The 257,568-nt window shown below is 38.1% G+C and overlaps 16 protein-coding genes across 34 annotated transcripts; 10 read left to right on the top strand and 6 right to left on the bottom strand.

Annotated features, from left to right (window-relative positions):
• Positions 1-671: 671 nt before the first annotated feature.
• On the top strand, positions 672-4,236 carry tmed2 (transmembrane p24 trafficking protein 2). The gene is made up of 4 exons (XM_030150429.1): positions 672-1,022; positions 1,842-2,034; positions 2,529-2,636; positions 2,731-4,236. Exons 1-4 carry the CDS (start codon positions 843-845, stop codon positions 2,853-2,855), a joined length of 606 nt encoding a protein of 201 aa, XP_030006289.1. The 5' UTR covers positions 672-842; the 3' UTR covers positions 2,856-4,236.
• Positions 4,237-6,675: 2,439 nt separating this feature from the next.
• ddx55 (DEAD (Asp-Glu-Ala-Asp) box polypeptide 55) lies at positions 6,676-16,803 on the top strand. Its single transcript, XM_030150427.1, has 14 exons — positions 6,676-6,853; positions 6,936-6,986; positions 7,095-7,181; positions 7,264-7,355; positions 8,328-8,390; positions 8,488-8,637; positions 9,282-9,471; positions 9,618-9,700; positions 9,786-9,917; positions 10,582-10,674; positions 12,922-13,036; positions 13,798-13,966; positions 14,064-14,356; positions 15,892-16,803. The coding sequence occupies exons 1-14, from the start codon at positions 6,746-6,748 to the stop codon at positions 16,069-16,071; spliced, it is 1,806 nt and encodes a 601-aa protein (XP_030006287.1). The 5' UTR covers positions 6,676-6,745; the 3' UTR covers positions 16,072-16,803.
• Positions 16,102-20,938, bottom strand: eif2b1 (eukaryotic translation initiation factor 2B, subunit 1 alpha). The gene is made up of 9 exons (XM_030150428.1): positions 20,644-20,938; positions 20,442-20,543; positions 19,042-19,178; positions 18,361-18,477; positions 18,138-18,250; positions 17,979-18,047; positions 16,591-16,666; positions 16,383-16,508; positions 16,102-16,301 (listed from the first exon to the last, which is right to left on the bottom strand). The coding sequence occupies exons 1-9, from the start codon at positions 20,654-20,656 to the stop codon at positions 16,146-16,148; spliced, it is 909 nt and encodes a 302-aa protein (XP_030006288.1). The 5' UTR covers positions 20,657-20,938; the 3' UTR covers positions 16,102-16,145.
• Positions 20,939-27,749: 6,811 nt separating this feature from the next.
• On the top strand, positions 27,750-35,304 carry bcl7a (BAF chromatin remodeling complex subunit BCL7A). The gene is made up of 6 exons (XM_030150225.1): positions 27,750-27,928; positions 29,858-29,939; positions 30,086-30,182; positions 30,329-30,478; positions 31,694-31,797; positions 33,137-35,304. The coding sequence occupies exons 1-6, from the start codon at positions 27,750-27,752 to the stop codon at positions 33,209-33,211; spliced, it is 687 nt and encodes a 228-aa protein (XP_030006085.1). The 3' UTR covers positions 33,212-35,304.
• Positions 35,305-35,819: 515 nt separating this feature from the next.
• clip1b (CAP-GLY domain containing linker protein 1b) lies at positions 35,820-64,570 on the bottom strand. The gene is made up of 23 exons (XM_030150555.1): positions 64,517-64,570; positions 61,205-61,370; positions 60,600-60,980; positions 60,313-60,446; positions 59,618-59,742; positions 59,279-59,480; positions 58,962-59,159; positions 58,582-58,685; positions 57,202-57,262; positions 56,117-56,221; positions 54,913-55,074; positions 54,519-54,614; positions 52,570-52,627; positions 52,373-52,470; positions 51,143-51,217; positions 44,833-44,939; positions 41,921-41,966; positions 41,680-41,723; positions 38,786-38,873; positions 38,535-38,700; positions 38,395-38,447; positions 38,196-38,308; positions 35,820-37,759 (listed from the first exon to the last, which is right to left on the bottom strand). The coding sequence occupies exons 1-23, from the start codon at positions 64,568-64,570 to the stop codon at positions 37,525-37,527; spliced, it is 2,871 nt and encodes a 956-aa protein (XP_030006415.1). The 3' UTR covers positions 35,820-37,524.
• Positions 64,571-64,641: 71 nt separating this feature from the next.
• Positions 64,642-66,602, bottom strand: hcar1-2 (hydroxycarboxylic acid receptor 1-2). Its single transcript, XM_030150224.1, has one exon. The coding sequence runs from the start codon at positions 66,261-66,263 to the stop codon at positions 65,283-65,285; it is 981 nt and encodes a 326-aa protein (XP_030006084.1). The 5' UTR covers positions 66,264-66,602; the 3' UTR covers positions 64,642-65,282.
• A 136-nt stretch (positions 66,603-66,738) lies between these two features.
• denr (density-regulated protein) lies at positions 66,739-70,429 on the bottom strand. 3 transcript variants are annotated; one of them, XM_030150226.1, is made up of 8 exons: positions 70,275-70,429; positions 69,462-69,574; positions 69,351-69,370; positions 69,182-69,266; positions 68,284-68,373; positions 67,945-68,061; positions 67,707-67,846; positions 66,739-67,044 (listed from the first exon to the last, which is right to left on the bottom strand). In XM_030150226.1, exons 2-8 carry the CDS (start codon positions 69,562-69,564, stop codon positions 67,000-67,002), a joined length of 600 nt encoding a protein of 199 aa, XP_030006086.1. In that variant the 5' UTR covers positions 69,565-69,574; positions 70,275-70,429; the 3' UTR covers positions 66,739-66,999. The 3 variants fall into 3 exon arrangements, with proteins under 3 accessions (XP_030006086.1, XP_030006089.1, XP_030006088.1); XM_030150229.1 differs by having other exon boundaries at positions 68,284-68,364; XM_030150228.1 differs by lacking the exon at positions 70,275-70,429 and adding an exon at positions 70,153-70,264.
• On the top strand, positions 69,609-77,415 carry ccdc62 (coiled-coil domain containing 62). Of its 3 annotated transcripts, none has more exons than XM_030150221.1 (13): positions 69,609-70,177; positions 71,407-71,447; positions 71,534-71,677; positions 73,023-73,215; positions 73,350-73,516; positions 73,711-73,812; positions 73,976-74,147; positions 74,253-74,354; positions 74,753-74,841; positions 75,238-75,338; positions 75,772-75,892; positions 76,938-77,114; positions 77,277-77,415. In XM_030150221.1, exons 1-13 carry the CDS (start codon positions 70,066-70,068, stop codon positions 77,343-77,345), a joined length of 1,590 nt encoding a protein of 529 aa, XP_030006081.1. In that variant the 5' UTR covers positions 69,609-70,065; the 3' UTR covers positions 77,346-77,415. The 3 variants fall into 3 exon arrangements, with proteins under 3 accessions (XP_030006081.1, XP_030006082.1, XP_030006083.1); XM_030150222.1 differs by lacking the exon at positions 69,609-70,177 and adding an exon at positions 70,929-71,324; XM_030150223.1 differs by lacking the exon at positions 69,609-70,177 and adding an exon at positions 71,297-71,335.
• A 594-nt stretch (positions 77,416-78,009) lies between these two features.
• Positions 78,010-89,837, top strand: hip1r (huntingtin interacting protein 1 related). Its single transcript, XM_030150220.1, has 33 exons — positions 78,010-78,145; positions 79,764-79,827; positions 79,991-80,133; positions 80,236-80,292; positions 80,367-80,447; positions 80,604-80,680; positions 80,778-80,839; positions 80,934-81,074; positions 81,166-81,223; positions 81,308-81,383; positions 81,472-81,609; positions 81,695-81,817; positions 81,944-82,127; positions 82,212-82,300; positions 82,393-82,509; positions 82,631-82,732; positions 83,931-84,125; positions 84,270-84,380; positions 84,457-84,651; positions 84,736-84,883; positions 85,613-85,699; positions 85,771-85,878; positions 85,976-86,112; positions 86,209-86,319; positions 86,411-86,469; positions 86,566-86,596; positions 87,312-87,374; positions 87,488-87,588; positions 87,685-87,790; positions 88,551-88,674; positions 88,754-88,815; positions 88,901-89,506; positions 89,603-89,837. The coding sequence occupies exons 1-33, from the start codon at positions 78,065-78,067 to the stop codon at positions 89,636-89,638; spliced, it is 3,873 nt and encodes a 1,290-aa protein (XP_030006080.1). The 5' UTR covers positions 78,010-78,064; the 3' UTR covers positions 89,639-89,837.
• Positions 89,838-92,352: 2,515 nt separating this feature from the next.
• On the top strand, positions 92,353-107,846 carry rilpl1 (Rab interacting lysosomal protein-like 1). 6 transcript variants are annotated; one of them, XM_030149909.1, is made up of 10 exons: positions 92,353-92,932; positions 95,906-96,053; positions 97,838-97,956; positions 98,112-98,357; positions 99,600-99,773; positions 100,397-100,447; positions 100,539-100,693; positions 101,296-101,400; positions 103,477-103,564; positions 105,226-105,364. In XM_030149909.1, the coding sequence occupies exons 1-10, from the start codon at positions 92,645-92,647 to the stop codon at positions 105,229-105,231; spliced, it is 1,380 nt and encodes a 459-aa protein (XP_030005769.1). In that variant the 5' UTR covers positions 92,353-92,644; the 3' UTR covers positions 105,232-105,364. The 6 variants fall into 6 exon arrangements, with proteins under 6 accessions (XP_030005769.1, XP_030005768.1, XP_030005770.1 ...); XM_030149908.1 differs by lacking the exon at positions 103,477-103,564 and having other exon boundaries at positions 105,226-107,846; XM_030149910.1 differs by lacking the exon at positions 105,226-105,364 and having other exon boundaries at positions 103,477-103,570.
• Positions 107,847-109,942: 2,096 nt separating this feature from the next.
• On the bottom strand, positions 109,943-118,091 carry kmt5aa (lysine methyltransferase 5Aa). Its single transcript, XM_030149931.1, has 7 exons — positions 117,834-118,091; positions 115,425-115,575; positions 114,970-115,252; positions 114,739-114,826; positions 114,481-114,540; positions 113,937-114,127; positions 109,943-112,492 (listed from the first exon to the last, which is right to left on the bottom strand). Exons 1-7 carry the CDS (start codon positions 117,840-117,842, stop codon positions 112,282-112,284), a joined length of 993 nt encoding a protein of 330 aa, XP_030005791.1. The 5' UTR covers positions 117,843-118,091; the 3' UTR covers positions 109,943-112,281.
• Positions 118,092-120,418: 2,327 nt separating this feature from the next.
• On the top strand, positions 120,419-133,456 carry sbno1 (strawberry notch homolog 1 (Drosophila)). Of its 3 annotated transcripts, none has more exons than XM_030148927.1 (33): positions 120,419-120,753; positions 122,740-122,859; positions 122,947-123,045; positions 123,169-123,393; positions 123,490-123,628; positions 124,223-124,323; positions 124,425-124,521; positions 124,677-124,837; positions 124,954-125,087; positions 125,532-125,622; positions 125,716-125,877; positions 126,020-126,155; positions 126,270-126,375; positions 126,459-126,612; positions 126,715-126,897; positions 126,981-127,078; positions 127,172-127,323; positions 127,406-127,615; positions 127,712-127,885; positions 127,977-128,146; positions 128,234-128,365; positions 128,546-128,681; positions 128,797-128,909; positions 129,005-129,076; positions 129,176-129,275; positions 129,409-129,483; positions 129,605-129,751; positions 129,923-130,017; positions 130,127-130,213; positions 130,422-130,559; positions 130,651-130,727; positions 130,841-131,034; positions 131,152-133,456. In XM_030148927.1, the coding sequence occupies exons 2-33, from the start codon at positions 122,740-122,742 to the stop codon at positions 131,292-131,294; spliced, it is 4,221 nt and encodes a 1,406-aa protein (XP_030004787.1). In that variant the 5' UTR covers positions 120,419-120,753; the 3' UTR covers positions 131,295-133,456. The 3 variants fall into 3 exon arrangements, with proteins under 3 accessions (XP_030004787.1, XP_030004785.1, XP_030004786.1); XM_030148925.1 differs by having other exon boundaries at positions 123,166-123,393; XM_030148926.1 differs by lacking the exon at positions 120,419-120,753 and adding an exon at positions 120,947-121,053 and having other exon boundaries at positions 123,166-123,393.
• A 1,476-nt stretch (positions 133,457-134,932) lies between these two features.
• cdk2ap1 (cyclin dependent kinase 2 associated protein 1) lies at positions 134,933-141,165 on the top strand. Of its 2 annotated transcripts, none has more exons than XM_030149497.1 (4): positions 134,933-135,178; positions 139,948-140,051; positions 140,320-140,446; positions 140,572-141,165. In XM_030149497.1, exons 1-4 carry the CDS (start codon positions 135,151-135,153, stop codon positions 140,637-140,639), a joined length of 327 nt encoding a protein of 108 aa, XP_030005357.1. In that variant the 5' UTR covers positions 134,933-135,150; the 3' UTR covers positions 140,640-141,165. The 2 variants fall into 2 exon arrangements, with proteins under 2 accessions (XP_030005357.1, XP_030005356.1); XM_030149496.1 differs by lacking the exon at positions 134,933-135,178 and adding an exon at positions 135,694-135,851.
• A 1,258-nt stretch (positions 141,166-142,423) lies between these two features.
• mphosph9 (M-phase phosphoprotein 9) lies at positions 142,424-163,059 on the top strand. Of its 2 annotated transcripts, none has more exons than XM_030149494.1 (24): positions 142,424-142,531; positions 143,318-143,589; positions 144,680-144,827; positions 146,348-146,437; positions 147,227-147,735; positions 147,829-147,982; positions 148,191-148,263; positions 149,935-150,038; positions 150,270-150,386; positions 150,465-150,943; positions 151,755-151,904; positions 152,056-152,143; positions 152,632-152,847; positions 153,083-153,130; positions 153,247-153,311; positions 156,063-156,164; positions 156,262-156,486; positions 156,584-156,750; positions 158,469-158,714; positions 158,869-158,989; positions 159,635-159,726; positions 160,256-160,440; positions 160,865-160,933; positions 162,082-163,059. In XM_030149494.1, exons 2-24 carry the CDS (start codon positions 143,354-143,356, stop codon positions 162,181-162,183), a joined length of 3,786 nt encoding a protein of 1,261 aa, XP_030005354.1. In that variant the 5' UTR covers positions 142,424-142,531; positions 143,318-143,353; the 3' UTR covers positions 162,184-163,059. The 2 variants fall into 2 exon arrangements, with proteins under 2 accessions (XP_030005354.1, XP_030005353.1); XM_030149493.1 differs by having other exon boundaries at positions 156,584-156,774.
• Positions 163,060-164,085: 1,026 nt separating this feature from the next.
• Positions 164,086-225,075, top strand: pitpnm2 (phosphatidylinositol transfer protein, membrane-associated 2). Of its 5 annotated transcripts, XM_030150962.1 has the most exons (29): positions 164,086-164,364; positions 177,417-177,458; positions 186,957-187,161; positions 196,322-196,536; positions 198,597-198,718; positions 199,083-199,316; positions 205,540-205,881; positions 206,598-206,693; positions 208,392-208,496; positions 208,670-208,734; positions 208,998-209,048; positions 209,545-209,635; positions 209,786-209,939; positions 210,275-210,464; positions 211,654-211,773; positions 211,855-212,066; positions 212,158-212,333; positions 214,113-214,283; positions 214,380-214,520; positions 215,788-215,949; positions 216,052-216,318; positions 216,811-216,959; positions 217,480-217,596; positions 217,803-217,919; positions 218,040-218,188; positions 218,289-218,438; positions 219,847-220,030; positions 220,113-220,241; positions 220,321-225,075. In XM_030150962.1, exons 3-29 carry the CDS (start codon positions 187,084-187,086, stop codon positions 220,687-220,689), a joined length of 4,356 nt encoding a protein of 1,451 aa, XP_030006822.1. In that variant the 5' UTR covers positions 164,086-164,364; positions 177,417-177,458; positions 186,957-187,083; the 3' UTR covers positions 220,690-225,075. The 5 variants fall into 5 exon arrangements, 4 of the variants coding, with proteins under 4 accessions (XP_030006822.1, XP_030006823.1, XP_030006824.1 ...); XR_003936982.1 differs by lacking the exons at positions 164,086-164,364; positions 177,417-177,458 and having other exon boundaries at positions 186,815-187,161; positions 220,321-224,398; positions 224,684-225,075; XM_030150963.1 differs by lacking the exons at positions 164,086-164,364; positions 177,417-177,458; positions 208,998-209,048 and having other exon boundaries at positions 186,815-187,161.
• Positions 225,076-225,869: 794 nt separating this feature from the next.
• On the bottom strand, positions 225,870-240,595 carry LOC115430561 (kinesin-like protein KIF2A). 2 transcript variants are annotated; one of them, XM_030150645.1, is made up of 21 exons: positions 240,410-240,595; positions 239,356-239,450; positions 238,402-238,521; positions 238,085-238,139; positions 237,773-237,892; positions 236,657-236,757; positions 236,164-236,259; positions 235,428-235,482; positions 235,174-235,336; positions 235,009-235,099; positions 234,869-234,932; positions 234,691-234,782; positions 234,352-234,494; positions 232,652-232,856; positions 231,869-231,979; positions 231,699-231,766; positions 229,580-229,669; positions 228,483-228,627; positions 227,014-227,115; positions 226,737-226,872; positions 225,870-226,651 (listed from the first exon to the last, which is right to left on the bottom strand). In XM_030150645.1, the coding sequence occupies exons 1-21, from the start codon at positions 240,468-240,470 to the stop codon at positions 226,566-226,568; spliced, it is 2,199 nt and encodes a 732-aa protein (XP_030006505.1). In that variant the 5' UTR covers positions 240,471-240,595; the 3' UTR covers positions 225,870-226,565. The 2 variants fall into 2 exon arrangements, with proteins under 2 accessions (XP_030006505.1, XP_030006506.1); XM_030150646.1 differs by lacking the exon at positions 229,580-229,669.
• Positions 240,596-257,568: the final 16,973 nt, after the last annotated feature.

Genomic DNA, 257,568 nt, shown 5'->3' with positions numbered 1-257,568 from the left:
ACTGAACTTTTGGGCATGAAATATGGAAATTCATCAAGCTCAATCAAGAGGATTGAGTACTTGAAACTACTATATGTGTCATCTTGATGTATTATATAACTCATTACAAAGTTATACATTTTCCATTCTATAGATATAATTGGTAGCTATTAAAACTGCTTTTCACATGCAAGACGGGTTTTAATAAAGTCCTGTAACTCTGGAATCCTGCTTTTGCATCTTCTGCTTCATGCCAAGTTGCCAAGTTAGGATTAAAAAAAAAAACCTACAAATCAACAGGTGAGCAAGCACAATGAAAGTGAATCAAGCAGTCTGTGATATTGAATAAAGAAAAGACTCAGTCAGCATTTATCAAACCACAAACAAGAATAACTCCAAGTAACAATTTTGTGTGTTATTACTTTAGTCATTAAATGTATTAATTTGTGGTAAATTTCCATTTTCTGGCAACATTTAGATAATGTATTACTTAATGCCAAGGAATCTTAGTTTATTTTTTTTTATGGCAAAACAACACAAATGTACAATTTTGCGTTAATTTAGATGTAAAACATGAAAATATACGGCTACATTTACACTATTTGAGTATGTTACATTTTTTAGATTTGTTTTGGGATTAAAGTGACATTTCGCGCTGTGCTCTATTTGTCCCTCGTCGTGTGCCGTTTAACCTGTACGTGGCAGTCACAGAGCAGTACACAGCAGCCGAGGCTGGAGCGGCTACTCCTGCAACAGCTCACTCATACAAACCGTCATCCTGCTTCTCTGCAGGATCAACTGAAGCAAGGACAATCTTTATATTGTCAGACTTACACCGACGCTTGTTTTACTATACTTAAACCATGTTTACCTTGTCGGAAGTTGTTGTTTTGTTGGCCGTCCTGTGTGCCACTGCGTCCGGCTACTTCGTTAGCATAGACGCCCATGCCGAGGAATGCTTCTACGAGCGGGTCAACTCCGGCACCAAGATGGGCCTCATGTTTGAAGTAGCTGAAGGAGGTTTTCTCGACATCGATGTTGAGGTAAGATGTTCTCCTTGCACAATGAACCAATCCTCTATCTTGAGGAAATAAGTTTTATTTTGCTGTGGAAGCCACGGTTACAGCCTACATAAGGCCTGTGCTAGCATTAGCTTAGCGGCGCCGTCTGCGCAACATTTTGTAAGGCTAAGACACCTAATTAGCTGCCACCTCGATTAATGCTTTCACTTCACTGCTGTGCTCATAACATTTATTCTTGTGTTAAAAAGTACAAACACGTCTTAGTTTAATGTATACCATTATGCGTTTTTTAAATAGCAGGTACTCATTTGTCATCAGTACAGGAAGTTCTTGCTACCTTATGCTAGCTAACGATGCTCTTCTGTTAAATTCGTAATATCGCGGAGTTAATTAAATGTATTAACTCAGTATGTCTAGACATGAGCGCTTTGTGGACACAATAGTTAATTTGGTTAACATGACGCTTTGTTTACTCAGTTGGTTGCTACCATATGTTAACAGTGCAGCCATTTGTTCATTCATTTTTTTTTTTATTGCTAATTGCTGAAATCTTGCAAGTATCCTGTTGTTCATAAAGCTGAAGTGGCCAACATCATTTGATTTCACCTGCTACGATGAATAATTTGTAATTTTTGACATTTATAACCTGAATAGTTATCAGGCTTTGAGTAAACAATACATTTGAATATATCACTTTGGTTTTGGAAAGATGGTTGTGTAAGTAAATATTTAAATTGTAGACAGATAAAAACTAAGAATGAATATCAATACTGGCATATGGTGTACAGTGTTTTGTTCTGGGGTTTTTTTAAATACTGGGACTTGCTTTCATTTTTGTAGATAACAGGGCCTGATGGTAAGCAGATCTACAAAGGGGACAGGGAGTCCAGCGGGAAATACTCAGTTGCAGCACACATGGATGGAACCTACAAGTTCTGTTTCAGCAACAAGATGTCCACCATGACTCCTAAGATTGTCATGTTCACTATTGACATTGGAGAGGCACCTAAAGGCCAAGACATGGAGACAGAAGGTATGAATAGTTAGTCGTGACATGCATAGATTTTATGTGTGTGAGAGGCAAGACACTTTGATCTCAAAACTCTCCAGCAACTATTCTGCCATTGTTTGTCATTTCATTCCTTGTTAGTTTCTTCCTCTTTGTGACTTTCTTCTGGGTGGTCTTGTCCTCCTTATAGGTGGTGACAGCTGGGATGGTAGGGCTCAAGAGTTTGTGATGCACTGCAGAGTTTTCTCTCTAACCAGTGTTTATCTAGTTTAACCAAACGTTTTAGTGGCACATGTAATTGGGAATCTGTGATGTTTGCAGATGGTTTGTTGACTTGCACAGTGGTATTGTGTATGATCCTGGTTAATTACTAAAGGTGCATTCACTTGGGATCTGTGCACACAACACTCAAGTGTGAAAATATTGCGCATGTACGCCATACCCCATGCATGTTTTTGTACTTTAACACAGCTATGACTTATAAGTGATAGAGACACCTTTCTTTTCGCATTTTTCAGCTCACCAAAACAAGCTGGAGGAGATGATCAATGAACTGGCTGTTGCTATGACGGCTGTAAAGCATGAGCAGGAGTACATGGAGGTCCGCGAGAGGATACACAGAGCAAGTGAGTCCCTGAGCGAGTAAGAATTTACACCAAGATGTAGTTTATTGTCATCTTCATATGTGGAATTTCACAAACTTTCTTTTTCTCCCTCTAGTCAATGACAACACAAATAGCCGCGTGGTGCTGTGGTCATTCTTTGAAGCTCTGGTTCTGGTGGCGATGACACTTGGACAAATTTACTACCTGAAGAGATTTTTTGAAGTACGGCGAGTGGTGTAGTGTGATTCATGACCCCTCTGTGTCCTCCACTGTTTTCTCCAACACCAAGACAGATATTTACATTCTGCAAATGAGACTGGCAGTTTGAGCAAAGCCTACGCATAATTGGATCTCCAATGATTTGATCTGCTGTTACCTGTTTGGTTCTTTCTTCATAAGTGTACAAGTTGTTGGTTTTTTTTTTTTTTTTGCAACAGGAGGCCAAACATTGCTGAGACATATGTCATTTGTCATTAGAAGTTTTCTGTTTAATTTGACAGAGTTCTTTTTCAATACTGTTAATAATAATCTCAGTTTAGTACCAATTTAATTGCCAGTGCAGTTTTGTCTGTGTGAATGACTGAGGCTCATAATTTTGTGTAAAAGCAGTCACCTGAAAAGACTTAGAAATGCACATCAGTGGGTTGGCATGTGTGGAATCACCACAGGAGAATGTAACCCCTTATAATATGAAACATTTTTCCACTGATAAAAATGAAATTGGCTTGATGTCAGAGATGCAGGGGGTTTTGTTTTCATGGTGTCAGTCAAGTTGAACAATGTACAAGCACATTATGTGATATCTGTACATTGTGTATTGCTCTCAAACAACAAATTGCACTCCTGTTGAAAATGTCCGTGTCCGAAGGATTTACTTTACAGCTGGTCTTTAAGGGAAAATGTACAGCTTCTAGCTCTTTTGATTCATAGAAATCCACACCATGGGGGAACGACACAATTCCCCATGTCGTTCAGAAAATAAACAATGGGTGAGTGGTTGTTCTCTACTTGATTTTCAGCCACTTAATAGATTCACTCAGCAGCGAGACTATGGAAAGCATAGTCAGCGCTGGATTCAAAACTGAACTACATGGGTGTGCAACTCCAAAGCGAAGTGTAGAGGAATACTGAAATACTTGTTACATGTTGATTGATGGTGGGTGGGTGGGTGGGTGGGGTGGGGGTCTGACACCTAATGACTGCTGTGTGCTTTAGTTGCTTCTATAGTTGTTTTGTTGGGATTCTGGGTTTTAAATTATGCGATTGTATACAGTTTTAAAAAATTTATTTTTCCTGGAGCATATTCAGTGACATGTTATTTTGAATGAGGCCTTTCCAAGTACTATGTTTTACCTTTTTATGTCCTCACATGAGGTAAAAAGTTATCGTCCAAGGCAGTAGCTTTACATCAATGACACAGCTGTGACCTAAGCGTTGCATGATACTGACTATGCTCCAGTTTTGTATTAACAATCTTCGGTGAGCTTGGGCAGGTTATCTGCTCTGTACACAGTCTCTCCTTTTTGTGATTACAAAAATCTGATAAATGGTCAAATGTAGAATGGTTGTCTGTGGAAAACACCCCAGGTTTCATAATAAAGCCAATATTCTGTACAATTATTTGGAGTTTTGAAATGGCTTTTAGCAACATTTTGTCTTTTTTTGGATGGTTCCAAACTGGTGGATGTTAGATGAGGGGAGAAAAGAGTGTGGAGACCTTTTTCACATACAGTGTTTTGACTCTAAAACAAGTGTAACCAATACAACAATTGCTCTATTGAATTATAATCATTTCTAGTATGGACCTGTTCTCATGGCTGGTTGTGTCTGTTATAATTACCCATGTCTTATTGTTTGTCTTACAGCATGATTAGATGAAAACTAATGCACTGATTTTCAGGAAACATGCACAACACATTTTTAAAAACAGATTGCGCTTCCATGGAACATAAAATGTATGCTGAAACAAACACTACCAGTCATCCTTACAGGCATTTGGTATGATTTTCTGCTAATTAATCGGACCTCAGAGGGAAAATGGAAGGACAAACCAGGCTTTGATTGGTCAGTCTGTCTGGATTTATGTTAACAGAAAACCAGTCATTGTTTTAGATTGACTACATGCAATATTTTCAATAAACATTTTCAAAATAATGTGGTAATATGTTGATAATAGTTCACATGCTGAAGTAAAGATTTGAGGACAGCACTTTAGGAATATTTTCAGTCTGTACTTTATTGACATTATTTTATCCTCTAGCACTACATGTTTGATTTTTACCAAATTGTGCAAAAAAAAAAAAAAAAAGCAAATACTTGAAAAATACAAACTTTTTTTAATCTGCTGATTCATAAAACAGCCTTTTCTCATATTATGGTAAAAATTGAAAAAGTTATGAATGACGTTTGCATGGCAACAACCAAAACCAGAGAGGTGAAAGATTTCTGTTGTCCAGTCATTAAAAACAACTGAATATGAAAAAGTAGATTAGAAGAATCAAAATGGTCAATTTCAGACCAGTTGTTTGTTTAAATCTAAAATTCTCCCCAGATAATATTTTGCAGCTTTTGCACATTTTTGTGTGCCTTCTAGTGACAGTAAAACCACTTCAAATCCTTTATGTTAAACATATTTTTTCTGTGCCTAAAACATTAGTAGCTTGATGTGGCATACGAGTGTGAAAAGTTTTTGCAGCAGGAAAAAGATAGACACTGGTAATTGGAAAGTACTTTGGGACTTCACTGGAAATCACACTGAAAACTCCATTGTGTTCCAGACAATGACTGATCTAGGAAATGTGTGCAGTGTGTGATGTGTTATGACCTCTAACAAATTGCTACTACAGACAAAATGGACAACCCTAGTGTGGAGAAGCTGCATTACACGTAGAATCACCAAGGCTTTTGATTTAATTGCAATGTTGTTTTTTGAAGAGCAATGTTCCAACACTAAAATACATTTAAGACAGAGAGGTGCCGTAAGCCTTCAGTAAAACAGACCCACTATACCTATATGAGGAATTAAGTTTGTTAAAACTACGTCATGATCAGATTAGAATGTTTACTTCCTTATACTCATCAGGTCTTATGAGGTTAAAGATGTTAAAATGAGCTTCACCTCAGCTTATAAAGTATTAAGATGTTTCTGCATTAGTAATAAGATAAGATACGATATGGCTTTATTGATCCCACCATGGGGAAATTGCAGTGTTTATCGTAGCAAAATACAGGAGACAAATTGCAGAAGACATGCACAACATTTAAGAATAAAACAGGAAATGTAAAAGAGTATCTGCTATTTAAATTACTTTTTCTGTACATACATGCATATATATTTAAGATGATTCAAGAATCAAAGATTTTATTTGTCAGTTTACTAGATGCACAGGACAACTGAGATACCATTTGTCTCTCACCTTGTTATTAAATGTCACGCAATTTCTTAAAAAAAGAGGTAAAATAGAATAAGTATAAATAAGTGGATTAAAAGATACATTATATTATAATAGAATATAAAGTGTATATATATCAATCTATTTACATTCGCAGTGGTAGAGCAATACAGTAAAGATTATGAGTTGAGTAGGTGCATAATGGATTAAAACAGCAGCAGATATGACAGTAATAGTAGCAGATATGGCAATAGGCAATACATATACAGGGCATACATATTATTTACACATTTTCAATATAATCACGCATAATGATAGTAACGAACAACTATATATAGCTTTGGAAACAATTATAACCTATGATTTTCAATGTATTTCAATTTTTAGAACTGTTTCATATTCTGTTTGTTGTTACTACTACTACTATTATTATTATTATTATTATTATTACTACTACTACTACTATTATTATTATTATTATTATTATTATTATTATTATTATTATTATTATTACTACTACTACTACTACTACTATTACTACTACTGTTGTTGTTGTTATTTATTTAGTCAAGTAAAACACATGCGCACTGAAACCAAAAATTGAAAATACTTAAACGCGGAACCTTTGATTGTGTTTTAGTTTTCAGTCGGTGCGTAAACAGCGGCGCACCCGGAATGAACCGCAACGTGAGGAGCAGTTGTGGCACATTTTAGCACAGAACTTCAACAGTCTGTATCATGGATAACATAACGGACGGGACGTGGGACAGTTTACCTGTTAAACTCAACGACAGCATTTTAGAGACGCTAAAGGAACTGGAATTCACATATATGACACCTGTTCAGGTAACACGAGCACTTTAATGCAGTCTGTAGTCTGTAACAGCACCAGGCAGTGAACACATCATCTGTTTTCTGCCTCTTCCAGTCTGCTTGTATTCCGCTCTTCATGGGGAACAAAGACGTGGCTGCCGAGGCGGTGAGTTCACTAACTTTATATCTAAACTGAGAAAACACTTCACGTCTACCTTTCCAGACCATTACCAGAGCAACTTAACTGAAAATGCTAAATACCATGTTGTTGCAGGTCACAGGAAGTGGGAAGACTCTGGCTTTTGTTATTCCTATTATAGAGCTGCTGCTGAAGAGAGAAGAGAAGCTGAAGAAGATGCAGGTAAGGACATGGTGTTGGTGTCTATGTTTGATGTTAGTGGTGTGATATGTGTAGACTGAGTATCTGCTGGTGTTTTGTGCAGGTGGGTGCCCTGGTGATCACCCCCACCAGAGAACTGGGCCTTCAGATCAGTGAAGTGGTGGGGACGTTCTTACAGAAGTTTCCACAGTTTACGTAAGTGGCAAATGACAACAGACAGAATGGGATTTGTTGTACTGAATCCTGCTCTCTGTTGAAAACTGCATCCCCAGCTGTGGGTGATGTAATTTTCAGCAGTATCTGTTTTTATTGTTAGATATTTTGTGTGTTGTGCATCTAAGATTTAACTTCTGAAAGTTTTATATACCTTACAGCAGTATTTTTCAACCCTGGGGTCGGGACCCCACATCTGGAATTCAAATGGGGTCGCCTGAAATTTCTAGAAATTGATAAAAAAACACACAAAACAAAAAACTTACTAATAAGTAAATACATGGTGAGTTGAGAGAGACAGTCCCAATACATACAAGACATGACAAACTGTGCAGCTGAAACTAAAGCACTGTGGTACTGTTTATCTTTCAAATGTTCATTGTGGTTCAGATGCTGCAGCGCTTTCATAATTCATAGTTTGAGTTATTGTTTCTTTCAGTATTAACTGTCAGCCTTGTAAATCCAAGCTGGACTGACTGTACATATTCTGACCAAGGAAAATAAAATTCTCACTTTGTGCAGTAATCTACACCTGGCTTTTCTGCCTATGTCCATAATAATATACATTATATAGACTAAATGTCATCTAAAATTAACATTTATTTGCAACATAGTATAGCAAACTATTACATAATCAAAAACAAATTAATTTCAGCAAAAAAAAAAAAAAAGTCTCTGTTTTGAATATCTGGGGTCGGCAGAAATTTTTGATGTTAAAATGGGGTCACGGGCCAAAAAGGGCTGGGAACCACTGCCTTACAGTATAGAAAGGGTAATGTGATTTTTTTTTTTTTTAAATTACTGTACAGTCAGTTTATGAAAATATATATAAATATAATTGCAAAGAATGGGATTTGGGTTCAAATTTGTTAAAGTCTAATTTAATCTAGGATCTTAAAGGCTAGTTTAGGCAATGTATGTTTTCTCCACATTTATTATATGTTTCTTTTCCAGGCAGATCTTGCTGATTGGTGGCTCTAACCCTATAGAAGATGTCGAGAAGTTCAAGGAGCAGGGGTATGTGATGAGCACATACAACGTGTTTTTCTTACCCTGTAATCAAATAAGTTCCAAGGGGGTGACTGACATTTCTATGTGTGTATTTGTTTTTCAGGGCGAACATTGTGATTGCGACTCCAGGCCGTTTGGAGGACATGTTCAGGAGGAAGGCAGACGGGTTGGACTTGGCCAGCTCAGTCAAGAGTCTCGACGTGCTGGTTCTCGATGAGGCCGACAGACTGCTGGACATGGGCTTTGAAGCCAGGTACGAAATTAAAGTGAAGATTTTCAGTTTATACTTATTCCGAAGAAATCCACTCAGAAGTTGTTTAAGTATTCAACAAAATGAGTAAAATATGCAACAAATTGAACAAAAATTAGGAAAATAATCAACAAAATAATTAAAATAATCAACACGATGAGGAAAATAATCAACAAAGAGTAAAATAATCAACAAAATAAACAAAATAATCAACAAAGAGTAAGATAATCAACAAAATGAACAAAATAATCAACAAAAAGAATAAAATCAATGAAATAAATAAAACAAACAATGAAATGAATAGAATAACCAACAAAATGTATAAAATATATGATAAATTGAACTAAAATGAATGAAATAATTTTTTTTTTTTAAATCACTGCGAGTGTGTTGTGTTCAAGTACTTTTGTTGTCAGTGAAATGAAAAATGACTGACACTGAATTTATGGTGACCTGCTGCTGGGGTAAAACAGTTTTGGACGTGTTAATTCATCTGCTATAGCATTTTTTTTTTTTTTTTTTTTGCAAATTATGTATGCTGTAAGGGTGCAAATCATCAGCCAACAGCAGCAGAATGTTAATAACAGCATTGTTTATCATTTTAAAAAAAATAAGTTGTTTAAGTGTGTGTTTGTGTCTGTGTCCAGTCTGAACACCATCCTGAGTTACCTGCCAAAGCAGCGGCGTACAGGCCTGTTCTCTGCCACTCAGACACAGGAGCTGGAGAAACTGGTGAGGGCTGGCCTCAGAAACCCCGTACGCATCACTGTCAAGGAGAAGGGCGTGGCTGACACTGTCGCACAGAAGACACCATCTAGACTGTCCAACTATTACACTGTGAGTCACTTTCACACATGGACACAAATAAAACCACTGTTAAAATGCATTTAAGACAGAAAACAGCCGTATAACTTCATGTCATGTTGTATGTTTTCCCCTATACCTTCTACAAGTCTGGTGACGGTAAAGTTGTCTGATTTCAGATCTGTCGGACCGAGGACAAGTTCAACAACCTGGTGGCGTTTCTACGGCAACACAAGCATGAGAAACTTCTGGTGTTTTTCAGGTACGGTCGCGCACCCCTTTTCTTGGCTGAATGTAAAAATACATTTTGGTCACTGACTGAGACGGTTCGTTGTTTTCGTCTTCAGTACATGTGCATGTGTGGAGTACTATGGCCGAGCTCTGGAGATGCTGATCAAGAAGGTCAGCGTCCAGTGCATCCATGGCAAAATGAAAAACAAGCGCAACAAGATCTTTGCTGACTTCCGCACACAGAAAAGGTAACACTCTGTGAAGATACTATTCATTCATTCATTTTCTGAACCCGCTTTATCCTCACAGGGTCACGGGGGTCGCTTGGAGCCTATCCCAGCTACATAGGGGCGAAGGCGGGGTACACCCTGGACAAGTCGCCAGTTCATCGCAGGGCTGACATACAGAGACAAACAATCACTCTCACATTCACACCTATGGGCAATTTAGATTAACCAATTAATCTATTAGTGCATGTTTTTGGATTGTGGGAGGAAGCCGGAGTACCCGGAGAGAACCCACGCAGACACGGGGAGAACATGCAAACTCCACACAGAAAGGTCCCACCCCCCGTCGACTGGTGTTGGAATCGAACCCAGGACCTTCTTGCTGTGAAGATACTAATGCAGCATCAATTCTCTAAATCACTGTATCGTTTTTAATCAGTAGTTAAGCTGATTTTATGTGTATTAGTGATTATTTTATGTATGTAGTAGTGTCCACTGTTAGTTTTCCTGAAATTGTGTTAAAAAATCACTATGTCACCTTGCTTACAATGACCATCGAATCTTAATATACTGAATTGTACTCAATGTTATGTATTGTTTTGCTATATTGATGCTAACACTCAGTCCTAAAAGGTGGGATGAGTCTCCACACTTTGTATTAATGCTGTTTGTGTGTTTGTGTCAGTGGGATCCTGGTGTGTACAGATGTCATGGCCAGAGGCATTGACATTCCAGATGTGAACTGGGTCCTACAGTACGATCCTCCCAGCAGTGCCAGGTGAGTGCACAGTATGGAGCTAAAAGGTTAAAGGATAACCCACTTTGTTATACCTATAGGGAAATGCATTTTACCCATCCTAGTACACATACACTACCTAACATTAGCATTAGCATTAGCACATATAGTAGTGCACATTAGGAGCAGTAGGCTGCCATTGTAGGTACTTGATGACCAACTCTAGATGTTCATCAGCATCATGGTCAAGGGGGAATGAACCTATATATACATGTTTTAATGGCAGTTACATTGTGTGTTATCCAAATCTGTGGCCAAGTATATATGTGTACTTGGGGGATTTCTGTGCCTTGACTTGTTGAGCAGAGAAACATAAATAAATGGCTTCACATTCACAACAGAGCCAAAAGCCCAACTAAATCAATTTATTATGATTAGCCTATAAAGACCCAAAGATCCATGATCATCCAGAACTATGTATTGATCTAAACTGTTTAATACCTGTCGATCCACTAATCCTATCAATACATGTAAATAATTGGTGTAAAATACAGTTTGTCATCTTTTCATGGTCATCAGATATGACCCATTTGGACGTTCAGAGGCTTCGTAGTGAACGTGGAAACACCGTCTTCTTCTACAATATTGATTCACCAGTAAAACCCACGGAGTTGGATAAATGACAGTGGTTGGAGACACTTGATTTATGTTCAGTTAATGAGAGATTTTGCTGAAAAAGTCACATAATCTTCCGTTTTCTCTGTTTCTGATCTAATAACCTTTGAATTTACTCTGAGATTGTATGAACATCTACATGATTCATTAAGTAAATATCGGGAAATACCAGATTTTTACTGAAGAAATGCGAAATAAAGAGGATAATATTACAATAAACAGTGATAAATCACTTAAGAAAGGGCAAATATAAGGGCATAGGGCAAATATAGAGAAAAATTCATTTGCAAACTGCCACAAAAGTTGCACTGGGTCTTTATGAGTTAATTAGACTTTGTCAGCCACTATAATTTACTTCACTGTTGCAAAATGCTGAAATCAATAGAGATTCACAGGTGCAAACATTTGGTAGTGATGCATTTATCATCCAAATAAAATATTTAAAGATAAGCTCACTTACTGAATACTGCTCTACAAACTAAATCTACTTGGTGTAAAAGACATGGGAAAGGTGGGTCATTACTACCAACACTGTTATGGTAATTGTCATATTTGTGAGACCTACGTACAGGGGTTGGACAAAATAATGGAAACACCTTCACCTCAAGATGATAATGCCCCAATCCATACAGCTAGAATTGTTAAAGAATGGCATGAGGAACATTCTAATGAAGTTGAGCATCTCGTATGGCCGGCACAGTCCCCAGACCTCAACATTATTGAGCATTTATGGTCAGTTTTAGAGATTCAAGTAAGACGTCGATTTCCACCGCCATCGTCTCTAAAAGAGTTGGAGGGTATTCTAACTGAAGAATGGCTTAAAATTCCTTTGGAAACAATTCACAAGTTGTATGAATCAATACCTCAGAGAATTGAGGCTGTAATTGCCGCAAAAGGCGGACCTACACCATATGAAATTATATTTTGTTGATTTTTTAAGGTGTTTCCATTATTTTGTCCAAGCCCTGTACATCATGAGCTTGTTTCATGATGATATCTTTTTACCTCCGCCAGGAAGTATTGTGATCGCTTTGCTTTGTGTGTTTGTTTGGGTGTTTGTTTGTTAGCAGGATAACTCAAAAAGTTCTGGATGGATTTTCAGGAAATTTTCAGGAAATGTTGATACTGGCACAAGGAAGAAATGATTAAATTTTGGTGGTGATGGGGGGGGCAACAGATCTGTCTTGGTGGAGGTCTGCGCTCTCTGAGTGCTTTTCTTGTTTTTAAATGTTAGTTTTATTTATTCAGTTCATTTATGTCTTCCCACTCTCAAAGCAGCTTTATAGCATAACAAAATAAACCTGATTTCCATGACATGAAGTTGTCTGTTAACATTCATACTTTCAAACATTAGAAAATTAAAACATTTGTAGGAATGTATAAGAGCCATTTGTGTGTGCTGCATTAACTTGCATTAATCGATTTGCTGGAAATTTAGTATAAAATGATACTGAATGTTTTTCCAATACTCAATAGTGGTTAATGCTTCTGTCAGAGCCATACAGCTGTTAAAGTTTTCTCAGCCCTAATCATTCTTAGCTTAAAAAGAACTTAACTCACCGAGGTATGAAAAACTTCCCCTCATTTAACAGATATTTTTTTGCCTTCTGTCAGTGCCTTTGTTCATCGTTGCGGCCGTACAGCTCGCATCGGTAATCTGGGAAATGCCCTCGTCTTTCTGCTGCCGATGGAGGAGTCTTATGTCAATTTCTTGTCCATCAACCAGAAAGTAAGTTCTTCTCCTCGAGTCTGTCAACTTCCTCTGAACCTGGAATGTGTTTTCTCATTCACTTATCATGGTGCTTGAAATCCTTCAAAGTGCTTGAATTTCTGTGTTGTATTTTCAAAGTTTGGAAAGTGCTTGAATTTCAGTTTAAATGCTTGAAAGTACTTGCAATTCTAACTCTGTGATGTGATTTATTTATTTATCTTTAATGTCAACTCTGCCAGGTTAGATGGCAAGCCATAGCTACTTAGAGAGAGGCAATACATTTTGAAAAATAAAACTTCGTCGAAAAAGAAAATTGCTGGGTGCTCTCAGGTCAACTCCAGGTACATTTTTATCTTAATCTTTGTCTAGGTGTGAGTGTGCCTGAAGAACGCCTGGTGGCTTCCCTTTTTTTGGATAAAATTTTGTGTTCTCCTTTAATTTCTAAGCTATTATGAAACATAATTTTAGTGGAAAAAAAATCATCACTATATATATTCCTGTAGATATGTATTTTGCCCCAGCAATAAGGTGCTGTGCTGGAAAAATTTGAAAATGACCCTTTAAAGTACTTGAAAAGTGCTTGAATTTGACCTTGACAAATGTGTATGAACCCTGATATACTAAATCGTGAAAAGCCAAACAGCCCTGAAATCAGCTGAATCAACCTTCAGGTTTTCCCTGCTTAACTAAAAAAAGTTTGTCAAAATCAACATTGACTGAGTAATACGCACTAGGCCATTCCAATGATAGATGATATAATGCTTGTTTGTATTTTTCAGTGCCCGCTCCAGAAGATGGCTCCTATTAATGATGTTGTGGATGTGCTGCCTAAAGTGAAGGCCATGGCTCTGGCCGACCGCGCCATGTTTGACAGAGGCATGAGGGCCTTCGTGTCTAATGTTCAGGCCTATGCCAAACATGAATGTAGTCTAATCTTCAGAATTAAAGGTAAAATTTAAAAAAATCACTTGACATTTGGATCTTAAATGTTTAACTCTGCACTGTGCATTATTAACAGACGCTGGTGTTGTATATTTCTGTCTAGATCTGGACTTTGCAGCTTTAGCCCGTGGCTTCGCCCTGCTCCGTCTGCCCAAGATGCCAGAGCTGAGAGGAAAAACATTACCTGATTTTATCGAGACAAACGTGGACACAAACACCATCCGCTACAAAGACAAGAACCGAGAGAAGCAGAGGCAGAAGATGCTGGCGGAGCAGAAGGACAAAGACCAGATGTATCCTGTCAAGAAGAACTTCATGAAGAACCAGTCCTGGTCCAAACAGAAGAACAAGAAGGAACGCAGGAAAAAGAGGGCAGACAAAAGGAAGCACAATGAGGTATTCTTTACTCTGTTCTCTGTACTTAAATGTGGGTAAATGAGTCATCTTGATTTATTAATCTTAGTTGTCACACTTATTTTCACTCCTGTATTATAAAAAGACAAAGCGATCAGCATGTCCACACACCCATCTATTATCATCTTTTTGCCAAGATTTTTCACCAAACCTACAATTTATGCGTTACAGTGGCACCTTCCGCTATATAGCAACCTGTGAACCATCAGGGGCTGCTCGAAGAAACACAAACATGATTTATGGAGTACCTCATTGATTATCTATAGAACATTTAAGTGTCCACAGTGGTCTTCTGACCCAATCCATGCTCAAGCCTGACATTTCTTCACAAAACTGGTTAAACAGCAGAACAAACTTAATGCCATGTGATTCTTTGGAACATTATAGTCCGTAACTATTAAGCACATTTTCAGTTTTGTCCTTGGTGACTGTGATGTTAAATCGCCTCCTGTTAGTTACACAATCTGTAAATGATGTGAAAGCTTAGATCCTTTCAGCTAATTCAATATAGTATTTGATCAGAATACACCCAAGGGCACTGTAAAATATACTTTTTTTTTTTTTTTTACTAAAAATACTTAGCAAAACAATTTAAGTGACTTTTCCCCAGCAAGTTTTGTTTTTAAGCTTTTTGAATTTAATTTATTCATTGTAGACACTAACACATATATATCCACCCATCCATCTCTTGAACCGCTTTATCCTCTAGAGCACAGGTGTCAAACTCCGGTCCTCGAGAGCCAGTATCCTACATGTTTTAGATGTTTCCCTCTTCCAGCACACCTGACGGTCGTTATCAGGCTTCTTCAGAGTTGGATGATAGGCTTGTCATTTGAATCAGGTGTGTTGGAAGAGGGAAGCATCTAAAACATGCAGGATACCGGCCCTTGAGGATCTGAGTTTGACACCCCTGCTCTAGAGGGTCGCGAAGGTGCTGGGGTCTATCCCAGTTACCTGTGGGGGAAGGTGGGGTTCACCCTGGATGTGTTGCCAGTTCATCGCAGGGCCGACATAGAGACAAACAACCATTCACTCTCACATTCACACCCATGGGCCATTTAGATTTAACCAGTTAACCTATCAGCGCATGTCTTTGGATGGTGGGAGGAAGCCGGTGTACCCAGAGAGAACCCACGCAAACATGGGGAGAACATGCAAGGAAGGTCTCTGGTTTGAATTGAACCCAGGACCTTCTTGTTGAGGCGACTGTGCTATTCACTGCACCACTGTGCCGCCCACATGCATTTATATATATATAGTAATAATAACTGTCTGTAATTATGTAAATTAGTCTGAAAAATATCTGATCCGAAGGACAAAATCCACTGAAAACCCCTGATAATAATATTCAATGTAATATTATGTATATTTTAGTAATAATGTATTTAAGTGTGCTTCCCTTTGTTGTCTATAGTTAAATTTTTTTTGTGGAAACCCAAACCAAATTTACTACAAAGTAAAACAGTAAGATAAATCTTGAACCTCACAGCTCTCATTCTATCATCGTGTGTCAACAGGAGTCTGATGCAGACGAGGACGACATGAAAGAGCTTCGAAGCGACACCCGCCTCCTTAAAAAACTAAAGAAAGGACAAATCAGCGAGGAGGACTTTGAGAAACAAATAACAAGTTTGTCCAAGCCGAAACACAAAGCAGGAGGAACACCATGCAGCGGCTCAGATCAGGACGACGTCTGACTGGACAGAACTGTACCACAACAACAACTCTTCTCTTTTTGTTAACATTTTTATTCAAGATTTGAGAGGCAAGGTTATAAATAAAGCTTGATGAGTTCATCGCTGACCGCAGAGGGGGTGAGAACTCCAAGGTCAGTGAAGAGGAGAGTGATGAGGGAAGGAGGCGTGTAATCGATCATGGGATGCTCCTCAGACAGATTCTGGACTGTCTTCAGCGTGTCTGCTTTGTACTAAAGACAGAAAAAGAAGACATGTAAAGAAAGATTTACAGTAAACATTGTATGATACAGATACCTTCAATAACGCTGCACCTTAAATTTATCGGGCACGTCCTGCTGGTTGAGCGGATAAAGACGGACAAACTTAAAACTCTCTGCCACGACGTAGAAGGGCTTGTTGTGAGCTTTAGAACACACTGCCATCTGATAAGTGCCGATCTGCAAAGACAGACAATCAGTCTGTATTTGTGGCACAAGCAACATCAATTGAGTATTAATGGAAAATATGACATGAACAGACCTTGTTGATGATTCCTCCGCTCTCCACAACACCCTCTGCACCAACAATAACCAGGTCGACCTTCTCCAACACGTATCTGTAACACAAGACAAAACACTTTCAGAAACGCACTGCCCTGAGTTTATGACAGTCTATACATGTCTATTTATTGGGTTTGTCTGTCCTTGAAACAAAAATCTGACTAAAAAGGCAACAGCTTTAGTTTTTAAGAAACATGATTTTGTGTTCTTATTAAATGTTTTTAACATAACTGCTCGATTGCAAGAACATCCCTCCTATTCTTTCATCTGTCCATCAAAGCGAACCAGATAATGTTAGATGTCTGGATGAGTGAAAGCAATATGCAGCAGGAAATCTGGCCAAAATAAGTGGAGTTAAGGTATTAAGACCAGTCAACAGATCAACTTTTACACCTTTATTATAATGAAACAAACTCCATGTAAAATGTGCAATGTGTTTAGATTTACTAAACTAAAGCTGCAGAGGTGCTAAAACCAAAAATAAAAAATGCCAGAATCTGAAAGCAAGTCTTCCTTCTGCAGCTCCTCCTCAGCCAAATTAAAAGACTAAATACAAAAGACGATTTGATGCAGATTCATGCTGCTTTACAAAAAAAAAAAAGACACTTTTTTTCCAGATCAGAGCATGTGTGTGAAGAATACTAAAAGTAGAAAGCACTCAGAGAGCACAAACCAGCTAAAGCCAAGCTTCATTCCACTCTGCAAATCGGCTTACATTTTTATTTTGCATTTTGAGAGGACAATGATCTAAAGATGCCTCATTTAAAATGTGAAAGAAATTAATGAAATGAAGAATAACGTGAGATATAGTGATTTTTCATTAATCATCTACTGTGATGCTGTCCTTCAACCTTGTGTCAAACTTTTGTCCCATTAAGTCTGGACATAGCATGATGTAAATTAGAATCAAGTCATATGAGTTTTGACAAAATAAAAAGCAGGAATTTTTCCTGACTTTGACCCAGAACGACCAAAACTCTAAACTGTTGTCAAAAAGTCTCACAAAAAAGATGGCAAGGATTTGTGCGAAACTGGATGCTAGATTGTTGACAAGACTGGTTAAAATAACTTCTTTTGTGGAGGTAAAAAACTAATACTTAAGCCGCTTAATATGAAAATAACAATTCAAATTAGTTAAATCAGTTTGTTGTGTAAATGTTCATAATGTCACTAGTTTTGGCTTTTGGCAGTAGTGCTACATAAGGGCAATATGAAGTTCAGACTAGCCCAATACCAAAGAACTGAAGGTGACAGAGGGGAGACAATGCAACTGTTCTTCCTGTGTTTTCTATACTAATACGTCTGTAAAAAGCTCTTTGTAGGCAAATGCTACACACAGAATTTAAGAAAGAAGAAGCTAAGAGTTACCCTACTGCTGCATCAAGGACTACTGTTACTGGAACATTGAGTTTCCTCAGAGCTTCTGCCATCTGCCGCCTGCACCAAGAGAAGGAGGAAAAACTGGTTCAATAAGTGTTTGTCTCTTGAGAATAAAACCAACATGACTTACTGAAATTATTCACTCACCCAGCTGCATCAGGCTGCGATTCAGTGACATAGACAGAGAAGCGTTTCTTCTCAGCTGCAGCTTTTTCCAGCACTCTGAGGACGACTCTGGAGTATGAGTGAGTCAGGATTTTCTGTCATAGGGACAGTGAATAAAAGAAATGTAAATGAGCTGGTTACAGATGAACAAATAATAGAGAGCGGCATCTAAAAAGAAAAAAAAAAGTACTGTGATGTCACTTACAGCACCATCTTTGATGAAGGTGTGACAGAGCTTGGCAACTTTAGCTCTGGACATCGAGATCTTCTCTAGAAACAGTTCTCCTCTCTCTTCCATCACCTTCTTACATCGAGACAGATCCTGCAAGAGTCACAAAAAATGAAGGATATTTAGTACCTGGAAATGTGGTGACAAAGAACGCCCATTATTTCATAAACTGTAGAAAGCTTTTTTTGCTCTCCACACACAACATTTTCAGGTCTGTATGTAAGGGCAACATCAGTATTATCATTTAGTGTTTTGGCCCAGTTGCAAATTTTAATCTCTTTTTGGTTTGTTCGTCGTTTACTATATGATGTATATAAGAAAAAGTTTAAAATGTGCCATTACTTTGTTGTTTGTGATTCTATCTGAAGATACTGATGTTTTTCTTTCAGATGAACAGCAAACATACTTGAAAACTCATGGAACTGCATGTGTCAAAAGGTAACAAATCATCTGTCTAATTCAGTTTTATCTAAAAAGTATACGCTGTATATGCCAAAATACATATTTAATAGTCACAGCATCAGATGAAAGTATCTGATATTATACAGGTGGAAGATCATTAAGGCCATTGAGATATAATGGCAATGAGCACCGCCCAGCTGCTCAGTGAAACATGTAGAGACATCAATGTTGACAGTTTCCGTGTAGGATGCTGACCTGGTGCTCCAGTGATGTGAGACTTATGAAGCGCAGAAAGAGTTCTCCTCCTGAGGACACAGCCACCGAGGAGTCCACTCCAGTCAGGCAGTCTGTGGCCGATGTCAGGCTCTCCCTCAGGCCCAGGATCGTTTCACCTGAGGAGGGGGAGGAGAAGAGACACTGTCAGACCTTCAACAGACCAGTTAACATGACCTGCATTAATCACAGGTAAATAAGAGCCCCAGGTTGTACTTCTCATGGTTTACCTCAGGACCAAGTCATAGCCAGAAAATATCCAATATATAGATGAAAACTGCTGAAAACTAAGGACAGCTGCAGGAAGTGATCAAATTATGAATTGTAACATGATGCTGGTTATTACAGATGATCTGTTGGGTTTCTGTAAATTGGTTTAGAGTCTGGTTTTGACCAACTCGATATGTAAAGCGTCATGAGATAACTTGTTATGATTTGGTGCTATATAAATAAAATTTGATTGATTGATTGATTGATTGATGATAACTTTGAAATATGAATGTTTTCAGTCCAGACATATAATCTTGAAGTCATATTAAAAACATATCAATGCAACTGCACTGTAGGTAATTGTGCAGCTCTACTCACACCTGTATTTATATTTTAGCCATCCGCATTATCTGATTTCTTAAAACAGAAACTAAAGATATTCACAACACCATACTTTCTAATAGATAATGTATTAAACATAAACAACTTTGAACTAGTCAAAGCTAAATATAAGATAGAAGTATCTGAATCCTTAAAATAATCAAAGCATCTATACACAATATTCCAAAGCTAGACTGGATATTTATTGCTGTGATGTGAAATTAATTTTTTCATAGTCAAAGTGAAAATTTCAAATTTCCACAACAGCATTATTCCAAGAACAAATCATATCACTTTTTTCCATTTACATGTTTTGGGTTTTCCATTTTGGAAACACACTTGTATTTTTGGTAATCTGTATGTGTGCAATAGAATTACGAACACCTTTCATTTAGAAGTAGAACATCAGATATGAAAATGAAAGCCAAATCCAGATGTCCACCATGTTATGTTAGCAGAGCTTTTTGATCATAATTCTTTTTGAATGTTTATAAAATTGCATGATATTATAACATAATGATTTTTTTAGATATTGAAAATTGTACTAATGATGGCTGGATGAGACAGAAAATTAGGACTAGTAACTACTGGACTATAAATACCTCAAGAACTGAATCACTGATAACTGCTATACATATCCAGTCTCTGTGCTGCTGTCATAAGTGACATTCAATCCTGATTTAAAGTCACTTTTGAGCTCTTCCATATGGGATTATTTTCATCCAGCTAGTAATATACTTATGACGAACCGGGGCTGATGTAAATAATGATACTGTTGTGAAATAAAATACCTTTGTCTCTCTTGAGGAACTCCAGCAGGGTCCGGATTGCAGCTACTGCAGAGGCCATGTCGGGGTCTTTCCTCATCTGAGCCCTGAAATACTCCACCAGCTCTGAGCCAACCGGGACACAGCGACACATGGTTAATACCTGCACAACTCAACAGAAAACAATGACAGGAAACACACTGACAAGGAGAGCTTAACTGCGTACCTTCTTCATTCATCCTGACTCTCACAAGACGACTTTAAAGGTGAAGTCTTTCTAAAATTAAACCAAACTCTCAGGATTGTTTGACACCAGTCAGAGCTGCTGCCTCGTCACTGCAACTGAAAACACTGAAAGATATCAAAACAGCTGACTTAAATCTCTAATATCGGCGAAAATTTAAGCAAAAACGCACTCAGTATGATATTCCAGGTGAGTTACGCGGTTATTTACTAAGTTATACAAAGTCTGTAGTTGCAGTGTGTTAGCTCATCCACTGATGGAGTTGCGTGTTGACGTGTCGCGAAATGATGACGTTGCTCAAAGTTTGTCGCGCTCCCTTCATGTTCCGTCGGATACAGCGCCACAATTTAAACTTAAGTTTAAAAAAAAATGTAACAAAATAAGAGTTCAATCAAATATATTGATATGTATATAATTTAATTGCTGGTTAATGATTTTTTTAGTAAATAAAAAAATATTTTCACGAAATTCCGTGCTTTCCCTGTCGTGTTAAACCCATTTGTATAGTCACCAGTAGATGGCGACGCTGTAATTTCAGATTTTTTCTGAGAATATTGGCACATTTTAATCAATGATGAATGACATAATTTTGTACATCGACAGGAACTTATTAAAAGTTTTTCACAGTCAAATGATTTAATAATTTATAAAAGGGAATGTTTACCTTTAGCAAATATTTTCCCCCTTTTTTTAATACATGAAAATGAGTATTTAGAAGTTGTAATACAGTATGTATTAGTAAAAACAGATTCAGTGTTTAATGTCACTGATTCTAAAAATTGTAGTAATTTTTGTAGTTGTAAGAGCTTTAACTGCAACCACCAGTACTTATATTACATAGTCTTTAATTTAATTTACATCTGATTGTCATCTTAGTTTTTATCTTTAATTTTATTTCAGTACTTTGACAATTCTCAATTTATTCTCTCTTGATATCCAAGCTTGAAATACTTTTAAGCAAATGTGATACATTTAAAGAAACGCCTTCATTCAGTCAAGCAGCAAACCAAATCATAGTTGTATTGAAATGAAGATGGAAAATAATCCTCTGGTTAACAGTGGGCCCAGTTGCTCACACTGGGTAAATACTTCCTTCGGGTATCTCATTAGTTTTTAAGGAGCTGGCAATATTATTCCACCTCACAACAACAGGATAAATAATATGTCAAAAAAGAAGCGTATGCACATAAACTAACATGCCACTTTATACTTTTTACTTTTGTAATACACCTTTTTGGTAACAGTGTGACTTCATTTTAATGGTGGCAGAGTTGCACCAGATATTTGATTACATACACACAACCAAGGCTCAACCACAGTATTAGGTTATTTAGTATATATATGAAAATCATGTTAAGTATCTAGGTCTGTCTTGAGCTTGATGACAGAGGTAACACGGTTATGGTGCATATTTATGTATAATTATGCCCATAGGAGAATAAATGTGCCCTCTATTTTTATGGAAATACCCCACATACATCATATTATTCTGTGTGCAAAGCTGAGCTCCAGTCAGGAATTTATATCAGGGTGTACTCAACATTTAGAGAGTGATTTCCTTAGGGGCACACACTGTTTAATATGACATTTTACCTGGTGTTGATAACAAAGGAAAGGTCACATGGTCATACAAGCCTGGAGATGGTTATTGTCACTATTATTATATAAGTACAATCAAGTGAAATGCTGGTGTGGGGAGGCTCCATTATTAAAAAAGAAAGAAGGACAGAAAGAAGGACAGAAAGAAAGAAAGAAAGAAAGAAAGAAAGAAAGAAAGAAAGAAAGAAAGAAAGAAAGAAAGAAAGAAAGAAAGAAAGAAAGAAAGAAAGAGCTTAACAGTTATAAATTAAAGGCAAAGATAAAGCATAAAGCACCATATGAATGTAACATAAGATCATTAGAAAGTTTATACATTCACATTAATATATTGATGATTTATCCTCTGGGGAGTTCCTTTTGACTTTGATACAGATTTTGATACAGATGCAGTTTCAATGATGTTTGTGTGGGTCGTTGCCTAAAATTTGTCTGGAAGTGACCATTATGCAATTAAAACAAGGTTTGTATGAATAAAAAGATATGTGTGGACTCTCTCCTATATATGAACTGGCTTTAATAATATTGTATTGTTCTTTAACATCTGGTTTGAAAAAAAAAAACTTCAGCATGTAAGGTATCTATATTATAAAAGCTAAGTCGCCTCTGTGTGTATGTGTGTGTGTGTGTGTGTGTGTGTGTGTGTGTGTCTGGTGATTAACACAAAACCCTTAAAGAGCTGACTGCTGCAGTTTGGCATACGTGTGTATTTTTGATCAAGGAAGACAGTACTGAAAACAGCAAGTTGATAGGACCAATATTTTGGGAGATATTTGTAATTTTGGAATACACTAGCTTTACAGTCATGTTGCTTTGGCCAGAACGCTTTGGCGGTGACTGCTGGACAAATGCAGTACAGCAAGCACGAATACACAACAGCATTAAAATGACCACATCTAGAATCCGTGGATCCCCACGGGTCAACGTGTAAGTGATGAATTTAAAATACGGTTGCAGTACAACCAATTCATCTCAACAAAAAAAAAAAAACACCCTTAAAAATACACCCTAATATAATGTTTAACACACGTCTTACTTGTGTGTTAAACATTATAAATGAACAGTTGTAATTGATACTTCATATGATTACATTTCTGTACACATGACACTGATTACACTTTCTCTTGTCGGAGATGTCCTCCTTTTTGGGATATTTTACCAGTGAATTCAGAGTCAGTGCACAGAAGGGGTTGTATATTTCACAGATGGTAAAGCTCCAAATTTGTAATTTTGGTGATGTATGAATAAAAATTTACTCCAATGGACTACCATGGTCTACAGAAGGTCACAAAATAGGGAACAGACTGTCCTTCTCCACATAAGAGACAGATCTGACCCAGATAAGGCTTTGAGCAGAACATGGACTGTGTGTAGCTACGATATGGATCAGTTCACAAGCAGAGTTTATAAAATTAAACTCAAGTAACCCCTCAAACACTTAAACATCTACCGGGTACTAAGAGCATCTACTGGTTTAAAAAGGTTAATAAGTTTTTATTCACTAATTCTATCAGTACATTGAAATAATTCAGGTAAAATGAGTTTCATCATCATCAAATATGACCCTTTTTGACATTCAGAGGCTCAGAAATTAACACAAAAACACTGTTATCTTCAATAACATTCGTTCACCAGTATGTTTGTAATATGCATGTTAGCTTAATGATATATTTTATTGGAAAAGTCTGTCTCTTTCAGTTTTCTCTGTTATCTTTTATGAACATCTACATGGTCAGGAGAGTGAAAATGGGAAAATACCTGATTTTCACCCAAAAAAATGCAAAATGCAGAGGATAATGTGATAATAAGTAGCGTTTAATCATTTAAGAAAGGTTAGTTTCATTTGGAAGTTACCACAGACACAGGTCTAGGTTTTTAAAGGGTCGAATATTTATGTCCAGTGGGATTCAGTAATCAGTTTGTGACTACTACTAGACCCCCAAAAGTAAATGTGGAGCAAAGACCCTGTCGGAAGTGTTACCACAACAAAAAAAGTGTGTATTTATTTACCAAAATAACCCTGGTTATCTGTCAGTCTGATCATGCATTAAAGCCTTAAGAACAATGTCACTGACACATCTTGGATAAAAAAAACTTAAGTACAGACTGACTGTTCTTCAGTTGAATTGATTTTTCTTTTCAGAGATTTGTCAGATATCATGACATTTTCTTACTCTAATAATCTCAAACTAATTCTATTCTCTTTCATAAGAGATCCTATCAAATGTTGGATATGAAAATAATTGTGGAGGTCTTTAGGGGGATATTAAAACCTCTTGTAATTTTCTTAAATGACTTTTCCTAATCTGGTGGGAAATCACGAAAATAAGATGAATCATCAATAATAACCCAAACATTTCACTTATTTTGTTCACTTAGTTCATCGAAATTAATAAATAAGCACTAAATCAATGATACTTAAGCCTCTATCAATACAGATCAGTATTGGGGGTTTTAGGATGTTGCAAGGATTGAAAAATAGGTTTCATTAAGTTGATGAAGTGTACATATTTCTGTTTTTTTCCAGTTTATTTTTAGCAGTAAATAATTGTCTCTAATAAACATGAACCTTCACACAGCTGACTTATTATTACACAATAGTTATAAATGGAAACTCATACATACATACCTACATACATACGGAGACATAAATTTTCTTTGGTTTTCTTAGCATTAAATGTGAGGTATATTTGGACAGAAATCTAACTTTTTTTTTTTAAACCCATAAAGATCCAGTGCTACTTTTTATGTCAGTTCCCAAATTACATGTTCTCTAACCTTTCTTAAGTGATTTATTACTGTTTATTTATAATATTATCCTCTGTACTTTGTATTTTATCAGTAAAAATCAGGTATTTTCCTGTATTTAATTCACTGATCATGAAGATCGTCATAAAAACTAAGACTGAAGTTGTGGGTTATTATATCAGAAACGGAGAAAACTGAAGGAAAAGTGACTTTTTCAGTAAAATATTTCATTAATGGAACATAAACCAAGTGTGTCCATCCACTGTCACTGATCGAACTCAATGGGTTTTACTGGTGAATCGATGCTGTAGAAGATGACAGTGTTTCCATGTACACTACAGAGCCTCTGAACGTCCAAATGGGTCATATCTGATGACCATGAAAAGATGACAAACTGCATTTTATACCAAATATTTACATGTACTGATAAGATTAGTGGATCAACACGTATTAAACATTTTAGATGAATGGATGGTTTTGGTCTGTGATGGATGATGGATGTTTTTATGGGTTAAATTTTATTTTTATTTAGCAAATCTGAGTAAACAACAGGCACAATCTCTTATTGTGCATCACTGTTTCCAAACCATGTTGACACAAAAACCATTTAATTAAGAAAAAACAATAGGAAAAGAACAAAAAAAATACATACATACAAAAAACAAAACCAAAAATCTTAACCTTGACAAAAATACATGTATGGAACATCCTTCAGTCAGTGCGTCAGTGAGCAAAAACAATACAAAACAACTGATAACTTCTCCTCTGTATGGATTAAGAAACTCAATCCATCCTCTACAACATTTCTCAAGATTTGTGTTTGAAGCCTCACAGTGAACGTCCATTTTTCCATGATAGAAATGTCACGTATCACGTTAAACCAATCTGTAAAGTACGCGGTCCTTGAGAAATCTGATCTAATCTAGTTGAACTTGTGTGCTTCTCTTGTGCTGGGACACCTGGTCACTCATACTACAGTGAATTGTGTGAAAATGGCTCATGACCATGTGGCAGAATAAAAAAAGTGAGCTATGACTGTGGTACAGATAAATAAAGGTATGTGAGTGGGTTTGGGTGGGTTTTCTGTCTTCTGCATGTTTCCACACACACAGACTGACAACAGGCCCTCAAGTTTGAGCACAAAGTTTTTGTTAGATGAGGGAAAATCCAGGTTCTTTGCGCCTCTTTGTTCCCCATCACACACAGCACTGTCTACCATTTATATTTATATTTCCATTATGATCTATGAACTTTGTCCAGTTATATTCACTTCATTAAACACCATGTGATGCAACCAATAATACAAAGTCAAATGTCTTCATCAGGTGGCTGACATGTAAATTACCAGTACAGAATAATAGTTATCTTTTCTATTTATCTATTTTTATTTAAATTAGCTTTACGTGATTTACAGGAAGGTCTGTCTGTCAGCTGGCAAATATACATTAAAGAGCAAAAAACAGGAACAGAAACGCAAAATGGTTTCTGTTACTGAGAACTTAAAGAAATCTTTACTATATAAGGAAATAAATGAGACATCAATACAGTACAACCAATTTGTCTCAATTAAAAAACATCCTTAATTACATTAAATGTAATTAAATATTTGTCTAAATACATGATTTTGTGCCATCTGTCTGTAACTGGGACACCTGGTCACTCATACTACAGTGAATTGTGTGAAAAGGGCTCATGACCATGTGGCAGAATAAAAAAAAGTGATCTGTGAGTGTGGTACAGATAAATAAAGGTATGTGAGTGGGTTTGGGTGGGTTTTCTGTCTTCTCCATGTTTCCACACACACAGACTGACAACAGGCCCTCAAGTTTGAGCACAAAGTTTTTGTTAGATGAGAGAAAATCCAGGTTCTTTGCGGCCTCTTTGTTCTCCATCACACACAGCACTGTCTACTATTTATATTTCTATTTCCATTATGATCTATGAACTTTGTCCAGTTACATCCACTTCATTAAACATCATGTGATGCAGCCAATAATAGAAATAACCATATTAAAAACAAAGTAAAATGTCTTCATCAGGTGGCTGACATGTAAATTACCAATACAGTATAATAGTAAGTATTTATTTTTCTACTATCCATTTTTATTTAAATTAGCTTTATGTGATTTACAGGAAGGTCTGTCTGTCAGCTGGCAAACATACATTAAAGAGCAAAAAACAGGAACAGAAAAGCAAAATGGTTTCTGTTACTGAGAACTTAAAGAAATCTTTCCTATATAAGGAAATAAATGATTTTAAGAGACATCATTACAGTACAACCAATTTGTCTCAATTAAAAACATCTTTAATTACATTAAACATAATTAAATGTTAGTCTAAATACATGATTTTGTGCCATCTGTCTGTAACTGGGACACCTGGTCACTCATACTACAGTGAATTGTGTGAAAATGGCTCATGACCATGTGGCAGAATAAAAAAAAGTGATCTGTGAGTGTGGTACAGATAAATAAAGGTATGTGAGTGGGTTTGGGTGGGTTTTCTGTCTTCTCCATGTTTCCACACACACAGACTGACAACAGGCCCTCAAGTTTGAGCACAAAGTTTTTGTTAGATGAGAGAAAATCCAGGCTCCTGGCAGCCTCTTTGTTCTCCACCACACACAGCAGGGAGACACATCTCCTCTCTTCATAGTGCAGCTGCAGCCAGGCCCCCCTCCCCCTCCGCTTCCTCCTCCTCCTCCTCCTCCTCCCTCCCTCCTCTCGGCTGTATCCGTCCCGCGCATGCGCAGTGTCCTCTCTGTGCGCTCTACTGTTTGCATTGTGTCTGAACTGCCGGCGAGCTTTAAAAATATTATACCCACCGCGGCAATGTCGGGCAGGTCAGTCCGAGCGGAGACCCGGAGCAGGGCAAAAGATGACATCAAGAGGGTTATGGCCGCTATTGAGAAAGTACGAAAATGGTAAGAAAACAAGAGAAAAGAGCAGGCTTCGTTATCTAACACGAGAAAGGCTCGCTTGTTGGGGGAGGAGAGGGAAGGAGCGAGAAGGAGTGAGGGATGAAATTGAAAGAAAGGACATTTTTGAACGGGATTTACGGCAGATGTACTTGCGGCTCAGGTGCACCGGGGCGCACTAGTGCGGTACACCACCCCGTCGTCTGTATGCTAGCAGCCGTACAACATACAGCCGGTGTGTGTGTGTTTTTTTCGCAGATTTTAACGGCAGGGTTGAACCCAGAAGCCATTTCGATGCAGTCACATGAAGCCATTGCTGTCCGCCGTGGAGCTGGAAGCACAGGCGGCGGGTTTAGAGCAGCAGGACGGGGCCAAAGCACCGATAACTCCACACTTGGAAACAATTTGACGACGGCGCTCTAGAGTCGGAGTAGTTTAGTCCGTCTGGAGTTTTAAATTAAGCGCTTTGAGTCGCCCTTTAGGTCCGGGAGAGGAGAAGGCACGGTGGGGGTTGGGAGAGGGAAGTAAGCCGCCGTAGTGCATGGCTGAACACGTACCGACTCGGTGTCCACGTTTAACACCGAAAACACCGACTTATTCACCCAGAAACACAACTATGTTCATGTGGGAGATGCATGTTTGTGGTCGGGCCGGTGGAGGAGCCGCATGGTGGCGTCCTTTAAGGATAGGACAGGCTTTTATCACGGCTTTCATCAAGTGTCCCCAGGTCAAAGTCAGGAGAAGTTGGTGGTCTGACAATAATATAACTGGGAAAAAAAAAGAAACTAAGTTCAGCTTAAAGATGAATCTACAAGAATACTACACACACTCCCATATATTTATATATGGATGACTTTTTTTTTATTCTAATCATTATCTCTTATCTGTGATACAGAGATAACAAGTATATAATGACTGCCTTCTTTCTCAATGAAAATCTAAATTACATTAACTAAAATAGCATTAATGTAGTTTGTTGAAGTATACTGGATTAATAATCATATGAAAAGTGTGTATTTGATCTGGTAGTATCAATTTAATAATGGTTTTACAGCACATTTATAGCATATTAATGATAATAACGTCCATACTCAGATTTACACAGTTTATCCAAAAATATACTTTGTTCAAGCTTTTTATGTTGTTTTTATGTTACGTTATGCCTTTCTTTTAACCATGTTATGTAACTATAGAATATGTGCAATTATAGATATAATATACAGACACAAATATCGGGACTTGTTGAATTCAGATGTTTCATTACCAAACTTAAATGATAAGTATTATAATACAGTATGCTATTTCCCTAAATATCATTGCTATTACCTTTATATTTCTTGTTAAGGGTTTCTTTAGTTTACATTGCCGTCTGTTCGCACAAAGTTTTAAGTATTGGATTTTTTTTCTTTCTTTTGCTGTAATAGTTTTAATGTTCTACCTCTAGATTACTGGAATGTTTGTCATGTTCTGACCATAAATAACCATTTTAATCCACAAGTAATGCTGTCACACTCATGAAGAAAAATCATCCTTTAGACTGTGAAGAAAAAATTATTTGACATTCATTGTGCTAGTTATTGACAACAACTGACATGAATATTTTTCGTGTTACAATATTTTAATTAAATGGAAATGGGGAGTCCTACAGGATGTAAGTGAGATGTGTGAGTATATTTATGTATTTCTTACTATTGTCATTTTTATCTAAACTAAAAAAAAAAAAAAATCAATATAAAGGATTAACCTCAGTGTATTTTAAATGCGTATCACACAAATGGTGCATTATGGAACTTGTGTTGTCACTTTAACGTTATAATGTTTTCTTGTCATAGTTCTTTGTTCATTCACATTTTACTCTACATTATGCCACATTTCTGTGTAATAATATATTACAGTGCACAGCCTTTCAGTCAACTTGGTTTCTTTCACACACAGGGAGAAGAAATGGGTGACTGTTGGAGACACATCCCTTCGTATCTACAAGTGGGTGCCAGTGACGGAGCCTAAATCAGATGATGTGAGTTCAACCCCAACTGTGTTATTATAATAATAATGTCTTTAGCTGTGAAGCTGAAAATGAGATTTTAGCAAAACAATAGTAGAACACTTGCCTCATCTTCATTGTTTATAATTTTAACACATGTTTTGATTTTTCTGGTTTAGAAGAACAAAAATAAGAAGAAGGGCAAAGATGAAAAATATGGCTCTGAGTTGACGACTCCAGAAAACAGCTCCTCTCCGGGGATGATGGACATGCATGGTGGGTACCTTAACCTCTAACACACCCACAGCACGGATTGTAAATAAAAAACACAGGAAAAATCAGTATTTTGTGTCACAAGATGAATGTGAGACAATCTCATCATGGTAAAAGCTAACTGAAATGAATTTTTGTGTCAATACTAGATGACAACAGCAACCAGAGCTCCATCGCTGACTCATCTCCAGTGAAACAGGAAAACAGTTGTAGCACCAGCCCTGCCCCAGAGCCCACCACCGTGTCCCACCGGGAGAACAGCGAGGCCAAGACTGACCAGAGCCCTGACAGCAAGAGGGGTCAGACACACACACACACACACACACACACACACACACACACACACACACACACACACACACAAAGGGAGGGAAGTGTCAAACGATATGCATATTAACTTCACCAGATATCTCACACTGTGGACATTTAGCAGGTGGCACTGCGTCTGCAGAACTGTTCAGATGGATGATTAGCCACATCCTGTTTATGTTGTCACCCCACTGGTTGTGTCTGTCTTGTATCTTTTGGACAGTTTATGTCACACTGATAAATGCAAACAACTGCAGGTTCCCCATCATTGATTACACTTAGTCACATTTTCACACTGTAGCTGTGGTCACCGAGTTCCCCACAGGTCTGTAACCGTCTGGTATGTTCCTCAGTTCCACCTTTTACTCTTGAACTTCTGCTCTCACAGTAATTTTATATTGGATTTATTTGTTATTTTTAGGGATTTTCTGCTGTGTTGATTAAATTAAATTGTCTCAAAAAAAAAGATGCTTTTTTTGCCTCTTACATAGACCAATATTAAAGCAGCGTTTGACTTTCATCACAAATTTTTTTTCAAATTTGTAAAACCCACGTGATAGCCTAATTATCACTAATCCATTAGTCTTTCCATGTTTACGCACCTGAATCACTGCCCTCACAGTGAGCAACTTCGAAGATGACTCCATCATAAACACTGTCTGCTTGTTTACATAACAAATCAAAATGTCACTCGGGCCTTTTCGGAAATTTTGTTGTGAAGTGTATTGTGGAATGGGAATTCCACGCAGCAGAAATTTCACTGTCTCTTGGTGAGTGCTGAACCCAAATGTGGCCTTTACCTTCATCCACCGACTATATTCATTCTTTAAAACAACCCAGGTGGACTGTATAATTTTACATTGTAGTGATGTGGCTCGTTTTCTTGCAGAATCTGTCAGAAACTGCTTTTGCTTCCCACAGTGTAATTTGCCACAAAATTTAGGAAGAGTCCACCAGGGTTTTTTTTTTAAAGAATGAAACTCATATTGTAATCATAATATCTGTTAAGCAGTCTGATCTTTTTTTTTTTTTTTTTTTGCACATCATTCAGTCCTAGCAGTTACCCTGTGTAACCACAGAGTGTCATTAAAGTGTCAAACACTATGTCTCCAACCTCATCCACTCCTATCCCAGGCCTTTGTTTGGTCATCTCTGTAATACCAGTGCTCCTGTTTTTTAAAGTCTCACTGTGTTTGGATCCTCAGGTAAGACCATCCCTTCCTCAGAGACCTCAGAGAGAGCACAAAGTGCCAAGAGAGAAAGCCTGTCTTCAGGGGAGAAGGAGTCTTCAGACAGCAAAGCCACTCAGGTAAACACAGGATCTTTTCCTTAAAATGCTGCAGAAGTTATAGAAATATCATTTTACCTGTCAGTACACTTCTCATGTGTTTCATAATTTGGCACATTACTATTTTAATGCGACATTTCAGTCCTTCATACGGTGTGTTTTATGGGACGGTCCTGTCGGTGCCATGGGCCTGTTTGGGTCTGGTGCCTAATCTTGAACCAGTTCTTTGTTTTGAGCCAGGTCTCAGTCAGAAGAACTGATTTCAGAACAACACCAATACTTTGCTGGTTTATAGCCCAGAACCACTCATGTCAGGCACTGAGAGTGGGATTACAGAAATTAATGAAGACTTTGTGACTATAAAAACCATCTACTGTAGGATCTGCTCTGACTAATCAGAGGAAAAGGCAGCGCTTCAATATGGATGTGAAAGTGAAGTTGACATTGCACTGTGGGGAAAGTGAAGATGGATACACATCCATAAAATATCAAGTAAATTTGAAGCAAATATCTTTTAAAAGGTGTGGGGGTGTTGTCTGGAGGTATCGGCTGTGTCACACATTGCTGTATAAAGAGTATAAACAGTTGACTGTTGATATTTTCCATCACCAATGGTTGGGATCATGTGAAATATTTGCTGTATTAAAAGTGGCTTGATATCTGATTATGTACATTAACTCTTTGTATAAAAAGGCAAAAAAACAGCTTTTAGGACATTTTTTTTTTTGGGGGGGGGGGGGGTCAATATTACTATAATTGTAAAACTTCAAAATGTAAATTAAATTAATTTATGGTAAAACACTTGTATTGATATAAGGATCTGATTCTCAACCTGATAGAAATGCAAACCATAAGTTGAATCATCTCCAAACTAGGGTTAACACTAGACATCAGAACTGGTTCTCGGTTTGTGTTGGTGGAAAGAGGGTTATGGATACTTTATCAGTCAATCCACATCCATCAACTTGTGCTTTACTACAAAATATCTTCAATCTCTATCGTTAGGTGCAGTTTTAAATTGAAATAAAATCAACTAATGCATTCTGTGCTGAGGCGCATAGTGAATACTGTGCACAGACTCACTGTCCTCATGGCCCAGTACTTCTGTTAGATTTGTCACATTTTACAGAGGGCTCACTGGTCCATATTGGGTGAAAATAAAATGACAAATCACACTACTGTTGGAAAATACAGAAGAAGCCAAAAGTAAATAATATTAAATAAAATAATCAAATATCTACAGCTGCTGTGAGAAAGCGCTCAACAACAACCGTCATATATTTAGTAAAACTGGATAATGTCTGTGCTCACAGCTGTGTGACAATGTGTGTCATACTATTTTTTTTTTTTCTCCTCATAGGACCTAGAGGATGAGACCCCACCCAGCAAGAAAAGCAAACTGGAGTCCTCATCTCAGGACTTTGAGGAGAGTTAAATGTCTGGGGCTGAGTCATTTCTCTCCTGCACCCTCCTTTCTCCTTCACCCCCTCTCTTTACCTCCCTCCATTAACCCAAGCTAATTTAGGGCTAATGGACACACCGGCTCTCCCCCCTGCCCTCTTTTTTTCTCCCTCACCTCCCTCCACCCAAACTTGTCAATACCAAAGGGAGAATGGACGTCTCTCTTCACCGTCTCCCAACCTGACGGCTGTTCCCTTCAGATTTGCCACCTTTGCCCTGACACTCCTCTGCCACAGAGGGAGAATGGATATTACCTCTATTCACTGGTCCCCTCCGTGCTTCCTTCCAGTTCTCCACACTTTTTCACTAATGCCAAGAGAAGCTCTGAACCCAGGCTGCAGTCCCCCTCGGTGACCAGGGGCAGCGCTGTCGGCTCTGCTCAGCCCAGGCCAGGCCAGAAAGACAAAACACTGACCTGCATCTGTGACTAAAAGAGTTAACACTGGGGATTCGACGCTGATGTCCACATCAGTTTAGGATTAGGACGAGGTTGATCCTGGACGCTCCTCTGAGACCACTTTCAATGTTTCACTGCAAACGGTTTAGCTCAGGATACTCAAGAGGCTAACCTGGTCTCAGATCTGCGTCTGCGGGGAACCTCGACCTAAGGCCACGTCACTTCAATCCTCCTGATTCGCCTCCTGTTAGACTAATGTTCTATATTTGTTTAGGAAACGTTTAGGGTTTTTTTCTCAGGAGGGTCAATGCACTGTTATGGTATGTCACAATCGATCACAGATAGATTTTGCTGCTGTAGTGGATGTCTTTTTTCTCTATCCATGAAAAGTTCTCCATTCACGTGTTTTTGATAGTTTGTGGTTTATAGAGGAAGAAGACGACAGTACTGGTCACCACACATTCTTGGATAAGTAGTGAAGACAGGCATAGGTAGCGTAGGTCCTGAAGGTGTGCCTTGAGTTGCTATGATTAAATACATGTTTTAGGTCAAGCAGGTTTTGAATTACATTTTTGGTGCCATGTTTTTTTGTTTTTTTTTTGGCCTTATAATAATAATCACTAATTAGTTTCATCCAATATTCATAACTCAACTACGACAGGCTGATTTAATTTGCAAGAATTAGACTGGAATTAGAACACTACCCAGAAGCGACTTCTGGTCATCTTTTAGCATCTGGAAAACCTCGTAAGTCACAATGATTTCCACTTCCTTGTTACTGGTCTGTGTCTACTTCTGGTGGCACTTTGATTTTTTACTACCCTCTAAAGTAGAAGCTGACCAGTTACTGGAACCAGTTTTCGTTTCTGGTCCGCCTTTATGACCCACATTCAGTCATGTTTCATTTCTCTAAGTGTTCTGTGTATCACTACTTATCTCTGACCTACAAATGTTTCTGTAGCTCACAGTAGAAGGGTCCAGTCTTTTAGCTCAAACATTGGGTATAATCCTCCTTCAAGGTGCTGTCCTATTGGCTGAATCCATACATGTGGCATCAAGCTTTTGGTTTTGTGCAGATCTGTCATTGACATCAGTGTGCATTTTACTTGAACTTTATAGTAGGGATTCAGACGTATGACCTCTAACCTCACACATGTATGAACTGAAATCAATTGAGTCACCACAAACCAATGACTTCATTTAACAGGGGCTATAGAAGTACTTTATGACACTGAATTACTTGATCAGATTCTCAGCAAATCAGCATTCACATGGATGGAGAGAAAAGAAATAAAAAATGACAATTGTCTCAGTTTAGAGGATGGATTAGCATATACCTCATTCCCAGTCCAGCAGCGCTGGAACTTAAAATGCTATGTATTGACATTAACAGTTATAAACAGCATTATATACACTCAGTTTAAGAAAATCTCACTTATGTTGTAGCTTTCACCTGATCGAGCCGATTGCTTATAGTTTGCTCATAAATGTGTGTTTAAAAAAAGAGCTGTGAGATATAAAATCTTGTATGTTGTTTTTCTTGGGACCATTTTGTTTCACTTTAGATCTTGTACAGATTTATGGTTTGGTTTGACTTATTTATTCCATCAGTAGTGCTTGGTTTTTTCATGTCCAATGGTTTTGTTTTCTTAATAAAATTCACAAAATATTTCAGGGTGTTGGTGTGTAACTATCTGAGATAATCTTCAGTTTGAGCATTAGTCAAAATATCTCTGCTCTTAAGGAAACAGTTGTACCATCAAATCCATCCAGTAGCCTGGGGAGCTTTCCATCATCCCATAATCTTCCTCAGCAGATTGGAGACTTAAACGTTGTGATTCGGTCAACGCTCCAAAACTTTTGACTAAATGGACTTTGGTGAGATTTGGTTGTCAACTGTTTCCTTTCGCATCTCAAGTATGAGTGAGCCACTGAGCTGAACTTGTTTCCTTTGTGTTGTTTTTCTCCTATGGTGACAACAGCAGCTCATGAAAAGTGGAGCAGGCTCTTTCAGCTGGCTGCGCCTCGGGAGAAAGATCCAGGGATGAAACTCTAATGAGCATCACAGCAGCTAATCCATAATGTGCTGTGAGTCAGAAAGTGGGTTTTTGGAGAAAGAGTGACTGTCTGCTACGTGGCAAAAACCCACATACTGATAAATTTAAAAAAAAAAACATACACAAAGTAGTTTTTTTAGTATTTCTATTGGACCAGGAGTACATATAAAACAGTGACATTTTACAACACGTCAACATCTGAAAAATGGTATGAGTCTTTGAAACCATTTATCGGTGGTGCCTGAAATTGTTACATATAAAACATTACACTAGTTAGATGCATCACTTATAAAGTACACAATGTTTTAAAGTCAGTATCTATACAAATGGGCTTCCCCCCCGGAGTGGAAATCTCCTTATACAATGTCTACTCTTATCAACAGGGCAAAAAAATAAAATGTACACATAAAAGCTATCTTTTTGTTCTATGGCACTGTGTACACATTTATCAGAAGGACGCTTCTGATTAGTATTTACAGAGACGAGTGTCAATGGTTAGTCGTGTTATACACTCAAGAGATTCAATATGATCCAAAATTGTGCTTAAGAACTAGATAGGTCAAATATGTGTCGCTACACTGGTAAAATGTAAAATGTAACAGTACGTATAATAATCTGGACCGACCCTGCTGATAAAATAGCTTTTATCTAGAATCAGTTAAAGCGCTGCTTCTTTTTAAGAGAACTGAACATTGAGTTTTTAAAGTGGACAGTGCAAAACTAAGTTAGAGGCTTCTACAGTTTCATCTGGGTTCTTGTAACATGAGGCAGATGCATTTTAAAAGCCCACCTATACTACAGTAGTCCTGGTACAGATGATACATTTTCAATCAGTGCTAGCTTATTTTCCTGTAGAAATACACTGGTTAGTGACAGGTCAGACAGAATAAATAACAAAATGCAACAATTAGCTACAACAAACCCTTTAGTGGCATTACTCTGGAGTAATTACTTGTATGTTAAACTGTGGGAAGAGAAAAAGTACGCAAACATGGCAAAGTTAATTTGTGATCTTGGAAATAGACAATCATAGTACAAGGCTCTTTTACAGCATTCAGAATAGATCCTGTTAAATGCCCTTGTGACAAACCCATCATCACCTGTCATTGAAAGCTCTGGAAAACAAAGTGGATTTAGTGTAAACATGTATTTCTTTCTGTCAAACCACACATTTCCAAGATCCAAACTGAACATTGGTACATGTTTAGTCAAACTCATATTTCCACAGGTTAACAGTAGGTACACTGTAATGCAGCCTCTGTAAAATGTTCCTGAACATAAAACATTACTAAAACGTTCCAACGTGGCAGTATCTGATTGGTTTACAGCCTTTCAGTCTGAGGAATGCGATACATACTGTAAGACAGGAATGTAGAGTCCAAGAGGTGCTTCATTTTCCCTTCAGTCTGATTTGTGCTCAATATCGTGTTCCATCAGTTTTCATTAATTAAAAACATAAAGCCCAAAACACAATAAATATGGAACATCACTTATTTTAGAAACATAATCAAATGCAAAACGACATGTTATAAAACGACAAGTGCAGAGGACGGACTCCTTTTCTTAAAAACATCAATATTGCACCAAAGCAGCATATTTGGACGAGCATTCTGCATTATAGTCAGAAGAGCTGATCTTTAGAGAAAAGAGCAGTAGTCCTGTAGGGTCAAGGATTTAGATTAGGATAGTGGATACAAGTGATATGCATAAATACAGTATAAAAATACATATGGAAAAATCTGCAGGGAGCTGGATTTGGGGGAATGCGACAGGAGAGTTGAGGAGACGGTGAGAGGAGGGGGTTAGATGCAGGGGTCAGAGTTTTTGGAGCCTCTAGAAGGTCTGGTCGTCATTGCAGGACTCTGTGGCGTGACCGAAGGCCTCACAGATGTCGCAGTAGGGTCTCTCATCAGTGGGGTTGCCATGGTAGGTGGTGTGGGGTACAGAGTCTGGGCTCTGGGCCTGGGTGGGACAGTCCTCTGTGTCGTGGAGGTCAAAGCAGTCACAGATGTCACAGAACAGCCGCGGGGTTGCCTTCTTTTCCCGTTTAGACACACCTTCATCAAAACTAAATGACAGAGGGGAGATTAAATGTAGTGTTATCGATAAGAGATGGGCCTATTTGTCTTTAAAATGGAAGAACATGGTAAGCCTAACCCTACTGTAATTTCCCAGAGTGACATGTTTTTTATTCCAAATGCTGATGAGAAGCACACATTAAAATAAAAACTCTGAAGTATATATATATATATTATTTTTTTAAAAACATAACTGAAACAACAATAATTCAATGATCAATTTTGTAATAATATATTATTAGTAATGTGATAATTTTTGTGATAAGCTAATCGATGAAATCATTAATGAATAAAGCATTAAAGTGACATTTTACGGAACAGTCCCCGTGTTTTTCTAGGTGTAAGTTAAGTCACATGTTAACCAATATGTTTTCTTGACTATCGTTCATTTTTAGTCACATATGAAGGTATAATGGACATGTTTACCCATCAGTCTCATCATTGCCGTTAAACTCAGCCAGAGCCAGCTTCTTCAGCTTGATCTTCAGCTCCTCGTTCTTTCGCTGCAGGTCCACAATCACGCTGTTCAGGAAGTTGATCTGACAGAAACAATCGGACGTATTACTTTTAATGTAAGAACGTGGTGAGATATGAGAGCATAAGTGAATACATGCTCAGTAGATACCTGTCCCTCGGCAAATTCCTTCTCTTCCTTCAGCTGCTCCAGAGCTGCATCACCTGCACAAACATGCCATAAATATATTTTTTAAAAAACTACTAATAAAAACACATTTAAACTCAAATCTATGAGAAATTTCTCCTCACCTGAAGGCGGGGCTTCCCTGTCTCCTCCCTCTGAGGCCTGCGTTCCCATGAGCCTCTGCTCTAGACTCTGAACTCGGCTCTGCAGCTGAGCTTTGTCTCTCTCCAGGGTCTCCACGGCTGACTGCAGGGTCTTGGCCATGGCGTTTTCCCCTCGCAGCACTGCGATCTGCAGGGACACAGCAGTTGTCAGGTGTGATCATTGTAAATACTTAATAGATCCAGTTTTGTGAGTTGTGTTAGTGTGAATCTACCTCATTCCTCAGAGTTTCCAGTTCTCTGTCTTTATCTGAGATTAAGGCGCCGGTGGATTTATCTGTTTCCTGATTGGAGATCGTTTCTCTGTGAAAATATATCAAAATACATGAGAAGAGTATATCACAGTCACGAGGACTAAAAAAAACAAAACAAAACAAGAACAGAAAAAGAATTTTTTTTCTTGGTTTATCAAACAGTTGCTCTCTCTGTAATATGTCAAAACTAGAGTCCAATCCACTGTCAGTACTGGTGAATATGTTTTTTGTATCAGCCAATACAAAAACCCTTTACATAACATAATGCAGAAAAGATGGTTATTTTCTTAATCCAAGTTATACATAAATGTACTAATATTTGTGCTGTTCATTCATAATTACAATAAATGATGTTTACTGTTCAATGCACTAATGTCAGAATGTAGTGTCCAATAAAAAATAAAGCATTTACAGTCATGTTAAAAATTATTAGACCACCCTTGTTTTCTTCCATTTCTTCATTTTAATGCCTGGCACAACTAAAGGTACATTTGTTTGGACAAATATAAAGATAACAACAAAAACTAACTCATAAGAGTTTAATTTCAGAGCTGATATCTAGCCATTTTTCATGGCTTTCTTGATAATAATCAAAATCACTTAAGTTGTTACATTAATATCTATGGCATTGTACTGACAAAAACAGTGCTTTTAGGGATTCCATGTTTTCTTTTCTGTGTTTTAGTCACATGATACACACAGGAGTTAGTACTTGATTGCATAACCATTGTTTTTGATGACATTTGATGATCTAATAATTTTTTCCATGATTGTATATTACAAATCACCTGATATATTAAAATCAGAATTTATTTATTCCCTAATATCGGTATCAGCATTGACCTAAATAAATCCTTCAGTCAGGCTCTTGTCAAATTGAGAAAAATTGCAAATAGAACTGTCATGATGCACTGAAACATCTTTGCATAAAAACTGATTTAGAAAGAATCCATCTATTATTCATACCTGACTGCTGGTATATTTGGAAATAAAACATGGAAGATTCAAACTGAGATTCAATCTAAATTCCCCGTCAAAAAACTGGCTGTACGTTGGCTGTGGATTAATGGGACTCTGGGTTGTAACACCTGCCTCCAGAGTCAATTAGACCAGACCAGATGACATTTCCATGAAGGGAAAACTGACAAGACGCAGGTCGTCTCCCTGAATCACATCTCCTGTCCGTCTGTTTTTCTGTATCGTCATGTTCACCTGAGCAGAGTCTCCTCCGCCTCCACATCTGTATTATTTCTGCTCTAATTGTACATCATCTTTACACTTCCCTCTAGCGAACACCAGCGAGCTTCAGTTCTGCTGCTCAGATCACGAACACGTCTTTGATCCATGACACTGTTATCCTGTCTCTACTTTATTTAACGCTCCCTCTGTACTTCAGCGGCTGCTCCGCGCTGACGGTGGGACGGATATATCCTCTGATTCCTGAGTTGAAATTTGTGAGATGACACACAGTCTCTGTTCTAACTGGCAGAACCCACAGGAACAAACACAAGTAAAAGTCACCACAGATTTTTTTTTCCCTTCAGTCTCTGAAAGGGTTTAAAAATACGACCAACAGCAACACAACGGATAGATTTAGAAAATACAAGCCACATTTAACACGCGGCATATCAAAGTGTCCTATCAGCTGTGAAAATGCGTGTGAAGAATAAATGCTGTTATTCTGCACATGTGGAAAAGTGTGGATCCGTGTCTGTGAAACATCATGTCTGCTAATAAATAATAACACAGTCCTAAAGCTCCAGCTTCACAACATCCCAGTAAATGTACTCTCTCATACTGCATTTTTGAAGCATCACACCACTACAGTTATGTAAATGTGACCCTGAGTGCCTGAGACAGATTGTTTACAACACATTTTAATTTGATTGCTTATGGTGTAGTAGAATTTGGGTCAGATTGTGTCGCCTTTCTACGCAGTCCATTAACCACTACTACGTCTTTTTACCACTTTATATCAAATGACCATTTAAAGAGGAAAGAGACATCACCTCAACAGCCTTTACTTGACAATAACTACTACTACAACAACTGAATGACAGAAATGACTGTTTTGAAGAGGTTACTGATTAGAGCTGACTTTACATCCCTAGGTTTCCGATAGCACCAGATTATCCTGTACTTGGGTAATATCTTCCCTCAATCTAAGTCAGTATCACCCTTTTAATAAATAATTGAATTAGAGCTGATCGTGACTGTACTTGATAATTTCCTTGAATTTACTTGCTTTTTTCATTTATTTTATAATGAACTTTTAATTAATCACAATATCAGCCTGTGCAGTTACAATATTATGGCAAAAGGCTGCAGAGATACTAGGCAGAGATGAACTGTGTAAAACATGAAATGAAAGACAATACATTTTAAAGATTATGCATTTGTTATATTTTACTTGAAAAACATGCGAATTTCAGTACAGGTAATCTGTGCATTTGACTTGATGATTTGATTCTAATCTCTCACACAATACTGACCAAAATAATTACAATATGACTTTATCTCCACATACCAAACCCCTAAAATGAACTGATGTTACATAATTAATTCTCATCTGATTATTGTGTTTTGTTACTGATAAATTCCACTTTGCTTGATTTAATGTTTGACCTCATAGCTTCATGATTTCCACAGGTGAAATGTGTTCTAAAAAAAACAAAAAACACCAAATATATAATAAAAGTATATTTGGAAAAATACCTAAAGTGTTGAAGTGACACTGAAGCAAACCTGCATTTAAATGCTAAATCGTTTTGGATAAAAGCAACAACTACTACTTCAGAAAAAAGTTCACAAACAGGTATAGAGCTTATTCGTAAAAAAAACTGATGGCTTCTTACCTGGTTTTCATGTCTGGCTGTTGACTGCTACGCTCCTCATTGTGCTGAGAGGCAAACACATACACACACAGACAGCGAGGTACTTAAATAGAGGCTAAAGCCGTCTCAGCTTTAAGAAATCAGTCACAGTGGGAAGTCAATCCTCACTATGTCAAACCTATTAATTACTCATCGTCTATGGTTGAACAAACTCTGACTAACAGGATGAAAGAATCATCTACTATATATGAAAGGTCAGTACCTCTTCAAGATGGTGAGACTTTTGGGAGGCCAGTTTCAGCTCCTCACTGAAAGGGAAAAACATAAACAGACAGATGACACACTTTAAGAGTTGTACTGGATATTAGGTCACCGTCATATTCATGTCACAACTGGTGCTGTGTACCTAAATCTGTGCTGCTGTTGACAGATGTTAGTGATGGAGAAACCACGCAACGTGCATTGGGGGTTGATCTTGGTTTGTATCTCTGCAGATTTAGACTTAAATAACTTGATCCATTTTTAGACCAAATTCCAACCAATCAGCACATGTGACACTCAGAGTTTGACGGTGACATTTGTTCACATTTAAGAGTTTATGCACAACCAGCTATAATGGATGCCTCAGTTAAAGGAGCTGACGGCAAAACAAAGACTGCACCATGTTTTACAATGAACGTCTTACAAGCATCTGAATGACTGAAGGCAAAAACACTTTGGATACAAAACTCCACATTTGAATTGATATAAATACACCATATGTTAGTGTATATCTATAATCTGAAGATTAATTCTCATCATTCAAAAAGCCATTTGTTTCTGCTTGTCTGCTTCTTATGTTGACTCCTACACCCTCGTACTTTGATCATCTTAAAGGATATAAAGACCATAAAACCCACACTGGTTTATATATACACTCTAGTAGTGATATTTTACAGTCGTCATACTTCCATTACTGGAAAATAGTATCAGTGCAATATGAGATCAGTCTGTAATCTGATTAAATTCAGCCAAGTGGAGAGAGCAGCCCAGGAGTTCTGTTTCTTAGAACAGTGTGACGTTATGAATCCAGATATTTTTGGGTGCTCAAACCAAACCATTTTCTGGTGATATTTGAGTTTAGTTCCATTTGGGTCATTCTTAGGATTTATGTCAAAGGAAGAACTCTGAAGCTACGCATGACTAATAGCCCGGTCTGAGCACCATCTGGGTGAAATATTTAGCGACTCGCTGTATAATTACATTCGCCATGCCTATAGCAATCTCCACTGTAACACAACAGGCTGGAAGCTGCGTTAAAGGAGACCTGCACACTGAAGTGCATTACATAGAGTGTGTAAGAGAAATGCCTCTGCTGTCTGTGACTCCACCTGTTCAAGTGGAACGTAGGTCAAATCTGAGCTGTTCCACTGACAACACAAAGTAAATGAGACTGGATCCAAACAGCAAAGTTGTGAGATATAAAATCAAAACAACACTAAATGAGAATTTCAGGAAATGCCTGTCATAGAATGCAGTCATTTCATTTCACACATATGTCACACATTCAGTACAGATCAGTGCAGCATTTAAGTCCAGTCAGTATTAACAGACCTGGTATTCTGTCTGTCTATAAAATAAAAACATCCATTATTATGGTTCAGTGTTGTGTTGCTGTGCTTTACAAGATTATTATTTTTTTGCTTCAATACAGTACAGGTGTCAAATCATAATGTGGTGAAAACTGTGAAATACTGACATTTGCAATTTAATATCAAATTCTTCATTCATAATGTTGCTGTGTTTGGATGGATCATAATCTATAAAACAAATACAGATAAATATTGGGGTAAAAAAGTAAAGAAAAAACAGAATTGTACGAGTTTTGGTATCAAACCCACTTCCGAGCTGTGGTTTATAGCTGCTCTCTCAGATCCCACAAAAGCCACATTGATTCAGCACAAACAAAAGCTGGAGCACAACACACTGTCACACGCACTATGTTTAATACAGACACACAAAAAAGACACACACTGTGATGTCATAGTGAGGGCAGGGGCCATGTTGGAGCCAGGCGGTCCTAGGAGGAGAGTAGGAGCAATTACATAACAGCAGATAGAGGAAGGATGCAGGGTCAGAAAATATACAGCCCAAGCCAAGTCTGTCTTCAGAAACATGTGATCTACTAACACACAACAGAATTAATAAAAGTCAATTAGCATTCGGAGAGAAGCAGCCGAATGTAGCTTCACCATCTGCCTCTTACAGACAACAAGCAGCTGTGGTTTCATGACTTTAATGTAACTGTAGGAGCTTGTTTGAGTCCCCCGTCTCCATCTCCTCCTCCTACATATTGATAACTATAATTCAGCCAGTTAAATCCATCTGGAGCCGTGGCGTCACAGCCTGGGCTCTGATGACTCAGGGGGGTGGGGCTGAATGATGTAAAGACTCCAAAACACAACACATGCTTCCACATACACAGCACACAGAGACACGGCTACACATCTGACTATAAATAGACCTCAGCCTCAAGTGTGCAGACTCACCACAGACACGCTGAACCAAGGTGAAAACATGCTGGATTTGTAGATTTTTCAAACAAGCATCAAAACCAAACGAGCCAAGCAATCAGCCAAAAACCGCACACAAATCTATGTATTTACTTACATTGTTGCTGTGTCAACACTTTGAGGATATGAAATATGTCTTGCTTTATCATGTCTATTCTGTACTGCACACTTTATTTCAAAGCAAACATGCCCTGTTGCAGTTGTACATTTTTATATGAACACCCAAGGGGGTTTATTATTGCGATTATGGGTGTTTGGGTGCATTGTACTCCACCATCATATCTATAATCACACCTAATTGCACTCTCTCAGTGTAATTATGGGCTTTAAGCAACAATTTATACCACATTTACAAGTGGGAGCATATCTCTTGAGGGTTGGAAATGGAGCCAGCTTAATGACACATTTGGCATTTTAGTATTTACCTTTTGTTAAAATGTGTTCAGTAAAGTGAAACATGTTGGGTTTACAGACAGAGCTTTCTGAGCTTATAGATTTAAGTGATCACTGTAGCCTCAAGGGCAGATTTACCACGAGTCTGATGAACTGACTGACTCGTTGGGGTCACCTCTAGTGGACACACCAACCAGGAAAAAACACATTAGTTATCCTGAGCACTCACATTTCTTTGCAGAGAACTCCAATACGCTGGTTTTCTGAGCTGCTCCGCTCTTTAGACAGACTGAGCTCCTCCTGGTATTTGGAGTTCTGCTGTTTCAAAGCCTCGAGCTGGAAAAAAAAGGAAAACAGATGGAGAGTCAGAATGCATAAACACATGATAAATAAGCATAAAACTTGATCTTTTTATATCATATTCATAGAGTTTGTTGTTCAAGTTAGTCTCATGGAGATTTTGGAAAATTCATAACAGTACCAGAAAAAAAAACACCTAATGTTGAGAGCGACAGTCAGTTTTTGGCTTACATCCCAATTCTATATCTTATTTAAAAGCTCTTAGATCAAACAAAAAAGCTGCCATTAGAAGTGAAATTCTGGGCCGTTACGACAATACGCAGGCTTAAGGCTTAAAACAGACTGCTTTGAGTCAGCAGAAAGCAGGAAGCAGGTTAAAAACCATGGGAAACTAAAAATATAAGCCCCGAGAGACCTCTGGTTTTTTTTTGTTTTGGCTTCACCTGAAAGAAACTTTATGCTTCTCATCCAGAACCATGTCTGACAGTTCAATCTGCTTCTCAGACACGTGCAGCATTGTGATCTCAGCAACTTTAAAATAGCAATAATCAATAATTAATTTAGACTAACAAGTACGACAGCTTTCAGATCAATCCCTTTGGTTCAACTGGCACCAAATAAAATACACCCTTCACCCCTTATGTGTTACAATCTGCACTGCAAACCATATGCACTATCTTGTAGTTTCTTTTTGCACATTGACATATTGTCATGAGTGTCATCTGCTGTGCATTTTCTACCTGAAGTGCTGCAGTGAGTTGTTGACCTTAACACTTCAGTATTTACCTACACCTCTGATGAGGAGAGTCATCTACAGAGGATGCACAAACACAAACAAACCAAACATGACTGCACACAAACATACACAACCACATCACAGGTCATCTGCTGAGTGGTAAAGTCACAAAACCTTACAGAAGAAAAACATAAACAATACCTAATTAAAACATTTACAGACCCCCAATACCCTGTGCATGGCTTCATGGCTATACCGACTCCGATCAAATCCTTTAATATTGGCAGGACGCTGCACAGAACAGGTTTTACTCAGTATGAACCTGTGCTAAAATAAGACAGTCCTACCTGGTAATGAGGCGAGTAGATGTTGCTGGAGTAACCCTGATGCAGAGCAGCTATGTCCATACCTACACAGCTCCCCACTACCAAATTTTTAACCTATGTTCACCTGCTGAACCTGCAGCGTTGTTGCTATGCCAGCCCTCTGTCTCTATCTACAGTACAACATGCACACACTACCACAAGCTGGGCATCAATAAAGCATTAGCTCTCATCCCCCCAGTGCACGGCTGCAAGTGGGAAATGGATAGCGTAACGCCTGAGCAGCCTCTCTCTCACTGCTACGTTAAAGAAGCCGAGCACTTCCATTATGTAAGCCAGCATAAGCTCCTCCTATGCTTGCCCCCTCCTTCTGCTGCTCACAGCCTTGTTTCTTCACTCTTCTATGCCATATGCACACACTCCTCTAAAGGAATCACTTTCATTCATGATGTCTAACAAGAAAACAGAACCTTAAATAAGACCATCAGCTGGTGACTATTTCACCGTTGATGAAAAAAGCTGGATTAATACACACATCCATTCATACTGTCTGCTCCTGTACTGTCAGGAGATGTGCTGCAGCGCTGGAGGAGGAAACATCATCCAGCAGATGTGTGACAGCAAATGCCAGAAAGGGCTATCTCAAGTCAACCATCCATCAACTAAAGCAATGTTCTATCCATCCAGGCATCATCACACACACATAAACACACACAGAGACACAGTTTCACAGAGTGTGTCTCGCTCTGACATGTGCAGGATTACATCATAACTCACAGTGGCAGGACAGGGGAGGGCAGAGACAGATGTAAGAGCATCCCCGCTGAATAAATGCTCTGCAGCCTTTATTCTTGTATATGTGTCTCTTCTCCGCTGAGACGCTGCAGTTTGTCTCAGTGTGAGAGAACTTTAAAGCCCACAGTTACTGCAAAAACTTTTTTTGTTGTGTTGATGCCTCTTGTTTTGAGCACATTTTTAAATATTCGTGTTTAAATAGGGCTGGGTGATACAACCGGAAATAAGAATTTTCATATCTGTTGATGTAGATAATTATAGAAAACTGTAATGATTATTTATTATCTATATCATCATCACAAAGTTTAAAGGCAATTTTTTTTGTCCTTGGTGAAAGTAGAAGAAGTTGGTCAGTCTTAAAAATCTTAAAAAGACAATCATAAGGAAATATATTTTTCAATATCTGCAATACGAAGCAAATGAATCAAGTATCTGCCGGCTACTAAACTATTTTGATAAATGTTTAATCAGTTTGAGTACTTTTTAAAGAAAAAAAATCTCTGGTCCTAGCCTCTTAATTAGGAACCACCAGTTCATTGCATGGCAAACATACAGATGAACAACCATTCACTGTCACACCCACAGGTGATTTAGACTGACCAGCGGGAGGAAGCTGGAGTACTTGAACAAAAACCCATAAAGACACAGGGGGAACACACAAACTGTGGTAAACTGCCGATACATCCAGAATGTAGCAGGTCTTCACCCATTAGTAACTGGGATAGGCTCCGGCACACCCACAACCCTCTCCAATGAATGAATGGATGAATTGAGAATATTTTCTGGTTTCTTTAAACCTATTTAACCGAATATCTTTTTGCTATGGATTTTATCTTTCTTATGCAAATGTGATTATGTTCATTGAGCTTTGGAAAACAGAATTTTTTTCTAGACCCAACACATATTCCCTTAATAGAGAAAATCTAGCAAGTAAATATAGAAAGAAAATGAATGAAAATAGTTGTGGCCAGTTTTTACACACACACACACACACACACACACATATATATATATATATATATATATATATATATATATATATATATATATATATATATATAAATATATAGTACAGGCCAAAAGTTTGGACACACCTTCTCATTCTTCGCATTTTCTTTATTTTCATGACTATTTACATTGTAGATTCTCACTGAAGGCATCAAAACTATGAATGAACACATGTGGAATTATGTACTTAACAAAAAAGTGTGAAATAACTGAAAACATCTCTTATATTCTAGTTTCTTCAAAGTAGCCACCCTTAGCTCTGATGACTGCCTTGCACACCCTTGGCATTCTCTTGATGAGCATCAAGAGGTAGTCACCTGAAATGGTTTTCACTTCATAGCTGTGCCTTGTCAGGGTTACTTAGTGGAATTTCTTGCCTTATTGATGGGGTTGGGACCATCAGTTGTGCTGTGCAGAAGTCAGGTTGATGCACAGCTGACAGCCCTACTGGACAACTGTTAGAATACATATTATGGTGAGAACCAATCAGCTAAGTAAAGACAAACAAGTGGCCATCATTACTTTAAGAAATGAAGGTCAGTCAGTCTAGAAAATTTCAAAAACTTTGAATGTGTCCCCAAGTGCAGTCGCAAAAACCATCAAGCGCTCCAACGAAACTGGCTCACATGAGGATCGCCCCAGGAAAGGAAGACCAAGAGTCACCTCTGATGCTGAGGATAAGTTCATCTGAGTCACCAGCCACAGAAATCGCAAATTAACAGCAGCTCAGATCAGAGACCAGATGAATACCACACAGAGCTCTAGCAGCAGACACATCTCTACAACAACTGTTAAGAGGAGACTGCGTGAATCAGGCCTTCATGGTCAAATAGCTGCTAGGAAACCACTGCTCAGGAGAGGCAACAAACAAAAGAGATTTATTTGGGCCAAGAAACCCAAGGAATGGACATTAGACCAGTGGAAATCTGTGCTTTGGTCTGATGAGTCCAAATTTGAGATCTTTGGATCCAACCGCCGTGTCTTTGTGTGACGCAGAAAAGGTGAACGGATGGATGCTACATGCCTGGTTCCCACCGTGAAGCATGGAGTGGGAGGTGTGATGGTGTGGGGGTGCTTTGCTGGTGACGCTGTTGGGGATTTATTCAAGATTGAAGGCAACCTGAATCAGCATGGCTACCACAGCATCCTGAAGTGACATGCCATTCCATCCGGTTTGCGTTTAGTTGGACCATCATTTATGTTTCAACAGGACAATGACCCCAAACACACCTCCAGGCTGTGTGAGGGATATTTGACCAAGAAGGAGAGTGATGGAGTGCTGCGCCAGATGACCTGGCCTCCACAGTCACCGGACCTGAACCCAACTGAGATGGTTTGGGGTGAGCTGGACCGCAGAGTGAAGGCAAAAGGGCCAACAAGTGCTAAGCATCTCTGGGAACTTCTTCAAGACTGTTAGGAAACCATTTCAGGTGACTACCTCTTGAAGCTCATCAAGAGAATGCCAAGAGTGTGCAAAACAGCCATCAGAGCTAAGGGTGGCTACTTTGAAGAAACTAGAATATAAGAGATGTTTTCAGTTATTTCACACTTTTTTGTTAAGTACATAATTCCACATGTGTTCATTCATAGTTTTGATGCCTTCAGTGAGAATCTACAATGTAAATAGTCATGAAAATAAAGAAAATGCAAAGAATGAGAAGCTGTGTCCAAACTTTTGGCCTGTACTGTATGTGTGTGTGTGTGTGTGTGTGTGTGTGTGTGTGTGCGTGTGTTAAATAAGAAAAGACTATGTTGTGGTTGACAAAAAAGCAAACTGAACCCAAAACAATAATACAATGTATTTGCAATAAATTGTGATAATGATAACTACTTCAATATAAAACTATATTACAATAATTCTGATTATCATTTCATCATTCAGCCATTTTTACACACTGTACATTATCATCTGTCTGCTTCTGATGTTTTAGAAATGCAATATGATGACTAGTTGTTTCAGATTACACAGATAATAACAGGGCAGAAAACTCAGAAAATATTAATGCAGGTTTTTATTTGCTAAAACAAAATCTTACTGCCTCAAAAATGTCTGTTTTATTTTTCTAAGATGACAGTGGGCCGCCAAAAATCTGAAAATCTGACATTACATATTACATATATCTGAACTGTGAAAGGACATTTTTATACATCTATGCTTGAACGCATGACAGGCTCTAATGGTAATCTGATATTACATAAGGAGTTATGAATGGCCTGTAAGGTTCAATATATTGTAAAATCTTATGTAATAATCGGGATTTAATTAATTTAATTAAGGACAGAACTTAATAAAACATTATAAAGTTTGATCTTAAAATGAGACAAATTCTACTATGAATAAATGAAGGCAAAATACTCACATTTAATAAACTAAATGCAAAGGAATTTGTCAATTGAAGAGCAATAAATTAAAGTAATTCATCAGAATCATTTAGAAATGCTGTTTGAGAGTTTTTTCAGTGTAGAGTTTTATTGGGGCTCTTCTTTTTTAATCAACATTTAATAAATTTAAAGAACGTGACAACACAGTCAGTGCTCCACCGAGGAAACAGGACATCGATGATCAATTTTGCTTAATTTCTCAACTTTCACATCAAGGAAAAAATTTTAAAATTATGTTTTCAAGTTGGAGCACGGGCAGTGAGATTTACATGTTTTATGAAAACATTCATGAGAAGCAAAAGGGGTTTTGGTATGAAGCTGCAGCACCGAAACACAATAAACTGATGATAATAAACAACAGCAAATAGAAAACTTGTTATGTTCTGTCTCTGTCTATGACACTAATCTGCTGTTATTTCCTCCTGCTATTATGAAGCCGACCATCTGCAGCAGCTGGAGTCGGTCGTTACACAAAGAGCTGAATGTAGGAGACAGAGAGGGGGCAGTAGAGAGCCACAGACGGACTGAATGGCTGCAGGTGGAAGACTTCTAAAGGAACAGCTTTGACAGAGCATAAAAACTAAAAATAATAGGCTACAGACGGCCTTGGAGGGTGGAGAGACAGTGGGAAAGGGAACAGGGAGAGAGAGAGAGAGAGAGAGAGAGAGAGAGAGAGAGAGAGAGAGAGAGAGAGAGAGAGAGAAAGAGAGAGAGAGACAGGAGAGTAGCTGACTTAATTTGATGACTAGGACTCAAAGCGGCACATACTGTACAGTCACTGTGGGATGTAAATATGCAGTAAAACCTCTCCAGGTAGTAAAATGTAATCCTCATCCAAATCTTGTCATGGGACATATACAAATGAAGACATATACATGCATTCATACTGTTTGTTATATAATAGTATTTGCATCAACATATGTTAACCATTAAGCCAGAGCCCGACAGGATTCACATGAGAGGACTTCAGTGATATCGCTGAAGCTTCTGCTTACCTGCGTCTCCAGTTCTTTATTCTCATTGGTCAGCTGCTCAAGAGACAGAGCCGTCCTCTGTGACTTTTCAGTAGCCTAAAGACACAAAAGACCAAATTAAATACTTTTATCTTCATATGGTTCAGTTCTGTGACATGACACCTGATCATAAAGTAAATGCAGATAAATATAAAATTACAATTTGCAAAGGTACATAACATCAAAATCACTAACAGAGTCCAAGTGGACAACATTAGTATGAAATAACAATGTTCTATTAATAAACTGAAATGGTCAGAGGTCACTATAAATCTGAGCTAAAAAAAAGGAAAAGCAGCTGAACCGGCCTCAGGATTCTTCAGCTATTTCACTTTTACAACCTTTTGTAATGAGTTCCATGAAGCGAGAGCAGTAGTATGAAAGCTCTGGCTTTAGGGGAGGGAACAAAACATGACCCAGGTCCTTTAAGAAAAGCAGCAGAGAGGGGGGACTCTACACTGGAAGCTTTGCAGTTTAACAGCTGAACTTTCAGACTATATCAAACAGCAGTGAATGCATTAAATCTGTTTTTCCAGTTGTTTAGTGTGCCTGCTGAACAGGGATGATGTGTGCTAATATGATAAGAGTGTTTGGTACATATTAAATGAGCAGACACAACATAATCTTGTGGTTTACCTTGCATATCATTCAATACTACTCATAAAAAAGGATGATTTCCCAAAACATTTGGTAGAAACAGCTACAGATGATAGACTGTAAAGCTTGTAAAAAAAGGAAGACTGGTTGTCCACATGGGCTTCTTAAATCCAAATGGGAGTGAGTAATGCGTGCATGTGTGTGTTAGTAATGTTTTAACAACATTGTATTAGCCTGAGGCAAGTATTAGCTTTAGAGTGGGACAAGCTTCAGTAAGTCTGCACGAAAACTGCTGGAAAGGGAACGAACAGCTACTAGATGGTTTGGTTGAGGCATTTTTTAGTTTAAATATTTTATCAGAATAAAAATAATAATGCCTTACACTGGACTCATTCAGACTGAGCTATGACACTGAATCCTGCACACTCTGACTTTTTCATTCTATCCAAAGACAGCACAATGAGAGAACATTAGCTCCCAGGCTCTGTTGTGTGCAGCATGAGCACAGCAATAAACAGAGACTTACATAATCTTATGATGTGTTGCAGAATAATCATCTGGATGGATTAGATTATTACAGTGAAAACTGTTCACTGACACCACATGTAAACCCACCTGCATCAGCTGGGTCCTCAGCTCAGTCTCTCTGCTCTGGCTCCCCTCTTTCAGGGTTTGGTAGTCTTTCTTCGACTGCTCTGCACTGTGCTCTAGTTCTGACAGAAAACATGAAGACAACATTATTTAAAACAGAAAAAATAAAACATCACACATTGTCACCAGGATAAACCAGCAGAGATACAACTGATGTTTACCTTGCATTGTCTTTGCTGTTTTCTTGCTGTCCTCCTCCGCTATCTCCAGTTTTTCTCTCTGAAATGGACAAACATTAGCTTTACTATGAGCTAATCACTTACACAGCAACATTCTTTTACCTTGAGCTAACAGGGGATTAATGACTGGATCTAGAAAACATGTGAGGCTCGAGTATTATATACTCTTCTTAATGAGGCCATTTTTACTGTGCCCATAAGCAAAACATTACCGATTTAAATACAAGTCAGGCCATGTCAGTACACACTTTATTCCAAAAAAAAAAGTGCCGGTAATGTCATGTCTCTGGTCATGTCTCAGTTGGTGCATCCTCTATTCCTGTCCTCAACTCTTTCGTTGTGTTGCTCCCACCCAGGATGTGAGTGGAAGAGGTGAGGGAGAAGGAGTTCTGGGACTTCTGACCCATCATTTTAAAGTGATGATTATTATATTAGATGTGCAGCTGCATCTTCTATCCATTAGCATGGACTGCTGCTGTAGTTCATGATCTCTATCAGTAGAACAGTGTTTAATTCAACACTGTGGCGTAGTGTCACAAGAATGTAGAAATGTCATTAAGTTTTAATTTTTTAAAACACGTTTGATTACGCATCCAATCATTTTAACTAACTAATGCTATTCCAGCTTCTGCCATGGTTCGTATAACATTAACTGCAAAGGGGAAAAAAAAACATTCACAGCACCTCCTACATTTTAGGAATTGAAACTTCACCACCATCTTCCAAGATGGAGTGCAGAGATCAATTTCCAGGTCATAGGCAGTACAACGAATAACAAAAAAGATGAGGTGGCACAAAATGGTGAAATGAGACGAGCCCGTACAGACTAATACTGTGATTCCAAACTGAGGCAGGACTCAGGGAATATCAGAGGGGCAAGTGGAAGTCTAGCAGCGTTGAAGAGAGCAAGTAAATACTTACGGTGAGTGTCAACAGAGTGGAAGTGTTAACTGGGTTTGTGCCTGTAATTGGCCAGTTACAGTACCAGAGACAATAAAGGATGAAGGAAATGGATTATTAGAATTATCTTCGGCCAAGTGCTTTATATTCAGTCAAAGTACTGCCTCAGGGGCTCACGGGTTCACATAAACCCACATCTGTCCATCCATAAAGACACTGGAATCAAATCACTAGGCACAAAGAGGGATGAATTCTGATAGAAGGTTCTGTTTTGGATCTATTACCAGTTAGGAAAATACTCAGATATCTCCTCTCATGCTGGTAAAATTAGCAAAGATCAGCAGAGAAAACATTTGGATGGCAGCCTCTCATTTGTAGGAGTATTCTGTTTTTACATTGTTTTTGTTAAAATGCCAAATATCACTGGTGGAAAATTGCAGAGGACTATGGCTAAAATTAAACAGTTTTTGTACATGAAGCATCATTATGTAGCCTCACATTTTACCTGCCAGTGCCTGTATCTTCTCCAGTAATGACCGGAACACTAAGCTAATAAAAGTTGTGAAATAGAATAAAATTAAAAGGCACCACAGTCTTGTTTCCTATTCACTGACAGCCTCTGTGAAAAGCTAAACATTGATAATATCATCAAAAATAAGAGGCATTGTTAGTTAAAAAAAAACAGAACTGTACACAATAATGTGACTCAAGGAGATTCTCAAATTCAGCCTCAAGTGATACTAATCACAGTCTGGTGTCTTAAACTGACAAACCTGAACTAATTTTCTTATATTTGACTTGCTGCAGGAAACTACGTAAAACTGACCGAAACGTATTTATGCATGAGACATCATTAAAATGTACCCTATGCAAGATTTTAAGGCTATTACTTGAAGCCAGTGTATCAAAACGGCAGCAGTATCATGTTTCTGAAGGTCATTTAACTGTCTCTCCCTTTCTCCCATGTTTACTTGAGATTTGTCTGTACTCACTTTGGCCTTAATTATAAGTTTGTGTGCATTTAAGCTCACCACACTGGTTAACTGCTGTTCCAGAGTGCTCTTATCTTGCTGTACAGACTGAAGCTCCTTCTGTTTGCTCTCCAGGTCAACACTCAGCTCACTGATCTGATAGACACACAATACAGAATATGTACATTGGAGCAGAACCATAAATTATGCATCATTACAGTAGCTTAAACAAACTACATGGAACATAGGCCTCCATATTTACATGACACATTACAAGGACCAAAAGGAGGGCAGTAAATGAATGTAAATTTTTCCAGTTTTATGACATGTAATAAATCATATGATGGTAACACTGATGTATAACATTTACAAGTGCATGGTATTATGTAGCTATGGTTCAGGCATGACTCAACAAAACAATAGTTCTGGGTATACACTCCCTGTTCCCACAAACCTTTTTCTCTTGAGACTGTGCCTGCGCCTTGAGGCTGCTGATCTGTTGCTGAGACAGAGACACAGCATCCTCCTTCTGCTGAAACGCTCTGAGTCTGAGTTGGAGATCTGCCACCTCCCTCTCTAGCTCCATGATCCTGGAGCGCTCAGACACTGTAGCCACCTGCACCAAAAATATGTAGAAAATACGGCATTATGGTAAAGAAAGGACATACGTGCTGGTAGAGGAGAAGATCGGCAGATGCAGTAGACCCTGGTAACACATGTGGAAGTCGGAATTGTGGCAGGTTTCTGTCAGATATTTTGTGATTTACAGAATAAATCACAAAACATCAATCACATAAATTATATTTTATATTTATGTGTCGTCATCATACTGTTGCATGCTTCTACTGGTGTAACTGAGGATAAATGTTTCCACCTATATACTGTATTCCTCTACAGCCATCAGCCCTTCTCCACTATGGTTGTGTAGTGATGCTTCCTAATGCATTTCTAGTGCAAGAGTCCAGAGTACATTAAGCCAAAGCTATGAGCTTGTGTCAGAAATGGAGGGAATTTTAAAATACTGTAACAGAGACTTCGACAGACACCCACTTATTGATCTAACTAGACTCTTTCACTGTGTACAGAAGCAAGTGATAATACCAGTGTGAGTCTGCACCTTTAACATTTCAGTATGAGGACAGTATACAGTTGTAGATAGAACCTTCTTCTTTATCAAACTGAGTGGTACAACAAGAACACTGAGTACTGCTGAGCGAAAGCTCAATGATGTCCTTAGTTTCTTGGCAAGCATTTTCTGATGCAATCCAATGCAAACTACTATCACAATATAAATCTTTAAAGTATGAACCACTTTCTGTGGTTATCTAAACATTGTGCATATTAACTACTATCTAGTATCTACATAGAATAAACAAAACACTACAATTGATATCCCAGATGGAATTTTTCCAAATTGACAGGAGCAGCAGCAAAGTACCTGGTTTGAGGAGGGATTATAATTATTCATGCAAACATGCATAATACAAACCTTGTCGATTAGGAAAAGTTTATGACTGTGTAAAAATGTATCATCAGTTTGATAAATGGTGTAATATATGTCCACTGTGATTCTTCTATGTATGATTCCTAAAACTATGGGAGATGGGGAAGTTCATGATCACTCGTTCATACTGTGGGACTGGGACTGCCAGTATTACCCTAGTGTCCTCTAAATCCCTCTGGAGTTTTTCAGCTTTGGTCTTTTCAAAGAGCAGGCTCTGCTCAAGCTCCTTTATGTGGGCATGCTCCAGCCTGGTCTGCGTCTGTTAGTAAGAGAGAGCAGGAAGAGAAGGAGAACAAACACCAATGCAACACTTACATGCCAGGTTTGCACCACAGACAGAAAGAGGACAAGACTTTAAAGAGAAAGCCCAGAAAGTCAGAAAGCATCAAATGTTTACAGCATTTCAATTTTAGAAATTAATTTGTAAACTACACAAAATTCATGAAAGTCTGGTCAAATAGCAAACCTAAGCTTGTTAATACCCTGTCTGCACTGAGGAATTCAGGAACTAATTACTTTAATACTCCTATTCTGGTTCCTAGATTCCTCAGATACTTTGTCTCACAGAAACTTACAAACAACACTGTGTGATTGCTTGCATGCCAGAAACCAAATAAGGTGCTAATTTTACCTCAAGAATGAAGAAAATGCAGACAAAAAATTAAGGCATGTAAGAAGACTAAAGTCTTCACAGCAAACGTAAAGCACTTTCAAGGACAACAGACATGTGGATGAAAAGATGAACAAAGGATTGTAGTAGGGAGGAAACTCTGAGAGGGATGCTCAAGTGGATTAAACATACATGAATAAATAAATGAGCTGGGAGGAAACACTTGTCTCAACAAGAAAATAAATAAATAAACAAGCAATTCAAAGAGTGTAGGAAGAAGAAAAACCTCAGACAGAATGACTGATTAAGGAAGAAAAATGTGAAAATGCAATGTAGTAATGAAAACTCATGGCTACTTTATTTAGTATTTTAAAGTCACTTCACAGCGGACTGTAAAAATGACTGAAGAGAATCAATTAAAGACATTAAACTAATGCAATTCAATGTGTTTTGACTGATTTAAGCTTCAATAATACAAACCAACTGGGTCTGGTAATGCACTATAAGTTCACGATACTTTGACCGATGAATAATTCACAGTATTTCACTAAAAAGCATAAGTGAGTGGCAGATAGAGTGAGTGAGGACATATGTTTAATTAAATGACAGATTACATAACCACAAGTTACCTCCAGGTCTCCTTTGGTGATGCATGCTTCTTCTACACGAAACTGAAGATCCTCAACTTTTCTGTCAAAAACATGAAAAAACAAACTTTGTTCTCCTCCTGAACAGATTTGAACATCCTGGACATCTTGTTTTTGGTGGACGCCACCTGGAGTCAGGTTACCCCACCTACACCCACTCTTACCACATGAATACCAAATAATGAAAATGCTCCTATAATTATAATTCCAATTTCCCCCACCAGTTATTAGAACTGAAGAAGTCTCTTGGATGAGAGATGAAACACTTTCAAAAGAGCAAAACCAGTTCAGTTGAACCTAGAAGAACTAACAAGAAGTATATGAAATGAGAGTCTCTGTAATGTAATGTAAATGTAATGTAAAACAAAATGTCAGCAGTGACCTGCCTTTGAATCTGCACCCAAGGGCCACAGCGCCTTGGGAAGGTCTTGCAAAAACTCACATCTACGATAACATCACAATCACAATTAACAGTGAATATTTCTCCAATGCATATAAAATGTCAGTGAAGTATATTTGACACATTAAAATAACAGCCAATTATTGTTCTACTTTATTTGTTTCAAATATTGGAGAGGATTCATAACTTTGATCAACTTAAGTTAGTAAAAAGAGATCCATAAGTGTCAACCAGTAAGCTGTATATATTTAGCTGATCATTTCTAAAGAACTGAAACTGAAAACTGGACTACAAAAACACAGAAACACACACACACACAAACAAAAAAAAAAAACACACAGTCCACTACAGTGTCAACAACACCTAAAGGTTGAGATGTAAATATATGTTTAATCTGGGGTGAACTGAGGCTGAGTGTTGCTCCAAATGAGAAACTGCCATCCAAATGTTTTCCCTGTTGATATTTGTGAATAAAGTTAGAGACAGTGGACATATCGAAGGATTTACCTGACAGGAAATTAGATCCAAAATACAACTTCTGGTCATGCTTCTTTGTACTTGGTGATATTTTTCTAATTTCTTTATGGACGAATAGACACAGGTTATCGTGAACCTGAGGCAGTACTTTGGTACTATTTGGCAAAAGGTGATCTGCAGTATTCCATTTACTTGTCCATTACTTTCTTAGGCACAGTATCTGAGCATTCACAGGCACAAACCCACTTCACACACTCTTTGACTTGTCAGAGTCCGTCATAAGCACCTTAACCCTCCTCTCAATGTTACCAGATTTGCACTGCCCCCCTGACGTACCCCAAACGCCCCCTGGGGGCCAGTACCACCTCAGTTGAGAATCACTACATTAGACAAGGCCTTGTCATTTCTCTCCTGATCTGATGGTTTTGTATTGCGTTGTTGATTTGACTGATCTGTAGTGAGTGTGGTAAATTTACATCCCCTACCTCTTCTCCTCCTCCAGCTGGTTGAGCAGCTCCACTTTGTCCCGATCTGCTGCTTCCACCAGAGAACGTAACTGATCCAGCTTTGCCTCCATCTCCATGGCATACTAACCACAATAGTGCAAAATAAAGTTAATTCATGATGTTACTCAACACTTCTGGTCTCATGACAAATGCAAATCAAATATTTACATATCTCATGATTGAGTTGTGTTGGAAAAACAGAAAACAGCAAAAGTAAAAAGGAAAGTGACAACTAATGTATATCCAAATAGTTTTAATATGACACACAATACTTTTTAAATAAAAACTAGATCCTTTACTCCCATCTTGATTTAATAATCCATGATCTTGTCTGATCTGACAATGTAAATGTAACTGACCTGGTCCCGGCCTTTCCTCAGCAGTACCAGCTCCTGTTGCACCTCTCCTGCGTGACTCGTAGCCTTTGCGACCTCGCATCGCTCCAGATCTCTTTCTGCTAGCAGTTGCTCAATGTGCTGCTGTTTCTCCTTCAGAGCTTCTTGTAACGCTGTTGTGCCAGAAATCTTACGTGCGTACCGGGCTGATGTCTCTGTCAGCTGGAAAAAAATACGCAGACATGTTGTGTTTTCAGTTTGTATGTGTTTTGTCTGATACTCTTTTACAAATGCACAAGTGATGAATGGCTTGAACTGGGTCAGAGCAGAGGGGGTCTTACCAGTCCTGCTCGGCTGGGTTTTCCACTGATTGAGGAGGTGGCAGAGCTGAGTGAGCTGATGGAAGAGGCACTGGGGCTCCTCTTGATAGTGGACCTCCTTCGTGAGCTCTTGGCCTTAGTAGGCGTGGTGCAGGGGAAGCCAATACGTGTCACCTTGTGGACCGGAGCAAACAGACCATACCTTGGCATGCACTGAAAGTACCTGAACAGAAAACAATGTGAGTTACAACCATCATGCAGTGAACCACTGACAGTTGTTGAAAATTGTTGGGTTGAGCTAAAACAAATGGAATGTTTTGGTCTTAGTGAGGTGAAAATCTATATGAGACTTGAGTTAACCTGGTCCCTGCTACAGCTCCATCGTTCTTGCCAAGTGGTTCATCTAGTTCCACTCCACACCATTCCCCTTTGGCAAAGTCTGTCTCCCCTAGAAACCGTACTACACCTGCCTTGGTCCCACCAACCTTGAAAACAAAAACACAAAAATCCATCTTTAGTTAGTTTTCAAAGCTCAAATGGAATGGTTTTTGCACTTGAAAACATTTCATTACAAGAGATCAGTGATCAGTGTTTTAATTTGATGTATTATCACCTACAAATGTAAATGATCCCAGCAGCATACATCTAATTCACATAAACATCAGCTATCGACAGCTTTGGCGCAGTGTTATTTTGACATCTGTGATACATGTCTGAAATGCAGTCTGTGTTTTACTCTGAAAAACTACAACAAAGCCTTTCCCTCTGTGTGTGTTCTCCTATCACAAGTTATTTTCTTGAATGCAGTGGTTTGTCAACAGTGTTCAATCAGGAGTCGTATTTCATTTGTGTGAATTTCTATTCCCTCCTTGCAGGTTGTGCACCTCATAATGAGAATGGCTTAAAAGAACACCCCAACACTTGATTTTAAGCTCTGCTGCTTTTACATGAACCTCTGTAGAATCTTAAGTAAATACCTACCAAGCACTTTTTGTTTGTAGTCTCTTCACCTGCTTGAAGGCCCAAACTTATGTCAGGTTTTCTGTTTTTCTTACCAGCACACGGTCTACAAGCCTCAACTCCCGTCTGTTCTTCTTAATGGAGTCTGGGTCTGACAGGTTTGACACCGACTCACTGGATGTAAGCATTCGATTAATTGCGCTGCTTGTCTTGATGCCAATGCCCTGAGCTGAAAAAAAAGACGATGGTAACAAAAGAAGTAAAGATTGTGCAAATACTGATAACATTACTCTATGCATGTTATCATGAGTGACTTTACTGCACTAAAGAATATAATTATCCACATTTTGTTCATTTCTATTGATGATCTTCAGAATGTTACCAGTTGAGGTAGTGCCAGGAGGTGCGGACTCATTTGTTGCATTCCCCACTTGTGCCGGACTGGGCTGCCCCCCGTTGGCTTCCTTCTCTGGGAGTGCAGTCTTGGATAGCTTTGAAGGCCGCGTGAATATGCCCCGTCCATCCTCACACTTGAAATATGGGACCCCTGCTACAGACCCATCATTTTTGCCAATGGGTTCATCCAGCTCAATACCAGCCCACTGACCGGGGGCAAACTGTGTACCCCCTATAAATCGCACATAGCCAGGTTTGTTGCCATTCACCCAGACCCTCTCTCCAATCTGGAAGTCTGCACTTCCATCCTGGGTCGAGGAGGTCACACCGCCAGGGGTCTTCTCAGGAGGAACCGGCTTTGGGGCACCTGCAATCAACATTATATTTATTAACCCTAGCATTAAGAGACAGGGCTCTGCCGCTGTACTAAAATAATATACTGACATACCTGATAATTTGTATTTTATTACAAAAATATGACTTTGATGGTACACTTCAAATATCTATTATTATTCTTTGTCTTTTCTGTTCAAAGCCATCTGTAAAGGACAGATTATCAAGGTTAATTTTTATAAATTATATATTTCTCACTGGAGGATGGAGACGTCCTTGTTGGCACCCCAGATGGACGGGCTATTTTAGTGGGGGGTTTGAGCCCACTGGCCTTGCCTGTTGTACTCATGGCTCCTTCTTTGTCCCTGGGTGAGGGTCTGTGAGGTGTCTGGCCTGATGAGGGTGGGGGACTAGGCCTTCCCCACTACCCCACACTGTACCAATATGATGCGAAGAAGCTGTAAAAACAACCAAACTGTACGGTAAATTACTCTTAAAAATAAAAAAAATATGGTAATTCTAAAGAAATGTTGAAAGTTTAAGTTTACAACTGTAGTAAGTAAGATTGTAACCATGATGAAATTATACACAGGCAAACATGGCCAGTTTTTTGACATTATAAATCATGTTATAAATCATTCATGTTACATTTTACAGCATACTTGCAGATTGAAAAGAGGTGAATACAGGTAACATACCACAATTAATACATCATGTATCTCATATGTGTTTGGCCTGGTTATTTCAGGTGACTATGACTGGACTAGAGGCTGCAGAGTCACATTATTATCATATTCATGCTTACTTATCAGGTCATTCACTGAGCCCTGTGTGGACATATCTATATTCATCTCATGTTGACTGTGACTCAAGTCACCCAGACACTTCAGCTCTGGAAGTTTGATAACCAGCTCCTTGCTAATATTATATCTGATAAGTGTCCCTGACAAGTCACTGAACTCCAAGGAAGAAAAGTGTTGTATAAATGCAGTCCATTTAACAGATCTCTATTCATTTATTTCATTTAGTTTATGAGTTAATTTAATCAGTGAACAATGGTAGACAATTGCTTCTGCAGCTTCATAAGTTTCATAACAACTGTACAAAATTTCAAACCACTAATATGTGTTTTAAGATACTTTTCTAAAGTCCTAAACCACTGATAACTATTCATTCATTTTCTGACTCTGCTTTATCCTCACTAGGGTCACTGGAACCTATCCTAGCTACTTATGGGCAAAGGCGGGGTACACCATGGACATGCTGCCAATTCATCGCAGACATATAGAGACAGTCACTCTCACATTCACACCTATGGACAAATTAGATTTACCAATTAACCTATTAGTGCATGTCTTTGGATGGTGGGAGGAAGCCAGAGTACGTGAAGAGAACCCACGCAGACACGGGGAGAACATGCAAATTCCACACAGAAAGGTCCCACCCCCATCGACTGGCATTGGAATCGAACCCAGGACCTTCTTGCTGCTATCCACTGCACCACCTGATAACTAGGCCTACAAAATTGCTTTTATAAGGGCTGTGACAACATTAGCTACACATTCCAATGCAAAGGCACATATACAGAAGGACAACCATCCACACTTGTAAGTAATTTTGCCTCCGATTGACCAGACTGCACATCTTTGGATAGTGACAGAACAGCAATGCAGTCACTGGAGTATGACTATTGCACATCTAAATGAACAGTGACCTATTTAGCAGGCTACTGTTTATTACCTGACTGTTTATTATCAACCATTTAATAAGAGTAAATCTCAGCTGATCTAGTGTCATGTGTATGGTCTCGCTTGTAATCTGTCATGTCTCCTTCCAGGTACCATAAAGACTGATAACCAAATGTTTACTGCACTTGTGTAATAAATTGATGCAGTTATTTAACCTCAGATATTAAAATTACATCTCCTTTCTCAGACTGATTTGATTCAACCTCATAAAATCATAAATTTTTCCCCGTAGGTCTTGTAGGTGTTGGGCAGGAGCCTGACCACGCTGGCTTATTACTCATAGACAAGATGATTCACTCAAACTGCAACTAGGTCAAGGAAGACTTTATGTTCCACACAGTATTAATGATTTCATATTAATATTGCAAACTTTAGATTTATTATGGAAAACACATTTTTAAGAAGTGTGACGTTATGTAAGCTTCTCTGAATATCTACATTGTATAGAATTTCAGGTACTGTGATAAGTCTTCAAAACTTAAAAATATAGCTTTATTGTGGCCACACTTTAAACCACTCAGCACAATTTAATCCAGAGATAAACTATCAGGAACTCTTTGAATAGTTCAATGTATTTTACTTACTAAAAATTCACATACAGTTTCAGAAAATTAAATGATAGAAATGATAGTGAATACACACCTCTGGCAACAAAAAAAGAAGAAAATAATGGTGTTTTTGGTAGGGTTTTAGCACTGATGATAACCATGAATAATGTTGTAGGAAATCTTTGTGCTAACAGACAGGTTCAGGACAGCTACCTCTGACTAAAGAATGTCAAAGGGGTCTCTTCATTGCTTTATATTTGCTGCATTTTCTTCTCATTTCTCATGCCACAATATTATTTAACCACCAAAACAACAACCCAATTTCCTCCTACTAGTCAGCTGGTGCCAGTGGTTAGTGTAATGGATATGACAGTTACCATGGTAACAAAGGTGCAAGTTATCTTGGGGATAAGGTTGCGAACATCTTACCTTTCTGCTACCCTGGAAGCTGCGTGAATAATGACTTCAGTATTATAGAACAATCTAACTAGCATTAAACTAACATTAGAGCAAAATTTGACTTGTAGAATATAAACCAGTCTAAAAAACCTTCATGAAACCGGCCCCAGGTAACTCTAAAAAGGCTGTCAGCTGTAACATTAGCTTAAAGCTCCTCCCCCGCCCAGCCGGTGAATCAGACCAAAACAACGAGCACACCTTGAGCTGTCAAATCTCATCCTATGACCAGAGACTAACACCATCTTATCCTACAGCTACTGTTTGTCCAAGCCTTACATGTCAGCGGCATGGCTGTAGTGTGTGCATGTCAAACAGGAGATGAGACTGGCCCGTGTTGTTGTTGTCTGGGCTGGGCTCATTTTGCTTACTGCATCTGTGAATCTGGGAGAACTTAAACAAAACAATTTTTGCTCATCATGCTAAACATTTATGTTCCGACGCAAGTTTACGTTGACACATGTTTGTCTGCAAGTCACATTCATTTATAACCGCTTATAGTAGTTTCTAGTTGTATTTTGTCTCTGGTTAGCCACAGCCTTAGTCCCTGCTGGAATGCGCTCCTTACTACCAAAGCTAGCTAGCTATAGATTAGCAAGAAAACATAAACTGAGGTTAATACTACACAACAGACGCCCTGATGATATGATATTGAAGGGAAATAAAAGCAGAAGGGAGTGGAGAAAGTTGTGATGAGAGCTTACTTGGTCTATTTTCGGGAATTCAGTCTCAGTGAGCGATGCCGTAACTAAGTGCCGCGTACCTTGCACCGTTACATGTTTTTCCAGCCCAGCCCTGCCTGACATAATTGACGTCACCTTGGGAACAGATGCTGCTTTCAAGAGCCTACGAAAAACTCGGACATCCGACATCCAAACGACACATTGGACTTTTTTCTGGTCGGAAAACACAGCGGCAAAGGAAAAACACACAGTAATTCATATTGGGATGTCATTATGGTTTAATTTATTGACAGCAAAACAAACTATGACAAGATCTAAATTTAAATAGCCAAAATTATATGTAGCCAACAAAGACAAAAAATACATTGTTTAGTGAAAGTATTGTGGGGTTCACACCTGTGTAAGCGTTTAACATTCGTTGTAAAAAAAAAAAAAAAAAAAAAAAAAGAAAGAAAGAAAGAAAAAGAAAAAAGCGCACACATTTCCTCCAGTTACTTTGATGTACTGCCTAAGAGTGAAATGCATTTGTTCTGTGAGAAAAATGATTTACTAGGTAGCAGAGAGATGTTTTACAGATCATCATTGATATTAATCCCTTTTAAGGTATTGGATTAGGCAAAGTGGCCATATTTGACAAATATATGCTTTAAATATTTGTAGTGCATACTAGAGGGATGCGTTATGTTACTGTTTATTCCTACTTTGAGACAGAATGTGCCCTATATGAGCCCTACGCTGCTGATATTGTTCATAAGCAAAGCAAAATCCAAGTTTGTGGTTAAGTACTATTATACTGTGTAATTTACTATTGCCTTTAACATTTTGCCTTCATTGATCTGAGTGTTATATTGCAACCAACCCAACCATCTTTAATAAGCAGAAAACACACTGGCAACTGCCATTATTTTACCCTTCTACCATCAACAGTGTAAATGCCATTCTCATCCCTTTCATTTTTCCTTCTCAGAAGTTTATTCAAAAGCTTCTTGAATGTTCCACTGAAGACAGGGCTGGAGAAGTAGTAGACAACAGGGTTGAGGACACTGTTGAAGTAGGTGAGACACACTGATGTGTAGAATGCCAGGTTAGCATCCTTGAAGTAGATGCATTCATCATACTGTGCCTTAAGAATCCACACAGCTATACGGGATATGGTGCTAGGGAAGAAACAGGTAATAAAAATCACTGCCACAGCCATGACAAATTGAACAGCTCGCTTGATCTTCCCCTTCTTGTCCACAGTCCTGTTTCTAAGCTGCCATGCGATTCGGATGGTGCAGAAGGCAACAATTGCAGTGGGCAGGAAAAACTGTATGACATAGAAAGCATTGTGCCAGGTGGAGAGGGGACTGAAGCCCATGCAGATGTTGAAACTCTCACACTGAGTATGGTTGTTATAGTGGAAGAAGTGGCTTTTAGTAAGAAGGTATCCGGTAGCAAGAAAAATCAAACCCCAAAGGCCGAGGGAGACCCACAGAGCATAGACCAGGCCCATCTGGTTGATCCGATTCCGAGGATGCACGATCTTGAAGTAGCGGTCAACAGCCACAGCAGTGAGGAAGAAGATTCCTGCAGCTCGGTTGGCAGCCAAGAGAAAGAGCAGAATACGACATGGTATATCACCATAGAGCCAGTTTTTTCCCCGTCTGTAGTAATCTGCTCTGAAAGGCAGGCAGAAAAGCACAATGGAGTCTGCAACAGCCAGGTGGGTCAGGTACACAGCGTTGGGCCTCCATGTGTCCATGTGAAAGATGAACATCCACAGAGCCACAAAGTTCCCCATCAGTCCAAAAATGAACTCCAGGATCAGGACTGGAGGCAGAGCCTGGTCCAGGATGGGAGACTCAAAGACGCAGCACTTTGCAGGCTGAGTGAGATTCATCCTTCGATCGTCCAGAGAAACACAGCTACACCTACGTAAACCTTTGATGTTTTATAGTGTCAACACAGGTATGCAGGATCAGGTGACTTCTTTGGTGCAGATTACTGTTTGCACTCATGCAAACGATTCAAGATAAACATGCAAATTTATAAGTGGAGAGAACATCTGTGCACCGTGTCTTATCTTTGGGGAAGTGGTATTGACCCAGGGGAGGATGGAAACAACTGTAAATGTTATCTGTCAGGGGAGGGTGCCTTCATTATAAAACTATTATGCTAGGGAATAGATTCACTCATGGGTATTAAGTGGGATGCCTGAAAAACAAGCAGCCTGCGGCCATTACATGACTCAGATAAGGCGGTTTACGGCATAAGATACGTCCCAAAAAACTAATCCTCTTTAAATTTTTGAACAGACACAAAATCAGTGAACAAAAAAAAAAAGAAGTGGAAAGTGAAAAAACAAGACGTGAGTATACAGGCGAAGGAGACTGAAATTTATTAGCCTACAGTTTGCTCGAGTGAAGAACATTTTGGGAGGGATTCACGTCATACCACACCTTTGGCAAACGAGAGAAAGCAGCTATTAACTAAAAAAAATGCCAAGTGAGTGGCCAAGTCCGCAGCTCTTTATGTACAGTAAATAAAATAAGTATAAAATGACTTAATGTGTACATTTGGCCAGGTTGTTGCTGTTACAGGTCACATCCATTTCTGTAAAAGTGCATATTTGGTCTTCACTTCTTGACTTCACCGAGATCGTCAATGCTGTCATCGTCCACCTGTGAAGAAGAAACACAGGGATTGGACTCCGTCATATTGTGGAATTATGGGAAAAGGTTTTTCATAATAAATATGCACTCGCTGAAAGGACATAGCTCTTGCTTTTCCTGTATTTTTCATACTCTTGACAAATCCTCTGACAGGACTAAGGCCAAACATGACAAAAAACTTTCACGAGAGTAACTGTCTTTCTTGGAAAAGAAAGTGGTGGTAAACCCCTGACATATTTAACAACTGAGTTTTTAAAATGACTGAAGTTCCCTGAGCAGGGGGTCAGTGCCTCCTCCAATAAGGAAAACAAAATTTATATCTGACATCACAACTTCAGCTTCATATTTGCCCATTAATTGTGTTAGTCTGACTAAACATGTACAAACAATTCCTACATATGCAAAGATCTATTATACACCTGTTTAATATTAAACATACAGACATAGATCAGGAAAGAGACTACCAAATATAAAAACCTCCCCTCCTTATCCGTCCAAATTACATTTGAAGCACTGCAGTATTAAGCCAGCAAGGCTCACCGTCAGTACAAAATGATTAATTAAAAGCTGCTCTGCCTCATGAAGTTGAAGGCGGAACAGAGTAGAACTAAAAACCCCATGCAAGATTAACACATTTTCTTTCTTTTTAATTTCACATTTACACCACTCACCTCAGGCCACTTCTCTTGAATAACGTCAATTATGTCATCTGTAAAATCTCCCTGAATGATTATTTCATCCTCTGCTGTAACGGAGGCACCACAAGAGAATTTCTGGGCAAAGAATCGCTGAGCCTCTTTAAGGTCAATGTCTGAAATAAGAATTGATTTAGGACTCACATTAGTAATGAAATAATAAGAGCACAGAATATTACAATGTATAAAAATATAGACACTTGATAATTCTTACCAAATGTTGCCAATCCACACACTCGTGTGACATATTTCTTCTTGGCTCTGGGGATTTTTGCTATCGTTACTTTCTGAGGCACCGTCTTCTTCTTCTGTTTGATCTGGCCTCTTCCTCCTTTTAACAGTAAAACACAATCACCTGGTCAATGTAGTATACAAGCAGTTTTGCAATAAAAATATACAATCCTAAACCTTTAGATGGTAAACAGTTTTACTGGAGCTGATAAACCATAAAATTTCTTAAACATCTTGCGACACAAAAACAATACTTACAAGTAAAACCAACACTGTAAACATTCATGTTGAAACATTTTGCTTCGTTTATTTAATTACACACCTCTCTTCTGTTTCTTTTTCTCCTCCTCCTCGCCTGCAGGGGGAGCATCTCCAGTGCCGGGTTCCTGCTTGGGTGCATTTGCTGCCGGGCCAGTAAGACAGAAATAAAATAGGAAGGTATTAAAAACCAATGTGACACCCACTTATGACTGGACCTAATTATAACATCATTTCAGACTGTGGACAATATTAGTTTCACATTTTCCTCTCTTAAGGAATAAAACAGACAAATACAGTCTTCTCATTTGCTCACTATGTACCTTAACCATACCAAATCTTTTGACATAAACCACCCCTCTGTAACCTTAATGTAGTCATTTCCCCTCCTATAGATTTCTTCTTACCAACAAATATAGTTGTAATTGAAATTGGGTCTTTCAAATTTTCTTTATCTCCATTGTGATACCTTTTGTATCTTTAACTAGTACATCCCTTGTTTTGTAAAAGTTTCTCAGTGGTTTATCTCATCTTAATTTGAAGTTTTTTATATTCATACATTTGTATCAGAGGTTGATGGATGGTGGTTTTCTAAAGGCTAATACAAACAATGATGATGCTTGGGGAAAACCTGACAGCCAATTAACCCGCCCATATCCTCCCTGACCTTGTCCCCCAAAATTTTAAAACCCATTTTCCACATCTTAAATTAATCCCTGTTATTAGAAATGGGATAACTGTTGATCTGAACGTCAAAATCAAAGCAATAAATGGAAAGAAATGGGAGTGAACATCAATCTAACCATAAAAAATATAGGAAACAAGTTTCATCTCTTGATATATTATTTATTGTTAAAGTTAGTATTAGTTTAGAAATCTAATATTAGCTCCAATTTCTGCCAATACTTAAAATGATCATCTGATTTTAAAATATGTGGTAAAAATTATAATATGGCACTCACCAACTGTCATCCTGGCAAATACATCTGGAAAATTCTTCTCTAGCCACTGCCTACATTTGGCTGGCTCAGGCATATACTCACAGTACTGAAAAAACAATTTTAAGATTTAGTTACAAAAGGGCAACTTTCGTAGGTGTTATCAGGGCAAGACAACAGAATGTACACTTACCTCTGTAGGCAGAGAGCACACTGCAGAAGAAGATGACAATATCCATTACAAAGACAGAATTATTAGTCACGTTTTAATCAATAAAGATGCCACAGTGAAAAAATGGTGTACCTCCACAGTAAAGCACCTTCAGTGGGTACTTTGAATCAGGGTCAGCTATTCCTTGCTCGGATCTGCTTTCTGAAGAACCTGATTCCATCTCAGTAGTTGCCATCACAAATTACCTACATGAAAATATAGAAGTAAATGGGTAATTTAAAATGAATCGAGATAACCAAAAAGCTTAATTTAAAAGCCAAAATATAGTGAGCGTATACAGAGGCACTGATATTCTACTAATGGGTGCCTTAATTGGATGAACAAAGCTCTTACAAATATTTCATCATGCTAGCTTGCTTCTACAAAACTCAGCTACATTACCATTTACTGTCAGACACAAGAGCAGCAGCTAACTAATCTAACCAGACAGAGTTAACAGGATGAAGTCGGGTATTATTTGCACATGGCAGGCTTACATTTCCTTATCCAATCTAAAGGAGACAATGATTTTTTTTTTTTGCTTGGTAGCATCGAATTAGTAGGCACAGGACTAGCCTTAGCCGGCTAACACATGCGGCTGTTTTACACTGTGTGCGCTATTACACAGACCTAATAACGACAATAAAGTCGTACTTTCTTTCAATTGAATATCACTGTCGTTGCTGACACTTTCACTATGGTGTCAATTTACACAATTCTGATCTTCGCCTTTGAATTTGGCTACTTTCGATGGTTTCATTCATCAGGTAACGGGTTGACTCACCCAGCTGTCACCGTTAGCACTTCAGGTAAGTGGGCATTAGCCTAGCATGCTAAGTGGGCTAACGCACCGCTAGGTGGTCAGATTTGCCAGCTGAATAAAGATAAAAATGTCTAATTACGTACCCCACAAAATGTATTCTAAATCTGATGCCTGCGCAATAAAGTCGCTCGCATTATTAAAGATAATCCGACTTTTAGAATCTCATTCTCTGTAAAAAGGTTCCTAGTTGGCGTACTTTGAGCACGCCTTGTAGTGCTTTCTTGATTGAGTAGTTGAGAGGCTGATACACAGTGCGAACATACAACAGCGCCCCCTGCTGCTACGGCGGACGAAAACAAGCCAACAACAATAGACCTCAAAACCACACTACTTTTACGATAAAAAATATAAATACGGGTCAATTCTTTTTTTTTTTTTTTGATCCGGCGTAATTAGAAGTACAGGTGCGTTGGACACTATCACTGTAACGTTACTGTCTTTACGTGAGATTAGATATGGTATTATTTTTGGTATTAAAATGAGAGAAAACACCAAATATACACAACAAATATATAACAGCTCAACCTTAAATATGTACAGCAGTAAAATCCAACATAAACAGTAATATAAATCCAAAAACAAAATATATATCAGTAAAACATTTTACTACTTATGTACTACTTTAGTAAGTTAAAATACATAACTTTATTTGAAGTAAAAGTTTGTGGGGGCGTTAACGTGACGTCAACGGTCCAATCAGTGTCCTCCATTCTGTAGCTTTTACGTTCAAAACTTCCGTTAGCCAAAGAGCTAATATTAGCTCGTTGTTTGAGTTTTCTTTACAGTGTACTAGATAAAAAAGTATGCAAATGTTTTAAGGACTGGTCATGTCAGCGATAGAATTGTATAACTCATGTTGGTGATCATTTGTGTTCGTTTACTACCTTGACTTGTTGTTTCGGAGGTGGTGAGTTTAATGAATCTGTCTTGAATGTCCCTTATAGATGCTCACCATGATGTGCATTAACTTAAAACAGAATTCATGACAAGAGGATAATGTAGGGAGTTTTAGGAAAGAACAAAAACATTATAATCTGAAACATGATATAAGTATAAACGTCGTGGATATGATGACATGGACGGAGAGAAGAGAGGTTTTGGACCAGCATCATCCAGTTTCCCCTGGTCATCTGGTAAACTTTAGGTTAATTTGTGGGTTTTTTAGTATTTTAACTAAAATGTGCGTTTCAAACACCAATATCAAATTTGTTTTAGATTCTCCTGCTGAACTCTGGCACAGCACTCCAGTAAAAAAGGTCAGTGGTATTCCAGTAATGTCCTGAAGTCAGCAGTGCATTCACAGTATTTTTTGACTGTAATATCTGTGTATTGACACTTGTAGAAAAATGGTGGTGCAGCACAGGAGAGTGACCAACCCTCTGTCCTGACCAACTTCAACATGGACAGTACATTAAAGCAATGGGCCAAAAATATCCCTCGCATCTCAGCAGACACCCCCAGTATTCCAGTCCTGCAGGGCGCTGAGGTGAGGTCAAATATGGATGAACTTAAATGAATACCAGGCTGACATCACTCTGCTTCATTGTGTTTTCTGTGTGGATTGTTTTACTCACACTGACTCCATTTGTAATTGTTAAGGGGAAGGTTTCGTTTAATTCAGGCATAAGTTCTATGTAGAAAATATTAAGGAATCATATCTGCTTGTTAATATTTCAATTTGTGTGCACTACATATATGTACAGTAAATAATGGTTAAGCGATATCATTTTTTTCAGTGCCCAAAGCTGAATACTTATATAGCAAGGGTATAATATAATACAAATATAATACAAATCTTTAAGAACAACAACAAATGTGATATAAAATTTCAGAACTTAAGTGAATCTCAGTATTTACACAATTATGTCTGCATCATCACTGTTTGCTTCACTAAATCTGTCCTGCAGTCTGTCTCCAATGCCATTGTAAATTAAACACTGCCGAACACTAACAGCCAACTGAAAAGTCTCCCTGGACTACACATTTTCACACTGTTTGCATTTTTTGTTTACCTGGTCGGTCAAAGGCAGCGATGAGCAAGGATGGGCTTTGCATGAGTTTTGTTCACCCATGTCTAAGTTAAACAATTTCAACGCAAAAAGGGACAGATAATGCAAATACCAATGCAAATTTCTACCTTGTGATACAGTATACAGACCCAGACAAAGACCGCTTGTTAAATAGGCTATATTCACTTATTTATTTAAAGTTCCTAAACCAGGATCCAAGCTGTCAACAAACCTATAAACTCCCGCAGGTGAAAACAAGTTTTGTTTACATGGATCAGCAGATCCATTCCGGAAAACTGAATCCTGCAGGATGACATTTGCACAGTGTAGTGTCAGATAGTGTGTGTACATGTCACATTATACAAGTGAGCTTATTTTTATGGGTCTCAGGAGTGTCACAGTTTGGAATGGTTTGTGGTACACAAAGTCCTCATGAAAAGTACTAATGGATTGTGAAAATAGCCCATAACGAGTCATGGTTCTGCATTCAGAATCTTACATAATTGTAAATTTGAAAATACCAGCAGAATGTACACATTTTTTAAGATCATCTTATGTTTGTAAAAAAAAAGAAAAAAAAAGAAAAAATGTCAAGACCAAAGTAAAGAGTTATTCCTTCCTGCCATAATATGGAATTTAGAGCATAATACTCATTATGAAATCTTGATATCTTTTTATATTGGGTGTGAAATTTCATAGATTGGTTGTTAAAGTAATACTTTCCTAAACATTTAATAAATGTGGTTGTATTAAACACCATAAATCTAGTTGTACACACATTATATGTTGCCTTTTTGTGTCCTCCTTTATGGTTTGAAATAGTTTCCTGTAAATGATGTGAGTGCCTCCACCATCCAGCGGCAGAGGAAGGAGCTCCAGCTGCTGATGGCTGAGCTGAAGGACAGGGACATGGAGCTAAACACCATGGCAGCTTCCCACCATCAGCAGCTTTATGCCTGGGAGAAAGACCGCAAGATGGTGCTCACCCTGGAGCACAGATGTGCCCGTTTGGATGGTGAGAAGAGCGCAGGAATAGCTTTAATTTTGATATATATTCACTGCAATTAAAAATTTGTTAAGAATGTGCAGGATTGTCATCACACATTACAGTTTTTGTGTAACTGGTGTCCTGTGTTTTGTCTTGCACAGATGAGCTACAGAAGCGGAATGAGGTGATCAGAGTCTTGACAAAACGTGCTTTGGTTGTGGAAACCAGAGAGAAAGAAGTGAGAAAGGAGCTTAGCGAAGCCCACCAGCAGCTCAGTGAGCTTGAACAGAAACAACAGAACATCAGCAAAAAATGTCAAGATTTTGAGGTAACAAAGTCTGATTAAATGTATTTATTTACTTCTGCAGAACAACTGGAATGTTTGTTAATGGGTTTTATCCAATGTGACGTGTAGTGTTATGATCTGAACATACTGTACTGAAACACTGCATGAAAATAGTCTGGAAATGCGGTTCTACAGTATCTCTGTTGTTAAGTTGGAGTGTCTTTTGTCTGTTTTAGGAGAAGAACTTGAGTCTGAACTCCACAGTCATGGCTTTGTCCACACAAGTTGGCTCTCTGCAGGTCAGAGAGGAAGAACTGAGTTCCATGCTCAAACTGAAGGTACGCTAGAAGACTCTTATTTTTTTAGATTGTCATCACTACTGTTAATGCACGTTTTCATAGTCTGTTTGTCTTTGTCCCTCATGTACAGTGCATATCTTCCATAGTTAGTTACATATGATTACTGGTTTGATGTGACCTTTGTTTTCTTTTATTCCATCAGGACAAAGATGCGACTGAAGCATCTGGCCATGTACTTGACCTCACAGGGCGCCTACGAAGCATGGAGGTGTCACTAACAGAGAGTTGCTCACGGGAAAGCAAGTTAGTGAGAGATTTAGAGGAACATAAACACCGTTACAGAGAAGCCAGACATGAGATCACACACTTAAAAGGTATATATCAAACTTTTACTCTATTCCTACACGTAGGCTTTATGCTTAGAGTGCAGAGTTTTCTGTTGGAGCTTTGTCTTATATCATGCCATATCATGGATATAGAAGAGCTGCAGCAGCAGGTAACACAGAGCAGCACCCAGAGAGAGGAGATCATCCGCCTCAAACAAGAGCTTCAGCTGGTTCGCAGAGATCTGGCCTTGTCAGGTATGTTAACTGTAATGCAATTAACACTTCTGACAAAGTTTACACAACATGCATCATAAAATGTATCCAGGCTCAGTGACTGCAAATATTATATTTAAGCAGAAAAAAGCAACAAACTGTACTGCTTGAGAAGTTGTAATTCGAATATTTTGCATTTTATTCTTGACAAAATAGCAAACATAAATGAAAGAATTCTTTGATCATTTTATTGTTTTATAATTGTCAGCTTTTGAGAAATAGGAGCATGTATTAGAGATATTAGTCGGAATATTCAGAGAATGTCTCATAAGTGTACTTTTCTTGGCTGAAATCTGTGAAGACTCTGGGTTTAGATGCCTCACAACCTGTTACAGTTGTATTCTTTTTTTGATGATGCTACACTGGTTCTCTTTCACCAGGGGAGGGAGACAGCTGGAAAGATGAGCTGCTTGAACTGGCTCGCTCCAAACAGGAACGAACCATGTCTGAGCTCCGCTGTCTACGTCAGGTACAGGAGAAAGGAACTAAAAGCCAGAGGAAAAACTTAGAACAATTAACTTATTCCATCAGCTTTAGGCCCTGATTAAGAAATGCTGATTTATACTTTTTTGCCTCTTAAATAAAAAGAGCCCTTTAGGAGTTATGTCTCATCTGAGAAAATCCATCTTTCCTCATTCCTACCGGTTATACTGTTGTTAATGTGGAAAATGACTTTCTGGTTTTGCAACATACCTCAGGGGTGTTTCAACTATAACGTCAAGATTGTGTGGCTCAGAGTCAGTAATGCACACTGCTTTAAGCCGTAGAATATATACACAACACACAATTCCATACACAGAATAGATCTAAAAATAACTTTTTGTTTTGTTTTGTTTTTTTTAATGAAGTTGGTTTTTTGTTCCAGGTATGTGAAAACCAGCGTAATGACCTTCAGCTGTTGCAGTTGAATCTGGAAAGCGCCCGTGAAACCCTGAGGGAGAAAACTAATCAGGGAACAGTCAGCAGGTGAATAGATGTAAAACAAATGTAAAACTGTACCACACTGTCTAAGAGGAAGAAACAAAACTGTGGCCCCTCATGCCAGAGTTCAACTCACTGATAATAATCATGTTGCATAATAACAAGGAAGATCAACAGATGACTGGAGTATGTGTTTACTCCACCTTCACCAATCAAGGGACTGAGCAAAAAACATTAAATATCAGGACAAATAGAGTAAATGTAAAAGTGCTGACATTTATTTTAAGGAAGGAAAACAGCATTTGAGTGTATGAATAATTATCCAACTAACAAATATTTATAAAGCAACATTTTTATTATATCATGGTGTTTGTTGTGTTAATATAGAGACATAGAGAGAATACTTATGTTGGAAAGCTGAATATTATTATTATACCTGCTGGAGTATAATACAGTCCTATCCCTGTTTGTGTGGTAGTGGGGATGAGTTCACATGTGGCTGTGCGGAAAGTCGGTCTCCTCCATCCCTGAGGGGGATGACTGGTCTTCAAAACCCACTGAATGGAGACCAGGGACTGTTCTCAGCACCTTTAACAGATGTAAGAAACACAGCATAGCAGCATACACAAAGCATGTCTGGGAATTGATTTGTCATGTTTAACCCATAAAGACCCAAACATCCACCACGGAATAAAAGCATCTATTGATCTAAAATGTTTAATACCTGTTGATCCACTAATCCTATCAGTACATGTAAATAATTGGTGTAAAATGCAGTTATCCATCTTTTCATGGTCGTCAGATATGACCCATTTGGATGTTCAGAGGCTCCGTAGTGAACGTAGAAACACTGTCATCTTCTACAACGTTGATTCACTAATAAAACCCACGTAGTTTAATAAATGACAGTGGATGGAGACACTTGTTTTTATGTTCAGTTATTGATATATTTTACTGGAAAAAGTTGCTTTTTCTTGAGTTTTCTCTGTTTTTTATATAGTAACCCTCAACTTTAATCTGAGTTTTAATAAACATCTACTCCATCAGTAAACTAAATATAGGAAAATACCTGATTTTCACACAAAAAAACACACACACACATGCAAAATACAGAGAATAATATTATAAAAACTAATGATAAATTCCTTAAGAAAGGTTAAATAGAGAGGAATAAATAATTTGGGAACTGCCATAATAATAGCGCTGGGTCTTTATGGGTTAAACAACCTGCCTCTGTATATCAGACAGGCCTCCTTCTTGCCTGTTTTTAAACCTCTTCTTAAAACCCACCTGTTCTCCTTGGCCTTTTAACACTTGTGCAATGTTGACATTTTGTTTCTGTTTTTATATTTTAACTTGTTTTATTTGATTTGATTTTAATGTTTTTAATGCTTTTATTAATTTGTATTGTGCTTTTATTCTTCTGTACAGCACTTTGGTCTACTGTGGTTGTTTTACAGTGCTTTATAAATAAAGTTGGATTGGATTAAATTAAAGAGTCCTGTAATTCACATTGAGGTGCTTGTATTTATAATCTTAAATCAATAATAACATATCTGTAATATAGTCACAGAGAAAACAGGCAACGTAGTTGGAGGCTTTGACCTGCTGATCACAGAGGCCTGACTTCCCTTGTTCTTCCAGGCTGATGATCCATTATCCAGCCGTTCTCTACAGGAGCTCTTGGATGAATCCAGACAGGTTGTGTCCACTTCAGACAGCAGTATGTTGAGACGTCCAAGCTCTTCACTGAAAACCAGCCCTCTTCATTGCTCTACATGCCAGATGCCTCGTGCCCACTCAGCTACCCCAACACACAAGGTTCATTTCCTTGACCACCTCTCTCCTGTTTTCTTCCCCTTCCTCAGTTTGTATTCATTGGGTGTGGCATTGAGGCTGACAATGTAATGTTCAGTTAAACCGTTTCTTCTCTTCACCTGGGTGTGTTTAGACTTAACTGTTCTGGTTTTTCATTTCCATTAGGTCAATGAGGTGCCACCCAAAGCCTACCTCCGCCATGGTCCCAGCCCACCATGCCAACATCTTAACTGAGATGCGGATTTTGAAGAAGAAACTCCCACAGTTCACTCATTTAAAGTTTCACAGTGTTAATACATTAGATTCAACCTGGAACTATGTCTACAGACCACGGTTGAAGTCTGATCTCTCAGGAGAAAGATTGATTGTCATGTTTTTCATAGGTTTCTTTTAATCTGAGGCTCTGCGTATACCTTTGTACATCAGAGGACTGCACATTATATGTATTTTCTCTCCCGCATTAGCTTTTTAAAGGCATGGTTCTGTGGAGTGAATAGGATGTGGAACCAGTCCTGCAGGGCTGGTGCTGGTGTGTCCTTGTATTGTCTTTCCAGTTTCACTGCCTTCACATTGGCCAGGTGACTCAGAGGAGATGCAGTAGCTCACCTGTAAATGTCTTCCGCCCCTTAATGGTGTCACTACTTTTTATATAAACGATTTTATACTTAAATTGCTTGTCAGTGTTTATTTCGCTGGCTTTTATTAAATACATAACTTTGTGTGGAGACTTTACGCGCTGCGTGGCGCTCTATTACGCACAGGAGAAGCGGACTTTTCCCCGCACAGATTGACTTCAGAAGGAGGGGGGGGCTGGTAAGTGAACATTAGGACAAGAAGATAATTAGACGAAGAAACACGAAGAGATCCAGCAGAACACGAAGAGCTGAAACCTGGAAGAGTGGGACCCAAGTGGATGAATATAGTTGACTGTTGACGCGGTGAACAGTGAGAACATGAGTAAAACGAAGACCAAGAATGAAAACAAGACGGAAAAGGCCTTGGCTGCCGAGAAAGAGCAGTTTGGTAAACAACAGGTAAATTATTTCAGTTTTATAATCAGGGAAATGTTAACAAAGGCAGAAATGTTCAGTAATTCTAATATCGAAGTGCATAAACGCATCCATTTCTAAACACTTGGTTGCGAAGGATTTAAATTGGGTCCACAAATAAATTTACATGAAAAAAAAAAAATTTTTTTTTTTTGATAAGAAGCATGTTTTCGGCCATTTTAAAACTTGTTTCGTTGTGATAATGGAACTTTTTTCACACTAGACGCTTGGACTCATGGCAGCAGGTGTAATAAACGGCTGTGTCCCATTTGGGTGCATTAGTTTCAGGCCGTGAACATTATTCGCTTATTATTATTATTATTATTTTTTATGCATGTTTTGTGTAAGCTTCAACGGACCAAAATATCTGCTGTGAAAAATGCCTAATGGACATAAAACACTGAATCCAATAAGAAAGGCCAGTGAGAGGCTTTTTCTTCCAGAATGCATTTGGTCTCATAGATGAAGTGTCTTCAGTAATACATGCATAAAACAAAAATACAATTTATCAGATTTAATCTTTACAATACGACTAGTTAACCCTTTATAAGGCACTCATGGAAATACTCTGAAATTCAAAGTGTGTTATTGGAGGAGATAACAAGAATGTGTTCCTTTTTATTTTTTTTATTTTTCAAAAATGTTTATTGTTATATAGAAAATCAAGGTCAGTGAAGTTACCATATTTGGTCCCTTACCTATAAGTGGCAAAAAAAAAAACAAACAAAAAGTATATGTAAAAAATACAAGAAAAACACGTGTAAGGTAATAAGAACATCCCTTTTAGAACATTAGACCAACTTAAGTGCTGATCCAGACCCCTGTCCACATCCACATTCTCCCTTTGAACATCATTCCTTACATTAGTACCATTACTTCATGGTACTTAACAAAGCAGGTACACTCCCTGTTCATGCCGAGGTGGACCTTACAGACCCTGTAGACCACATTGGGCCTGAGATTGTTGACTCACTGTCCTCACTGTAACTGTTACTATCACTGTCTTGTAATATGTGTGGAAATTACCAAAAATAGTCACTTGCCCAGTAAACGGTTATAGATGATATAGCACGTGGATGTTGGCTTTTTTACATTAAATAATTGTCTTGATTGGGAAACAGCATAAAGCAACAGTTTTTTCCACATACATTTTTTTTTATGGAGTAGTGGAGGTTTTTTTTTTTTTTTAATAAAGCTTTGAAACTCTGGTCCCCAACTGATAACATAAATGCATTGTTGTGTTTTAAGAGGATATCGTTTTTTGAAGTTGATCCTCAGAAAAAGAAAGTTGAGGAAATACACACGATATCCGCTGTATTTTATTGTATTATAATGTTACTGTGCAAACCATATGAAAGTGTCCATTTTTGTAGCTAAAACTGGACTTCATTGTCTTTCATGTTTCTGTAAACTGTGACCAAATGTTGACTTTTAAAATGGATAATATTACAAACCAGTTTCAAGTCCTAAGAGTCAGTTTCACCCTCACATCTGGAATAAATGAAACTTTTTTTTTTTTATCCTTTTCTGTAGTGACTTACTAGATGTTGACAAGTTGTAAAGTCAATATTACAAACCACTTCTAAAACCTCATTTCTTTCAGCTCCACAGCATCAGCAAAACTCTGACCTCAGCTGAAGTTTCACCTAAAGAGAAATATGTCCGCAGTATCCTTTTTACATTGTGTCTATTATTTACAAAGCCGCATGATCTCTAACACCGTCATGTAATAAACCTAGTCTGTTGTAAACAAAGACAGTCGGTCTTAAAGGAATGTGACATTTTCTCTTTGTTCATAAGTATATTCAAGTCTCCTTGACAGCTGTAAAGATATCATCATGGGAAGTCATAAGGAGGGTGGAGCTACAACCTTCTGGTCCTATGTCCTGAACCTGCCTCTGTCCAGCAACTCCATGATCAGCTGGAAGTTTTGCTATCTGCTGCACAAAATGCTCAGAGATGGACACAAAAACGTAAGTTGAAATCCCAAATGCTTGTTTAATTTTTGTCCCTCCTTCATTCTTTAACAGATGACAGTCTCTGTGTCATCTCTCTTGTCTGCATCTGACCTGCAGGTGATTGTAGATTCCCACAGATATTGCCGTAATGTGAAAGATATGGGCATTCTCTGGGTGAGTAGCAATAAAAGTTGTTATTCAAATAAATAAATGCCAGGTATGTTTAATATTTCTATCTGTGTTTCCAGGGAAATTTGCATGATAGATATGGTCACATTGTTGCCCTGTCTGCAAAATATCTCAGCCTCAAAATGGAATTTCACAAAAAGGTGAGGCAAGAACTCATATTTTTATTTGTATACTAACAAATAGTAAATTCTATCGTGCCATGTTGAATCTGTAGTAAAAAACAAAACAAAACAAACAACAAACAAATAAATAAATCACAGCTGAAGTCTAAAATGAACAAAAAAAATCCTCCACAGCACAAAACGATTCCGGGGAACATGGAGGCCACTGATGAGACTCTGGAGAGGGAAGCAGGAACTGACATGAATAAAGTGTACATCTCCATTTTAACCAATACTTTAAGCAGCTATTTAAGTACATGCATGTGTTTAACAGTCTTGTCTAAATATGATTTATGACTTATTCTGTAGGTTAGATATGACACAGGAACTACTGGATTGCATGGATGCTGGACTAAAAATGTCAGACACTGGTAAGTAAACCAGGAAGTGGTTGACTTGGCACAGGCAGACATAACTCTATAATCCACATCATATTCATATCATAAACACGTATCTTTTCTGAAGTCCTGCGTCAGTTGGATACCAATGGGGCAAAATCCACGACTTCAGCCGGTCAGTGCAGACTCACACCACTGATACCGCTCATCCTGGACTGCAGCTTCCTCTACCACTTCTCTGTGCGGCTGATGTTCAAACTTCACAGTCGTAAGTGACCTAGAAAAACATTTATGTTAAATCTAACCTTTTGGTTTTTTTTAGGTCTCTCAGTCACTTGTATCTTCCATCACCTTTACAGGCATTTCTCCAGATGTTCTTCTTGGACATCGAGAGCGATTCCGGGATTTATTTATAAAGTATTTCCTTGGATTACTAGTAATGCATGTTATATTTTAGTCCATAATTTGGTCTCTCATTGATAGCTCTTCTTTGTCTTGTAGCCTCACACAGTTCTTCAACAGAGCCAGGGAAATGGAGTTCTTTAAAAGTCGCATCCAGATCCCAGACCTTCCAGATGTAAGTAGGGATTTCACTCTTTCTGTCGGTGTTTCCTGCCGTACATAACCCTTATCTATGTGTGTTTTCTCTCAATATGTAACTACAGGAGCCTCCAAACTTCCTCCGTGCTGCTGCTTTGGGTGAATATAAAAAGCCAGTGGTGGTGATGCCCAGCGAGGAGCAACATGAGGAGGAGGAGGTGGTGGAGCCTCAACCAGAGTTCAGAGAACAGCTGCAGCCACAGGTAAAACCAGAGATGGGTCATATCAGTGATTTGAACTTCTTCATCTGGCTTCATGCACAACAGTTAATCTTTTTAATGATGGCAGTACTATTTGCTGAGCCAAATGGCAGTGCCTGAAGCTGCGATGGAGCAAAAGGAAACTGAAAATGAGAGTCTGAAGAAGGAGCTAGAGGTTCTCAAACCAGAGCTGCAGCTCATTAAGTCTGAGGTCAGTGTGATGCGTAATGTGGCACTGGGGTAACATATCTCACCTGCATTTTTCCATATCTCAATGCTTTCTAATGTTATCCATTCAGTACAGAAGGAACATAACCCTTTGTCATCCTCTCTTCAGGCTCAGAGGTGCGTGACTGAGTTAAAGGCTCAAGTGAATCGCCTGGAAGCCGAGGTCGAAGAGCAGCGCACCCACAAGCAGGTGGCCATGGTGGAAAACGAACATCTACGGATGGAAGTGGAGGCGTTACGCTGTGCTAATGTGGCCAATGCCGGAGCGCAGATTGGATTCAAGGAGGCAGATAGTGAGTTTACAGTTCTGTTTAAAGGTGGAACAGATGCACAGATGTAGCTGAAAGTTACTGAAACATCTGATGTTGTCCACACAGGTAGAGCTCAGGCGGCAGAGCTTCGTTTTACTCAACTTAAAGAGAGACACGCAGAGCTGGTGACGAGTCATGCTGATCTAATGAAAAAGGTAAACTGCTTCAATCATTTTACTCTCTTTGTTTTGCAGGTTTAGGATCTTGTAAGTTGTGTATTCATTATGGTTTGTGTGTCGATGTTTAGAACGCAGATACAGTGAAGATGCTGTCCAGTAAAAAACAAGACCATGATGAAGTGCTGAGAGCCAAACAACTACTAGAAAGTGAGCTGGAAAACCTACGCCAGGAGAGGAGGAACATGGTAAGAGCTCTTCAGCTTCTGCAGACAAGACAAAAAGAAAACCTTGAGGATGATATCTATTTTAGCAAGAAAAATTCAACATTCTGTCCAAGTATTAACCAAGTTGTCCTCTCCTGGTCAGATGAATCAGCAGCAGCAGGAGGCCGACCGTCTGAATAAAGAACTGCTGGAGCAAAGAGCAGAGCTGGCTCTTCTACGCAGCACCCTGGAAAGTAAAGAGATGGTGAGACCTAATGGAAAACTCAAACACTAAACACAAATATTAGAGGTTCCCTAAGGTTGATCGATTAATCAAAATATCTGCATTGTTCAGTAAAATGTGTCATCGCATACCACTAGAAATGAAATATGAGTAAACACATATTCTCCAATTAGAAAAGAACATTTTCTTTTTTACAGTCGACCTCAACAAATCACAACATCAGTTTGTATTTTTTCTGTGGATATCAATTTATAGTCCCATTAACATTTCTACTCATGATGCAATCATACCCTCCTTGACTGCTAGCATCACAATAATAAGAGATTTTAATGTATAAACTTTTCAGCTTTTCATCATTTTTCATGTAAACCAAATTATACCCCATAAATTTGATCTGTTCATTTTTTTAAATTAATCAAAACACATTATTTAAATATTCTACAACATTTCCTGTTTTTACTCTTAAATGTTCTGCCTGTCTCCTGCACTTTGTTCAATGTACAGGGTGGGGAAGCAAAATTTACAATGAACATTCAGTTGTTTTTTCTCAGCAGGCACTACGTCAATTGTTTTGAAACCAAACATATATTGATGTCATAATCATACCTAACACTATTATCCATACCTTTTCAGAAACTTTTGCCCATATGAGTAATCAGGAAAGCAAACGTCAAAGAGTGTGTGATTTGCTGAATGCACTCGTCACACCAAAGGAGATTTCAAAAATAGTTGGAGTGTCCATAAAGACTGTTTATAATGGAAAGAAGAGAATGACTATGAGCAAAACTATTACGAGAAAGTCTGGAAGATACTATTAAAGAAGAATGGGAGAAGTTGTCACCTGAATATTTGAGGAACACTTGCGCAAGTTTCAGGAAGCGTGTGAAAGCAGTTATTGAGAAAGAAGGAGGACACATAGAATAAAAACATTTTCTATTATGTCAATTTTCTTGTGGCAAATAAATTCTCATGACTTTCAATAAACTAATTGGTCATACACTGTCTTTCAATCCCTGCCTCAAAATATTGTAAATTTTGCTTCCCCACCCTGTATTTTTGCTCCTGCTGTAAACAATGCAGTATCCCCATGGTGAGATCAATAAAGCACAAACCAGACTTGACTTCATGGAGTAGCCCCAGTTATTCCTGCCCACCTGGCCTCCATGTGTTTTTGCTCGCTGATTTAATTCTAATCAGCCATTTGTTGTAATTTTCTCAGGAGGGGTCTCAGGTGAGCAGTAGCCTGGCAGCTCTTCAGGCAGAGCGGGATGTGCTGCTGCGTTCAGCCAGAGAGAGGGACTCGGAGCTTTCCTCGCTCAGACAGCAGACACAGCAGCAGCAGAGCTCTGTGGATCTGGAGAGAGACCGACTCAACAGGGAGATCGAGGCTCTGAGGGCTCAGCTACAGCAACAGGTGCAGTGAAGAGACAGCAACAGCACACACAAAGGAAAAAATATAAATGATATGTGGTGAAGTTCTCTGACCATTTAAAGATGTATTTGTTTGGATGTTGACATAGCCATTAACTTCCGTTTGTATTTGTGATGTATCTTGTAGTTTGCAATCAATGCAGAGCAGAAATTAGAGATTGACAGGCTGAAGCGAGAGCTGGACACCATACGAGCAGAACTGACACGTGCACACAGCGCCCTGCAAAGCAAAGAAATGGTAGGAATATGTCTGAAAATACTGTTTAAACACTGGTCACGAATCCTTTTGTCAAGTTTCATGTGCTTTTCCCCAGACTGACACCCAGCTGAACAGTTCACTGGCAGGGCTGCAGGCGGAGAAGGAGGTGATGCTACGTTCAATGAAGGAACAAGAAGCAGAGCTGATTTCTCTCAGACAACAAGCCCAATTCCATCAGAGCGCCTTGGAGCAGGAGAGACAGAGGAGCAACATGGAGCTGGGAAGCCTGCATGCACAGTTACAGCAACAGGTGGCAAACTGGACTTATGACTGCACGATGGAGGCGTTTGATGAAGATGTGTTACTGATGAGTTTGTATGTGTGTGTTAAACAGGTCCATCATGAAGGTAAACTCACTCAGAAGCTGCAGGAAGAGCAGTTTGGTCTGCTGCAGTGTGCGGTGGTGGAGGCCGAGGGCATCATACTGGACGCTGTAGCCAAACTGGACGACCCCATACACGTGCGCTGCATCAGCTCACCTGGTAAAACCTCCTCTATTTTACTTGACTTCAGTGATATTTTGTAACAACTAATGCTGAAGTTGCAGATTGCATCTAAATGAATACCACTCTACCCTCACCAACCATACCATACCATAAAAACCCACAAGTACTTTGATAGAAGGTGTTTGTCTTTTTAACTAAGGGGATATGAACTGTTCTTATAATTGCGTTTATACATTGAGGAAAGAATAATTATGAATATTGCATGTTTTTCTGCACTTAGATCTTCCTAAATCTCCCTACACCCCCTCCACTCAAAAATATATGTTTTCCAGTGTTCGATCTCTGACTATGACTTGTGCTACATGGCATATGTGAGGGTTTTCTCACATTCATCAGCTGAAAATAGAAAGTTTCTCTGTGCTGAACTGAAATCTGAATTCAATGGACAGACCCACAAGCAGGATTGATACCGTCACAAAAATACTGGAGCCAATTGTAAGTTAATAAGAAGCTTTTAGGTGTGATGTGGAAACCTCAAGCCATCAGTGCACGAAGACTGAGAGTGGATTTTTATCTGTTGTCCCATGAATAAACTTCAGAAAATGGATGAGAACATACCAACATTAAACTCAAATAATGATTAATTGCAATATTTTCTGTCTTATATTTTGTCTGAAATGGGTCTTTAATATTGTGTGTGATTCATTTGTTTTTCAGGTAATATTACTTTTAATTTTTTTTGCACTTTTTCTTTGTGATTTTCAGATTACTTGGTGAACCGAGCTGAAACCACTCTGGGTTCTATAGACAAAATGCAGCAGAGCCAAGTTGTCTACCTGGGAAACAAGAGTGGTAGGAGAGACGTTGTGTACATTTGTGTTGCACTGTGAAGGAGTGTGTCTAATGTCTCTGTATTGTTTTAGACGCCAGCGGCCTCTTGCGATCGGTCACTCAGTTCTCCCACCTTGCTGCTGACACTATCGTTAATGGAGCAGCAACATCGCACTCGGCTCCGACTGACCAGGCCGACCGTAAGAAACACACGCAGACTTCAGCTGTTTGTGACGCACTATAAACACATGATGCACAAATATTTAATGGTCCATTCTGTTTCCTTATCTCATGCAGTTTTAACTGAGAACTGTCGAGAATGTGCAAACCACTGCCTTCAGTTCTTAAGGGACTTGAAGCTTCAGGCTAGTTTACAGAGAGCTGACCCCTCTGCCATTCGTTACACTGTGCAGCGCATCCTCAGTCTGGGACAGGTGGGAAAAACATGTCCAATTTAAAAAGTTTGGACCTGTTAATACTTACCTGTAGGTATGATGCGTAATTAAACACTCTGATTTGGTTTGGTTTAGGATTTGCGTCCAAAAGGGCAGGATGTGCTGAAAGAAGAACTTGGAAACATGGTGGATAAAGAGATGGCAGCCACATCGACAGCCATTGAGGAGGCTGTGCTGCGAATGGATGTAAGGATACACTGAATATGCTTAACCCCCCCCCCCCATATTGGTGTGACGCTGGCCACTGAAGGTGTCTGACTTTTATGTCTTTTCTTAGGAGATACTGAGTCAAGCAAAGAGAGAAACTTCTGGCATTAAGTTGGAGGTCAATCAAAGGTAGGAAACACACACATTTATACATCTGTGTTTTGTTCACTTTAAAGGCTGTCTCCATTTCCAAAGTGCTGTGTCTAATGTTCTGTGTTTTCATAGTATCCTTGGATCTTGTTCAGACCTAATGAAGGTAAGAGCTCTTGTCTGGAGCTGCAGCTATCAATTACTTTTGTAATCGATTAATCTATCAATTATTTGATTTGATTTGATTTAATTAAGTTATTTGAATGGGTGAAAAAATTTTAATTGTAATGTGCAAAAGACATGTCTGAAAATTACAACTTGTCCTTTATTCCAGAACTAAGTATGAAAGTAAAATGATATAACGACAATAACAATACTGTATACACACACATACAACTAAGTCAAATGACATCTACAAACAATATGTTCACTGCAGGGCTCAACACATTTGTATCCAACTTACTAACAAATTAAGATGGAACTTACAACTTAAAAAAATGAACCCAAATATTTTTAATATTTGTGTGAAAGCTTAAAAGTTTAACAGAGTAAGTGATGGTTCCAATGAAGGAAAGTGAGCATACAGACACTTTCTGCCTTTTTGTCCTTGTCTCTTCTGAGCTATGCGCTGTGTTGTTTGTGTTGATCCTCGCGTCATGTGTGTCACAATAAGCATTTGTGTGAAACACAACAGCAGAACCAATGTTTAGCAACAGTGAAATGAAGAAAACGAAGCATCAATTCAGGAAAACTGTTATCAAATATTTTTTTTAATCAGCTGATGAATGAATGATTGAGTCATCCTTTCAGTTTTGCTCTGGTCACTAAATGTGTCTCTAATCCCGCATCATTCATTGGCTTGTGTCTGTTCTTGTCTCCAGGCTGTTCATATGCTGGTGACATCTGCTACAGATCTGCAGAAAGACATTGTGGAAGGAGGCAGGGTGAGGCCGCCAACATGTACTTAGCCCTGTTCGATTGTGAAGAAACATAATCTCCTGAATTCCCTCGGTAATAACTGGTAACCTCAGTGATGTCGTATTTGTTCTTGCCACAGGGGGCAGCATCTGTTACAGAATTTTACGCCAAAAACTCCCGCTGGACAGAAGGCCTCATCTCTGCGTCCAAGGCTGTGGGCTGGGGGGCCACAGAGCTGCTGTAAGCATGACAAAATGAAACCAGTGCTGTTATGTGTTACATAGTATTTTATGTTTTTATGTTTAATCTTCTGTGTATTTCCCTCCTCACTGTTAGAGAGTCAGCCGATCGAGTCGTGGGTGAAAATGGCACCTATGAGGAGCTCATCGCCTGTTCGCATGAGATCGCTGCCAGTACTGCCCAGCTGGTCGCTGCCTCTAAGGTACGGGGGGGTGTCAAACTCCCTCCTCTTCATCTACTGTTTAATTACATCAAAACTGGCCCCTTACAGTGACTTTGTGTTTAGTAAATAGTGACTTTTGGGCAGATGTCGGCCCCCAGTGAAGGGACTCTGCACTGGTTCTACTCTTGGACACCAATGATCATTGAGTGTGTGATATATAGTGACCTCTAGCCGTTAAATTGCAGATTTCAACTGATGGAATTACCCCTTTATCTGCTTCAACTGTGACAAACATGGAAGCTTGTTTGTTTTTGTCTGTTCTGGGCTTTTAGTTTATCTAACGGGACATTAACTCACATTAAAGTGTAATGTATCTGCAATTCGCCATAAAACTAAGAAAAGAAGATGAAGTCTATTTGGAGCTACTGCTAGCAACTGTTTGTTTTGTAGATTTAAATGTAACATAATAAAAATACACTTGAGTAAACAGAATATAACATTCACAGTTATATTTCTGGAATGAGATTCTTTTAATTTGCCCTAAACATTACATACTGGACCTTTTTTAATGAATGGATCAATCTCCCACTACACTGCTTCTATACTCTTAATCAATAATGAGAAAGGTCAAATATTTATACATCATCTGTTGAAGTGCACAGTGAAGTTATGAATATGCCACTAGTGCCTGACATATATAATAGTTACTTTTCACACATTTTCAAGGAAGGAAACTTCAGGACTCTACGAGGCTACATAAATGCTACTCATCTCACCTTTATTGTTCCACTGGTTTCAGGTAAAGGCTGACCGCAACAACAGGAAGTTGCACACGCTGCAGCAGGCCTCAAGGCATGTAAATGACATGGCTGCTGTGGTCGTCACCTCCACCAAACATGGGCAGCAGCAGATCTCTGACCGGGGTGAGAAGAGGAGCTCACATGTATGATGTGGTGGATGCACTTCAAGTACATCTGTAACTGGATGGTGTTGTCTTTTCAGGTGTAATGGACTTCTCTGGTATGTCTCTGATCAAACTGAAGAAAGAGGAGATGGAGGCTCAGGTAAGGGTATTAAAATGTGCCTTTGTGTTTTGTTAGATGTCAAGGGTGTCGCTAACGGGGATGTTGTCTTCTCTGACTCGTGCAGGTGAAGGTTCTGCAGCTGGAGAGCCAGTTGGATCAGGAGCGAGTCCGACTCGGGGAGCTCAGAAAAAGGCATTATGAGCTGGGCAGCTCTGGGGCCAGCGCAGAGGATGAGGCTGAAAGCTTCCCACCCCCACCACCCCCCACTTTGCTGAACACCCCAGTACCTTCATCCTTTTCACAGACACAGCCTTACCTGAACACTCAGAGCTCCACCCACACCAACCCATTTGCACCGACTCAAACACAGGCCTACTCGTTGCCGCAGTCATACACACCAGTGAACTCCTACTCACAGTCTCAGTCATACACACCTGCACAAAACTACACCCCCGCTCACACTTACACACCCCCACAATCCTACACATCATCACAACCCTACCTGCCTCCCCAAACTTACACTTCCTCCCAGCCTTACCTACCCCCTCAGCCCTACACACCAGCTCAGCCTTACACACCTTATTCACTCCCACAATCCTCCTCGGGCCTCCCCCCACCTCAGTCCTCAGCCCAGCCCCCGACACCTGCACAGAACAACACAGAGACCACCAGAGCCACTGCAAGGAAATCAAATATCTTTACCAAGTCAGGAAACCGGCTGAAGAACGCAGTAAGTGTTAAAGCTGAACCTTCATCTCATTTTGTCTGTTTAAAGTAGGTGTTATATATATTAATCTTTTTTTTTTATTATTATCATTATTTACAGTTCAGAAGAAGTGACGCAGGAACAGGGGATTCATGAGGCCTGGCTGAAAAAGAAGAAACTATTTAAACAATCACTTATAACACAACTGTCCTTTTAGACCAAATGTGTCAAATTCATTCTAGTTCAGGGGCCACATGCAGCCCAATGGGATCTCAAGTGGGTTGGACCAGTAAAATAATAGGTTTAATAACCTATAAATATTAATCCACATTTGTTTGTTTGTTTTAGTGTGAAAGTTAAATTATATTTTGAAAATGTAAATAACCTGAACATCCATGTACAACCTGAAGTTTGTTTGTTTTTTTTCAAGAGAACAATTTCAACAATATTCTGTCTCAAGTTATTATTAACACAACTAATACAGATCACAGTGTATCTATAAATGCAGAAAACATTTAGTAACAGGCATTATATTGTTAAAATTGCACTTTATTTTCTTAAGATATTTCAGGTTGTTTATATTTGTTCAGGTCATTCACATTTTATTGTGACAGGATAGTTTGTAAATGTAAATATTTTTATAATGTAATTTTACTTTTTTCACGTTAAACCAAGCAGAAATTTTGGAGTTGTCAGTATTTATAGGTTATGATGCTATTATTGTACTTTGATATCGCACTGACTTGTTTGTGGCCCCTGAACACCCCTGACTGTTAATGTTTTCAGTGTAATTTTTTTTTTCCCTGGTTTTGGCCCACAGGCTGAATGTTTGACACCCCTGTTTTAGATGTTGAAAACATAAAAAAGTCTGGTTCTCACTTTGTTAAAATCCACTGCAGTTATTTTGCAAACAATAAATGGACATATGGATGCAAATATCAATTTCAATATTTTTACATTATTTTTTGTAATCATCTATCCTGTTATTAATAGGTGTTATATAGAAATCTGATTGCCCAACCACAAAGAAATTACTGGTTATTCTGATGTCTTCACATTACCTTGTTTGTTTCCCAAAAAATAAATTCCAATTATACCATAATGTGTGTGTAATTATAATTTTAGAGGACAAGTCTAACTACACAGCATCCACTGCAAGTTGAAAAATAATAAAGGTTTCATCTAATCTTTTATACACATCTGTAATACTGAAAAAACACACAAAATTGGATTGTATTTCATTATTGTAGAAATAAAAATGAAGGCCTGTTTAAATGTATAAAATTAATGAAATAAACGTCTGAACCACAGTTTGTGAATGCTTTCAGTTGGTTCATTATCTGCACATTGGAGCTGCATGATATTTCATGGAGTAGTTTTCAGTTCCAGTGACTGAAGGCATCTCTGTGCTGTAACATGAACTCACAGCGACCTCATCTGTCTGTTATTTCTGTCATGCGCATTACAAACTGCAGTCTCACCACTATGGAAGTATCCACTGTAGACTCCCACAGGGACCAGAGAGGAACCACGTCAAGTTACAGACCAGAAGGAGGATACAGGAAGTGAGTGATGACCACTAGGCCTTCAAAGTAAAAGTATAATTCAAGCACTGGTGAGGAAAAAAGCTTTGGCACCAACACCAGAGTTGAACAGATCTCACATCACTCACAGACACTCAGCACTTGGAAACTCATCATATACAATATAATTTTATGGAGATTTAAGTCTGACTGGTAATCGCACATCTAAAAATGACCCATTGATACTCCAAGAGAAAATACAGAAGAATATTTAAAACATAGAATAGAATAGAATAGAATAGAATAGAATAGAATAGAATAGAATTTATTGTCATTGTGTGTTCAGTGACATTAGGAGTGCTACTCCAGTCAGCACAAACAATATGAATAAAAAAACAATACATCAGAAAATAAGAATAGAGCAAATATAAAATTACAAAATCAAAACCAAAAAAAAGTAAAATAAGAAAATGGCAAATAAAATTGAACAAAAGTAAACTAAGAATAGAACTAAAAGTGAATTTATATTGCTGTTTCATTCATGCACTGAATATATTTTATAGCTGTATGTGATTGAAACTGATATTTGAACAATGTTATACACTGTTGGGTAATTTAATCTAAGGACATACATCATATTCCATCTGTCTTGTAAGAATAATCTATCTATCTATCTATCTATCTATCTATCTATCTATCTATCTATCTATCTATCTATCTATCTATCTATCTATCTATCTATCTATCTATCTATCTATCAATCAATCTATCAATCTATCTATCTATCTATCTATCTATCTATCTATCTATCTATCTATCTATCTATCTATCTATCTGTCTGTCTGTCTGTCTGTCTGTCTGTCTGTCTGTCTAGTGTTTCTGACTTCAGACAAACTCATGTTTTCAGTTTAGCACTTTTGATATTACAGGCTTTCATTGGAGAAGAAGCGGATGAGAAATCAGGTGAACTAAATCTGTCAGATGGATGGATGGATGGATGGATGGATGGATGGATAGATAGATAGATAGATAGATAGATAGATAGATAGATAGATAGATAGATAGATAGATAGATAGATAGATAGATAGATAGATAGATAGATAGATAGATAGATAGATAGATAGATTCGTGTGCACTAAATAATATATATTTTTTATGTGACATATTGATAATATTTATCTAGTACATGTTGTGTTTTAATAGGGTGTTTGTGTGTCATACTGATCATTTCCTTCCTGTTACTTGTTCTATTGCTCAGAGCTTTTCTAAGTATAATCATTGTGTCGCTGATGTGTGTTTTATTTCGACATGTGTGTGCGGATGTGTGCGGTGACAGTGTTGTACTTGTCGGTAGCTTCTACAGAGGGGACAGTAGAGGCAGGACAGCGATGGGACATCGATATTTATCCCAAACAAATGCAGCTATAGCCTGAACCCAAACGTCGATCATGGACATGTGAGAATTACACTTTCTGCGCCTCTTTACGCACCACTTGGACGTAGGTTTTGCGCGTAAAGACAAACCGGTGGAACTTGGCGTAAACTGTTTTTTCCAGCGGGAGGAAGTTTGCTGTGACGAAGGAAACATAATAGGAAAGTAGGGAGGGCCAGAACAGCCCGGCGGCAGCAGGAGCAGACATGGAGGAGTCCGGGTCGGCCCTGGAGAAGAATGTGGCGGACCTGACGGTGATGGACGTCTATGACATCGCGGCCGTGGTGGGCCAGGAGTTCGAGCGGATCATAGACCAGTACGGCTGCGAGGCTCTGTCCAGACTGATGCCCAAAGTGGTGCGGGTCCTGGAGATCCTGGAGGTGATGGTGAGCCGCAGCAGCATCAGCCCCGAGACCGAGGAGCTGCGGCTGGAGCTGGACAAGCTGCGGCTGGAGAGGATAGACCGGCTGGAGAAGGAGAAGAAGCACAGAAAGGTGTCAGCCACAGGCCTGCGTCTGCACCACAGGCTCACATGGAGCAAAACACAACATTATCTGGATGGAAAGTGTCCTCTAATACAGGGGTGTCAAGCATAAGGCCCGCGGCCCGAAACCGGCCGGACAAAGGGTCAAATCTGGCCCATGAGAAGAATTTATGAAATGCAAAATTCACACTGAAGATGTCCTCCTCAGACCCAGGAATGCATTTGTGTCCTCTGTAGGGGACAAGAGTTTCACAGCTTGTGTAAATCTGTTAAACCCTCTGATACTTTAGTTTAGGGTCTAATCTCAAGTGGGAAGGACCAGTAAAATACCATAAATAATCACAACGTCAAATTTTTCTTGTTGTTACTTGAAAATGTGTATATTGTATAGATTTTTGTGAATGTTTATATTACATCCTTCTGAGACCCAGGAAGTAAAAGTTTTGGCTTTTAACATTAAATAATATCCTTGATTGGAAACAGCAGGATGCAACAGTTTTCAGATGCATTTTGTATTCTTCATTTCTAATGGGATGTCCTTTACAGTGGGCAGCATTTTTAATTACCTCTGCCAAAGAGGTTATGTTTTTGCCGGTGTTGGTTTGTCTGTCTGTCTGTCCGTGTGTAAGATAACTCAAAAAGTTATGGACGGATTTGGATGAAAATTTCAGGAAATGTTGATACTGGCACAAGGAACAAATGATTAAATTTTGGTGATGATTTGGGGTGGGGGGGTGCTGATCTGCCTTGGCAGAGGTCTGCGCTCTCTGAGTGCTTTTCTATTTTTTTTTAAGTAATGGTGTGAAACTCTTGCCCCCCAACAGTGGACACATATGCATTATAGGGTCTCATGAGGATATTTACAACCTGTCCTGTCACAAAAAATATGAATAACCTGAACAACCATGACCAACCTGAAATGTCTTAAGAGAACTAAGTGTAATTTTAACAATGTTATGCCTGTTATTACATATTTTGTGTAATTGATTGGCACGTGTAAATGATAAGCTGAGACATAATATTTTCAAAACTACACTTATTTTCTTAAGAAATGTCAGGTTTTTTGTGGTTGTTCACGTTATTCATATTTTTTAACAGATCGTTTGCAGATGTAAACATTTTCAGAATGTAATTTAACTTTTTTCACCCTAAAACATAGAGAACAGTTTGTAGTTGACATTATTTATTGCTTATGATGTTATTATTTATCTGGTATGACCTACTCAAGATCATATTGGGCTGAATGTGGCCCCTGAACTAAAATGAGTTTGACACCCTTGATCTAATACTTAACTTAGCTGTTTGTTTTGGTTCTGCAGCCACTGGAAAATGTAAGACTCTTAAGTAATGTGCAGTAATTTCCAATTAGTCATCACATTATTATGTTGGTTTAAGATTTCACAATTCAAAACACAGGAAACCGTGCCAACTTCCTTCAGTTCCCCAAAAATTAGGCCAATAGAGATGAGAAGTCACAGTATGCTGTAAAGAAATAAACCAGGCATGATCTCTGATATGATCTTGTTAATATTACTTTTAGAGTCACAGACTGATTGTAGGAATATTATGTAGATGTAATCCAGGATAACACCTCAGCAGCCTGAAGCTCAGCCTGCTACACGCTGCAAAAAAAAAACAAAACAAAACAGCCCATATGCCAGTTTCTCGTGACAGTGACTGGTTGACTGATTAACCATGGGCCTTGTGACTCTGATACAGTGGACGTTTATGGAGGCGATGGCTGTTTCTGCGCTGACAGAGCACATGAGTCTAAAGTAATACAATTTTAGCATGTAAACTGACATGTTGAGGTTGGAAAAGTAAGCCACAGGGTTGTTTTGGATGAGTCATTCCTCTATTTCAGGGGTGTTAAACATGTGGCCCGGGGGCCAAATCTGGCCCGCCATAGGGTCCAGTCTGGCCCGTTGGATGAATTTGTGAAATGCAAAAATTACTGATATTAACAATCATTTTATTTCAGGTTCCACATTCAGACAAATTCAATCTCAACTAGGTCAGACCAGTAAAATACTGTCATAATAACCTATAAATAATGGCAACTCCAAAGTTTCTCCTTGAAAATGTAAATATTTTCGTGTAATTTTACTGTATTTACACTAAAACAAACTATCATTTCTCAAAAATCATGAATAACCTGAAGAAATATGAACAACCTGAAATGTGTTAAGAAGTGCAATTTAAAAATATTATGTCGGTTACTAAATGTTTTGTGTATTTGTAGATCAGCTGTGATCTGTAAGTTTTAATGCACATGTGTAAATGATAAACTGAAGCAGAATATCATAAAAATTGCACCTTTTTTTCTTAAGAAATGTTAGTTTGTTTATGTTATTCACATTGTTTCAAAGGATAGTTTGTAGATGTAAACATTTTCATGATGTAATTTTTGACCTTTTTCACTCTAAAACATAAAAGAAAGTTTAGAGATGACATTTTTTATGTATCATTATGTTATTATTTCACTGGTCCGGCCCACTTGGGGTCAAACTTGCTTGAATGTGGCCCCTGAACTAAATGAGTTTGACCCCCCTGCTCTATTTGGTTATGTTTAACCAGACATATTCAGTCTGTGCCTCTGCAAACATGGTAAAAGGCATCACCTGAAACATGCTCAGTTTAACACAGAATCAGATTTTGAGGCACAGGTGAGCTTTTATTCACATTGGGACATGTGATAAATGAAAGGGAAAGTAGATGCTTTCATGTAAACACAGTTCACTGGGGGGTCAGGGCATATGTGTGAAATTGATGTAAATCTGGCCTTTATTGTCACCAGTCAACACAGTAAAACATTAAATATGGCTTTCTTATAATATATTGACAGAAAACATACATAGAATATAGAAGAGGAATAAAGACATGGGCCACAGTAATAATCAGTGTATTTGTAGTAGATGCATAGGTCGGTGATAATACATAAATATATGATGTATCTTGTATGTAATTTACTGTCTGACTGCAGGAGTTGGAGCTGGTGGAGGACGTTTGGCGAGGAGAAGCCCAGGACCTGCTCTCCCAGATCGCTCAGCTGCAGGAAGAGAACAAAACCCTCCTCACTAACCTTTCCATCAAAGACCCCATAAGTGAGGAGGACCTGCAGAGGCATGAAGGTGAGGGTCTGCGCTCAAAACACACAGTGTGAAAGCAGAGGTCACTGTATTTAGATGATAGGGACTGGGGAGATGAATCAGTTTATGGGAGAAAATCTGAAATTAGGTATGACTGGAGGTTTGTTCTACAGTCAGAATATATTCAACACTCCAATATTAGGAATATTATTATGATGTTATGTCAAATTAAAGGTTTAATGTGGAATATCACCAAGTCAATACCTCTTCATCCTTAGTGGCCACAAAAATGTAATCCTTCATTAGAGCCTGTGTTTGTTTTGTCTGGTCTGGGTTTCAAAGTTAAGAGGATAATAGCTCTGGTCCCCATCCAAACGTAGTAGGTAAAGTAATATACCTTAACACTAATGCTACAGACGCGCTAATCTGAATGTTTCTGTTGCAATACTGAGACACTGATATCTGGTACTGATCTGATACCACTGTTTAATTCATAAGTAATAAACCTCACTGTGTGGAAGAAACTGGGCACATATGTCTGAGACTTGACTTTAAACATTGTTTTCTGACTTTGTAGAACAAAAAGTGTCAAGTATCTATGTAGACATTTCCTGATTTTTACAGTAATAAATAATTATGCACTTTGTTGTTAGTGAGGTGATTTTTTTTTTTTTTTTTTTTTTTTTTGAGGATGATTTGTTTTGTAGAAAACTTAATATACATATGTGAACCACACTGGTCTACAAGCAAATTGTTGCAAGAATACAAGTGGTGAAACAGCTGTAGCTTTAAGACACGGTAATAGATTAAAATGTGAAATTATATGAGTAAATGAGAGAAAACATTTTAATCCAAATGAATGTTTGTCTCTTAGCTACGGGTTCTGCTTCAAAACACCTTCTGTACATTAGATTACATTCATGTTTCACATTCTTGACCAATTTATATGTCTGCTATATAATTGTACATAAACTTATATATACATGTAATAACACATACATTGTCATTTTCAGTCTACCAACCAGCAATTCTGTCATTAGTTCTCTAATTCATCTGATCAAATTATGGAAGATTAAGGACGTTTAAGCTCCAAAGCCAATGATTTCCAAAAAAGAAAAAGAAAAAACATTGTAGACCATGTTATAGGCCATTATTACTTATTAGAAGCTGGAGATTATTATTGTTTTCTCAGTGTACATCATTTAGACTGGCAGTGACATAGTATGTGCATGTATCGCACAAGTATCTGATATTGGTATCAAATTAGGCCATTTTTAACTGATGATACCTGCTATAAAATGAGCAAAAAAATGATAAGAAAAAAATTTAAGGAAGAAAAAAACACAGCGGTTGTCAAACACTAATTAAAACATAACTGCAAATATTATTTTCTGTTTCTCTAATTAGATCCCCTTAAATATTCCACAGTGGATGTTTAAATAAAATAAATAATTTTAGTGTATGTTGTCTATGCTGTATGTGTATTTTTCTCTCATTCTGTTTATATTCTGCCATGCACACACACACACACACACACACACACACACACACAAAGAGTTCCTTCTCTGTGTGTGACAGACTCTTCTCTCTGCATCAGAGGCTCTTTCGTGGTTTCACACAGAGGCCACAGTCACCCCCCACCACTGCCACCCACCCACCCACCACTGTGGACAGACCAGCCTCAGTGTATTCGCACACCTGCATACGTGCAAAAACAAACCACGGTTCACTCTGTACAACTCTGTCTCATGATTGTATGCCCCACTGAAGAATACAAATTATTTCTGATCAAAATGCCCCCTGTTTTTTTGTTTCTGTGTTTACAGGTATGTCAGAGAGGGAAAGACAAGTGATGAAGAAGCTCAAAGAAGTGGTGGACAAACAGAGAGATGAGATTCGAGCCAAGGACCGTGAGCTTACGCTGAAAAACGAGGACATAGAAGCAGTAAGGAGACGTACACTGTCTGGGCTGTTGTGTACTTAAAGCAGCAAAACAGAGCAATACACACTTATAGTTTTTACTTTTTATTTTATTTATTTATTTATTTATTTTCACTTGGACACTGTTTCACTCTCCTTGATGTTTTTCTCTGCGTGCAGCTCCAACAACAGCAGTCTCGCCTCATGAAAATCAACCATGACCTGCGCCATAAAATCTCAGTGGTGGAAGCCCAGGGAAAGGCACTTATCGAGCAGAAGGTGGAACTGGAGGCCAGTGCTCAGGCGCGGGGACAGGAAGTCGGCGCTCTTCGGCAGGAAGTAACACGTTTAAGGGAACGACTGCAAGGGGATGTTCCTGCCCAGGAGCCTGAGGAATCCCCGCCTCAGCCCCCCTCACCTGCAGAGGTAATACAGACTCCAGACAGGATGTGAGGATGCGTGCAGAAAGTAACCTACAGTATATAGAAACAGCTGTTTAAATGAAGTGTATTTGTTTTTTAACTTCTGAATGAACAGGAGTGATGTAAACCCTTTGGAAATTTACAAACCATCCAACAGTAATGCATTAAAATCATAAAAATAAGAACAAGAATTACCACATAATTAAGGATTTTAATGCAATCTTGTTAGCACAGATGTTGTAAAATCAGCTGAAAATTAAGAAACTGAGACTAAACAACTAGTTCCTCTTATGTAGAATGAGTTCTTAGTAAATGTTACTACTAAGTGTCAATGTTGCTTTGACGGTTGAGCTGATTAACAAAGCTAATGCTAATAATAATGTTAAGACTGTTAAAATCATTTATGTGTATTTTGTTCCTAGACATTTCATTATGGTGTTTAATAATTATGAAAATAGAAAATGTTGAAATTACATTTCACAAAATAAAAACTATACCTTACATAACAGAGTACTATGCTAAAAAGTGCTAGGCTAACTACTCAAGTAGCAGTTTCAGTGTAATTGTATGATGCTTCATTGAGTTTATACTCTGTAAAAATATTAGACAATCATTAGGTTTATGGCAACACATTGCATATTTACAGGAAATAAGTAAATGCCATTACAAACAAAAAGTTCAGGAAAAAATACATTTCCATTAAATGTGACCCCTCTTTGCACCTAACATGTCCTAAGTGCCTTTGGTTCAGACAACATTTAATCTTCCAGTGTTCAACAAATAAATGTCAAATGTTTGTCATTGTCATAGGAACGGAAGTCACACTAGACCTTGCCTGTAATAGCCATTTAGTTCAGATTTATTTGTGTTTTTAATACTATGCGCATACTTCCTGTAGTTTGTTGTTGTATTTTAACACAGATACAGGAAGATAAATTTGAAGCCATTACAATAATGTAAAATAATAATAAAGTTAAAGGAGGACTAAGACTTCTGCGTAGGACCGCGTTTCCCATCAGCTGATTTGCATATTCATATCATATTCATATCATATTCATATTCATATTCATAAATGCTAGCTTATATTCCTTAAGTTTTAATAGTCTAACTTCATTTAATTTGGGAGTACCTATCAGCTGTCTTAAAATGATGTAGTAGTGGGCTTATGAAGGACTTTGCATTAACATTACCAGACGCATCAGTGGTTTGGTTTGGTAAACAGATGAACTGTCTTTTACTCCACTAGCCTGGTAAAGCTGCCATGGTGGCAGTGGCTGAGGGCTGGTCATGCAGACCTGATCCCCCTGAGTCGATGTCAGGAGGGTTTGACCCTGCCCCGTGCCCCCTGCCTGGTTCCCTCAGTACTGAAGGACATGATTATGGGGATGAGGAAGCTGAGGACGAAGCTGTGTTGCTTTGGGTAATGCAGAAGTGCTAGTTAGTGACTCGTTGTGGTGTGTGAATCTAACTCCAGACCTGCCTGCACTCCTCCCAGCCCAGAAAGAAACCTCGTAGGTAGACTTCAAAAAATTAGTAGACTAACATGGATGTAAGAACTTGTAGCTGAAAGACATAGTACGTAGTGACCCCAGTCTCTGCTGCTCAAGTGTTTTATGGCCCTGGAGAAGTGGAGAAGCGACTTTAGTATGAGTGTTTGAGGACTAACAGTGTTGGCAGGATTGTTCAGTCTTCAGCCAACTGGGTGAGACTTTAGTGGATGACTGCACTGATGACCTCTCTAAATATAGATGCACTGACACCTCAGCCTCTAACAGCATGAAGTTTTCCCTTCATGCATTTTGATCTTTAAACACAAACAGAAATGTTAGATTAACACAGTGTACAGGTCATAACACTGTAAGAATAATGCTACAGGTCTGTTTTTTGCTCAGTGCATGAATGACTTCAGATGCATGAGTTTTGGGTGTTTGTAAAAGCATAAAAAATGGATCAGGTAAAAGAAAAGGCAGGATTTTAATTTAAAAGGAGGGAAGTGCGAACAAATGTATTGGAACAAGGCCTGAGTCCAATCTTTGTCACCAGGAGGCGATGTGTGATGAAGACATGCCTGCTGTGTTCCAATATTTTACCAAGGTATCCTCACCTCCTTCCCGCCTTCCTTCTTTCGGCCCCTTTTTTCTGTGTGTTTTTTTTCTCTCGTTTTGATGCATTTCTCTCTTAACAGGAGGCGCTGTGTGAGGAGGAGGCAGGAAACATCGACCCAAAGGACCCCAACCGACCCCGGTTCACCCTGCAGGAGCTGAGGGACGTCCTCCATGAGAGGAACGAGCTCAAGGCCAAAGTCTTTCTGCTGCAGGAGGAGCTTGCCTACTACAAGAGGTACTCACAAGCAGTGTAGTGCAAGTTACTTCCAAATGGTAATACATTACAGATTACTTGTTACCATTATTTAAATGTAATTCTTTACCTTACAATATTATTGAAATGTGTTACATGACACCTGTATTACTTCTGAGTTACATACAGACTCTCATCATAAATGGCACATGTGCAGTAGAACCCCCCCCCAACATTTTACATGTTCAAACAGGGGGCGCAGAGCAGAGGACACTGGTACATAAATCCGAAATTGATAAAGAATTCTAACTAGTCATAGAAATGTTAGCTTACCTAAGCTTAGTTAATAGTAAAGTTAATAATATATTTTGTTGAAAGTCACTTTTTTCCTATTTTTTCTGATTTGATATAATAATGTTTGATTTTACTCTGAGTTTTTATGAACATCTACATGATGAGCAAATTAAATATAGGAAAATGCCTGATTTATATAAAAAAATGGCAAAATGCAGAGGATTACATTATAATAAATGGTGATAAATAACTTGGGAAAGACAAAAAATCTTTTGAAACAAAAATAGTTGTGGGTCTTTAAAGGTTAATTTAATGATAACATCTTCATGATGATTGTTTTGTTTTTGCAGCGAGGAGACAGAAGAAGAGAGTATGCCTCCAACTCCCTCTCCCTCGCCTGAACTGAGGAGTCGCTCCCGCTCGTCTGCTCAGCCAGAGTCAGGAATCAAACGCCTGTACGTTGAGCTCATATGTCTGCAAATACAATCACTCACTCACTCCTGTAGAATCTCACACAATTTCCTCTTCAGCTTTGTGGCTTGTCAAAATGTCGCTCAGTGAGTTGGCTTTGCATGTGCGAATGAGGCCCATTAATGGCCCCAGGGCCCTCTGGGGTCCATACAAATGACACCTTGTCTCAAGCTTGCCCTTCTTCACTTGCAGTAACAGGTGTTGGGGACTTTGTTGGTCAGTTGTAGCTGTGTTCTGAGTTCATTCTGATCTGATAAGTAAACGTTATTACCAGATGTAAGCAACTGTGAGAGACATCTTATAAATGTTTTGCTGTGAATATTACATTACAGGCCTTACAAAGGTTAGAAAATGTCATTACACTTGATCATTTCACTTTTCCACCAAAACTGAGAATATAATCTGGTTTAGCTGCACTCTTCAAAGTATTTCTGGCTAATATGAGTGGAAAGAGGCAATACACCCATTTCCTGTGTTTGTTTAGGCTGTAAAAACAAAGTGGAGATAGCAACAGATTAAATGACTCAAATTCTGGACCTTCTGCACTGCTCTGATGTCACAAAGAGAGAAACTGACTGAAGTTTTAGATGTAACTGATGTCAGACATCAGACAGAATCTAAATGTGTCTGTTGGTATAAAACCGTTTAGTTCTTGACCATCTTGAGGATTACTTTGCTTTGAATTCTGGGCAAATTAAGACTTTTTACAAAGTAAAAAAAAGGCACTTGAGATGACTGGAGATTCTTTTTGAAGAATGTTGATGGTTATGAAGTCATAAGTATGATGATACATATATATATTTTTAGAATAGTAGTAGTGAAATGTATAAAAAAGACACATGCTGTGCAGAACACTAATGGGACTAAAATAGCAACACTTTTGAACACAAATTGATAGTAAGATTGTACACAGTCACTTAAAGAAATCTATGTTGTCCTAATATTTCATAATACATGTGTATCACTGTGTAGACATAATATGTAATGTAGAATATGAAGCACAGCCGTAGCTCTCTGCATTTGCACATAATGGTTGCATGAGCATGAGCAGTGTAGATGAAAGATGCCTTGCTTCACCTTTTTCTTTCTGCACCATCAAAGATGTTCACCATTCTCAGTGCATGGTTAATGGTTTGGTGTATTTTGTCCTGGTGCCAGAAACACATTCATTAGCTGAGTGCATCTGCACATCCCATTTCTAGAAAATTTGGGACATTTTACACTAAAATCTGATTTGTTGATTTGGTTGAACTTCTAGATGTGTTAAAACAGGTGGAAAATGATTATCCAAGTTGTTTTGAAGAAAAAGGAAAAACAACTGGAGCCTACAGATCCATTCAGAGCCTACTGAAGAAGAAAGTAGTGTTGAAAGACCAGTTTGTTTGTTTGTTTGCACTATTAAAAGGCTCTGAATTGATCAGTGTGCTCTAGCTGTTTTCATTTTTCTTTCTCCTTTGCTGGTTTCTGCTGGAGGAGTTTTCTACATCCAGACTGTTATCAGTGGAAGTTGCCGAACCAGCATCTGTAGGGGTCTGTGAGTGCATCAGAGTCCACATAGCTGATCTGCACATCGATATGAGACATTTGAACTTTTATAGACATATGCTGTCATCAGTCTGTGGTTATTTCAGCAGGACAATGTGTTCCATCAACATGGTTTCATAGCTCCAGGGTATGTGTGCTGGACTGTCGTACCTGTAGTCCACATCTGTCTCCTTTTGGAGAATTAAATAATGACCACCACAGACCGTTATTACAGCAGTTAAAGTCTCAGAAACAGCAAGAATGGACAGGTGTTCTGCTTGAAAAAGTACAGGGAAAACCTTTTATCAATTCTAAATGTCTCATTTTTTCTAGAAATGGTGTTGGTCTTTCATTTGTATCCAAGGCACTTAAACTGCCTTAGTCACAGTCACTACTTTGATTTAGTTTCATTTTCAACTTTGCATGAGGTTTGGGTCAACTAGACGTCAAAGGTTGATGTGGTCCTTGTTTGTCTCCCTCCCCTCTCTTTGTGTCTCTTCCTGTTTTATGTATGTGTCTTTACTTCTATGTAACAGGATCTTCACAGCCATTATGCCGATGGTGGCGGCTGGTTTGATCCCAGATGACCCCACTTTACAGCCAATCAGACGCCTCATGTCGCTTGTATGACTCTATCTTTACATCCGATTGGCCTTCCGTAGCTAACTGCCTCCATCGCTTGCATGTGCCGGCTGCTTTGTATTCTCCGTTTGTGTAGTATTCTGATTGGCTGATTGTGGGGCTGTCTTAATCATCAGTGGAATGATTATGGATCATTAACATCAGCCAGTCAGAATAGAAGTGTAGTATGTTGTCTCTTCCCTCACTGACCGCAGTAACCATTTATTTATCTTTGCACCTGCGCTAAAATCCACAAAAATAATTAGGTGGAATTTAATCAGTCTTAGCTCATTGTTGATCAATAGTGAGCTTTACTCATGTTTAACTGTATTACCTGCACTCATCAGTTTACTTACAAAGTCATTTTTTTAATAAACATAAATTCTAAGAAAAAAATAGTTTCAGCAATGGCTTAACCCTTAAAGACCCATGATTATTTTGTCACAGCTTCCAAATCTTTTTTTTTTTTAGTCTTTCCCAAGTGATTTACCACCATTTATTATAACATTCTCTGCATTTTACATTTTTCACTGAAAATCTAGTATTTTCCTATATGGTATTTAATTTACAGATCATGTACAGGGTGGGGAAGCAAAATTTACAATATTTTGTGGCAGGGATTGAAAGACAGTGTATGACCAATTAGTTTATTGAAAGTTGTGAGAATTTATTTGCCCCAAGAAAATGTACATAATAGAAAATGTTTTTATTCTATGTGTCCTCCTTCTTTCTCAATAACTGCCTTCACACGCTTCCTGAAACTTGTGCAAGTGTTCCTCAAATATTCGGGTGACAACTTCTCCCATTCTTCTTTAATAGTATCTTCCAGACTTTCTCGTAATAGTTTTGCTCATAGTCATTCTCTTCTTCACATTATAAACTGTCTTTATGGACACTCCAACTATTTTTGAAATCTCCTTTGGTGTGACGAGTGCATTCAGCAAATCACACACTCTTTGACGTTTGCTTCCCTGATTTCTCATATGGGCAAAAGTTTCTGAAAAGGTATGGATAATAGTGTTAGGTATGATTATGACATCAATATATGTTTGGTTTCAAAACAATTGGCGTAGTGCCTGCTGAGAAAAAACAACTAAATGTTCATTGTAAATTTTGCTTCCCCACCCTGTAGATGTTCATAAAAGCTTAGAGTAAATTAAAAAAAAGTATTGGATCAAATGAGGAAAAAGTGACTTTTTCAACAAAATATATCATTAACTGAACATAAAAACAAGTGTGTACAACCACTGTCATTTGTCAAACTATATGCCTTTTACTGATGAATGAATATTGTAGAAGATGACAGTGTTTCCACGTTCACTACAGAGACTCTGAATGTCCAAATCATATCTGATGATAATGAAAACCTGAAAAACTTCATTTTACCTGGATTATTTACATATACTAATAGAATCTTTGGATCAACAGTTGTTAATCATTTTAGATGTGTGGATGCTTTTGGTTAGTAGTGGATTTTTTTATGGGTCTTTATGGGTTAATGTACAAGAATAAAATAATAAAATGCATCACTTTTTTTCACTGGAAATGGTAGTTGGCTGTAGCTCTACCACTGCTTTTAGTATAACTGATATTCACGTGTAACTGTAAACCACCATCAGCTCACACTTCCATTGCTGTGTCTTCTGTCCCTTCTTGTGTCTCAGGTTTAGTTTCTTCTCCCGTGATAAGCAGCGGAGCTCCCAGCAGAATGCGCACTTTGACGGAGGCCTCAGCTCATGGCCGGGGAAGGATGACGTATACACAGAACAAGCCCAGGAGGCGTTACAGCACATGTAGTCACTGGACAGAACTGGTCAAGGTTACCCAAACGCCAAAACTCTTTAACACTTCATGTTCATCACTTGAGGCATTCATGTGGCCACTATCCTCCCAAACACTAGTGACTCACACTGCAACCGCATTATTGTGTGTTTGAGGTGAGAAAACTGACTGATGGAAGAGTGAGAGAAGCACCACACATGAGGCTCCAGGTTGATTCAAATAATCCAAAATGGTTATTTAGACTGACAAGAACCACATAGCTCAATGAGTGACGGCACATACAGAGAGAATACGTTGGTGACTGAAGTTTTTACAGATGTAAAGGGAGGACAGAAGGTAAACTAAAGTTGTAAGATGGAAAGTGGAAAGTTGGTGAATTCACTGTGAATCCAAAAGAAATACTGAGTGAAAATTGAAGACAAAGGCATATATAATATCACTTTTAGAAAACATGAAGGGTTTTATTTTTCGAAGGATTTACGGTTTGTACATAAAGAAACCTGCAAAGTAAAAAAAAAAAAAAAAAAAAAAACAGTTAAAAGCAAACCTGCAAATACAACATGCAGCCATTGTAGATTTAAATTTTCTAATTTTGAGGATTTATACTTTTGTGCTCAATTAAAGGTCCAGTGTGTATGATTCAGAGGATTTAGTAGAATTTATTTGCAGCAATGGAATGTAATATTCATAATTATGTTTTCATTAATGTATAATCACATGGAAATGAGAATTGTTGTGTTTTTATTACCTTAAAATAAGCTGTTTATGTCCTGCCATGTTTCTGCAGTAGCTCAGAATAGACTTCCTCCCCACCTTTTTTATTTTTAGCATTTTGACCTCCAGAGTTAAAAGTGTGGACCAGAGTTAATATTGCCTTAACTAAAAATTCCACACAGACAAAACTGTCATTGAAGGTGGGTGGATATTCACTCGGTAGTTTCACCTTTAGATGTCACTAAATATCAAACACTGAACCTTTAATTTAGCCCCTCATCACCAGTACTGTCAAAAATAAAACTGATGCAGCTACATGAGAATTTTGAGAATGTCAGACAAAATACAGTAACTTAAAATCAGGATTTATCTTTTATCTTTCATTATCTATTAGTGCCATAACAAATACTCCACATCACAAGCAAACCTACAGTTTTACGACAACAGCGCTGAACCAAAACAGGTTCTAGTTCATCACCATCCACTTTGGTAATGAACAAACATTTCTCATCACAAACACATGCTTGTAAAAGAAGATGTATTATATCTTCTGTTAGGTATCTTATAGCCTTTAAACACTCCAGCTCACATTTTTAATGCAAACTAGCTAACTTGAAGAGCTATTTTCCTCTGTGAGACTTGTGTTTTGGGTAGAACACACTGACATCAGTTGTTTTTTCCAGTTATTTAATCTTGAAAATGGCAGGTTTAAATTGATAATGCAAGTATATTCAACATCAGACACGTTTGCAATAAAAATAATAGGAAGCATGCACCCTCCTTGCTATTTAAATGTTATTATGCCATAAAATTAATAGTTTTTCGGATGATAAACTCAAACGAACCAAAGATCATTTGGAAAAGGGTGGCATTAATCCTCTGCAAAGCTATGAGTGTTTTAAACCAAGCACAACAACATAAAACATTTCCTAAGTGTTATTTTGCTTTGTTCACCTACATATTTCATGCTCCAAATATCTGCTAACTCTGAAAACCCATCAATATGCATACAAAGAACAGATCTAAATACCAGCCTTTGCACAGTCGTGTTGCAACTACTACTTAAATATGGTTCAATTTCATAACAGAATTAAAACGTACCATTATATAAATAAACCATGCAGTTTCCTCTTAGTGTTATGATTATAGAACAATGTAACACATCAGCAGAGCTCCACACTTATTTTAGAAACAGTTAAAAGTAGATTTTTATCATCAAAGTGCCAGGTGTGGTTTACATTCTTTTACAAACTGCTTTTTTCACATAAGCTGCTTCTGTTTTAAAGCTTGTGTTGTGCCTTCACACTTTAGCACCAGCTGATGGCAGCGAATAGCTCAGATGTGACCGGGTGTACTTTAATAGTAGTGGCACTTTATCTCTATTTATACTGATCCAGTGAGGTGGAATAAATGACAAAACACTGTAATGAGAAGGACTGAGAGGCTGAAAATGCCTGTTTGTCATTGAGCAGCTTGTGTGTCACTCATTCATGGATACAAAGATACTGGACTGGTTTCAGGAAGGATCCGATTCTACGTGATATGTGGAAATTAAAGGGATCTGGACAATTTCTATAAGAAGAATTCAAGGAGTATTTACTATTTAAAGGGAAATACAGTAAGATATTATGTAAGTCAATTGTTTACCATTCCTCATGTGTTTCCCTCAGTCTTCCATGAACCCAATTAAAATGTTTATTTAAAAGATATAATAAACCAATCAGTGTTTTTAAGTGAGCTGGCTTTTATTGAAACATGTCTCCTTAATAATAAAAACCTCTCAAGTTAATGACTCTTTTTCTTTGACACTGTTAAATGTACATGTCTCCATTCACAAAGACAGGGTTATGATATTTTGTTTGGGTCTTAAAATAAATAGGTACAAAATGATCATCTTGTTCTGATAATCATATGGTACAGCGTCTGAGTCTGGTGCCAAAGGTTGGTGTTTTACTGATGAGATGAAAAAAATCCGAGCCAGTGAAGTCCTGTTACCAGGTCCATTGTATGAAGTAGAGCAGGGGTGTCTAACTCAGTTTAGTTCAGGGGCCACATTCAGCCTAATATGATCCCCAGTGAGCCGGACCAGTAAAATAATAAGTTTAAAAAGTAAAATTACATTATGTAAATGTTTACATTTACAAAGTTTCTTTAAAAATGTGACTAATATGAACAATCTGAAATTTCTTAAGAAAAATAAGTGCAATTTCAACAATATTATGCCTCATTTTATTGTTTACTTATGTGCATTACAACTTACAGATCACAGTGGATCTACAAAGACCCAAAACATTTACTAACAGGCAGAATGTTGCTAAAATTGCACTTACATTTCTTAAGACATTTTAGGCTGTTTCTATTTTTTCAGGTTTGTCACTTTTTTGTGAAAGGATAGTTATAAATGTACACATTTTCCTGTAATTTGTACTTTTTTTACTCTAAAACAATGATTAGAGTTGTCATTATTTATAGATTATTATGTTATTATTTTACTGGTTCAACCCACTTTGGATCATATTAGTCTGTATGTGAAACCTGGACTAAAATGATTTTAACATCCTTGATTGTTAATATGCTCAGTGTAATTTTTGCATGTAACAAATTCATCCCAGGGGCTGGATTTGACCCCGTGGCGGGCCAGTTTTGACCTGCAGACCATATGTTTGACACCTGTGAAGTAGAGTGACACCAGTAGCCCCAAGATTTTAGGTTTGTTATCTTTGATGCCCCCTATTGGTAATAAGAGGTAATTTCAGGTTTTTGAGTTTCATGTTGAACAGTCATCAAACATCATCAGTCAGCTGTTATGACCTGATCCAGGAGTATGGTCAGTGACGTCATCATTAATCATCAGTTCCCACAAGGACTACAGTGATTCACATAGATTTGATCTGTGGTGGTGTGCCCACTCTCACCACTTACAGTGTTTGATTACATCACTTTCATCATGTTTGAAGCAGTGTTTCCCACTCTACATGGGTGGGGTAGGGGGCGGTTGATGTTGAACTATCACCATGATCAATGCGTCAGCTGATTAACTGTCGTCCTCCCACAAACTGCTGCCTGTAGATATAACACCGTAGGTAGTAACTGATTCACTTAATCCAGAAATAGTTTTTCTTAGTTTTGTGCATACAGTATATCGGCACAGACATCCAGATCATAAAGCTGAAAAACAATGACTTTTGTATAATTTGGTCTGTGTTTCATGAGGCCAATCACCATCATTTCAACCCTTTGGACAATATAGAATAACTTCACAGACATCTGTTAAAATGAAAATGATCTAGATTTGTATGTTTAATGTATATGTTTTCATTAGTGTGTGCTTGAAAAAAATTGCGACTTATTGAATGTAGTGGGTCCTGAAAAAATATAAGTTTGGGAAACTCTGGTTAATGAAGTACTGTATATGATTTTGTGTCATTAAGGCACAATTTAGTATCCTTGTCTGTTGATCATATAAACACATATGTTTGGCTTCAAACAGCTGGTAAGAAGAGATACCTCGAGTGATTCATTAAATGTTGAACAGTCACAGCTTTTTAATGTATAATATACATTATAATGTCAGATATAATTATCTGTAGGCATCACTTCCGATTAATATTTATACAAAGAAGCTTCAGATAACCTTTTAAAATTCTATTTTATGGCAATATTCCCCTTATAACAACTTCATATCTATGCAAAAAAATGAACCAAATGCCCTTAAATGAACTCACAATAAAGCCAGAATAAAAGGTTGTTACAACTACAGCATAAATTCATTGTCTTCATCAAAAATGGATTTTCCTACTCACTGAGATGCCTTTGGGTGAATTAAATGGTGAAATATACTGGTGTAATTTATTTTACACAGTAACAAATCACATACACGCACCATTTATTTGCATAAAACACCTTTATTCATCAACGCCTCAACCCCAGCATTAAGATTTATTAAACGCTACAACAGCAAAGATCTATTATGTCCTAAAATGGCCAACAGGTCAGTTTTGCCCCTCAGGTATTATTGCATTAGATCTACATTAAAACTGGAATAAGCCCAAATATAACACAACAGATCAAGAGAGAACTGTATGAAAACATTTCCTATATGTAACATGATGCTACGATAAGTTAACAGAGGAAGTGTTAGAGAAGGAAGGTCAAAATGTATCTTTGGATTTCACAAATTTACCGCCACTTGTATGACTGGGCTCTTTGTGTTAACACTGAATTTTCATTTTAATTAAATGAAAACATGCAATCTGAATTAATCCTGGAATTCAATAATAATAATCATCATCATAATAAGGAGTACAATGTCAAAAAAAAACAACCATCAATCATTTTGAGCCAGTGGCAAAAATAATGTATTGGTCTGTAGAACCATTACAGAATAATCCTGCTACATGGTGAAATTGAAAAAACTACCCCAGGATCACCCAATGTTGTAAGTAAAAAAAAAAAAAAAAAAAACTACAGTAATTTTGACAATACCATCAAAAATTCATGTACTGTACAAACAAAATGAGTTTTCTACCTTTGTAGAAACAGTGGTGATGCATATCATATGGACACAGGGTTTTTTTCATTGCTACTTCATAGAGTCACATAATTAATGCTTTTTTCAATCAAAAATGACTGTCAGATAAAGTAATCCATGAATTTTAATGGTATTATTTATGACTTATTGTTCTGTAAAACTGTTTAACCTGATTTCAACTCTGCCAGGTGACAAAACAGGCAGTTTTTTAATCATCTGCTGTGATAAGTGTCAGTGATGCTATTAATCAAAATAAAACTTGGAAATCAGATAAAAAACAAACAGACAAACAAAAAAAAACCATTATCACCGGTTAACAAAAAAGTACACACTTATCAGTGTTTTTCTATAAAGAGGAAGTAATAAAGCAATAGTTAGCTGCAAAGATTTAAAAAAAAGCCCATTTTAACCACAAATGGATCACCGTCTGAAGTCTGGGGCAAAGTTCAACTCCTTGGTTTTAATTCATGTAAAACACACAAATAAAAATAAAAATGACCTGTTGGCGGTTCAGCTGTTAAATACTTTCATATAGAACATCTGGTTGTGAAGAATATGACAGTTTTAGCGAGGGAGAGGAACAGATGTGTTCAGTAGGAGTGTTCAGTTCACCAAACCCACAGCCACAGCTCATTCAACGTACTGACAGGCTTGTTTTGTGCGTGCGTCTGCGTAAACTAAATCCTATCTAGCGTATGCAAAATATATGTGTAGAATACTGTCAAACTGCTCATGTGCAGCGCTTACATCTTTTTATAAATAAGTTCTGGGAGTAAATGTACTATCACCACACAGTGCAGTAGTATAAATAGTGATATCCTTACAGAGTTTAGCGTAAGGGAGACTTGACAGCAGAAAACCCAGGATGACTTAAATATCTGCATTAGAACAAACTTGACAGTGTTTATCTACTGCAGGACACCTGTAATCACATCTTAAATATGCATCTTAAATATTAAAAATACAATATATGCTTAAAAAAAACAGAGGTACATTACATTTGAGAAACTAGATTATATATATATATATTCCTATGTATATGCTTAAGACTGCTCAACATCATGTTGCTTCACATTTCAAGAGCCTGATCTGACACTGATCCGAAATCAGACACAGAAAAATCAATCAGGACCATAAGGACTCAGCCGTGAGTTGGGTCAACCGTTAGCTCCTACTTAACTATGGCAGTTACTTGATGTAGTTTCTAATGACTGAAATCAGAAAATTCTTTAAAAGGGCTTGTGGTCTGCATACGTCCTGCTGATCTGGAGGGTTCTGGGGTCATAAATACAGTATTGCTAAGTTTCTAACCTCTAATTAAGAAAAAGCAGTATAAAAGTGCAGAGCATTAACGACTACCTGCATGCTGGAGAAGGATTGGTCTATAGGTAATACAAAATGTACAAAATAAATGTGCTGCAAAACAACCAGAATGTTTTGTATACACATATAAATAAAAGTAAAGATGTCACCTGACAAGGCAGATGTACCTAAATCCAAATGTTCTAAGTCCCCAGTACCCCTCAAAACCCCCAACCTCCCCCCCACGCCCTATTAACACATGCTAAACTCCTGTCCAGCTTCCTTGATATTGAAACAAAAAGGGTACACATTCTGTTTCTAAGGCATTTTTACACTAGCTAATGAGAAACACAAGTGTTACTGTAGGTTTCCCTTTTCTTTGAGGACTCAATCAATCTTTGAGCCAAGGGTGAGCTGCGATCGAGGCTTTACTGCGGTCTCCGTAGTCGTAGAGCAGCTCCTCGCCCTGGTCAATGTTTCGAGAGGCAACAAGGATGAGGTGAGGGATGCCGTTGATATCGTGGAGTTTGGTTTGGCAGTTTCCATTTTTACTGTGATTTATCAACCTCCCCATGCGACCAGTCTCTTTTGTGGCGTCCACACTGTTAAAAACAAACACGGATGTTAAAGAAACACATTTTCCTCAACAGCCTTCAAAAATATGTAACGTTTTTAGTCAACTCCTGTAAAGCCTGTAAAGGAAAAAATGGTTCAAACCGTTACTGTCAATAATGTCATCATTAGGAAGCATAATGAACACATTAGAAAACCACTGAGTGGTACAATAGCGATGGAGTGCACTTTTTTCATCACACTGGTGGATGTGTGAGAGACCCATTTACAACACAACAGTCAACATGACAACAGCAGAGATACTACACATATACACAGCCTGGCCAAAAAAAAACAGTCCCCTCCTGGATTTAACTCAGCAAATAGTTCAGATCCTTCCATTGGGTAATTACTGCAGTGATTAATATGTTTCAGTTGCAACAAGTTCTTTAACTCTTACTGATGCAGTGAGTGTCTGCTCATTTCTTAAAAAAAATCAGTTTGATAGATTGCATAAAGACTGGACTGTGTTTCAGTGGACAAAGGTCATGTGGTCTGATGACTCTAGATTGACCCTGTTCCAGAGTGATAGGCACATCAGGATAAGAAGATAGGTGGATGAAGTGATTACCCATCATGCCTAATGCCTACAGTACAAGCCTGTGAGGGCAGCGTTATGGTCTGGGGTTGATTCAGTTGGTCAGGTCTACTGAGACAATCCCACAGAGCAGTCCTATGCCTACAGCTTCTTGGCCAGGTTTTGATTCCTATAATGCAGTCTTTCCCAAAGTTACGGTCAGGACACAAAAAGGGTGTTGGAACCTTTTTTGTCGGGTCTCCCGTTTATAATTTTGCACATTTTATCCATATTATTGATTATTTTGTTCCATTTTTTTCACATTTAAGTTTGTTTTCTTCTTAGTTTCTTCATCTGATATTGATTTTTATTTGTGTTTACTCTGTTCATTGTTTTGTTAAATTTGTTCATTCTATTGCTCATTTTTTGTTCGTTATTCATTTACGTGATCATTTTGTTTATGGGACTCAAAGTTCAATATTCATTCTTAAACATCTTATCTTTTGCATTAAAGCAGAAAAATGCTCAATATGTGGATTCCCTTTCTGTTAAAAAAACAGACATTTTAGCAGTTCATAGCAAATTTTTTTAAGTTTGGGTGCTGAAGAGTTGAGCTAAAAAAGACTGTTGCTATAGTGCAACTGGACAATATCCTCTATTTAACCGTCCTGCCTCAAAAAAACACAAAACCAAAAAAGTAGAAGCAGCAGCAGAGCTCTACACCTTTCTTATACCTTTTTAGTCCCCCTTAGTTTTTTCATCCCCCTTATCTGACAGGTGAGTTTACTAAAAATGATAAAGTCTCAGAGACCAAATCCATTTCTATTTGCAGAGTTTTGAAACATCCAGATTGTCAGAATTCTTTGATATGAAGCATTAGCATTTAGATAAAAGGGAAACATGCTGTTGTGTCATACCAGTATGTTTTGCATAAGTACTGGAAGTAGTACATGTAGCAGCCAGTGGCAGGGTTTTGAGCATATTCAGCCTCCCTCTTTTTGGCATCAGTGATCTGTAGCAGGTCTCCATGGTACTCCACCACGTACTCGCCTTTCTGGAAACGTCGAGTGGCAAACACCGCTCTGCCTTTTCCTTCTATCTGCTGCACCTTCAGAAAAACACAGGTTTTCTATTAAAATACACAGTTAGATAAACACTGGTCCTCCACAGCCTACTTATAACAAACTATATCTGGCATCTTATGGAATACTGCCACATTCAGTGACAACACTAACAAGGTGAGCTAGAAATGATTTAAAAAGTGTATGTTCTTCATTTCAAAATACCAACATGAACCCAGACAGATGAAAAAAAGTTGAAAAGCTGTGACATTAACAAACACAACCAACCATAACAGCCTACTTACACTACATATAAAGTGACACAAAAAGTAAAAAAGACAACATAACCTAGAGAACAAATGTGCCTCATATGTTAGAGAGAGCAGAGAACTCAACCTACTTCCATCCCTTCCTCGATTCCATTTGTGATAAGATCGTCCAGAAGTTTTTTTTGTTCAAACTGGAAACAAAATGAAATATAAGATATGATTATTGTAAGAAAAGCACATTTGACAGAACACATTCTAAGTAGATGTAAAAAATATGCATCAGCCTCCACTCAAAAACGTAATAAATCAATATAATATATACTGCATGTTATATATAATAAAATATACAAAACCTGCGGAGGACTACAACATAAAGTACAGCATCTTACCTTAAGCTCTGTTTTACTTTTTCTTGAGCTCCTCCGTATCGGATAGTAGTCAGTAACTTTTCGGTTTTGCAAGTTTTTCTTTGTTGCACTGCAGCAAAGAGAGTGAAACAACAATTATCACAACCACATTAACTATTACGTCACTATCAAGCTGTATTAAAAGAGTTTCTTCCTCTCCAGCTCAGCAAAAATCCTTATTTAAAAATGCATCAGTGGTGAAGACATGCATACATTTTAAGTGTTGGTCTCTTTTCTCTGTGGTGGACTCCTCGCCTCTGACGGCCGTGGTGAGAGGTGCTGTTGTTGTTGTGGAGAAGACTGTGAGAAAGGCTGTTACTGAAAAGCAGGGGCGTTACAGGCGTTGAGAGAAGAGAGCCCTGTGGACAGCGGTGTTGCTGTGCTGACGGCTGTTCATCAGACCAGCTGGGTGAACACTGGCTGAAGGTACTCTCTGTCTCGGAGAAGTCTGCTTTCGAGTCTTTTGTTGTCATGCTGATAGCTTTTGGTCTTCTACCTGTGAAAGGTGGAACAAAAACAAGTACAGTGCTCTTGTTATTCAATGAAATCAGTTTTATAGTCCTTCTTGTTGTCTGTAGCTGTCTGGTTGCTTTCCTGCAGCGTCTTCACACGATAACCACTTCTCTTAACTGAAGAGAAAACTGTTGAGCAGGCGGAAAGATACTTACCCGCCTCCAGCTTTTGGGCATCATTTTCCTGGGAGTTTATTGGAGAGTGTCTTCCCTCTTGCATCAGACTGATCATCTTGTCATCATGAACTAATGATAGGGATTTGGTGCAGCTTAAGACTGTGACTGGATGGCTACTGCATACAGTTTCCTATAAATACAAATGGTAGATTTATGATGGTCAAATTATTTACAAACATGTGTTTAGAAAGGCACGAGGTGCTTCAACTACTATACATCTCTTTACCTGCTTGAATCAAGACTCCCTTATTACTACTAAATTGATTTTTTGGGCAACATATATTTTCCCCAAATAGCATCACTAATGAAGCAATGCAGTTAAAAGAGGACTCATTTTAAATTATTGCTTTGTATTTTACAGTATGTAGTTCCAAGAGAGACAATAATGCAAAATGTGCAAGCAAAGCAAAGGAAAGGAAATGGATGACTGGTATCATAGAAATATGATTTTAATAACAAATCATTCAGACTTCCAAAATATTAGCCATGCAGATGTTTTATTCATCCAAAATGCCCATTGTGTTTGTTGCGATCCTATCCTTTCATCTGTTGTTCATATGATGATTTCACTGTTGAGAATCATCAATAACATTTTCATGACAAGAAAAACACAAAGAAACCTCTGACTACACACACTTCAAATGGGATATATTTGGATGTTACACACAAGGACAGGGGTCTTACAACATTCATTTATTCATTCATCTTCTGAACCCGCTTTATCCTCACTAGGGTGGCAGGGGATGCTGGAACCTAACCCAGCTACCTATGGGCTAAGGCGTGGTGCACCCTGGACGAGTCGCTAGTTCATCACAGGGCTGACCTATAGAGACAAACGACCAATCACTCTCACATTCACACTTATGGGCAATTTGTTTTGGTTAATCAATTAACCTATCAGTGTATGTCCTTGGATGGTGGGAAGAAGCCAGAGTACACAGGGAGAAAATGAAAACTCCACAAAAAAAGGTCCCTGGTTGGAGTCATACAACATATCAATCATAATCTATGTTCACTCTAACAGTACAATATCAATTTTAACACTGGTCAGTGAATATCTGGTGAATCATAGCTATACAGTTTGTGAGGACCACGTCATTCATTTTAGAAAAATGACTGCTAAGCTTGGCTTTCATGCAATGAAAGAAACTCTGCCTTTTGCAGAATATATATCAATGCAGACGCAGTAAAAAGTGAACATGAGCTGACCCAGAAACACTGTTTGTAGTTTTAAAGTCATGGTGCAGTTGGGCCATGAAGCTGCTTCTGAAAAGATGAAATGACTGGTGTTTTTAAATCAAGGAAAAGGGAGGTTAGTGGTTTCACTGCCCAAAAAAAAAAACCCCAAATCATGACACTTACTGGAAGGGCAGAGCATGAGTTATAAACAAACCACTCAAATGTACGGCAAATTTATAATAAGGGACAGAGGCTGGAGAGTAGGAATACTAAGCTCTATGACTAAGACCAGTTCAGCCAAAGAGGCAAAAATGGTGGGGGGGTTTTGACAAAAGCTTTCAGTCCCACATTGCAGTTAATAGCTCTGCTACTACACACATCAATGCTGCAAAGAAGAAATAAATTACCTTTCTCTTCTTGTCAGTATAAGTTTTTCAGGAAATAACCCAATGGCACCCAGTGACAAACAACTTTCATTATAACTGTAACAATTAATTGAACTAAACACTGGCAGCAACTGATTAAAAAAAAGTAAATATAGCTCATCCTTTGTGGTGAAATAACATTTTGGGTGCAGAGGTGGAGTGTTGGTCTTGGAGGTGTCCTGAGTGTGATTATAGTTGTTAAAAGTGTCAAAGCTCGTTGCTGCTGCATGGTTCATCTATGAGGTTTGTTCTCAGTGATGTGGGTGGGGCCGTGGGTAGTGGAGGGCAGACCATGCTGGTGCTTTGGTCCCACACCAACTCTCCACCGTCCATCAGTCAGTCCCTTTAAAGACTGAGCCAAGGCGGACGCAGGCCTCTTGGCTCAATATTAACCGTTCAAATCGTCTCAAACAAAATGCACCATAACGATTGATCAAACTAAAAAAAACTAACTGAAAGAAATGATGTGTGTAGAGCCTATTGGTGCCGTCTAATTCCAGAAAACACAGTGTGGTCGGCTGGCGTAGACAGGTTCGTGTAACGTACATTATTAGCTAATGTTAGCAAAGCACTCTTCATCAAGGAGGCTCTTATCTGTCGCTTCTGTAACTACATTACAGTTAAATCAGGCTGAATGTAATATTCACTTTACTAACACGCCTCTATAAGCACAAACGCGTACCATTCGTTTTCAAAGACAGGATAATACACTCCAGATGGCTTTCGTTTACGCCACATAACCTATGTTTGGAACACTGATGATGCCCTAAACAAGCAAACTTACCCCGTTCATGTCCGACTTGTTTTCGTGGCTTCTCACTGAGCTCCAGCCTCTCGTTTCGGGAGAGAAAAATAAATTAAATTTCCTGCCAGTTCAGAGATTAACCTTGCCTGCTCGCACAGCAGTGCCCTCCCCACACGCTGGCCCCTTCAGGCTGCTCCACAGTGGATGTGTTTCCTCCTGTTGTGTTTCAACTGTGAGCAGCTCAACCGTTGAAGCCTCCACAGCTCCCCTCCGCCATTTTTCTACCAGTCAATGAAAGAGACAAACGGAGAAATGTCGCCCCCTGCAGGCAGACGGAGAAAGCACGTCATACATTTTCTGGGTCAGTAAAGCCACAAAAAACAACGAACATGCGTTTGATGAAAAGACAACAGCACAATGTGTTTGAGCAGAGGTATCAAACACATCTTAGTTCAGGCGTCACATATACATACAGCCCGATTTGATCTCAAGTGGGCCGAACCAGTAAAAATAACAACATAATAACATATAAATAATGACAGCTCCAAATTTGTCTCTTTGTTTTACAACAAAAAAGGACATTTATGAAAAGGTCTTAAGACCCACACTTATGAATGAATGAATGAAATCTTTATTTTGAACATGTAGACAGTGAAAAAAAAACAAAACAAAAATCAACCAACAAATTACAAGTACTGGTACATAAATGATTGATAAGCAAAAAAACAACAAAATAAATAAATAAATAAATAAATAAATAAATAAATAAATAAATAAAAATAATAATAATAATAATAATAATAATAAAAATAAAAAAACAAATGAACATGTACATGCTTGAAAAGGAGTAGGAAGAAGTAAAAACTTATGTACTCCTACCCCCACATTATTCTCTGGCTTTTAACTCTGTGTGAGTTGTGTGGTCCTCTGTCTTTTATTGACTTTTAACTATTTGATTTTATTGTTTTATGTATAACATTGTTGTAGTTTTATGTACTTATTTATTGTTTTTAGTGTATTTCTTTTAATTGTTTTATTGTTCTTACGATGTGCAGCACTTTGGAAACCTTCTTGTTGTTTAAATGGGCTATATACATAAATTGGATTGGATTGAAAACATTTACATTTCCAAACTGTACTGAAACTAAAAATCTGAATAACCTGAACATCCATGAAAAACCTGAAATTTCTTATGAAATATCAACACAATTTTAATAATATTATGTCTCACATTATCATTTACACATGTGCATTACAACTTACAGATCACAGTGGATCTACAAATATATAACATATTTAGTAACAGGCATCTGCAACTGAAAAATATAGCATTTAACTTTATGATCAATACAACTTGTCAAGACACAGCGATAGCTTTCAATGTCAAAGTCTTCTGTGTAATTGTAGCACTTTTCATCCTGTGGGCCGGATTGAACCCTTTGGAGGGTCAATTATGCCCCACAGGCCGTATATTTGACACCCCAGGGCTAGAGGAAATAAATATTATATTTTAGTAAATGTGGCAATACAATGCAGCAATCATGATGTGGCAGTACAGAAAAAAATATGGGCTCTTTTATACTGCTATCCCATCAACTGTCACATTTAATTTACAAGCTAAGGGCACATTACTAAAAGGTTGGTGCAGATACTCTAGAGAGTGAGGCGGTTGAGAGTATTTTTTATGTTATACCAAAAATAGAAACACTGTGTTTCTTTGTGCTTTATTATACAAGTATTGACTTTATCCATGCTATACATTTGCACTGATGACATTACTACATATGGTGTGTATACAGTAATGATATCCATTTAATCTACTTTTTGCTTACTAATTGTACTCTGCACCCTGCACTGTATTTAACAGACATTTGTGTCAAGTTAACCATTACATTTTGTAGGTTATAAAAAAAACTAAAATGCGCACGGAAACATACACACTTTGTACAAGTCATTTAGTTAACCAGTCTCCATGACTGTGATGAGGAACACTGTCTGAAAAATAAACATGACTTCTGAATTGTGTTTGTCAAAAGACACAAAGTGAGAGAAAGTATGTATACATAGAAAATGAGCTCTTTGACCAATATACTGAATTTTATATGTGACAAAAACAAACACTATTGGCACTGTGACATCAGCCTGACCAAATTTGACTAGACTTGATGGGATTCTGAAAATACTGTGTGAGATAGTATAAAAGTCGTTATAAATTTAAATACTTTGAATTCTGCAAGAATGTAAAAAAAAAAAAATGTAACTGACTGTAAATTAATACAAGCCAAGTGTCCTGACATAGCTGATTCGGACTCAAAAGATCAAACAGCCCTGAATTATTGGAGCTGCACAGTTTGATCTGTTTGCATTAAAAATAGACAAAACATGTGAAAGTCCATATAATGATGTTTGGGATTGTAATTTCTACAGAGCCTACTATGTTTGTTTAAGTGTAAGGTAATACACATGATTTAGTTTTACAGTTTTGCTAAATGTACATATTTTCGTATTACTATTATATGGTGAATATACAGTATAGTCATATCAGACTGTATGAATCAGAAGTTAGAGGCAGAAAAAAGAGGAAGAGGTCGACGAAGAAGAATGTTTTCATCGTCACTTCCTACCAAGCCCTCGTTGGGTCACGTGACGGCGTATTAGCTCGCTGACTCTGCTATGTTTGTCGTTTGTCCTAACATTGTAGAAATGCGAAATATCTCGCCTTTATCGATTTATTTTCGTCGGGGGACACTCAGCAGTTACCTGAAGACCAAATTCTACCGAGTGTGGCCGAGGACTTGGGCTGCAAAAACAGAAGCGCTGGGCCTGCACGTCACGTGACCAGCATGCGGCTGAGCGTTTGATAAAAAGATGGCGTGAGCGCGGCGGAGCGAAGAGGACAACAAACCCTGAACTGCTCAGCGCCGCCAGCCGTGAGCCTCAACAGCCGTTAAACTGTCAGGTAACTTCATTTCAGCACTCAAACTGCTCGCTACACACTAACTCCGCGCCTGGGTACTTACAAACATTAAAAATAAGTTCGTGTTGTTACGTTAAGGCGTTATGAAGTTCATTATTTTCAACTCGCTCAGCGTAACGCTAGCTCGTCTTGTTGAACTCTACTCGGTGCTAACGTTTGCTAGCAACGGCAATGACATAGTGCGCAAGACAACCGTCAACAACACAACAACAATGCGAGGTGGTAATTAGCTAACTTAGATACCGAGCCAAACTGTCGGGGAGTGGGTTGATAGGACATAACGTAAGTCTCTCAATGTTTTATACAATTTGACCTAAAGGTAGAGCACGACTGCTCACGTCATTGCAATTTATTGACAAATTGTTATGTATGATTTACGCAGCATCAGTCAAACTTGGCTAACGTTAGCTAAAGCCCTTGTCAATGTGAAATTTATTTACTAGCATCCAGCGCTTTAACACTTAAAGTTAGTTGACAAGACACAAGCTTAGTTAACGTAATAAGTGCATAATGCCTTCATGTGCTAGATGTGCAGGTGGGAGAGAAACGAATGACTTCATGTACGCAGAAGCATGTCCCCGCGGTTACAGTGGAAAACATTAAAAGGCTGAAAGGCTTCTCTGGAAAATGTTGAGACGCAACTTATTGCTGGTCACAGGAGCTGCAATTAAATATGTGTGGTTTAGAAATAAGTTGTACAAGGTCATTGTTTTGTAACTGTCACGAATGTGAAAGTTTCATGGGTGTTAGCTTTCGGTTTGTGTTCAAGCTAACGTGGCTAAGCTGTGTCACCCTGGTCTAACCAGGCCAGTTAAGCTGGAATAACAGTGGTACAGCCAACGCATGGCTGGTATATCTCAGCGTCGATAAGCACTTGAATTCTTTAGCTGGAAAAATGGTTAGCTTTGTCATACACTGATGTGTCTGTATGCCTCAAGCAATTCTTTACCAGTGGTGCTAACGGCTACCTGTAGGGAGCTACATTAAGTCAGAGGGACCAGGAAGTTGGAACATACCAAAGCGGAGCATTGCAAACACGTGTCTTGTTTTGGGTCACTTTGAGCAAGTCAGGGACAAGACCGGGTGTGTAAAAGTTCTGCGAAGTTTTATAGTCATTGTCAGTATTTAATCGCTAGTGTTCCTTTGAGTGAAAATCGTGTATCGAAAGGGGACCAAAGATTTAACAAAAAAAAAAAATGTTTAGATGAGCAGACGATGTCAGCTATAACATTGGTAAGGAATTCGTGTATTTACTTCATTGTTGATGGATACATGTAACTGCAAGAACACGCGAAACGCGCCATTTATTATTTCATGTAGCCTAGTGTTTGTTAAAAGTAATGATTAACTTAATTCCTCAGTGAAAATATATACTGATTGGCTTTTCGCCCCTACACATGTGCTAAACATGCGAATTTCAATGTTTTTCTGAATCACGTTTTGTATTTTTTTTGCTAGTACATTGTGTAGTATACAATTTTATTTTATTGGGTCATGTCTCCAATTAAACCCTAAAATTTACTGTGATGAGATACTTGTGGTGGTTTCCCACTCTGAGCCCATTCTGTTGCTAAATAGGTGCCACACTTCTGATGATATTTGATGGCAGGATTTGTAACAAAAAAGTGATTTGTGGACATTTTGCTGAAATATTAAATTTAAACTTTAATGTCAGTTTAGAAATGGTTGAAAATGGCATGAAAGTGAAGATGTGTTTCGTCTTTGACTTGAATTAGTAGTATTTGGTATTTCTTCTCTTGCATACCATGGACCCCCCTAGTTTATATAACATTAAAAGAATGTTATTTTGTTTACTCTGCTTCTTTTCAAAACATTCATACCTCTAGCCTTGGTGCTATCCAGTGATATTGATTACAGTTAAATTGTTCTCTCCATATTATTTAAATGAACATTGTCTTCACTTTATATGAATGATATTAACATAATGATCAATATGTGTTCTTGCAGATGGATCCTGGACAAGATTTACTTCTCACTGCCCTAAGTGAGAGTGGCATTTGTCCCAATGATATAGGCCTGTTTGATATTGATTCTCAGGATGTTGCACAGCCCTCTACAGCCCAGCAAGTAAGATTGGCTTTCCTTTTATTTCTTTTAGGTGTAAATAATTCATTTCTGTTTTAATTATTATTCTAACTTCTTGTCATTTTGTAGTCTATCTCCATCAGTGCCCTGGATGTTGGCCTGGGGACAGAGTCATCGGAAGTTGTTCGACCTGAACCTCCAGCTTCGGTCCCCATAGTTACTATCAGGGTACGTTTAAAGAACTCAGAGGAAATCTTCCTTCCTTACCGAAGGTGTGCTGCGGTGATTGTTTTGTTTTCTCATGTGTTTTAAGCCAATGTTTCTTTCTGTCCTGAATATTTCTGACAGCAGAAACCTCAGCCATCTACCACCACATTTGTCTTAAATCAGCTGAATCAGTTGCCATCACTCGGAGCTGTTGTCACCAAACAATCAGCTACAAACCCCATCAAACACACCATAACTGTAACCAAGGTGGTCCATGTGGCTAATTCAGCCCTGCGAGGTTCATTGGCCCCCTCCTCCACAAGTATTCCTTCTTCAGTGTCCACAGTAGTGCCTTCTAACAAAGAGCAGGTATGTTTGTGTAAATACAGCTCCTGAAAATATAGAGCAGCTCAGACAGGAGCACGTCCTTGGTTATGCTGATCATATATTTTCTTATCTTATTAGGTTCAGTTGAAAGATCTTCTTAGGACCGGAAATGTGAAAAGTACAGGCCTAAAAGGCAACAGTTTAATGGAGCTCATGAAGCTCAAGCCCCCACCTGATATTGCTCCGCCAGTAGCAACAGCAACAGCCACAGGTCCAAGTAAGTTGGTTTAATATGTAATGAATTTGATGGTAACTTATTGGATTTGTTGTTTCTGTGGCAGCTGAGTTATGTGTGAGTAACTTAAGTAGAGAGGTCTCAGTGCACATTAACATCCTATCAGAAACTGACTTCTATGTTTAATAAAGTAAAGAGTCGCTATCCCTGTTCACACCAAGACCAGTAACTATAACAAGAAAGCTCTTAAAGTCATTCTGATTCAAGTGGATGTTGGAGACCACAACTTGAAAGATGATGGTGATGAACAATATCTGTAAGCTTTTATTCATTCTTTTTAACAGAATATTCATGATGAGAATAAGCACCACACAGCTGGTGCTCTGTGGATTATATTGGTTTTATGGACTTTTTGAGAAAAATGGCAGCATTTTGGTGACCATCTTAAGCATTAAAGCCTTTTGATAAGACCACAGAAGCTGTTACGGTTCTGTTGTTCAGATTTGTTCCCTATACCACTGTTAAAATTATGTTATATTAAAATGAAAAAGTCTTTGCAGGTTCTCTTACTGTATGAATAATACATCTGGCTTCTTTTGTTCTTTTTTTTCTTTTTCTTTTTTTTTTTTTTTATAGATGAAATGAATAATGGAATCAAGAAGGAAGTATTGGGCAAAGATACTTCCAGAATTTGGATTAATGATGATATTAAAGTACAGAACTTCTCCCATTCTCTGGTAATTACAATAAGTGATGTAGTCAGTATTTCCTTCATAAGTTAAGTAGAGGAATATTGTTAGAAGTCTGTGTCACTTCATCTTCATTTGAATCTGCACAGAAACCCCCAGGAATGAAGGAAGAAGATGAGCCTGAGGAGGAAGAGGAAGAAGAGCTGGGTCATGCAGAGACATATGCAGAGTACATGCCGTTGAAATGTAATTATCACTGCTGTTTTGAAATTTAACGTCATATCTCCTTTATCGAGGAGGAGTTTTACCAAACCTCTCTGACATGAAGAACCAAGTTAATTCATTTTTGACATTTGCTTGTGTGTGGATTGACCCACTGACCAGTCATTTTGTTATTACAGTAAAAATTGGCCTGCGACATCCTGATCCAGTGGTCGAGACCAGTTCCCTGTCCAGTGTTAGTCCTCCAGAGGTTTGGTACCGACTGTCCATCCCAGAAGAAGTCATTGATCGTGGCTGTCTGTCTGCTCTACAGCTGGAAGCCATCACATACGCAGCTCAGGTAAGGACTTGCATATTTTTTGAAAAATAATTCTTTGTGTACGTGAAGTTGCACAGTATTCTTTTGACAGAAAATTGTCCTCTTAAACGTGTGTCTCACGTACCTGTGTTCCACAGCAACATGAGACATTCCTCCCTAATGGGGATCGAGCTGCCTATTTGATTGGAGACGGAGCGGGTGTGGGAAAAGGCCGCACCATTGCAGGAATTATTTATGAGAATTACCTTTTAGGCAGGAAGCGATCGCTTTGGTAAGTACCCTAAATCATCTATATCATAAAAGCCAAGTGGCCTCTGTGTGTCTGCATGTATGTGTGTCTGTGGATTCAAACAAAATCCAGTAAGAGCTGACTGTTGCAGTTTGGTGCATTTTTATATTTTTCGTCAAGGAACAGGCTAGCGAAAACAGCAAGTTGATAGGACCAATATTCTGGGAGATATTTGTAATTTTGAAATACAATTGCCTTACAATCATATTGCTTTGGCCAGAATGCTTTAGCAGTGACTGCTGGACAATTGTGGTACAGCATGCACAAATACACAACAGCATAAAAATTACAACATCCAGAACCCGTGGATCACCACGGGTCAGTGCGCTAGTATATTGTATTTAACATGAGACTTCAAACAGTTTTTCCAATAAAACTGCCTCCTATATGTCTTCATTTATCTTTTGTCTTTATCTGTTCTTTTAGGTTTAGTGTCTCGAATGACTTAAAGTATGATGCTGAAAGGGATTTAAGGGACATTGGAGCAAAGAACATTCAGGTTCATTCACTTAATAAGGTAAGAAACTTGTGTGATGCATTGATGTGGACAATGAATTGTATTTAGTGTTTTGTAAATGCCCACTAACTCATTTGCTTTATGAATTTTCAGTTCAAATATGGAAAAATCTCTTCAAAACACAATGGGAGTGTGAAGAAAGGTGTGATCTTTGCCACATACTCCTCCTTGATAGGAGAGAGTCAATCAGGAGGAAAGTATAAAACCAGATTTGAACAGCTTCTACACTGGTGTGGAGAAGACTTTGATGGGGTTGTATCCTTTCATGTAAACCATGGTGTGAAACCATTACCAAAATAAAGATGTCCAAATAATAAAAATACAACTATAAGTGACTCAGACACCATGATGAATTTTCATCATCTAGATATGTCTTTCCTCAACTAAATGTCTTCAGATTGTCTACGATGAGTGTCATAAAGCCAAAAATGTCTGTCCAATTGGATCATCCAAACCTACCAAAACTGGGCTTGCAGTGTTAGAACTGCAGAACAAGCTTCCCAAGGCTCGAGTTGTATATGCAAGTGCTACAGGTTAGTATACAGTATTGCTTGAGTGAATCATTTGACTGTCTAAATTGAGGTGAGTGTGTTGAATCTACAGAAAGTGTGCATTTAATTTTTTTCTTATCATTATTGTACATTTAGGTGCCTCTGAACCCAGAAACATGGCTTATATGAACCGTCTTGGCATCTGGGGGCATAAAACACCTTTCAAAGAATTTGGAAACTTCATTCAAGCTGTTGAACGCAGGTAGGAAAAAGGTCAAAAGACACAATGGGGTGCAGAGTTTTTAATATGTATTTATTTTATATGTTTATTCATCTCAATTTCAGAGGTGTTGGTGCCATGGAGATTGTAGCTATGGATATGAAACTGAGGGGGATGTACATTGCAAGACAACTGAGTTTTACAGGTGTGACATTCAAGATTGAGGAGGTTCCTTTAACTCAACAGTACATCAACATGTACAACAAATCTGTGCGCCTGGTAAGTGGATAAAATACATTTGTCGCTTTCATTTTTTTTTTTTTTCCCAAGCTTGTTTGCATTTAATAATCAAAACTTTTTGTATTTTTCTACTTGCTCTAGTGGGTGAGTGCACGTGAGAAGTTTCAGCAAGCAGCTAACCTGATGGACGCAGAGCAACGCATGAAGAAGTCCATGTGGGGTCAGTTCTGGTCTGCTCATCAGAGGTTCTTCAAGTACCTGTGTATTGCCTCCAAGGTCCGCAGAGTGGTACAGCTGGCCAGAGAGGATGTCCAGAATGGAAAGGTGAGAATGCTTGTTACTCATCAGTCGATATTAACACATGCTGATGTATAAAATACTCATAAACCTTTTTTTTTTTTTTGCAGTGTGTGGTGATTGGTCTTCAGTCCACTGGAGAAGCAAGAACACTCGAGGCCTTGGAGGAGGGAGGAGGAGAACTCAATGACTTTGTATCAACAGCCAAGTAAGAGCTAAGCCACAAGTTCTAATGTGTTTATTGGTCAGAATTTAAATGTATAAAACTGTTTAGACTCATCCTTTACAATGTTACTCACAGAGGTGTGCTGCAGTCGCTGATTGAGAAGCACTTTCCAGCTCCTGATAGACAGAAACTTTACAGCCTGCTCGGTATTGACCTCTCTGCAAAGAAAACACCCTCTCCCATCAACACTGCAACAGGGCCTGAACAGAAGGGCAAGAAAAGAAAAGGTAAAGGAGATTGCAAGGTAATGTCATTCAGCTATAACGGCCTACCAACATAGCACCTAAACAAGATGATATTCTCTCTCAGGTGCAGAAATGAAAAAGAAGCAGAAAAAGAGACCCCGTAAGCATGGTGGACTGTCAGGCACCAGCTCAGAGGAGAGCCAGTCAGAAGAATCAGACAAAGAGTCTGATAAAGATGGTGACAGTGATGACAGCTTCAAGTCTGTCAGCTCTGCAGATGAAGATGATGATTTCAACCCATTCAGAGATGAGTCTGATGAAGACGAGGAAGATGGTGAGAATACTAAAGAAGACCTTGGACACTGAAGATGTTTTATAGAGATCATTATATTCCCTACATAGTGCTCACAACAAACTTTTCTTTGCGCAGATCCATGGCTTATCAGAAAGGAACCAAAGAAAGGGAAAGAGAAGAAGAAGAAGAAAAAGAGGAGAAAGAGTATTGACCCAGACTCTATTCAAAGTGCCTTGTTAGCCTCTGGGCTCGGCTCCACTAGGCCTGCTTTTACTGCCCCTGTAAACCCAACCGCTACGCCTGCAACAGGTAATCATGTTAACAGATGATATAGCGGATTTCTAGCAGCTTAATTTGGCCTGTTGGCACCAATGAATTTCTTGTATTTGCTTGTTTAAAGTCAAGGCAGATAGCCAGGACAGCTGCCTGACAAGTCAAGACTCAGTGGAACTTGCCCAAAAAATGAAGAAAGAACTTCTGGAAAAACTGGAGCATTTAGCTGAGGAGCTACCTCCTAACACTCTTGATGAGCTAATAGATGAACTGGGAGGACCAGAGAACGTAGCTGAAGTATGAACAATTGCATATTTACAGCCTCTACTTTTAAAGACGAATGAATATTTATTTTCTCTCATTGACTGTTTAACTTTGCTTCAGATGACTGGCCGCAAGGGTCGTGTGGTCAGCAATGATGATGGCAGCATCACTTATGAATCTCGTTCTGAGCTGGATGTCCCAGTGGAAATCCTCAATCTCACAGAAAAACAGAGATTTATGGATGGAGAGAAGGTAAAGGCATCAATATTAACAAAAGCTGGTCTAGAAGTTGTTTTTTGCAGGCTCACAGAATGATTTTGTTTGTGGATATGTTAAACTTTGGGTAGGAGAAACAGTGATGAAGCAGAAACAGGTCTGTTCAAAATCTGAGTATGAAATATCATCATCTCGTTGTACATGTCTTTTCAACAGAACATAGCCATTATCTCCGAAGCTGCCAGCTCAGGTATATCCCTGCAGGCTGATCGCAGAGTTAAGAACCAGCGACGCAGAGTCCACATGACCCTCGAGCTGCCGTGGAGTGCAGACAGAGCTATACAGCAGTTTGGTCAGTATAGGGTTAACCCTTGACCATCTTCTGTTCATCAAATCTGTTATTCCATTAGTTTACACTGTTGCTGGGAAGTTTTGTCTAAAATATGTCAATGTTGTTTTTCACACAGGGAGAACTCACAGGTCAAACCAGGTAACTGCTCCAGAATATGTTTTCCTCATCTCAGAACTGGCAGGAGAGCAAAGATTTGCATCTATTGTTGCCAAAAGACTAGAAAGCTTGGTAAGGACTTATTTTCCATATATCCTTCAGACAATGTACATAAAGTCTAACCTTTATTTTGAGGATTTATGGTTTGCATTAATTCTATGCAACAGGGTGCTCTCACTCATGGAGACAGAAGAGCAACAGAAACCAGAGATCTCAGTCGGTTTAATTTCGACAACAAGGTAAGAACATTAAGTATTAGTGTTGCTTGTGTGTGTGTTTTTTTTTTTTAACTTTGTGGTTTTCTGCCAGTTCCTCACCCACATTTATTTTTGCCACAGTACGGCAGAAACGCTCTGGAAATTGTGATGAAGTCGATTGTAAAGCTTGACGCCCCATTAGTGTCTCCGCCCTCAAACTTTAAAGGGGATTTCTTCAAAGGTATGACTCATAATAGTCCAAACAAGGGAGGGGATTTATTTTCAGCCCCAATATTTCTACAGTCTACTTTGTTTGCTGCACCACTGACACCTCTGCAATAGTTCTTATGCAATAACTGTTTTTTCTTCTGCAGAAATTCAAAGTGGATTAATAGGTGTGGGCCTTATAAATGTGGAAGACAGATCTGGTGCACTGTCGTTGGACAAAGGTGAGTTAACATAACGGAGAGAACATGAATTGCAATGAAGCTGTATTTTTAAATATTGTGGAAAAACTTTCAAGTGGTGGAAATCCTCAAACTTCATGGTTTTACTTCTTCACCCCTGTAGACTACAACAACATCGGGAAGTTTTTGAACCGCATCTTGGGCATGGAGGTCCAGCAGCAGAATGCCTTGTTCCAGTACTTCTCTGATACACTGGCAGCAGTTATTCAGGAAGCTAAGAAGAATGGCAGATATGACATGGGCATTCTTGGTAAGACTTTATTCTGAAGAATTTTCATTATTCATTCATGATTGTTGTTGCTATTATTAACTCATTTCAGAGTTTGGTCCATGGGTGTGTATTTGACTTCCATTGTAAAAAAAAAAAAAAAAAATTAAATGAAAAGCAGTATCAACCATCTCTTCCTCTTTCCTTTTTCAGATCTGGGATCAGGTGATGAGAAGGTGAAGAAGGTAGACTGCAGGAAATTCTTAACACCAGGCTACACCACATCAGGACATGTTGAACTCTTCACTGTATGTATATATTTCTTATGTTCCTACTTGTCAGTTCACACCCTCCCCCAATCTTAATGATACTGTTCAGCTTCAGTAACATTTGTATTCTTCACATGTATCTCTACAGGTGAGTGTTGAGAGGGGGATGTCTTGGGAGGAGGCCACACATGCTTGGGCTGAACAGAATGGGCCAGATGATGGCTTTTATGTACAGGTATGAGAGCTTTTTATGTAATTTGAATGTTAACTGTATTGTTCCTGAACAAATCGATAAACCGCAATGTAATTTAGCATTATCATCAATCCAGCTTTGCCCTCCATTACTTGTTCTGCATATCAAAATAAACAAACTAGATATATAATCCTTATGTAGTAATACATATTAGTTTTTCTTCTGAGTAAAACCGGAATTTCATTTTCAGATGAGAAATAACAAGAAAACATCCATACTGGTGAAAGAGGTGAACACTAAGAAGAGGCTGTTTCTAGTCTACAGACCAAACACTGGCAGACAACTCAAACTAGAAACCTACACGGAGATCAAGAAGAAGTTTAAAAAGGTTAATAGGACTTCTTTTATTAAAAAAATACTATGAGAAGAATATTAAATATTGTATGTGCTGAATTATCATGATGTCTCTGTTCTGTTAGGTCTTGTCAGAAGATGCCAAGCAGCACTGGACTGACCAGTACAAGTCTTCAGCAAAAATCTGTTCTCATGCATATTGGTATGTGTCTTGACTGTTAATAGACTTGTGTTAAAAAGGATTTTAGCTTTGTTGTTGTGGGTCAGTTAGTGTGTCTGCCTGGTTGTAAATCTGTTTGGACACTGTGCCTCCAGGCGGGGAAACTGTAAGAAGGCGTCCGTGGGTCTGCAGTGTGAGATCGGTCTTCGGTGTAGAACATACTACGTCCTTTGTGGGTCGGTTCTCAGTGTGTGGAACGAGCTGGAGGAAGTGCTCACCCCTGTCAGTGGAACCAATGTGAAGGTGCAGATTGTCCGCCTCAGAACAGAAGATGGTCAGAGGATAGTTGGTAAGGACCGATGTTTAGAAATGTTGTAATGTGTGAAATAAATGGCACCATCGTGGGCTTTACAGACTTGTATAAAGGGTTGCTGTTTTACTCATTACTCTTGGTTTTATTTTATAGGACTGATCATTCCAGCAAACTGCGTGTCGCCGCTAATCAACAAGCTCTCTACATCGGACCAGTGCCAGCAGCTTGCTGTGCAGGAGCAGCAGAAACGGCAGCAGCTCCACCCACAAAGTCTCAGTCATGCACCCAACACATAGTAAATGTCACAGGCTTCAGTCCTATCTTCACATCCCACCTTAGAGGGATCGGACTCATCAGTCTATCTCTGCAGTGCAGGCTCGGGGCCACCGTCCCTCATCCTGTAGCCTCATGTTATTGTCTCTGAGGGTCAGAGGTGTCACGCTGAGCTGTGATGATTCTCAGATGTGGTGGTTGTACAAAGCAAAAGATTTCAGGTTTTTTTCTTTCCTATTTTCTTTTTAAACCTTCAGACTCTTGTTTTCAACTAGAGATATTTGATGGGTGACATATAGTCCTCTGACATTCAGAGTGAAATACTAATAAAGACAGACTGGACATGAGTGGAAACCTTGAAGGCATGTCTGCCTGAGGCTCTTCAGTCATCCACTTCCCACCTGTGCTTTAAGCTGTTTATACGTTGTGTACAGAATGTAGTCAAAACTACCTGGTATGAAGCAAAGACTTTAAGGTCCAAACCAAAGGTGGGTGGAACAAAGACCACTGTCTTTTGAAGTCTCAGAATGACTTTGAGTCATTGCAAATGGGCATTTAGTTTCAATGCCAGATTAATATATGGTAACCTGTTGTCAGACCAGTCAGTCTGTTAAATTAGATATTTGAAGAAAAGCAATGCAGGCCATTAGTTCAGTGTGTGTGTATGTGTAAATTTTCTTTTGCCATTGTATTCACTCATTAGACAAAGACCAAAATGTCATTGCAAAATCCACTACATCCTTAATCACAAGTCACTTTGTTTGGCTTTTGACTTTGTTTTGGACATGAGAGTAACTCTTCAAAGTTCCTTGGCTCATTTTCATTACACACATTTATTTCTGTTCCACCTTGGCCCTATTGTAACATTAAAAAGCAGAGGTTGTCATTGGCCGTTGTATCAGTACAAATAGCTTCAGGAGTCTACGCAACATTCGTGTCCTAAGGTGGAGTCAGCTGAAGTGTGACAAGCCATTTCTATTGATAGAGCATGAAAGCAAACAAAGTTCTTCAAAGATCATAATGAAACTGTAAGAAGACAGATTTTCTTTACAGACAAGGACAGTTGTATTCATGGAATGAAAGGGCAGCAGTCTGTTCATTATAAATGAAAATGTTACTGCTGCTGTAGCTGAACAGTAAGCTTGTATTAAAGGATTTATGCTACAGTTTCACAGTAAGTATTTTTCTTGACCTGGTCGTAGAGGCTGTGGGTTCTAATATTATTACATCGCTGTCACGAAAGAAAATACATTTGTTAACATCAACAAAGAGCCAAGGAATTGTGAAAAATGTGAATCACATGTTCTTAACAAAGGCTTTATTTTCTAATGTGTGCTTTTTATGGGTTTCTGCTCAGGAGTTAAATTCATACAAAAACCCTCTTTAAAGCAAAGACTTTGCACATTATCTGAAAACCCTGACCATGCTACTGTTTCCTCTGGTCTGTAATGTCACCTTTCCTCGCTGCACTCTGTGGCTGGCTGTGTTTGCAGCTTGTATATTTGCTGAACATGTTAAGAACACATTTCCAGTTCCTCTGATAAGTGTAGGTTTTCTGCCTTTGCATCTTTGGTCGTAGGTAGAGTATGGATCTGCACTGGATGGCACAGACTAAGGTGTGGTTACATAAGCTGTCCTTTTTGCTAATGTGTTTAATATCACAGTACACAGGCACATTGTTTAACCTGTGGATTATTTAAATTGTTTTTCCTCTCCTGCATTCAGCCATTGAAATGGAAAGGAAGAAGTCTTTGTGTCATACCAATGTCCATTTTGTACACTTTGTAATAGGATAAAAACTGAAAATCATTAGCAAAGCATGTCTCGGTTCTTGAACATTGGGAAAGTTGGAAGAAACCTTAATGAAAGAATATTACCAGAAACTCAAATACCTGTTCAGTCATTGGAAGGTGAATCTTTGAATGTGCACAATTCTTTAAGACAATAATCTGAAGACTTCTTTTTGTCTTTTGAGATGTTATATACATGGGCTACTGACTTGGAACTTTTTTTTTTCCTGAAAGTTGTAAAATGTCATGTCAGATCAACTCCTCTGAAATTAAAACCCTTGAAGGGACTTCCTTTTTGTCACTGCACAAGTTGCAACACTGACAAAGTTGTACAAAACTCTACATTACCTGTACATGACTGAGTGCAATGCTTAATAAAAATTAGAATACTTGTACCATGTTTTGCTGGTAATTATAAGAGACACAAGATGACAACAAGAAATTATCCAGAGTAATCCAACATGTACACAGACTGCTGCGTATGCATCTCACTGAGACTACTTTGTTCTGTTACTTTGATACTTTTTTTTTTTTTTCCTAAAGAGGCTTTTTTTCAGTGCTTCCAAAGAAAAGGCCTTATTCAGTTCAAATAGGACACAGTATATTAAGAAATTCAACACTGTAGGCAGTTCCCTGCTCTCCAGAAGGGTCATTTCACAACTGTTGGATACCACAGTTCTCATGTTCTTGAAGTGTTTAATTAAAGACATTTTTACTTTTCAGCATCATCAGACTAAAAATTGAACTTTGTTCAGAAAATTCTTCAGGTGGATTGTGTCTAGCAGATATAGCTGTAAAGGTTTCCATTTGTTTTGATTCATCTGGTAAGTAATATTGTGCTGCAGCTTTAGTACACTAAAATTTACATGGCATGGCTAATAGAGCAGAGCAAGATTTATTTTTGTGTCAAATAATTATGTTGCAAAATTCTTAGTGTTGTGTATCACATGAAATGCTTATGTAATCTTTAATTTAATGTTGACCTTTTTTAATCCTTTATGACTTTACTTACACCATATCTTGTATGACATACAAACGATAAATAGTATAATTCAAGGTAAATGAACATTAATTGCATTAAATTAAATACAAAAGGTCACTTGTTTATTTTTTTTATTTATTTAATAAATAGCATAATTCACATGTAACCTCCTGAGATCCAGGACAGTACAAGTTTGTACTATTTTACATGAAAAAATAGTCGAGTGAAAACAGCATGATGCAACATTTTTTTTCAGATGCCTTTTTAATTATTTTTAATTTATGTCCTTTGCAGTGGTCAGCTTTTTTGTCCCCTACAGAGGATGAAAGTGCATTACTGGGTCTCAAAATTAAAGAATAACATATTTGCCAGTAGCATCATGATTTTCAGTCTTTTTATATGATTTCTTGGCAAAAGGCGGCTATATATACATATATATATTTAGTATAGCTCATAGCTGGGTCTCAGGAGGTTAAAAAAAAAAAAAAAGCTAAAATATGATGACAAACTACAACTATAAACAAATAATATACAGAACGAGTACTATAAATAGAAGCTACTTTCTGCCTGTGTTTTTGCACTTTATTATTTTGTGTTTTTGCTGCTGGAAACAATTTCCCCACAGTAGGACCAATACAGTCATATCTTCTCTTATCTTAAATACAATTAAAGCTTTCTTTTTGCCACGTTTTAAAATGTGGAGAGAAGGAAACATGAAAACACACTAAAACATGGCATGAAACAGACAGAATAGATGGATTGCAGTTACTCAGTATCAGATTTGGAGTGTTTGAGATGGGACCCCCCCGACCCCCCCCCCCCAATCTCAGGGGTCCCACTAGTGCTCACAAAGGGCCAGGGGGTCATGACACTGGAAGCCTGGACTGGGCCAAACCTAGTGCTCGTGTCCAACCATGTGGCCGTGGGGACTGATGGGACATAAAGACCGCTGATCTGGACTGTGGTCTCATCAGAGTGAAAGAAGAGCGGGATTCCTTCAGAATACCAGCGGAGCCTTTCTCAGCCTCATCCTCCATTCTTCTTCTTCTTGTATTTGTTTGGGTTCATGTATGAGCTGTTTAGGTTCACATCTCAGTAGACGAGACAATGGATGCGCCCCCACAGACAAAGCCAGGTATCTGCAAACTGCCTCCAGCTCTTGTTTTCTCCCCAGTCGGTGATAGTGGAAAGCAGTCTTACACTCCACTCAAACAAAGCATTTGGGTCTAAATTCATCCGAGTCAATCTAAACTACGCTCTCAAATTACACACCGACCACACTCCATGTGATTTTACTTCATATGTTCAGTATTTACATCTCACGCGCCGCAAAAAAAATGTCACGAGGCGACTTTAAAATGTGAATGAAAGTGTAAAGCGTAAACACAGTTCACACGGTTAAAGAGTTAAAACTACCCCATTTAAGTCTTCATTCTGGTTAAACTTCAGCTTCAAGTACACTTTGTTAAAAACGTGGCAGTAAAAGTTGCCGAATTTGTGAAAAATGTGTCGAGTCGTGTCAAAGTGAGTAAAAACCGTGCGTGAATTGTGTCGGTTTTAAGGTGGAAATCCCGTTTTAACCGTTTTCTGATAACCCGCAATGGATAGTTGCAGTGTTAGAAAGCATAGTGGGTGTCAATATAAAGTGACGGCCATATTTGCCGGTGCCGCTGTTGTAAACAAAAAGTGAGAGACAGACGCTTCACTGAATTTCGGGTCATTTTTATTTCTTTAATTTACAATGTCTTTGGGAATGTCTTATAAACCCAATGTCCATCAGCACATTCCGGGAACTTCTGGGAACCAGGGTAAGGAGAAAATATGGGAGAAAATCAAACTATCCGTGTGTTAAATCGAGTGTTAAATTCGGGGTCTCGGAGAATACCTGGAGAAAGACCGTGTCTGTAGTTTTTGTCCAGTTATATATATAGGGTCAGATCCTGGGAGCTAGGCTAATTCATATCCGCCATTATTACTAATGTAAAAGAGCGCCATCCGTGATATCAGTCGGCGGAGAACAAGGTAGGGACGTGAAATGAGAAGGCGACGTTTCCTAAAATGTGGTTCTCCGTCGTCCCGTGTCCTGGTCCCGCCGGGTGGGTGCCGATACATGGTGACAAAAATGTATCACTTATGTCTTCTTGAGCCAGCCTTGTTCCGTTTCCTCCATGATGCTCCTCGGTCGGAGCTGCTGATTGATCTGCCACTGAATTTTTTATGACTCTTTGAGGACATCTGGTGGTGGAGTACGGGAACTGCAGGCGAGCAGCAGGGGAGGAAAATACACAGAACAGCTTTTTTTCCCCCCCTTTTTTTTTAGTGGAGTTTCCTATTTTAAGGTTGGAAATGTTATAGATTAGGGGAGCTGTAGACGGGGTGCTTGAAATCCTTGAAAATGCTTGGATTTCAATGTTGTTTTCAAGTGCTTGAATTTTAGTTGAAGTGCTTGAAAGTGCTTGCAATTTTAACCAAAGCTTCTTACAGAGAGGTGATACATTTTGGAAAAATGTAACTTTATGCCAAAAAAAAGAAAATTAGCAGGTGTTCTCAGGTAGAATCCAGGAATATTTTAATCTTCATCTTTGTCTCGGTGCAAGTCAGGGACGTGCACAGGATTATAGAGGGGCAGGGGCTCAAAGACACAAAAGTATGTGTGCACCAAATTTTTTTTCAGGCCTTAATAACACAATATGTGGCTTAATGTAAAATGAATAAAGTAGCCATAGATAACAACAACAGCAACAACATAGTAGTGTATAATGTGTAGCTGTGAGTGATGCAATTGCGGTTTCTCTTGTGTCAACAAATTATTGTCAAAATGTATCATAATACTGAGGTTTGGAGGACATGTGATTCAGCTGCAATTCTAAAAGGCAAAAAAAACATTGGCTTTTTATCAGGCTATATATTGTTGAAGATAAGCCCTGCCCCTCAGTGAGAGGCAAACCGTGGTGTTTTTATACAGCCGTTTTCTTCTACATTCCTATGGAGAACAGGAATTTATTTATTTTTAAAAGTCAGAAGGACACTTTTTCTATGAGGCAAAAAGGGCAGGGGCTCAAGTCCCCTTTGGGCCCTATGTGTACACGTGCCTGGTGTAAGTGTGTCTGAAGAACGCCAAGTAGCTTCTCTTATTTTGGATAAAACTTTGAGTTCTCCTTTAAATTCTAAACTTTTTGCAATTATAAAAGATAATTTTAGATGTCTATAGCATAATACAATGTACATCATTGTGATACAAAAGTGAAAAAATAATCATGAGTATATGTATTCCTGTAAATATGTATTTTTTAAGATGCTGTGCTGGATAAAAATGAAAATGACCCCTAAAAGTGCTTGAGAAGTGCTTGAATTTGACCTTGAAAAATATGTATGAACCTTGAGTAGGTCATTAAAAAAACATATTATATTGGGTAACAGTGAGTATTATTTATTATATTAATAGGGATGCTTTTAATTGTACTGATTCTTTAAATCTATAGCCCGCTTATTTTAATTAACTATGTGCATGATAATATTTAAGCTTATTGTAAACAAATGACATTACAATCAATGCAGTAGTCCGTGTCAACACATCCTAATAATGATGCATTAAACCTCCCGAGACCCAGGAAAGTGAAAGTTTTGCCTTTTTTTTAACATTAAATTATTGTCTTGATTGGAAACTACATAATGCAACAGTTTTTTAAGATACTTTTATTTTCTTTAATTGGAATGTCCTTTGCAGTGGACAGCTTTTTGTGTTTTTAAAAAAAAAAAAGCTGTGGACAAAAAACTCATAGCTGGGACTCAGGAGGTTAAAAGAAACAAAAGAGGTTAATGATTATATCTTAAAAAGCCAAAATTTGATAACGTGTCAAAAATGCAAATAAAACTTTATTTTACCTTGTATTTACAATGTGAAGGGAAAGAAACATCAACATGCAACAAATACAACAGAAATGAAACAGATTATTTGAACTGCTGTTACTCAATTAGTAAAGCTGTGAAACTGGACATAAATGCATTGCTGGGTTTCAAAAAGTTAAAGATAAAAATATTTGCCAGTATCATCAGTGTCATTTTCAGTCTTTTCTTATGATTTCTTGGCAACAGGAGAATTTAACCTAAATTTAGCTGTTAATCTTGTGTGGTTACAGTATTGAATGTGCTGTTTTTAACTAATACCATTTTATCAGTCATGCAATATCAACATCTGTTCTGCTGCAAAGCAAACAAAATAGGTCAGACAATACAGTTGTTGGTTTGAGGAACTGGAAAAGAGTAAAAATGAAGAGTTACTTTTGATGAAACTGGAGACAAATGCCGACTTCCACAGCCTCTTCCTTTAAGGCATGAAAGAATTATGTAGTGCTTAACAAATGCATTAAACCACCATCAGTATAAGGTTTATGTCACAGCTTGCCTAAATTAACAGCACTGGTAATTGCCAAAATCATTTTTTGTGCCTCTGTAATAGTTAATACACCAGTATGTAGAAGCTCTTTAAGCAAAATGATCTATTTAATGCTAAAATATACTTATTGTTGTTATCCATGAATTTTAAAATTTACTGTTTAACCCTTAGGCGTCCACGGTCACGGCCCTGTGACTGAATCACATGACATATTCAACGTGTTGTGCCGCCGGAAGTCGGTCACGTAGACCACTAGGGAGAATTGCATTTGAAAGTGCAGACTAGAAACACTCTCCCACTTTTTATTTGATGTTGATGGAGCAAATACAACCAGAGATATGAATGTTTGAACCAGGAGCAACCAAACATGAATAAAAGTATGAAAATGAGGTGGGGTGGAGGCGTTATATTTCTTACCATATCTTCGTCATTTTTTGTCCTTTTTCAAAATGGAAAAAAATGGCCGAATCTGCGGATTCTAATCCACAGAGTGTATTAGCATTACAGGTAAGGGTGAGGATGACCCCCACCTGAACCAGATGCAGAACCCAGGAGGACAGGGGGGGTGAGAAAACACCTATGTAAAGATATGCTTTTATGTCAAATATTTGAGTAAAGTTTTAATTTATTACAATTTTGATTTAATATACCTAATATTTAGAACCAATATTCACTTTTAAAAGTCTTTGAAAAGGTTCATTAATCATCTTTGTGTTATTTATGCAATCAATTATATACATTTTTCAAATCAGATTATATATTTTCTGTGTGTTTTTTGGCCTTTTGTGTTGACATAGTAGGTTAAAGTGAAAAAAATAAAATAGTAATTGTAAAAAAATAATAGATGAGATAGATGAAGCTGTGCTGAAAAAAAAAGATACCATACATGGGTATAATAAACATTTCTTTATATAGTATGTAAAGGCAAAATCAAAAGTACTCAAAAACGGCCAAAATGGGCTCAGACCCCTAAGGGTTAAAAAACTGAAAAAACAGTAAAGCACATCATTATTTCTTGATTAACATGTCAAATTGTAGTTGATTATTTATATTCCTGAATAGAAAAAATCATTTTAGTGGTTGAATATTATGCTTTCATTGCCCAGTGACCCACCTGAAATTTGGGAATAAATAGGTGGATTCAGTGTGAAATAGTAAAATGTTGAGAGCTTATTCAAAATGAGTGGCATTAAAGTGCTTCACGATGCTGGAAGGTCTCTGACACAAACAGGGAAAGGTGGTCTAATACATCTGGTAAGCACTATATATATATATATATATATATATATATATATATATATATATATATGTATGTGTGTGTGTGTCTGAAAAGTTGAAAAGTTTTTGAAGTGTTTGAAAAGTTTTTTTTTTGTTTGTTTTCATGTGGTTTCTTGGCTGTAGGCAAATACCAGCAGATTTACCCTGTAAGCCAAGGTGATGGTCACATCATTTTGCTGTATTTGGCTGTATGTCACTGACCTATACTGGTGTTCTTATCATTTCAACAGTTGGAAACCTCCAGTCTTCCTCAGCAGCCGCTAACCTGGCCACGTTGCAGTCCTATAGGCCCCTTCTGAGTGACTATGGACCACCTTCTCTGGGATTCTCACAGGTAACAGCCAATGGGTTCATCTTTATATCCCAAACATTTCTATTTAACTACATAACCATTTATACATTTATGATGAGTTAGAGTTACTGACATAAAATCTTTAGTATACATTAAGAACTAAAGAGCCTTTATGTTTTTAATACATAAAGGTTACAGTCAGTCTTTCCCTGGTCACTGGAAGGTTTTTGCATAAGAGCAGCATCTGCAGACCAGATCAGTGTGAAATGTGTTGACCTGCCTCATGTTTCTCTGTTTGCTGTAACTGAAGGGTACCACTGGTAGCCAAGTGCCTCAGAACAAATATGCAGAGCTGCTGGCCATCATCGAGGAGCTTGGAAAGGAAATCAGGCCCACATATGCTGGAAGCAAGAGTGCAATGGAGAGACTGAAAAGAGGTGATCTAAACCTTTAATGCATATGTGAGCATGAAAATGGATTTGCTGTAAAGTGCATCCTTAATGAACTTAATGTTTGTTGATCTAAGACGATGATCTAAGACGATTTGGTTTGTTCTCCAAAGGAATAATCCATGCCAGAGGACTGGTACGTGAATGCTTGGCTGAGACTGAGAGGAACGCAAGGTCCTAGCTACTACGACATGATCCTCCCTGCAAGAACTAGAAGTGTCCGTATTATGAAAAAAACAACTTGCATGGCATTTCCTTTGAGGAGGAAGTAACTGAAGAAAGGAATGGGAAAGGAAAAAAATCAGTATCACAGCTCATGTCGTGAAGGTTTCTGGAGGGTCATTTAAATCATACAGTATGTGGATTATTGGAGTTCAAAAGAGAGGATAATGTGTTTTTACCCCCACTTTGGGATCTTAGTTTTGACGTCATATTTAAAACCTTGATTTATGCATGCGAAAGGGCCCGTGGGTTAATTGTAGACACTGCATGGCTTGTACAGGGGTAGATGGAAATAATTCTTTTTGATAGTATTTGGTCTGTTTTTCAGACCCTTATAACACACATGACAGAGTGAGTGAAGATCAGAGATGTGCCAAATGCGTTGGTTCATTCGTGTTGAAGTTGGTTTTGGTATAAAAAGGAAAATGCTGTTACTTGCATCTTTGTATGTATTTATTACTCAATGTAATAAATTGTATTTTCAATATAGTTGTCACTGTGTCATTCAGTGGGTTTTGATGTTTGCATATCTTTGCTAATGTTTTATTCAAGGCCTGTATATTCAAGCAGTGAGGTAACACCTATAGGGGAAAACAAAGTATTGAAAACTGCTGCTCTTTTTTTACTTCTATTTTAGACATTTACCATGATATTAGAATTTGCAAGGGTCAGTGATTTCTTAAAATGCCAAATAGGCCTAAAGATAAGGTCACATAACCAACAAAGAAAAGCTCTAGTATAATCATAGCAAACATGTTAATCATCGGATATTTGCAGTATGCTGCAAGTTCATTTTTTCACCAGGGGGTCCTGCTTGTCCTTAAAGTTTTAAATAAATTTGATAAATATTAAGCCTTAGAAAATGCTCCTAAATTTGACTCTCTGAGGTCTCTGTGACTACAAATAGTTTAACTATCTTAATTTATTCATTTAAAATTATTTTAATCAAAGTTCACATTTTTGGTGTTGCTAATCTTCAGACCTACCACATCTAATACTGTCGTTTTTTTCTTTATATGGTTAGCAAAGTGTAGTTAAACCTAAATCTAATAACCACATTTATTTCTACGTAAAACATAGTTCAAAGTTACATTACTTTCAATATGTCCAAACATGTGTCTTCTGTTTCGTTAAAAAAATTCTCTTGAGAATGTGTTAGTACATTTAGGTGTCTAATACCTGCTGTAGACTCTTGTTCATTTGTCAGTGTTGCCTATCATTGTCAGTAGTCTGCAGGTTATGAACTGCTCAGATGTCTGATCCCATCATTTCCCATCCCTCAGCTGTCCCACATACACTGAAGTCATCAGCATTTCACCACCCTGTTGTCTTACTGATGTAAATGATGCTTGATAAGACAAAGTAGCTCCTGTGTTACACTGGACTGAATTTACATGACCTGAACTTACATTTGAAGCTCATCCTGAAATGTAGCATTAGATTCTCTAGGTTCACTCTCACACATTTGCTTCAATAAATCAGGCCGATGGAGTTCATGACCTGGTTTCTAATGTTTCACACAGCTAAAGAGTAGGTTAATGTTTGTATAAAAGCCCTCGTAGGCGGTACAGTGGGACATGATGTTAGTGGAATATCACAAAGGACTCCGTCAGCTTGTTTTGTCCCAACAGAAGTGTACGCCTCTTTCCCGATCAGCCAATAGAAACACAAGGTAAAGACGATGTCCAATCAGAGCCCTGAATTGTAATCAAATTTTTGACCAATAGCGACTCAGACTGTGAACGCTACAGCAGCCAGCGATCACTGCAGTGCAGTAGCCAACCAGCAACTAGCTAGCCAACTTGTCTACTCACAGAGAAATATGGATGAAATGATGATACAAGTCAACGGGTAGGTTAACACTTATTTATCACAGACTCTTCCTGCTACTCGTTTTGCACTGTAATCATTCTCCTGGTCTGTGTGTTTTTAGTTTTGCCGCGCAGAGAGGCTTGGCTAAGATATGCATACAAACCTGTAATAAACCAACTTAGCTCAACTCAGCTAGTTAGCTAACCCATTGCTTGTCATTGGTAGTTGGAGCTAATAAACATAGCTAACCAACACTGACCCAGGCTCTCGTGGAGTTGACAGGCAACTTTGACAGTCTGTCGGCTTGCAGCGATGCTGCTGCTGACTGGTGCCTTAGCTAAAGCAGCTAATTCAGCTGGTGCTGGTAATTTATATAAACCATTGAATGACAGGCTAATGCTATTCATTTGTGCTGTGGAGATTATGATGATGTCTCGGTGTCAAAGCTAATAAGATATTCATTGTTATTGATTCAGTCCCGTTCTCACATAGAAGATATAACAGACAATGGCCGTGCTCGCAGAAGATGGTGCTAACGCACACCATAGACACATTAATTTAAACGTTTGTTAGTATTTGGTTTTGATACTTATTTAAGTATTCATAACAGATGAAACGTCACACATATCTACTCTTTATACGAATTGATTTTTACTCTGCCACAGGTTCATGCATCACAAATCTTTTTTTCATTGTTGTCATAGTTTTGCAGCACTTCCAGATTGAGATCATAAGTTAACACTAATCTGGACAACAAGTGTGACACAAAGGTTCAAAAGTACTGTGAATACCCACTTATTTTTTTCTTCGTCTCTTTATTTGCAGCTGTCGGACATACCACCTCTGCATGGGCTCATAAACATGTCCACAGATGACAGTATCTCTGAGGATGTGTCCAGTTCGGGGGCTTTGAGCCATTGTCATGTCAGTGCTGATGGGGATGGAGGTAAAGAGAGCGAGACCTCTTTGGTGTCCTCAGAGGGTACATCAGCCTCGGGGCTGGCTGTTTCAGAGGACAGGCACACAACCTCCCAAACAACAGGAGGCACTGTGGAGTGCAGGCCAATGGACATCACACCAGCATGCAACAAGATCAGGTGCTGTAACTGGATATACATTTTTTAACAATGTACATTTTTAAAAATCTGGAATATACATGCATATATGTACACTGAGCAAAAATATAAACACCATGTACATTTGTGTAACACGAGATGCAAGGCCCAAAATGAGCTCATGGTGTCATATAATTGTAAAACATAGTTAATTCTCCTGATTTGTTATCAAGCTTTGTGTCCATCACTGCAAGTGAGCACTTGCCCAGTGATTTCACCCACAACACAGCTGTGGCATGTCCAGATGCTTCTCAAACAGCGTTAACAGTATTCAGGCACTCCCTATACTGGGTACAATATAAGGACACCTCAAAATGTCACATTTTCTCAGATGTCACCATGCCACAGATGTCACAAATTATTTGGGAACGGTTCTGAATAACATTCCAGAGCTCCATGTAGCCCTCAAAGAGGAGTGGAATAACATTCCATGGGCCACAATTGACACTATTGTCAACTCGATGAGAAGATGATGTTTCCTTCTATAAGTCAATGGTGGACACATTAGATATTGAGTTGTGATTTCTTTCAACCAGCCCCACCGTGTCCACATGAATGTCCCTGAATGCCAGACGGCACTATTATGTTCTAACGGACAGTTATCTGTACCACATTGATCAACAAAATAAATTCTGTGCAATTTAATATATTGTGCCACACCTAATGCTATTAAAATTAAAGTGTCACACGGTGTGTTTATATTTTAGCTCAGTGTATTTCCTTTTCTGATTTGGGTAATTTTGATATGAGATACAGTTCTGATTGTTATTATTTATTTGTTTATTTGATCAGTCTGGTCAGAATTCATGCAACTTAATTAAAGTATAATTCATAATATAGTCATAATTCTGCTTTGGCCAAAGCTGCATAAAATACAACTATGACTCACTTGAGGAACTATGATGCATTAGGCCTCATAAGTGTTGAGGGTAACATCTTTATAATATAAAAACCCAAAATGTAAAAAGAGACCTTAGTCTCATTTAATCTTAGTTTAAAAGTGTTGGAAGTATTTACATACTGCTTTTTAAGGTAAAACTTTTCATTTCATTCTTGTGTAACTTCTTTACAGAAGTCTATGTCTGAGCACAGATGAAGCTTTTGGAGAAGCAAAGAACCTCCCGTTCATAAACCCAAGTTCCCTCGAGACTCTTAGGGCCCTGGTGCAAGAGATTCAGAGTAGTGGAGAGACAGACCCTGAGATCTGGAAAGATTGTGAGGTGAGAAAAGGTTGCATAGACTGAAATGCAAGTTCTGTTGTTAATTTTGCACATGAGATTGTACATGCACTCTGATAATGTTGAAGGTGATGTGGGGGGTCACTGCTGTGGCATTTGTTCTTGCGGTTGTGTTTGGCAGCTGGCAGCCTCACTTCTGAGCTGTCGCTTTTGTTTTTAGTGTGGATCACACCTGACAGTAAGACTGAGACGCACTTGCACAAATCCCAACACACCACACTGCAGCACACTCCGGCTGATCTTGTTAGATGCAGGATGTGATTTGCATTGGGCAACTATTGTGATGTGCTACAAAACAAAGATATTGAGGCATTATAGTTTACACACTTGGGGAAACCTACTCTTCTCTCATTATTGGATGTTACTGAATGATAAGACCACTAGAGAATTTGTGGAGTTAGTTTGCATCATGACACAGCGGTGCACAGCTGCTCTTACACACAGAGTTGTGTGTCTAAGGATACACACTGACATAGTTCACATACCATAGCCAATATGTGCCACTTACTTAATGGAAGTATGTGTGATCTTGGAAAAAATGCCCTCACATCCTCAAGGTGGTCCTTTCTCTAACTTTACCTATTGCAATTGAATGTCTAACCCAGAAACTAAGTCTGAAACCTAAAAAAACTGGCTGAAGAAAGATACATCTTAACATTAAAATGAAACAATTCACCAACTAAAGAGCTGAGTCTTGTTAAGGTGAATATCAAAAAATTTCTGTGAATTTATCAACTGCTCATCTACAAACACACTGCTCTTCTCAGTTTGTGCCTCTTTGAGTTCTCACCTTGACTCCTGCCTTTCTGTCTTAGTCCTTCCCACCCAAAATGCAAACAGTGGAGTTGAGGAAGAGGCAGAGAGAGAAGTCAAGGAAACAGGCATTTTCACAAAATGAAACATTCTTGCCCCATGACCCTCCATTTTAAATAAATATTGCTTAAATATGATGTGTGGAACCACATCACCTGTCCATGATTCTGTTGCATTGTACCCCAGTAGTTTATGATTTGTGTCACTGTTGGTGAAATGTATAATTAACTGTTATAACTGACTATTACAGCTGATTTTAATTATTAATTTTGCCTGCTCCTCCTGTGGTTTGTTTAATCCAGACATATGTCATATCGATTTTACAGATATGCTCCTACGGGCAGCCTTGGCCCTCACTGCTCAATCCATGCTCCTCGATTTGTATTTTAGGAATTGAGCCATCCTTAAAAATGTTATGCCAAGGTTGATCTAGGGGTAACAAGCAAAGATTGAGGAATTGAGGAAGCATCAAAATAGGGAAATGTGAAGAGCTCAAGCTTATCTGCCACCTCAGACAACTGCATTATGCCCTCTTGTGGCTTTTAGTCGGTATAGCAGCACCTCCACCCCTGCATTGTGAAGACAAAAAGCTTGGCTGGCACTGATGCAGCAGCTTTACTGTGGTTTTATATCTTGTAATACACAACCTTACAGACAGAACCTGATAGTTCTGTATATTTCTACTACAGGGCCGATGGCTTCATCTGTTTCAACTAGTTGAAAAGCAATACCAAGAGCAAATACTCGCTCAGCAAGAACAATACCAGTGCCAAATACAGGTAAGTCTATCAGGGCTCCACAGTTCTACCAGTGTCATTGGGAAGTAAAGGTTAGTGGGTGAATTTGACAATTTGAAACCTGATATGTTTATTAACAAAGCTCAGTGCACATACATGCACAGAGGTAGTGACTTCAAACTTTTAACTGACATTATCCATTACTGCTGCTGGGTTAAGTGATCACGATCAGGTCATATCAGCTAGTAGTAGAAATCAAAACTTTGCTGTTGTTGGATATATGTGCTCTATGCAGAAACAAACTGCACTTTGCCTATGATTGTTTATGTGTTAAAGAAGCATCACTTTGTAACACTAGTGTAAAATCTTAAGTGGGCTGTAGTTCACAATTCAAACAGAGAGACAATCTTTTCTCATAAATTTATCATCTGATCATGTGAGGTCAGTTTCGACAGTCAAAAATTTTCCTGTCAAAATTGTAATGATTAATTTAAGCAAAACTGCTAAGTAGTTATGAATAAGGACCGTCAGTATTCAGAGCAGTAGTATCAGAAAACATATAATGTGAAGTCAGAAGACTGTTGTTAGTTTGGTGTGTAAATATATATATATATATATATATATATATATATATATATATATATATATATTCACTGAACACTGGATACTGTCTGCTCCTGGTTCCCCATGTGTCCTTTTCAAACTGTATGTTTAAGTGAAACTAATGTTTAAAACATGAAATAGTAGTTATGTGCACCTTAATTTTCACATGTGCCTTTAAATACTATAACCTAAGACAGGTGTCTTAGTTAACATATTCTTGTTTTTCAGTTAATTCAGGATGAAATTAAGGCCCTGGTTCAACTCCAGAACCGCCAAGCCAGTGGTCAGCCACACACAGAGTTCTCTACAACTCCCGTGACCAAAACTATCACTGACACAAAAGACTATATTTTGCCCCCCCTCTCCAGTGACTGCACAGTCCCTAGAAATGTGGCCAGTGACAGTGACAGCCTGGCAGCCCCTGCCCACACCCCTTTTAGTTCCCCTTCACCTCCGCTACACAGATCAGACACCACCATCCAAGGGGAGGAGCGTGCTACCACTGTACTTAGCAGTGGTTATGGGACTCTGTCTGCCTGGGAAACAGGTCTGGTACCTGTTGGGTCTCCAGGGGAAGATGAAGAGGGTTGTCAAGAGAAAGAGAGGCACCACTGGTCCCTGAACCTCCCAGAAGACACAGAGACAACTGTGACTGGGTGCCAGCAGGACTTTTCAGATGAGAGGACTGTTCAAGTGGAGGACGTTAACACATTAATCCACCAGCAGAGAAACTCTGGGTATTAACCTATACTATCAGAAGTTCTGAAGCCTTTCCCAAGTTCTGAAGCATTTGTCAAAACAGTTCTTTTACTTATATGTTATGTCTGCAGCACCAACCAGCTTCTGACCTCCTGGGCCCAGAGGCACAAACTCAGGCCTAAGAGGAGCAAGACAGGACCAGCTTCATCCCAAATTCCTGACAACCAGGAATCCATGGAGTCCCACAGACAAATCCAGCTGGAGAGCGCAGACTCCCAGGACCAGGTACAACTCTTGACTGATGATAGCTCCACAGCTGCTCTATTAGGATAGATAAGATTTAGCTTTGATAACCAAAATGATGAAAACTGCTCAGTGCTGGTCCTGACACTGCACCTGTAGTGTTTTTGTTTTCAGTGCATATGTCTGTTGTGGCTGTCCTGATTACATCCCTGCTGCTGAGTCTAATCCACTCATCTCTATTGGGTTTCAGCATCGACCAGCTGGGCCGTCATCCAGCTCCTTTCCCTTGAAGAGGAGTGACAGCCTGATGTCTGAGGCTTCAGGTAGCAATTCACTGACCATGACAGAAATACATAACATGTCATGGGTAGTGTGAAGACCATGTCTGTTGACAATATGACTAGAAAATAAGGGAAACTTTCCAAATCATCCCACCAATTCTTCTGTTGCTCACTGCTCCCTTACACAGAGTGAATCCTGAAGTTACCACTGTGTAAACACCTGCTTTAATATCTTTGTCCAATATAGACTGGTTAATTAGTAACTAAAGTATTTAACTAGAATTAGATTTTCAGACTCAGACATCTAGTTGAAAGTGAAATGCTGTGAGGACACTGTATTATATAAATTATATATGAATTATGTGATTGATTACAATGCTGTGGTAAGGCAAGGTATAAAGGAAATCGTCAGGCACAATATGTTGATTCATTTATAAGTCAGGCTTTTGTTGTTAGCTTGTACATGTGGTTATGTGTATTTGCACATAATGACTGATGAGATAATAGTAACGCGAGGCGGAAAAACTGTGATGCAACTAGTATCTGATTTGACACTTGCCCTTACTTCAGTTTTGAGTCACCCTTGTAACATTTAGTGAAATACTCTTTGACAATTTACTCCATCACATTCATGTTCATCTATCATATAGTTCCATCCAGGCTTTGTCCTCATGCTGCTGTTCCTCTTCTACTACTGTCATTACCAAGACTACTTCTACTAAAATAAATGGACAATATCACACTCTATGAAAATGATAAAGCAGTACTATTGCACTTGCCTCAAGTTACTGTAGGATGGCACTGTTGTACTAGTTGTGCTTCAATATTAGCTGCCTTTTTGTCTTAGTTTTGCATCACACAGCACATTATTCTAGAGGGTTAAATGATCCGTTGACTTGCATTTATAAAGTGATTTTCTGCCATATTGGTGCTTAAAGTGCTTTATAATGTGTCTCATTCAAATCACAAACACACATTCAGCCTCTGGGAGGAACTTAGGATTTAGTGTCTGACCCAAGAACATTTTGATGTGGATGGGAGATGTGTATGTAAATAATAAACTGAGGATTCTCACCGTATTTGTTGACTGTAACCTGCTGTCATTGTATTAGTGGGCCATTACTCTCTGCTCCCTCTCACAGCTTTAATTTCTTTCATTTAAGCACAGATTTCACTCTTAATACCACAGTTAGTGAAATTCATTGTTGATGCTTTAACAAACATATGTGACAATGATTAATCAACTCAACTAAATGCTAGCTCCTGTGGTGGAACTCCGCAATTAATTAATAATCATATAGGGTTTGCTCATTTTGGCAAAGAGATTATAGTAACTGACCCTGCTGTGTTTGCAGTGTCTACTATAGATTGCTGACCAAAGTAAGAAACAAAAAAAAAAAAGAAAATCATAATTTCAGAGCATTGCGTGTCACAACATTGAACATTTTAATATTCAGATATATGATAATATTCATATATAAATAATTTTGTATGATACACAGCACAATTTAAAAAAAAAAAAAACATTTAAAATTGTTTTAAAACTACAAATATCTAAAAATAGATATCGCCAAAGCCTATAACCACTTATTAATGTGGAAAACATTTTACTGGCAGTTATTATTAGAAATACATTGGTGCAACTTAAAACTGATGTACAAATGATTAGATTGGTGAGGTAGAACCCCCATTTAAATCCTGTTCCTCTCCTAGGCCTGACCTACTGGCGTCTGAATGAGAATGATCTGTACCGCCAGCTACCAGACAGCTTTGACAGCGGTGCTTATCTCCTGCTACAAGAGGCTTCCATGAGTTTTGTGAGTCCAAATAGTACAATTCATAATATGACATGTCTTACAAAAGAATCTGCTTTGAATTGTCATTCTAAATTGTGAAATAATATTATAGACGATTCTATTATGGATTGACATGAACTGTTTAAATTTTTCCATTACATTGTAAAATACTCATGCTAAGGACAGACATTTGTTGATTACTGACTTAAACTTTACGTTCTTGTCTGAATATTGTATCTCTGTCTTTTACAGACACCGTCTCAAGAGCCACGTCTGTCTCTCAGAGAGATTTATCAGAACAAGCAAAAAACAGACTTTAAACGTTCAGACTGGGACGGTTCTGTTACATCTGGTCCTTTGTCACCACAGGTATGTTATCTGTCTCCCTCATTATCTGTAGTTCTTGGTTAAGGCTTTAACCATTACTCTTGACTCTTGGTGTTTTAGGTGTTAACATTAGACCCAGCAGCTAACATGCGACAGTCGGATCGTACCTCTGGCTTCACATCACCATCCCACTTCAGCAGCCCCTCTTTTGCCACACAGCCCCACCTGTACCCCCGAGTAGAGACCCCTGTGACCCCTGACAGCATGGCTGAGTCCAGTCCTAATCCTGGAGATACAGACTGTATCTCTGACACCTCCAGTGTTTCAGCTGCCGGGCCTTCCCCATTGAAGGTGCAAGGCCAGTGGGGAAATACTTCCCCGGCAGTCCTGTCTACCTCCCAGAATCAGACCCAGCCGAGCTCCCACAGCAGCAGCCAGCAGCGCAGAGCCAGTGCTCCTTTGGCCAGTGAGGAGGAGGGTAGTCACACCCACACCAGCACTCTGAAACCTTGTTCAGCCTCTGGTGCAAGTCTGGGCCCTGCAGCCAGTCCACACATGGAGAGGGCGTCTTCACTGGAGGATCCTGTTGTCCTTTCTCTGTGAGTGTCATAAATGTGTGTTCCTTCATTGTAGGATTTGCATGTTTGATGCAGGTGAGAGTTAGCTGTTCAGATGAGTTAGTAAAATACAGTAAAATCTTGCCACTTTCATCAATCTTGAATCGAAATAATTTCAGTGAAAGTTGTTAAATGCTATTTACAGGATTCCTACAGGTGCTTGAAATCCTTGAAAATGCTTGAATTTCAATGTTGTGTTTTCAAGATCTGAAAAGTGCTTGAATTTCAGTTTAAGTGCATGAAAGTGCTTGCAATTATAATTCTGATGTGACTTATTTATTTATTTATTTATTTATTTATATTAACTCTACCAGGTTAGATGGACAGCAAAAGCTATTTGCAGAGGTGATGCATTTTGAAAAATAAAACTTTATGTCAAAATAGAAAATTAGCGGGTGCTCTAAGGTCGACTCTAGGTAAATTTTTATCAAGTGTGTTTGAAGAATGCGAAATGGCTTCCCTTTTTTTGGATAAAACTTTGTGTTCTCCTTTAACTTTTGAACTTTTTGCTATTTTTGAAACATAGTTGTAGATTTTTATAGCATAATACAATGTACATCGTTGTGATAAAAGTGGAAAAAAAAAATCATGAGTATATGTATTCCTGTAGATATATATTTTATCCCAGTGATAAGGTGCTGTGCTGGAAAAAATTGAAAATGACCCATAAAAGTGCTTGAGAAGTACTTGAATTTGACCTTGAAAAATGTCTACGAATTCTGTATTTACACAGGTGGTAGGATCCTCTGGCAGAATAAAATCACATCATTTCTTTTTGCTTTTTCATCTCCAGACTGAGGCAAAACTTAAGAGAGAAACACTCTAGACATGTGGCAGATCTGAAAGCATATTATGAATCTGAGATCCAACTCCTACGAGACAAACTCAAGCTCAGAGATCTACCGAAGGACTTAGAGAAGAGCAACCAGACCCTGACAGAGAGGTGTGTGTCTTTCTGCATTTACTGTACAGTTACTTATGTATACATGTTCATAGTTTGCTCAAACAATTGTCCATATAATATCTAGAATTGTTGAGTACAATTTAATTAAAATGACCTAATTGAGTGACTAATGCCTTTGGTCGACCTACAGGTGCAAACATCTGGAGAAAGCTTTGGCTGAAGCAACGGGTCGGATTCAAGAACTTGAGGCAAACAACAGCTCTCTGGAGAAAAAACTGGTATATATTCCCCAATTATTAGACTTTTTAACTTTCAGCACATATGTCAGATCAGAATTTTGCCCCTCTCATGTTGTGATGAGGATACACTGATTTAAAAAGAGAATTTGGTCAAGAGCTGATGCCAGTTATAGAGTTATTGTCTGTTTATTTGGCTTTTGTTGTTATGTATCCCAACCTAAACCTTCAATCATACATATTTATGAAAGAAAAACCATATATAACACAACAGCTAAATATCAGTCACTGCCATTGGTGTTATAACATCTTACATACTGATACCATTTCACATGATACAGTGGTGCATTCATAGTTTTCGTGTATTTTGCTGGAATCTTCCTGACTGTCCCAAAACTGGTTGAAAATATGTTTACATAGACATTTTGGGAAGAAATTTGAATTTTAACTGAACTCATTCAATCACAACTAATTACTCTTCAAACTTTCACTTTTATTTCTAACATTTTTTTTGATTTTTTTGTTGTTAGGCAGAATGGTCGGAGCGATATGCTGTAGCAGGCGCCACTGTGAAATCTTTGCAGCAGCGAATAGAGGATGGCAAACGCTCAGGCAAAGAGAAGGACGCCTTGGTAACACGTTTAAAGACTCGTGTGCGTCAGCTGGAAGAAGCAGCACAGAAAGTCTGCAAAGAAGCAGATGAGAAGGAGGCCAGGAGGGAGAGAGAATACAAGATGCTGCAGGATGTGAGTTTTTAGCCTCAGCCACAGTGTCATGACTCCTGAGATCAGCCATTAGATTAGAAATGCCCCAACAGCTGTTACTTGGATTGAAATGAAATTTGTTGTATTTATCCACCTCAAAGGATGAAGTGTCATATATCCCTTGTATTTTCATTTATTCAGCACTGTCACTTTGATTTATGGTTAAATTACATTTCCATCATCTGTTAAAGTCTATTTATATTGTTTGTGTCCTCAGCTGCTTGGAGAATATGACTCTCTGATGAAGGAGCACGAAGGAGTGAAGGTACTGTTTGCTGATTTTTTTGATCTTGTTAATCACTTGACTGTTCATTCATTCATTGTTCTTTTTTTTTTTTTTTCTTTTTTTTTTTTTTTTTTGATAAATTTCTTCTTATACAGAACAACTTGGTGTCAACAGAGAGCAAACTTGTTGACGCCAGCGATCAGATATCTGAACTGAAGAGGTGAGTTGACTGTAGAGTTGACTGTAACTTAAGAAAAATGGAAAATATGGTTTGTGTTTTGTCAGGATTTGAATGATTCTGATTCTGATGTCACTGCTCTGTATCATTATGGTGTCTTATTAAATTAAAGCTGTTACTCTGAGACTTGTCATCGGGCAGAAAATCCATAACTACCTTTCATCAACTTGTAACTCGAGTGGTCTGAGTAGAAACGAAAATTCTGCCCAATTGTGTTACATGTTTTAGTCCCTGAAAATCTGTCCCTGTAATGGGAGGATTTGGTCACTCATAGGTGTTTTAAGACAGGTCAGGGGTTAAATATGTATAATAATATGTATTTAGTTTTGTTTTGGACTGAGGGGAGAGAGCTACAGTATGCATTTTCTTTTCTTTTCTTTTCTACGCTTTTCTTTGTTGCTTTGCTTTTCTAAGGTTTTCTATGCCTTTGTTTGTTTGTTTGTTTGTTTGTTTGTTTGTTTGTTTCTTTCTTTCTTTCTTTCTTTCTTTCTTTCTTTCTTTCTTTCTTTCTTTCTTTCTTTCTTTCTTTCTTTCTTTCTTTCTTTCTTCCTTCCTTCCTTCCTTCCTTCCTTCCTTCCTTCAGGTCAAGCAATTGCTATTTATATGTTTTAAAGTCACATCCAGTGCATCACAATATATATGTTGTGACATTTTGTGTTTGACTACATATCTATTAAAAACATACAAATAGAGATAATAAATAAATGTTAACATGTAATCACATTTTTAAACTTGCTGAAACCCTTAATATTTTGTCTTAGGCCTACGTACGAGCATTTTTAAACTGTCATAGGCATCACACTAACAGACATAAGTCAAATACATATGTAGTTTTATCCTCTGGAGATATCCTTCTTATTGTTATTCTTTGCCGTGGATCTCTTACAGATGTTACATCCTCTGCTCAGCTGTAGGCTGGTTATTGGATCTAGGCCTATCACTGTCAAATTGCAGTTGGCATTAACCAGTTCCAGAAACTGTGTCAAAGAGATGAGGTGGCGCACAGTAGAAGTAATCAATACAGTGTAATTATGCTGCTGTCCAGAAAAGATGATAACGGTGGTTGACATTGTGCTGCGCTGTTTCAGCTTTGCTTGCGAATTGGCGTCAATAGAGGCTGTGCATGGACTTTTTACTGATGAAGTCCGTCATGTCGATTCAGCAAATTCACTGACAGATAGCAAACTACAGCTGAGCTCACACAACATCAATATCTGTGTCAAAGGAGGGCATTAGTCTCCAAGGGAAGACTGAAAGGCAGATGGCCAGAGAGTCAATGCAAATGTGGAGAGGTTCAGGAGTGTTACTCTTTCAAAAAATGAACAGGGGACCTTCAATGTGAAGTGAAAAAAATGGAAAATAGTAGTGTTAACAAAATTAAATGACCTCCATGAATGTACTGAACAAGATCTGTTTTTTTTTTCTCTTTTTTCCCATTTTATGTTTATTAAATGCTTCAAAAGGTACAAAATTTACAACATGAAATCACAAGGACATCACATTCAACACAAAAGTCAAACACACAGCACCACACACTGAATTGGTACAAAGCACACATCACCAAGATATCCTATGGTGAAGGATTTGACTTTTTTCCCCCTCCCAAAATCCCCCCTCCCCCAGCCAGTCAAAAAAATACACAAAAATGATAATAATGATAATAATAAATAAAATAGAATAAAAGGGGAGGCACAATACATCTTTCATTATGAGCTGTCTATAGTCATTATCTTTTGATATGAGTTAATCTGAGTTAAGATTGGCTCCCACACATTTTCATATACATCTAGCTTGAACAAGGTCCTTTTACGTTAATTCTAAAAGTTAAAGAAAGCAGGTCATTTTCAGACTAAAACATAAAAAGCTTAAACACCCCAATACTCATTACTAGAAAGTCTGATACCTCAAAGGCTCCACAATGTGCTGCAATATTTCAACCAACCACTATAAAGAATGATAGGTTATACCCATTTTTTTTGGATCTGCTTCAGATTTTAATGGCTCATATCTCACCCCTCCACGGTTTCTTGAAAAGTGAAATGGATTTTATCAGTCAGAGAAACAAAGCACCTTAGAAATGAATATAAAAAGCAGTAAGATATGTAAGAACATTGTACCTCTAGAACTTAATAGAGTCACTCAGCAAATACACAAACCTGCAAAAGATGTTACTCAGCAAATCTGCCACCTCTGGGCCAAACTGTCTGTATAAATAGAAGGGCTTTCTTAAGGTGTGCAGGTTAACACATAATGCAAAAGGGAATTAAAGCATTAAGTATTACATGCAAATACTGACTCTCAGATAGTAGACGTAAATGAGAGTGTAACTACGCCTGGTGAAGTTTTCTGAATGAACAAATATACAGTGCAAATCAGGAAGTACATGATACAGTACTTCAGGCCATCCCTGAAGTTAAAGTCAACCCAGCGATAGAAAATCTGAATGAATTAACTCAATGCTACTCATTTTATTATTATGGCAACTTCACATGAAGTAGTTTTCTGTGCAGCTGTGCTACATATCTCAGTTTGACATTTTTCTGTGTAGTAGACATCTAATTTTTAAATGTCATGTAAACCTTCTTCACATGTACGTTTCTGAGATTGTGACTGGTTGTGACAGACCGTGTCATGTCTGTCGACCTGTAGTTCTAAAACTGTGATATTTCATTATGTTTTCTGCCTCCTTTCTGTATTTTGTGATGTGTTGAACATTTCTGTCTATTTCTGTAGAGTCATCTCCAAGCTGGAGACTCAGGTGAAGCAGCTGGAGCATGAGAACCAGGCCAGAGCTCGATATTCTTCTCACAGTAACACACAACCCTCTGGTGCTGGGTACGAGTTTAATAGTTGACTGACTGATAATTCATGTCTATGTCTGTCATAAGTGGCTTGTAGATTTTAACATATCTAATGCCTTCCATGTCTGCAGGCTTTTCCACCATCCTGACCTGCTGCTGTCACCGAGCAAAAGCAAGGTAGAGTCAGATGTCACCCGCAGGAAGTCAGCATCTGATCAGCTGAACGGCAGTAAAAAGTCACCTTTTCATCAAACAAACCCACCGAGTGTCCACAGGAAATCTCCATATCCATTTAAAGATCCCTCATCAGGACCCGGAAGCTCTGTGGACACGTCTTCAACAGGAGGAAGCTGGAGGTTGGTTGTAATCGTCAAGATTATTTTATTAATCAAAGATGATGAACATTGAATGCTATTTATTGATGTTCCTGATGTTGATGCTCCTGTTCCACAGGTGTGCATCTCCCCCAGAGTGTGAGCAACCCCCTCCTCAGCCCAGACAGAAGGAAGGCGTCGGCCAGAGAGAAGCCGGTCGGAGAGAGGGGTCGTGTGCCCTCACACCTATGATGAGGGCCCTGATAGAACTGGAAGAGACCAGAGCCACAGAGAGCCGGGCCCCCTGTAAGAACAGCTCCACCACCCACAGTAGGACTCACACCCACTCACACAAGATCAAACTCATGCCTGCCTTGTCTCTTCTCAAACTTCAACTTTCACTTAAGTCAGAGTATAAAGCTGTTGTAAAAAACAAAAAGGCAGGATTTTTGTGGATCTTGTGGAAACTCTTAAGAAATTCTGCAATTAAATAATTGAATAATAATTATGATTTTAGGCCTTAAAATATCTTAAGTACAGTTAAAAAAAGAAGAAAATGTAACTTGTATTATGGATGAGAAATAATTCTTAAAAAGTCCCAAAAGGTCTAAAAAGTTACTTGTTAAACTTTCACATCCTTTAGGTGAGTGTGTGTGTGGTCTCTGTTTGCCTGTGTTGTACACTGACCAGTGATGCTGGTAAATGAATGACAAAGATGGAGTGTTTCATTACAGTGATGCTGAAGGTGAGTGGATGAGAATAGTGATAGTTAATCCCTGGACAAACAGGAAACAGTGAGTGTGTGAAAATAGTGATGCACACTGCTCGTGTGACTTGAAGTTTAAACACAGGAGGCCTGGTGTATTCTCCTGACAGCTCCTTGGTTTTAATTAGAGGATACTATTCTGGTGAACTGTTCCTTCAGATGATTCCCTGAAGGTGAAAAGATTTGTGAACTGAAGCTGGGAGCCACATCTGTTTGTTGTGACACATGACACCACTTAACGCTGCCATATTCCCGAAGTCATTCAATACATCAGATGCATCTGCTGATACTAGTGTCTTATATTTCCTGAATTCCAAAGGCTTTTCATTAACCTGATACGGCAAGAAATATGTTTGAAAAAGCAATATGGATACTTATGAGTGCTTATGGGAAGTCTTGTGGGAGTGTGTGCGTCTGTTCTAGGAGGTAGTTGTTTGCTGACATTCACTCACTCCATTGCTAATGGTAGCTACAATTATTTGCAGTTGCTGATGTATTGTTTGGACCACAAGCCAAAGAAATGTAATGAAGTTTAATAGAGGAGTAGAGAAATCACAGATCATTTAAATTAACTCAGATTATATGTCATTTCTTTTGAAAAATAATTGATTTTCAAAATTATTTATCACTTCCGTTGAATGATTTGCAACTCATATTGTTATTATTCTGGACAGTGTTGTGATTTGCATTTGCATGTTATGAAGGATCATTATTAAAATATGTATTTTTTTTAAAAACAATATTCAAACTTGAATCTACAAAGAATTGCAACACTGTCAGATCTGGTTTTTGTGCACAATGTCACGGAACCCAAAATTCCACACACCTGACATGAACTGCAGCATTTTTCAATTATGTAATTGCACAGACTGACATTATGACTGTGATTGTGATTGAATTAATTGTGCAGTTCTGTTGGTGCAGAAGAGAGACCGGTAAGAACATCGGAAGGAGCTTTGGGAATTGTAATACGATTTGTAACCGAATCAACCCACATCCTGTACATAGACTAAAGTGTAAAGGCTGTTATCATGGATGTAGGCCTTTGGGAGAATTGTCAGCTTAGAAATGGATTTGTGTAGCATCAGCAAATGACCAGCACAAAACTCCAGCACAAACTTTGGATAAACACACAAGCAAAAGCAAAGCTTCTATACTGAACCTTCAATCTCCTTCTCTAGAGAGTACACACAGCCTGGTACACTGTATACATGTCATTGCTTTGACAGGTTTGTGTCTGTGTGGTTTCTCGCTGCAGGGTTAGGCAATCAGAGACCCACTGTGGGCTTTGTGGAGCGGAGACACAAGGAGCCAATTCAAGAACAGGCTAGACTTCAAGCAGACAGGGATGTGATTAAACCTGAAAGACTAGGACCAAAAAGCCACATCGGAGCAGAAAGAGCTGCAGCTCTTCTGAGGGCCCAGAGGAGTCTGTCTCCAGAGGGCCACAGATCCTCCTCACTGCCTCCGCCAGCAGAAAGAAACATACCTGCCACTACACCCAGTATGTGCTCCAGTTTTTGTCTTTCACTCTCACCTTGTAAATAAGCTGCTACCACGGCTAGAATTTTTTTTTTTTTATTTCTATGCTGCTTTAATTAACAGTGGAACAATGAACTGAAATAAAATGTAATTATATTGAACTCTTTTTCATTCAGCAAAGAGAGAGACTTTAATGATGCCCCTGTCTGCAAAATCCAGTCCTAAACGCTGCCCTACTGAGAACTACTCCACTGCTTTTGGTCACTTGATGCCAAGAGAGGAACACTTGTTCAAAGGGTGAGACACACACGCACGCACGCACGCACACACACACGCACACACGCACGCACGCATTCACGCACACACACACACACACACACACACACATTCTTAGAGCCTTAAAACACAGGGTACAGCAGGTGGGCAGTGGCAGCTTTTGAGCTTTTCCCTTTCTAAAATGTGAAGAACATGACTGTGAAGTTACAGTAATAATTTGACACTGGAAAAGACACAAATGTTGATTCGGACTCAGGACTAACAGTGCAGGTGTAAAATATTTTATGTGGTGAATTCTTCATGTATTAATTTGCTCCTAGTTTGTGTTTTAGTGTTTTTTAGTGTTTGATAAATAACCTCAAAACTGGAGACATGAATTTTTGCACGCCATCCATACACTTTTCAGTTGAAAAAAAAAACTGTAAGCAGAAGTTTGCCATCTATTTCCATTCTGACAGACAAGACTTTTTTTATTGTATTAAAATAATACATTAACTGGGTCCCACAGAACTCTTCAGTGTAGAGCCGGTCTCAGTATTAACTGAAGTGTAAACAGCTTGGATCTGGATGTGTATCCAGTAATGCCCAAAGAAATCACAAAGGCTAAAGAAACAGTGCAGTGCTGAATGCTCTGCTTTATGTTCTTCCATTTTGTGCTGTCTACAGGAATAATGGACAAGTTGACCAGAGACGCCATTCATTCCACAGCAGCAGTCCCAGGAGAAGACTTCACTTTATGTCAGCAGAAAGAGAAAATGGTAAATAGAAGCTTTGATTGATGTGAAATACTTCCACAGTACATTCAGTAAATGAACCTCATTAAGGCCTGATTAGATGTGACCTCATCTGATTAAGCTTTTCTGGTTTGGTTTGGTGTATTCTGTCTGCACTGTGTCTCTGCCACGCACCAGTGTAAATAAGAGAATCAAAATGTTTCCTAATTCTTATGTGTAAATTTCAAAAGTAATTGAGGAGCTTTTAAATGTTTAATCATTGGGACTGAACAACATTTGAGTCTAAAGTATGACCTGACAGTTGTACATAAAAATAAACCTTAAGCTGTGGTTTTATGAACAATATTTCTGCAGCCAGACTGAAATTATTCCATGTGTTTACATGAATGCTCAAAGTTTGTTTACATGCCCTAAAGCATCAGAACAGAACCTTTTGACATGCACACGATTCTGATTGGACTATTAGTCTGAGTAGTTGTAGATTAGTCCATGTGAACAAAGCTCCTCACCAATGAATGCATGCAAGTTTAAATTGAGTTTACATGTGTTTCAGACCTCCAGCAGCCGGAGTCCTGTGGCAGTGCGAACCCTCCTGAGGGTAACTCTCAGCTGGGCTGGGAGGAGCAGGGAGCCAACCTGCAGGACACCTGTGAGGATTCAGCAGCGCCTCTGGACAGACTGCATTCACTGGCTGAGGCAGAGAAACTGTTTGACGAGCTGACGCAGGAGAAACTGCAGGTGTGTAAGATACACACACTGCATCATTTACACCCGAAGATGTTTAAAAATAATAACCTGTGTCTCTGCAAAGGAAATTTACTGAAAACATCAGAGTTGGTCTGTTTAGAGGCACATTGTTTCAGTTTGAAACAGGCTTTATCTCTGACACACAGGCCTAAAAAGCACAACTGTAATCCCCACCTGACCTCTTATGTAAACTGCACCTCATTGTTTTTATATCACTGCTAAATGATTTCTATTTATAGGAAATTCACATCCTCTGCCAACCCCACCCCCCTCTGCCTGCCTCACTGTATTCTCACCTCCCATCCAACTAATCTAATGTGTCCTGCCAAAGTGTTTGCCAGTCATGTGTCCTCATTTCATCAATATATTTCTTGTTTGTCAATAAATGATTAACCTTTGTGTGTGTGCTGGGCAGATTGAGGCAGCTTTGAGCCGGATGCCTGGTGCAGGCAGCAGAGTGAGCCTACAGGCCAGGTTAGATGAGGTAAGAGCACCATGAAAACCGTTCACTTCACTAAATTATGGAATAATAGACACTGGAATTTGTGCCTGTAGTATAACAGTACAACAGTGCTTTAATCATTTTTTTTTAACTTGAACAAACAAGTTTATTTTGTGTTAAATAATTGTGGTTCAGTGTTTGCTTTTATGCCCCACGTATGAGACACAATATGAAAGTGATATGGAAGATTTTTTTTCAATCTGAGAACTGAAACATGATTGTTAAAGGAAAATACCTACTTTTTATTTATTAGCTTGTCTGACACAATTAATACTTCCACACTCTCACATCACATCTATTCATTCATGCAGTGAAAAACAAATTGTAAACTTATAATTTTGTGGTATTGAGGTAACAGTTCCATGGATAGGTAGGCTTTCCTTTCTAGTCTTATCATAGAGTATGTGAGAAAAAATACCTTTGACATAATCAATAAAAATGTACAATCAAATCAAACTAAATTGGCTATAAACCCTTTCATTTTCTCTTCTGTTTCCAATTTCTCTTATTAAATTCTGACTTTCTATTAAAATCATTATATTATTCATATGTTAGCATTTAGCATTAGCTTACCCATCACCCTGTGCTCTTCCAGATCTGTCCTTTTTGTCTGAATATGGTCACTTTTGGCTCTAAAGATCCAAGATGGCAACGCCAAGCCCCTGGCTTCACTATGTCCAAATAAAAACAACAAAAAACCAAAGGGACATGTCACAGTGGCTCTCTCCACTTCTTACCTAGAGTCAAACTAAAATTGGTGAAGTTACATAAAACTTGGAATAGAATGACAGTAGTACAATGCATTCACAACAACAACAATGCATCAACAGCTGATACACACTCACCCTATTTCTCTAGTGCCTGTAATAATAATCTACCAATAATTGTGTTGGAGACAGAGCCAATCAGAAATGACCTACTCTGATTCTCAGAAAGCAAATCTCAGACAAACAAAGAAAAAAATACATTAATTAGGAATCTAAAGGAAACAGACGAGGTAGGGGATTTGAGATGGGGCCAATAACTGAATAATAGATCAAATGGTTATTTTAATTGATGTTTTTATTTTTTTTGCACATGTTTTAACGAAAGCTTGAGTAAAAGAATAAAAACTGTCCTTCCGTCCTCAGGTGGCCTTAGAGAACCGTCTGGAGAGGCTGAATCGTGAGCTGGGTTCACTTCGAATGACTCTGAAGAGATTCCACGTCCTCCGCTCTTCTGCCAACATATAGCAATGTCTGTCTTTTTACATTACACCGTAGACGATACAACTTAGTGTCTTGTTTTATACACAGGACTGATTGTCGTTGAGTCTGTTTCTGTGCCATGATTTCCATCTGTACAATAACTCTTTGCCATGTTTTTTTTACAAGCATTTACTTATTACTCGGGGATATTTTTTATGTGTGAAAGATATTGAAATTTTTGGAGTATATTTTAATAATACACAGATTTGTAAAGTCATTTACTTTTTTAGTCACAGAAATATTGATATGAGATGTTTTACTTGCCATGTTCAGGCGTAGATCCTGAATCAGCTGTTAAATAATGATCAGTTCTTTCCAGCAAAGACATTCATCCCCCCTGGTAAATATCACTGCCATTTTTGCTCATGTGTTTGTGGAAATATATGTTTTTTCCATTAGACATCAGATATAATGTAATAGTTTGATATTTTTTTTACTTTTCAAAATTTTATGCATTTCAAGTGTCATTTTTAGTTTCATATGTTGATTTGTTTTGGGCCAAATGTTCAGACTTGAAGGAAGTTTTTGTTTACTTGAATCAAATTGCCTTTTTCCTTTGTTTACATTCCTTAAATACACATCACTTTTCTTTGCTTTAATTTTTAACTGAAGTGATTTTTGCCGCAGGACTGGAACCTAGAGATTAGAGTCACTTGTAAAATCCAAACCAGCACACTCTGAGTAGACAGACACAATTTCCACTCCTGGCTCATTTCATTTATTCTTGAGCAATGCTTGTGCATGGAGTTTCTTGCACTGCTTCTCTTTTGCCATGCAGCTTTCTTACGCAACATACATGTCACTGGAACTATAATGTTGTTGTTGCACAATAAATGAAGCCTTTTTAAGTAACAGAAAGTATTAGTTTTTTGTACTGTGCATTTTTCTTATTTCATTTGGATAATAGACACATGAATGATAGCTTTAAGATTTAGAGTTCAGAAACAAATTAATAGGTGACTCCAGTTGAATAAACCTAAATTTTAAACTTCTGGAATCATTGCACTTGGGTGTACTTTTCGACAAATAATATAAATGACAACATATTTAATTGGGTTTTGGGACAAAGTCACTAATTTTGCCCCAAAACACTTAAATACATGAAACTGAATACTGAAACCAGTGGCCTTTTCACTTTTCACAGGATTGCTTAGAAATTACTATTTGGGCAACAATGAGGATTAAAAAAATCTGGTCATTTGAGAATTAAAGTATTATAAACTACATGAATAAACACCGCCAAACATAAGTTTGTTGAGAAAGGTGCTTTTTAAATAAAAATGACCAATATGATAACGTATTTCGAGGAATAACTCAGAATATTTCAAAAGTAAAGGTGTAATTCTGTCTAAAATTTATAATAGAAATTAAGAAGTTGAATAACTTAATAAAGCAGTTAATCTTATTTTATTAAATACAGCTGGTAATTTGGGCGACTTCATTCATTTTAAACCTTTTTCTCATAAAATACGACTTACTGTTCTTAATTAAGAATTTTTAATAACTGTGACTGGTAGATAATCACTTTAATCTTGTCTTTCTGCTTTCAATAGTAAGAGGTTATTCTCGCGATATTATGACATAATACGACTCTATTTTTGCAATTATTGTATTTTTAATTATTTTCCGACAATATATACAATTTTTGTTTTTAGGTCTTCAGCACAAGGAGATGTTTTTTTTAATAATAAAAACTTAAGAAAATAAAAATAATAATAATAATAATAATAATAAGTTGCAGGTGACCGCCACTTGGAGGCGCTTTTCTCCTTTTCTGTCCGCTGATCTGATGTAACTGTAAACCGGTGCATATCATATCCTCCTCCACCGGCATCCCACTGCCCACCGCACAGGAGGACTGCCCTGTTTGGGAGGACGGAGGTGGTGATGACCGGCGTGCCGAGCAGCGGCACCGACAGGCGGACACACCGGGGAGTGAACGCGCCGCGCGGGCAGGACAACGGGACACACACCGCTCATCCTCCACTGTAGATCTGAACCAGCAGGTTTTGTTGTGGCAGGTTCCTGCTCTGCGTTGTCACACTACATCGTCCACAGTCTGTGATATTTGCCGAACACCCCCACCCCCCCTCTGATGATGATGATGATGATGGTGCATGAGGGCTCGGACCCAGAGGAGTAACCAGGACTGCAGACCAGCTCCAGGTGAGTCTGCTGCTGCTGCTGTTGTTGCTTCTCAGATAAGACAGCCATCGACCTGGTCATGCTGATTCACTTACAGATGTTTTCTCCTCTGGTGGAGCTGCTTTGTTCATGCTGTCGTTTTATGTTCACTGCTCATAAGCCCATAGCAGTGTGTGTCCACCAGATCCACACCAGATCCACACCAGATCCAGCAGATCCACAACATGACATTGACAGGATGATACAATACATGTGCAGATATGTGTCCTTTATCAACCTCTAACATTACTACAGGTGGCACAGATTACCACTGGTGGATATGTACTTCCACTCAAGTGCTGTATTTAGTGCACATTAAATATTAGGTGCATGTGCATATATGTACAGGGTGGGGAAGCAAAATTTACAATGAACATTTAGTTGTTTTTTCTCAGCAGGCACTACGTCAATTGTTTTGAAACCAAACATATATTGATGTCATAATCATACCTAACACTATTATCCATACCTTTTCAGAAACTTTTGCTCATATGAGTAATCAGGAAAGCAAACGTCAAAGAGTGTGTGATTTGCTGAATGCACTCGTCACACCAAAGGAGATTTCAAAAATAGTTGGAGTGTCCATAAAGACTGTTTATAATGGAAAGAAGAGAATGACTATGAGCAAAACTATTACGAGAAAGTCTGGAAGATACTATTAAAGAAGAATGGGAGAAGTTGTCACCCAAATATTTGAGGAACACTTGCGCAAGTTTCAGGAAGCGTGTGAAGGCAGTTATTGAGAAAGAAGGAGGACACATAGAATTAAAACATTTTCTATTATGTAAATTTTCTTGTGGCAAATAAATTCTCATGACTTTCAATAAACTAATTGGTCATACACTGTCTTTCAATCCCTGCCTCAAAATATTGTACATTTTGCTTCCCCACCCTGTATATATGTATATAATGCAGAGGGTCAGTGTTTTACATAGCATAATACACATCAGAAATCTCAGATTCTTGCAAGGGCTTAAACCCACTGTGACCTGCTGCACTGGGGTATTTCAGACTCAATTCATCGTCATTACACATGTACAAGTACAAGCCAGCAAAATGTAATTTAGCGTCCAGCCATTAGTGGAATAGCAGCAAATACAGGAAGGACAGAATATACAGTATTAACAATATCTACACTAGGTACAATGGATATGATATACAGATGTAAGTGCTTTGGACAAATATACAGAATATGCAGAACTCAGTCCAGTGTGCATGATGCAGTTCAGTATTTTTTTTTTTTTTTGAGGGGGGAGGGGTATTTTGGGGTGTTTCTATTTTATGCGGCTTTATTTTACTCGTATCCACTACATCTCAGAGGTATATATGTATATGTTATTCTTTTTACCCGTCTACATTTGTCTGACAGCTGTAGTTACTTTTCAGATTACAGTTTTCCATCCCCTTCCTCTCCAGGGAAAACCATTTATCAATGCGTGTGTGTGAATGTTTGTGAAAATTCTCCAAACCTTCTTGGTTTAGCTGGAAAAAGCATTGTCACAAAGTTGAAAACCAGCTGTTTGAATCCACGAAAAGTTGACTTTTTAGAGATTTACACTTCCCACAGGATGAGAATTTCCACAAACATATGATTATCTTATACAATATTATTCAATCATGTAAATTTAACTACCAGCAAAATATGAAGTAGCTGAAATGGGCTTGCATTAAAGATGTACAGCAGTAAAATACAACATAAACATGAATGCAGCAGTGCAATTAATCAAAAACATACATAAGAATAAAACAGTGACAGGAACCGTTTTACTGCACAATGATTATTATACTTGTCATACGTTTGCAGATAATACTTAAGATGCTTTTACTTAAATAAGGTCCTAAATGCTTGTATTGGGGTATTTTAAAAATGTATATTGTACTTTTTTCTCCAGTAAATAATCTAAATTCCTCTTCTAGGTTTGTAATAGATGTCATATAAACGTATATCACGGAAATCAGCACCTAATGATCTGTTTTACACTTAAATATTGTCCTGTCACTTTCAGTTATTATATACATAATCCTGATGTGTAAGAAGTGAAATTTAAATCAGATTACATCCAGCTATAATCTATGTGCGTATAAATTTAGATGTCTTTGAATACAACCCAGCATTATATCATTTTCCTACTCAGTTAAATGATTTTTTGGGGGCTTTAACATGTCAGAAAATTGTCACATTCACCCAGCAGCTATATTTCTTGTTTGGTTTGATCAATAGTTTGATGCACCAGTGTGATCTACTGCACATAAAAACCCAGACTAGAAAATGAAGAACAGAAAATGTCTAAAATCTTGCATAAAACACAAAGTTATTGCATTTTTGCGGGATTTTTTTCTTAATTACTGAACACTTGAATTATTAATCAAACAAGAAAACTGTACATTTCCTCCAGGCGTGTCTCAATTTTCCCTCATTTCATCTTGCATTTCTTTTCTTCTAATTCTCTCACTTGTTCCACTTCCTTCCACATATAGAAGACTTCACCTGTCCATACTGCAGGGTATCTGTGCATCCTGCCAACAGTGCACACACATACTGAGCTGGAAATATTCTTAGAAACGCTGAGTAAAAACCCTCAAGGTGCTGATGTAAGAGTGGTCTTATTTTGGACGGATACTGCAGTGGAGCCAGGACTTTCTAGGAAGCATTTGTTAAACCAGCAATGTGTTTGTCAAACTCCCCTTTGGTTTAAATATTTACAACTTAGTGGTTTATACACACACCTTGTCTAAATGCATTCAGACTCAGTTCCTTCTGTTAGCTCAGTTACCTCACCAGTTTTATTTTGATACCGTTAAAATAATACTAGAATAATAATGGAGGCTTATTCATTTCAGATTTCACTTTTTTTTTTTTTTTAATTTCTAACTCTAACAGGGTCAAAGTTTGCATGCACTGTATAACCTCGATGTTAAAATTTAGTGATCTTGAGGCAACGACCACAAGGTTCACACCAGAGCTGCAGCTATTTTTGTGATTGATTAATTTATCAATTATTCTAGTCAATTCAATTTGACTGAATAATTATTTGAATAAATGAAAAAAAAATGTAAAAATGTGAAATAGACTTGTCTGAAAGTGACAAACAACTTGTCCTTTTTTCCAGAACCAGCTAAACCAACAACCACAAAAATGATAAAACTAAAAGGAAGTTTAAAAAATATCTACATAGAAATAACAATAACAACAGTATAAAAGTGTTTTATATATGAAGTTTATAAGAACTTATCAACAACTTAAAAAAAATAAGGGCAAATATTTTAATGATTGTGTGAAAGCTTAAAAGTTTAAAAGAGTGAGTGATGTTCCGGTGAAGAAAAGTGAACATATGGACATTTTCTGCCTTTTTGTCCTGGTCTCTGATGAGTTTCACTCCATGTTGTTTGTGTTGATCCTGGAATCATGTGCATCACAATAAGCGTACATGTGAAGCATAACAGCGACACCGATATTTAGCAACAGAAACATGAAGTAAACAAAGCTTTGATTCAGAAAAACTGTCATCGAATAATTTTTTTAATCGATTTGAGTCTATTGATCAATTAATCATTTCAGCTGTAGTTTACACATTGTCCTCTTGAACCTGCATCTTCAATTTTCTATTGAATTAAAGTAAGGCCACTCCAAAATCTTGAATTTATTGGTCTGAAATCATGTTGATACCATTTAGGACACATGTTTAAAGATCCATTTATGGCATGTACAAGCTTAACCTTTGTGTCTGATGTCCTCAAATATACATAATTCACTTACTTTATGATGCCATCATCAGGTTTATGAAGTGTTTATGACGTTTCCAGTGTTTAGATGTAACCACCTCATGGCTCTGGGGTCTACGATGTGAGACCAGAGGCTGATATGTCTGAATGGAGTCGTATTGGAGAAGTGACTCAGGTCCATTGAATAAACGACTAATAAACAGCTGGTTTAATAACAATCAGACAACCTCTGTGGTGAACTTTAACCCTTTCGTGAATAGTGGTCACTACAGCGGACAGCTTTTCTACAGCTGTTCTATTGTATATTCATGGATTTTGTTGTTTAGTTCCATATCAGCCAACACAGTGAACGCTTATGCATCATCTCATACACTGCAATTCATACCATTACTGTAATTTTACTGTTCTTGATAAACCTGATCTTATTATTATTAGTCTGTAATTAACAGGTTTTTTTAAACAAAAGTTGTTGGGTTTTTTGTATTATATCTCCATGAATTGAGTAATGGCTGGTATTAGAGAGTTAAATGTGAGAAAACATTAGATAAGTAGCATTAAAAATGTCTGGTAAAGGTTCATACTGTCTTCCACATATAATTGTTGTAGGTAATTCATTTATCAGACAAACTAGTAAAGCAAGTAAACAAACAACTACCCCTGTCTGAGAAATGAATTACCTACAATAAGCATTAAACATGTTTTTATTTCATAGTTTTCACACAATATATCAGTAAATACATGTTTATTTGCTTCAAAAATTAAACGCATGGTGTCCAGCTGAGTGGACATTTTTGCGGCTCCATGAGAAATAGGTTCAGAAGAAAATTTTCTTTAGGCATGTTTTTTTCATGCCTAAAGAGGAATAAAAAAACTCAGGAAAAAAATCTTGATTAAGGGTCTCATAATTCATGCATGAAAGGGTTAATATCTTACCACCAGACTAGCCAGTTACGACTCCACTTGATGAGATATAAACATTAACCAAATCATGATTTTGTCAGACAGATGACAGTTTGAGGTGTTGTAACAGGTGATGCTCATATACAAACACCAGACATACATGACTTTTTGTGTCTCTTTTCTTATTTATAATCTCAAAACCAAATATACAAATAACCAAATAACCAAACTCAAAGATGGGACTATTCTCTGAGTCCAGTCAGCTGTTCTACTAGACTAACTGTGGTAAATATTAGGAGAGTGGTCGTCATCATCTGGGATCTGATACGATTGACTCACAGTGTCAAACGTGATTGGTCAGATTGGAACGGTTCATCTTTAGTCCTAAGTATCTTTGGTGTGCTCGTCTGAGATATTGTTTATGGGTTTTTCAAGCCTCGCTCTTCTTCCTCCAATATTGCTCTTTAGTAGTTGAGCTAAATGAACTAACAGAGGGAATATGTTTCAAAATTAAACTTCAAGTGTATGAGATTTGGTCAAATTTAGGAGGATAGAAGTACAGAAATGGAATGTTACTACATAATCACATCCGAATGAGAATTGTATTTTCATTACTTTGGAATAAATAATTTATATCTACTGTAGGAGTGAATCCCAGTTCACAGAGTCCACCATGTTGCTCCTCCATGTCTCTGCAGTAGCGCAGAGACAAGCTCATCTTCCATCTTTTTTCTGTTTTGAAGCAGCTAATATGCAGCATCTCTATCACCCACTATTGTTGAATGTGAACTACAGTTAAACTAAAAAGATCCAGAATGGAAGAAACAACCACTGGATCTAAAATTTTAATGCAGCCACTGAAGAAAAAGGTTGGAAACTGCAACTTCACCACTAGATATCACTAAATAATACACTGTGAGCTTTTGAATGTGCATACACCGTGTAATATTTAGACTTATTATTAAGCCTTTAGCTGTGATTATGGGACACATTCACCATGGCATCATTTCAGTAATCTTATGTAATATCAGATTTACTTCCATCACTTTTATGGACACATATCTCACCAACTGAAGCAACCCCAGACCATAATACTGCCCCCACAGCCTTCTACTGTAGGCACTAGGTATGATGGGTAATCACTTCATTTATCATTTTGGAACAAAGTCAGTCTGGACTCATTAGACTGCATGACCTTTTTCCATTGAAACACTGTCCAGTATTTATGCTTTATCAAACTGATGGTTGTTTTAGAAATGAGAGGCTATACACTGCGTCAGTTAGAGTTAAAGGGGTCATATGTTACTAAACCTACTTTTATTAGTCTTTGGTACATTTATTTGTGTATTTGGACCCTAATAAATCATAAAGTTTGAATTTGAACCCTCCAGGTGCTGCAAAGCTATCTTTATATTCATTCCAGCAAAAATCAAATGGATTTCTTCAACGCATTTTAATTCCTGCTTAATTTGTTGCGTTTTATAACTAGTTACGTCACGACATTTGCACATATAAGGTCAAGACTTCTGATGAACATTTCTCTGAGTACGACATAATTGTTTGTCAGCAGCAGCGGTTGTAGCCCATACTGAAAATATGTCCAGACTTGGAGCTGATTACCTAAAATGTTCAGTTGTTGGTTGAACGGGACAGAGCAGCACAGCCAACAACCTGGAGGAGGTGGGGCAGGAAGTGGCTCATTTAGATTTAAAGGGCCAGCGCTCAAAACGACTTTTCTGGTGTCATTACTCAGAAATAGGGTTGAAGATGGACCTGTGGAGTTGAATTAATGAAGGATTCAAAGCCAAGCATAGCATTTACAGTTTATGTAGACCACAGGAAAATGTTTTAAATGCATATTTCCATTTAAAAAAAGCTAAATATCACTCCTTTAAAGGAGTTGTTGCAGCGGAAACATGTCAGTCACAATCATAATTTGCTCATTTAAATCCATGTTAATTTTTCTTCTGACTGCATTAAGCTATGGTGTATGTGTTTAGCCTCTGACCTCAGCTGTACTATATCTATGTAGTTTTGGTGCAAGAATGTTTATCAATATGAATGGTCAGACAGACCTGTTGAGTGGGCAGTTGATGCACAAGAGAACAGACACCAGTGTTTCCATATTTCCAGTGTATTCCTGAGTGAATGAAATGCGCATCACTTATTGAGGTTGTGGCAGGTGCTCTGATAGCAGGTCGCACTGCCCTATCAGCACATCTGATATGCACAGAGGCCTGTTTCCTCCCATTTCAGCTTCATCGTGCATGATTTTAATGTGTGTGGTGGGGAGGGAAAGAAGATGGAGCTCCACAGGATCTAATTATGGGGCCAAAATGATTAGGTTTGCTTTAATGAATGCTGTTAGGAAGTAGCCACTGCAGAAAGAATGAGTCATAGTATTGATTGCCGCCCCCTCCTTCACTTGTGCCTTCTCACCAGCTTACTTCCTCTTTTCTACCCTCCCCCCTTACACCTTCCCCCCTCTCCCCACCCTCTCCATCTATCCATCCATCTTTTCCTTTTCCTTCCCTTAACCTCGCCCCTAAAATTCATGCGATCCCCTCATGTCCTCCTGTCTCTTCCTGGAACACACCAGATTTTTCTCCCCCTACTCCCTAAAGATCAGACAGACAGGATTTAAGGTGAGGCGGCACGCAGCCAGGCCGAGGGTTGCATACCAATAACGGCATGACTTGTTCTGTGCTACAGTCTTGATGAAAGAGGGTGGAGGAGGAGGAGGATGATGGGTGGTGGGGAGCTGGGGAGGGGGTACCGCTTGTCACGAGATGCCACGTCATCGCAGTGTGTGGAATCTATTTTTAGCAGGGTAAACAGAGGGATTCCAGCCCACTGATCACGGCTTCACAGTCAGGACGATGTGGTGGGAGGCTGGAGACACTCTGTAGCGTGGCGCTGGATGTGAATGAATGACACTTCTATTAAGCCCTGTCTGTCTGCCTTTGCTGTCACTCCCCTCTCCACCCACCGCCTCGGCCTGTCAGGGCGAAAAAACTGCACCACAAATAGACCAGCGCTCTCTCTGTCTATCTGTCGTTTTCTCTTTCTCACTCTGTTACACATGCATGCACATATGCTCTGTCTCCCTCATATGGAATAACACGCATACAGAGCAAGCTTTACATACACTCACAATGTCAGCTCTTAAAGTGGCCATTCACATGGTGTCCTTGGAAGAACGCGTTAAATATAGACTCATACCTGCACCAACAGGCAGCGTGAGGTCCCCAGTTGGTCTGTGTCAGGGTCGTGTGAGACAAAGGTCAAGGGGTTTTTGTTCTGAGAATCTGAAGCGGTCATGTCCGGCCACGTTTGCAGTGCTTGTGTTGGGCACTTACTCTAATTAACAACCCCCGGGCTTTGTCCAAATCCAGCCAAGCAGTGTATCCACATTAAAGATTTAGATGTGCACACACATATTCAGAGCTATAGATGAGGTAAAGCACCCTACTTACTTGATACTTAGAGCGTCACTGTTAGTTAAAAGTAGCCTGGGTTTCCTGGTAGATCCCCTCGTAACTGTAAAAAAGGTTCTGCAGCAGCTCAGGCCCTTTAGTACATGTTATCCCATCAGTCTCCTGTGTCTCTCTTGTGACAGACAAATAAGTCAGAAAATGACAAAAAACTCTTTTAACCCTGTAAAGTTTGAACCATTAAATCATTGACAGAAAATTCCAGTTCTTTGAAACTGGGGCCTTTATTGGTCCTTCTGAACAATCAAAACATTTTTTTTTTTTTTTTCAAATATCAATTTCCATGTATGAGTTTCAATTTTGTATTGTATTTAATACATCGGGTCTCAATGCTCAAATGTTATTATTTTTGAACAAACAAAAACATAATATAACACAAACATGTCTAACAAATTGGTCTTTCCTTTTCAAAATCGGCAAAGTTCTGCCTCCTTCCTCATTAATGACAGTCTTGTAGTGTCACTGGAAAGGCCTCTAGTAAATGAATTCCTCTGCCCTGGTGGATTATCTGTGTATTGCATGTATCTAATTGTATGCATCAGGTTTTTCAAGAAAAAAATATCACACTGATCATGTAGGGGGCTTTATAACTCATGTATCAAATATGATACGTTTGGTGTTATAGGGTTAAGGTTTTGTTTGATGAATCAATTTGAAATATTTTTCTTTTTTGTTGTTGTTACATCTTCCCACAAATGAAGGTCTTCATCACACATGTGCTCTAAATCCTTATCTTTTCTGTAAAAAATATAGCCAGTTAAAATCATCGTATTTCACTAATGGACAGCTCATTAATCAAGTGCCCACATTTTTAAGTCTTGTAGATCAGTAGAGCTAATTCCCAGTAGTGGCAAAAATTTACTGTCGACTAATCTTAGAAGAGCTGTTTGGTGACAGAGCCAAAAGTATTATCAAAAAGATAATTATTGCTATAAATGTAAAATCATTTTTGTCTTAGGTATGAAAACTGATTTGTTGAGGAAACTGGATGATTAAATGTAGTCCTAAAGTACTTTTAACCAAGAATATACTAAAAATCTCAGATAAAAGAGGTCAGTGTACCTATAATGTGTTCATTATTTGCGGTTACATTTATTTTCACTGTTATAAGTATCTTGAACATTATATTACTCAACCCCATCCTGAGTTAGTGCTGCTGACTTGTCAATTTTTATCAGTAATAAAGGTAAAACACTATCATCTGCATATACATGTACACTACACAGTGCATTCAATTAACTTTGATAAAAAAGTAATTAATCCATGTGCAAATTATCAAAGTCCCAGGGTAGTCTCCTGAAGCACCTCCTATTGTCAAGCCTGGAGCAGATATAATACAAGCAGAGTGCAGGATTTTTTTGCTGAACAGTATTCAACGCCAAGGAGTCGTGCAGCAGTGAGTCATGTCTATATGAGGCTTAATATCTTAAACCAGTCTGCACTGCAGTGACTGGACTATGCCAAACATTTTCTTGAAACATATTTTATCAGTAAGGTTACTGGTCTCATTGAAAAATACTTTGTCCACTTATGTTACTATGGACACATGGTAGTTTATTGTCTTTGTCTATGGACATACGACTTGTTTTAGGTGATTAAGGGCCCATACAGAGACCATAACCTTTATCATCTTTTAGCTTGATGTGACACTGTAAAAACAAATGATCGTGATGATTTTTAAATTAGTTCATTTGATATATACTACTTTTTTTTTTTTACTTTATTTTTCTTATTTTACTACAAACATGGTTAAACATACATAACACAAATAGCAGGGTCAAGAAGTCACAACTTACATAGCAAAAATAATAAATGAATACATAAATTGATATGCATTCTCACACAGTGTAAATGTATATATATGTATAAGTTACACCTACTTAAGCAGGTTTAAGCAGGTAGCACTTTTGAAGATATATGCTACTTTTATGCAGAACATTAGCAAATAAAACCTTGTAAATTCTGGATTATTTGTGTGTGTGTGTGTGTGTGTGTGTGTGTATGTGTGTGTGTGTGTGTGTGTGGGTGTGTGTGTGTAGGTGTGTGTGTGTGTGTGTGTGATACAAAATCATTCAGTAAACTCAGCATCACATTCAGACAGAAGAGATGTGAGTAATCAAGATATGGATCTTTAGTCTTAACAGATGGTTACTCTCTGTGACAAATGAAAGTAGGTGAAAAGACCCAGTGTCATTACAGGGTGCTGGTGTTGTGTGCCACACTGGGCTTGGCTGGGATCAGCTGCCTGGAGCTCAGCCAAACGGTAATGGTATTGGTCCAGAGAGTGGAACTCTCCCTTTTATGTTGGGCCTTCAAATCTTTTAGCTCAATTAACAACACTGTCATCTTGAGCTGTCCCATTGTTCCTTTGTCTATATCTCATTAACAGCAACATCCCAGTCGTCTTGTTTTGTGTAAGTAAGAAAATACAGGTGCAACACTTCAGATTTATACCACCAACCAACAGCTCTACATTTACTTGACCTCCAACCCAGTCATTTCCTTCATTTTGATACTATGTTTCTCCACAACAAACCACGTTCATTCCAGTGACCTTAAAGCCAAGGTCATAAATGAAGAGAAATTATATATTGCTAGAGAATTGTGAGTCACTGAAAGAGACGTCAAGCTGTATATGAAAACCAGGCTCATAGAAGCTGGTATGTGCTGAGGCTGCTTCTCTAAAATAAAAAGCCTCCACCCTCTCCATGGCTCTGCAGGATGGAAAGTAGCCTGTTACTGCACACCTCGTAGAGGGTTTTTAAGGCACACATTAATATAGAAAGAAGAAATATGACTCTTTTTATGATCATGATGCTGTTGTTTATCACGACAAAATTAGAGCTGGTTGATTTCAGTGCATGGGTGTACTCTCCATAAGCAGCTCCTTTATTATTTTTTTCATTTATATTTTATTATTATGATATAAAAATGCAGACCACATGCAGGAATTTTAATATGTATGACCATAATAAATCAACACAGTGCATTAATAAAGAATCAAAGGAAACATGAGCAACTACTTCCAAGAACATGTACATCTAGATAACAAACAGCAACAAAAATGCAACTTATTTATCATATAGACTACAGTATATTTCTAGAGACTGAGACCTGCACTGCAAATGAGATTTTAGTAATTTCCCTAAAGCAAAACAATTTGCATTTTGGAATTTCCCCTTGTGGGACTAATAAAGAAATGTTATTAAATTGGAATACTCTAGCTTTAAGTATTGTATGATGAAAAGGTTGTTCAGTTTTATATACTGTGCTCAAAATGTTTCAAGCAAAGGAAAACACACAGACACATTTGGAAAATAGCGCAGTGCAGTATTTAGCAGAGTTACAAATGGTGTCCATGTGGAAATGATTTGGGTCAACAATGGATCATGAGTTCTTCAATTCTACTAGACTAGATATGGACAGCTTGGAAATGTAGTTACATAATATAAAAAAATCAGCTTCTGGTACAACACAGTTCCCAACACCAACTTCAGTGTCCCATATTGCACCATTAGATTTAATTTTAGATTCAGATTTATTTATTTGACATGGACATAACTGTAGATTGGAACAGCAACAAACACTTGCGTACAACAGGGGGACAGGAGGCACGAAAAAAGGGTAAAAATACAGATACAAATATAATACAGGCAATGACAACACTTTAGTCTAGAATAAATTATCACATGTAAGAATAGTGTTGTTTCAGCTTTAATTTAACACCTCTATTAAAAACATTATCTCAGTGGGTAAGCAGATCCACGGTTTTGCTCCATTAACATGATGGGTTCTTCCTGATAAATCTGAAGCAATTAAGATTTGCTTTATTTGTTTTCAGATAATATTGGTTTGTTTATTAAAACATATTTTTCTGTTTAATGATCTTTTTTTTTTTTTTTTTGCAAATAGTTATCAAATCCTTCAAATCCTTTATGTGCCTACTTTGTACATGTATTGTCATAGTTTGATAGAAAATACATAAAAATGTGAGTATACAAACAAACTATTTGTTCTTTGTTGGAACCTCGTCACCCTAGATGTCATTGTTTTCTAAATGTAAAAATCTTGTATAATGCTGTTCCTCCTAGAGATCTTTAAATATTCTCTGTTTTTTTTTTAAAAATCTAAATCAAGTGCAGGCATAAATTACAGGATCTTACACCAGATTAGTCATTTTCCATTCGCTCACTGAAGCTGCAGTGCACAGGTAAAGACAAAGAGGCACACAGTTACGCTCAGCTCCTCTGCCTCCTTCAGACAGTCATCTATCGTCATCATTTACCTGAAGGCAACAAAGCAGAGCTGTTCGGGAAGCACTGCAACTAACCCCTGCTAGGAGCCCCTCCACAATCCTGCTGCTCCCCCCCGTACACCATCATCATCACCACCCTCACCTCCCCTCCAGCCCCCACCCACCCTTTGCTGCCCTGAGCTAAAAATAGACCGTCCTCTCTCATCACCCAGCTATCACATCAGGGCAGTGTTCACTCTCATTTGTTGTCCACGCCTCTTCTTATGTTGTGTTTTGACAGTGTCAGCTGATAACATTAGCCGTGCATGGAGATGTTTGGCATCCATACAAAGGAAAGACTTGTAGCTAATTTCATACTGAGAAATTGGAATTGAAAAGAGATTTAGTTTTATGCTCTGTTCTACTTTTTCCTATGTGAGAGAAGTCAAGCGTTTTTTTTTGTTTTTTTTTTTTTTACTTTGCTTAAAGATTGAGGAAGGAAATTATTTCAAAATGGAAAGCAGAAGATGACTTCTGGTATTTATGGAGTGTGAACATTTTCACAGTGTCCTCTTTCCTACAGCTGTGTGTTAGCTCATATGCTCTCAGTTATAATTGCACATGCCATTAAAACAGTATCAGGACTTCAGCTGCTCACGGAGTCTTATGTTTCCCATTCACAGGAGAGAAGAAGAGAGGAAACCTCACTAGGAGATGGACTGCAGGTCAGTGACAACCTCCTATCTTGTGTCTTCAGTTTCTTAATTTTTTTTTAACCTCCTAAGACCCACTGTCCACATTTGGGGACAAGAGTTTCACAATGTTATACAAAAAAAAGAAAAGAAAAGAAAACTGTCCACCACAAAGGACATTCCATAAAAAATGTAAAAACTGCATCTGAAAAAACTTGCATCATGATGTTTCCAATATAGGCACTTATTTCATAAAAAACAAAAAATCTTGTACTTTGCTGACATGTCCTGGGTCTTAGGATGTTAATAGATAAGCAGTGTAATTATAAATATTTGTCTGAGCTGACAAGAAATCCAAAGTGATTCATATAAATCATTTTGCAGAAACAGTCTCTGTGTAAATATAGCAAAGTGCTGGGAATGCAACCAGGCACTTGCCCCAGAAGCCAGCGTAACATCCTGACAAATTCTGTTAGTAACATCACAGGAGCTGACATAACTAAGGCTGCTGTTTAATATGAACAAGATGAGAAACAGGAATATCTGGTGAGGAAAGCTGTGGTTGACAAGATCACAAATTAACAGCTGCGATAACAGCAGATGTTCAGGTTGCAGAGCTTTGTGCAGCGGGACTGTGGTGTTTAGAGCACAGGGTTTAATTCTGTTAGCTGTGTTCTGCTGATGCTCAAATAAAGTGGGTCTGCATGTGTGTGTGCAGGGAAGGGCACCCATCAACAAGTCATTTCATTCAGAGGATGTGCTGTATATCACTGCAGCTCACTGATAAAACCTGAAGCTCGGAGCGGTGAGAACGACAGACTGCTCGGCTGCTGCACAAATCTCAAAGCTCATCCTCATTCGCAACTTCAGCCTTTTGTATGACAGCAAATATAATCCAGGTAGAAGTTCATGATCTGCTGCTGTAAATGTTGCCTCAGAGTCATATGTTGGGTTGAAATTGAATCCAAGGAGATAAGACAGATTAACAAACGTGTCTGGCTACAGGTGGGTTAGTTTTTACCTCAAACATACCATCATGGTTTACAGGGGCATAAATGCACCCGGTACATGTTGTGTGGTTGCACTCAGTCTTATCACCCAGCACTAGTATGTAACATATACCTAGTGTGTGTGTCTCTGTGTGCTTGGTTACTGTTAACTTGCGTGCACTGGGGCTTGGTGGGTGTTATTTGCAAACCACAGAAATGTAAATTAGGTTCTCCTTAATGTGATCAGTGCAGATGAGGCTTCATTTAAATAACAGACTTCTTGGCTGCATCCTGTTTGTCTGTGCTTTCCCCATACTGGGCATCTGGCTTATAGTACTTTGAATACTTCACATATGGCTCACATTTTTGCATAACACACTTCACTTGTAATCCAATGTGCTGCACTGTCCAGTGTGAACAAATGTAAATAGATTAGAGCAACTGTGTTGTAGTAGTGTCCCAGCTGCTGTCTGAAATACAAGTGTTTGTAAAGAGTATAATTGTACTCATTTACTAGTCAAAAAGATAAACCTGTGTTCACACGGCTCAGCTGCCTTATTTAAATTCAATGGACAAAGCAGGTGAGCAAAACACATGGCAAGAAAGGCGTGCTGGTCACGACACCCTACAAATAGATGCATAATCATCGGAGCAGGTGATCTGCCACTGGGAGCACAGATGAAAGGGATTCATGCACATGATTTCTGTGGCTGTACTGCGTGTCACGGTGCACCTCTATGTGACGTATCAGCCCACATTGGAGTTAAGGCATAAAGGATTAAGGAGCATAGGTTTGTCAAGATTTTCATGGTTTGGGGGGGTTTCATCATGTTGAATGTGCAGATTGTGGCAGTCTGATTTATGCTCATTTGTTGTGCACTTTGTTCATTTATCAGGTATTTGTTGTTAATCTTGATCACAGCGTCCTGTAGATGAAAAATGATGCCGTGCAGGAGCAGAAAGAGAAAAATAAAGGAAGACAGAAAGCCAGAGAAGGCAATCAATCTAGTGGGCTGCACCACTGACTTGCTGCATCACAACAAACTCCACGAATCAGGCTACAGCCTCATTGGTCTCCATGGTAACAGAGCTTCCTCAGTCCTGAGGAGGTGGAGACAGCGAGGGGAAAAGGGAAAATAGAATAGAGGTGGCGAGGAAGGGGGGAGAATCAATACCTTCTTTTATTTCAGAGTGAGGATTTAAACAGCGCGTTTGGGGGAGCAAGCTGGTGTGGATTGGTTCAGGAGGAGCGACAGCAGACAGACGAGGAGCGGAGGCAGGGATGGGGTGGAAGGATGCCCGGGCTGCGAGCCCTTTTGCATGCGGGACCAGGATCTGCAATGGCCCCTGAGCTCAGTGGATGAGTTGGGTTGAGCTGTGCTGAGGTGTTTTCTTCTTTGAGGTAAACATCTGCTTTCTTATGCTCATATGAAGAAAAAGAACCCACAGTAAAATATCAGGGTTGAAACATCTAACGTAGCCTCCTCTCATTCTTGTAACCCTCAACTGCAATGTTATGACAACACAGGTAAATTAGACGGTGGCAACATGGATGCCTGTCTGTTCGAGTGTGGCTCATGCAGACTGATGCTAATGGAGGACTTTAGTTTGAGGATCTGCAGGTGGTTTCTGTCTGAGATGGGAGCGAGGCTGCTGAGCCACAAAACCATATTTTTGCCTGATTTGTTTGTACGGATGTGACTCTTTTAACAATGAAATGAGTTATTGCAGCAAATCTTCAGCTGCCTTCATCTGTCTTGTGAGCGAGCAAAGTGCACATGTTAATATTCATGTTGAGTGGTTGAGATGTACTGCATGCTCTGGAGCAGTGGAGGCTCATTTAAGAAAGCTGCAAAAATTATTCAGTGTCAGGGTGGAGCCTTTTTTTTGATACTGTAAATATTTTGTCAGTGTAGAGCATGTTACTGGTGATCACCTTCGCCACAGGTCTGCACTCTGCAGCATGTTGAACTCTACATTAACTGTTACTATGTTGTTCTATCTGCTTATGTGAACAAGACCTGAAGTACGCAACAAGAGCGTACAGTACAGTACTTGACTCATAGTGTTTAATGAAATGTAGAGAAATGATGCTCACTGTGTCACTGTCTGTTTGTGTGTTATCTGATTCATTCAGCATGTGGATGGATGTGTAGATATAAAGAACTATGTGTATGTGTGTGTGTTTTATGTACGTGTACATTATGGATGTCAAATAAAAAGACAAATCCTGTCAGAGGATCGTGTTACTACAGCAGCGCTCATGTAGCTGTTCTAACAGCTGAAGAATTGAATCAGAAGCATCCTAGTGCATCACACTGATCTATTACAAGAAGACACAGTTCTTTGGCATCTGCCTGAGAACAATGCACAGTGTGACAGATTCATATGGTTCATAAAAACTATAGAACTTGTGCTTATGTTGATTTTATTGCAGAATAAATAGATGCATGCTCCACAAGATGTTAAATCAGCTTTGATTTTGACTGACTATACATGACTCATACATTAAAGGGGCACTCTGCTAATTCTACATGTCAAGTTTTCACCATGAAGACGATGACTCAGACGGATGGACATTTACTGAAGCTCTGGAGAAAGTGTACACCTCTCCAAGAGGATGACATGTTGTTTTAAAGTCAGAGCAACAAACTAATACAATACCACATAAAGCCCTTTTTCATATGTCTGACTCCATGACATGATCATCATTGGTTAGTCCCTTTAAAACTGCATTTGCAAAAATACATGTTTTAAGTGTGGCCTCCTGTGCATCAGTAAAATGACAAAAAAGGATATTATATTTAATATTATATCGTGCTGACAGCCTCTTGAAGTTGGCTCCAAAAAGTCCAGGTACCATATGTTGAATTTAAAATATACAGAATCTAAAGATACAGTTTTTTCCAGGCGTCATTGTGTTCTCATTCATTTATTTGGACCCTGTGATAAGTTTTCTGGTGGTCTGTCATTCAAGTACTAGTCTTTCTTTTCTGCCGTGTCAGGTTTTGACGTGTGATGGACAGTTCATTTGCCTGCCTAGTTGGATTTTATTAGATTTTGTTTATTGAATATAATATACTTCCAGACTGAACTGTTGTGATTATTACATATTATACACATTATTAAACAACAGTCACAGAGCACCTCTTTTGCTCCTGTAATGCTGCCATTTTATTCAAATATAGTCACCTCTGACTCCAAAACCCACTGTCACAGTGTCTGTGTCAAGGCCATGATACTAGTACTGAATATTGGTTTCTGAAAATACTTCAAGCAACCTAATCCAAAAAACTAAAACAAATACACCATACTTATACAGATTTTCAGTAGCAGTAGGTTCTAAAGCAACAGGAGGATTTTGTTATTATTATTATTTGCTATTATTAACCTCGATGAAGTGAAATGCATTATGATCTATGTTTTAACCTCTGCTACTGGAATTTTTTCCAACTTCAATGAAGTCAATTATAGACCCCTATAGTATAGTGCTGTATTAGGACATACATCTAAATAATCCTAATGAATATAAATGTTTGCCTGTAGTGTTTTAAGAGAGAGCTTTGACATGCCTGCTTAAGTGTTACCCATGATGTGTATGGTTTTAACAGAGATAATAAATGTATGTAGTATGTGTGCGTAGGTGGATTATATTTACCTTGTTACCTGTAAAGGGCAGAGTGGTGCATAAATCAGCAGCTCAGAGATAATTGGTCTTTGCTCTTGACATTCAGACTGAGACACTCACAGTCTGCATGGTAGGATGGTGCAGAGGTTTTGAGTGTTTGGTTTAATGTCTACATGGGTGGAGGATTTTTCAGGAGGTGGGTTGAGCTGAAAGTCCGCCTCTGGGAAAAAGCTTCTGGCAGAGGCAGCGCTGTGTTTAATGGAGCGGAGATGCTTCCCTATGAGCTGGTTGCCTCTGTGGCAAATTTGGTGCAATTTAGCTGTAGGTTTTCACAGCCTGCCATCATACGGGGCTTTGATAGAGGGCAGCTGGCAGCCAGGACCCTCTTAGTGCCACAGATGAGGCACTTTGTTCTCTGTGGAGGCTGAGCAGAAACAGACAGTGATATAGGTAGTGAGCTCAATCAGGGAGCTTTTGACTTGACGGGGAACGGTTAGAAAACGCCCCAGCAGGAAGTGAGGAGAATCTTCTGTTGGCTGTCGCTGCTGATTGTGAAGATGTTTTCACACTATTGTGACGGTTTACCTCATCCAGCAGTTTACAATAGAAGCCAATCATCTTTCATGTTTTATTCCTAATGTCATAACAAGAGGCGGGAGCTTCATCAGTTGTAGATTACAGCAGATAGAACAGTAGAGGGACGAGACAAAGGCTAAAAGCTAATTTCCTACGTGCTGTGGTTTTGTAGCACTGTGGGAGATTGGCCATTAGCTCAAGGCATCTTTGTTCTGGTCTGAACCCAGCAGTGGACATTCCCAGTGTAATTAGAGAGGAGGGGGCCATGTTCAGACCCTGAGAGAGATGGAGGGGAGAGATACCGAAGGATGTTGACACGAGGCAAAATTACATCACATGTTGATAAAGCAAAGATAAAGTTTGTTATTGGGGTACATGAAATAGAAGCCTGCGGTCGTCTGCCAAGTCACAGCATTTTTAATGTGCTGTTTCCAGGCTAAGTGCTCAGCTTATTAGCATAGGCCAGAGTAAAACCTGTGGCTTGTGTTGCCAGAAGGCATGCAATATGAATGTACACTTGAATACAGAGTATACACACACTTATGTTACAGACACCCTGGATAACATGACACTATGACTTAAAAGTCCTGCACTCTTAACTAGGTCATTAATGAAGTCCTAAACAAAATACTGGAAGTACAGAGTCCATCAGATGTGCAGACTAAGAATCAACAACAACACAAGCCAGGAGGAATGTTAATGTAAAAACGAAATTTTGAAATGTTACATATTCTGAGTATGAAATAATGACTGTAGTCAAACACTGCAGAAAATACAGTCCAATTATTCTTAGACATGTATATTAGCAAGACCATAATGATGTACAGTATCTTGTTAAAAATTACAAATACTCATAGTATTTTGAAGAAAACATAAGGTCCCAACAGTAGAAAATCAATCTAATTAAAATACAAATAGTTTTGATTTTAAAATTGTAGAAGTCTATTGTAAATGAACTGAAGTTGATCATTTATGACATCAGTGACAGACAGTAAAGATGTACCTGATCCATAATATGTCACATGGTTCATCCACCAACATGTTTTATTGAACAAGTATTTTAGTTTAATATTGTCACAGAATACACTCTATCAGTATGACAGTTGCAAAGAGATGTAGTTGTTAAAAAAAAAAAAAGAATAAAACAATCTAATTGATTTGACTAAATTTGACTGATTTCTTTCCTCTGTGACAATAAACTCAAAGTTGTTGCTTGTGTACCAAACAAGACATTTGAAGACAATATTCTAATTTTTTCACTGTTTTCTGACATTTTATAAAGCAAACAATTAATTGATTAATTAAGAAAATAATCAACATAATAACTGATGATGAAAATAATAGCTGTTAGTTGCAGCCCTCATAGTTGTGAATGAGCTGATAATACAACTGGGATGCATGTCCTACAATGAAAGATTTTCTCAGAAAAGTGGAAATTAGTATTGAAAATTCTCTTTGTAGCTGAGTAAATGTTCACTATTTAAGAAGTGTGATATATAAAATATAGTTCATAGTTGTAACCTGGGGATAAAAATTTGTCTTATTTAAGAATTAAAATGATGTTAAATACATTTGATGGAAACACTGCCCATCTCTGTTGACACACAGAGAATGATTATTTTAAGGAGAAGCTGACTTTTTTGACGTGAATGACTGTGTTTAGAGTTGATATGACACAGTTATCAGCGATGTTACCGTAGGCACCTTGTCTTTGTTTCTGCTGGTGTAAGCTTCAGTTTACGTGTATGCAAAGCCTCTTTTCCAGTGAATGCTGGCTACTATATTTGTTGTGCTGACTCACAGCTCTCTTAGCTGATGGAGGCAAAAAGCTTCATGCTCTGTTTCCCTGTCTGTCTGTTGTCAGTTTTCATCTGTCGCTGTTTCACATTTTGCTTTATGGGGATTACTGTCTCTGTTTATAGCAGTTCTTCTATGGGTCAAGGACTCATTCGTCATAGGATTCAGGGAGAAATGCCACTGTTGTAATTGTATCAGTGCACAACCCCCTCAGCACAGTAAATAAGGTCATACATTACAACCTCTGGAGTGCAGCTCAGATCTGAATCTCCATTCATAGTGGAACCAGAGCATGACAGCACCTGTAGTGGACGGTGTTTTATGCAGAAATGTTGTTGGGTACTGGAACTCTGGATCCTCTCTGGATACTACTTTATGTGACCTCCTCTTTTGTGCACAAAAACATACAAATTTAGTACAAATGATGAATTGAAAAATGAAACAGGGCTTGGAGAGGTACAAACAATTCACAGTTTGAATAGAATTTTTATTTACTGAATTCAGGATAAAACATGCTAAAAAGATTTCATTATTTACACTGTATAAAAAATTTATATGTGCAATATTAATGAACAACAATACCAAAAAACGATACTTGTGAGGGTGTCAATGCACATTATTTAAAAAAATAAATAAATAAAGAATACCAGTGGTAGGCAATGACTGGAGAGACAGTTTAATATATCAAATAAAAATGAAATTAATTCACTCTATTTCTCAGCTCTGATAAGAATTCTTACATTTCACCCAACGGCTGAATAGAATATCACTTACAGTATTAGGTTATTAAGCTTTTAACTGGTTATCCTTTATTTATTTTCAGGTATAAATTCATTAACATTAGTTTTGATAAAATGGATAAATATCTCATAACTAGTAATGGTGAGAAAAGGTTGCATGGCTTTGTGGGAAACCCCACTTTTCTACTATTTTCTACTATATGTTTCCTTCAAGACATCTTATTTAAAGCGGCACCATCAGTATCTTTTTTTTTTTTTTTTTTAATTAATAATGGAAATAAATAAGGTAATGCAGAGTAAAAGGTGCATTACCGCCGCACACTGCCTGCAGCAAATGGTACACAATTTTAGCAATTAGCCATTTAGCATTAGTATTAAGCAGCTTTTAGAGCCAGAAGCCTCCCTATGGAATTGATACTGGGGGAGCACAAATATTTGGAATGTGTTTGCACTTACAGGGGTTGGACAAAATAATGGAAACACCTTCACCTCAAGATGATAATGCCCCAATCCATACAGCTAGAATTGTTAAAGAATGGCATGAGGAACATTCTAATGAAGTTGAGCATCTCGTATGGCCGGCACAGTCCCCAGACCTCAACATTATTGAGCATTTATGGTCAGTTTTAGAGATTCAAGTAAGACGTCGATTTCCACCACCATCGTCTCTAAAAGAGTTGGAGGGTATTCTAACTGAAGAATGGCTTAAAATTCCTTTGGAAACAATTCACAAGTTGTATGAATCAATACTTTGGAGAATTGAGGCTGTAATTGCCGCAAAAGGCGGACCTACACCATATTAAATTATATTTTGTTGATTTTTTAAGGTGTTTCCATTATTTTGTCCAACCCCTGTATATCCATCAGTTATATGGACTGAAGAAGATGATAGTGTGTCAGGCATGTGTGTATGAATCTAATGATACGGGAGGCTTGAAAGAGAATAATAACAGAATATAAAAAAAGTAAAATAAAGAATGAAATTATTATATTATACACCAGTGTGTGTGGTTAACATTGATTTAAGTGTCATGATCATCTGAAAATATGGTAAACGTGGGGTCACTGTGAACTTCCTCTTGACTCTCATATTTCCCCTCCTGACCTTTACATCTGTTACAGCAGCTCAACCAAACACACATAACCTAACACTGCCCAGATGGACGCACAGAGCTGCAGCCATTAAACATAAATGCACTTATATACACTTATATGAGAGCAGGCTTTCTCTGTTAAATTAACACAGCATCAGAAAAGCAGTCCTCGTAATCTGCCTGAGATTAAGTAGCCATCGTCATGTGACCTCTCTCGTCAGTGTCTGTTCGTTAGCGGTGGTTCGTGTTTACCTGGTTTCAGTCTCACACTTTGATTGTTCAGATTGATGGATGTTGATGTTGGCCAAAGGCACATTGTTGATTTTTTTAGGGAGCGGCCAAAGCATCCCCCTTAGACCTACAGAGTGTGTAGACAGAGTTGGGATTTAGGTTGCCGGGGGATTTCAGGGATGTTGCTAGGCCACTGGATTACCTTGTAACAGATCTGTAGGAGGGCTTGAGGACACACACAGGAAGTGTTGTCTTGTGTATGGGACGGGCGGGGGTTAATCCTTGAGACAAACATGCCACCTCCTTCTGTGGTTTACAACTAAGTATTGCATGACTGATATCTGCACTTTCTTTCTTTTAAGTAGGAAATAAAGGAGATTTCAACACATGGGACCATCAGAAGTTGATAAAGGAGAGTTTTTTCTTCCAATGTGCTCACTGTCAGCACTGACCCACTGCGTTTTCTTTTCTCACAGGTGGGAATAACCTGTGAATATCCTGGCTTTTTGAACATGTTGCTTTGAGAGGAGCAGCCCAACCTCTTCCACTCCCTCTCTTGTGGACACATATCGTACGCAGAGACGGCCCGATTCAAGCACAACCATGCTGATCAAGGAGTATCGCATCCCCATGCCTATGAGCGTGGAGGAGTACCGCATCGCTCAGCTCTACATGATCCAGGTGAGTAGTTTTCTTCAGACAACCCCACTGTCCTCCGATAATGAAGAAAAATCATTAAAAACGAGCTTCTTTCTTCTCAAATGGACACGTTTTAAGAGGCAAATCAGTGTAAGTGAAAATACTCAGGTAGACAATTAGTCAGTGATTTAGTAACATGTTGAGTTCAGGTTTGGGTGAATGCAGCGAGGGCAGGAGTTTAAAGTGTCATCATATCATACTGTACCAGAACAAGAGCACCAAAGAGCATGGATAAAGGGTCAAAGGGGCGGTGTTATTCTGCAGACCAGCTGGTGCTCCATATGCCTGTGGATTGTGTTTCATGTCATAATTTCTGCACAAATAAACACTCATACATAATAATATAACTGAGGAAGCTCTCTGACATAGATGGGGCTTCGGGTAGAGAATAATGTAGTGGATAAGTTAACTTAGTCAGTGGAATAACCGGAGGAAAATGTGCATGTAACCCTTAATAGGGCACTCGTAGAAATACTCTGAAATTCAACATGTCAACCTTTGTGTGTTATTGAAAGACATAACAAGACTTTATTACTTTTGTGAAATTTAAAAAAAAAATATATGTATACAGGGTGGGGAAGCAAAATTTACAATTAACATTTAGTTGTTTTTTCTCAGCAGGCACTATGTCAGTTGTTTTAAAACCAAACATATATTGATGTCATAATCATACCTAACACTATTATCCATACCTTTTCAGAAACTTTTGCCCATATGAGTAATCAGGAAAGCAAACGTCAAAGAGTGTGTGATTTGCTGAATGCACTCGTCACACCAAAGGAGATTTCAAAAATAGTTGGAGTGTCCATAAAGACTGTTTATAATGGAAAGAAGAGAATGACTATGAGCAAAACTATTACGAGAAAGTCTGGAAGATACTATTAAAGAAGAATGGGAGAAGTTGTCACCCGAATATTTGAGGAACACTTGAACAAGTTTCAGGAAGCGTGTGAAGGCAGTTATTGAGAATGAAGGAGGACACATAGAATAAAAACATTTTCTATTATGTCAGTTTTCTTGTGGCAAATAAATTCTCATGACTTTCAATAAACTAATTGGTCATACACTGTCTTTCAATCCCTGCCTCAAAATATTGTAAATTTTGCTTCCCCACCCTGTATATATATTGTTATGTATAAAATTGAGGTCAATGAAGTCACCATGTTTGGTTCCTTGCCCGTAAGTGGCAACAAAAAAAAAAATTCCAAGAAGTAAATATAAAAAATTCAAGAGAAACACATGCAAGGTGAAAGGAACATGTATTTTAGAACATTCAAACATCACTTTTAGAACATTAGACCAAATCTAGACACCTGTCAATATCCACATGATCCCTTTGAACATCATCCCTTACATTAGTACCATTACTTCATGGTACCTAACAAAGCAGGTACACTCACTGTTCATGCAGAGGTGGACCTTACAGACCCTGTAGACCACATTAGACCTGAGATTGTTGACTAACTCTCTTCACTGGAACTTCTGCTGGCAGTGGCTTGTAATATATGGAAATTACCAAGAATAGTCATTTACCCGATAAAGGGTTAAGTTGGGTGTTTTTGGATTGTAATGATTTATCTTTTGTTTTTTCTTTAAGAACATAAGTTATTCATGTTTGAATCTAAATGCCTGAAGTTTATGAATACATAAATTCCTAGAAATACATGATAACATACATGATACAGGATTTTGGCTTTAAATATGTAACTTACAAGAGGTTTCTGATTATTTGATTAAAACATTAAGCAAATCAGTGCAGATCGAGCGGTTTAATTATTCACTGACTACTTTATTCATGACTCCATCAAAGAAAAAACTGAATTGCTGTTGTTTTACCTCATTTGTAAAGTTTTTTTTGCACATAAAAATCCCCTTGTCCTCTCTCATCATTCTTTCCCACTTATTTTTTTTTATTGAAGCAAACAAAACATCCAACCAATAGGACAATCAAATAAGTAAATAAATAATGTTTCACAATAACAGAAAATACTTTATCAAGCACTGACTAAGGTTAGTTTGTTCCAATACAAGTTACTGCTGGCCGCTCATTGCCAAAATAAAAACTAAGGGTGGACTGTTGCTTTACAAACTCATCTAATGTTCTTGTAATAAACTGGATAACCTTTCATGAGGGAAAATTGATAGTAATTTACCGAACCACATTGATAATGTTAGCACTCACACATGAAACCATACATAGCGTTGAAAGGTGTGCAGCATACAATATGATATTCAGCTTTTAGACCGGACAAGGAGTTAACACCAAGGATGCACAACTTTGGATCCATAATTATTTTGAAACCAAGAAATGTTTAAAAAAAAATCTCCACTTGAAGAGCAGAGCAGAAAAAATGGCTTGTTTTAAAATGTATTGACTTGTAAGTGTGATTTATTTGTTCCTAATCCTAAAACAGGCAGTGTGTTTTAGTGTGTCTGTAACATAAGTTTAGTTTGAAGTGCTTTGGTTTAATGTCAAAAAAGAAAGAACAAAAAAAAAAACTTCAATGCACCTTCTAAACCTTATTTTTGATGGAATACAGTATCGTATGCACACGTATGCCTCACACACATCCACTGACGGACCCCTCCTCCTGCTCAGCGTCACAGCTGAGTGCTGGCTGCCATGGCAACCGGTGACATCAGCTGCAGCATGGCAGTCGCTGCCATCATTTGTTTGTGATATGGACGAAAGACAGGGAGAGACGTTGAAAGGGCGGGGCAGAAGGAAAGAGACAGACATGATGGTGGAGCTGGCATCGCCATGACAACGCCACACTGCCAGATATCTGCTAATTCAGACACACTTTAGGATATATATGCAAAACTCATGTATAGTAACACCAACACCTCTTACAGAGACAAACACTGTTTTTTTTTTCATTACCCCAAAAAATAAAGGAAATGATCATTGAATAGTATTTTCAGTTTAGGATTTGTGTTTAAATAGAATAACCTGATAGGAATGAAATCCAGGTAGTCACTACATTTAGAAATAAGAAGAAAATACTGCGGAATATGAAAATACCTACCTTCATTCTCTCTCTCTCTCTCTGTGGAAAAGATTCAGTGTAGAAGGATTGATGTTATTATGCTGCTTCATGCCCTTTTGAAAAAGTAAGGCCAACATATCACTGTTATTGGAGCTACCATGTTGCACTGAGTACATCAGAGTAAACAGTGATTAAAGCTGTCACTCAATCAAGTTGTCATCAGTTTCATACATTTAATACATTGCATGCATACAGTAATGTCAAAAATATCACACATGTGAAGTCTCTACCTAAATAATGTTAAACTTACAGTGTATGTGATGTTACAGCTACACCTGGACACTGAAAAATCTGTTTTCTTTTCTTTTTTCAAGATTTTAACTTTGTTTTGATCAGGAAATGGGTACCACACAGAGACTTTAAAATAGAACAATTACAAGCTGCTATGGGCCATTTTTCTGAACTGGTGGATCCTGGTCTAATGCGAAGGACCATCTGTTTTCTTTTGTCACATGTCACATTAAACACTCTCTGGCTGTCTGAACATGTTAATTGGGCAGCCAAGAGAGAGAGTTTATAATAAAGTTCAAATGATGCATAGTATGTTATTGTTATTAGTATATGATGACATTTTTTACATTTTATATTTATGTTTTGACATTTGGAAACTGGACCCCTTTGTTCCCTTGGTCAGTTCTGTCTTGGAAAATGTCCACTAGACTTTCACCTGGTTAAATAAAGGAAAATAGAAATGCTAGTTGCAAATTGAAGCAGAGAGCAGGAACTGAAGTTGAAAAATGTCTGACTAACAGTGTGTGTATGAAATCTGAGCAGGCGGTGATAACACTGAAGCGTGAGCTCCCAGTGTTGCTTTAGTAGGACTGGAGTCCTGAGGAGTGTACCCCTGGTTTATGCTAACCTTGTGGTGTCACATAAATTATTCAGGAACAGCTCAGCCCGGCAGAAACGAGACCCTCAGCAAAGCCAGTCCCATTATAATTCCACAGACGTGGTCCACAGAGTGTCTGCACTTCTCAAATTGGATACGAGCCCTGTTTTTTTTCCACCCTTTCCTCGTCCACCTCCTTCTCAGCCTTTCACACTCGGTTCTCTGCAAATTGGCTGAAGTGTTTAAAACTTTCCTGTTTGCCACTGCCAAGTCACATTTGCTTTTATTTTACATTTTTTGAAATGTCTAGAAAAATCTACCTTGATATAAAATTCTGAAGATTACTCTGCAGCCTTTGCAAAGGCTCTGATTCATCTCCTGTAGATCTTTGGTTGTGAAGCCACAGCACTGCTTTTTAGTGAATTCAAGGACTTCAGGACTCCGTACTTTATATGCTGAGTCTTTCCTCACCTGCTTTCGCCTTCACATTTCCCTAGAAACTGCAGTTTCTCTGCTTTTATCTGACTCCAGCACAGGAGGACAAAAGAAAGACACACTAGAGTCATTTACAGAAATTACACAAAAGAACATCTTATCGGTTTGTAGAATTTCCCTTGAATTTCTATTAATCTGTCTGTTAATAGTTCCCCTTTAACCCAAAAAGACCCAAACATCCACCAGTAACCAAAAGCATCTTCTGATCTATAATATTTAATAACTTTTGAACCACTAATTCTATGAATACATGTATATAATTCCGGTAAAATGCAGTTTCTTATCAGACTTTCCTTTTTGGACGTTCAGAGATTCTGAAGTGAATGTGGAAACATTGTCATTTTCTGCAGCATTGATTCACTAGTAAAACACATAGTTTAGCAAATTACAGTGGTTGTAGTCACTTGTTTTGACGTTTAGTTAATGATATATTTTGCTGAAAAGGTCACTTTTTCTTCTGTTTTTGCTGTTCTCATATAATAACCTTTGAATTTACTCTGAGTTTTTATGAACATCTACATGATCCGTAAATGAAATGTAGGAAAATACCTGAGTTTGGATGAAAAGTGAAAAACGCAGAGGATAATTATAGTAATAAAATGTGACGAATCACTTGATAAAGGTCAAATGTAAAGAAAAATTCATTTGGAAAACACCACAAAAATAGTTCCAGGTCTTCAATAGTTAAAGACTGGTTTATATCCGTCCAGTTTATTGGTTTAGTCCACTGTATACTTTCTGTACATATACGCGTATGTGCGCTTGTACGATTTGATGACAGCTGAACACTGAAACATACACCTCAGCAGCAGACGCGGCAACCTTGATCCAGAAATACTTCCACTTTTGTTGAAGTTGCACTGGAGGAACTGAAGGTTATGTTACAGTGAGACTGACCCTCCTGTACAAACACTGCTGACTGCGGGGCATCACACTGACAGCCTGACTAGGGCCAACTTTAGCCTGCAATCCTGTTCTTATTGACAGTTGTCATTAGACTGTTGTGTAAGAGGCCCAGTGTTTCTCAGAATATCTATGTTGTTTTAGAAATGACCCATAAACCTGGTCACACATCCATAAACCTTGTAGAAATGCTATATAGTAGATACTTGTGCTCTTTATTGCTCTGGGCTCTGAGATGTGTGTCATTAATACAGATCCTCTGTGCTCTTTCGCCGGTGTCACAGCAGAGGGGACGCAGACGCAAGGAGAGTAATTTAAGGCCCTTAGCTCCTCACCTAAATTACATTACCTGCTAGATTACAGCAATTTTCCAGCTGTTTGCCTCCTCTGACCTTCATTACTGATATCACCTCCCTAAAGTCTTGAGGAGAGAGAGCTCTGTGTTCAATCTGAGCTCTCGTTCTTGACCCTCAGCGCCCCACTCCTGCTGTTAATAATGATCACGATGATTTGTATTCACACAGTGCCATACCTTGACCTCCAGCACATTACAATGGGAGGAATAAAATAGATTTTCAATCATCTGTTTGGCACAAGGATACAGAGACCGGGACTGAATCACAGTAGCCTGTTGAACAAAGATTTTAGGATTTAATTAATTCATTAAGTGATTTTTGGGGTTTTTTAAATGCGGTGAGCAGACTGCAAATAAGGTGTTTTGGCAGTGGTGATACAATTATATTGGCTCGCTGTTAAAGGATTTGTGTGTTCTGCTGTAATTATGTGAAGTTTGTGCTAAAGCTGGTCACTTGTTGACCTCATCTGACTCCATTTCTAAACCAACAGCAGCTATTACTGCACAATGCTGTTGCTATAGAGAAAAGAAAAAGGCACTTGGGAGTGAGCATATGGATTTCTGCAGAAAAAACAACCCAAGTCCTTTCCATATAAATCAGTGCACAGGCTGTTATCATGTTGGAGGTAGCCAATACAGTTGTTAATATGGGAATGGAGTTAACTAAGGTCAGTAAATGACTCTAAAGCACAGAGGCGTGGGCAAATCGTACATATTGAATTGAACCTTTAGAGAAGATGATAAGGTGAATTGAACCTGGAAACACCATGATCTTCTGCAACATTGATTCACCAGTAAAACTTATGTAGTTTGATAAATAACAGTGGTTGGAGACCCTTGTTTTTATGTTCAGTTAATAATATGTTTTGTTGAAAAAGTCCCTTTTTCTTCAGTTTTCTCTGTTTTCATATATTAACCTTTGAATTTACTCTGAGCTTTTATGAACATCAATATGATCACTTAATAAAATTTAAGAAAACATCAGATTTTCACTAAAGAATGCAAAATGCAGATGATAAATATATTATAAATGGTGATAAATCACTTTGGGAAGACTAAAAAATAATAATTTGGAAGTTAATATATAGTAAATAGGTATAGGTCTTTAAGGGTTAAATACCTCTGTGATGGTGATTTGTACCATGTACAGTCACATGTAAGGGTCAGAGGCAGGATTTTCCCAACTTTCATTTAATCCCACAGAGTTCATAAAAATGCAGAACACAATTTAAAACACATTTGCAAATATAAGGCATTAAACCCAGTAAACAAAAGGTGATATATGGTGGTGGCCAAAATTATTTGAACACTTGGCCTATTTAAGAGGTTTCAACTATTTTGTTTATTTTTATTTTTATTTGGCCATTAAAATACCCATGAAACCAATTAAATATCTACAAAATCATCATTATGCTCATAGAATAGAGCCATCATAAGGAGATGTACGTCATTTTACTACAAAAATCAAGGCAAGCCTATTTTACTGTCAAAGTCATACAATCATGTTCCTTCACAGAAGAAAACAAATTCATTGTGTGATCCACATCAGGTGTAATGATGATTAAACTGATTATGATGTGAGTCTCAGGACAAAACTATCTGATTCTCTTGAATGTACAAGGCCTATCCTGCTCATTATGTAAATATTAAGGTTAAAAGTGGATAAAAACAGTAGGACTCATCTGATATTGTGCTCATAAACATTAAAAAGGTCAATATTTTCTAATCAGTCAGGTGTTTTAATAACTTTGGCCATCACTGTAACTTTTGTAATAATTCCTGACATATTCAGAGACTCAGGGACATATCATGTAAGCTGTAGCTGATAGCCTCTCCTGAATCTGCAAATCCTGAAGAGACAGACTTTAGTTTCTTATAAAACCAAGCATGCCATGTGTTTCTTCATGTAACATGTGCTATGACCGAGCCGACAGAGCCTCTTAAGTAGAAGTGGTGTGTTTATAAACTGATGGTGTAATCCCTGACTCCCTTTGCGGAGCTGCAGGCTAATACACAGCTCTGTCTTACAGGATCTGTGGGGTTGAACCATCTGCTGTCTCTTATTGGACCATGTTACATGCTGTGCTGAAAGGGAAATCACTGCTTTTACCTCCTCTGCTCACTGAATTTCACTTACAAGAGCATGTTTAAAGTCTGTTAGACCTAAAGTCATCAGTAAAATTCAACACTTAATAGAGTTTGGATAATTAAGCACTGTAGGAGTGGAGTTATAGGTTTTAAGAGGATCTGAAACAGAAACAACCAGATGCAGAGTCGAAGTAAGAAGTGGGACGTGATTACACAGATTCAAGGAAAAGCAGTTTGCGTTTTCTGTTTGGCAGCTTCTTTTCTTTCCAACTCATCAGTTTCCTCTCTTGCTGTGTCATCCAGCTCTGTGATGGAAGTGAATTTCACAAGGTTAGACAGCATAGAACGAGAGAGCGGCGTGCTGTGTAAGGACAGCACAGGTTTAATTGAAGACAGAGGAAGGAGGAGGATGTGTGTCAGTGGGCTGTCACTGGATGAGACACTAAAACACTCCTCAACTGCATGTTTTATAAAATAATCAGTGCTGAGGAGATGTGAAGTACATACTGTTTGCATACTGATTCTAATAGTTCAGTGAAAAATGTGCAAGTGTATTGTTAGTTTACTGAAAATCCCGATTTTGGGCCTTAAAAAGAAAAGAATGACTTGTTTTGATATTTTACCTTTGCTTTTCTACTGTTTTTGAATACTATTTGACCAAATAAGAATGTACTAGTTAGACAATTATAATTACCAACTGTAGTCATATTTGGTTATATATTGTTACATTTTTTCTTTTTGTTTTACATATGATGAAATGCAGCACTAAGTGATACCAGATATTGTATGAAGAGGTTTGAAATGACTGTAAATGCACAAGTACTTTGTTAGAGGGGCAGAAAATATGAGATTGCTCTTCTTTCGGCTCTTTTTCACTCAAAAGGAACTTTACTCAAAAGGAATATTTGTCTCAGAGCTACCAGATCGACTTCAAAACGCTGTCTGTAAATTATAATACACTCACTTTTCAGGTCCTTTCTAGTGGAAGATTTATAAATCTATTGTATAAATATACATAAACCAATATATCTGTGTAATAACACTTTATCAGATACATTGAAAACATCAGCTGATTTTTACTTCTGTCTTTTGTTTTCCAATTCTCCTTAATACAGTATGTGAGATTTAAGGCAGTTAATATCTGAAGAAAATAATTTCCAAAAAATGGTAGACCAGTGTGAACAGCTAAATTATTATTTGGCCAAAGGCTGTTGATAATAGAATCTCACAATCTGTTCATTTTTAGTCCAACTACCTACAGTATGAAGAAGCTTATAATTTATAAAGCTATGCCTTTAATGCAGTTTCTCCAACACTGTCAATAATGTAAGAAAATGTAAGACAACATAACACTATCACAGACATTATTCATATTTTATCTCTCGTCCGTCTCTCTCCTGTCATGTTTTTGCCACCCTGCAGAAAAAGAGCAGAGAGGAGAGCTGTGGCGAGGGCAGCGGGGTGGAAATCCTAGAGAACAAGCCTTACGAGGACGGGCCCGGAGGTTCGGGTCAGTACACACACAAGGTCTATCACATCGGCAAACACATCCCATCCTGGTTCTGTGCCATCCTGCCTCAGGCTGCCCTTCGAGTGGAGGAGGAGTCCTGGAACGCCTACCCCTATACACGAACCCGGTGAGACTCACTAAGCAAATGATGAAGAGGAACTCACACAGATTTGAAAAATGATGGATGGTCATTAGGGTAGCACAAAATTGCAGAGAACAGGCACTAAAATGTTCCCTGTGCCGCTAGTAAAACATTTAGTCTGTATTTCCCTTCTTGCATACATTACACTAAGTGATTTTAGGCAGCTGGTGTAATTTTAAATCGAATGACTGACCTTTAGTTATAAAATGTTGTTAATGGTTTTCAGTAAATGGCTCCTGAAATCATAAATGTGATGAATTAAATGACATTCACTTAATTTTGCTTATGGATCTGTTTTTTCTAGTTGGGAACAGTTTCAGCTGAATAATCACATATTCATTTACTGCACTCACTGATGCCGACTTTAATGTAATTTTTAGATCCCTCTGGCATTGTTTTTGCAGCAGTTTTTTTTGGTATCAGATAATGCTACCGCTCTAACGCCTAACCTTGCTCACAAATGTTACGTTAATTAATCTTTACAGATTACATGCGAAGACTTGAGTGGAGATGAAAGAACAGGCTTCAGATCTAAGGGTTTACAGATACTCATACTGATTTCTGTCATTTTTGCATGAAGTATTTTTTTTAAATATGGAATTGCCATTAAATGCCACACAAACTGAATTACTGAATAATTCTGATGCCCTCCGGACAGTTGTTATGCCAAAAACTGGACTTTTCTTTTCTCATCACCTAACATTAGCATACTAACACACAGTGAGTGCAATAAACCTGTACCAGTTACCATGCTAATGTTAGCATACAACCTCACTGAGCTGCTAGCATGTTCATGGGTCTATATTGTTCCTTTTATTGCATTTTTATTAGTGCATATGTGGTCCAAAAAGTGGAACCAGACAATTTAACGCTGTATGTATGACTTTTAAATGTATTTACATCGCTATTCAGTTGTAGTATTGCATTAGCTTCATTGAATCAGGAAATGCTAACATGCTACATTTTTCTATATAGCTAGTTCTATATAAACTGTGCAAAACAAACATCTATGTAACATTGAGAAAAACATAAATTGGGAGAATGACAGGGTGTCTGTAGATCCTTTAAACTTAACTGTAGACTTTAAGTTTGTCCTAAATTATCCTTAGCATTTATAATCAATCCTTACATCTAGCACGGAAATTTTATTGCTATAATTGCTTTAAAAATCTTGTAAAGAATCTGTCAGATTTGTACAGAAGAGGATTAGGGCCTCTGGGGAAAAAAATTAAGGTCCAGTATATTTTATTATTATCATTATCATTATTATTATTATTATTATTATTATTATTATTATTATTATTATGAGAAAAAAGTCAAAATTCTGTCATTAAAGCCAGAATTCTGTCTTTTTTCTCAGAAGTCTGACTTTAATCTCAGAATTCTGACTTTTTTTCTCAGAATCATAATAAAAAAATATATTGGACCTTAATTTTTTTTCCAGTGGCCCTATTCCTCTTCCAAAAATTTTTATTTTATTACATTTAAAAAATAAAAATTTATTTATATGAATTAGTGTTTTGCATTTTATCATAACGGAGATGGGAATGAGTGGATCCACTAACAATCATTCATGGTGGAGGGTTTCAGGTATGAGCCTCAGCAGCTTGAATGTCAGTCGCAGAAACAGCCATGGAGAAATGGAACTGTAATGTTAAATGAATATAAGGCCTGTTGGACTGTTATTTTTGTGAATGTGAGGTCTTAAAGTTGATCAAAAATGCCTTATAAATATCTTAAAAGGTCATGAATTTGGCTTCATCAAACCCACAGATACCTAAAAGAGACAGAGGAAGAAATTTAAGCTTCATTTTCTAACATATAATTCTCTATATAAGCTAATTGTTGAATAATACTAAGGGATACCTGGATTTTGGTGTTTCTGTACCTTCAGAGAGACTGTGATTAATGGGTCTCAGCTTGGTGTTTTTTGCTTTAGTGTTTTTGTTTTACGCTGCCATAAGCTGCCAAAATGATAGAAGATGGTTCTTTAAGGGTTATCACACACCAAAGTCTAAAACATCTGTTTATCTGTTGTTTCTCAGGTATACATGCCCCTTTGTTGAGAAATTCTCCATAGATATTGAGACATATTATAAACCAGATACTGGAACTCAAGTGGATGTCTTCAGTCTATCATCTGCTGAAAAAAGACAGAGGACTGTAGGTAAGTCTGGTACAATCACTCCCTTGCAAAGTATAAATCTTAAGGTTTTGCCTTCGGGGTCCTTGCTCATTTTAAGTAGGATCAGGAATAAAAGATGCACACAGTGGTATTTGCAGTGAAATACAGACAGTTTGATGCAGAGGATACAGACGATGGAGTGTACGAGCTGGTGTTGAGCCTCAGAATACTAAAATTCACTGGGGTACAGAGAAAATGTGCAGTCTGGTCCAGACTCAGGCTCTGGCCAAGGACAGATTACATTAAACACACACATAAACTGCCTCTTCATACTAGTTTTCACTGAACATGTCAGTAGCTGTTTGTCAGATTTATTGTACTGTTTATTGCTGTTTTTCACGTGTAGACCCCATAGACATCGTAAAGGACTACATTCCTCCTCATGAATACCTGGTAGAGGAGGACCCTAAGCTGTATCAGTCAGTCAAGACCAAACGGGGTCCACTGTCAGAGGACTGGATTGAGGAGATCAACCTGAACCCTGGACAAGACCCTGTCATGTGTGCCTACAAACTCTGCAAAGTGGAGTTCAGATACTGGGGCATGCAGTCCAAGATTGAACGCTTCATACATGATGTGGGTGAGTACGACACTAATGCACACGCTTAAGCATGTTTGGACTTCATTACGATCTTCCATTTTATCGTACAGACTCTACATTTAATTCCTGAAAACATTATAGATAAAATAATAAACACAATAAGTGAGGAAATAACCTTGAAACATCAGAAGTGAGCTGAGTGTATTTTGACCATTTTTCAATACTTTTCATTTTACCTTTATGTTTCTCATTCAATTTCCCATTAGTTTTTTTCAGCATAACCTCACTTGTGTGATTTCACAGTTATTTTTTTCATTTGACATTCTGTATTAACACAGCGAACCTAAAATCACACAAAAACATGAAATCCGAATAATAAAAAGTTAGATTCTTTACAGTTTTTCACCAAAAACATGTTGAATGAACCATTTTTATAACTTGTAACTTAGAATGAACAAATCAATTAAAAACTTTTAAAAATGGCAAATTTAGCAAATAAATTTATATACAGCTATTTACAAGAAAACACAGGTGTTTTTTTTTTTTTTTTTTTTGAAAAATATATACAACTATTTACAAAACAAACTTGTGTCAAAATATGATGACACAAACTTGTTCAATTAACCATTTTTTACAACTCAGAAAATTATATAAAACTATCGATAAAAACAATCAGGTGTCACAAAATACGACACATCTGATTGGGTGATGTATTGCACTTTTCCAGCAACTGGGTGGGATTATAAGTGCATGAAATATAAAAAGGGTTAAAAGTGGGACTTAAAGTTGAAAATTTCTGCAAACATCAGAGTAAATCCATTTTTGGGGGGTTAGGGTTGGAAAAACTAAGCAAATATGTAGACATTTAACAACCCTGAAAATGAGGAAAATTGGGGATGAGTGACAAAAATTAAAAGTGAAATGTAAAAATGGCAGTAATTCAACTGTGAAATAATATTTAAAAAAAAAAAACAGACCTAGAATGAAAGTAATTATTTTGCAAAACATTTCAACAATCTAGGAACTCCAGGGGTAAAAGGTCAAAAGTGCACTATTCAGATTTATATGTTTTTGTCTAAACGGCTGCAGGTCTGTGTGTGTTTTTGTGTTTTACCTGCGATGGAGAGTCTGTAAAAACAACCACTCACACGTCCTTATCTCAGTAATGATTAACCACTGATTAATGGAAGCACTCTGTTAGGAAGCAGACAGAGATAAGAGATACTGAAAAAGAAATGAAAATGGTGAAGATGAGTTTGAGGAAAAGCGAGTCGACAAGTAAAGCAGATATATGACATGCTAAAATTACCTGTCTGCGAAAGTATAGAAAGAGTTTGAGAGAGCGAGGAGCAGAGAGAAGAGTCTGGCTCCCGGAGATAACACAGCAGACTGGATTAATTTCCTGCCAGTGTTTGTCTGTTTGTTTCATTGCTGTGATCTAAGGCTGTTTATACACTCTCCGGGCCCTCAGTTCGCTCCCTCTCAGCATCTCCTTCCAGGCTAATGAAGTAGCAGCTGCTCTATCTTCACAGCGTTTTCACTCAGAGGTCTAATCAACAAATCTCCAACCACAAAATGTGCCTGAAACTCCCTGGCATCTACTGACACTCCTCCTTGAATGTGTTTACGGACCCGCTCATTTGTTTTTAGGCGCTAATTGTTGCGCTATTTTCCTCTGAAGTATTCGCAATGTTTCACCTGAAGTCTGAGAGGAAAGTAGTTACTGTGTTTGAATGTCATGAAAGGTCAGCAAACATTAACCCTTAGGAGTCCCTGGACACACACTCGGGTCCAAATCACAAGACTGCTTTAACCCATAAATACCCAAACATCCACTTGTGACCAGAATCATCTACTGACATAAAATATTCAATCACTATCACTCTACTAGTCATATCAATCCATATAAATAATTGGTGTAGTGGTGTAGTGACCATAGAAACACTGTCATCTTCTACAACACTGATTCACTAGTAAAACACATAGAGTTTGATAAATGACAGTGGATGGAGAAACTTATTTTTTGTTCAGTTAATGATATATTTAGCAGGAAAAGTCACTTTATCTTCAGTTTTCAGTTTTGATATAATAACCTTCAACTTTGATCTGAGCTTTAATAAACATCTATATGATCAGTGAATTAAATATAGGGAAATACACGATTTTCACTTAAAAATGCTAAATACAGTGGATAATATTATAATAAATAGTGATAAATCACTTAAGAAAGGTTAGAAATAATAACAATAACAATTTCTTTGGGTCTTTATGGGTTAAGATGATGTAGCAGCTGAGTCTTACTTTCACTAAGTGCAGTGGAAAGTGCAGATGTCAAAGCAATACAGTGAATCGTGTTGAAAAGTCAAGTAAAAGCAGAATTTTCTGCAATATTGTCATTACTGTTGGTGCAGGAAGAGTTGCTAAAAACAGGCTTCTAACTGAAGGGTGCTTGCATGAAAAAAACAAAAAAACCTGCATTTGGTGCATTCCATCAACCAATCAGATCTGTGTTATCTTTTGACACCTGATTGTTGTTGTAAATAGTTGTATATAGTTTTCTGAGTTGTAAAAATGTTTCATTGAACATGTTTGTGGCATCATATTGTGACACCAGCTTGTTTTGTAAATAGTTTATATAACTGTGTTATTTGCTCAATTTGTAATTAGTTTTTTGGAAGTTTTCAATCTATATGTTCATACTAAGTTATAAAAATGGTTTGTTACCTCCGCCAAGGAGGTTATGTTTTTGCCAGGGTTTGTTTGTTTGTTTGTCTGTTTGTCTGTCCGTTAGTGTGCAACATAACTCAAAAAGTTATGGACAGATTTTGATGAAATTTTCAGGGTTTGTTGGAAATGGGATAAGGAAGAAATGATTAAATTTTGGTGGTGATCGGGGGTGGGGGGGCCCACGGGGGGGCCCATTTCCAACAAACCCTGAAAATTTCATCAAAATCTGTCCATAACTTTTTGAGTTATGTTGCACACTAACGGACAGACAAACAGACAGACAAACAAACAAACCCTGGCAAAAACATAACCTCCTTGGCGTGGGGGGGCCACTGATCAGCCTTGGCGGAGGTCTGCGCTCTCCGAGTGCTTTTCTAGTTCAGCATGTTTTTGGTGAAAAATACTAAAGAATCTAACTTTTTTCTACTCAGAATTCCTTTTTGTATGTGTTCATTGTGTTGCCTGTCAAATGAAAAAAAAAAAAAAAAACACCTGTAAAGTCACACAGGTCAGGCTGTGCTGGAAAAAATTATACCAAGCAAGACAAGGTACACTATTTAATGAGGAATATAAAGGCAAAATCAGAAGTATTCAAACAACAGCTAAAATACATTCAGACTCCTAAGGGTTAACAAAACACCCACACTATTCTCTTAAGTTCACACATTTATTAGTGACAACATTTCTTCTTAGATCCTCATCAGGTCAGAAGGTATGAGAAATGAAAAACAGACCCACAAGCTCTTCAGCAGCTGTTGTACAAACTTTATTTTATGCATCATCTGAAATCTGAGTCATGAATATTATTACTTAACACTAGTGCCTTTGCTCTAAATTCTACTGAAAGTACTTTTATGGTATAAAGCACAATCTTTCCATCTTTATTAATTATTTACTCAGCTGTTTCCACCAGGCCTCCCATTATAATGAGTATGTGCACATATTAACGACCATATTAATATATTAACTGTCTCTGTTTGCTCGTTGTGGCTTTTATTACCAGACTAGACATTGGTTTTAACACATTGTTTAGTTAATCAGGAGTTGCTGCCAAATGTGGCTCATCATCATCATCATCATCATCATCATCATCATCATCATCATCATCATCATCATCATCATCATCATCATTATCATCAGTCCACCCATATTTAATACATGGCCTCTGTTGTACATGATATTTAGAAATCCTCCCTTCATTGTTTATCAAACGTTTGTGTACGTCTGCTGCTCCTCTGTGACTCTTAGTGTGACTTCTGTTTTTTTTTTTTTTTTCTTTTGTTTTTCCTTGAATCAAGGGTCAAAGGACAGAGGGTGTTGTGTATTGTTTGGATTATAAAGTCCTCTGAGGTGAAATTAGAATCAGAATTAATTTTATTTGCCAAGTACTTAAACACAGACAAGGAATTCTTTGTTGGCAGTTTTTGTTTCTCTAGTACAATATACAGGGTGTCCCATAAGTCTCCATACATAGGAGACATAATACATATGGGTCTAACACGTATTTCTTTATATTTCTTCTTTATAGTTCTTCAGCAGTGGAGGACACGCATTGAAATGTGTTCCCGACAAAATGGCAGTCATACAGAGCATATTATATAAATAAAAATGGTTTATGTCAAGAAACGTTTATTTTTCCTATGTATGGAGACTTATGGGACACCCTGTAGTTAAAAATGTAAGAAAGAATGTAGGAAAAATAAAATAAGAAAAACTCTGTATACATAAAAGTAGATACCTTTGATTTTTTTTTTTTTTTTTTTTTAATTTTGGGCTATATAAGGAATATTGTTTGTTTTTGTTTATTTTGAATATAACATTAAAACTAAATCACAAAAAGATTTGTATAAAAAGAAAGGAAAACATTCGAAAAAGAGCGAGATGAAGTTTAATTTATAATCTCCCGCCCCCTTACCCCATCCTTCTACCTATCCTAAATTCCTGTGTCAGATCTCATAAGCAACTCAAAAATCCTACTCATATCAGACTAAATTCTGACTAAGCACAAAACACAAAAATGCTATACATATCAAGGATATACTAATGTGGAATTAAGGCTGATAAACTTCAGTTTCATCACTAACTCATTAATGTGAACTGTACAGTTTTGCTTTTTTCATTTGTTGTACGTTAAAGCTGCAGCTCTTGATATTTTTTTTTCATCAGATAAGATTTTCATAATTATATTTGAGTTTACAGTAATTGAAGTGGTCTGGGAGGAAGTTTTCAGGCTGCAGAAAATCTACCTGTCTAATCATTGGTATCCTCAGACAGGTGGGGGCTTAAATATGTGATTGACAGCTGTAACTACCAATTGCAGATTAAATTCATTCAGATGCAACAGTAGGAAATGACAGTGGAAGCTGAGGATTGTAAAAATCAACATTTTTCTTCCCTGATTTCAGCTTCTGATTCTTTAAATCAGAGGTGTCAAACATGCTGCCTGGGGGCCAAATCCGGCCCGCCAAAGAGTCCAATCTGGCCCCTGGGATGAATTTATGAAATGCAAATATTACACTGAAGATATTAACAATCAAGGATGTTAAAATCATTTTAGGTCATTTCAATCTAAAAATGATCAGACCAGTAAAATACTATCATAATAACCTATAAATTATGAAAACTGCAAATTTTTCTCTTTGTTTTAGTGTAAAAAGAAGTTACACTACACAAGAATATTTAGATTTACAGATTAGCCTTTTATAACAAAAAATGTGAATATCTGAAATCTCTTAAGGGAAGTATGTGGAATTTTAATAATACTCTCCCTGTTATTAAATATTTTGTGTATTTGTAGATCCACTGTGATCTCTAAGTTGTGATTTACATGTATAAATGATAAACTAAGGCGTAATATTTCTAACATTGCACTTATTTTTGTTAAGAATTTTCAGGTTGTTCATATTTGTTCATATTATGTTTGAGTACAATTTGTAGATGTAAACGTTTTCATTATGGAATTTTACTTTTTTTCACTCAAAAGTTCTTATCCTATTATTTATATTATTTTACTGGTCCGGCCCACTTTAAATCATATCAGGCTGTATGTGGCCTCCTCTTTAACACTGACACTCCTGCTTTAAATGATGAGCTATGAGCATCCTCTTGTATTCGCTGTCTCTTGAGCTAAGGTGTTTTGTGTTATTTATTTGTAGAAATGGAGTACACACATACACATATTCACTATTAATATTTTCATGAGTCACCTGAACAAAAGATGTGTTTGTGTTCACTGCCAATGAACTGTTTCTGTGTCTACAAAAGGAGCAGGTCGAGCTACATGAAGGATCTTGTGCTGCCTTTTTTTCTACTAGACTGGGCAAACCAAACACTTACTGTAGCGCGAGCCTTTTGTATTTTTTATGTTTTTAGCAGCTACAGAAGGGAAGTGTGAGGCGAGGGACATTCATTCAGTTAAAATCTACATCCTCAACCACTAACAGCCACCACATCCTACACACTTCACATTTAATTATGTTACAAAGATATTTTATTCTTCCCTAAAAATGAACTAATTGCTGTTTCCATTGTGCAGGCCTGCGTAAGGTGATGGTCCGAGCCCACCGGCAGGCATGGTGCTGGCAGGATGAGTGGTACGGCCTGACCATAGAGGACATCAGGCAGCTGGAGTTGGAGACCCAGCTGGCTTTAGCCAAGAAGATGGCCCAGTACAGCCTCAGTGAGGAGGGGGGAGCAGAGACCAATGGCTCCTCTGTGAGCCAGGACCAGGAGCAGGGATCTGAGACGCCAGGATCTGCTGAAGCAGGATCTGAAGGAGCAGGAACGACACTGGGAGATTCACTGGAGACACGAGGGGAACTCACCAAACAATGGTCCACGTCCTCCAGATCCTCCAACAGGTCGTCCAAGAGAGGAGGTGACCAAACATTAAATATGACTAATTAATTAACAGAAACGCATATCTCACTGTCTTGTGTAAATGTCCTAATTTAGACACAAATATTATGTGTCCAGGTTTTTCCATTAATCTGCATATTTACTGTTTATAGCAGCTAAGTGTGCTGTTTTGCTGTTAAAGTCTGTGCATTCTTTATTCATAATTTAATGAGGTTTTGTTTTGATCAACTAAAAGACAAATCTAAAGTAAATATTTTTGCATAAATTTCCATATCCTCCTGAGACCTAGCAATGCCTTTTTGCCCTCTGTAGAGGATAAGAGTTTCACAGGTTTGCTTAAAAAACAATTATTTGATGTAAAAACTTACTTTCCTGGGTCTCAGGAGGATATTGGAGTCATACACAGGCTGTGTTTTAGGACTTTGAATTAATGGTTTCAGTGATTCAGGATTGTTTTTTGGGGGACACTTTGTTTCTTTATTTATTAGTCAGAAATGTAGAAAGACAAGATATGTGATGAAAGAGAGTAGGTGAATGACAGTGCAGTAAAAGGTCTGGTCTGATATGAACTGAACCAGATATTTGAGCCCATACAGTCTACACCATGACCAGTATCAGGTTTTAATCTTTTGCTCATATATTTCATTGTTTGTATTGTCCTCAGAAACACGAGCTAGGTCATGTTGTGCCTGATGTGTAAATACTGTCCACCCTCTGCTTTTTGCATGTGCACAGGGAGTCCGTCACACCAGAGTATTTCAGAATGGAGGATGCAGAGTATTGCCCGGGACTCAGAGGACAGCACAGATGACGAGTTCTTCGACGCACATGGTAAAATCTGCTGTAATATGCTTTACAAACAACACAACAGCAATTACCTTTAGTGTCTATTTTCTCATTCACCTGAAATTCAGTTGAACTCTTTGCTCTGTTCTGTTTTCACACACAGCATCTTGACAGGCTGACATAATACTCCTACTTTATTTTATTCACCTCAGGCTGTTTTCTTGCAGTTGTTTGATATAGTATATGGACAAAAGTTTTGGGACACGTTGAATTCACATGTTTGTTTTCTAACAGGGGTTTGGGCTACAAAACAATATCATAATAGTTTTATACTGTGATAAACATCAATGCATTTCATTGGTTAAAATGCTTCAGAGATGGTTTTTACTTAATTTGTTTCAACAATGATAAAATATTTTTCGTGCTCTGTCTGTATATAATAATTTTCTACCACAACTGACCATCTACTTTCCTCAATTCTCACTGAGGAAGAAAAATTTTCCATTAAACTTTAAGAAAATATTTATGTTTATAAATTACATGGACAAAAATATTGGGACATATCATGTCTACATGCTCATAAGATGTCCTTTTCATGCTGATTTGAGATATAGACATCAACATTTCCTTAATGTTTAAAAAAACAAAATCAATGTTCAGAGAAACTCAGTGAAAACCATCTCTGAGGCATTTTGGAAGCAAAAATTACAATTTATGTTTATGTTTATGCATTTGGCAGACGCTTTTTTCCAAAGTGACTTACAGGGGAAAACCAATCAAATCACTCAGTCAATCAAATTTTATTTATATAGCGCCAGATCACAAAAAAGTTATATCATGACACTTTATATATAGAGTTGGTCAAAACCAGACTCTAAGCCAATTTACAGAAACCCAACAGAATCCTCCAGGAGCAAACACTTGTGACTGGTGACAGTGGCGAGGAAAAACTTCCCTTTAACAGCAGAAACCTGGAGCAGACCCAGACTCCTGGAGGATGGCCATCTGCCTTGACCAGTTGGGGTTAAAGAGAGATGGTAAAGAAAGAGAAAAAGAGAGAGCGATAGAGATAGAGACTGGGGGAGAGGGGGAGAAGGGGGGAGTAGGGGGAGACACATGGAGGCAGTTGAGGATAAGTAAGTGGTGATGATGAGGGCAGAGAAGAGGCTGGACCACCGCAGCAGGTCCAGAGATAATCCTGGAAGAATCTGTGATAATCCTGGGAAAAACGTTATTAGAATATTTAAAATGGAATGTTTGAAAGTGCTAGGATAGGAGGTGCTCTCGGAAGAGCTGGGTCTTCAGGAGCTTCTTGAAGATAGGCAGGGATGCCTCTATTCTTGTAGCACTTGGTAGAGCGTTCCACCAACGTGGAACGACCCATGAAAAGAGCCTGGATTGTCTTGTACAAGGTCTGGGGACCACCAGACAACGTTCCCCAGACGAGCGGCAATTAAAACGACGACAATTTAAACTAATGCAATGCTATTTATCACAATATAAAACTATATTATGACATTTGTCATTACTGTTTTGTAGCCCAGACCTTGTTAGAAAAGAAACACCAGAATTCAACATGTCCCAATACTTTTGTCCGTATTGTGTATGTTCATACAGTTTAGCTTCAGGAGAACCTTATATTTGCATCATTAATCCTCATTTGTTCCTTTAAGTTGGACATTAAATATGTAAAATCCATATTTCATCAGGTCTTTGCTGTTGTGTATGTTACGTTTCTTGCAGAAGACTTTTCCGACAACGAGGAGATCTTTGCCAAAGAGATCACCAAATGGAGCTCCAACGATCTTATGGATAAAATAGAAACAATAGAAGTGGATGAAGCACAAGGTCTGTTTGTGTGTTTCTGTTACATTTATAGTCATGGAAATTCTGTAACAATTTCCTATTAAGACCTTTAGAAAAACTAAATAGGGCAACAGCGTTGACAGCTTAAACTGTGTTGTTTCTGTATATGAGTATATTAAGTGTTGGTTTACAAACAAAATAATTTGTTTTTACAGAAACCTTATATCAGGAGTCAGGCGGGGATTACACTGTGATGAGTAATGAGGAAACGCAGATGGAGGTACACTTTCTTCCCTGTTTTCTAATTTCATTCATGTCTGTCTCACACTAACACCCATAATTAAATAGCTTACAGATAATACTCCCCCTAAATTAGCTTTCTGTCATCCTGCCAGTGTAGTGAAATTAGGATCCACTCTGCACTACAGCCATCGGATGGCTTTTATTTCACTAGAGGTGGAAGATTAAGGTTTGTACACTTTACAGTCCCTCAGTGAGGGTATAAAAGCTGCTGCTCAGTGTGTTTTTGCTCTTTGTGCCCAGCGCCATAAGTCGAAAAGACATCGATCCAAGAGATTGTCCAGAAAACGAAATGTAAGTCTGTGTAGTAGTGAGCCGTCCTTTGTGCCCAGAGGGATCAGTAGACGAGCATTAGGCACTTAAAAGTAGAGCATTGTAGAATTTAGTACTGAACAAGTGATAATGTTGTAGCTATTTGACTTGAGAGGAAGTTTTAATATGTCCGTAATGTCAGCAGCAGACACTTAACAAACTGCCTAATATTTAAGCCACTGCACATTTACAACCTACAGATACTAAATCTATTCTTCTACAAATCTCAGTAATGCAGCTTTAGAGCATATGTCTGTTTGTGTTTTTCAATCCAACCATCATTTCTAAAACAGTGAAGTAGAAAGTCCTCCCATTCAAGAAGCTGGAATCAGTGAATGTTTTTCTTTCCAGCCCGATAAATAACATTATAGATTAATTCCTGTTCCTTAGATGACTTCCTTTTGTGATCTGCTCCCTCTTATCACTTCTTCATGCCTTTTAACCAGTTTCCTGTATCATTCTATCTGCTTATCTGCAGGACTGTTCGTCTCAGCAGTGTCTTCAACCCTCCAAGATTCATGTTCTCATTTTGGTCCTTCATGGAGGAAACATCCTGGATACTGGCTCTGGTACAAAATGATCTAATCACATGACATTTGTGTACTTTTTTTCCGGTAAAAAGACAGATTGCTTTACCTTTCGAGGCCTATAAAAAGGCTCCTAAAGTTTGCTAATAAATGAATAAAAAGGAGAAAAACCCTGTTCTTGTTTTCCTGCAGGTGAGCAGAACAGTAAACAGGGAGATGTGAACACACTCAGCGGGGCGTTTGACACAGTGATGAGAGTCCATTACCCCGCAGCCCTGGGCCGCATCGCCATCCGGATGGTCCCGTGTCCAGCTGTGTGTGTGGACGCATTCTCACTGGTCTCCAAGTGAGAAAACTCTTAAATAAAAACAGAAATATCTGCTGTAATTCATGCCCCTTCTGTTAAGTAGATGTCCATGTGAGGCATTATCACCTTTTAATTGTTATCACGACTTCCTTCTGGTTTTAATTTGTCTGAATTTAATTTGTCCTTTGTGCAGTTGTTGCTTGTGTTTGATGTTATCGAGGCACTCTATGCTTATTTATTCACTTAACCTCCCTCATGTTTCAGTGTCTTATCTGTCTTTCTGATGCCTTTATATTAGTGCTTTGGTTTCAAATGTTCTTAAAAATGAAGTAACTTAACATGACAGATAATAACACGTCCTCTCTGATCTGCAGCCTGAGTCCCTATAGCTACGACGAGTCCTGCCTGTCCAGCAGCCAGGACCACATCCCGCTGGCTGCTCTGCCTCTTTTGGCCACGTCTGCGCCGCAGTACCAGGACGCCGTGGCCACCGTCATCCTACGAGCCAATCAGGTGTATAGTGACTTCATCAAGTCTTTAGAAGGAGCGTCTTTTACTGGCCAGGTCAGTTTGGATCTGATTAATGCACGTTGGTGGTTTTACACTCTAATTTGCTTTTTGATTTCAGATTTAGTTTGTGAGTACATAAGTAGTTTTATTTTTATTCTGAGTACTCACAAGTGTTAGTTTAATCTTAATTTAAATTTTGTTTTCAGGTATTACAAGAAGAGAGAGTTAACTTTGTGTAAATATGATGCACATTTATTAAAGGTTGGATATTTAATTAAACAGCTATCTATAATGTAAATATCATAGAGCCATATTCAGCCCAGGATTATGCAGCATTTGCGGGAAAAAAATCAACAAAAATGTCGCTCATTATGCACAAAGCACTCACAAATGGTTGAATTCTCTGCAAACTGTGCTTCTAAACATATAGTGCCAATTTACATCTATGCACATTTATTTCCATATGGAGGCATTTAATTTCATCATTAACCCTTGAAGACTCAGTGCTACTTTTGTGTCAGTTCCCAAATGAACTTTTCTCTCTATTTAACCATTCTTAAGTGAAATATATCACAATTTATTATTATATTATCCTAAGTTTTTGTATTTTTCACTGTAAATTATGTATTTTCCTGTATTTAATTTTGTATATTTAGTTTTGGTCGTCATGAAAACTCAGTAAATTCAAAGGTTATTATATTAAAACAGAGAAAACGGAAGAAAAAGTGACTTTTTTCAGCAGTGGTTTTATTAACTGTACATAAAACAAGCATTTCCATCCACTGTCACTGATCCAACTTCATGGGTTTTACTGGTGAATCAGTGTTGTAGAAGATGACGGTGTTTGCATGTTCACTATGGAGCCTTTGAACGTCCAAATGGGTCATATCTGATGACCATGAAAAGACGAGAAACTGTATTTTACACCAATTATTTACATGGATTGATAGGTTTAGTGGATCATCAGGTATTAAGCAGTTTAGATGAGTGGATGCTTTTGGGTAATGATGAAAGTTTTGGTCTTTATGGGTTAATCCTGGGGTAAAATGAAAATGACGCTGATTTTAGTTAATTTTCTTATAGTTTGTGTTGCATTGTTCACAGCAGCTTTGAATTAATTGTCATGTTTTTTAAAGTTTTTATTTCACCTAACACATTTTCCTTGCTACTTTTATCTTTACTGTAGTTTTTGTTCCTCCTTGGCCAGTGCATTCATGTGTGTACGATGTCATGTCTGATACAGGTGTGTGTTATCGGTGACTGTGTTGGGGGCATCCTGGGCTTCGATGCTCTGTGCAGCAGCTCTGTCACTGTGTCCGAAAGTCAGAACAGCAGCCGACGAGGGAGCACCATCAGCGTTCAGGTACAAGTCCTCTGATGTCTGACTGTGATTTTAAACCTTTCACACGTTTCGAGTCTAATCCACTAAATCTTTGCCTCTCAGGACACAGACCTCCTATCTCCCGGTATCATCATCAACAGTGGCTCTCCTTCCTCTCCGTCCCTCGAGGGAAGCCGCCATCTCAGCCGTAGCAACATTGACATCCCTCGCTGCTCTGGGCCCGACGATCCGAAGAAACAGCTCCCACGCAAGCGCAGCGACTCGTCCACATATGAGTTGGACACCATCAAACATCACCACGCCTTTCTGTCCAGGTGAGAGCAAACAGTCAAACATAAATGTCACGACAAATTCTACTAGAGGGTTGGGGAGGTTTTCAACTGTAAACGTTTCCTCTGTGAACAGCCTTCACTCCAGCGTTCTCCATGCGGAGCCGGGGTCGCGGCGCTCCAGCAACAGCACCATGTTAGAGGGAGGCTCTTTGGGAAAATTTGACTTTGAGGTGACTGACTTCTTCGTGTTCGGCTCTCCTCTGGGGCTGGTACTCGCTCTGCGGAAGACTGTGGTGCCCTCATTAGATGGTGAGGATGTTTTACCTTGCGCACGTTTCATTTTCATTTGTCTTAAGTCTGTTAGAATGCTCACTGAGTATGTATAAAGCAAATGCTGCCGGTTGTTTCCTAGTTATGTTCCCTTCAATGAACAGGAAGTGGTTATTTGTGGCCACTGATGTGTTTTTGCTGTGTGACATGCATGGTTTCATCAGCTGGAAAACAGGTGTCAGGGGTTAAAGTTCATGGTTCTGATCTCAAAGGCAAGACAGAACACATGAGGGAGAGAGAACAAATATAAGACTGAACTCATCTACTCAGATTTATATCCAGTGGGAGCTGGTAGAGCAGTCACAGGACGGCAGCTGTTGGGTCAACATTTCAACTCAAGTGTATTTCTGTGTGAATATGTTTTACAAGTAAATCAACATCTATATTTTGTCACATTATTTCATTCCATATATATTCATGAACCCCTTGTAGACTATTGTTGCAAATTTACCTCAATATTCAACTGGTCATGGTTCAGTTTCAAAGCCCTGTTTCAGTAACGTTTTTTTTTAAATTTCATGACATTCTTCTGATTTTTGGATAATTTTTGATTTGATTATTGACTGGACGAACTGATCAACATTTGTTTTAATTATTATTTTACCAGTTATGCCTAATGTCTCTAATTTGCATAACGTAACTGTTGTATATGTTACATTCAGTTTAACAATCTGCACTTAATTCAGCATCTGCTTGACAGTAACAACACAAATCATTTATTTTTTTATATAATAGTAAATAAATTTAGGGAGTGAGGGATTTACAATTGTAACATGTTTTTGTACCATTAAAATCAAGGCATGCTGGGATGAGTCATGGATGAATATATTCTGTGTACATATAATAAGATGACATTTACCAACAGCAGTGGCTTATGTGCCATATTCAGAGATGTTTTATAAATGTGTGTTCATTCAGTGATACTGTGATGAAGTGCTGGAAAACTTAGAAACTGTTTTGTTTTAATGATAAATAATGAGCAAAAAAAGTAATTAAAAGAATCATCATCAATATAATTTGCCAAATTGTTAAAGTATCGATATCAGGTCTAGCCTAGAGAATAGGTTGGAATCCTTTGCAATCTAAAGAGCCATTTTAGGACTGAAATAGAAAAAAAACTGTCAGGTGCCAAAAGATATCCTTATATCTTTTACCTCCAAGTGGTGACTGTTTAAGCAGCTCTTTAGGATTAGTTGGTCCAGAACAGGTCAAGGTTAAATCAAAGTTTCAGTGCATTTACAGAACTACACTAAAGAAAATGGTGACACTTGTCATTATTGTGTTGAGCAGCAAAAAAATGACTGGTATGTGAAGGGTTTCTTTGTAATGGAGTAAACAGATGAATACCTTCAACGCCATTAAATAAAAGTACCCTACTTTTACTACTACTACTTCTATTTTTTGATTCACTTGGAGTGTAGTCTACATTTTTTACAACAGCACAACAGAGGCATGACTTTGTGGTTATGACGATAATAGCAAAATGTTACAAAAAAAAAAAAAAGGTGCAGAGCCACTTGGAAAGGGTCCAAGATCCAAATGTGGTCCTGGATCCACAGGCCGCCCACCCCTGGCCTAGAGTATCAGAATTGGTGCATCTCTAAAGGACCACACCTGCACCTGTAAACTGTACTTTCTGTCCTGTGGTTATTTGTATCAGTGATGTACAAGTGACACATGTATATTCTTTTTCTTCTTCACATTACAAACTCATATTGTTTTTACATGTTATTCCATATTTGTCATTTGTCTCTGTAGTGTCTGCTCTGCGTCCAGCCTGTCAGCAGGTGTATAACCTGTTCCATCCAGCCGACCCGTCTGCCTCACGCCTCGAGCCTCTCCTCGATAAGAGGTTCCACTTGCTGCCTCCCTTTAGCGTCCCCCGCTATCAGCGCTTTCCTCTGGGTGACGGCCACTCAGCTCTGTTGGGTCAGTCCAAGCATTAGGTTTCACTGTCTTTTCAATAATAATTTATGTAATAAGTGTGTAACTCTTGGATCTGTCTCTGCTCTCTGGTCTTACCAGTTGAGACTGTACAAAGTAACCCTCATCTTCTGATGGAGTCTGGAGGTGCAGTTTCTCATCGCTTCCAGGACGGCTTCATCAGTGAAACCTCAATCCCTGTGCCTGTTCTCAACTGGCAGGTCTCACAGCCGCCCACAGACAGTATGTATCTAGTAGCTCTAGGTTTTTCACTCCCTTCTTTTTTGTTCTGATGTGACTTATTTATGTGTCATTTAACCCATAAAGACCCAAACAGCCACCGGTGACCAAAAGCATTTACTGATCTAAACTGTTTAATACCTGTTGATCCATTAATCCTATCAATACATGTAAGTAATTGATATAAAATACAGTTTGTCATCTTTTCAGGGTCATCAGATATGGCCCATTTAAACATTCAGAGGCTCCGTAGTGAACATGGAAACACCATCATCTTCTACAACATTGATTCATCAGTAAAACCCATTGAGTTGGATCAATGACAGTGGATGGGCACACTTGATTTTACATTCAGTTATTTGTATATTTGCTGAAAAAGTCACTTTTTTTTCAGTTTTTTCCTGTTTCTGATATAATAACCTTTGAATTTACTCTGAGTTTTTATGAACATGTACATGATCAGTGAATGAAATATAGGAAAATACATGATTTATACTGAAAAATGCAAAATACAGCGGATAATATAATCATAAATTGTAGTAAATCACTTAAAAATAGTTAGATATAAAGAAAAATTCATTTGGGAACTGCCACAAAAGTAGCACTGGGTCTTTATGAGTTAATAGAGAGAGATATGGTATACTAAGATAAGACAGGATAAGATAAGATAAGATAAGACTTTATTCATCCCACCATGGGGAAATTGCAATGTCTACGGCAGCATAAATACAAAAACGTACAAAAATCATCTATCCAGTGTAGTGTAAGTATCATAGTATTGAGGTAAATGCAAATTAGTCATTCTATGAGACTGAAGATAAACCAGAGAGGCTGGTAGAAAACAAGCCAAATGCAGCGAAATATCATGATGCTAAATAAAACTGCAGTAGGATACAAGAGGGTGCATATTTTTATATGTACCATATAAAAACCACACAAGTACGTAGGTTTTTTGTTGAATTAACCAGCATCTGGCAGGTGTCTTACGATGCTTTGCAAAATGAAATTCTCTCTTCTGGATGTATAAATTGACAACACTTTGCTAACATCATTATTTGAAGTGATATAAGTTTGATCCAAAATGAGCAAAATAATAAAATGTTCAGTATCAATTAAAAGAAGGTTGACATGCTTTAAAAGTACAAGTAAATAGTCAAATAGTATTTTTTTGGTTAATTATGATTCTATGATTTCATTGGTATTCTTCATTTTGTTCATCCTTGTGTTACTCTAGCCTGTTGTTTCTTCCCTTTTTCATTCAATTCTTTAGCGGATTCTCTTCACTCCCACGTATATGTTGATGGTCAGTACCCGCCATCCACGTCACCAGGGGTCCCTCATCTCCGCTGTAACCGCAGAGCCAGTGAAGCCAGCATTGCCAGCCAGGTGTCAGGCTTAGCTGACTCATACACTGCATCCAACATCGCCACCAGTAAGTTCGCCTCCAACCTGTTTTCTCAGCCCTAAGATTTTCTTAACGTGCTGAAATTTATGTGTTGATGTTCTCATTTGCTCACTCCAAACATCACATCAGCATGCACACGTGAAGCCTCGCAGGCTAAAAGGCCCAGTCTGCTGTCCCAACTGGCTCTTCCCTACAATAGATTAACTTGTCGGAGCCCGTCCCCGCGCTCACTCAAGAAAATCCGTCAGGTGTTCCCGAAACCCAACGGTGTGGAGTCTGAGCAGAGCTCGGAGATTAGCTCTGACATGACCTCTGACCTCACCGATGTGACCTCTGACCTGACAGACATCAGCTCTGCCCCCCCATCACCAGGTGTACTGAAGAACATAGAGCAAGGTACCCTGGGAGCTGTAGTAGGAGGAGATGAGAGAAGGATGCTGTTCCCTGTCCTCATCTTCAGTTCTCTTTCCTCTCACCTGTATTTCCATCTAGTCCTCCTCAGTAGTGCCGTTTATAAAAAGCACATATTCAACCCCTGATCCTTGTTTTCAGACTTCCTCTCAGCTCAGTTCTATGAGAACCAATTTTCTGTTTTCTTGAACAAGGTTCTCAGAGTGTGAGCTTTTTATTTCTCTTGCGAGTGTGCGCCCTAAACCTCTTCACATCTCACCACTGATTGACCATCACTTTACTCATAGTCTAACACCTTCTAGTCAAACCCTTGAACATGTGTCATCAGTGATCCTGTTCATCTCTAGATCAGCAAAATGTACATCTGCTGTAGGGGCTTTTCTGCCACAGCTCAAACAAAGGTCCAGATATCGGATTGACTGTTTTCTAATGTCTGTCCTGTATTGTGTGTTCTCGTGCTTCTACTCCCTGCTGTAGTTGCTTCTCGGTGGTGGGGCAGTAAGAGGATGGACTACGCACTGTACTGCCCAGATGCACTGACAGCGTTTCCCACAGTGGCTCTGCCTCATCTCTTCCATGCCTCCTACTGGGAGTCCACAGATGTTGTGTCTTTCCTTCTCAGACAGGTTCACAAAAACACTTCTTGTATTTTCTGTTGGTTTTAGATTCATAATTTCTCTTTTTATACAGAATTCTGAAAAAAATGCTCTTTTTCAGTAGCATTTCATGTGTTAATTCATTTTCTTTATTTTTTAGTGTTTGTACTCAGGGTTTAATTTTTCTCAGTTGTGTCTCTGCTTATATTAAACATGCTTAATTTTACCGAAACATACATACGTACATATATACAAACATACATACATGAATACATTGCTGAATAAAACAAATCACTCCATAAAATTATTTAGATTTCCTGTTTCACTCTTGAGTGTTCTACCTGTCTTTTATCTTATCTTATCTTATCTTATCTTATCTTATCTTATCTTATCTTATCTTATCTTATCTTATTAAACTGCATCATAATTAACTTTGGTTGAACACAAGTGTTAATTATAGAAATGCAAAGCTGAAACCTGCCTGTTGAGCTCTTCAGTAGTAGACATCAGACATCCTGGAGGACTTCATTAAAGTATTTTTTGCTCGTAGGTGATGAGACATGAGAACTCCAGTATTTTGGAGCTGGACGGAAAAGAGGTTTCTGAGTTTACGCCATCGAAACCCCGTGAGAAGTGGCTCCGAAAGAGGACTCATGTTAAAATTAGGGTGAGATGTCTGCACAGTATTTTATTTTATTTTTTTAATTTTAAGCATAATAACACTTCTTTTCCAAAGATGGTCAGATGGCAGTCCTTGCTTTGCTCTTTTTAATTAATCTGTCATCTGCTCTGGTGTTACTATGACACCCTCATCAGAAACCAGGAGGACGGTCATCTTACTGGGTGTTTTGCATCTTTCTGTCTTTCTGTCAGAATGTGACGGCCAACCACCGAGTGAACGATGCTGTGTTCACGGAGGACGGGACCCAGATGGTGACCGGACGCTTCATGTATGGCCCTCTGGACATGGTCACCCTTACTGGAGAGAAGGTAATGGCACGCTCAGCTGCTGCGTATTAAAAATAGATGTGAGTTACGTAGTCATGTCATGATCTGTCATTAAGATGGTGCAGCAGAAATGTGAGAAGATGTTGTTATTGTTTTCTCCAGATTGATATCCACATCATGACCCAGCCTCCGTCCGGCGAGTGGATGTACTTTGACACAGAGCTCACCAACAGCAGTGGGCGAATCTCTTATGTCATCCCTGAAGCCAAACGCCTTGGTATTGGGGTGTACCCGGTTAAAATGGTGGTCAGGTACGCTGGGTTTTTATTTGACAGTTTTAATATACACTTATAAAAATGACTGATGTTCTGTACTGTTGTTTCTCCTCCTTCCTTTATGCTTCTCTCTCAGAGGTGACCATACATTTGCAGACAGCTACCTAACCATCATCCCAAGGGGAACAGAGTTTGTCGTTTTCAGTATTGATGGTTCTTTTGCTGCCAGTGTTTCTATAATGGGCAGTGATCCAAAGGTTCGAGCTGGAGCTGTCGATGTGGTGAGGTGAGTATACACTGTGCACTACAGCTCACAGTAAAACACAGCGCTTGAAGTGTATTTTTGTATATCAACAAAGCAAAAATGCACTCTCTGTTACGTGACTCAACTCTCACTTTTCACTCTGTGGGTCATTTAGAGTCTTTCAGTTCATTGTTTTCAGCCATTTAGCCATAAAGAAGTGATGACACTGTGGTTTAACTTACAATGACACTTCACATTGCAAAATAGAAATTTGATCAGATCCTCCATCATTTTGCCATGACAAGTATTTATAGTTGTTGAAAAGTGTGTAACAATTATAGTTAAAGCTCCCTAAAAAACCCTGCATTAATAGAATTAAAATTAGAAAATGAAAATGAGCTTTTATTATTGTGCCATGAGAGCAGCAATATGAAAGACTGATGAAGATCATGCAAAGATGGACGAAAGCTGTGACTGACAGTCAGGATTATACCACTAAATATTCAAATATTCCTGCTCTGTTAAATTGAAACTTTAGGACTTTGACTATTTGTCATTTTCTGCAATGCTCTTAATAACAAGATTTTTATTTTAAAAATGTGAGACCATAGCTGCTGTCAATAGCTGTTCTTTTTACCTAAATACATATGTATGCAGAACAAAATTGACCAAATATATATATATACATGCACAGACTTATACTTATCCTCTAAACTAGTTCAGATGATGCTTGAATATTAACGTGTCGAACTGAATTGAACTGAAGTGAATGGAATGGGACTGATAAATCTCAGGTACAGGCTGCAGGACTTCCCAGTCCTATGAATTTGAAATATAATCAAATAAAAATGTTCACATGAGTTAATAATACAAATAATTAAATAGATAATAAATGTCAAATCAGTATTTCTTTTAAGTTTAAGGTTTGATTTTTCTTCCTGAGTGAGAGATGAAGAAACCAGGATTATTTATGAGCAGAACATGAGAAATAGTTCAGAAATCTAGCGGTAGAAGAACTTAAACAATTATAATAATAAATGAGTTTCAGCGTTGAGTAAAGTTAAGTAAAAACAAACTCAAGCAATTCATTAGCCTTATAGCATTATTGCCTAAATCATATTTTTGGTGAAGTTGTAATATCTGCGTAGCTTTGCGCTCCTAACGTTGCTGCTTCATTTTGCATTATTGGCTATGACCTGAAAAAACACGACTTAGGCAATTATTCTATGAGGTTAATGATTTCATAAGCCTTTTAGACGACAACGTAGACACAGTTAACCATGAAGATGAAACAGAAATGTTTAATTGATTTTTGATTTGTCATTATGGTTTTGCTTTGTCCCTTTAGTAATGAAACCCCTGTCGTCAGTGTGTCCCAGTACTATATGAAAGAAAAAGTGCTTTGTCCTTTTGAGACTTGACGGGTTGTTTACTTTCTGTTTCCTTGCAGGTACTGGCAGGACTTGGGCTATCTGATCGTATATGTAACCGGTCGTCCTGACATGCAGAAGCAGCGTGTGGTAGCCTGGCTCTCTCAGCATAACTTCCCTCATGGCATCGTTTCCTTCTGTGATGGACTCGTTCATGATCCACTCAGACACAAAGCCAATTTTCTCAAATCCCTCATCAATGAGGTAAAGACGACCGGTGTCTGTTGGAGCCAGAACTATATCGAATTGGTTGAGGTTTCTAAGAGGTGATCTCTTCTTTCCTCAGGCCCATATGAGGATCTTTGCAGCCTATGGATCCACCAAGGACATCTCTGTGTATACGTCCGTTGGCCTGCCTCCATCTCATATCTACATAGTAGGAAGACCCACCAAGAAAATGCAGCATCAGTGTCAGGTATCCAATCCTGCCAACGAAGGGCTTCCTCTAATTACTCATTGGCTGTCTAATTAAACTCTCTTCGTGTCTCTTCCAGTTCATCCCTGATGGATATGCTTCACACCTGTCCCAGCTGGAGTACAGCCAGAGGTCTCGGCCGGCCAAGTCCGCCAGTACCCGCATGGTTCTCCGCAAGGGCAGCTTCGGCTTGAATGCAGCCGGGGGAGACTTCCTTCGCAAACGCAATCACATATTCCGCACCATTTCTTCCAAGCAGCCTGGAGGGGCGGGCTCCAGCTCCCCGAGCCAACCGGGCCGGACTGAGCGCACGCTGAGCCAGTGCGAAATGGAGCGGGAGCGAGGGGTCGCCGTGGCAACCCAGAGGAGTATGAGCATAGCGGCGGGGTGCTGGGGCCGCAGCGGGAGCACCAAGGAGGGCAGCGGAGGGTTACTGGGCCCCAAGTAAGTCTCAGATAGAGCTGAAGTGAAGGGCCCACCATGATCTCTGGACCAAAACTGGGATCAAAGTAGAGACTGAAGGTAGAGATGGAGGGAAAGTGAGTAAAGGGTCCAGAGGGAGTGGACTAATCAGGGGGATCCAGAGAACAAAAGACAAGTCTGTAGCATGACTCTTTTAGAGTAATACTTTTATAGAACACACCACTATTTAAACATGACAAGGAAGGATTCATGAATTATTGTAAGCCTTAACTCATCTCGTGTAATGGGAGCCTGGCCGCCTGCCCTTTCTGAACACACTCACACACACCACAGTGTCCAAGCATCCACACTCATGAGCTCAGGACAAACTGCAGAGCCAGATTCATTGTTGTACAGTCAAGCACGGGTTTGAGGCTGAGTCTGCCAGCAGCCGCAGTAAAAAGCCAATAATAACTTTCACCTCTGTTTCTGTCCAAGCGTCAGCCCATTTGTTTTCCGTGTAACACAATAACCAGCGACAACTGACAGTGAAACACTCAACATGCAGAGAAAAACATCTACAACACATGAATGACAGAAGAATTACCATTGACGTAGTGAAGAACATTGTCTTATATTTGTGATATTTAGCCATGTAATGTTCATTGTTTTGTTTTATTTGACCAGAATTGGAGATTATAGACTCCACCTCAGTATAGTACAAGATTTGACTCCTGCTAAACCATTACTGTTGTTTTTTTTTTTTTTAAGTACAGTACATATTGTTACAGAGAGAAAGTTGTGATCACTGCCTGTGACTGCTCTTACATTACAAAGGCTTTTTGGCTTGTTTTTCGTATGAACATATAGATTATTGCAAATTTATGTATAAAATGTTACTGTTATGAACTCTAAAACACGAAAACATTTTGTAACGAGACAACAACAGTACATGGCTAAGTATCACTGAATCATGGGTCATTTTTGTCATTTGTGTAAACTGATCCTTTAAACAATGGAGAACTGCATTAAATCCTGAAACGTGTTACCTTAGATAAGTTTTGTCTGAGTCGCCGAACAGTTTTGTCAAGTTTGTTGCTAATAAACTACATGTATTTAATGCAGTTAACATATTTATGTGTAGGTCAAGTTGGCAGGTTGCAGATCCAGTTTTCACTCCGCTCTGTGTGAGACTCTGTAGTATTATTATCTCTTTCAGTGTGGCCTCGGGGGTCATCAAAGGCCTTAATATCCTATGTGTTACACAGATGGGACAGAAAGCAGAAAACGCAGCATGCAGCATTAAAGCAACAACTGAAACTGTACAGTCCACAGCAACAATCCCTTTATATATTCATCTGCTTGCAATACCTCTGACCCACCTGTTGGTGGTTTTCTGTTTCCCATGTGCTGCTGCTGGGAGTGTTCCCTGACTTTTTGCTCTTTTTGCTCACAATACACTGAACAGAATGGACACGGAGCCTGATTCATTCAGGACGGACTGTGATTTCCACATAGCTTTCTCTTACAGACACCTGTCCGTCAATACTTTGACCAAAATGACTGAAGAATGGGGCCAAAAGTGCTTCAGCGTGAACGTTGATGTTGGTAAAGGAACTGTGCTGATGCTTTTGGTGGAGGAGAAGGTTACCAGTGCCCTGAATTCGCAGCAGATGACGCGAGCAACTGTGGTTTTGTTGTTTCTGTCTACTGAACTGTGTATGTTCATATGAGGGGGGCGTGGAAGGAGAGGCGCCCTCACATCAATCAGTGTGCACAAAATGATCATACAGCCCACAAAACCTTTTGGATCAGGATGTGTGGAGCTGTCGTTCACTCGTCAATAATCCTGTTAATTAATGTCCAGCTTCCACAAGGTAGATACATGCATTTGTGATCTGTTTCGACTCAGTGTGTAATGAATCAAAACGTCCACCATGAAAGCCAAAACCTTTCTCTAACACTGTAGTGAATCAACTGTGTAACCTCATTGATGTTGTTTTGCACTAGTTTACAGTGAAAATATGCTGTAGTTACCATTTCATGTTGCTACATTTTAACATCTGTGTAGTGCATGACACTTTTGATTTCTTTCAGGGTATTCTGCATGTGCAGGTATTACACACATCTGTACATTGTGTCAGGACATAAAAAGAATGAAAGTAAATGTGCCAAACAGTAGACTTTTGAGAGGAAAAGTATTTAGTCTGTATCAAACCATGTATTATTATGATTATTATAAGAGGGGGGTGAGTATTATTAACTGCATTGACTGGTTTTCAGTTTTCTGTAACTTTTCTAATCTAATGTCTCTGTCTACGAAAGAAAAGTGGCTTTAACAGTAAACAGAAGATGTCTTTTAATCCTTGAACTGACAGCAGAGCTTGAGCGTGTTGCTGTAATCATGTGACATATGCCTAAATCAGTGAGTGCTGCAGTAAGTCTTGGACGTTGAGTTTCTGTTATGCTGTGAGTGGCAGGGTTTTGGATACAAACACATCGGACCCCTCTGGCTGAGTTGAATGTCCGTCCATTTGGGTTCTTCGACTGTTCAGGAGCCATGGATGTGTTGTTGTACATACTGTAAAGATGTACAGTATATGTAGGACTTCTATGGTTGAGAGTTATTTATTTACCTAAAGATCATGATGTTACAATGGAAATTTCAGGTGAAATATATTTGAAATATGTAGCATTTTATTCGTCATGACGTGTATGGACCAACATAGGAGATTGTTGTTGTTTTTTTTTGTTTTTTTTTACCAGTGCAATATTATTATTATTCCAATCACAGTAAAGGCAAAACCACTACCACAGCAGGGGCACAATCTACCACTCACTGGCTACAGACAGTTCACAGTATGAAATCACACACACTCACACAGGTACACACACATACACACACACACACACCGCCTGCAGTTGTGTTTCACACCTCGTGGAAACTGTTTGTATTCAAGCTGCTGTTGACCTCTGCTGTCTCTTTACAACAGTCGACCGCTGAGCATTTTATAACACTTACTGTACCTATTTTTCAAACTGGAATATTTTACAAGACCTTTGAAATATAACTCCAGACTGGTTTTTCAGTCAGTAGTGGGTGCATGAAAAGGGAATCCCAATGAAGAAGCAGCTCTATTTACCAAGCTGTTGCATGTCATCCAGTCTGATTGGAACTACTTAACCTTCATGCTTAACAATAATAAACCAGTTATGTTGTCCACTATGTCTGTACTGTTTAATGGAGTATATATCAGAACATACGACCCATTATCTCTGACGTTATTGCAGTGATTGACACATGTAGATAGAAGTGATACTGTACAAAATCAAGGTTTGTTTTTAGCTCAAAATACAGAGTCAAGTTCTGGAGAATTTCAGTTACTGAAGTCTTAAAATGAAAGGTTATTAGTTTCTGATCAGGCTTCCTCATTAAAATAATTTCTAAGATTTAATGAATGGTTTTACTGATGATTAAATAATAATAAAAGCCATTAATAAATCAGGTTAGAAAAATGGCTACAAACAGTACAGACAAAAATTCATTCATTATTATCATCTTTTTCATTAAATATGAGTAAAATTTTATTATCAACTGATTAAAATGTATGACAAAGCTTTATGGGATGGTTTCAAAAGTATGAAACTAACAGGTAACACTATTAAGAAGAATCAGTACCACTATCAGAAATAAAGCCAGTCATTAAAACTTAGAAATTAGATTTTTAATAATGAATGTTAGAGTGTATAAGTAAGTCTATATGGTGGCAATAATCCATATATATTTACAATACATGCAGTATAACAGTTAAGTATTTATGTGCTACAGCACTACATATAAGCAGTATAAAAACAAATGCAATTGGTTTATAACACTATTTCATGTGGGTAAACAAGCTTTACAAAATGTATTTATTTGCATATGCACATTTAGCATCCACAACTGGCTAATAAATAGTAATCCTAAATAAATATTTAATCCACAGTCATATATATATTGTTTTCATGATTTTTTTTGTACCTATAAATGATTTTCACAGTTATTAAATCCATCATTTATTAGTACTTTAGAAGGTGGGTTACTGTTGCTAACATGAATAAATGTTTAATAAATGCCATTATCATTATATTATAGTGTTATAAACTACTGATGAAGTGCTGATTTGCTGCTTATCATTATTTATCTTAATCTTGTCAGGTATACAGCTGGCCATGACCTCTTTTTTCCAGTTTGTCTGAACTTAAGAGCCTTGAAAAACTAACAGCAGCAGTGTCAAGACTACTTTTCAGAGTAATTCTTAGAACTGTGGTGTTTTTGTTTTCGACATAGGATGCAGTAAGTACTGAGGTCCACTAGTGTGACCTCTGCCTGGGCCCTGCTCCCTCTGCTGCTGTCAGTGATATGTGGAATAAACACAACTGGGCGGTACCACGACCTGTGTTTGTGTGGTTTATATTGTATTTCACTCTGTGGTGTGAGTACAAACAGCAGAACAGATACAGGTAACAGTCTGATTTTATGACACACTCACACATAAGACCAGCCTCAATGGAGAAACGGAAATGTTGATGTTCTAAATTTTAATTCTTTGGTAACAAATACCATTGAATTATCCTTCATGAATTGAATGCATACTGAGGATTCTGATGTACTAAAAATGATTTAAAAAGTGTCACAACAGCTGCAAATAATCACCTGCAAATCCACTATTTTGTAAAATTATTTCATGTTTTTAAGAATGCATGAATAAAACTAAATTGTGGGTCTGTGAATGTAAGTGTAAATATCCCACTTAATATCTTTTTAATCGTTTCCCAAAATATCCTTATTGTCAATTTTAATAGTAAATCAAAATTAATTTAAGTATACAGTAACTTCTGAGGAGGAAACTAAAAAATTTTTTGATATGCTTATTTTTCATGCAAATAAGTCTCTGCAGTAACAAGGCTGTAAGATGAAGTAATAAAACACATCTATAATTCAATACTTACATATTCACACCTGTTTAGAAATTCAGAGCTGTTTTATATAATTGTATGTTGTTTATTCAAATCAAACTGTATTCTACATTTGTACCATTACTTCTTTTTCATTGTTTAAGGTACAGCCCCTCAGAGTTTCTAGTCTTTGCTTTTACTTGATATCAATGAAAATTTTAACTGTAAATAAATCTTGATTAATATTCCAAACGAAAGATTTTTAGACAACAAAAAACACGTACAACAGCAAGAAGTAGGCTTGTTTTATTATGACAAATGAGAAATCTCTATTCGCGGTTAATGTATGGAACACACAACTGTTGTGTCTGACATACCCTTTGATTATAGCGCCCCTGTTAGGCCATTCAATGTAATGCAACATTAGTCTTGTGTATTTTTTTCTCAGTCAACCCTATTTTACATACAGTATGAACACAAACACACAGTGGCTCATTTTACACACAAACTCGACTTGCCCCACTCGACCCGAAGCTGAAACAAGGGGAAGGGCAGGAAGAAAATCCTCCAAATGAGACGGAGTATTGCACAAAATGGCAACAGCTGTTTATAAAATTGGCCAAAGTGAGGATAACCCATGACTGACAATATAAAAATTTCATTTTAAACAAATAACTTACCCTTTTTTTGTTTAAAGTGAAGCACTTGTGACTTTACACAAATACAGAAACCTTATAAATACACTTTGCAGGAGAATGAAAGAGCAAAGACATTGTGCTCTTTGGTTTTACAAATGGACGGATGGATGATGGAAGCGACTGCAGCCTGTACAGCAGAGAGCGTACACACAGACACCAGGTCATAACATCACAGCTGAGCTACATCAGCTCTTTCTTCAACAGTGACCCTCAGGCCTTCACCTCTCTGAGGACGAGCCAATGTTACAATGAAACATCATATGTATGTGTGTGTGTGGGGGGGTGTCTATAGTGCACGAGGCCTTTTGGGGGTTATTTGTTTGCTAGCCTGCTCCTCTTCCTGTAGCGTAGTGCGGAAAGACTTGACTTTATCTGAAAGAGACACAATATCACAGCATCTGCTACATCGTGTATGAAATCATCAACACTGGTGTCTTTCACATCTGAAGGTCATTACCTCTCAGCTCAGTGAGGATGTCTATCTTCTGATCCAGGATCTGCTCAAGTTGAGTTGCATATGACTCCACATCATAGTCCACCTCCTCTGTCATCTCCAAAAGGACCTTCTCATCCTCCAGCCAGCGGATTGACTCCTGTCCACATATGACATATCACAAACAAACCTCCATTAAATAAATTCAATTTAAAAATGATGTGAAAGGAAAATTTCTTTAAAACTGAACATTCATGTGAAGATACATATCTGATCAGTAATGTTTTGGATGTTTCTGTACCTGGAACACAGCCCTGTGGTCCTCCAGGACCTGCTCCTCCATCTCCACCAGCTGAGACACCGCCTCGTGGAAAGTGAAGAGCTGAGGGGAAACCTCCTCCTCCTACAGAAAACAAGTGAAGAAGTAAGCAGAGCTTATTAACACCCCCACCCGGTCACACAACACTTTACCCCCCCCCCCCCCCATACTCTGACTACCCAGGGATTAACTTTAAGTGTTCACTTTCAATCTTTTTAAAAACTTTTTCAAAATTTGAAAAACAAAAAACAAAAAAAACAAACATTGAGAGAAAGGCATATGTAAAGAACGTGTGAAATTTGAAAAGAATAGGGTGAATAATGTCAGAGAAATCAGTTGAAGAAATTGTTCATGTTAAAATTTTCAAAGATTTATTTGAAAAAAAATACCAAATTTAAATTCAGCCATCAAACTGTGCACTGCACCTCTACTAGTGGTGAAGAACATGTGTCCAATTTGAAAAGAATCAGGTGAATAGTGTCTGAGAAATGGGTTGGACAAAAATCACAGATGGACAGAAGGAATTCCTATATGTATATCAATCTGTGTTTTATATCTGCCATGTCATAAACCTGGGCGTCCACAATTTCAAAACTGAACATGAAAAGCATCGCAATCTTCCACTGGAAACTGCTGACACAGATTGGTGAATAATTACATAATGTATCCTTTCATCATATTAACATTGAGCCTTCACTGTATGAGGAGGATCTGCAATAATGTAATGACGACATGACTTCATAAACAGCCTAACCTCACTGTTGTGACCAAACAGACTTTTAGAATTTGACACAATTCAGTTTTTTGCATAAATGTGTAACTATTCATTAAGACTTGGTGATGAAAATAAGTGTTTGTGATGCTGCACATCAGTGATTTCAGTGCTCATGAGGATATTCCACTCTGAGTTTTGATAGTTTGGTCACTTGTGTTCATGGTTTTAATGGCTGGTTGAACTATTTTTAACCAGCACAAAAGAAACTATAAACTGTCAATGTAACTGTCAGGTAATGACAGAATAATGACATCAGTAATGACACCACTTGTTTAGTTGCAGCTGAGGCAGCTAATGTAAGGTTTTAAAGATTTATTTACAGCACATTAAGAGATGTATATTGACATTATGCCATTTCATTGTAATATCATGGAAAGTCAATTGGGGACCAATAAGATAGACCACTAGATGAAAATGTTAGTGTTACTATCACAGATTCCTCTGATTTATTTATAATATATAATATATAATAAAGCATAGGTCTAGTTGTTTTTAGATATTTCAATACCGAGTCGTTCCATATTATACCTTAAACTGCCAAACAGCTCTGTGCAAATCTTAACTGTGAAGGGCCAGATGTTCATAGACAACACTATGAAGGTTTGTTAAAAACATGAGAAAAAATACCAGGTCTGTCCCCTTGCAACACAGTGACAGTGTGAGTGTGTTTGCTTACGTTTTGCTCACAGAGCAGCTTCAGATCGTCTCTCTGTGGGGAGCTCCCCACTCCCCACTGAGCCTCCAACACCTCCAGCTGGGTGACATGTCCTCCCTGACGGCTGTCCAAAGCTGCTGTGGGGTCCACCGTGAGCTCCTTCACCCTGACAACACATGAGGACTGTAGTTTAGTACACATAAGCACTGATGACAAACACTGTGTAAACTGGAACGTACAGCTGCTGCATGCATTACACTGACAGGACGCTGTGACAGGGAGGGGAGAAGCCATCACAAACGAACCGCATTAGCTTAATGAGGGAAAATGATAAACAAAATATGAACTCCATGCAGGTTTAGGAACATATGAAAAGCAGGTTACACATTTACTGGATGGTAAAGAAAACAAAAAGAGGACAAAAAAGGCCAGAAGTTATCCCTTATATCCAAGTTCACCAAAAGTGGAACATGGAGGCATCTCAGTACGTTTGCAAATCTATAAAAATCAGCCTCTCAAAACAGTTTTGTCTTTTAATATTTTTGCTACAAGCTAATACATACTCTTAAAAATAAGTATGGTATGGTACATTTTGCTTGTAAAAACTAAAAGAAAATCTGGAAAATTATTATGAAAGTACAAACATTATACTATAGCAGAAATGGGAAAAAAATTTATAAATTTAAGCGAGTTGTGCCTACTCTGACAAATGGAAAGAGTTACTGAAGACGTTACACAAGCAAAGGGAAAACTACCTTGTTCTTCTGTTGGGATACGCTGGAAAACATTGCTTTAATGGTTTAATCTATCCTGATATAAACTTCATTATCTCATTAAGACACAGTTTGATTTTCTGAGGTGTTGCGTGTTGTGAGACCTTTGAGATCTGCTGCCTTAGACCAACTTTACTGTACTTCATTAAGACCAGGTATAATCTCCTGAGCACAATCTGATATCACATATCTATCAGGTGGCTTTTAATGGACTTGGGAAACTTCTGTGAGGACAAAAAGTAACAAAACACAGTTACTGATGGGTCATGAACAGGCCGATGCAGTGATGTGTTAAGGTGAAGGGCTCTGTGGAAAACATGGACAGAAACAGTAAAGTGATCGTACTCATAAGTAGGGGAGAGCTCAGAACGCCCCCCTCCACCCCCACTCTGAGAGAAGGGGATGTCTGAGGGACTTATGCCAAACTCCTTTACTCTGGAAACGTAGTGGGAGAGAAACACACACAGACACACAACCAAGAAGAGACAGAGGAGGATTATGTTATGTCCAGGATAATGTTATGTGAGACAATTACATTCATAATAATATAAGAAAGGACACAGAGTAAATAAGTACCTGAGTTCACTGCTACTGACACTACATTTTAATTACCATTTGAATGCTTCTATATTTATACTAAGCTTTAGTAAAAGTTTAAAATACACGTCTTTTTTTCATGTCATTTTGCAACAGTGAAGGCTCTAATGTATGACTCTGTATGTAGGAGAAAAAAAATAAAGGAGGGACATCCCTTTATTTACACATTGTAAATGTTTTACTACAACCTGCTGATGGGTCTGGGCAGGACAGAGCATCTATTACTACTGTCTCCAACCAAGACTCTATAGCATTATTTAAAACACAGCAACTGTCAATGAACGTCCAAGACATGTAAGTCACTCTCTCCCAAAAGAACAAAAAAGAACAACTAGAAGAAGGAAGAGATTTCAGATTTTTTTTTTTTGCTCTAATGTAGGATATAACATGGAGTAAAAGTCACAGTGACTAAGAGTTGGCTGAGTACTGGACAGATATGTTACACTGTCACATAGGGGTGTGCGATATGACGATACTAGTGTGTGATATGACGATATTTCATCGTGAAGGATTAGCACGTATCAACGATCTGACAAAGCAAAGAGATTGTGGAATCGGGGGGTTTATACGGGGGGTGCGTTCCATGCCATATGTATCCCATAATGAGTACGCGCCCACCATACAACCATACAAAAAGTGAAAGTGAAACTTAAGTCTCCCATTGTTGTGCAGCTCATTTTCCCTTTTCCTACCTTCAGAAACTTTATTTGAGGAGGCAGGATGTTTGTTGAAAGGTGCGGGAGACTTTCGTGACCAATTTTTCATCAAATGTGTAAAACCTCAGTCATAGCCTAAGTATCACGAATCCGTAAGTCTTTCTGTGATTACTCACCTGAATCTCTTGCATCACAGTGAACAATTCTGAAGTGCCATCCACCATAAACAAACCATGTGTTTATATCCAGAGCTGTGAGGTAACTCAGGCATCTTTGGAATTTTGTCGTGATGTGCATTGTGGGAAACGGAGGCAGCGGCCTGGCAGCGGCAACTGCTACAGGCACGACGTGGAAACGGCAGGAGCTCCCTTCCCTCTATGCATATTCCTCCAGCCGTTTCCACGTCGTGTTTGTTTCATCCATATAATATCATATGGTTGCACTGCCGCTGGAGGCAGCTGGACGAACCTCTGTTTACCACAATGCACCTCGCAACAAAATTCCAAAGATGCCCGAGTTACCTCCCGGCTCTGTTTGTAAACACATGGCTTGTTTATGGTGGATGGCGCTTCGAAATTGTTCACCGTAATGCAAGAGATTCAGGTGAATAATCACAGAAAGACTTACAGATTCGTGATACTGAGGATATGACTGAGGTTTTACAGATCTGATGAAAAATTGGTCACGAAAGTCTTTAAGGGGGCATTAGTTTTTATGTTGCAATAGTGAACTTAATCAGAGCGCTGTTTACATTTTAGTGTGTTTACGTTCTTGGCACATGTTGGCAAAACTGCACAAACTATTTAAATTAAAAATGTTCTGAAAGGTTCTCTGGGCTAAACTGTCTGTTTTATTTTTTTCTTTTAGGGCTACATTCTACATAGGGAAATTGTTTGGTTGCCTGTTCAGAAACTTGCAAATTAGTCTCAAAGATCAATATAAAGAATCATGATACAATAGAGATCGTGATTTTATTTTTTTAAAATCTTGATATGATATTTTTGCCATATCATCCACCCCTACTGTCACAACAAACTGAATTATTTGCCCAAAAGTAGCCCCACTAAAAGCTGACTTGTTTCCATTGTCACAAAATGTTTTTAAGAACCATATATAGTTCTAACTGAAAACACATATGTTAAAAGCTCCGACTGAAATGTAAACTAATAGACTTCAAGGTGTTTGTCTCACTTCAGAAGCATCTGTTTTACCTGTTGGCATATCTCAGTGTATTCAGGGTGTTTTCACAGGATGCCATCCCAGGAGAGATAGTTGCAATCTGTCAAAAGAAGTAGAATTTCAGGATTATTAAGTATCATTACGTATCATGCCTTCTCCAACACCATCAGCCTTCATGTTAAAGTCTCTGCTGTTGTCGTACCATGCAGGTCCTGGAGTTTTCTCCAATGAATGAGTCCCGCAGTACTTGGGTTAACTTGCTAGCTCTGAATGGGGTGTGTGGTTTGTTTCGTCCCAGAGCCCGAATACACTCCTGCAAGAAGCCCCATCACAGAGCACATCAGATTAACATATAGTAACAATAGTTATGAGGACTGTTTACCCTGTACCTATATACCTGTTAAAGTAAATATTTGGGTGAAAAAGGCACGACTGATTGACGTCACAATTAAGAATCTTCATTCTTCTCTAAACATTAAATGTTCTCATTACTTGATCATTAGATTAACAACAAACTGTGATATAATTTAATAAAATGCAATATACAGTGATTTTTATTTGTAATTTCAGTGATAGTTTAACACATTATCCTAGGTCTGGGTTAGGGATGAGTCAAATATCTGAATACAAAATACAATACAACACTGGGTTTAAAGACAGCCCATAATGAACCACTGTTTGCCACAAAACTTGAATGTAAACTATTAATTAAAAACTCACTCAGTGTCATCACATTATCAAAACAACACAATACTGTAATACTCACTAGAACTGTACTTTGTTGCCTGCTGTTGCAGATAGATACTGTATCTTAACATATTTATCAAACAAAAAAGCTATCATGGCAGTAAAATGACCTTTTTGCTGCACTATCTGATAAATACTTTGTGCATGTGCATATATCAGCAGGTAGTAATGACCAACTGTTCCACCCCAACAGTGAGGACAAATCTGCACATGATACTCCGAGTACTGAGAAGGAGACCTTGAGCGCCAGCAGGCTCTTGTTGATCTCAGCTCCCTCGAGGCGAGTCTGGCGGTCAGCGCTGGAAGTGTCCGCCCCTCTCTCATTCCCCGCCAGGTCAATAAGAGAAAACTTTCCGTGCATTTTTCCCCGCCGACGCAGAATGATTTGGAATACGGCGTGGCTCCGGGAAGAATGGGCATTAGCTGAAGTCTGACCAGACGTCCTGAAGGAGACACAGAGACACAAAGTTTACAGAAGAATCGAGGATCTCACCATATGCCCACATGCTCTCTGCTGGATGTACTAAATGTTATTATCAGGAACACTGGGCTTCAAGCACCAAACACTCGCATTAACAAGTTCTTAAACGCCACTTTAGTGTTTTAGGAGAACATGGATTCATCTTTTTTCTGTATTATTAATTTCCTTGTTAACTTTCTTTTAATATAGTAGTTTTCTGAGGCACACAAAGGTTTACACTGCAGGCAAAAGTTTAAAAAAAAAAAAAAAAGGTAAATCTGATCTTTTCATTCATGTGAATCAGATCTGGGGGGGTTTTCCACAACAGTTTGATCAACACATAGAATTAGATCTTTTCAAGTCCAATCTGGGCCACTTCCAAATGTGGCCCTGAATCAGAAATCTGACCTTTGTTAATGTGACCACAGTCTGAGCAGTAATGTCACTTTGATGTCACTTTAAATGAAGATCTGTCACAAGTCTGTATTGGAAGGAGTCACTCACATGCTGTAAAGTTGTTCAGATGCAACATATGCATGAATGCTGCAGTAGAATGACTACAAAGCACTTGATATAAAGGCAAAAATACTGACAGGAAGCATTTTTAAGTACAGTGAATAGTGATAACACCTCTAGATTTACATTTTAGGCTAAAAGTAAGGTTTTGAATGCATGACTTTTGTTTATAGTCAAATTTCACTAAACTTATTAATACTTTCATCGAAGAGGATGATCTGAACATGAAGTAAATTAGAATTTAGCTCTAGGGCTGGCAGTGTGAACCTGCACTGAACTGTGAACCTACAGCCAAAGCTGTCTGTAAGAAAGGGCATCAGTGTTTAGATTGTCTTCGGAAACTGGGTACTTTTAATGTTGACTGTCTTCTTACTTCCCTGTTTCATTGTGCTTTTATTGAGTCAATTTTATCATTCCATCTGGTATCATGGTTCGGGAGTATTTCTTTATGGAATAACAACTCCCTGAACCAGATCATTAAATGGGTGCTTAAACTGATTGGTCAATCTCAGCTTAACATGGAATCACTGAACATCAACCAGCTGCAGTGACTTGCTAACACTATTATAAATGATAATACATACCCTTTAAACAGCCTTTTCAGCTTCTCCTATCTGGTCGGAGATGGTCACTTCATGTTTACGTTAAAACATTTTTTTTGTTTTTTTAATTTGCTCAATGTTCTTAACCAAATTGGTCTCTGTTATTGAGGTCTGTAAATTATTTATTTTAGACTATTAATTTGTCACTTTAAAACCTTTATTTTGATATGCTGTATACTGTTATTCAGCCTAAATATATCGATTAAACCAGGCCTAACACATAATTATATCTGTAAATCTAAACAAATCTATACTAACTTCCTGTTACAGTTCCAACAGACAAAACTTTAATGACCAGCTGCATGACTTTGTCCTACTCTTGCTGCTCTGATGAAACATATAATGCCCTCCTGTGTTTACCTGCAGCTGTTTCCCACTTCAATGAGCTTGAGGACGTCCTCTGTGCACTTCACCTCCCTCTCCTGCAGCCCCACCACCTGGACCTGCTGCTTCCCGTCCTCCAGGACCCGGAGTTTGGCTTTACGGTTCAGTAGGTCAAACACCTTTAAAGCCCACATATTAGCACGTCAGCATTTGATGCCATATATTTACGTTTTTTCCATGTAGACATTTTGAAATATTTCAATGATTCAAAATCTGAAATAAAGTTCTTATTACACTTACCATATAAATACACTTAGAGTAGAAAGAACACATTGTTGCAGTAAATGAGGACTAATCATTGCAAAAGACACTCACCTTCCCGCTGTAGATCTCAAAAAATGTGGCAAAGACTTGAAGATCTAACTTCTTGTAGTTTGGCTTCTTTAACATGAGGAAGACATCCCTTGCTGCACAAAAAAACAAAACAAAGCTTGAATTGAGTTAAATGGTAGCAGTAAACTCCAGTGAAGGTAACATTGAGGAGGAAACTCACCAGACAGTGCATAAATCCCTTTAGAGCAGTCCTGGTTCTTTCCTGAGAAGTCTCCCCCCATTGTCTGAAAAGAAACTTAAATTACAACACATCCAACGCACAAACAACAGAAACCATCCTGTCAATTTCAAAACACTCACATGTGTTTTTCCACTTCCAGTTTGTCCATAAGCAAAGCAGGTTGCCATTCCCCTCTCAAAAATGGTTTCAACCAGAGGCTGAGCAGTGAACCTGTGAGCAGAGGAGCATCTGTCAGAAAGCAGAAATCCCTACAAAACATTCAGAGGGATTGAAAAACCCTTCACCTGTAAACCATTTCATTGGTGGAATTTTCATCAAAGGCATAATCAAAGCGAAAGGTTTGGTTCTCCAAGTAGCGGGTCAGGTCGACTTTCTGCTTGGGCTCATGGACCATCACTACGTCCTTACTGGGGATGGTGATCACGTCTAAATCCTTCACGGACAACTCTAAACACACATGGACACACATTAGAGTGTTTTTGTTAATGTATAAATGCATCCAACAAAGAACTGGCAGATACTGACCAAAAACGCTCACCTTTCTTATTGAGTGGACGAGCACGAACACACACACATATCCTGTGCTCCTCGATCTGAAACAAAAACAAGGGCTGAACATTTGTGTGTGGTGTTTATCTATGTACCCCTCATCATGACATACACTCCCTCAATTATATCTACAACCCCAAACAGACAAAGACTTGGAAAATGCACATTAAAAAATAACAGTGACAATATAATGAAATTTGACCTGCATTTCATTGAAGACAGTATGAATGCACAAAATACTGTATTTGATATGTTATCTGATCAATTTTATTTCATTTGTAACACATTTAAGACAAGTGAAAAAGTAAGCGGAGGTTACTCACATCCCCACCCAGTCACACATTAGGCCTTCCTGCTCACTGATACCCTGCCTACCCAGGAATTAATTTTGAGTCTTAACTTTCAATCATTTGAAAAACTTTTCAAAAAAAGAAAAAAAGAAAGCTAAAATTGAGAGAAAGGCACATGTAAAGAACATGTGTGTGAAATTTGAAAAGAATAGAGAGAAAATCTCAGACGGATGGAATTCCTAATTTATCTATTTACCCCCTCCTGCCCCAGAGGGCTGGGGTATTTAGATATACCAGGAAAAAAGTTAGAATAGGGGAATTTAGAACTAATAAGTTAAAAGAATCACAGAACAAATCTAAAAACTGATATTACAGCTTATTATCAATGCTCAATGCTCATATCTACTCTTTAAATTGGATCTGAAACAAACTTACCAGATCATTTGTGGTTAAAGGCCTGTAGTCCAGACTGGCTCTGAAGTCTCTGATCATACACATGATTTCATAGTTGGGTAAATTGACATCCACCTCCTGCAATGAAGCAGTATATATAACATATCTTTGAATTAAAAAAAAAATACACACACACACACACACCAAAGTATACATATTAAAACACTTTATTAAGACAACTAGGACAGCAATTTGTACAATATACATTAGACAATATATTATTAATATGATAATTAAAGAAGTGTACCTAAATAAGGGTGCAAAAGTATTGTTATGTTATAAAAATTATGTGGTTATTAGAGATATGAGAGTAACTCTTCTGTAAAACAATGAACACATTTGAACAGGAAGTTCCCAACATGAATGCAGGGACTGGGTGGTGTTCTAAAATCAGAAAAGACCCGACGATTCAAAAAATATTACCTGAAAGAACGTGCTTATTTACTGAAATTATGTGTGTTTTTTTTCTCCTTACTTGTGCCCTTTTTTCTCTGAGTTCTTGTTGCTGAAGTCGTCTCTTTTCTCGTTTCTCCTGTAGCTTCTCAACCTCCTTCACACAGTTGGATTTCCTCCGTGCTGGAAAAGTTTGGGATGGGTCATGTTTTCTTTAATATTCAACAACATATTAATCACTACTTATTGGTACATTAAACTACTGTTCTGTCTTAAATAATACATTTCTCTTGTATTTAGCAGTGTCTGTTTTTAGAGGTCATTATGTACATGGTCTCTGTGTTCCTGTGTAGGTTTCCAACTTGTTTTTAGTGAGATACAGTCATTTTCAAGACTGCAGAGATAATGTAAAGGAGAAGATGAACCTTCGAACATCACAGGTAACAAAGTCAAGTTTTGTTTAGCTCTATTTCTACTTCCTTATTACAATATGTTCTAATTTAAGCTATGCTGTTCCAGCTAAAGTCAGCCATGATTCACCAGCAGGTCAGCTCTGTTCCAGCAAACCTACAGCTATACCTGTGTCGGCCAGAGTTTTCTACTTCAGCTTTTTAGGCATCTGCAGTTTTTATTTATTACTTACTTACTTTTGCAATATTTTCTAACTTAAGCAATTTCACCTAAATTCAGCCATGTTTCAACAACAGTCCAGCTGCATTCCTGCAAAGCTTCAGCCATTAGCAATCACACGCAATCTCTTCAGATATTGCAACTGATCTACTTTTGCTTGAAATACCCATATTCAGTAAAGCAAGAGGCAAAGATATGGACAGGAAATAATCAAAGGGGTTCCTGCCCTGTATCATATGTCTACGAACGAGAACCCTTATTGTATTTACACATTTGTAAATATTAGTCCTTTATGCTAATTCCATCATCCAAAGTCGAGTACTAGAACAAGTGCTGTAGTATGAGTCTGAGTTGAGCAGCAAGGCCAGTGTCAGACTGTGAAAGAGCCTTTGACGCCCTCACACAGCTGTGTCAAGCATGACATCACTGGTTTTGGCCTCTGTTACACTATATCCTCCACCAGAAAACAAAAACAGAGATACAGATTTGGGAAACTACACTGAAGTACATCAGACAACACCCTCTGGGTCCCTCTGCTCTGCTTTCAAAGATGAAAGAAGTGTGTTACCGTTCTGCTGCTGTATCAGGGTCTGGTTGAGTGCTGGCTGAGGAGCTATGGCTGGTGGGGGAGGCTCTGCAGCTTGGCTGTGCTGGCTGGGACGGGCCCGAGTGGTGCCCACTGCTGCAGCTGAGGAGCACAGTGCACATTCATCACTCATCTATGCAAGTTAAAGAGCCACGTTTCACAGATTAGAAAAGACAGCAGGTTATCTTGAACTAGTAGTGTGAAGATACAGTGTACAGTAGAGAAAAAATATGAATATGGTAACAGATCTGTACAGTAGCATAACTGATTTCTACATATTTGAATCAAACATACCTCTGTTCTCCCGAGGAGCGTTCTCTGCCTTCGGTATCGCTGTGATTCGTCTGGTCTGAAAAACATCAAACGTATGGGGCACTTATTGCACACTGTTAACTTAGTCGAACATTACAAGATTAAGATGGAGATCACCTTGGAAAATCTCACAGCACTTGCAGAGACTTGCACAAATTTCAGTGTCTGATCTCAATATGTACCTCATTCTAGAGGTAAACTAAAGAGATATATTGACATTTACAGTACACGGCTGACCATAAACAATGTGTTTTGTTCAAAACAAATACAGTAATTCATAAAAAGGCCATCTAGCAGACCTTGGGGACCTTGCTGGCTTTGGGGACAGAGGATGGTGGAAGAGGAGCCTCAGGACTCTGTGGAATCTCTTCATCTGGAGCAACATCTGGATTCAGAGCAAAGACGCTGTCTAGATCGATCTAAGAAAGTAAAAAGAAAAGATGAGAAACATGTAAAGAACGAGTCGGTGCAGGAATGTACTTTTACTCAAGTATTTTACTTGAATAGACTTTTGTTGTATTTCCATTTTTTTCCAACACTATCCTTCCACTTAACTACATAAGAAGCAAAACTTGTACTTTTACTCTGCTAAATTTTGTCAGACAGCTTCAGTTCTTTTTCAGATTACAATTATTCATTCCCTTCCTGTGAGTGTTCGCAATAAACTGAAGGAATAAACTATTCTTTATGGTTGACAAAAAGTCTCCTGGCTCTTGAACTAAAGATGTCATTTAAAAACCCTCTTGGACTGAGTGGAAAATCTATTGTCAAAAGGTCTGCACAGGCCTGTTTTAATGAACGTTGACATACATGGTTCTAACAAGACAGTGAGGCTACAAACATGATAATATTCCAGAAGATGATGTATTATTGTAGACAAAACTACGATCAGTGTATAAAGTACCTCAAATGAGCTCAATTTTGAATATGCACAGTAAAATGTAATTTATTCATTAATGCAACAATAAAATTAATCCAAAAACATCATATATAAAAGACACCGACAAAGACCATTTTACAGCATAATGTATACTTCCACTTTTTGCACTTTATGCATGTTTTGCTGAAAGATGTGAATGAAGAACCTTTAGCTGTAATGGAGTATTTTCATAGTGTGATTAAAGGACTTTTACCTAAATGATACCTTATCCATCATTCTTGTGACACACTAAACTGTCTGTCTGAAATGAATGTAACTGGACTGATGAGCACAGAGTGATGAATGTATTCCAGCTGACCAGGGACACCCATACCTCTTTGCCTTTGGTGTCCCCATTCTCGATCCACTCCACTGTCACACTCTCGTTGTCCTCGTGCAGTGATGTGACCATGGCCTGGTGTATTCGTCCTGCAGTGGGAGTGAGAGAGGCTGTGAGGAGATGCTTGTTTCCCTCAGTTCTGCACGGGACGCTAGGGTCGACGCCTAAAGGATTTATGTGCTATATGAACCTTAAATCACAGTGGCAGACATTAACCCAGCCAATGAGCCAAGAGGAATCCAAGTCCTCTCGGCACATCATCATGAATCACTCTAGCCAGAAAAATAACTAATAAGCATCCAGACATTTTTTTATTTTTTATTTTGTGTATCTACTGTCACATTTTACACAGTGATATAGGGATACTGAGATGGTGATGGGTGTGGTTCATGAGAGGATGATAAGACTTCCTCTGTCATTCATTCATTACACCACACAACTTCAGCTGCTGCCTTCACTGCCTGCTAAATCACATTTAAGTACCAAATCACCACTTAGATTCCGATATTTGAATGAGAGCTATCATCATGATTAAAAATAAAGACGTGGGCTATTTTAACAGCCGTGGGATGAAATGCAGTCAGAGGGGAGAGGCCCCAGCATCAGCCCAGCATCCACAGGCCACTGCTGGATGATGCAGTGCAGGTGCATGCAGCTCATCCTTTACTGGGAGCTTTCAGCCATGATGCAGAGGGCAGGATGGAGCTGGGAGGTCGCTGTCATTTGTGGCTACACACAGCCTCCTGTCCACGGCCGGAGAGGCGCACAGGTGGACGGACCGTCCCGCCCTCCCGGGCCGACCGGCCGGCGTGAACCTCCCAGACTGACAGGCGATGTCGGGATAAGACAAGGCGACAGCAGCGTGTCAGAAAATAAACACAGACTTGGTTTACAGCCTCCGACATTTCAGCCCTCAGTTTTAACGGTAAAAGATGATGTAGCCTTGCTAGCTAGCAGAATGAGCCCACTGCGGTGCATGGTAACGTTAGCTGCTCTCGTCCGGACCTGCCGGATGGAGAGCTCTGTGTGTGTGGAGCTAGCTACATACCGTCGCTCCTTTTTATCTCCACGTAAATGCCCACGAAGATCTTCCCGAAAATCCCGGCCATCTCTCCTGTGGGGGTATTTCTTTGCAATTTGGGAGCGTGCGCGTGTGTGTGCACGTGAGCAGCGCCGGTCCAAGTTGTGCTGCAGAAGCTGAGGTCACTAACGGTCAGAGGAGAGGCTCGGGATGCCGGTGCGCATGCGCGGGTGAAGTAAAACACACCTTCTGTCTTAAATATAACTGATGAACACATGGAATGTGCCTTTTGTCAAATTTTTTGGTGTGATGTCAATCTTTTTTTAAAATAGAAGGCTGGATATTTCGTTTAACTTCAAAACTGAAGATATTTTATCTGGTTTCTTTATTACTGATTTGCCTGTTCGGAAATTGTTTATTCTTAATCTCTTTTCCTTATTAGCTAAATTTCATATACATACAAGCAAATGTGCCAATCAGAAACCCAGCTTTGTGGTCTTTACATCTTATTTGAAATCCTATCTAGACACTTAACTTTTGCACTAACCCTAAAGCTGTGAAGACTAAAGTCTTATGTGACGAATTTAAGTTGTAATTTATTTATTTTTATTTTATTTTTTATTTTATTATTATTTTTTTGTTTGTTTGTTGTTCTTTTCTCTTCTTGTTTATTCCTTTACTTTTATTTTATTTAATTTACTTACCTATTTATGTAATTGTATGAAATTTCTTCCTGCCTCAACTCGAGCATTATGTTTTTTTTTTCTCCATGCCATGTTCTGGTCTATGTGTATACAGTATTTTGTAAATAAAGTATGAAAACAAACAAACAAACTGATGAACACATATAGTTATTATAGAAAGAAAATATTTAACATGTTATGTAAATACATTTCCACATTTTACAACTGATTGTGAAATTTACAACTGACTGTAAAATGTGGGAAATATAATTATACAATTAAGTTTTATGTTTAATTTCATATTAAAAAAAAAATATATCAGAATATGACTAAATACCACCTTGAACATTAATATTTTATACCTTTAAAATGTATTCCATATAAGTTTAGGTTTGACACCATACTGCCACATTGCAATTGTAGTACCATGCACACAATCACAAAATAAAACCACATAAACATTGATTCGTTTGAGTCATTAACCTTTTATTTTGACACATACAGGATGGCACAAGGGCAAAAACAGAAGACACAGGTAACTGACCATTTTTCTGGTGTAAAAAATATTTTATCATGATATTAAAGAAATCAAAGTAGATGCTTAAATGTAGGAAATTGTAATTATCAGAGGTCATGTGACTTGATTTAAGTCATGGTTTTATCAACTTGAGACTTGATTAACACTGATGAAAGTCTTGATTTGACTTGGTATTCATCTGACTCAACTTAACTTTGATTTGTGGCAGATAATTTTACAAGTGATCTGCCTCAGGAGAAATTATATTTGACTTTTGACACCATTGGGCGATTTCTAATGTATTTTAGGTCAATAATTGTAAAGCAGTCTCTAATAGAAATAAAAGACAGAAAGAAATGAAGAAATCAGTAGATTTTTAGCGCACCACACACCATTGCTGTTCATTTAGGAGGTGTGTCATTAATGGTTTAACTTTTCATGATCATGAGTTCCATGTGTAAAAGTATCATCAGCAACATCAACTGAAAGTAAGTAAAAGTCATTGTACCGTAAAATGGTCCCTGTCATAGGTTTATTATTATTATTATTATTATTATTATTATTATTATTATTATTATTATTATTATTATTGTTGTTGTTGTTATTTTATGATTTTTTTTAAAATTCAAGTTACTGCTACATTCATGTGTATGTCACATTTCACTATGGTACTTAATTGATGTTGCATTAATTCTGTTTAATCTACAACAATGCATCATGTTCTTTAAGATCATCATATTTTTTATGATCCATGTGATAATGCACAAATGCAAGAGTAATTTTAACCTCCTAAGACCCAAGAAATGTCAGCAAAGTACAAGCTTTTTTTTGTTATTAAATAAGTGCCTATATTAGAAACATCATGATGCAACAGTTTTTTCAGATGTAGTTTTTAAAATTTTTATGGAATGTCCTTCGTGGTGGACACTTTTCTTTTCTTTTCTTTTTCTTTTCTTTTCTTTTTTGTTTTTTTTTTTTTGAATAAAGTTGTGAAACTCTTGTCCACAAATGTGGACAGAAAACCCATAGCTGGGTCTTAGGTTAATGATATTTATTTAGTTTAAGAAGCAGGAGAATTTTAATCTCAGTACATTAAGGGAAAACTTCATCCTTCAGTTTATGATTGTTCAAAAGGAATAGAAAAGTTATAACCTGAAGAGTAACTAGTTGTCTAAAACTTTCACTTAAATGTTAAGGAGTAATATTTACCTCCCTTATGTACTAGAGTAAGTAAGTATATTGAAGTGCAGTAAATTGGGCTTCTACATATTCCACAACTGAGAGATGGTCTTAAAATGCTGGGATCATTTGCACTTTTCATGTTTTATACTTTGAACATATCTTACACATATTTACAAAACCTATATGATCATTAATAAATATTTTATAATTTATTTTAACTGATTTTGCCAAATTGAATACAATGATTCAGAAATACTGTGATCACTAAACTAGAAATATATTTATTTACATGACCATTACTCAATTATAATTATTTTTTTTATTCTGAACAAACTGTTCGGGCAACACGTCCAGGGTGTACCCCTCCTTCAATCACTGGTAGGCACACAAGATTCACAAGATGAAACTCTTTTAAGGTTACTAGGACAGGTTACAAATAAATAAATAAATAAATAAAAATGTGTGTTTGTGTAGATCTCATACTCTGTGAATTTCATGTCATCAAACTCTGGTTACTTAGTCCATACACAGTACAGTCTTGGCTTGTACAACATTTCCAAAGGCAGTTTTTACCATCATACTGTTTAAATATTCATTATTTTGTCTAGGTTGAGAGTGGGACAGACGAAAGAGGATAATAAATTGTCAGATTTGTCAAATTCAGCACAACATGAGGACAAATAAAAGAACAAGATTTCATTGCAGAGCATTACATCATACAGAGACAAATGAATAATAAAATGTTATCCTTAAATCATGATGTCTTAAAAAACACAAAAGAACGGCATTCAGTACTAGTGCAACTAAACCCTACCTACAGATTAAAATGACAGGGAAATGTAAGGTGTTATTAACAGTTTTATGTTCATATGTGATCTGGAAATGCTCCCAGAGCCATGACGATACTATTTTGCTCTGAAATGCTCACTTTAACAACTATGAGTCTCATTGAAGTTTATCGTGTAACTCTAAATAAAAGAATCAGCTATATCTAAAAGAAACACCACCTTTACAGATAAAAGCTTATTATTCAATTGTTTCACCAAAATGAAAGTCTCCACATTAAATAGCCAATATAACAACAGTCGACATAGTTGTATTTTACTGTATTTATATATCACTTATCTACCTAGCAGGTCACTTCAGTAATGAAGTTCTGTTTTTACCTTTGAATACTATCATACATTTTATAAAAGCCAAAACGTGTAGAGGCGCAATTATAGTATTGTAGTTCTGACAAACTATTAATAGGCTTTTAATTTACTTGTACACACTTATTGTTTATACCACTAAAGGTACTTTTTATATCATTTATTTGTACATTTTCTATATATATATTTCATATCTTGTATGCTGTTTTCTTTTTTTCTATTTTACTACTGGCTGCAGGTATAAAAAATATATTTCCCTGTGTATACTTTATGTAACTGTAGCTTATCTCAGGCTGAAAGTACCTTATATTTACTCACCACTAGGTGGCAGCAAATGCTTAACAGACCGATGTGACTTATCCAAAGTCCAAAGTATGGAAGTGGCGTATCCTTTTTATTCTTCGTTAAATTCATTGCAGTTTTTTACAAAAAATGTTCTAATGTTTCTACTTTATTTAAAATATGAGGTCATTTGTAGACAAAAATAAATGCTGGACCAATGACAGTTCTGACTGAATTCAGATGTTATATAATTATTGTCAGGAAATAAACAGTGTAGTTTACTATTTCAGATGCCAATAGATGAATCACATGAAAGATGATCATAAATAAAAAACACTCTAACATCATAATATAACCTTGTATTTTCATAATTTTGATAAAAGATGATCACTTTCTGAATCAGGAAAGTACACCAAAATACTAAAATCTAGTCCATCCACCGACTCATTCACCCACTCCCCCCAAAAGCCCTTAGCTGTCACTCCCTCGGTGAAACCACCATCCATCCACTCAGATGAATGAAGACTTCCTCCTCAACTTATTCACAGTTTCCCCTGCTCTGCTCTGCTCTTTCATTAACACACATTTCCTCTTCCTCTGCCTCTGCATAGAAAACACACAATCACAGACGGACAGACACACAAACTCTGACATGTTCCCTCTCTGCCCGTCACTTCATCCAGTCCCCGAGGTGTCGGCCATCACTGTCTCTTGCACCCGTTTCCCCAGCAACCACAGCATCCCCCTGTCAGACTTGAGAGAGACCTGTTCTCTATTTGCTTTGCTTTCTGGAGAGATAATGAACACACTATTATTGTGCTGCTGTTGTGGCACAATAGTGGTAGGAAATATGTCATACAATAAAAAAGGAGCAAGGTTGTCTCATTTCAACCAAACACTCTGACATTTGACTCCCAGATACAGGAAAGTGAGTTAATTTGTCTGGTGAAAATAGACTAACTGTAAACCCAAGAGCCCAGACCAACTCTGCATGCATACTCATTTCTCAGGATCATTCGCATTATTTTACATACCAATATTCCATGAAGTGCAAGGGATCTATTTTGCAATCATGGATTATTCATGATCTGCACAGATACTGCATATGAAAATCCTTTGAAGGGGGTTTGGGACTGGAAAATTCCGCCTTTTTTTAGTCTCACAGAGGCCTTGGCATCACTTACTCAAGGCCTGGCTTCTAGTGTTTCTACATTCAGATAATATTCACTCCTCTCAGACAGTCTAACTCACTTTTGGCACTGTAGCTCTCTGTGTGAAATCTGACGATATACTGCAGCTGGTTGGCATATATTTAAAGCTGAAGTAAAGTAGATGATGTAGACCATACTTAGCATGTGTCCGGATGTTTTATATACATATGGGTGTTACCAGGGACATCCTGTTAAGTGCAGTGACTGTTTTCTCAAAATTGAGGGAAAAAAGCTTCTCAGTGCAAGCACAGGTTCCTAAAGTAGAAAACAGTCTCTTTGAGTGTCATCTCATTATAAATTAATAACTTGTTATTATTGCTACATCATCAATGGCACCTTTCTACTGAAAGCTGAGGTGGAGCTTCTCCTTTCTATGATAACTATAAATGCAACATTAGGTGTGCATGATACATATAAATGCAATATTAAATGCATATTCTACTATTTAGCATGCTCTGTGTATAATTTCTGTAAAATAAAACATTTGGAAGATTTGCCTACGTAGATGTGTAAAATTTCAGCAGCTTACAGTCAATATTTAGTGTTAATATTAAAACTAAACAGGATTTTGTGAACGTTTAAACAGATTTCAATTTCAACATAATGAATAGCAATGAATAACAATGTCTAAACATATTGGTAATTTTTCTCGTAACTCATTCATAACAGTAAAAAGGTCAGTAGAGTTTCTGTGATAGTTCATTTTCTTCATTTCAGCTCAGTTTATTTAGAATATGCAGTAAAAAATAAACAAAAAAATCATACATTAGTACCTAGAAATAATAATAATAATAATGATAATAATGGATTAGAATCATATAGCGCTTTTCCATTAACACATACTCAAAGCGCGTACAGTCGATCCATTATTCATTTTCTCACACATTCTCGCTCTGGTGGTGGTAAACTACATATGTATCCACAGCTGCCCTGGGACAGGCTGATGGAAGTGTGTCTGCCAATTCACACCTACAACCCCTCCGACCACCACCGAATATTCATACACCAGTGTGAGTAGCAGCACTGGAGGCAAGGAGGGTGAAGTGTCTTGCCCAAGGACACAACAGCACATGACTAGCAGGATTCAAATCGCCAACCCTCCGGTTATTGCACGACCTGTTCTACCTGCTGACCCACAGCTGTTCAGGAGGCTGTGGCTCAGATATAAAAACAGATTCCAAGAAAACAAACTTATAACACCGCATAATGATTTGATTCACATATTCAAAAAGGAGTGAGAGTATAAACGTATTTAATTCCACCCGTCTTCACACAACCATCAATTATTTAGCTTATTTAACTTTAGCTATCAGTATTTACAGACAAGTAGTTGTTGACTCAACCAATAAACTTTCAAAGTGTTAGAAAACCTACTCTTTGTAGGTGGTCTATCAAAAAAAAAATCACAAAAATAACTATATCTGATAAAGAAAGAGGAAATGACTTTAAATAAATACTTAGTATTTGATAAAAAAAAAAAAAAGTGGAATACAGGCATATATCTCATCTCCACAGACAACAGTGTTCGCAGCAGTTACTGTCATTTTATCATTAAACTCAAAGGATGGATCGAGTCTGAACTCAACACAAATACAAATTCAAGGTTAACACTTGAGAGGTGTGATCAATTTATAATCCACTCATTGTTTCGATCCGCTGAGTGCAGTAGTGACTGAATACTTTAACAACAGCAAAGACAAGTACTTAGTCTATTGAATGTTTTTAGTTTGTTGGTGGAGCCTCCAGATCTCTAGAACAAACCACTGTCATCCATTCATTCTCTTCTTTGGGTTTAAGGCTTAAATGATTAAGAACAAATAAATCCAGATGATGTTTTTTCATATACAGTATACTATTATTTCACATATTATGTACATGTACATATTAGTAATAAATATTTTTAGCACTGACCAATAAATCATACTTCCGCTGTGTTACAATGAGCTGCTTATATCAGTGAAGGAGAGGGTTTCATGTTGTCGCCATGTTGTGGGTCTTCCATGTTTTTACGGTAGCTCAGAATGGACCTCCTCTTTGTCTTATTTCTATTTTATGGTGAGTGTCATCTGGCATCAAGGTACATTACTGTCACTTAACTACATGTGAGTGCAAACCAGAGCTCAAAAGCACAAAACAGACAAAACCAATCCTGACAGTTTATTTCTTGGGCTTTCATGTATTTTTTGGCCACCATAGGGGTTAGTGAGACAAGGAGTATAGATGTTTTCCTAGATAACACTAAACATTACATACTAAACCTTTAAATGTAGGATTATTTGCTGGCTTACATGATGTATTTCAACAATGTTGGTGGAAAATGTTGTAATAAAGGTACTTATGATAATATTTCAGAATAAGGACAAAATAAAGAACAACCAATTGTCCAAATCAGGGGAGAAAGCATAATGCAGACACACTAGCTGATCACACTTTAAGCATTGATAAAAATTCATTTTCATTCAGCTCCCCAGTCACCCCCACAGCATGATCATCAACCTACCTTCCTTTTGTAGTGGGATGTGAAGGCCTGCCATGCCAGCAGACCAATGCATTGGCTTGAAGATGACCCGTGCAGGCACATGGCATCCACTGTGTGAGCTTAAATAGCAGTGATTCCACTGCTAATTAATAATCCCTGTCACATCTGAAGATCAGCACTGACGAACTGAAAGGTCTGGGCAGAGGACAAAGGAGGCAATCGAATTACAGCCCATTTTCTTGATTTTGTTTCCACAGTGGGGGCTGTGGCAGTGGAGCAGCTTTAGTGGGTAATGGTTTCTGGCAACGATGGGGCCCTTAGTCCTGTTCACTGGAGCTGCAACATCCCCCCAGGGTTTCATCGGCAGTTAGAGCTATCGTTTCTCTTTTCTTGATGTCATTTAGTGAAAAAAAAGTTATGCTTGTCGTTAACCTCACGCACTCTTTTTTAATGCACAAAATATCCGGACTATTGTATGTCCAGTCAGCTAAACACTGTCCTTGTGTAACTGCGTAGGTCAATTGAATGTGAAATTAGATAATTTGGAATTAATGTGCAAGAGCTGTGGCTATAGTCGTGCGGCAAATAAAAGCTATGCAGCGATTGTCAGAGAAGAGGCCAGAGACCTTTAATTGGAAAGGGAGAAACTGTAAATGTGGTCAAATGAGAGGAGGAGGCAGAGACAGCAGAGGTGGGCAGGAGGGGGAGGGGGCCACTGCAGTATTAAAGGGTGAGGAGAAAGGAGCAGGAGGTCTCTCCAGGGATAGGGTGCTTTACTTTGAAGTGTGTGTTGGGACTGTGTGCAGCACCAAATCCCCCAATCCTTAGTCTACGTGGCTTTCTTTACAGCCGTGTTTGCTCATTATGTTTTCATGGGCTCATCCCAGACGCCTGAGTAGAATCTTTGGGCCCAGGAGAGACAAACTCCAGGGGAATAGGAATGAGGCGCAAGTCACAGATCCTCGTGTGTTTTCAGGTCGGCTGTTGATTGATGTTTGCTCGCATCAAAAACGCCCCTCTGAATTGACACGGTTATAATTTGTTATTTTGCAGCTGACAACTTTCAGGAGACGACGCTAAATGAAGGTATATGAAACCCCATATCAGTCTGTTACTAATGACCTTGAACCGTTAGCTTCATGTTTAATGTCTTCATGCTCATTTGCCCACATTAAATGTTTCTCCTTCAGTCTGCTATCCTGCTCTGCCTTTTCTTTAAATCATGTCAAATAAATGACAAAGAAGAGATCAGAAAAATTGTGCTTTTGTAGCGATGTTTAGGAGACCTTTGACATTTCTTAGCAATGTTGGTCACGTTCACATTATTGTTTTCCCTTTAAATCAGTGTCTTGATTTAATCAATCATCTGCAATGTAGCAGCCGTTTTACCTAATGAGTTGTATTTTGACTTAAACAAGTCATAAGATACAGGATAAAAAGTAATGTCCAGTAATTACATCATTTACTTTATTTCTTTAAGACACATATATTTGGAGCAAAATAATTTGAATCTTATGCATTTGTTAGAATTAAGGGCTTGAAGAACCTTTCTAACTGGGTGAGCTCATTCCAAACTCAGGCTCAAGTCCATAATGCATTTCTTTCTGACCTCATACTCACTCCATACCAAATCTATCTGGACTCGCTCCGTAATGAGATGCATTAGAGTCGTGTGGCACAGAAATCCAATACTCTGAGCCATCTTCTCTGTAGCCTTCCACCATCAACTAGGCCATAAACTGGGCTAAATTTAGTGAAGTCTTTTGTCTCTGGGAGCTATGAAATCTTATCGTTTTACTTCTGAGACTTGTCAACAGACTGAAAATTGATGTCTTGTCAGATGATGTTGGTAGTGTTTTAAATGTGATTCCATCGATTCATCTCTTTCTTTATCTGTGAGTCCCGTGCCCTTCCTGTTGCACTGCCTGTCACTTATTTCAGTATGGCTGTTTCATGGCGAGGTGATAAAGCCATTATCTTGCCTATTCAAAATCTGTCACGCGCTATCGCTGTGCCGGAAACAATTAATTTTCTGTGGTGACAATGCCTCAGCCGTTCCCCTGAATTGAGATTAAATTTCTTTGTCAATTTTCATTTGAAAATGTATATTTCACACACGTTTGTGCCATTCAATTTGGCACACATAGCTGTGCTGAGAATCCATTTGATTCCCCTCAGTGGGGCCCCAGAGCTGTCAGCCGACAAGTCAGTGGGATGCTATGGATTGTGACAAACTGCAGCAGATGACAGTTGAAAGATGACGGGGAGCGATAGTGTTGCATAGTTGGGAATTTATTGTTACAGAAGAAATACATCACAAAAATCCACAAATATGTAAAAATGTGTATATATGATTCCATTTTTCTGCTGATTTATTACTTATAGAAGTTTATGTACATTATAAAACATACACCATCCCCATATGGAATAATAATGTCTGTGCGATTAAAGTTTAATAACTATGATTAAGATAATGATTTATGAACAATAACAAAAGGCTAGCTCAACTTTCTCACAGCTGAAACAGAGCTCGATCCCCCTTGAATCCTTTGAGTCCATGCATCGACAAAACTGGTGGGGAGAAAACATTTTTCACTATGAAATATGCATGGTGTATTCAGTGCAAAAAATATGTCACCGCTATCTTCCTCTGAACTGCTTTCCATGATCCGTCTTTTATGAAAAATGCATGTGTTGTTGTGCCTGAGAACTTCTGCATGGCAAACTTCAGTTCGATTAGGGAGAAATCAAAGAGCGTATGCTCAGAGAGGAATTATTCATCTTCATTCAGATGCATTTGGCTTTCTAAAAACTCACATGACACTGAATAAATCGTAGAGTGGAAGATTCTTCTCTTGCATGACCAGGCTCCCATGAGCTCAGTGAAAGGATACACAAAACAGAGCTACCCCAGAAGCTACAACAACCATAAATCTCCTTCTGTGTTCAGGTCTGTGGGATTGATCTTGGAAATACACCAATGAATCAATAATTGCAAAACAGAACAAGAATAACAAGTTTCAATAGTTTCAAGGTCAATAAAGTAAAATTACTGACTTTATACCATGACTGATTGATAAACGTTTAGACAGAGAGGTTCCTGAATGCTGCGTGTGTCTGTCTTTCCTTGGGAAGAGCAGATTTATAACAGTGGTCGAGCTGCTGAAGGCTTTGTCCTCCTCCACTCAGACAACTATTAATCACCTACACCTGGATTGGGAATGCATGAATTGCCATAATTAATAACCACAGTCCTCTGAGAATTTCCAACAGCCATTCACAGCCTCTGCAGGGAGTTTAAGACAGTGATGGACAACCACACCTTCAGCCCGTCAATTGTTTTTAACCGATGATCAGACAGAGATGCTGTGCTCTTCTGTCTTGCATTAAATGTGATATGCGTAGGACCAACTTATTACAGCTACTCTGTAATAAGAAGACGTAAGACGTGCATTTGCAGCTTTAAACCTGTAAGTGGTGCTGCCAGTCAGTGAACATGAATAAACAATGTGTGCATGTGTGTGTTTCTACAGCTTCCCCTTCAGTGATCACAGGACAGTGTCTGCAAAACACAACAGTATGACAATTAAGACAATGGACCAGACAGAATGAGGCCCTTTGTGTATTCATCTGCACTGCCCCTGACACACACACACACACACACACACACCACAGCATCACTTGACATTAAAATTAACGTGAACAAGGTCCTGTCTTTTTCTCATCCATGGGTGGTCTTTTTAAACATTTATATAAATTATATCAGGTAGAGAAAGGAGGGTCTTGAACTGTCACTAATGTTGCTAAGTAAAATTAGGGAAGACAGGAGCGTTGTTCATGTTTACCACTTTAATTTAGCCTCATAGCACAGGATCATAAATCTCTACATGGTTGTGGCCATATTTTGATAATGGTGATGAGATCCTAGAGGACTGTCAGTAGGATGCATCATCTAGGAATCATGAATTACTGTACAACATTTAGTTCATTTAGTTAAAATGTCAATCACCAGAATAAAATGTGTGTCATAATTTTTAAAATACATGCACAGTATTATAGTGTTTTAACTGATCATTTAGCATTTTAAGGAAGTAGAATAAGACTATGGTAACAATCTTTTTTTGTGGTCAGAAATTACTGCTTTATAAAACTTTTTTTATTTTTTTTTATTTATTTATTTTTTATTTTCTAATTGGGCTCAGCTGGCTGACAGGCAGCTGTCTGTACCGATAAGGCAGCAGCTGACACCAACTGTACTCCCGACACTTTGTTCATGCTTTCTTATATTCTTCATTTCATAGGTCTTATGTATCTCATTGTTGTGTTTTTTTTGTTTTTTTTTTGTAGTTTTGTTTGTTTTGTTTTATTTTTTTTCTCTCTCTTCTGCCCAGTTTACGCAGTTCTGGTTGTAGTTATTGTCACCATTATAATTGTCTCCATGGTTGTTGCTGTTTGTATTGTTGATACTTTCTTGTGAGGGTCTTCTCCACCTTCTTCTCTCTTGTTCTCTCCCCTTCTTCTACCCCCCCACCCCCACCCCCCATGTCAGGTCCGGCATCAAAATGTGGTTCAACAAAACTCATAATAAACACAGTAAAATATGAAAGGGCGCTTCATATACTTTATGAAGTTACCCTTGGCAAAGCAAATTTGTTCAGCCGCAAAAGGAACCAGACTACCATTCTACTGTTAGAACGCTGGACAAGACAAGGAAGGGAAAAAAAAAAAAAAAAAAGTAGTGTGAGATACTCCCTGGTAAAATGTCCAAATAAAAGAGGATACACAAGCAAAGGTGTTAGAAAAATGGGCAATGATGACTGGGAGTACAGTACAAAACTTTTTTAAATTAATATTTAGACTCTGGTAACTCTTATTTAAGTTAATTTTATGGAAAATTAATGTTTGCATTTAAACAGAAAAACTCAATAAATAGAGGATAAAATATGTACCCACAATATGTACATTAGTCCGTAAACCAACCCTGCCCAAAGCAGTATTATTGCCTAAACCTCAAGGTTCACTGAAGGTTGGATAATAAAAATCGAGTCTTTGTTGATAAATTCCTGGATTTTATATATGATCCCACAGACAAGGACTGTGTTCCAAAGTGAAAACAATGTGTCTTAGGGTGTCATACCATTAATGGCAAAAGTAGATGCTGGCACTAAAAATGCTTGGCTCTGATAGACTTACATTATTCATATTGATCATTAATAATATGATCTTATGGCAAATAGAAGGCCTTGATGTCTGCCGTATCTGAATTACCGTCATGTCTGTATGATAACTTATTCACCTGCTGAGTTGGACTTTCTGAGGTTTGCAAATTGAATGAAACACCTCTTTACCAGACAGAACGCTCCACTGTAGTTGTGGTTAATAAGTTGCAGTAACAAGACTATGAAATAACTGTTACACAAAGTTTTTTCTTAAGTTTACCATTTTAGCATTCCAGAAAGCTAGCATTTAGCTACAGATCATCCATTATACCTTGTACTCCCTGGTTCTGCCATTGTTGTCCCAAAGTGATCACTTCTCCTAATAACCACACGTGCAAAAGGCAAACTTCTGGCTTCAAAACAGTAATAAAAAAAAAAAAAACAATAAAATAATAAAATAGACACCACAGTAGCTTTGTCTACTGATTTTACACAGTCCATGACATTAACCCTCTGCCTACTGATCAAAAGTGAAAAACTGCACCTCCTTCAATGTTAAATTCCATTGATATTATGCCTATCTATGGGTTACCAAATGTATAATAATATTTTATTCCGTCGACTATGTTTCAAATTTATGAAGGTGAAGCCATCGAGGGACACCCATGTCAGTGGTAGGCCTGATCTAGAATCACGATTGACTGCACAAAATTGAGTTCAGTCAGTGAAAATACTGAAAGTCAGATGAACAGTGTCATTGGGTTGTAACCTCTGGGGATCATGAACACGGGTACATCACAGCAGTCTATGTGATATTTGCACAAATTGAAAGTGCAACAACCAAGGTGTCAAACATTTCCGTGATGCTAAAAATCTGACAAAATACTCATACTGACTTCACTCTGTGCCCAGTATTTCCAAGTGTTTTCAAAGACATTTTCACACTGTTTAAAGCATTTTAAGGTGTTTCTTCTGTTCTGTAAAAATGTTCACAGAAGAAGGTTCCTTTCTCCTTTTCAGGCATTCATTTAGTCACGCTGGCAGCTTTGGCAGCAATCACTGGAATGACCTGGCCTAATGTAGCGAGGAGATCAGTAGACCACGGTAAACATCATCACATACTCCCGCCCTCCCTGATGCACATGCACACAGACGCACAGAGACAGAAACATCTGCGACAGACGAAACAAAGGACCAGAAAGTCGAGTGTCAAAGCTGGATCATCAGCACGCTGAGCCAATACCCACATGTTTGCTCACAGCTGAACTGAATCTCTGAGCATTCGCTGAATTCCTCTGCTGTTATTTTCTGTTTCTCTGTGTTGTATATCACATATATCGGGCCTGTCTGTACTTTCGCTGCTCAAATGCAGCTTTGATTTTATGCTAGGCGACTGATGCTGTGAAAAGAGCCGGGGGCAGTGTTCTTGTAAGCATTAAAATGTCTGTTTCATCATGACAGAAATCTCCCAGATGAATATCGCAGGCAGAAGGTGGGAAGGAAGCAGGACGTGGTGTTAGAGACAGTAGCATGATGGGAGAACAAGCTGGCTCCAATAGGTGTTCTGGCTCATGTAATGTTGCAAAATATTAACATCAAATCAGAAATAAACGAGAAAAATAAGATATTAACACTCAGAAAATATTGGCATAATATATGTGTGATGTGCTGTTATTATTTTTCCTTATGGTCTGACCTTTTGTGAACATTTTTTTTTTTACAATATTGAATTAGAGGATCAAGAGTTCTTTACACAATTCATATCCATTGACATTTTCCGAGGTCCCACGTTGCACAGTATGCCACAACGGAGAAAGCAATCAATGGCCTCAGCATTTCTCTGTGGACCAGCACTATTCTGCAGAATAGGGAGTGTGCTTGCCACACATGGCAGGGTGTTCTTGTAGCCCATGGGAGAGCCAAGCACACAACTCTGTAGAGGTGAAAAGGTGGGCGAGATGCCGGTGTCTGCTTACTCATCTATTCTGCTCACGTTGGGGCCGAGAAGGCAGACAGATAAGGAGGAGGTGGGGCTGCCTCCTTCACAGCTGAACCCCCAAATGTCATGGAAGGGGCAGCACGGTATTGCCATGGAAACCCAGCATCAGTAATGTTTGATTTTGATCATCAGCAAGGTTCAGATGAGATCCCTCTTGCCTGGTTTTGCTCTCCAGGTGACTGGATTTTCAAAGTTGAGAATCATGCTGGAACAGATTGTAGTCATTCGGCACTTGCAGCCACTGAGATTAGTTTTAAACCTGGTGATAATTGGACTGGGAGAAAAGAGGACTCTAACTTCATGTTTTCTTTTCTTTTACATGTGGAGTTCATCTCAGAGTTTGTCCTCCCAGTGAAGATTCGGCAGCAAAATGACTTTGTCTGCAGCACACAGAAATATTGTGCAATCAGGTGTAGTTCTCAAATGTGTGCTATTAAATTACAACAATATACACACAACAACACACCTGAGTCATGAACAACATCTAGATTACTGTATCTAATACTACACAGACCCTACTGCCTGCAATATGAACCCTTCTGTCTAGACACCCATTACCCGCCTGCACCTAAAACAGTGGAATCAATACCATCGCAGGGAGTCATAATGGCCCAATTACTGTTTGTAGGTTTGTCAATGCCACGTCTCTAAGGAACCTGCAAAAGGCCACGTGAATACACTGAGTGCAGTAGTAATGCCATACATTTGTAATAGTGTGAGCATGTGTGTGGGTTAGATTGTATTTTCTAGTTTGTTCTGCTGTGACATTTAAGAGAAGCGATGTGACTGGACTGTTGTGTGTTTGGATTTCTGTTTATGTTGTGGCACTAGAGGCTGCTTTGGTGTATTAATGCTCTTAGCATAGGAGTTAGCATTAAAACATTAGCACTATGATCTGTCATCGGAGTATATTTAGCTTACCAATCAAGGTTATGTGATCACATCCTCTAATTATGAGCACGATTTCGAAATAAATCCTGGTGAAACCTGGTGGAAAGGTAGGATATGGGCTGAGAATGAAATCCTCACCTTTTAGAGCACATACATAAAAAAGTGCGTTTATACTTGCTGGTGAACTTAGAACCTAAAACTAAGACAACTGTTACCGTAATAACACTTGAGGACAGTTGGCTGACGGCTTATTATCCATAGACTAGCAAATTATGTCGTCACCTGGTAAGAAATAAGTACAAAATATGATCAAAATAATGGACCTGTGTGTTAGGTGACAGTTTGACATGTGACGGGAACGGCAAATTTATGACAAACATAGGCCTACAGGAACTTTTATGACTCCTTTCCTCTTTAAACCCTTTAGCATCAAATACAAAGTTAAAAAGCAACCAAACTGACCAAAAATATTGCAAATGGAAGACCCTGGTGCTAAAAGTACTGAAGTTACAAAAAAAGTGTGATAAAAATATTTATAGGGTGGACTTAGCTACACAAATACAACATGTTTATATGCTCAACTTGAATTGTCCAAAAATATAACTTCAGTACTTTTAGCACCTGGGTCTTCACTTTTACCATCAGTAGTCGCTTTTACATGGACCCTCAAACTCCGCGACTATAACTTGTGCTAAAAAATTTACCTAATGGAAAAATGACAATTTCACCAAAACTCTTGTTTTTTGATAAAAAGTTATTGGGCTGGCAAGAGGGGGGTTTTCAAGCATAGCGCAAATGGTATATCACACAAAACTGCAATGGAAAGACCTTTCTCCACAACTAGAGTCACGTTAATAAAAAAAAAAAAAAAAAAAAAAAAAAATGGATGTTGACGGACGTTACAACAAGTGAAGAAGATGAGTATTAAAAGAAACATTGCGCAACATTTGTGGACAAAAGGAAACTGAATCATTTTTTATGTAAGTAGTGGATAGAGGGGTAATATATAATAATAATGAATATATCTGTAAATCAACACGATATTTACGTTCGTCACCATGTTTATGGCATGACTTCTTGTGTCATCTCAGAATAATGAATAAACAAATCATCTCATTTGTGATTTCATGGAAAAACTACATTACGCACTTCTGTTTTTTCGACATTTAGTAAATATCGGTAAATTTTTGCGTATATGTCCAATGGAAAAGTGACTACTGTTGAGAAATCTGATCTGCTGTACCATGAGAATATCGCAAACACAGGACAAACACTAAGAACTGATACTATTGGCTCATCATGATACACATGACCATGGTTATGTCAGACAGTATGATTTCACCAACGGTAAAACAACCAAACTTAGAATGTTCCATCTTTACTTCCATCATCTTTATGAGATCAACTGACCAATTAGAACTTAGAATCTTTGTTACTATGGCAACTGATTTGAGAAAACAGCAAAACATAGAATGTAAATTCTGGTGTATTTGTTGTTTAATAATATCAATTTATTGCCAAGAACTGACTCAGTATTTCGTTCACTGCAACAGGACTGCCCAGCAACAGAGCTATTTATCTGCCATTGTGGACTGAATGCAGCTTTCAAAAAGCATCACAGTTTCACCGTTT

This window comes from Sphaeramia orbicularis, chromosome 12 (genome assembly GCF_902148855.1).
Source record: "Sphaeramia orbicularis chromosome 12, fSphaOr1.1, whole genome shotgun sequence".
NCBI classification, from domain to species: Eukaryota; Metazoa; Chordata; class Actinopteri; order Kurtiformes; family Apogonidae; genus Sphaeramia; species Sphaeramia orbicularis.
Note: the sequence above shows the minus strand (reverse complement) of the source record. Positions and strands in the feature narration are given on the sequence as shown.

Coding starts and splice junctions, on each gene's coding strand:
- bcl7a (XM_030150225.1), top strand. CDS start 27,750: ATGCGCAGTGTCCTCTCTGTGCGCTCTACTGTTTGCATTGTGTCTGAA. Junction 27,929..29,857: donor ATTGAGAAAGTACGAAAATG/GTAAGAAAACAA, acceptor TTTCACACACAG/GGAGAAGAAATGGGTGACTG. Junction 29,940..30,085: donor CGGAGCCTAAATCAGATGAT/GTGAGTTCAACC, acceptor TTTCTGGTTTAG/AAGAACAAAAATAAGAAGAA.
- ccdc62 (XM_030150221.1), top strand. CDS start 70,066: ATGGTGTCAATTTACACAATTCTGATCTTCGCCTTTGAATTTGGCTAC. Junction 74,148..74,252: donor TGAGATCACACACTTAAAAG/GTATATATCAAA, acceptor TCATGGATATAG/AAGAGCTGCAGCAGCAGGTA. Junction 74,842..75,237: donor AGCTCCGCTGTCTACGTCAG/GTACAGGAGAAA, acceptor TTTTTGTTCCAG/GTATGTGAAAACCAGCGTAA.
- hip1r (XM_030150220.1), top strand. CDS start 78,065: ATGAGTAAAACGAAGACCAAGAATGAAAACAAGACGGAAAAGGCCTTG. Junction 84,381..84,456: donor CCCTGCAAAGCAAAGAAATG/GTAGGAATATGT, acceptor GCTTTTCCCCAG/ACTGACACCCAGCTGAACAG. Junction 88,675..88,753: donor GCAGCAGATCTCTGACCGGG/GTGAGAAGAGGA, acceptor TTGTCTTTTCAG/GTGTAATGGACTTCTCTGGT.
- ddx55 (XM_030150427.1), top strand. CDS start 6,746: ATGGATAACATAACGGACGGGACGTGGGACAGTTTACCTGTTAAACTC. Junction 9,472..9,617: donor GACTGTCCAACTATTACACT/GTGAGTCACTTT, acceptor GTCTGATTTCAG/ATCTGTCGGACCGAGGACAA. Junction 9,918..10,581: donor GACTTCCGCACACAGAAAAG/GTAACACTCTGT, acceptor TGTTTGTGTCAG/TGGGATCCTGGTGTGTACAG.
- cdk2ap1 (XM_030149496.1), top strand. CDS start 135,785: ATGTCTTTGGGAATGTCTTATAAACCCAATGTCCATCAGCACATTCCG. Junction 140,052..140,319: donor CTTCTCTGGGATTCTCACAG/GTAACAGCCAAT, acceptor CTGTAACTGAAG/GGTACCACTGGTAGCCAAGT. Junction 140,447..140,571: donor AATGGAGAGACTGAAAAGAG/GTGATCTAAACC, acceptor TGTTCTCCAAAG/GAATAATCCATGCCAGAGGA.
- pitpnm2 (XM_030150962.1), top strand. CDS start 187,084: ATGCTGATCAAGGAGTATCGCATCCCCATGCCTATGAGCGTGGAGGAG. Junction 212,334..214,112: donor TGTGGTGCCCTCATTAGATG/GTGAGGATGTTT, acceptor TTGTCTCTGTAG/TGTCTGCTCTGCGTCCAGCC. Junction 214,521..215,787: donor CTCACAGCCGCCCACAGACA/GTATGTATCTAG, acceptor TCAATTCTTTAG/CGGATTCTCTTCACTCCCAC.
- eif2b1 (XM_030150428.1), bottom strand. Junction 18,478..19,041: donor TCACATCACTGGAGCACCAG/GTCAGCATCCTA, acceptor TGACTCTTGCAG/GATCTGTCTCGATGTAAGAA. Junction 16,667..17,978: donor GTCCTTGATGCAGCAGTAGG/GTAACTCTTAGC, acceptor CTTGTGTTACAG/ATACGTGTTGGAGAAGGTCG.
- tmed2 (XM_030150429.1), top strand. CDS start 843: ATGTTTACCTTGTCGGAAGTTGTTGTTTTGTTGGCCGTCCTGTGTGCC. Junction 1,023..1,841: donor TTCTCGACATCGATGTTGAG/GTAAGATGTTCT, acceptor TCATTTTTGTAG/ATAACAGGGCCTGATGGTAA. Junction 2,035..2,528: donor CCAAGACATGGAGACAGAAG/GTATGAATAGTT, acceptor CGCATTTTTCAG/CTCACCAAAACAAGCTGGAG.
- kmt5aa (XM_030149931.1), bottom strand. Junction 115,253..115,424: donor TGCCCAAAAGCTGGAGGCGG/GTAAGTATCTTT, acceptor CACCTTTCACAG/GTAGAAGACCAAAAGCTATC. Junction 114,541..114,738: donor AAAGTAAAACAGAGCTTAAG/GTAAGATGCTGT, acceptor TTTTGTTTCCAG/TTTGAACAAAAAAAACTTCT.
- clip1b (XM_030150555.1), bottom strand. CDS start 64,570: ATGTCGGATGTCCGAGTTTTTCGTAGGCTCTTGAAAGCAGCATCTGTT. Junction 61,371..64,516: donor AAGCAGCATCTGTTCCCAAG/GTGACGTCAATT, acceptor AGTGTGGGGTAG/TGGGGAAGGCCTAGTCCCCC. Junction 41,724..41,920: donor AGTCTCACCATCTTGAAGAG/GTACTGACCTTT, acceptor TTTGCCTCTCAG/CACAATGAGGAGCGTAGCAG.
- mphosph9 (XM_030149493.1), top strand. CDS start 143,354: ATGTCCACAGATGACAGTATCTCTGAGGATGTGTCCAGTTCGGGGGCT. Junction 152,848..153,082: donor AATACAAGATGCTGCAGGAT/GTGAGTTTTTAG, acceptor TTGTGTCCTCAG/CTGCTTGGAGAATATGACTC. Junction 156,165..156,261: donor ACACAACCCTCTGGTGCTGG/GTACGAGTTTAA, acceptor CCATGTCTGCAG/GCTTTTCCACCATCCTGACC.
- denr (XM_030150226.1), bottom strand. CDS start 69,564: ATGGCAACTACTGAGATGGAATCAGGTTCTTCAGAAAGCAGATCCGAG. Junction 68,374..69,181: donor ATTTGCCAGGATGACAGTTG/GTGAGTGCCATA, acceptor TCTGTCTTACTG/GCCCGGCAGCAAATGCACCC. Junction 67,045..67,706: donor TTCAAGAGAAGTGGCCTGAG/GTGAGTGGTGTA, acceptor TCTTCTTCACAG/GTGGACGATGACAGCATTGA.
- LOC115430561 (XM_030150645.1), bottom strand. CDS start 240,470: ATGGCCGGGATTTTCGGGAAGATCTTCGTGGGCATTTACGTGGAGATA. Junction 238,522..239,355: donor GGGACACCAAAGGCAAAGAG/GTATGGGTGTCC, acceptor TTACTTTCTTAG/ATCGATCTAGACAGCGTCTT. Junction 228,628..229,579: donor GAGCTCTCCCCTACTTATGA/GTACGATCACTT, acceptor ATGTGTTGTCAG/GGTGAAGGAGCTCACGGTGG.
- sbno1 (XM_030148925.1), top strand. CDS start 122,740: ATGGATCCTGGACAAGATTTACTTCTCACTGCCCTAAGTGAGAGTGGC. Junction 125,878..126,019: donor GAGAAGACTTTGATGGGGTT/GTATCCTTTCAT, acceptor AAATGTCTTCAG/ATTGTCTACGATGAGTGTCA. Junction 126,613..126,714: donor ACAACAAATCTGTGCGCCTG/GTAAGTGGATAA, acceptor TACTTGCTCTAG/TGGGTGAGTGCACGTGAGAA.
- rilpl1 (XM_030149908.1), top strand. CDS start 92,645: ATGGAGGAGTCCGGGTCGGCCCTGGAGAAGAATGTGGCGGACCTGACG. Junction 100,448..100,538: donor TGTTCCAATATTTTACCAAG/GTATCCTCACCT, acceptor CTCTCTTAACAG/GAGGCGCTGTGTGAGGAGGA. Junction 101,401..105,225: donor GAGTCAGGAATCAAACGCCT/GTACGTTGAGCT, acceptor CTTGTGTCTCAG/GTTTAGTTTCTTCTCCCGTG.
- hcar1-2 (XM_030150224.1), bottom strand. CDS start 66,263: ATGAATCTCACTCAGCCTGCAAAGTGCTGCGTCTTTGAGTCTCCCATC.